A 271,169-nucleotide genomic window follows, 5' to 3' on the forward strand; every position below is an offset into this window, starting at 1 on the left:
GAATCTATCTATCTCCGCCTTAAAACTATCCATTGACTTGGCCTCCACAGCCTTCAGTGGCTTGGACTGAGTTCACAGTGGAGCTGGGCATACTTGTAACTTACCACTATTTGCCATCATTACTACATTAGATATGTTATAGGAACCCACCATGTCGTTGTCAATCGATTCCATGCAGCAGGGGGAGGGAGCACTGGGCTTTCTTTTTGAGGGGGGAGATTGCGGGGTGGGAGGTGAAGGGTGCTGGAGACACTCAGCAGGTATGGCAGCATCTGTGGATGGGGAAGCTGTCAATGTTTCACAGTGCAAACCTTCCATCAGGATTTGGAGAAGTTAAAAATGAAGCAAATTGTAGTTGCAGAGAAGATAGACACAAAATGCTGGAGTAACTCAGCAGGACAGGCAGCATCTTTGGAGAGAAAGATTGGGTGACGTTTCGGGTCAAGACCCTTCTTCAGACTCAGGGGAGAAGAAATTAGAGATATTGAAGGGTACAAAGTGCATGTAAGGTGTGAAAACGACAGATCAAAGCAGACCACGATCAAGGAAATATACAATGGTTCATTGTTAGCTGAGGTAAAGGCAATGAATAACTAGTACAGTAACAGTTGATTGAGAGGTACAGGCAGTGAGTAGGTGATTGGGGCTATGAATGGAGTCAGTGACTTGCAATCGGTGTAGTGGTCTTGGCCAGCAGTGGGCTGAAACAATTTGTGGTAGCAGTATTATCATACACAATCCTCCCCCTCACATTATTTCATGCCTTTCCCCCACAATCGCTTCCGATTTAAGATGCAGTAACCTGCCTTCTCACCCTCCCTCCTCTCCTCACCAAACCCTGTCTGTTTATTTGCTTGTTTGTTTTCCATCTATCTATCTATCTATCTATCTATCTATCTATCTATCTATCTATCTATCTATCTATCTATCTATCTATCTATCTATCTATCTATCTATCTATCTATCTATCTATCTATCTATCTGTCTATCTGTCTATCTGTCTATCTGTCTATCTGTCTGTCTGTCTGTCTGTCTGACTGTCTGTCTGTCTGTCTGTCTGTCTGTCTGTCTGTCTGTCTGTCTGTCTGTCTGTCTGTCTAGAACTTTTTGTTGTTTGGTTTTATCGAGCACTATGTTAACATATCTTTTGTGCTGCTGCAAGTAAGAATTTTATTGTTCCGTTTCAGGACATATGACAATAAAACACTCTTGGCTCTCTTCTCTCTTGACCTTGCCAATGAGTGCTGTACAATGTATTTCCTTTATAGAGCAGACATGGTTGAATAATGGGAGTTATTGGATTTATGCATGGCTTCTTGGCATGTTTGTATAAAGCGCACAAACCTTATAATAACATTTTAAGTGATAGAGATTATTGCGGGTGAGCGATAAGGTGATGAGAATTGAGTAGTGCCTGAGCCTAATGTTACGGTGTTGGGAAACTTCCTTTGAAATTGCATTTATTGACTTTGACCATTCATTTGAGGTGATCAAACCTCTGGCAGGCTTACATTCAGTTGCCGAAAAAACCCCTATCTTTTCTTGCAGCCAAAATGGATCTCCACTTTGAGAGGTGCTGGCTGCCTTTAAGTGGAGCAGACTGGCTTTAAGTGAAGACAGACACATAATGCTGGAGTCTCTCAGCGGGTCAGGCAGCATCTCTGGAGAAAACGAATAGGTGACGTTTCGGGTCGAGACCCTTCTACAGACTGAGTGTCAGGGGAGGGGGAAACTAGAGGCATGAAAGGTACCAAGAGCAAATGATTGAAAGGTATGATAAGGACAAATCAAAGCCAGCATCGATGATCAAGGAAAGGTGGAGCCCATAATGGTCCATTGTTTGGTGTGGAAAAGGTGATAACGAGGGGATACGAACAGAGAAACTAAGCAGGACGACAGTGAAACTAGTAGTAGGACTAGGGTGGGGGATGGATGGAGAGAGAGGGGATGCAAGGATTACTTCAAATGAGAGAAATTAACATTCAAAACTGCTGGGTTGTAAACTGCCCAAGCAAAATATGAGGTGCTGTTCCTCCAATTTGGAATGTTAGCCACTCTCAACATTGACTCCTTGCTATTGCATTAAATGTGAAAATGGCAAGAGCTCTGTGCAAATAAGTGCCCGGAAGACTATTTTCATCGTGCACAGTAGGTTTAAATTAATCCCAAATTATAACCTCTGAGATTGAAGGTGCAAATCAAATTCAGACCCTATAAATTCTGATGACTGGGATCAAGCAGAGGTCAGTTACGGAGAACTAAAGTTATGTTGGAAATGCTTAAAACAAAAAGCAAGATGACTCATACTATAAGCATGAATCAAATGTTTTTAGTTTTGTATCAAATAACCTAGAGTGTTAAGAATCACAAAGACTCTTTAAGGATTACATTAGGTAGAAATATCACGGAAGAGCAGGAAGTAACAGATGTGTTAAATAAGTTCCTCACTTCAAACTCGATGTGGAATCTAAATCAGATGTTGGGGTGAGCAAAGCATGTAGGGACAAAAATCTCCAAACACATTAAATTATTCACAGGGCACTGATCCAGATGGAATACAACCCAAAACTCTTCTGAAGGTAGGTGAGACTCTGGTTAATACTTCCAACTCATTTTTAAAAACAAGCGTGTGTCGCATTCAAATCATATGTAATAGCAGTAAATGGACAATAGCTTCATGCTTTAATGTTGCCATCCCTTTAAGAATTTTGTCGTGTGATGAACTGCTCACAGAGATGCAATGTGTGTAGGAAGGATCTGCAGATGCTGGTTTACACTGAAGATGGACACAAAGTGCTGGAGTAACAGAGCGGGTCAGGCAGCATCTGTGGAGAAAAGGAATAGGCGACGTTTTGGGTCAAGACCCACAACGTAGTCTGATGAAGGTTCTCGACCTGAAACGTCAGTCTGAAGAAGGGTCGCGATCCGAAACGTCATCTATTCCTTTTCTCCGGAGATGCTGCCTGACCCGTTGAGGTACTCCAGCATTTTGTGTCTATCTCTGAGATGTAATAATGCGTGTGGCGCATTCTGAAAGAAAGAAACAGTAAGAATGTGCTCAGTTTTTAAAAATGTTCCTTGTATGAATCACGTACCTTTGCTCATAGTTAAAATACACTGACTATCATCCAGCATCTGAGAGTGAACAAGTTAAATCAGTCTGAGGAAGGGTCCCGATCCGAAACATCACCTATACCTTGTTCTCCACAGATGCCGCCTGACCCCCTGAGTTACTCCAGCACTTTGTGTCTTTTTTAGCAAACCAGCATCTGCAGTTGCTTGTTTATCCAAGTGAAATGCAGTGGCAAGTCACGGTGTTTCTGAAAATTGTAGGGTACCTCGTAAAGGTATTGAGGTTGAGAACAGATTGAAATATACTGAAAATTTGAAGATGTATAGTGGCTTTGTTTAGGTGTTCCGGCTGCGGTTTTTAGTAATAACTGGTGCACATATGCTACATGTCATTTGAGGAACATTAAATGGAAATAAAGTGGGGCTTCAAGCTGCTGTTCTATCAGCACAGTGGCGCAACAGTAGAGTTGCTGCTTTACAGCACTTGCAGAGCCAGAGACCTGGGTTCGATCCCAATTACAGGTGCTGTCTGCGCGGAGTTTGTACGTTCTCCCTGTGACCTGCGTGGGTTTTCTCCGAGATCTTCGGTTTGCTCCCACACTCCAAAGACGTACAGGTATGTAGGTAAATTGGCTTGGTAAATGTAAACATTGTACCTAGCGTGTGTAGGATGGTATTAATACGCGGGGATTGCTGGTTGGAGCGTTCTATTCTGAGTGGACCGATGGGCCTGTTTCCGCGCGGTATCTCTAAACTAAACTAAAAACAGTCACTGACTTTGCCGAGAAATAGTCTTTCTGGATAAACTTGAAAAGGAAGCAGCATTTGCCTGCAGACTGTCCATTACATTCTTGTCTAAAGTTGAATAGCCATATGGTATGTGTGCCTTCATCAGTCGGGGCATGAAGTCGGAAAGTCATGTTGCAGCTTTATCGGACTTGGGTTAGGCCGCATTTGGAGTATTGTGTGCAGTTCTGGTCACTTCCCTACAGGAAGGATGTGGAGACTTTGGAGAGAGAGCAGAAGACGTTTAGAGTTTAGAGATAGAGCGTGGAAACAGGCCCCTCGGCCCACCGAGTCCACGCCGACCAACGATCACCCATTCACTAGTTCAATGTTTACATGTCTGTTGTGCTGCTGCAAGTAAGGGTTTCATTGTTCCTTTTTGGGGCACATGACTAGAAAACACTATTGACTCTCATCCCACTTTTGCATCCTACACACCAGGGGGAAATGCACAGAAACCAATTAACTTACAAACCTGTACATCTTTGGAATGTGGAGGAAACCAGAGCACCCGGAGAAACCCCACGCGGTCCCGGGGAGAACATACAGGTGTTTTCTACGGTGTCAGTTATGGGGAGAAGGCAGGAGAATAGGGTTAGGAGGGAGAGATAGATCAGCCATGATTGAATGGCGGAGTAGATTTGATCGAAACTGGGTCTCTTGCACTATAAGCCAGCAATCTATCACTGTGCTATTGTGCAGCCCAGACATTAGAAAAATTAAATAAATCCTTGGTAGTGCGAGAGGTAGTCCATAGTGCTCTGTTGTCAAGGTAGAATTAGGGTTGTGCCAGAATGGGTTGGACCAGGATGCTGCCTGGGTTAGAGGGTATTAGCAATAAGGACAGGTTGGACAAATTTGTGATTGTTTTTTCTATAGTGTGGGAAGCTGAAGGGAAGCCTGATGTAAATGCATAACATTATGAGAGGGGGCTAAATCCCTGGAACATGCTGCCAAGGGTCTCGGTGAAGGCAGATATGATAGTGGCATTTAAGAGGCTTTTAGATAGGCAGCTGGATATACAGGGAATGGAGGGGTGTGGAGCACGTGCAGGCGGAAGAGATTATATTAACCTGGCATCATGTTCAGCATTGACATTGCAGGCTAAAGTGTCTGTTCATGTGCTGTTCTGTTCTATGTTTAAAAAAAAAAAAGACACAGTGCTGGAATAACTCATTGGGTCAGGCAGCATCTCTGGATAACATGGATAGGTAATATTTTGGAACGGGACCCTTCTTCAGACTGGTTATATGTTCAATGTTTACTGGGAATGTGGAATATGGTGGGAGAAATGGGTGTACACATGGGGTAGGGTAATGCGCAGGGAAGAGAGACGGGTTGGTGGAGGGGATGTGATTTGAAATGGGAGAATTCAATGTTCATACAAATTTCCCAAAGAAATCTGTTTTTCGCCACTAAGAATCAAGGCAAAAGTGTACCATGTCCTTTTCAGGAAGTTGTTCTATGTCGATGGTGATGCTAATGCACAGGATTCTTCCACATGTTTAAAAAATATAGATTGACCTACATCATCAAGACCTGGGATGAATTGATAATGTGGTGCCGGATGTTAACTGTATCACCTGTGCAGCCAAACCCTACAGTCACCACCAGTCCTTCACTGGATGCTGAAATCAACTTATTCATTAGTACTGTAGGAAGAAAAAGCAGATGCTGGTTTACACAGACGATAGACACAAAATGCTGGAGTAATTCAGTGGCACAGGCAGCATCTCTGGAGAGAAAGAATGGGTGAAGGTATTCAGTGGTACTTCACTAGTTCTTCGGGCCCGTGTACATTAGTAGGGCTACAGATGTTTAATCCGCCATTGTATGAAAGTGCAGGGCGATAGCAAGCTGTCAGAGGACACCAAGCTACGAGACTACTGACCTGGACAACACATGCCAGGATATCTAAAGTTTAACCGTTTCCACTGTCCTTGCCACAGATGCCGATGGCAATTCCTGGTAGGACAAGATTGGAACTTAAGAGCTCTCAGAGCATGTTAAGTCCATCAGCATACATTCATTGTGGAACCAAAGAACTGCAGATGCTGGTTAATACACAAAATGACACAAGGTTCTGGAGTAACTCAGAGGGTCAGGCAGCATCTCTGGAGAACATGGACAGGTGTTGTTTGGGGTCGAGAGCCTTCTGAAGAACTTTGTGTCGTTTTGAGCGCGCATGCGTTGGTAAGGTGAAGATGTTCGTCATGCCATAACCTCCGAGCACCGACGACCCAGGTTCAACCCTGACCTCGGCTGCTCTCTGTGTGGAGTTTGCACACTCTCTCTGTAACTCTATGGATTGGTCCCAAGTGCTCCATTTTCCTCCCACATCCCAAAAATATGTGGGTAACAGGGAGCATTTGACCTGGGGGGGTGGGGGGGGGGGGGGGGAGAGTAAAATAGAATGTGCAGAATTTGTTCATTTATCCCTTGAGAAGTAAATTGGAAGATAATAATGAAACATTTTTATTTACTCATTACTAAGACACAGAGACCACAGGCAAGGCCAACAATTACTGCCTTTCCTAATAGCCCTGGAAAAATATTAAAGGGAAGAAGGGTAATTTTGGAGCCACTGGGAAGCTGGATTGGGGAAGAATATTGTATTTTTACCCTGAAGGTCACTGTGAACCTGAGAGGTTTTCATCAACAGTTTTATATGAGCATTAGTTGCAGGCTTTTTAATTCAGAAATATGTAATTCTCCATACAATGTGGATATGTGGATTCAAATCTCCATGTCTGGTGATCCAAGACTTTCTACACTAATCCAGCAAATTTAATAAACTGTGCAGAATAGTCTTAATCGAAATCAATCTTTTTTGTTTGTTTTGTACCTTATAAAACTCTCAGTTAAAGATTGATATATTCATCAATCCTGACTAAATTTAGTGACTGACCTGAACGTGACACATTGACATCAGACTTGTTTCCTGTATGATTCCAACTACACTCAAACTTGTTTCCTGAGCATCTGATTGCTAAGTCACTGTGATTATAGCATCACTACTTTAACACATTATCTTCTAGAAGTTCAAACTACCGTTCGCAATGCACAAAATATCAAACAGTAGAAGAGTAGAACAGCTTACAATAATTTTTTTAATATAAAATCCTCCACAATAAAATAACAACTACAAAAAAACACAATCTGATGGGGGACAATAAAAACAATTGTCTTGTGAAAGAGGCCGGGGCAACATATCAGTCTGTGGTACCATGGTTCTTGCTAGTAAGATATTGAATTGAAATTTACACAGCGACAGAATACAGAAGGGAAGAATTAGCATCTTGGGTGGATAACTGGTAGTCTGATAGCTAGCCTTTGCTAGTTTACAGAAGTTTAACTAATCACCGGAAACCCGTGCACTGAGCAAAGAACTGCATTGCTTTATTTTGGTAAATCATCGTACAGCTATTATGTTCTTCTCTGCTTCATCAAGCAGCAATCAAACACTTTTACAACAAATATATCTAGGTGCCAGCAAGGCAGGCTTGAAGTTCAGAAAATTATAATTTCATGGTGTAGAAGGCTGCCACAGAAGGCTGTGGAGGCCAAGTCAATTAATATTTTTAAGGCAGAGGTAGATAGATTCTTGATTAATACGGGTGTCAGATGTTTTGCGGAGAAGGCAGGAGAATGGGGTTAGGAGGGAGAGATAGATCAGCCATGATTGAATGGCAGAGTAGACTTGTTGGGCCGAATGGCCTAATTCTGCTCCTATCACTTATGAGGATGATGCTGCCCAGCTAGTTAGCCATAAACTTAGAAACAAGGAACTACAGATGCCAGTTTACACTAAAGGACACAAAGCGCTGGAGTAACTCAGCGGCACAAGCAGCATCTCTGGAGAACACGCATAGGTGACGTTTCAGGTTGGGACCTTTCTTCAGAGTCCGAAGAAAGTTCCCGACCCAAAACATCACCTATTCATGTTCTCCAGAGATGCTGCTTCATCCACTGAGTTACTCCAGCACTCTGTGTTCTTTTAGACATAAACTTAATTGATCAGAAGGATTCCTAATGGTAAGCGGGGACTAGGTGATCTATTATTGTCGTACCTCATCACATTTAAGATCTAGATTCAGCTACAGCTCAGATCAATACATGCAGATCACTCTTCTTTGCTATTAAAAAAAGAGTTTCCTGTTCACTGTCGTAGATGTAACTTAGGTACCAGTCAATGTGGATCTTCAGCACAAATCTGCCCACAAGTTGAAAAATTATCTTGTATGGAATAGCAAACTGCAACGAAGTGGTCACCCATTGCTCAGTCACTAGTGCAAAAGGCTGTCATTAGATAGAGTAAATAGATTAGTGCTTCTGCCTTGCTTCCCAAATATACTGAATGGTAAGGAGGAACTGCAGATGCTGGTTTAAACCGAAGATAGACACAAAAAAAGCTGGAGTAACTCAGCGGGACAGGCAGCATCTCTGGAGAGAAGGAATGGGCAATATTTCTGAAGAAGGGTCTCGACCCGAAACGTCACCCATTCCTTCTCTCCAGAAATGCTGCCTGTCCCGCTGAGTTACTCCAGCTTTGTGTGTCTATCTTCATCCTGAGTAGTAAACTGTCCTTCCTCGTAACGAGAGACCAAAATGTATTTTGCAAACTTCCTGATGACTTCATGATCAATGGGAGTAAAGCACAAATTTATTATCATTATAAATATTTTAAACCATGATTTCAAAGTTTTTTTTTCTAAATAGCAGTGTCATTGTAAGAAAATGCTTAGAAACACTTTCATGTTGAAGGACCGTAGATATTTGGAAATGGCTTGTGACATCATAAAGGTGTAGGTCTAGCCACACTGATCATCTTTGTTTTGACAGCTATGATACACATGCTCTTCTGTGGGGTTTGGACACTGGAAGGCTGAGGCATGTAACAAAAATTGGCTGGAGCGGATAGCCAGGGTGGGGAAGAAGCTGGAGCTGTGGAAGCAGCGCTCCCTCTCCATCACGGGGAAAAACCTGGTCATCAGGTGTGAGGTGCTCTCGGGGCTGCTGTACTTGGCGCAAGTGTGGCCCGTCCCTCCCTCCTACGCCACGGGGATCACCCGGGCCGTCTTCCGTTTCATCTGGGGGTCGGCGATGGACCGGGTGCGACGAGCCACAATGCACAAGTCGGCCAATCTGTTTTTATGTCGCCTACTTTTGAGAACATTTTCTGACTTTGTCATTATCTTCATAAAAATAATTTGTTTAAGATCTCAGCATCTGCAGTCTCTTGTGTCTCCATTATCTCCATAGATTAGCACTGATGAAAGGTCACTAAAACCAGATTACGTAGTACATTTCGTCATCCTCAACGCTGTTCCTGTTTGTCACTTTATTGAGAAATAAGTACAAGATTAGTAGTCAGTCATTTCATGCCCTGGCTTCATTTCCTCTTTCTTCTGATTTTCTAAATGGTAGTTGGTACTTGGAATGTCAGGGCTGCTCTCTAGTTTTGCTCCGTTTTAATCTCTGTCATTTGTGCCAACCATCTACCTGTTTAGAAGGATGAGAGGAGATCTTATCTAAACGTATATTATTATTAAGGGGTTGGACACGTTAGAGGCAGGAAACATGTTCCCAATGTTGGGGGAGTCCAGAACAAGGGGCCACAGTTTAAGAATAAGGGGTAGGCCATTTAGAACTGAGATGAGGAAAAAAAATTTCAGTCAGAGAGTTGTGAATCTGTGGAATTCTCTGCCTCAGAAGGCAGTGGAGGCCAATTCTCTGAATGCATTCAAGAGAGAGCTGGATAGAGCTCTTAAGAATAGTCGAGTCAGGGGGTATGGGGAGAAGGCAGGAACGGGGTACTGATTGAGAATGATCAGCCATGATCACATTGAATGGCGGTGCTGGCTCAAAGGGCCGAATGGCCTCCTCCTGCACCTATTGTCTATTGTCTATTGTCTAATCTCATCAGTGCTAATCTATGGAGATAATGGAGACACAAGAGACTGCAGATGCTGAGATCTTAAACAAATTATTTTTATGAAGATAATGACAAAGTCAGAAAATGTTCTCAAAAGTAGGCGACATAAAAACAGATTGGCAATCAAATACTCTGGGCGGGGAAAAGTAATTAATTGTCTACCACTTGCTTGGTAAATGGAGGGTGTGAGGTTATAGCAACTGATCGGGTGGCTCAGTGGCGGAGCGGTAGAGTTGCTGCCTTGCAGCACCAGAGTCCCAGGTTCGATCCTGACTATGGGTGTTGTCTGCATGGAGCTTGTACGTTCTCCCCGCATGGGTTTTCTCCAAGTACTCCGGTTACCTCCACACTCCAAAGATGTACAGGTTTGTAGATCAATTGGCTTCAGTAAAAATTGTAAATTGTCTCAAGTGTTAGTGTATTGAGATCGCTGGTGGGTGTGGACTCGGTGGGCCAAATGGCCTGTTTTCGTGCTGTATCTCAGAAGTCTAAAGTCTAGTCTAAATTCTGATGAGGAAATCTCAAGTTAGATCGTCGATCTCTGCTAAATTAACTAATCTCAATTGGGATGTCAGTATAGGGTTGCAACTGTATTGAACCACTTGTCTATAATTTCCTTGTCTGATTGCTATACCATAGGAAAATATGAATGGTGTTCAAAGTCAAGGTCATGAGGATCTGTGCATCATTCGGAGTTGGAAGCCAGCCAGAAATGTGAAGTGTAGTTACTTCTGTGAAGTGTTGTACATGTGATGTGACTTTGTGTCGGCACTAATGAATTAAAAACCCATTAGGTCAAGATGTTAAATGTACATAAAAATACATTGATTTTGTATCTATGAATGCAGCACAGATTCATATGCATGCAAACAATGATTTAAACAGAGCATTTCACTTTAGGATCTTATCTGATGCCAAGATTTGCATTCTACGGTCCAAAGTTTATATTTGTAAGGCAGAGATAGATAGATTCTTGATTAGTACAGGTGTCAGAGGTTATGGGTGAAGGCAGGAGAATGGGGTTAGGAGGGAGAGATATATCAGCCATGATTGAATGGTGGAGTAGACTTGATGGGCTGAATGGCCTAATTCTACTCCTATTCCTTATGATCTTATGACGGTCATTGGAAGGGATTATGGGACACAGGGATTGTTTCCACAGACCATGGTCAAATCAGCAATTGTGGATTTAATTTAATTTATTATAGATAAATATTGCAGGAATTTCATCCCAGTCTCCAAATGTAATGAGTTGGATGCCTTCGGTCTCCATATTCATGTCACTGATATGGAATTTGTGCAAGAAGGAACTGCAGATGCTGGTTTAAACCGAAGATAGACACAAAAAGCTGGAGTAACTCAGCAGGACAGGCAGCATCTCTGGAGAGAGGGAATGGGTGACGTTTCGGGTCTGGCTGATAGAAACATAGAGTTAATGCGGTACAGAAACAGGCCATCCAGCCCAACTTACCCATGCCAACCAAGATGCCCCTTCTACTATAGTCCAACCTGCCCACGTTCGACCCATATCCCTCTAAACATTTCGTGTCCATGTACTTATCCAAATGACTTTTAAATGTTGTTAAAGCACCTGTCTCGACTGCCTCCTCTGGCAGTTCATTTCAAATACCCGCCACCCAAAAGGTTTCCTCTCAGATTCCTATTAAATCTTACCCCTCTCACCTTAAACCTATGTCCTTTGGTTCTTGATTCCGCGACTCTGGGTAAAGCACTCTGTGCATTTACCCTATCTATTCCTCTCACAATCATATCCACCTCTATAAGATCAACCCTTGTTCTTCTGCACTCCAAGGAATAAAGTACTAGTCTGCCCAATCTTTCCCTTTCGCTCAAGAAGTTCTCAGATTACTTTTTGCTTTTATCAGGACCTGACCACTTGGGTCAGTTTGGTAAAAGCACAGTTTCTATAGAAACAGACATGCTTTTGACCAATACTGTATAACTTTCTATTTTAAGAGTTCATCATTGATGTGGAAGTGGCTTAGTGAGATGGCATTGCAACCAGGACATCAAAGAATATGAGCTGAATTTTTTGCAGACTATGAATCATCAGTCTGAAGAAGGGTCTCGACCCAAAACGGCACTCATTCCTTCTCTCCTGTGAGAAAGATGCTGCCTGTGTGTTACTCCAGCTTTGTGTCTATCTTTGACTTGCAGATGCATGCTTTGAACAGCAGAGGGAGTTGGGAATGTTCAAATGACTACTGATGAGCTAACTTTTGAGCCAAGTAGGAAATGAAAATAAAAGAAAATCAGGAGGGCGGTCACAAGCTAAATATACATATACATATTGAGGCAGATATTCCATGTAGTTGTGTTAGGGTGGAACAGTAGAGCCAATGCCTCACAGCTCCAGCAACACGATCTCCATTGCTGTCCGTGTGGAGTTTGCAGGCTCTCACTGTGATTGTGTGGGTTGCCATTTTTATCGCACATTTCAAAAACATATGTGTCAGAGGGATTATTGGCTGGTATATTCTAGTTATCATGGTGACCGTACCAAAATCAGACCCGGTATCTCCGATTAATCAATTCCCCGTGGGCACCTTCTGATAACTTTTTGTACTCTTAAGAAAATAACTGCAGATGCTGGTACAAATCGAAGGTATTTATTCACAAAATGCTGGAGTAACTCAGCAGGTCAGGCAGCATCTCAGGAGATGTCCCGCCCCCCTAACATCAGTCTGAAGAAGGGTCTCGACCCGAAACTTCGCCCATTCCTTCTCTCCTGAGCTGCTGCCTGACCTGCTGAGTTACTCCAGCATTTTGCGAATAAATACTCTGTACTCTGATCAAGACACCAAGTTCGATTTATTTAATATGTAGGGATCCTCTATGTTATAACATAGGGTGGCACAGTGGCGCAGGAGTAGAGTTGCTGCCTTATAGCGCTTGCAGCATCGAAGACCCGGGTTCGATCCTGACTGCGGGTGCTGTCTGTACGGAGTTTGCACGTTCACCCCGTAATCGCGTGGGTTTTCACAGAAATCTTTGGTTTCCTCCCACATTCCAAAGATGTACAGCTTTGTAGGCTAATTGGCTTTGTATAAATGTAAATTGTCCCTCGTGTGTGTAGGGTAGTGCCAACGTGTGGGGATCGCTGGTCGGTGCGGACTCTGCAGGCCGAAGGGCTTGTTTCCGCGCTGTATCTCTAAAACTAAAAAAAACTAGAAACATGCTTCATAATGTAGTATTCTTGCAAGGAACAGGACAGCCTTTCTTTTTCCTTCTGAAACCACAGAAAACTGAAGGCCAGTCGGAGTGTGAACAAGTGTCTGACCTTCCTCGCCCTCAAGGTCAGCTGAGTGAGATGCCCGCAGGGAACAAAGATGGAGGGGTGAGGAGAGGGACCTGGGTTCGCTGGACGATCCAGACATCCAAGGAGGTGATGGCTTGAGGCCCTACAGCAGCCTGGGGCTCGCCTGGATCCTGTGCCGCTCTGAAGAACTTGTGCGTGGACTGGACATTGAAAAAGGTGCCAAAACTTGGCGCCTCTTGCATGCAATCTCAGTGGACTAATTCTGTGCATTTTGGTAATCGGGGAATGTGTTTAGGTATGGAAATACTTTACTGGACTGTAACACACATGTGACAATAAAGCACTATTGGCCATTGATAAAGATGTCTCTGGGCCTTATATTCTGTGGTGTTTTGTGAATTATTTTGAGGAGCGCGTGAGCGTGCCAAGCAGCACAAATGAATAAACATCTGTGAAGCGTGGTTCATCCACTTATACTTCCTTCCAGTCAAGGTCTTATCTATATATAGGACATTCATTTGAATATTGCATAACCTCCTGTTTGCATTCACTCATGATTCAGATTTGACCAAGGAAGCCAAAGACAACAGGATCATATGATGTTGGATCAATACTCCAAGTGACGAGAAGTAGCTGCAGGCAATGACCGAGTGCCAGGTGAAAAGTCTAATTGAATTTAAATTATATTACACAGACATAATGTTCCGGGGTTGGGAACCACAAGTCTGGTGCCTTGTCGCTATGTTCAGTTTTGTTCAGTTAAGTTGAGAGATACAGCGTGGTAACAGGCCCCTCGGCCCACCGAGACCGCACCAACCAGCGATCCCCGTACACGTGCACTATCCTATCCTACACACTCGGGACAAATGACAATTTCTTAACGAACCCAATTAACCCAAAAACTTGTACATCTTTGGAATGTGGGAGGAAACCGGAGCACCCGGGGAAACCCCACGTGGTCACAGGGAGAACGTACAACCTCTGTACAGACAGCACTCGTAGTTAGGATTGAACCTGGGTCTCTGGTGCTGTGAGGGAGCAACTCTACCTCTGTGCCGCCGTGCCGCCCATGCTCTGTGTCCATTGGTAGCAGCAAGCTAGCTGCTAACCACCATTTTCGATCAAGCAACCCAGGGCCAGATGTTTCCATCCCAAAACAACTGAACCCCTGGACTACAGTTGTGCTGTTCCAATTGCTGTTTGCCCCGAGGTTTTCCAGAAGATCAGAATGCTAAGTTCTCGTTATTAAGAAAAGATAAAGAGAAATCGCAAAATATTTGACTTTCAAAACATTTATTTAACTGATGCTTCTGATAATTTTAGTGCACTTAAAAGGTGCGTACATCACTCAATCTCCTGTCTTTCTTCCAGGAAAGTATTATGCAAACCTTTTATTGATAGAGCTTAGTGTAGAATTTTGCCAGAGGTCTGAAATATAATTTATCCTTTTTTTTTAAATCACTTTGCCTGGGAAATTACACATGATTCAGAAGAGAAAATAAAATATCAAATCTAATGCACTTTGTAAATGCATTAAATTCTGATTGCACTGCAGAAAATGGTTTGAAAATTGTACTAAAATGTAATAAAAAGGAACTGCAGATGCTGGTTTATATCAAAGGCAAACACAAAATGCTGAAGTAACTCAGTGGGTCTAGGCAGCATCTCTGGGAAATGGATAAGTGACGTTCCTGACCTGAAACGTCTCCTCCATTTTCTCCACCGATGTAGCCTGACCTGTTGTGTTACTCCATCATTTTATCTCTATCTTTGAAAATTATACTGTTGTTTGCCATCTACAATCATATTTATTATGCTTGTAATGACTTTTATTTCTCACTGTTTAAACCTAATATATTTACCTGTTTGCATAATTGGTTACAAACTTGTGAACAAATTCAACGGGAGCAATTCCACAAATGATCCTTGCACTCTATTACATATTTATATGGTGCAATAGTTTTTGGAAGATGACTTATACATCCTTCTTCTGTTACTTAAGAAAATGGCTGGTTTGACAACTTATTTACTGCTTTTTTAATCCTACTTATGTAACTAGTACTGCATCTACAAGGGAGGCCCGTTTTTATAAAATGCTTAACTTTCACTGTCACTGTTGAAACAAGGAAGATACAGTGTGGGGGAACCATCGTGAGGGGGGGGGGGCAGAGAACGGGACCTGGCGTGGGATACTGTGTATCTTTCCCGGCGCCCTTTATGTGGCGGCTCTTGGCATACCTTGGGTATGCAAAACAAAGAATATCACAGTGATTGTCACATGTGTCATTCATTCATTCACTGTTGAAACATTCCAACAATTCAAAACCACTCATAATATTTCCTATTGAGAATAAGGCCAATACAGCAATCAACATTAGGGTTCCTTAGTCTCTGACACTCTAATCAGTAGAATCAAATCACGTAGAAGTTTCCTCTCTTCAGTCCATTCCCTGGGCCGCAGTGTATCGTCCAGAAGGCTCAAACCCTGGGAAGAGAGACTAGAGAAGTCTCCGGAAGACACTCACATGGCAATCGATCCCTCTGAGAAATTCCCACCAGGTTCCGACCAATCGTGGATAACCTGGCGCAGTCTCAACAGACTGCGGACAGGCACGGGGAGGAGCAAATCGAACATGCTGAAGTGGGGATATACTGAAGATGCAACAGACTGCGAGTGTGGGCGAGGCCTCCAGACTATGGAACATCTCCTGAGCTGTGACATGCTGCATGACACATGCACTGTAAAGGATCTTGCGGAGGCCAACGACGTGGCACTAAAATTTGCTCGCTATTGGCAAACAGCTGTGTGATGACACGAATAAATAAATACATTTCTCCCAATAGATTCCACAATAATGCTTATCATTTTGACACTTGTTAAATCTCCCTGGGTCTAAAGAAGTTCCCTTGTCTCCATGGCCAATTGAAGTTTCTTATCCTTGCTGCGATCCTGCCTACAATTAGCAGCCACTTCTCATAGTTTTCCTGGGGAAAGGCGTACATCCAAAGGAAAGTCAGAATGTTGCCATTCCCAAACTCTGAGGCTTCAAGCCAGCTTCTGCCACAACAATGGTGGAAGATGAGGAGAACTGCACAGAAAATAGGGTTTCCTGAAGAGAAATAGAGGTTGGGTGCAAATTGAAAAACAAATTCCAATATGAGCAATGGTAACTTTTGGGTTTTGTACCAGATGATGTGTGCATGCAAATAAATATGAAAGAGATCAATTCTGCAAAAAGATAGTTTTTTTTCCAGAGGTTATTACTTGTTTTGATCCGTACAATTATATGTTGCTCATGGTATTGGGAGGAGAAAATGATTCAGAATGTAGAAGTGTTCCTATAAAGTTCCTAAGTCATCTGTAAAGCATTAGGCTTTCATCTGGCTTTGCAACATTATCCCATCTGTTACTACTTTGTATATACAATTTCCAAGGAATATGCAGACGGTGTTTTAAGATTATAGTTATATTTCAATTGCCAGTCTGTCAGTGGAAGCAGATAATGGAAAGGGACAAGTGAACTCAAAGAATTTTGTTGTGTGCAAAATAGTTTAATATAAACAAAAAATATTGGATACACCTACGAAATTAATTATTGAAAGGAAAATTCAAGTCGACGTATTGCTTAGAATATCATGTTGGCTGACACGAGCCAACGAATGTCATTGGGTTATTCAGAACTATACTTGCTCTTTTGGTGAAGGCTGTGGGCAGTTATGGGAAGCATGGAATTTTTAGTTTGGTTTAGTTTAGAGATACAGCGCAGAAACAGGCCCTTTGGCACACCGCGTCTGCACTGACCAGTGGTCTCCGCACACTAACACTACCCTACGCACACTAGGGACAATTTCCACTTAAACCAAGCAAATTAACCTACAGACCTGTACGTCTTTGGAGTGGGGAAGGAAACCGAAGATCACAGAAAAAACCCACAAAGCAGGTCATGGAGAAAACGGTACAAACTCTGTACAGACGGCACCCGTGGTCAGGATCGAACCCAGGTCTCTGGTGCTGTAAGGCAGCAACTCTATCGTGCCACCATGCCAACTAATGTTGATTTCTGCTCCTATAACTTATCAACTTAACTTGTGAATTTCCCTCCCATGCAAGGGTTTGAAGTCCAATTGTGATGGATACATTGGGGTCAATCCTTTGGCAGGGTCTGCAAAGTCATCATCGACCATCCAGCAGAGACGTTGGTAACTGAGAGGAAGTTATTGCCCAGACTTCTGCTGGGCAGAGTTCCAGCCTTGGGACACCTGTGCTCTGCATTTTTCTCTTCATGGAATCCAACAGGATACATGGAACATGTACTCCTCTCATCCAGCTTCCTCTCAGCTTCCCATTCCCCCCGCCATCATCTGAAGAAGGGTCCCGACTCAAAACATCGCCACTCCATGTTCTCCAGAAATGCCGCCTGACCCAGTGAGTTACTCCAGTACTTTGTGTATTTTTTTGCTCATAATAATGGTGCTGTTGATTTGCTGTGCAGCAAGCATGCCCCACACTCAATAATGCAGCTGTCAGAACACTCCAAATTAATTCAATAAATCTGTGCTGTTTTGAGAGGGTTCTGAAAGAAGTGGCAATATACTTTGCAAATGCAAATATTTTCTTCTTGCAATTGCTGACACTGCTATCCGATCTTGTTTGTCATTCCAATTACAGCTATCAATATTACATATTTTGTGTAGATTTGAAATGTTTTCATTAGTTTTATTCTGTCAATGCAGAACTAAGTCCATTGTACAGGTGAATAGGTCGGGAAGTACATTTTCCCAACTATTTTAAATCTACCTCCACTACCTAAACATTTTGCAACACTTTCGGAAATCTAACCTGGTATGAACCTGAGCTGACTTGAGTCTGAATCTGAAGAAGGGTCCTGACCTGAAACGTCATCCATCCTTTTTCTCCAAAGATGTTGCAGCAAGTGAGAATTTAATTGTTCTATCTGGGATATATGACAATAAAACAGTCTTGACTCTTGACCCGTTGAGTTACTCCAGCACTTTGTGTGTGTATCTTCAGGAAAGCTGGCAATGTTGCTTTGATACATTTAGCAAATCTAAAGTAGATGGAGTTGGGGCTAAGCGAAATGACTTGATAAGGAACTTAATTGTACAGAAATATTCATTGAAAGTGAGAAAAAATGCCATATTAAATCATAGCGAATGTAACTTTCCATTTTTTTCACTCATGCGATGTTGACTAACTTTTGGGGGATCTTGCTGAATGGATAATATTTGTATGTAGCACCACAATTAAAGAATGAAAACAGTTCAGTCACAAATTGTATCACGGTCAAGCTTGAACTCACCTGACACACACAGCAAGAAAACTGATTGGATGGTTCTTTTGTTGTCACGCATGCACTGCACAGTGAAATTCTTGCAGCCATCGGCAGTATTTTGGCACCAAAGAGAATGTCACCCTGCGTGGCCTGAACCCATGACCCTGAGGTTAAGAGTCTCATGCTCTGCCGACTGTTGGCACTGGGTCTGTACTCGCTGGAGTTCAGAAGAATGAGGGGGGCTTGAATAGTGAAAGGCTTGAATAGAGTGGATGTGGAGAAGGTGTTTCTATGTGGGAGAGTCTAGGACTAGAGATCATAGCCTCAGAATTAAAGGGCGTTCTTTTAGAAAGGAGATGAGGAGAAATTTATTTCATCAGAGGGTGGTGAATCTGCGGAATTCTTTGCCACAGAAGACTGTGGAGGCCAAGTCAGTGGATTATGTTTAAGGCAGAGATAGATAGATTCTTGGTTAGTACAAGTGTCAGGGGTTATGGGGAGAAGGTAGGAGCATGTGGTTAGGAGGGAGAGGTAGATCAGCCACGATTGAATGGTGGAGTAGACTTGATGGGCCAAATGGCCTCATTCTATCCTATCACTTATAACTGAGCTAGCTGAGCTGTACATATGTAGCCGGTACATAGAGGAAACGAACTGCAGATGCTAGTAAAATCAAAGGTAGACACAAAATGCTGGAGTAACTCAGCGGGTCAGGTAGCATCTCGGGAGAGAAGGAATGGGTGACGTTTCGGGTCGCGATCAGTCTGAAGGGTCTCGACCCGAAACGTCATGCATTCCTTCTCTCCCGAGATGCTGCCTGACCCGCTGAGTTACTCCAGCATTTTGTGTCCAGCTGGTACAATTACTTGTGTATTTGCTAGTCATTGTCACTGGGCAGTTGTTAGAAGTTGGAACCCTGGCTATGTTTCCCCTGCTCTTAAACGCTGAGCTACTAAAACTGACCTGATCTCCCTCGAAGCTACACCAGCCAAATTAGTAAATTTAGAACAGAGCTCCAGATCTTCCTGACCAGATAGTACGCAATCACATGGAAAAATTTAATTCTCTTTTTTGAGATGAATTTATTTCCAAAAATACCTTCCCGAAAACAATGAACTAATTTTCTCATAAATCCATACCAGTATATGTTCTATTCAAACGGAGTCGCCTGTAGTAATATAATGTGCTCAGGAGATTCCATGTTTGTCTTCTACATTCCGAAACAGGAGTTATCATTTAAGTACACTAATATAATTAGGCTGGCTTTGGTACTAAAACATGGTCAGTCTGAATGTCTCCACTGAGATTAACTTTGATTTCATGTTACCAAGTCTTCTAAGTAAACAAACTATTTCTCCATTTGTTTTTCTCCTTACTTTCTGTGCTAAAGATGCCAACTTTTGCTTTTCTATATTTCTAGGTGTATTTCCTGAATGGTCAGACTGTGTAAGCCTAAAGAATGAGTTACGACAGCTGCCTTCACCGAACAGATACATGGATAGGAAAGTTTTAAACGGATATGGGTCAAACGCAGGGTAATAATAGCACTATCTTAGATGGGGCATCTTGGTCAGCAGTGATGAGTTGGGCCTGTTTCCGTGTTGTATGCCTCTATAATTCTAAAATTATAAAGTGATATCCCGTCATATTACTGCCACATAATAGCCTGAATATATGGAACTGATATCAAGGTTATTCATTTAGAAATTAAGTATCTTCCTGTTTATTGAATGTCAACCTAAAAATAACATGATGGATATTGAGTAAGTGGAAAATGGATCAGATATCTGCCCAAAGTTTATTCTTTTGCCTTACGCTTATTCTGATCGTTTAGGTAATATAACTACAAATGTGGCAAAGCAAAAGTGAGTGTCTTCAACACAGAAGATAAGAAAGGAATGTATGTTTACTTTGAAGTAAAACTGGTGTATGCTTCTTTATTTGATAACATTCTTCCCTTAAGTCAGAAGATTGTAACTTCAAGCCTCATTCCAATGTTTTAATCCGTCTCAACATGTCCGAGCATTAGTGAAGGAGCGCTTCATTATCAGCTGCCTGTCTCCCTGATAAGGTAATAACATGTGTGATGGCAAAACAGGTTGCTTATCTTTGTTTGAGGAAGAGCAGGGGTTCTCCCAGTGTGTTGATCGATACTACCACAAAATACATGAACACGGTGGCGCAGCGGTAGAGTTGCTGCCTTATAGCGTCAGAGATCCCGCTTCAATCCTGACTGCGGGTGCTGTCTGTACCGAATTGTCTGTTCTCCCCATGACCGCAGGGGTTTTCTCCGGGTGCTCCGGTTTCCTCCCACACTCCAAAGTCGTGCAGGTTTGTAGGTTAATTGGCTTTGGTAAAGATTGTAAATTGTCCCTGGTGTGTAGGATGGTGTACGGGGATCGCTGGCCGGCATGGGCCGAAGGGCCTGTTTCCGCGCTGTCTAAAAAACTATCAACTAATCTATTATTCTCATTACCATTACTAGAATATTGCTGAGTACATATTTGCTACCGTTTCTATCTACAGAAGTCCTCGAGACATACAGTCATAGAGAGATACAGCGATGAAACAAGCCTGCATCATTATGTCAGGCCCACATTCATCACTAAGCTGCCGGGGCAAGTCACAGAATACCAGGCTAACATGAGGAAGTCGAAATCCAACAAAACTCATTGTGCAAGTAAGAAATATACATACCTAAGGCATCAGGTTGAGAGTGGAGTTATTGTGCTTGTGTAGTGGCGGATTAGATTAATAATCAAACAAGCTGGTCCCATTATATTTTAATTAGTATTGTTGGAATTATGAGTATGTTATTAGAAATATTAGATATACAGTATTAGCTATTACAGCTGCAAGCATTTAAAGACATTTTTAATTTTGCAATTGAGTTTACTGCTGTCATGAATGCTCGAGACTTATATTATATTATATTATATTATTTGATATCATATTATATTATTTTGTATCATATTATATGTTATATTATATTATATTATTTGATATATTATATTATTTTATATCATATTATATGTTATATTATATTTTCTTATATTATATTTTCTTATATTATATTATATTCTTTCTATAATTTTATATTTTTCTCAGGTCACCCTCAGCCCCCGACACTCCAAATTCAAGATTTTCCCACCTCGTCTTAAAGCTAATACTATAGTTTATACTCGGTCATCAAGGCAACATCCTTGTGAACCATTTTTGCACCTTCTCCTGCCTCTACCTCCTTCCTGTAATATTGTGACCAGAACAGTATACTATTTTCCAATTGTAGCCAATGCTAGCCAATTGCCACCTTTTATACTCAACACGATGATCGTCGAAGGCAAGCAATGTTCTACCCCTTCTTTACTACCCTGTGTACCTGCATTGCAACTTTCCTATAGCTATGGAAATGGACTCCAAGATCCATCTGTACATCAATGCTCCAAAGGATCCTGAAATTTATTGTATACTCTTCATTTATATTTGACCTCCCAAAGAGTAGGACTTTACATTTGGCTGGATTAAACACCATCTGCCATTTCCCCGCCTTCGTTTCCATCTTATCTATATCCTGCTCTACCCTTTTACAATCTTCCGTACGGTACAACTCTTGCCTGTTTATATTTCAACTGCAAATGAAACCTGCATCTGTATGTCACCTGCAAACTTAATAATCAGTCCATCTAAGTTTTCATCCAAATTATTTATAAAGAATCACAAATATCAGAGATCCCAGCAGCGGCCCTTATGGAACACCACTGGTCACAGACCTCTAGTCAGAATAACATCCCTCCACCAGACCACCATAGGTTTTTCCTACTTTTAAATAGAATTGATTAGCTCTTGTGCTGTACATTTCCTGACCGACTTTAATGTAATAACCCAACACAAATTCTGAACAGGTAATGGTTAAAGACTGTGTTGGAAAGAACTACAGACGCTGGTTTAAATCAGTAGACCCAAAATGCTGGAGAAACTAGCTTCCACCCCAGCGGTAAAAGAACAGCACCTCATATTTCGCTTGGGTAGCTTACACCCGCTATGAACATTGACTTCTTCAAGTAGCCCTTGCTTTCCCTCTCTCCATCCCCTCCCCCTTCCCAGTTCTCCCACTAATCTCACTGTCTCCGACTACATTTTATTTCTGTACCATATTGTGCCTTTAAATCCATTGAGCAGTATCAGGACACCAGAATGAAGCAGGTAGCTCATTCAATCTAGTCGAATGAATTCTGGATCTTGAAATAAGTTCAGTCCTTTCTCAGCTGGAAAAGACACAGTGACCAGCTAAATACAATACAATACAATACAATACAATATATCTTTATTGTCATTGTACAGGGGTACAACGAGATTGGGAATGCGCCTCCCATACGATGCAATAAATTAATTAGCTAGTCAGTATTAATTTATATAACCCAATGAAATAAATTAGAATAGTTTTAAACAGTATAAAGTTCAAGTAGACCTGTGCCGGTTCACTGTGCGATGTGACCATCAGGCTGAGCAGGACCGGTTCATAGCAGCTATGGCCCTGGGGATGAAGCTGTTCCTGAGTCTGAAGGTGCGGGCGTAGAAGGCCTTGTATCGTCTGCCCGATGGTAGAAGTTCGAACAGACTGTTGCAGGGGTGTGAAGAGTCTTTGTGGATGCTGGTGGCTTTTCTGAGGCATCGTGTGTTGTAGATGCCCTCCAAGGCTGGTAGCTGTGTTCCGATGGTCCTCTGAGCTCTATGGACTACCCGCTGAAGAGCTTTCCTCTCTGCCTCCGTGAAGCTGAGATACCACACAGGGATGCCATGTGTTAGGATGCTCTCTATGGTGCAGCGGTAGAATGTCGTCAGCAGCTGTTGGGGTAGACCAGACTTTTTCAGTGTTCTTAGGTAGAACAGTCGTTGCTACGCCTTCTTGACCAGCGCAGCAGTGTTATTGAACCATGTGAGGTCCTCCGAAATGTGAGTGCCCAGAAATTTGAAGCTGGACACTCTCTCCACACTGTCCCCGTTGATAAAGATCGGGGCGTATTCCCCGTTGTGTGACCTACGGGGTCACACTACGGGGTCACAATTCAACATTATTAATATCATAAATGATGAATACCCGTGGACACCAACCAGCTCTGAAGCCGATAAGTGCTCCAGTTCTTAAAGGGGAACTAACTTTAGAGGTACACCGAGTCCGCACCGACCTGCGATCACCCCGTACACTAGCACAATCCTACACACTTGGGCTAATTTACAATCTACAGAGGCCAATCAACCTCCAAACCTGTACATCTTCGGAGTGTGGGAGGAAACCTGAGCACCTGGAGAAACCCCACGCAGGTCACGTGGAGAACGCACAAACTCCGTAAGGACAGCACTCGTAGTCAGGATTGAACCCGGGTCTCTGGTGCTGTAAGGCAGCAGCTCTACCGCCGCGCCACTGTTACGCCTTACGTCTCAATCCCGCCCCGCCTGTACTCCATGTACGCTGGCTACAGGTCTCATTCTCATGGATTACCAGGGTGTATTTGTTGAAGTGGTTCAGCATTCCTTTCATAAACATTTGACACCTCTTTTTCATGATCATCAGTGCACAAATGGTCCTCAGTGAACTGTGGAATGACTCGTTGGGTATCTTCAATATGAAGATCTGTCTTACTCTGGTGACACATTAGATGTTCTGCAGTACTAGTTCCCATTCCATCACTAAATGTATGTATTGGTGGCAGTGCGAGCTGCGAGGAGCATTCTATATGGCTGCAGGGTGACTTGGATAGGTTGGATGAGTGGGCAGATGCAGTATAATGTGGATAAATGTGAGGTTAGCTACTTTGGTGGCAAGAACAGGAAGGCAGATTATTATATGAATGGTGCAGAATAGGAAAAGGGGAGGTGCAACGAGACCTGGGCGTGCTTGTACATCAGTCACTGAAAGTAAGCATGCAGGTACAGCAGGCAATGAAGAAAGTTAATGACATGTTGGACTTCATTGCGAGTGGTTTTGAGTTTAGTAGCAAGGAGGTCCTACTGCAGTTGTACGGCCCTGGTAAGACCGCACCTGGAGTGTTGTGTGCAATTTTGGTCTCCTAATTTGAGGAAGGACATTATTACTATTGAGGAAGAGCAGCGTAGGTTCACCAGGTTAATTTCCGGGATGGAGCGACTGACATATATGAAAGAATGGGTCGACTGGGCTTGTATTCACTGGAATTTAGAAGGATGAGAGGAGATCTTATAGAAACATGTAAGATTCTTCGAGGACTGGACAGGCTAGATGCAGGAAAAATGTTCCCGATGTTGGGGAAGTCCAGAACCAGGGGTCACAGTTTAAGAATAAGGGATAGGCCATTTAGGATTGGGATGAGGAAAAACTTTTTCACCCAGAGAATTGTGAATCTGTGGAAGTCTCTGCCACAGAAGGCAGTGGAGGCCAATTCACTGGATGTTTTCAAGAGAGAGTTAGCTCTGAGGACTAAAGGGATATGAGGAAAAAGCAGGAACGGGATACTGATTTTAGATGATCAGCCGAGATCATATTGAATGGCGGTTTGGCTCGAAGGGCCGAATGGCCTACTCCTGCACCTATTTTTCTATGTTTCTATGTTTCTATTGTTTTTATGATTCAATCTAACATAGCTAAATATTCAGAATTGTCAGACTCTTTGTACTGACAATTACAAAGAGTCAATAAAGATCTGATGAAAGATGTTGCTGTTTTGACAAATCATTCAACTTTACCGTTTGATCGTTGATAAAGAGGTGGTAATGTCATATGTTGAAAACTCTCGGGAATATCTCCAAATTCGACATATCTAAATTATGGCTTATTATTTGTGATTGGGTTTCCAGCTTTTCTAAATATTATTTGATTTACAAGAGACTGAGGTGACCACAAGAGGTGTCAGGGGTTATGGGGATAAGGCAGGAGAATGGGGTTAGGAGAGACAGATCAGCCATGATTGAATGGCGGAGTAGACCTGATGAGCCAAATGGCCTAATTCTGCTCCTATCACTTATGACCTTATGACTGCAGATACCAGAATCTTAAGCAAAAACCAAAATTTCTGAAGGAACTCAGAGGATCAAGCAGCATCTGTGGAGGGAAATGAGCAGATGACTTTTCGGGTTGAGATCCTTCTTCAGACTATTAAGAGGAGAGGAGAGGCCATGTCAGTCTAGTTCTTGTCAGTTTAGCCATTTCCTTAAACATATTGGAGTGATCACATACAGCAAGCAGACAACAGCCATGTAACTCACAAATATCAGCCTGGCCACAATGTTGTGTTGAAATTAAGTTTGCCTACTTGGCCAAATATATATCTTTGTGCAAGTTATTACAAAGTTTGGAAAGCATCATATGTTTCCCCCCCCAGAATCATTCTGCAAATTTCCTTATTAAATTTCTGAGTGGTTTCACCATGTCTGATGGATGATGGAGAATCTTACTCATATGTTGAGCAAGTCCCAACATAAATTGGATCAATGCCATAGCCATCACTGTTGACATCTACAAAACTGCCTTAACCTTGGCTGGATCCATGAAATGTCCTTGGTCTGTGGCAAAATGCACATGAAAGCAAGTTCTTGCCTTTGAATAAACACATTAATATTTTTATCTTGCTCGTGAATTGTTTCTCCAAGCTTTCCCCCAAAACCCACAGCTGCAAAGTCAAGAGAAATTAATCCAATTCTGAAGTTCTGCTGACATTTTTTCCTTTGGAAAACTTCTATTTCTGCCATAGAGCCAATCCCAATGTCATATTTGTTCTCTGACAGGAAGAAAAATTCCTGCATGAGCCACGATCACAAAGTTAAGTGGTTCCACTTAAAACTTTTAGGCTTTTTTAGTATATAAAGTGGATTAGACCAGACTCCCATATCTGTTGGAAATCTCGTGGTTTTCTGACTCTAATTTATGAGTAACACAGTCAAACCAGAAGCATTAGTTTCATAATATGATCGAATTTAATGTAGAGATTTGAAGGGCCTTAGTTCAAGCTGAAATCAGCGGGTTAAATATGAGTAAAGCAAATGAAGAAGGCACGAGGGTTGGTAAATTGGGAACTAATTTGGAAGGTAGTCAGGTTTTGTACTTTATTGCTATCTGCATCGAGGTGCAGGTACAATGGAAATCTTGCTTGCAGCAGCAACACAGTCACATAGATTCAGCCAAAAACACAGACATAAATTAAAGTATAATTTTAAAAACACACTTAAATTATACATAAATTACACATTAAATTCTGCTAGGCTTTAAAGGAGCAAAGACAGGACAAAAAAAATGACGACATCAGTACAAAACACAATTAGAAAAATAAAATAAATCCATATAAAATAAATCTATGATAGTGCAAGGGGTAGTCCATAGTGTTCTGTTGTCAAGTTATAATTAGGGTTGTGCAGGTTGGCTCATGAAGAAGGGTCTCGACCCGAAATGTCACCCATTCCTTCTACCCAGAGATGCTGCTTGTCCTGCTGAGTTACTCCAGCATTTTGTGTCTATCTTCAGTTTAAACCAGAATCTGCAGTTCCTTTCTACAAGATCCTGATAGTTGTAGGGAAAAGCTGTTCCTCATGCTGGTGGTATGAAACATCAGAAGAGGGCATGGTGTGTGGATGGTGAGGATCCTTGATGCTAGATACCACCTTCTTGATGCTTGTAGATGCTTTCGATCTCTGGAGGGACATGTCCATGGTGGACCAGGCTAATTCCACCGGTCCTTGCAGCCTCTTGCATTCCTATGTGTTGACTGGTTAGCACGCAACAAAAGCTATTCACTGTACCTCAGTACACGTGACAATAAACTAAACTGAACTGAACTGGAATTGCCGTACCAGGCCATGGTGCAACCAGTCAGGACAATATCTACAGTATGTGCAGAAAGGAACCGCAGATGCTGATTTATACCGAAGATAGACACAAAATGCTGGAGGAACTCAGCAAGTCAGGCAGCATCTCTGGAGAAAAAGAACCGGTGACATTTCTGGTTGGAACCCTTCTTGAGTCTGTGGAAGGGTTCCGATTCGAAATGTCACCTATTCCTTCTCTCTAGATATGCTGCCTGACCCGCTGAGTTACTCCAGCATTTTGTGTCTAATTTCTAAAGTACATCGAAAGACATTTGTTAGAGTATTCGGTTACATACCGATTATTTTTAAATTTGTAATAAAATAAAGGTCCTGGCATGCCTTCATCATGTGCTGGGTGGCAGAAGAGATTATCCGAGATTTTATCTGAGTGGCTAATTGTTTCTACAGCTGACCCGCCAATGAAAACCAGCATTTGGTCTCCTGACTTCCCCTTGCTTTTATTAGTTCCTTGCTTTTGTTGACATTGAGCGAGAGATTGTTGTTGTGGCACCACTCCTCCAAGTGCTCTATCTGTCTCCCGTACACTGTTCACTGTCTTACCATCGTCTGAGTGGTGTTATTGTGTTATAATCACTGTGGTGTTATTGGCGAATGTGTTGATGGCATTGGAACTATGTTTAGTCACACAGCCCTGTTTGTTAAGAGAGTTTGATCCGGATAAAATTTACGAGAGCACCATTTTCAAGTCCCAGTTATTGTAAGTGCAGGGTTAAAGTCATAGACTCCATAGACATAGCTTCTTGATTACATGTCTGTTGTGTGCTGCTGCAAGTAAGAATTTCATTGTTCCATTTTGGGGCACATGACAATAAAACACCCTTGATTTAATAGCTAGAAAGCAAAGACTGGTCATTTTCAGGTTGCCTTTTGCTATGCAGGTTCCCTGCTGCATGCACATGGCATCTATCAGACCCAGCTACCTCTGTACACCAACACCTTCCAATCTTTCACCATTTAAAAAATATTCCGTCTTCCTGTTTTTTTCTGTTGAAGTGGGTGAACTCATCTTTTTTTCTATACGATATTCCATCTGCCCTGCCATTGCCCATTCAACAGCCTGTCCATCTCTCTCCTGAAACCTCTCTGCTCTCTCAGTACATATAGCTTAGTATCATGCTCAAAAATTTGTATCCAAATTATTGATATAGATTGGGAATAGCTGGGCCCCATGGATCTATTCTTTAGAATTTACTTTAGACTCTAGAGATACTGCGTGGACATAGGCCCTTCGGCCCACCGAGTGCAGGCCGATCAGCAATCACCCCGTACACTAGCATATTCCTACACACACACAAGGGGCAATTTACAATTTCCAGAAGCCAATTAACCTACAATCAAGCACGTCTTTGGTGTGAGTGAGGAAACCGGAGTACCCGGAGAAAACCCACGCGGTCACGGGGAGAATGTACAAACTCCGTGCAGACAGCACCCGTAGTCAGGATTAAACCCGGGTCTCTGGCACCAACTCTACCGCTGCGCCACCGTGCCACCCTCATCCTGTGGTGTGCCATACGTTACAGCTTCCTGAATACAAAAGGATTTGAGTACAGGAGGAGAGATCTCTTGCTCCGACTATATCGAGTTCAGGTAAGATAACATCTAGAACATCATGTACAGGAACGATGTTATTGCGTAAAAGGCAGTGTGACAAATATTCACCATATTAACTCTTGAGATAGCGGGTGCATCATATGAGGAGAGATTAAGTACAATCTCTGAGTTCAAAAGAATGAAAGGTCATCACATGGAAATATATAAATTCTTCTGAGTTTGACAGGGTTAAGAGGCCAGATATTTGCTTTAGTTAGAGTATAGAGAATCAGAGATCAGTCTCCAAATAAGTAGCTGACTGTTCAGTTCAGGATCATTAAGTATATTCAAGATAGACATCAATATATTTTAGTAATTAAGGGAATTGAGGGATAGTGCAGCTAAGTGTATTGTGGTAAAATACCAGTTAGTATCATTGAAGGGCAAAGCAGGCATATATAGCCTATTGAGCTGCTGCTGATATTATTACTGATGTTTTTATATTGATATAAACTAATGATTTAATCTAGAAATGTTGTTATGGATTATTTAGTGTCTTAATATGATTCTTTTGCACATTTCTTCACAGAAAGATTTATTTTTCTGTACTTGTTGCATATTTTGCCAACAGTAGGACTGAATTATTTTGTGTAATTCATGGCTCCTCCCAGGGTTCCAACAACCCTCAGGTTATCAGTTCTCTTTAGCAAAAAAAGGCTTTTTACTGTACCTCGGTACACGTGACAATAATCTGAGCTGAACTGAAGTTCCTATCTGGTACAGCTGGTAGAGCTGCTGTCTCACAGTGCCAGAGACCCCATCCCGACCTTGGGTGTGTAAGAAAATAACTGCAGATGCTGGTACAAATCGAAGGTATTTATTCACAAAATGCTGGAGTAACTCAGCGGGTCGGGCAGCATCTCAGGAGAGAAGGAATGGGTGACGTTTCGGGTCGAGACCCTTCTTCAGACTGATGTCAGGGGGGCGGGACAAAGGAAGGATATAGGTGGAGACAGGAAGATAGAGGGAGAACTGGGAAGGGGGAGGGGAAGAGAGGGACAGAGGAACTATCTAAAGCTGGAGAAGTCAATGTTCATACCGCTGGGCTGCAGGCTGCCCAAGCGAAATATGAGATGCTGTTCCTCCAATTTCCGGTGGGCCTCACTATGGCACTGGAGGAGGCCCATGACAGAAAAGTCAGACTGGGAGTGGGAGGGGGAGTTGAAGTGCTCAGCCACCGGGAGATCAGGTTGGTTAAGGCGGACTGAGCGAAGGTGTTGAGCGAAACGATCGCCGAGCCTGCGTTTGGTTTCGCCGATGTAAAGAAGTTGACCTTGGGTGTTGGCTGTGTGGAGTTTGCATGTTCTCCCTGTGATGACGTGGGTTTCTTCTGGGTGCTCCGGTTTCCTCCCACATCCCGAAGACGTGCAGGCTTGTAGGTTAATTGGCCTTGGTAAATTGCCCCGAGTGTACAGGGCATGGATGCGAAAGTGAGATAACATAGAACTCGTGTGAATGAACATGGAGAACGTACAAACTCTGTAGGGACAGCACCCGTGGTCAGGATTGGACCAGAGTCTCCTGTGCTGTAAGGCAGCAACTCTACTGCTGTGCCACTGTGCCGCCCTATCTTTCAACACACAGCCAACTTCATGAGATTCATTAATTACAGAATGAGGGTTTGTTTAAACAAGTACATCCTCCACCTCACCAGAGACATGTATCAACGCTCATTTAATTATAAGTGCACCAATGTTTATTACAAAGACAATTTAACTATTAATTAAATTAAAATAAACAGTGGAAGATTAACACTTCACTTACTGCATTGTTTCACTGCTTGCACGGAGATAGACCCAAACAAGCCATTTATGTGATCACAATGAGTCGTGAGACAGTGACGTTGTAAATCTTCTTACAGAATTATCTTGTTAAGTGGTACCATTGCAGGACACATCCCTTGCTGTTAAGGATTGCTTGCTGGTGAGTGCCCTGCAGTGTGTTTGGACAAAGGTCACAGTCTCACAGAGAGCCTCAGGGGGGCTAGTGGTGCAGCTAATAGAGCGCTGGAGACCTGGGATTGATCCTGACCTTGGGTGCTGCCGGTGTGGAGTTTGCATGTTCTCCCTGTGTGACTGTCTGTGGGTTTCCTCCAGGTGCCCTGATTTCTTCCTACATCCCAAAGACATGTGGGTCTGTAGGTTAATTGGCCTCTGTAAATTGCCCGTAGTTTTTAAGGAGTGGATGAAAAAGTGGATAATAACTAGGGTTGCCAACTGTCCTGTATTAGCCGGGACATCCCGTATTTTGGGCTAAATTGGTTTGTTCCGTACGGGATCGCCCTTGTCCCATATCAGGCACTGTAGGCCAGGACACTGTAGACCCGGATGCTGTAGGCCCGGGGGCCACTGTAGGCCCCGACAGTGTAGGCTAACGGAGTGTGTTCGGGGAGCAGGGCCGAATGTGTTTGCCGAACGGAGGTTGCGTAGCAACCCGCCTCCTGGCCCGGGCGGCCGCCATTGGCGGAGCGGGAGCTCATGGCCGCTGGCAGGGTGAGGTCACGTGGGGCGCGGTCGGTGACATCACCTTTTGTCCCTTATTTGGAAGTTAGAAAGTTGGCAACCCTAATAACAACTCAGTGGGCTGAAGGGCATGTGTCCATGCCGTTTCTCGAAACTAAAACTAAACTAAACTGCGCTCGGTCCTTTTTTTAAAAATTATATCAAAAAATACTTTATTCAAGTAATAAATATCATTTACAAAACATCTTTTTTAAACAAACCCATCCGACATTTCCGGAGGTTACACATTCAATACAGGCATTTACTTAGACATTTACTTACATTTACATACATTTACCCAGTATCCCTTGTTTGGAGGGGCGTCTCTCTCCACCACACCCTGCCCCCCCATGTCCAGCAGCGGAAGGACCCTAGACTGTGGTCCTCCCCCACAGGGCCTTGGCGTTGGCTGCACCAAGCTTCAGAGCGTCCCTCAGCACGTACACCTGCAGTCTGCAGTGGGCCAGTCGGCAACATTCCTTGACGGACAGCTCGCTCCGCTGGGAGGTCAACAAGGATCGGGCAGACCAAAGAGCGTCTTTCACCGAGTTGATGACCTTCCAGCAGCACTCGATGTCAGTCTCGGAATGTGTCCCTGGGAACAGTCCGTAGAGCACAGAGTCCTCTGTGACGGAGCTGCTCGGAATGAATCGTGACAGGGACCCCTGCAGACCTCTCCAGACTCTCCTGGCAAATCCACACTCTTTGAAGAGGTGTGCCACCGTCTCCTCTCGGTAGCAGCCGTCCCGAGGGCAGCGTGCGCTGGTAGTGAGGTTCCGGCGGTGCAGGAAGGATCTGACTGGGACGGCTCCCCTCACCGCCAGCCAAGCCAGGTCTTGGTGCTTGTTGGTGAGTACTGGCGATGAGGCATTTTGCCAGACAAGCTGGGCTGTCTGTTCTGGGAACCACGCCACAGGATCCATGGAGTCATTCCCCTGCAGTGCCTGCAGGACGTTCCGTGCTGACTACTGCCCGATGGACTTGTGGTCAAAGGTGTTGGTCCGGAAGAACCTGTCCACAAACGACAGATGGTTCGGCAATGTCCAGCTGACTGGCACATTGCGTGGCATCTGCGCCAGGCCCATCCTTCGCAACACCGGGGACAGGTAGAACCTCAGCAGGTAGTGGCATTTGGTGCCCACGTGCCTTGGCTCTATGCTCCGCCTGATGCAGCCACACACGAAGGTGGCCATCAGAATGAGGGCGACGTTGGGCACGTCTTTACCCCCGTTGTCTGCCGACTTGTGCATTGTGGCTCGTCGCACCCGGTCCATCGCCGACCCCCAGATGAAACGGAAGACGGCCCGGGTGATCCCCTTGGCGTGGGAGGGAGGGACGGGCCACACTTGCGCCAAGTACAGCAGCCCCGAGAGCACCTCACACCTGATGACCAGGTTTTTCCCCGTGATGGAGAGGGAGCGCTGCTTCCACAGCTCCAGCTTCTTCCCCACCCTGGCTATCCGCTCCAGCCAATTTTTGTTACATGCCTCAGCCTTCCCGAACCAGATCCCCAGCACCTTCAGGAAGTCAGGCTTGATGGTGAAGGGGATGGTCGGTCCGCATTAACAAAACTGATCTCCCGGTGGCCAAGCACTTTAACTCCCCCTCCCATTCCCAGTCTGACCTTTCTGTCATGGGCCTTCTCTAGTGCCATAGTGAGGCCCGCCGGAAATTGGAGGAGCAGCACCTCATATTTCGCCTGGGCAGTTTGCAGCCCAGTGGTATGAACGTCGACTTCTCCAACTTCAGATAGCTCCTCTGTCCCTCCCTTCCCCTCCCCCTTCCCAGTTCTCCCTCTATCTTCCTGTCTCCACCTATATCCTTCCTTTGTCCCGCCCCCTTGACATCAGTCTGAAGAAGGGTCTCGACCCGAAACGTCACCCATTCCTTCTCTCCCGAGATGCTGCCTGACCTGCTGAGTTACTCCAGTATTTTGTGAATAAACTGCACATCATCCTCATGTGCTCCATGTCCTTTGAATTCTAGTGAACCAAAGAAAATTATCGTAAATTATGTTTTTGAGTGAATTAGGCTTCAAGAAATTGAATATCTGAGCCAGTATCTTTAAATATAAAATCTTGACCCAAACTTAACATGCTTCACTAGTCTATTTTCTGTATCAAAGCAGCTTACAATATGGAATCAAACTATAGGGCGTATATGGAGAAAAATATGTTTTAAAGGCCTAATAGGTTTTATGCAGAACCTAATTTTGCTTATTGTGTTTAAAGTATTGAGTGTTTTCTAAAAATGACAGTGCTCAAGAAAATTTAGCTCTGACTATTCTTAACTGCTGTTTCGTTAAATGCTTATTGAAGCGGGACATTTCTTACTAAACTGCTTTATGTATTTTGTTCGGTGGAAATATTTAATTCATCACTCAGCAATGAATTGATGGCCTATTTATAAAAAGAGCATATAAATGGAAGAACCCTCTTGGCATTTCCTGAAAAGTGACCCAACCAGTCTTTCACTGTAGCAAGCCAGTCCTGAGGGAAAAGACACAATTTGTGTTGAGTTATAACTTCTCCTGATCAGTTTTGCAGTGGAGTGCTTTTAGTCCGAAACCTCTGTGATTTACCGCACCACTTAACGCAGTACAAATCCGTCCAGGACAGAAAGAACATAAGGTTAATGTCTGGTCGTTACTCAGTAGATGGTGTCAAGCAGGATGGTGATGGAAGTAGTGCTAATTGCTTCAACAATCCTGAAGTGCAAAAATAAGCAGAAATAAGAACAGTACTGAATTCATTCATGCACATGGTGAAACAAGGAACTGCCGTTGCTGGTTTACACAAAAGGATACAAAGTGCTGGAGCAACTCAGTGGGTCAGACAGCATCTCTGGAGAAAGACACAAAATGCTGGAGTAACTCAGCGGGACAGGCAGCATCTCTGGAGAGAGGGAATGGGTGACGTTTCGGATCGAGACCTTTCTTCATTTCTGGAGAACGTGGTACAGGTGACCTTTTGGGTTGGGACCCTTCTTCAGACTGGTCAGGCCAGTATCGGCAGATCCTTATTTCTACATTTTGATTGCCGGTCTGAAGAAGGGTCCTGACCCGAAACATCACCTATCCATATTCTCCAGAGATGCTGCTGGTCAAACAGAACTTAATTGCGTGTTTATGTGAGGCTCCCCTGATGAGGTGTTAATTTCTCTCTGGTTTCCATCACTACAAAAGATGCTTTGTTGTGTAAAATGGATAAAGTATAACAGAATGATTGAATTGGGGAAGCAATACATTTTTAAACAATCATACTTTTTTTTCTGTTTTCTAAGCCCTTGCTATCTTTCCGTAGTAACCATGGTCTCATTTCAAGGTTATTTCACGTAACTGCAAGGTCTGCCGTGTTGGTTTACCTGTATATCCCATTGGCTTTGCTCTTTTGTATCAAGGAGAATTTGCTGGGATCGTTGATCAAGTCCTTGAGAATGCGCACTTGGGCATCTGTCCATTGTTTACAATTAGAGCCAAAAGTTTAATTTCCTTTGTGGATATCTTTATTGCCGCACTTCTTGTTGCATTACTTCCTATTAGTGTATAGTGATTTTGTTTCAGCATTTCAAAACAACATGGGTTCCCATAGCTGCCTTGCCGATAGCTGTCGCTTCATTTGCTGCAAAGAAGTTTTGCTGCCCGGGAATTGCTGAATAGTTAGATTTGTCGGAGGATAAAAGGTTTGAAGAGAGGCACGAAATTGTAGTTGCAAATGCATCAAAAGGCATCTGAAAACGATCCATAAATGACTAGTTCAACGAAAAGTACTTAGACAAGGGCAATTGGCAAACTCTGCCTGAAAGTGCTCCATTTCCCTTGTATAGTTTTAGTTTTTGAGAGACAGCATGGAAACTGGCCATTCGGCCCACAGAGTCCGTGCCAGCGATTGATTACCCGTTCACATTAGTTCCCTGTTATCCCACTTTCGCATTCACTCCCTACATACCAGGGGGCAATTTACAGAGAACAATTAACCTACGAACCCGCACGTTGTTGGGATGTGGGAGGAAACCGGAGCACCTGGAGGAAGCCCACGTGGTCACAGGCAGGATGTGCAAACTCCATAAAGCTAAGAGGGGCACGGTGGCGCAGCGGTAGAGTCGCTGCCTTGAGGCACCACAGATCCAGGTTGGATCCTGACTACGGGTGCTGTCTGCATGGAGTTTGTATATTCTCTCTGTGACCGCGTGGGTTTTCCCCGGGTACTCCAGTTTTCATTTCCCCACCCCATCCACCCCCACCCCCCCCCACTGATATGCACACAGAGACACAAGCAGACGTACACACAACCAGTTCCATCATTTTTTCTTTGTAAGCGCCGCCAAAATAAGGTGAATGTGCATTTGTGGATTGGGCAAATGAATTCCACTGCCAATAAAGAACCATCGAACCAATGTGATACACATAACCAGACACACACACATACACAAACAAAGCCCTCCACACACACACACAACCCACAAAAGGCTTTAGTCCCTAACATGGGGTTCGGGGAAGTATTGTTCAATATCACTGTTTGTTGCTGACTCCCATTGCATCCAAGTCTTTAAACTATTTTTTACTCCTTATTTGTGACCTGATTTCACTTTTATTGGTATTTCTCTCTCTCTGACCTGGCCCGTCTCTATTGCCAGTGGTTGTATCAGAGAGAGTCGAATCTGGAATGTTGAAAATATTCTCCATCGTTATTTATGGCAGCCTTACCTTAATCTTGGCGACTCCAGTTTAAAAAATAAGCATGGAATGGAGCATGTGGACAGATTCCAAATGTGAATCCAATATATGACTCATTGCTGATGGATAGTAAATATCTCCATTTTATCAAGTGAGATGGATGGGGCAGCAAGAAAAAAGTAAATGAGCATTATTACACAACCAGTACATTAAATCTTCCATAGCAACTATCTAGTTACTTCAATGCAACTTATTTGTAGGCCTTGTATCTGCTGAATTTTCTCGCATTTTGAGGGCAATGCCAATGTGACTTCTCATAGTTGTCGGTGAGCTTTCTCAGAAAGGACATAAAAAGAGTTGGACACCATGTGCTGGAGTAGCTCAGCGGGTCAGGCAGCATATGGGGGAATGAATGGACAAGTGATGTTTCGGGTCGGGACCCTTCTTCAGACTCAGAGTCTAAAAGTCCCTCCTCAGAGTAACTCATCGGGTCATGCGGCCTGACCTGCTGAGTTACTCCAGCACTTGGTGTCCTTTTGTGTAATCCAGCATCTGTAGTTGCTTGTTTCTGTATAAAGAGTTGGTACGGGTGTAAAAGGTCGTCCTTGTATCTACCTTGAATGCAGGATTTTTAGTTAGGTTTATTGTCACGTGCACTGAGGTACAGTGAAAAGATTTTTTTTGTTGCGTGCTATCCAGACACCAGAAAGACTATAGATGATTACAATCAAGTCACCACAGTATACAAGACGGAACTGCAGATGGTGGTTTAAAATGAAGATAGGCACAAAATGTTGGAGTAACTCAGCGGGGCAGGCAGCATCTCTGAAGAGAAGGATGACGTTTCGTGTTGAAAAGAAGGGTCTCGACCCAAAACATCACCCATTCTCTCCAGAGATGCTGCCTGTCCAGCTGAGTTCTCCAACATTTTGTTCCCACCACAGTGTACACATATGGGATAAAGGGAATAACGTTTAGTATAAAATAAAGTCCAGTAAAATCTGATTAATAATAGTCCAAGGGTCTCCACTGAGGTAGGTAATAGCTCAGGATTGCTCTTTAGTTGTTGGTAGGATTCAAGATTCAAGAGATTCAAGATTCAAGATATCTTTATTTGTCATCCAAAAAACAAGTTTTTTTGACGAAATTTAGTCACCCACAGTCCAACAATAAAAGCAATAAAATAAGCAAATTACATAACCCCAACCAACACACAAAAAAAAGAAACATAGTTCAGTTGCCCGATAACAGCTGGGAAGAAACTGTCCCTGAATCTGGAGCTGTGTGTTTTATAATTCTATACCTCTTGCCTGATGGAAGAGGGGAGGAGGGAATGGCCGGGCTGCGACTCGTCCTTGATTTTGCTGGTGGCCTTGCCGAGGCAGCGTGAGGTGTAAATGAAGTCAATGGAAGGGAGGTTGGTTGGTTTGTGTGATGGTATGGGATGTGTCCCCAATTCTCTGCAATTTCTCGCAGGGATGTATATCACAGAAGATTGTAGGTCTGCTGGTGACTGCAGGGACAATGGAGGACCGGTCTCTATTTGTGGCGCAGGGTTACAGCTTGATTTACACAGATGCGGGAAGATTGTTCCCGATGTTGGGGGAGTCCAGAACCAGGGGTCACAGCTTAAGGATAAGGGGGAAGTCTTTTTGGACTGAGATGAGAAAACATTTCTTCACACAGAGAGTGGTGAGTCTGTGGAATTCTCTGCCACAGAAGGTAGTTGAGGCCAGTTCATTGGCTATATTTAAGAGGGAGTTAGATGTGGCCCTTTTTGCTAAAGGGATCAGGGGGTATGGAGAGAAGGCAGGTACAAGTTACTGAGCTGGATGATCAGCCATGATCATATTGAATGGCGGTGCAGACTCGAAGGGCCGAATGGCCTACTCCTGCACCTATTTTCTATGTCTATGTCTAAATCATATTGGATATACAGAAATCTGTGGCTATAGGGTATAAACTGCAGTTGACAAATCTAGACTACTGTTGACACGCTTCCATAGATCTGAAAAGGGTGAGCCATCCTGTATTATTGCCGAGCATCTTCTCAAAACATAATTACTGCACACCGTGTTTCCCATCATCCCATAAAAAAATTAAAACTAATGCAAAATACTGGAAATCTGATGAGTTGGACATAGAAAATATTGGAAGAAGACTGACTGGCCTCTGCCGAGAGAATGCTGAGTGAATGCCCTCATATAATTTTAAGCATTTCATCTATTACTAATGTTATTAATTATGGATAGCTCAGGCAACTGAAGCCTCTGTGCTCATCAATTAAAATAATTGTTCTTTTAGTTTGGTGATGATGTCAATGCTGCTGGCAAGATCAGCATTTATAATTCTTCCAATTATTCTTAAAATAGGGGCACTGGGTTGCTTCTCCTGGACTGAAGAGTTATCACAGAAACATAGAAAACATAGAAAATAGATGCAGGAGGAGGCCAGTTAGCCCTTCGAGCCAGCACCGCCATACATTGTGAACATGGCTGATCATCCACAATCAGTAACCCGTGCCTGCCTTCTCCCCATACCCCTTGATTCCACTAGCCCCTAGAGCTCTATCTAACTCTCTTTTAAATTCATCCAGTGAATTGGCCTCCACTGCCTTCTGTGGCAGAGAATTCCACAAATTCACAACTCTCTGGGTGAAAAACTTTTTTCTCATCTCAGTTTTAAATGGCCTCCCCTTTATTCTTAGACTGTGACCTCTGGTTCTGGATTCCCCCGACATTGGGAACATTTGTCTTGCATCTAGCTTGTCCAGTCCTTTTATAATTTTATATGTTTTTATAAGATCTCATCCTTCTAAATTCCAGTGAATACAAGCCCAGTCTTTCCAATCTTTCCTCATATGACAGTCCCGCCATCCTGGGGATTAACCTCGTGAACCTTCGCTGCATTGCCTCAATAGCAAGGATGTCCTTCCTCAAATTAGGAGACCAAAACTGCACACAATACTCCAGATGTGGTCTCACCACGGCCCTGCACAACTGCAGAAGGACCTCTTTACTCCTATACTCAAATCCTCTCGTTATGAAGGCCAACATGCCATTAGCTTTCTTCACTGCCTGCTGTACCTGCGTGTTTATCCAAAGGTTCTATTTGTTTGGAAAGTCCAGAATTTATACTAGGAGATGATGAAGGAATAATAATGTACTTTGAATTCTGAAGAAGGGTCTCGACCCGAAACGTCACCAGTGCACAGATCGAGCACAGACCGGTTGGTCGATATGGAATCGATGGGCCGAAGGGCCGGTTTCCATGCTGTGTCTCTAAACTAAGGAGGACCTGGCATGGGGTACTTTGTAACTTTGTCCGGGTCTTTTACTTGGCGACTCTTTGCAAAACAAAGAATTTCACTATGACTTGTCATGTGTGACAATAAAATATTCAATCAATCAATCTCCTTATCTCCAGAGATGCTGCCTGACCAGCTGAGTTACTCCGGCACTTTGTATCTATCTTCAGTGTAAACTGGCATCTGCAGTTCCTTCCTACACATAATGTACAGTATTTTTAGATTGGGAAGGCGTGGGATTTGGAGGAACCTGCCATTGACTAACGCTTATTTCATATTAAAAAAATATCAATATAAAGCACCGAAGATAGACACAAAAGGCTGGAGTAACCCAGCGGGACAGGTAGCATCTCTGGAGAGAAGGAATGGGTGACGTTTCAGGCCGTGACCCTTCTTCAGACTGAGAGTCAGGGGAGAGGGGGACTAGGAATATGGAAGTGTAAGATGTGGAAACAACAGAACAAAGTAGACCATGATAAGGAAATGTAGAATGGTTCATTGTTAGTTGAGGGGATGGTGACAACAGGCACCTTGATCTCAATCTAAAACACATTTGCTATGCCTTGGATCTTATGCTTATGTTTATGCTTAAAAATGTGATATTGTACGGAATAAATGTTTACTCATTTTACGCTAGATTATTTTGACCCAGAATCCCAACTCACACTCACCTACAATCATCCTATTTATTCCACTTGCCCAAATAATATTTTTCGAGCGATGGTTAGACTTTAGAGATACAGCGCGGAAACAGGCAATAACACTATCGTACACACTAGGAACAATTTACAAATGTTTACCGAAGCCATTTAACCTACAAGCCTGCACGTATTTGGACGTGTGGAAGGAAACCGGGGCACCCGGAGAAAACCCACGCGGTCACAGGGAGAACGTGCAAACTCCGCACAAACAGCACTTGGTGTGAGAATCGAACCCGAGGTTTCAGGCACTGTAAGGCAGCAACGATACCGCTGCGCCACCGTGCTGCCTGTCCTAAGAGCCTTAACATTAAACCTATCATTATATCAGATAACCAAACAGTCCAGAACTCTACATGACTCCAAAAATGAAAGACAACAAATATTTTCTTCGCATTAGATATGCTAAAAACATGTTAAAATTTAATCTTACTTACATATATTGTAAATACTACAAACCCTTTCTCTATAACCCTTTCGCTCTCCAGGAAAAGGGAGCCGTGTTGAATGTAGGTGAAGTAATCCGCTGATATATTTCTGCGCTTCGCAGCATAACTTTATGGTGCAACTAATTATTAAATTGGTTTAAAGAAGAGAAATTACTAGTTCCACCGAAGGAGGGCCCTGTGCATGTGTATTTCCGGGTGAAATCTCGACTGATTTTCCTGCTTTGCACTTTGAGTCGGAGTTTGGGGTTTGTGTTCTCGACAGCCGGGGTGTTGTTTGGTTGGGGTTGGTTGGTTGGTTGGTTGGTTGGTTTGCCCTGTAACCAACCTCGTCAGAAGTTACCGTTCAAACGGCAGGAGAAGTTACAGCGCGGAGTGAACTGACAAACAAACAAACACACACAGCTCGCCTCAGCGGTGATGACTGGCCGCTTGAAGATCAAAAGACGCAGAGGAGAGCGAAATTAATGGACTTTGGCTTGAAAGTAGCGGCAAGGCTGTTGTCTTGAGACTGTTGAGAATATTTTCAACGTTGGGTTGATTAAACCACCATCACTGATTCATCTCGGAGCGACACGGGCAATCGTCTCTTTGGAAGGTATATTTTCTGTTGTTGAGTTCCAGTGTTCTGTTGTTTCTGTGTTGTTGAGGTGTGCGTTTGTTTTAAAGGTATTTTCTGTTGTTGAGGTGTGCGTTTGTTTTAAAGGTATTTTCTGTTGTTGAGGTGTGCGTTTGTTTTGAACAAGGTGTTTGTTCTGTGGATGTAGTTAGTCGATCAGTAAAGGGGTTGTTGCATTGTGACTAGTGTTGGAGTGGAGTTTAGGGTGTTCCTGTTCACTTCGGTGTGGAGTTTGTGTTGTTTTTGTGTGTGCGTTTTCCTTTCAGAGTTGTAAGTGTGCGAGCGTTAGTTAGTTCGTGTTGGGATGGGGCTGACTGAGACGGGACTCTGCAGGTAGATGCAGCTGTTGAAGCTACGCTCATGGCTGGGCTGGGCTGGGAGGTGGCCGGATCGCTGGGGCTTTGTAGCACCCAGCCCACCCAGGGTCTAATAATCGGCGTGTCTCCCTCCCGGCGCCGTCTTTCATTGGAACAAATGGTGTCTGCCTCAAAATGCTGCGTGTCTCAAAGGCTCGATCTGACCTGGTCAGGAGAGGCTGTGTTTTGCTCTAAATTCCAACATCCTCTGCATAGTCACAGAGTGAGTGGCACAGTCACACAGCGTGGAAACAGGCCCTTCGGCCCAACTTGCCCACACCGTCCTACACATGCCCCAATCTACACGAGTCCCACCTGCCTGCGTTTGCCCCTATATTCCCTCTAAACCTGTCCTCTCCATTTACCTGTCTAATTTTAATAATAATAATAATAAAACATTTATTTTATATAGCGCTTTTCAGGATACACAAAGACGCTTTACAGAGCAAACAAGACATACAAACAAACAAAAGATTTGTCATGCATCAAGTGTTTAACATTCTCCCTTTCACTCAGCTATGGTTCCTGTTATTTTTTTAATTTTACATTATAGGCGGGGCGTCATGTTTTTTTTTGTTTTTTTTGTACGTCCGTGTTTACTGCTTTGGTGTCACGTTAACGAAGCTTCGCCAGCGCTCGGCAGTGGGTTTCTGAAACCCGGGGGACGGGTGCTGTGTGATCCATTGCAGAGCCAGATGACAATAAAAGTCTTGACTGCGCTTCGCTTTCGCCAGTGGGGAGGTGATTCGCGTCTCGTCCATTCAGTCTGATGTCATTTCAGGCCAGTCACAAGTGACCCGGCTTCTGAGTCTAAATCCCAGCGATGTTAAACTTGCGAAATAAGCCAGAGGGCTGCACTGCGGTGAAGATTAAGAGCGCTACTGTTTTGGCCAGTCACTCTGTAATAGTCATCTGTCCCTTTCCCTCCATAGATGCTGCCTGACTCACTGAGATCCTCCAGCACTTTGTGTTTTGCTCAAGATTTCAACATCCTCAGTGTGGAAGATAGACACAAAATAGAAGATAGGTCAGCCGCGATTAAATGGCAGAGTAGACTTGATGGGCCGAATGGCCTAATTCTACTCCCATCACTTACGACCTTATGACACAAAAAGCTGGAGTAACAGCGGGTCAGACAGCATCTCTGGAGAAAAGGAATAGGTGACGTTTGCTCCTGAGATGCTGTCTGACCTGCTGAGTTACTCCAGCTTTTTGTGTCCGTCTTTGGTTTAAACCAGCATCTGCAGTTCCTTCCTACACATCCTCTGTATAGAGACATAAAATGTGGAAACAGGCCCTTCGGCCCAAATTGCCCACACCGACTATCATGTCTCATCCATACTAGTCCCACCTGCCTGCGTTTGGCCCATATCCCTCTAATCCTGTCCTAGCCATGTACCTGTCCAATATATCATGTGCAGGAAGGACCTGCAGATGCTGGTTTAAACGGAGGATAGACCCAAAATGCTGGAGTAACTCAGCGGGACAGGCAGCATCTCCGGAGAGACGGAATGGGTGATGTTTCGGGTTGAGACCCTTCTTCGGACTAGAATGTATCTTGTGTCTACATTCTGTAATATTGCACGCCCAACTCTATGACAGTACGATGAAAAGCATTCTTTTAATTGTGGTACACAAGCTGTAGATTCTGAACCGAAAGTGTAGACAATTCATTGAAAAATTGATTGTGGATGTTCTAAACTGGCTTTGGTACTTAAAAAAAAAATGGTGTTAAGTATATGCGGAGTGTTGAGATTTCTACAACACATTAAAATCTCAGAAGTAACTTTTGGAGTTAAGCCACAAAATAAATTCATGCCACTTTGCCAAAAGGAAAGTTTCAAAAACAGCAAGGTATGGATGTCTTGTTAATATGCTTTAAATTATGTTGGCTGAGTATAATCTTGATCAATAATACTCATTTGCGTCCTTTCAAAATATTGCCGTGGAATCTAATTTTTAAAAATCCACTTAAGAGGTTAGAATGTGTCTCTTTTGAAGGATTACTCATCCCGCCTCTGTTGTTGCGTTCTCTGGAGTGGTACTTGATCTCAAAGCCATCTGACTTGCAGATGACAGTGAATGAGGATCCCTTTTTTGGAGATTTTTCTTCATTTAAGTTCGATAAATATATTGATGATGTAATATCACCCCTTGTTTTGCAGATTTTCCACTAATTCAAGCAGCAAAATGTATACTTCAACATTTGAGGAACTGTTGATATAATTGAACTCGATGCTTATCTTTGCTTAATTCACATTTGAAAAACAGGGCACTTATTGGATCCAGAATTGGTTAAGGATGAAGCAGCATCCTTAATCGAGCTGTATCTCCTGAGCACATCTGAACGCCGAATTTCCACAACTCTGAGACCTGAGTAAGATTATGATTTTCATTAGTCAAGAAATAACATCCTTGTGTGTGTGGATTTTGTTTTTGATTCTGGAGAAACTTTCCAAACTTTACCCTTGAAGATGAAACATTGAAAGGTTAACATGAACAAATTAAATATCACCAAGTAAATCACTAGAGTAATTTATGTGAAGGAACAGCAGATGCTGGTTTAAACCGAGGAGTAATTTATTGTTTGCCACCTCCCCCCCCCCCAAAAAAAAATTGGGTTTCTAAAAAAAGATGTACCAAATATGTCTTTGAATAAAATGAAAGAAACACATAACAGATTGGTAAGGTATCCAGAAACCTGGACTATCCGGTTTCCTTCACTTGTGATGGGTGTGAAATGGCATCAGACTGAATGTGTTGGTCAGACTGCCTTTGGAGTATTGTGAGCAATTTTGGGCCCCGTATCTGAAGAAGGATGTGCTGGCTAGCGCTGGAGAGGGTCCAGAAGAGGTTTATGAGAATGATCCCAGGAATGAGTGGGTTATTATATGATGAGCATTTGGCAGTGCCAGGGGGACCTCATTGAAACTTACCGAATAGTGAAAGGCCTGAATAGAGTGGCTATGGAGAGGATGGTTCCACTAGTGAGAGAATCTAGCCTCAGAATAAAAGGACGTTCCTTTAGGAAGGAGATGAGGATGATTTTTTTTAGTCAGAAGGTGGTAAAGCTGTGGAAGCCAAGTCAATGGATATTTTTAAAACAAAGATAAATTCTTGATTAGTACGGGTGTCAGGGGTTATGGGGAGAAGCCAGGAGAATGGGGTTAAGAGGGAAAGATAGATCAGCCTTGATTGAATGGTGGAGCAGACTTGATGGGTCAAATGGCCTAATTCTGCTCCTATCACTTATGAACAGATAAGTATTATGAACACATTCAGATATTTATTTAAATCCAACAATGAACCCGGGGAATGTTTGTAAATTGTTGGAGGACAATCATCTCAAGGGTTATCTTGATTATCCTCTGAATATCATTGCTGGAGTTCTCCAGGTCAATGCCCTGGTCATAACCATCTTCAGTTGCTTCATAATGAGGAAGTTTGGTTACGTTGTGATCAGTTCGTTTCCTTTGTCATCAGATAATGAAGCTGGTCATGGCTGTATACCAGACCTGGGCGACCAAGAGGGAAGTGTAAGAGAACCTGGTAATCTTCTTTGAGGTTCAATGACATTGCTCTCCTTAAATTCATACCATTAACAAACTAGGAGTTTATTACAAAGAAGACACAAAATCAGAAAAGTCATACAATGCTGCAAGACTAGGTTGGGAAGCAATACCAAGATAAGTCAACAATGTGATTGAGCATGTCCCCTTGCTAAGCTGAAGCTGGCATCCTATCTTCTATGATCACATGTATTCACAATGCCAACCATCTATTCACTGTATGAATAGTGTGTTTTGACTGCAAGTTGCAAAGCTGTTGCAATCCACAGTATCAGAACTCCAGTGGATGCAAGTCATCCTTAATCCTGAGGGACAAAGACATTTATCCAGAGGGGCATGGACAGCAGGCATGTGGGAAGAGCTAACACTTGTAATTCCAATGTTTTTCATTTAATCCATCTGAGTTTTATTCTGAGTTAGAAAAGTATTGCTTTTCCTTCATTGTTGGTGAGTCAAAAATCTTGGAATTGTGTCTTGGGAAAGGAAATTAAATGTTTGGTTTGTTTTAATGGAGATGAAAGCATGCATACATCCCTTTCCCAAGTTGACTTGGAAAGTCACTTAACTCTCGTTCAGCTGTCGGAATGTTGTAGCTATTATATATGCATTGGCATTACTTTGGGGAAAGGCAGGCCAATGTCATTGCTTGGCTGATACATATTTCTCATGAAAACCTAAAAACGTGTTTAGGTTAGAGATACAGTGTGGAACCAGGCCCTTGGGCTCCATGCCGACCAATGATCACCCTGCACTAGTTCAATCCTACACACTATGGCCAATTAACAGAAGCCAATCCACCTACAAATCTTTGGAACGTGGAAGGGAATCAGAACACTTGGAGAAAACCCACATGGTCACGGGGAGAATGCATAAACTCCATACAGACAGCAGCCCGAGTCAGGATCGATCTCTGCTCTCTGACGCCGTAAGTTAGTAACTCCATGCTGCACCACTGTGCCACTCTAAATTGGCTAATGTGTCTAATTTATCTCTTTGTTTCTCTTCTGTAGATGCTGCGCAAATATTTCCAGAATATTCTGTATTTGTTTGTTAATATTTGTCATTACTATATTTACTATTGTCTGATATGCTGAATATTTCTCCTTTTTATTCTCCTCATTTAAGACCTTTGGCATCTTTTTCTTTTTCTTACTTCACAATGGGCGGCACAGTGGTGCAGCTGTAGAGTTGCCGCACGTCCTGACTATGGGTGCTGTCTGTATGGAGTTTGTACGTTCTCCCCGTGACCTGCATGGGTTTTCTCCAAGATATTTGGTTTCCCCCACACTCCAAAGATGTACAGGTTTGTACGTTAATTGGCTTGGTATAAATGCAAATTGTTCCTAGTGTGTAGGATAGTGATAATGTACGGGGATCGCTGGTCGGTGCGGACTCGATGGGCCGAAGGGCCTGTTTCTGCGCTGTATCTCTTAACTAAACGAAGCTAAACTTGTGGCATTTTTGGTTATAGTCCACAGTCTTCATAAATAATAGACACAGAGTTTAGGAATATATTAAATAATTTATTAGAACAGTATATAGGCCAAATACAAATATTGCAACTGGTTATTCCTATTTTTTTCTTTTGTGAGTCATTTATGGGCTTTGTGTAAATAACTTGACTAACTTGATTTAACAATGGAAGGGTAAATACTATTTTCCGCAGGCCATGTTGACATTGAAAAGCTTTTGTTTTTGTTCCAGTTTAATTGCACGGACACAATCTCCGGCACATGAACCAAGGGTACAGATAACAAATGAGCAATGGCAAACAATTCAACATGGTGGGCATCATCACCCTCTCTCTCTGGCCCTCCCCCATCCTACTCGTACTAGTTTTACCGCCGTCCTGTTGAGTTCCACTGTCGGTATCGCTCATTATCATCTATCCCACAGCCAACAATGGGCCATTGTGGGCTCCACATTTCCATGATTATTATTGCTTTTGGCATATCTTCCATTCATTTGTGCTAAGTACCTTCTATATTTCTTGTTCCCCTTTCCCCTGACTCTCGTTCTGAGGAAGGGTCTCGACCCGAAACATCCCAGATTCTTTTTCTCCACAGATGCTGCTTGAACTGCTGAGTTACCCCAGCTTTTTGTGTCTTTCTTCTGGTGGGCATCATAGTTGATCTAAACTTGTTATCTGTTTGCAGTCATCTTTTAATCTTATCATTGCAATTGTTTAAAGATGCATGGTTAATTTGTTCATACTTTGAGGACAGTTTAATTTAGTTTATCGTCACACTGGGGTACAGTGAAAAGCTTTTTGTTGCGTGTTATCCAGTTGGCGGGAAAGACTATACGTGATTACAATCAACCCATCCACAATGAATAGATACATGATAAAGGGAATAATGTTTAGTGCAAGGTAATGTTCGATTAAAGATAGTTGGTGGGTCTTCGATAAGGTAGATAGCAACTCAGGACTGCTTTTTGGTTATTGGTAGGATTGTTCAGTTGCCTGATAACAACTGGGAAGAAACTGTCCCTGAATTTGGAGGTGTGCATTATCACACTTCTGTACTTCTTGCCAGATGTGAGAGGGGTGATGAGGGAGTGACCGGGGTGAGGCTCGTCCTTGGTGGCCTTGCTGAGGCAGCGTGGTGTAGATGGGGTCAATGGAAGTGGGGTTGGTTTGGATGATGATCCAGGCTGCGTCCACAATTCTCCAAAATTTCTTGCCATCTTGGATGGAGCTGTTCCCAAACCATGCTGTAATGCATCCCGATAAAATGCTTTCTACGGTGCATGTATAGAATCTGCAGTTGTTACACGGAGTTGACATTTTTTTTGCAGACTATGAATCATCAGTCTGAAGAAGGGTCTCGACCCATTCCTTCTATCCTGAGATGCTGCCTGACCCGCTGAGTTACTCCAGCATTTTGTGATACCTTTGAATCATAGTTAATATCTTTCAGTCTGGTATTTTTTAATATATGATGTAAGCCATCAGAAACTAATTTACAGTGGTGTTAGAAAGAAAAATGTGAATGTTGTCTATCTACATATGAAATGATCTATTTTCTTAAAAACAAAACTTGAATTTTCAACACCATTGGTTGTGGATGCAAATAGGGGAGATGGGACAAGTGCTCTTAAATACTAAGTGCTAAATACCAAGTCTGCACCGACCAATGATCCCCGCACATTAACATCACCCTACACACACTAAGGACAATTTACACTTATACCAAGCAAATTAATCTACAAACCTGTATGTCTTTGGAGTGTGGGAGGAAGCCGAAGATCTTGAAGAGAACCCACGTGGTCACAGGGAGAATGTACAAACTCCATACAGGCAGCACCCGTAGTCGGGATCGAACCCGGATCTCTGGCGCTGCAAGCGCTGTGTGGCAGCAACTCTACCACTGCGCTACAGTGCCGCTCTCAGTTCCAAATATCTATTTGGAAAAGAAAAAAACTTGAATTTTCAATACCATTGATCGTTGGTGAAGTCTGAAGAAGGGTCCAGACCTGAAATGTCACCTAATTCTTGATTAGTAGAGGTGTCAGAGGTTATGGGGAGAAAGCAGGAGAATGGGGTTAGGAGCCATGATTGAATGGCGGAAAGGCCTAAATCTATTCCTTATGACCTATCCGTCCTCTCCCCCGATGCTGCCTAACCTGCTGTGTTCCCCCAGCATTTTTGATCGCGAATCCATCATCTGTAGTTTCTCCTGTACTCAGTTTATCCAAACTTTCTTCATGGCTATAATGTTCCTGTCTTGGAAACACCCTTGCAAATCTGCTCTGCATCCTCTCCCACAGTTGTACTGTTCCTATAATGAGTGGCACTCCCAATATTCGACCTCGGGCCTAGATCAAGATAAAGCCAGTGAAATCACACTAAACAATCGTGCAGCATTTGAGTCCATCAATGAGTGCAATTCAGAACTTGGTGCATCTAAATACACTGAGAAAGATATAGATCATTCCCTCAAAGGCTCCTCATTTATCTCTCCAAGTATGGAAAATTAAAGTTTATGAAAGCTTGAACTGGCATGAGGCAGCCAATTACATTCAATTTAAATTAAATGACTTTTTAATATATCAAATTTCTTCATTCTAATTCTCAGCAGTTGTAAAACCGGCGGTGAGAGGAAGAAAATGAGGAAGAATTTTTAATTGATATCTAATGTAAACTTCCATTTAGTGAGTGTTAAATTGGTACACTTACTGTGATATAAAGTTTGGAATCTCCCCTGATTCCTAAGCCTGCGAATAAAGGTTGTCAGATAGAAGAGTAAGTGCGGGAATAAATAGGTTGTTTCAGGTGGTCACACTGTGATTAATGGGGTACTGCTGTGGTCAATGCTTATGCCAATTTGGCTCAGCAGACTGAATATGTCATTCACCAGGCCCACCATGATGTAGAGCCCTTCTTCCTCCGCCTCTGCCTCCAAGCCCTTTTCTAAGGGAAGGAACCCTCTCCTCCTCCTCGGGTTGACCCCTTCTCCCGTCTCCAACATTTCCCCTCTTCTTGGAGCCCCTCATGACAGCCTTTTACCCTCGAGTCTGAAGAAGGGGCCCAAACCTGTAACGTCACTTATCCATTTTCTCCAGTGATGCTGCTTGACCCACTGAGTTACTCCAGCTGTTGGTGTCCTTTTCTATAATGATTCCTAGTCTGTAACTAACATGGAACTGAGTAGGAAGGTGTATAGATGGGGCGCGGACAGAAAATTGTTGTAGTTGAATGGTAGAAAGAGGCTTGGGAAGGTGGAGATAGGGGTGTGAATGATTTACTTCTGCCCCATTTCTCTCGTTCTTTTGAAATAAATGGGTGTCGGCTTGTATCGACACACAATGTGACAAGTTTCAAATTTCCTTTGAAATTCTGAGAAACAAATCTCAAATACCAGGAAGCAGTAAAGTCTGCTAGAGCACAATACTTCTCCGACCTTATTTCCAAAAACTCTCATAACTCCAAGGTCCTATTTAGAACAATTACCTCTGTCATATGTCCCGCCCCCAGTACCAGCTTAGTTGGGTCCCCTGCTAAGTGCGAAGAATTCGCTAAATTTTTCACCAACAAAGTTGAGAACATTAGAATGAACATTTCCCCTCCCACCCGTGACCTAGCTGTCTCACTAGTCTGTTCATCTAAATTGGACTGCTTCCAACCCGTCACTCTATCCTCCCTTGCAAAGCTTGCCTCCGCTATGAAACCTGCAACCTGCCCCCTTGATCCTGCCCCCACTGCCCTTCTGAAGGATGTCATTGCAATAGCCGGTCCCAGCATCCTCTCTATTATCAACAGTTCTCTGGCCACTGGCACTGTTCCAACCAGTTTCAAGCACGCGGTGGTCCAGCCCCTACTGAAAAAACCTAACCTAGACCCCACCTTGCCTAGCAACTACAGACCCATTTCCAAACTGCCATTCCTGTCAAAAGTCCTTGAAAAGGCAATTCTAAACCAATTAGTGCCCTACCTGCACCAATACACCATCCTGGAAAGTTTCCAGTCAGGTTTCAGAGCCCACCACAGCACAGTCTGCCTTGTTGAAGGTACACAACGACCTGCTTCTCGCCATCGACACCGGCGACTGCAATCCTGCTCCTTCTCGACCTCAGCGCAGCGTTCGATACAGTGGACCACACCATCCTTATTGACCGTCTCCGGTACGCGGTTGGCATTGATGGCACTGCCCTGAGCTGGTTCGCTTCGTACCTCAAAGATAGGAGTTTCGCCATCAACATAGGCAGTTATTCCTCTGCTCCATCTAGCCTCTCCTGCGGAGTTCCACAAGGCTCCATCCTAGGCCCCATTCTCTTCTCTCTATACATGCTCCCCCTTGGCCAAATCATTCAAAGGCACGGCATTTCTTTCCACTGCTATGCCGATGACACTCAGCTTTACCTCCCCCTGAAACCCAACAACCAGTCAAATTTAAACAGCCTCTTACACTGCCTTGAGGACATAAAATGTTGGATGGCACAGAACTTCCTCTAATTAAATGAGAGCAAGTCTGAGGTCATCCTATTCGGCCCCCCCGACTCCATCAAATCGATAACAGGCAGTCTTGGAAGTCTATCCTACCTAGTCAAACCGCATGTCAAAAACCTCGGCATGATATTTGACTCTGCATTAAAATTTGATAAGCAAGTCAACGCTGTGGTAAAAGCCAGCTTCTTCCAACTTCGAACCATAGCTAAAATCAAACCTTTCCTCCAATTCGACGACACAGAAAAAATCATTCACGCTTTCATTTCCTCCCGCCTAGACTACTGCAACTCCCTATACACTGGGATCAGCCAATCTTCCCTGTCCCGCCTGCAACTGGTCCAAAACGCCGCAGCGAGACTCCTGACGGGTACCCGTAAAAGGGACCACATCACCCCGATTCTGGCCTCTCTCCACTGGCTCCCTGTATGGTACAGAATCAACTTCAAGCTCCTCCTATTCACGTATAAAGCCCTAAATGGACATTCCCCCCCCTACATCAAAAATCTTCTAACCCCCCTCTCTAACTCCAGGTCCCTCAGGTCGGCCGACTTGGGGCTACTCACTATCCCACGGTCTAGGCTTAAGCTCAGGGGTGGCCGCGCTTTTGCGGTTGCAGCTCCTAGACTGTGGAACAGCATCCCTCTCCCCATCAGAACTGCCCCCTCCATCGACTCCTTTAAGTCCAGGCTCAAAACCTATTTCTACTCTCTAGCGTTTGAGGCTCATTGAGGAGGCGCTGTGAACTGTTTGCGTGCTACTGTATGTTTCATTTTTTTTCCTTAGTACCTAATCAGATGTACAGCACTTTGGTCAACGTGGGTTGTTTTTAAATGTGCTATACAAATAAAATTGACTTGACTTGAGATGTCCCGGTAATGGGATATGTAGAGTGTCTGTTACAGGGGCCCCATTTTGGACTTTAAAGTTGCTGATTCATTATCAGCTGGTGAAATTTAGAAGTTAGTGCCAAAGTTGGATGCTTAAAAACATGGTCATGCCACGCTGAGTCTGCTTTGCAGGCTTTGAATAAGCCATTCTATCCAAGAATTCTGTGGGCTTTAGCACCTCGTTTTGATCTGCATACCAAAGGAATTCAAAATAAAGCCTTGTGATTGTTGATGTAATGCATCTTGTTGACAGACTATGTCCTTGTGAGTCTTTCTTCAAAGCCAGTAATCTGCAGGAGGTAGATTACATAGCTTGGCAAATTCTGATTTTAAACGTTGGCTGATCAGATAGGAATGATTGTTTACAGTAGTTGCACACAGGCATTTTGGATTTACAAAAGTGAACTTGTGTAACTTTCTCACTTTTCTAAATTCATACAGCATTTTCAGCTGACGGTAGCTAGGGATATTTAATTATGGATGTCAGGCCTTTGTTCAATTTCTCCAGTAATAGTAAATAGGGTGGCACAGTGGTAGAGTTGCTGCCTGACGGCTCCAATGTCCCGGGCTTGATTCTGACTATGTTGCTGCCTGTGCAGAGTTTGCACATTCTCCCTATAGTGACACAAGGAACTGCCGATGTTGAAATCTTGAGCAAAACACAAAGTGGTGGAGCAACTCAGTGGGTCAGGCAGCATCTGTGGAGAGAATTGGCAGACAACATTTCGCATCAAAGCCTTTCTTCATACTGATTGTAGATGGGGGAAAGAAAGCTGGAAAAGAGAAATGGGGCAGGACAAAGCCTGGCAAGTGATGGGTGGAGACTGATGGGTGAAATAAGGCAAGAGGTGAAAAGCAGCTGAAAGGGTGTCGGATAAGGAGAGAAGAGGGGAAGAGAAATGTAAAGCTGATGGGAGGGATATAAGGGAGAGGGGGAGGCGAAAGATGTTCTGAAAAAAAACAAGCTATTGGTTATCCTGACAGGCAAGCAGATGTAAAGGCCATATGCTGAATCATAGTTAACATCTTTTCTGTTCCTGAATGCCAATCCTAAGGCAGGATTTGAGGACCTGGGCCATGAACTAGTCAAATAAAGGTAAGACAGTGCACAGTGGACCATTAGTTTATTTTCAAAGCAGAGATTAACAGGTTCTTGATTAATAGGGGTGTCAAAGGTTATGGGGAGAAGCTAAAGGAATGGGATTGAGAGGGAAAGATTGATCAGCCGTGAATGAATGGTGGAGTAGACTTGATGGGCCGAATGGCCAGGTTCTGCTCCTATGACTTATTCTGGACTCTCAACTGTGCTATTTTGTTTCAGCCTTTTTGTGAAGTCGAGTTCCTATGCAAACAAAAATTAGTTTTGTCTCAAATGCCTGACCTGCTGAGTTACTCCAACTTTTTGTGTCTACCCTCCATGATGTTGCTTGACACACTAGCACTTTTTTTGTTTGCTCAAGGTTCCATCATTGTGTCTCCAGTTTATCAATCTGATTTGTACCCACTGAAAGAACGAGGACCCACAATCTTCTGCACAAAGAAATTCATCCTTAACATAATCTTTGCTATCCTTTCAAAATGGTGTGGATGAAGAGTACTTCAGTTTGGTTTATTGTCACATGTACCGAAGTACAGGGAATTCTCTGCCACAAGGCAGTGGAGGCCAATTCACTGGATGGTTTCAAGAGAGAGTTAGATATAGCTTTGAGGGCTAACGGAATCAAGGGATATGGGGAGAAAGCAGGACAGTACTGATCTAGGATGATCAGCCACGATCATATTGAATAGTGGTGCTAGCTCAAAGGGCCGAATGGCCTACTCCGGCACCTATTTTTTTAATGTTTCTATGAAAAGCTTTGGTGGATTGGGTGCTAATTGAAGTGTGAGATGCTGCTCTTCCTGATAGATCAGAAGGGTGTAAATGATTGAGATTGGATCTGCTAGATGGCGCATGACAACGTGCTATTTTGACTGCTTGAAATGTACAATCTGGATAAACAGTATGACTGTCTCTAATGGAGATAATAGAGATTCCTAAAATTCTTCTAAAAGGTTGTGACGTAGATGTGAGATTACCAAACTGTGTTTTTCCCCTTCGGCGAAATTTGTTTTCTTTCGTCCCCACCCTGAACTCCAGTCTAATTTATATAACTTTAAAAAATATTATTGTGGCCTCCTCTCCTATCTTTACTGCACACTCCTTGGAGAGTCCACATCCCCAACCCCCCACAGCTTGAAACTGAAGCAGTCGATGTAATAGCTGTTAATTGCACACTTGCTCGAAAGGGAAGTCTTGACTCTTCAGCCTGAGGCTGATTGTGATTTCACACTTCTCCATTTTGTAAATGTAATTTCAGTAATCCAGCCCAGTGGTGCTGACAAGAAGGTTGTTTTAATCCTCGGAGATGTGAAAGAGCTGTGTGGTTTACTTGACATAGATGATAAGATTGATGTCCTGTTTCTATCGCTAACAGTCTTCCAGCTAAAAGACACAAAAGTGCTGGAATAACTTGGCGAGTGGCACAACATCTCTGGAAAACCTGGATAGGTAACGTTTCGTGTCGGGACTCTTTTTCAGACTGGCGTTTCGGGTCTGGATGCTTTAGTGTGAGTAAGGGTCTCAACCCGAAACTTCACCCATCCATGTTTTCCAGAGATGCTGCCTGATCTGTACTATTCTACACGCGAGGGTCGATTTACAATTTTACTGAAACCAATTAACTCTATGACTCTATAATTAACCAACAAACCTGTACGTCTTTGGAATTTGAGAGAAAACCAGAGCACCCAGAGAGTACCTACGCAGTCACAGGGAGAATGTCCAACCTCCAAAGTCCTTTGCGTCATCAACACGCCAGGGTCGATGTACAATTTTACTGAAACCAATTAACTCTGACTAAAATTAACCTACAAACCTGTAAGTCTTTGGAATGTGAGAGAGAACCAGAGTACCCAGAGAGAACCCACGCGGTCACAGGGAGAATGTACAACCTCCAAAGTCCTTTGCGTCGTTTTTATTTTGGTAATCCCGCATCTGCGGTTCCTGGTGTCTTGCAATTAAGTGGAAAAATTGTGCTTTTGTTCGAAAGCAGTTCCTCTCCCAGAAGGATAAAGTCACTTCCACTAATGTAATTTTCCATCTGCCTGGGCTAATCACCTTTCTTCAGTTTGACAGATGCTGTGGCTCATTTTCACCTTGTTTCCAGATAAGATGTTGGTTCCCAATGTAATTGGTGGAGGAAAATTAACTTTTATGATGAAGGCTAGATATCCTCAAATGTAGACACAAGAGAGTGCAGATGCTCGAATCTTGAGCAAAAATAACCTGCTGGAGGAACTCAGTGGGTCAGGCAGCATCTGTGGAGGGGGATGGACAAATAACATTTCAGATCTGTGCCCTACTTTTAATCCTCAAATGCAATTTTACATTGTCCTATTACAATTGGCATAGAACCTGTGTGCTTCAGATGCGTCTCCTTCTTGAACACCTTCTGCGGCATCAGGAAGATGCAGAGAAACAGAATAATGAGGGAGGGATTTCTTTCCTCTAGCCTTTTATGAACCAGATAGCTACTGTTCAGCAAGTTTGAGCTCCTTGTTGCACTATCTGCTAATAATTCCTTTATTCATGCTTATATTGAAAACGGAATGAACAGAAATGGTTTGGAGGGACATTCAAACCATTGGTTGAATGGGTCAAGTTAGGGCAAATGGAACTAGCTCGGATGGGGCATCTTCGGTGGCACGGACGACTTGGGCCGAAGGGCCTCTTCTGTACGGTATGATTCAATGTCACCTCCCTAAAGGAACATGCTGAATAGAAGGCATCATCCTCTAGTTAATTGCCATTTCAATTTTGAACCCGAGTTTGTGTTAGTTTTTAAACAGGGAAATAATGTTAGCTGAACATTTTTTTTAAGTTGGATACACATGAGGATTATACCGTGCCCTTTGTGTTCCATGACCGAGTTAGAGTTTTCCCAGTTGGACAAAGTTCAATATCCACGATTTTAGTCAGTCCCCGACCTTATGGAATGACCATTCTCGGGCTTCTGCACAGTCCTTCCATATGCTTGGGCACTGTCTGATTCACCTCGACACCAATGTGGACATTTGACTTTGCCCCTGGAACTGGTGTGCTACATTGCTGAGAACAATATCCTGCACTCTGTATCTTATCAAATGTTGATGTCATTTTGTATGGTTGAATTACAGACATCTTGAATGTTTAGGAAGGAACTGCAGATGCTGGTTTAAACTGAAGATAGACACAAAAAGCTGGAGTAACTCAGTGGGACAGGTAGCATCTCTGGAGAGAAGGAATGGGTGACATTTTGGGTCGGGACCCTTCTTCAGAATGAACAAGGGTCTTGAGTGTTTAGTTCAATTATAATTTGGTCTGAATTGAATTTGTATGCTAAATCTATCATACAATACAATACAATATACCTTTATTGTCATTGTACAGGGGTACAACGAGATTTGGAATGCGCCTCCCATACGATGCAATAGATTAATTAGCTAGTCAGTATTAATTTAAACAACCCAATGAAACAAATTAGAACAGTTTTAAAACAGAAAAAAATGCAAGTAGATCTGTGCCGGTTCACTGTGCGATGTGACCATCCGGCTCAGCAGGACCGGTTCATAGCAGCTATGGCCCTGGGGATGAAGCTGTTCCTGAGTCTGGAGGTGTGGGCGTAGAAGGCCTTGTATCGTCTGCCCAATGGTAGAAGTTCGAACAGACTGTTGCAGGGATGTGAAGAGTTTGTGGATGCTAGTGGCTTTTCTGAGGCATCGTGTGTTGTAGATGCCTTCCAAGGCTGGTAGCTGTGTTCCGATAGTCGTCTGAGCTCTATGGACTACCCGCTGAAGAGCTTTCCTCTCTGTCTCCGTGCAGCTGAGATACCACACAGGGATGCCATGCGTTAGGATGCTCTCTATGGTGCAGCGGTAGAAGGTCGTCAGCAGCTGTTGGGAACCAGACTTTTTCAGTGTTCTTAGGTAGAACAGTCGTTGCTGCGCCTTCTTGACCAGCGCAGCGGTGTTAGTGGACCATGTGAGATCCTCCGAAATGTGAGTGTCCAGAAACTTGAAGCTGGACCATGGGGCTCAGAACACAGCGCTGTGGTGTGCCGGTGACAGTGGAGGACATGTGCGGGCCCATTCTCACTGCCTGCGGTCGCTCCAGCAGGAAGTCCAGGTTGTAAATCTGGCATGGTAATTCTATTTTGTGACATCTTTACAATCTTCAGTTTACAGTTCAATTTAGTTTTTTTTGTCAACTGTACCGAGGTACAGTGAAAAGCTTTTGTTGCATGCTATCCAATCAGCAGAAATACGATACATGATTACAATCGAGCCATTTATAGTGTATAGATACATGATAAGGTAATAACGTTTCTATTCACAAAATGCTGGAGTAACTCAGCAGGTCAGGCAGCATCTTAGGAGAGAAGGAATGGGTGACGTTTCGGGTCGAGACCCTTCTTCAGACTGTGAAGACAGCAACGTCCAATCAAGAGGTAGATAGTAGTTCAGCCCTGCTCTCTGGTTGTGGTAGGATCATTCAGTTGCCTGATAACAGCTGGGAAGAAATTGCCCCTGAATCTGGAGGTGTGCATTTTCACATTTCTATACCTTTTGCCTGATGGGAGAGGGTGAGAAGAGGGAGCGGTCAAGGTGTGACTTATCCTTGATTATGGTGCTTCGGTAGTATACTTCTGTATAACGTACTTCAATGTGTTACTGCAACCATTTAATTAATGCATATCCAACTGAAGATAAATTTCTATAGAGACTGAGGAGAAGTTGAGTTGGCATCTCCTGTGATCTTAGTTTGAAGGAATGGGAGGAATGCATAATTGCATAACAGTGAGGAAATAATCAGTTCATTGAAAAAAACCCTTAAATATTAACAATTGAAACCTAATTTTAAATGCTTAATTTTCCCCTGAAGCAAATTTTCGTCTGAGCTAACATTTGAATATTGTCTTAAGGTTGCCTTGCACGATTAGATGGGATTTGTTTTGGAACAAGTTGGAGAAAAGGGCAATGTTTATTTTTGGAGCATTAGAAATGAATGTTTAATTTGGTGTTTCTCAACTGGGGTTTCCTCTACATTTATGTGGAAGCAGGCACATGAAGTTGAAGCTTATTTAAGGGGTGCGTGACAGGAAATGTCTGAATAAAAATTTGTTGGCATTGTTGTGTTGGAACGTGATCAACATGAAATCTTAATTCTGTTTCTTTCCTGGCTTGGTCTTGCCTGCCTATCGGATTCTTTCAGGCATTTTCTTTTATTATCGATTTCCCAGAATTGGGAGTATTTTGCTTTGTTTAGTTTAGAAATACAGTGTGAAAACCAGCCCGCTGAGTCCACACTGACCAGAGAACTCTGTACATTAGTTCTATCCTACACACTAGGGACAATTTATAGAAGCTAATGAACCTACAAACCTGCGCTTCTTTGAAATGTGGGAGGAAACCGGAGCACCCGGAGAAAACCCACGTGGTCACAGGGAGAATGTACAAACTTTGGCTTGCAAATAATTTCTTGACTTTGATCATCAGGTTATCTTGAGTTCAGCACCCGGTGACAGCAACATTTCAGTTAACAGTGGACAAGTACTTGACTGATCAGTAGTTCAGAGAAGTATGGTTTAAGATTCCCCACCCCTTTCCACTTGTGCAGGGACCACTTCCTGTTCAACTGCTTGCTTTACTCTTTCCTTTCCACCCAAACCATCCGCTCCCCAGGTACTTACCCCTGCAACTGCGGGAGATGTAACACATACACCTCCTCCCTCGCATCCATCCCAGGATCCCAGCAGCCCTTCCAGAAGAGACAGAGGTTCATGTGCACCTCCTCTAACCTTATCTACTTCATTCAGTGCTCCCGATGCGGGCTCCTTTACATCGGCGAACCCAAGCATAGACTACTTGGGTACCAAACACTTGCGCTCAGTCTGCCAAAGTCTGCTGGGTCTCTTGGTCGCTAACCATTTTAACTTCGCCTCCCATTCCCTTATTGGCCTTTTATGTCCTGGGCCGCCACCATTGCAAGAGAGAGGCCATACACAAGCTGGCGGAACAACAGACAATAAACTAAACTGAACACAATGGTATGAACATTGAATTTTGGTAACCAACCGACAATCCCTATCCCTCTTATTTATTTTGCTCCCCCTCTCTTCCCTGTCCATCCCTGGGATGTATATCCATTTTCCCACTAGCCCATCCCCCTCATCCCCTTCCACCTATATCCCTCTGGCCTCACATTTCAAGCTTTTATTGTTTCTCCGTTCTCTTCCAGCCGTTTGTCTCCTTTTCATCTTTGGCCTAATTCCACCCATCTGCCGAGGGACCCCACTCACCTGTATCCATTATTTGCCCTGCTTTCTACCCACTACTACAATCGATCTGAAGGAAAGTCCCAACCTAAAGCATTGCCTATCCATGTCCTCCAGGGATGCTGCCTGACTTGCTGAGTTCCTTCAGCACTTTTTTTTTTTTGGCAACGATTTAAAATTGCCGTGGTCATACTTTCAGGGAATATTTAATGATAGTGCTGGTAACAATTTGGAATAGAGTTAAGAAAGAGAATTATAAAATAAGTGTTTCTGTGCACCAGATGAGCATTTAAACTTTTCCTCATAGCAAAAATATCTTTAGTTGATGACATTAGTAACATCACCAACCACCTACCACATCTTCTGTTGCTGGTTTGTATAAGGTGTGTTGTGGTTGAAGAAACAGAATGTAAAGTTTGTCCAAGATGTAAAGCAACAATATATATATATTTTTGAGCAATAACATGTTGACTTATGATTGATATCAGACAGAAAATTAACAAAATCAGTCTGAAGAAGGGTCTAGGCCAGAAACGTCACCCATTCCTTCTCTCTCCAGAGATGCTGCCTGTCCTGCTGAGTTACTCCAACATTTTGTGTCTCCCAGAAAATTAACAAAGGCAGGTTTAAAGAATTATTTTGTATAACTACAGTCATACAAACCCAAGTGCAGCGAGGACATTTCCTCAGGAGGAATTTGGGAATTTTGGGGTAAAACCTTGGGTGAAAACGACAGCTATGCCAGTAGCACTATTTTGATGCGGATATATCAGGTGCATTGGTATCGGGAAATGGAAACTTATTTCTCAATCAAAATGTATTCAGGACTAGCAGGTGTTCTATATCCTGCCCAGCATAGAAATGAAACAAACTAAAAAGAACAGGCGTGTAGGAAGGAACTGCCGATGCTGGATTTCTACTGAAGATAAGGGCAAAGTGCTCGAGTAACTCAGCGGGTCAGACAGCATCTCTGGAGAAAAAGGATGGGTGATGTTGGACTGTCTTTGGTTGTACTAAGGTGTTCAGGATTTCTTTGCACCGTTATTAATTTATTGATATTTAGTTTATTATTACTTATATGTATTGTTTTTACAGCCTGTAATGCTGCTGAAAGTAAGAATTTAATTGTTCCATTGTCAATACATATGACAATGAAAGACTTTTGACTTTTAAATTGTTTGCATTATGTTTCAAAAATGTTTGGTGTTAAGACAGTCCAGTGAGTTAGACCACATCGACATCCTTTGGATGTGCCATCAGTAATATTCCACGCATAACCTCATCAATATTAATTGGACAAATTTGTGAAAATGTGCATTGCTGCCGAAATCTTAAACAATTAAACTTCATTTCTAAGATAAAGGAAATATGGTTAAAAATAGGTGCAATGTCATGCTAAATACAATACAATGTAAACTCTGGAGACGGGACCAGATGTCTGGGATTATTAGTTTATTTTCCTATTGTTTGCTGTACATTCTGATGTGTGGATTGTCTTCATCCTGCTTCTGATCGAATTACAGTTGGGCTTGGTGTTGATTTCTAGATTCATTTAACCCAGGCTGGATTTTGGAGCTGGTTCTCAGTTTCACATTTCTCTGTTACATAAGATCAAGTGGTGTTGTTTTTTTTCCCACGTTAAAATTGTTTGCAGTTCTTCATGTGACAAAGTTAAACAATTCCTATTTTCATAATTTTTTTACTTATTTGGCAGCACCTTGGTTTTTGGAATACCACGGTTGTGGATCTTGGCTAGCCTCTGGATTTGAGCACAGACTCTAAGTCAGGAATGTTCAGACTGTCGTGTTCAGAGGACTGCTCTCGTATCAGAGTACAGGACCATTAAGCCAATTTTGTTTTGCGTGTAACCTGCAAGTGCCCGAAGGCAACTGGGGATATGTGTAGACACCAGACAGGCACAAAGGATAGACACAAAATGCTGGAGCAACTCAGCGGGACAGGCAGCATCTCTGGAGAGAAGGAATGGGTGACGTTTTGGGTCGAGACACCTTCTTCAGACTAATGTCAGGGGAGAGGGCGATGCATAGCTAAGGTGTGAAAATAGGACGAAGGGAATGGAGATCAAGGAAAATGTGGAATAGATTATTGTTATCTGGAAGAAGGTAACAACAAAACAAACAGATAAAATGTAGTTGGAGACAGTAAGACAGGTCGGAGCACTGGGAAGGGGCAGGGATGGAGAGAGAGGGACACAAGGGTTACTTGAAGTTAGATACAATGCAGGTTTGAAAGCACACTGCGCAAAGTTCCACTGTACCTGCGAGACCCTGAACTGAACAGCTGACAACTGCTTCAGTACGAAGAAGACCAGACCCGATCAAGATCAATGCTGGAGAGTCTAGGTGATGGTATTCCTCCAGAGAGGAGTCATTAATTTATTTTTATAGATCTATTCCCACCTCCCCATCTCCTTGGGTTCACTGATATCCCTCCCAATTCTAATTGGTGCTCAAAATCTAGTTATCAAATTAGACAATTGAAACTGTGTTTTTTAAAATCAAACTTGCTTTTACACTGATACCTAGCCTTCTGCCACTTTACTGTCTGGTTGCAACATTCTTGGTCTGAGACACACAAAAAGATATGCAAGATCCACCATACCTGGTGGGTATTGCGTAGCTGTTGTGAACGTGGTATACAGTAATATAACTTTTTTTTTCTGAAAGTGCATTATCCTCCGTACAGTGAGCCAGCTCTGGGGAATATATTGCAGTTATGTTCTTGACAGTGTTTGGGATTTAGAATCCCTTTGCATTTTGTATGTTGTTCTCCATTCGGAAACATGTTCCCAAAGTTGGGGGAGTCCAGAACCAGGGGCCACAGTTTGAGAATAAGGGGTAGGCCATTTAGAACCGAGATGAGGAAAAACTTTTTCAGTCAGAGAGTTGTGAATCTGTGGAATTCTCTGCCTCAGAGGGCAGTGGAGGCCAATTCTCTGAATACATTCAAGAGAGAGCTAGATAGAGGTCTTAAGGATAGCGGAGTCAGGGGGTATGGGGAGAAGGCAGGAACGGGGTACTGATTGAGAATGATCAGCCATGATCACATTGAATGGCGGTGCTGGCTCGAAGGGCCGAATGGCCTCCTCCTGCACCTATTGTCTATTGGCTCTGTTGTGCTCCTCTCCATGTCTTGATGCTTCCAATCAGCACCTGCTTTGAAGAGTTATACGAGGGGAAAACAGAGTTGTTCCTGAACTGTATGTACAGTTTAGTTTACTTTATTACGTGTACCGAGGTACAGTGAAAAGCTTTTGTTGTGTTCTATCCAGTCAGTGGAAAGACAGTGCATGATTACAATCGAGCCATTTACAGCGTATAGATACATGATAAGGGAATAATGTTTAGTGCAAAATAAAGCCAGCAAAGTCTGATCAAGGATAGTCCGCGGGTCACCAATGAGGTAGCTGTTAGTTCAGGAAGGTAAACACAAAATGTTGGAGTAACTCAGCGGGTCAGGCAGCATCTCAGGAGAGGAGGGATGGGTGACGTTTCGGGTCGAGACCCTTCTTCAGACTGATGTCGGGGGAGGGGGCGGGACGAAGATAGGATGTAGTAGGAGACAGGAAGGGGGAGGGGAAAGAGGGACAGAGGAACTATCTGAAGTTAGAGAAGTCAATGTTCACATGTTCTGCTTGGGTCGCTTACAACCCAACCATACAAACATTGACCTCCAATTTTCCACCATTTCCAACACCATCCACCCCCTCCCTTTTCCCTTTTGCCCCCTCCTCCACATACACCTTTCTGTCCCTCACCCCTGTGCCTCACCTGGACTCGCGCCCATTACTCCCCTTCTGCTCCCCCCAACTCCCACATTTCTGGCTTCACAATTTGCATCTCTGTCTCACACATTCTGCGGTAATCTTTGACCTTTGTTTCAACCGTGGCTATCAACAAAAAAACCCTTGTCCTTGTCCACCCATTACTGCCAAACTAAGTCCTGCCTCTCCTTTCCCACCAACCCCCACGTACAATCAGTCTGAAGAACTACACGCCACCTGTACATGGTCTCCAGAGATTCTGCCTGACCTGCTGAGTTACTCCACCACTTTGTCTCCTTTTGTTCCTGAACAGCCCTCTCACACTTCCGAGTGGGCACATTTGCCATGTTGTTGACTAAATAATGGAAGGACTGAGAAATGCTGATGAAGTGACGTGGCTCCTTGAAGGGAAGTTCTGAGTATTTCTACATGAAGTAATTACAACACGAGGGCCCTGAGCAATAGGGAGAGGTTGGACAAGCTAGGACTTTATTCCTTGGAATGCTGGAGCCTGAGGAATGATCTCGTGGAGGTGTATGAAATTATGAGGGGAATAGACAGGGTGAATGCTGAGAATCTTTTACTTGGGGTTGTAGAATCGAGACCCCCGAGGGCATTTCAGGCGAGAGGAAAAATGTAATATGAGCCAGTATGAGGATCTTTTACACTAAGACGGTGGTGGATATATAAGATGAGCTGCCAGAGGAGCTATTTGAGGCAGTTACCCTAATGGGATTGTAAAGACACTTGGACAGGTGCAAGGAGAGGGAAGGGATATGGACGAAATGCGGGAAGATAGGTCTAGTTTAGATGCGGCATCTTAGTGAATATGGACAAGTTGGGCCGAAGGACCTGTTTCCTTGCTCTATGACCCAATGAAATGAAAACAAAAATTATGAGAAATTTATCAAAATAGTTGAAGAGAAAACATTTTCCAGTGTCTTCTGCCATGGATAACAGAGTGGCCATTCATAGTGTTCTCAGATACAATTGGTGAATTAGTTTGAATACAGTAAGTCATACTATGCAAAGATGACAGCAATAAAGAAGGTGCTTACATCTGGCAAGGATAAAAGGATTTGAATGTTGTTATTGTTCAAGGACTTTGAAGTGACAAGTGTGCCAATATTCCAGAATGACTATTCAATTGCAATGTCACCGAGAGAAATTAGTTGTGATTTCCCACAAATAAAATTGGCAGCCTTTCAACAGGCAAATGTGGTTGAGTCCAGCTCGGGTGCAAGTGCCACAAGCCTGTTTACATGTTTTTTTTTTATTTGATACTTCCTCTCAGTGGAGCAAGCTGGTTCCAAGGTCAATTTTCAATGACTGAGAGGGAACTGAGCGCTGTATTGTTTTCATAGTCCCCAAATTACTTCACCAAGCAGAGGGATTATTGATTTAACCATTGTCAAATTCCTGAAATAGCAACATTTGAGAAGTAGATTGGAAAAGTTAGAATACCATTGATTGGGCAGCAGAATTATCATTATTTTGGCCGACAAGTGAGCTGTACTTACTGTACAGAATCTAACTTTCGGTTCTCCACAGGTTATGAACGACCAATGTACAGACAAGCGCGTTTGTGGTGGTATCATTGAATCTGAATGCTTGACTTAAACACCCTGGTTTACTGAATTTGAAATGCTTATCTAATATGTATCTAAGTGCTTACGTATAGTTATGCTTGTATTGAACTGTACACAAAAAATAATTTCACTTTACCCTCGGTACGTGTGACAAATGAAGTACCTTTGGTTGGTCTGTGTTTTTAATGAATTATTAATTATTATTTAATTATGTTGCTAGGCGGCTACATTTCTGACTGCCGATCTATTTGGCTTATGAAGGGTTCTCTTGAACGGAAATGCAAGACTGCAGCTGTGCTGGAGTCTGGAGTGATAAATGAACCTATTGGAGGAAGTGGGAGTGTAGGAGTCATTTTGCAGTTATTAGTTATTTTTGCTTATTGATATTATTACCTTGTATCCTGCTGTAGTCTGGACACTATAGAGTTAATGCCATGCTTACGTAGGAGCTGGGCGGAGCTAGAGTGGGGGCTGAGGGGTACATGCTGGCAGAGAGAGTGGGTGTGAACCAAGGAGGTGCTGACAGAGGGTCAGCCAGAGAGTCCACCAAAAGATATATTAGCCAAGATGTAATCGTTTGTTTTATTAACAAGAAGATTAATACAAACTGTGTCAAAGTAATATCTGGCAATTCGTATCGATCGCATAGACTGTGGTAAGATATGGAATTTTACCTAGCAATTAATAACCAGTCAATGACAAGAGATATGCCAATATATTTATTGCACCTTCAAATAAAGAAGACTAACTATTAAACGTCAAGGAGGATCTCTGTTATTATTTGTTCGAGTCATTACGCTTATCGCTGACCATGTCTATGCAAGTGGCAGCTTGGGAGCTAATTGATATAGACGAGAAGCTGGTTGCTACAGGGAGAGTCTAGGACCAGAGGCCACGGCCTCAGAATAATAGGGAGGAGATGAGGAGGAATTTCTTTAATCAGTGGGTGGGAAATCTGTGGAATTAATTGCCACAGAAGGCTGTGGAGTCCAAGTCAATGGATGTTTTTTAGGTGGAGATTGACAGATTCTTGATTAGTGAGGGTGTTGGGGTTATGGGGAAAAGGCAGGGTAATGGGGTTGAGAGGGAACGATAGATCAGCCATGATTGAATGGCGGAGTAGACTTGATGGGCCGACTGGCCTAATTCTGCTCCTAGAACCTATGAACATGAGGAACTTGGCAGGTCAGGCAGTTCTGTGGAGGGAAATAGGCAGGACTGAAGCCCTGCTGTAACCTGGGGAGAACTGAATGGTCCTCTCACCAACTAGAGTGCTGTCCAGATCTCCCATCTACCTCATTGGAGACCTTTGAACTATCTTTAACCAGCTTTTCTATGCTTTATTGTGCACTAAACATTATACCCTTTATTCTTTGTCTGAGCTCTGTGGATGGCTCGATTGTAATCATGTATCGTCTTTGACTGGATGGCATGCAAAACAAAAGCTTTTCATTGTACCACGGCACACAAGGCAATAATAAACTAGACTAAATTAAATGCAAGTTAGGCTGAAGCAAGTACGTTTGTTTCACCTACTCGTTTAACACAAAGAATTAATATTTTCCTTGGGATATAATGGAGCTTCTTGTGCACGGGGACCAAAGCAGTGCCTTGCATGAGGCAGAGATATTAAAATATCAATGAGTTCTGGACCATGAAAGTCCTCAAATGGCAGCGATCTATTTGGCAGAAGTTTTCTGTATAACCAAATTTCATGTTATTTTACAGCAAAGTATGAGGCCATTTGGCCCCTCGAGCCCATGCAAGCTCTCGGACCAATCCCATCAATTGCATTCTCACTTGGAATATCCTCCTGGGAAGGTGCAAGTTCTCCCCAGGTTACAAGCACACACTTAGTGCATTCCCGTGCATATGAATGAGCGTTTGGGAGACCATTGGAATGGATTTGCCGGCTGCTGCAGGCATTACCTGCTGGGTGGAAACCCTGCTCAGAGCCTCAGTTACGTCTTGTGAACTGTCTGGGTTACCAGCAGTCTACACTAACGTAACCTTGCCTTAACTTGTGGATGACCAGTAATAGGAATAAATGTCTGCGCTATTCCGAATCCCGTGACGTCGTACGGTGACGCGCTTTTGATCAAAATGAAATGTTATTATGCACGAAAATCGCCCATTTAAATAATGTGGGTAACACGTGCAATCGAGTTAGCATTACGTGAACGATTTTGTACTTATGATGGAAACTCAAATTTAGAGCTCCACTTCAGATGTTTATCATATCATATCATATATATACAGCCGGAAACAGGCCTTTTCGGCCCACCAAGTCCGTGCCGCCCAGCGATCCCCGTACACTAACACTATCCTACACCCACTAGGGACAATTTTTACATTTACCCAGCCAATTAACCTACATACCTGTACGTCTTTGGAGTGTGGGAGGAAACCGAAGATCTCGGAGAAAACCCACGCAGGTCACGGGGAGAACGTACAAACTCCTTACAGTGCAGCACCCGTAGTCAGGATCGAACCTGAGTCTCCGGTGCTGCATTCGCTGTAAAGCAGCAACTCTACCGCTGCGCTACCGTACCATTTACTCAGTGTTTGGTGAAATTGTTTGCGTCACTTTCAGTTCTCTGTTCCTTGTGGGTTTGGCTGGTCTCAGCTTGCTATAAGAATGCTGCTACTGACTTGAAATCTGTGTGGAGAGAAATGCAATTTGTGTCACTAATTTTGACTTGCTAGTGATCAAAACTCTTGCTGGAGGTGTAAGATTTTACTCACCAAGTGAGAATCGGATATGTTATCTTCCATTGTCAACTCTTCTACTAAGCATTTTGGCCGTTGGGTTTCATGTACAAATATCTGGCCATTTGATGAGGAAGTTGGACATCACAGAAGGATGTAAAGACCTACGGGGGGGGGGGGGGGGTGGTGAGGGTTTAAATGCTGAGTTATACTTTGAATACACTTGTAATACACTTGTTACTTATTTCTCCTGTGATCGTCAGCTGTTATCGCCCGGCCCACAGCCAACAATGGACCATTGTGGGCTTCATTATTCCTGGATCATCGTTACTTTTTTCCATATCTTACATTCATTTGTTCTATATCTCTTGTTTCCCTCTCCCCTGACGCTCTGCCTGAAGAAGGGTCTCGACCTGAAACGTCACCTATTCTTTTTCTCCAGAGATGCTGCCTGACGCGCTGAGTTTTTGTGTGTCAGTCTTCACTTTAAATCAGCAATTGCAGTTTCTCCCTTCATGCCTTGTGATCTATGATTTTTAGCCAGGACCACCGTCTGCTTGGGGGAACCTGCTGTCATGAACATTTATTGCTGCATGTAAAATATCACTAAAAGGGAATATATTGGTACATTATGAAGTTTTTGACAGCCCAAGTAAAGGGTTCGGGGTGGTCCATAACTCAATGATGAAATTCTGTCTTGGACTCCGGGCATGCTCCTGAAATGTACATATTTTCTTCCTGTGGAAACTAAGGGGGATGCAGCAGTCATAAATCATGTCTGATAATTTTCTTGGCTTGTAGCTGGATGTGAGTTGCTTGTTTTTTCAAGCTGACAATTAATCTGAAACCATTGGTTTCATGTCAAGGTTATGCTTTTGCTTTGGGATAGTATATAAGAAGACCAAGTAATCTTTTAATAGTGTGAAACAACAATCTGAATACATCTTTAGAAGACTAAGAGGAATGAAATGTTCTGGTTTTGATGCACTTGCATCCTAAATATAGGGAATTATTTCTGACTCAAATGATGCAGGCAACGCTTCATTAATATGCGTTGCAGTACCTATTTATTATGAAGTTTAAATTGGAAATTGAGAATGGACTTTGATGCCAGTTTGATTTCATTACCAGACTATAGTACCAGCATCAGTCAACAGCAGTTCACACTGTTTGGAGACAGGTGAACCATTAGATTGAAACATACTCACAAAGAGTTCTGTTTGAATAACTGTACATAAAACTACATAAATCGGGTGGCACAGTCATGCAGAGTTGCTGCCTTATAGCACTGGAGACCCGGGTTTGATCCTGACTACTGGTGCAGTCTGTATGGTGTTTGTATGTTCTCCCTGTGGACCCCATGGGTTTCCTCCCACACTCCAAAGACTTACAGGTTTGTAGGTTGATTGGCTTCTATAAAAATTGTAAATTGTCCCTAGAATGTAGAATACTGTTAGGATACTAGGATAGTGTACGGGTTGATCGCCGGTCGACGTGGGCGTGGTGAGCCACAGAGCCTATTTCCGAGCAGTATCTCTAAAAGTTGAAAAAAAAGATTAGAAAATGTACATGGAATTGGAGAAAAAAACAAACGAAACTGCAACCTTTTTCAGGGATGAAAACTGTTTGTTACCAGGCCTGTGAAGCTGTTTTAGCAGTAATTATTACTCACCATTATCACTTCCTTAGGGTTGTTAACAGCAGTTTAAGTAGGAAGTTAGTGAATAATTTTGTGGCTTATCTGTGCTGATACTATTGAAGACTGCATTCTCTGAAAGGAGCTTCCAAATTCCTTTATAGCTGCACATTTGTTCATGACATTCTGGCATACATTACCAACTCAATGTCTTATTCTATGATAAACTGTATTTCAAGTGCTTAAATTGCGTGTTATGGTGGTGCATGATTTAAAGAATGATGATTATCATGCAGAATGGTTAAGGCAGAAATAGATTCTTGATTAGTACGGGTGTCAGGGGTTGTGGGGAGAAGGCAGGAGAATGGGGTTAGGAGGGAGAGATAGATCAGCCACCATTCAATGGCGGAGTAGACTTGATAGGCCAAATGGCCTAATTCTGCTCCTATCCCATGAATTTATGAGAGCAAGGATCTATTTTAGCAGCTAAGAGGTAGTTCTCTCAGAGATGATTTAAAGGGAATGTCTATGCAGGTTCCTTTTCATCAAGCTATTCCTTTCAAGTAATCCCTGCTTTCCCCCCTCCTCTGCCGCAGTTGTCCTACAAGTTTCATGTCACATCCTTGCATCCCTTTGTTATCACCTCTTCCCCATTCAACGATAGCCCATTATGGGCTTCACCCTTCCTTGGTCATGTGTTGCCAGCCCTTTTCTTGCCTCCAGTTCCCTCCCGTCTATTTTCAGTCTGAAGAAGGGTCCTGACCCGAAACATCACCCATCCGTTTTCCCCAGAAATGATGCCTGACCTGCTGAGTTACTCCAGTACTCTGTCTATCTTCGGTATAAGATCTGCAGTTCTTTACTACACGCTTTACTGAGATCCGTGCCCTCCTGAACCCCCAGATGTAGGTTCACATGTCTCAATCGCTCTCACAGTTGGTCAAGTTTCCAAGGCCCAGGGTCATTTAAGTAGCCATTACTGATCTCTACCACATCTGGCAGCTTGCTCGTCACTGCTGCATTTGGGAGATCAATTAAGATTGTGCAGAGGAATGGAAGAAATCATCCACTTTTCCATCAGGCCAAAGGGGGAGGCATATTTTCACAAGGCCTTGGTAGCATACGAGTTTGAACCAGAGCATGCAGAGATGGAAAGTATTCCAGGGACCCTGACAGTCCTTTCAGGTTAGGCAGAAGTTCACTTGCACCTCCTCCATCCTCATCTACTATATCATTTGTTCAAGGTTGTATATCGGCGAGACCAAACATATACTGGGCAATCATTTAGCTGAACACCTTCCCCTGTCCACCTGGGCCTACCTGATCTCCTGGTTGCCAAACAGTTTAATTCCCCTTTCCATTTCCACACTGATCTTTTTGTCCTGGGCCTCCTCCATTGTCAGTGATGTCAAACATACATTGGACGGACAGCACTTCATATTTCGCTTGGGCAGCGGTTGAATATTGATTTCTCTAACTTCAAGTAACCCTTGAATCCCCTCTCTCTCTCTCTCTCTCTGTCCCTCCCCCACCCAAGTCATGTATTGGATTCAAAATTGCCTTGTTGAGTCTCATTGTCTGTAACTCGTTTTCACCTAGCCCTCAGCTAACAATGGTCTGTTTCCTTTATCATCATTACTTTTTTTGCACATCTTTCATTCATTTGTTCAATATCTCTCTCTAGCACCATCTATATCTTGTTTCCCTTTCCCCTCCCTGACTTCTCAGTCTGAAGAAGAGTCTCGACCCAAAACATCACCTACCACTTTTCTCCAGAGTTACTGTCTGACCCACTGTTACTCCAGCTTTTTGTCTCTATTTCCTGCATGACCCCATTCTGTGGTTGATTTTTGTTTTTAAAAGAATGCTCCAATTCCCATTTAGAGAACATAGGTGCGCACTTCCTCTCCTCTCCCACCCCTCTGTCAGCAACTATCCACGCAGTAGTTCTATTTGTATATTACAGCAGGTTTGTGTACCCATCTTAAGGTCTGGCTCCCAAGGTCAGAAATGTATGACTAAATGTTGGCAGCTGTGATGTTTCTCCTTAATGAATAATAATATTGGCTGCATTGTTATTATGATTGTGATCTGATCAGCACTTTGCGCAGCAGTGTAGGCAAGCGGTGCAATATTATTTAATGTTCCAAAGAATGTTTGGTCATGACCTCTCTGAAGGTAGTGATAATGGATGGATTGGACAGTTTAGTTTAGTGACACAGCGTGGAAGCGGTGATAACAAAGGGATGCAAGGATGCGACAAGTGGAACTTGTAGGACAACTACGGCAGAGGAGGGGGGGAAAGCAGGGATTACTTGAAAGGAATAACTTGGTGAAAAGGAACCTGCATAGACATTCCCTTTAGCGTGGAAGGAATGGGTGACGTTTCGGGTCGAGACCCTTCTTCAGACTGATGGGACTATCTGAAGGTGTTTTCCAGTTAAATATTTGTATGCCAATGACTTTCATTGATTCATTTAAATGCCCTGGTTTCCAAAAGGTTTTTTTCTATGCAACCAATTCTGTATGCATGGTGTTTTGTGAATGACATCAGTCAGTATTGTCCTCGTGGGGGGGAGGGGGGGTTGGGAGTTTCCACAACTACACCAGTGAGATGGCAGTGGTGGTTTGGGTTACAATACCACAATGGCACCCAATTCATGTCACACATCAGGTGGAGTTTGGTGCTTTCCAGAATCCTCTTCTCTCATTTAATATCATGGGTTGGATGCGATTATTTTTCTGTTCTGGGTGGCCTCACAAAGGGATATTGATCAAAACATGCAAGTGTGTGCCACAAGATGGCTTTTCCAGGTTGCGTCCTGAAGCGAAAAATCAAGTTAAACCTTTACATTTGTGAGCACATGGTCGCAAAAACGTTGGGGGACATGGGTGTTTTGGCAAACTGGATCCAAAATTGGCTTGGTGATCAGAGGCAAAGGATAGTGGTGTTGGTTTTTCTCTTTGACTAGGAGTCGGTAACCAGTATACATCGAACATAAAACAGCACTGCATAGGAACAGGCCCTTCGGCCCACAATGTCTGTGCCGAACAATATGCCATGACCAACTCTTATCTACCTGCACATAATTCGTATCCCTCCACTCCTGTGGTATATCGTACTGCAGGGATTGGTGCTAGGTCCTTGGTATGTCATAGACATAAATCACTTAGATGAGTATGTCTATGGTCTGATAAGTTTGCCGGTGACATGAAGACTGCTGGAGTTGAAAATGATTAGGATGCTTGCCTAAAGTTGCAATGGGTTATGGATCAGCTGGGAAGTTGTGTAGGGAGGAGCTGCAGATCCTGGTTTAAACTGAAGATAGACACAGAAACCCTGGAGTAACTCAACAGGTCTAGGCAGGATCTCGGGAGAAAAGGAATAGGTGGTGTTTTGGGTCGAGACCCTTCTTCAGACTCTCTTATATACAACGTTTTATACATTTTGAAAACAATGATGGTGTTTACAGGTGACTGGCAGCTCGCCAAATGTGACTATGGTCACTTTTGATAAAGATGGCAGCATATCTGGGACCTCTCCTAGTCCAAAGCATAAATCTAAGGTAGAGCCCCCACCTTGGTATGTCCAAATGGTGCCCGTTATGTTAATTGTCCAGTGCTTGTGCCTTAATGTACGGCCTATTCATACTTTTCTGCTTTGCCTGGAAGGACTCTTTGGGGCCCCTTGATTTTGGGAAAGTGAGGCCTGAAGGGCAGGTGTTGCAGGGGAAACTGCCATGAGAAGGGGAATAGTTGAAGCCAGGTAATTGCAGAAGGGATGTTGAAAGGGGAGGGGTGGGACAAAGGCTAGAAGTTTTTTCTTGCAGCTTCACGCTACATGAAAGAGCGTGCCATGCCAATGAATTTAATCAAAACCGGCTGGATTGCTAAAATTACTGAATCCTCCCTGCTCCATGTTTGGCTGGAGTGCATCAGAAATATGGAGTCATGTTAAATAGTATTTTGAGACCATATTTCATTTACTCTTTTCAATGCTCGTGAGAAGGCATGGGCCTCTTGCGTTGGCAGAAGCAAGCCTTCACAATAGAAGTTTACTAGCTTATTACTTAAGAGAACTTGGGGCAGCACTGTGGTGAGGTGGTAGAGTTACTGCCTTACAGCGCCAGAGACTCGGGTTCGATCCTGACTGAGAGTGCTGTCTGTCGGAGTTTATACGTTCTTCCTGTGACTGTGTGGCTTTTTTTTCCTGGGTGCTCTGGTTTCCTCCCACGTTCCAAAAAGACATGCGGGTTTGTAGGTTAATTGGCTTCTGCAAATTGTCCCTTGCGTGTAGGATAGAACTAGTGTACGCGTGATTGATGGTCGGCATGGAATTGGTGGGCTGAAGGATCTGTTTTCTATATCTGTAAACTAAACTAAACTCCTAGCTTAACCTGACCTGCGGCAGGTAAACTCGACTTCCTTTTGAAGGTTCCCCACAAGTGGAATATAGTGGTGGAACACCTGCTCAAAATTCTGTGCATGGTCACTTAAATATGCTTTGAGAATATGTGGAATAATTTCAAAGGCAAGAATCTAATAAGGCAGGGGTAAGTTTAATTAAAGGCACTCCTTCCATGGAAAAGTATAGTCCGCTAGGTCAAATTTTAATTCCAAATATAGTTTGTGGAACTTGGCAAGCATGATAGAGTGTGGATGGGTTTTTAAGCCAATCTGTAGTGGAATAGACTAGAGGGCAGGCCATCCTAGACTGGGTATTGTGTAATGAGGAAGGATTAGTTAGCGATCTTGTTGTGCAAGGCCCCTTGGGCAACAGTGACCATAATATTGAATTGAAAAAATCTTATTAGCCAAGTATGTATACATACAAGGAATCTGCCTTGGTGCTTTTCGAAGGTATTTATTTTACAAAATGCTGGAGTAACTCAGCAGGTCAGGCAGCATCTCAGGAGAGAAGGAATGGGTGACATTTCGGGTCGAGACCTTTCTTCAGCCTTGGTGCTTTGCTCGCAAGTAACGACATGACATATAATAAACAATTAAGAATAAAACATTAAAACATTAAGAATAAAACATTATAGTTTAAACATGTGAAGAATGATTTAATGGTGGAATTCTGCATTAGGATGGAGAATGACTCAGTGAATTCCGAGTCTAGGGTCCTGAACTTGAATACAGGAGACTTGGAAGATATGAGACGGGAATTGGCTAGGATAGACTGGCAACTTATACTTAAAGGGTTGACTGGAGATGCAATTGCAAAGATTTAAAGACCGCATGGATGAACTCCAAAAATTGTTCATCCCTGTCTGGCAAAAAAATTAAAACTGGGAAGACGGCTCAACATAGCTGACGAGGTAAGTCAAGAATAGTGTTAAATCCATGGAAGAGGCATATAAATTGGCTAGAGGAAGCGGCAAACCAGAGGACTGGGAGAAATTTAGAACTCAACAGAGGAGAACAAAGGGGTTAATTAAGAGAGGGGAAAAAAGAGCATGAAAGAAAGCTTGCGGGGAATATAAAAACTGACTGTAATAGTTTCTTTAGGTATGTAAAAAGGAAGAGATTAGTGAAGACGAATGTTGGTTTCTTACAATCAGAGACAGGTGAATTAATAATGGGAAACAAGGGAATGGCAGAACAGTTAAACGAGTACTTTAGTTCTGTCTTCACGAAGGAAGACACAAACAATCTCACAGAAATATTAGGGAACCGAGGATCTAGTGGGAGGGAGGAACTGAAGGGAATCCACATTAGTCAGAAAATGGTGTTGGGTAACACCATTTAGTTGGGTAACACCATTTCGAGAGAGTTAAATTTAGCTCTTAGGGCTAACGGAATCAAGGGATATGGGGGAAAAAGCAGGTACGGGGTACTGATTTTGGATGATCAGCCATGATCATGTTGAATGGCGGTGCAGGCTTGAAGGGCTGAATGGCCTACTCCTACACCTATCTTCTATTTTTCTTAACCGTTGGGACTGGAGGCAAATAAATCCCTAGGGCCTGATGGTCTGCATCCCAGAGTACTCAAGGAGGTGGCTCTAGAAATCTTGGATGCATTGGTAATCATTTTCCAATGTTCTCTCGACTCGGGATCAGTTCCTGTGGACTGGAGGGTAGCCAATGTAACTCCACTTTTTAAGAAAGGAGGGAGAGAGAAAACGGGGAATTATAGACCAGTTAGCCTTGCATCGATAGTGGGGAAGATGCTGGAGTCAATTATGAGATGTTATAACAGCACATTTAAAAAGCAGTTACTAGATTGGTCCAAGTCAGCATGGACTTATGAAGGGCGCGGACTCATGCTTGACTAATCTTTTGGAATTTTTTGAGGATGTAACAAGTAGAATGGATACGGTGGCAGCACGGTGGCGCAACGGTAGAGTTGCTGTTTTACAGCGAATGCAGCGCCGGAGACTCAGGTTCGATCCTGACTAAGGGTGCTGCACTGTAAGGAGTTTGTACGTTCTCCCCGTGACCTGCGTGGGTTTTCTCCGAGATCTTCGGTTTCCTCCCACACTCCAAAGACGTACAGGTATGTAGGTTAATTGACGGGGTAAATGTAAAAATTGTCCCTAGTGTGTGTAGGATAGTGTTAATGTGCGGGGATCGCTGGGCGGCGCGGACTTGGTGGGCCGAAAAGGCCTGTTTCCGCGCTGTATCTGAAATATGAAAAAATAATATGATAAGGGAGAGCCAGTGGATGTGGTGTATCTGGACTTTCAAAAAGCCTTTGACCAGATCCCACACAAGAGATTAGTGTGCAAATTTAGAGCACATGGTATTGGGGGCAGGGTATTGACATGGATGGAGAACTGGTTGGCAGACAGGAAGCAAAGAGTAGGAATTAACCGGTCCTTTTCAGAATGGCAGGCAGTAACTAGTGGGGTGCTGCAAGGCTCTGTGCTGGGACACCAGTTGTTTACAATATATATTAACAATTTAGACGAGGGAATTAAATGTAACATCTCTAAGTTTGCGGATGACACTAAGCTGGGTGACAGTGTGAGCTGCGAGGAGGATGCTATGAGGCTGCAGGGTGACTTGGATAGGTTGGGTGAGTGGGCAGAAGCATGGCATACGCAGTGTAATGTGGATAAATGTGAGGTTATCCACTTTGGTGGCAAGAACAGGAAGGCAGATTATTATCTGAATGGTGTCAGATTAGGAGAAGGGTAGGTGTAACGAGACCTGGGTGTTCTTGTACATCAGTCACTGAAAGTAAGCATGCAGGTACAGCAGGCAGTGAAGAAAGCTGATGGCATGTTGTACTTCATTGCAAGAGGATTTGAGTTTAGGAGCAAGGAGGTCCTACTGCAGTTGTACATGGCCCTGGTGAGACTGCACCTGGAATATTGTGTGCAATTTTGGTCTCCTAATTTGAGGAAGGACATTATTGCTATTGAGGGAGTGCAGTGTAGGTTCACCAGGTTAATTCCCCGGACTAACAAATGATGCAAGAATGGATCGACTGGGCTTGTATTCATTGAATTTAGAAGGATGAGAGAGGATCTTAAAGAAACATATAAAATTCTTAGCGGATTGGACAGGGTAGATGCAGGAAAAATGTTCCCGATGTTGGGGGAGTCCAGAACCGGGGGTCACAGTTTAAGAATAAGGGGTAGTCCATTTAGGGCTGAGATGAGGAAAAACGTTTTCACCCAGAGAGTTGTGAACCTGTGGAATTCTCTGCCACAGAAGGCAGTGGAGGCCAATTCACTGGATGTTTTCAAGGGAGAAATAGATTTAGCTCTTATGGTTAAGGGAATCAAGGGATATGGGGAAAAAGCCGGAACGCGGTACTGATTTTGGATGATCAGCCATGTTCATATTGAATGGCGATGCTGGCTCGAAGGGCCGTATGGCCTACTCCTGCGCCTGTTTTCTATGTTTCTATGAGACTGCAGATGCTGTAATCTGGAGCAAAAATCAAACTAACTGCTGGAGTAGCTCAAAGAGCCAGCTAGCTTTTGTGGAGGTAGAGGGATGGTCAGTGTTTTTGCAATTTTGTGCGGGACCCTGCATCTGTCCTGATGAAAGTGTTCATTGGAGACACAAGGAACTGCAGATGCTGATTCACCAAAAAAGACATAAAGTGCTGGAGTAGCTCAACATGTCTGGCAGCATCCAGAACATGGATGGGCGACATTTCGGGTCAGGGCTCTTCTTCAGATTGAAGAAGGGCCCTGACCCGAAGCGTCAATTATCTATGTTTTCAGAGCTATTTCCTGACCTACTGAGTTACTCCAGCACGTTGTGTCCAAAATGTTAATTGTTCCTCTGCCTCCAGAGATGTTGTCTGGCCTACTGAGTTGCTCTATCAGCTTGTGTTCTCTCCATGTGTTCTGACTCTCACTGAGTGCCTTTGCGGTCTCCCAATCCAAAGCCTGGTGCTTTATTTCAGGATTATTATTTTTTTAAACAATCACTCATTAACGAGAATGTCCCGTCGAATTATTTCTTAATGTTTCTAGTTAAGATTGCTGACTCATTACATGACCGTTAAATAATCTGTTTGCACGATCTTACCAGCAACCTGTACGTAGATTGTGATTCACCAGAAGATAGCTGGAGTTTATCTTGTTGCAATTGAAGTAGATATCTCGCATGGATTGTAGCTGCAATTGCAAGGCTGGTTTCGTTAGACTTCTGAGTGTTATTTTTCGTCATTCTCGGTGTTATCCTAATTGCAGTTTTGCTGTTTGAGTGAGAAGATTGGGAATTCGCTTTTCACAGCAAGAAATCTAGGCTGACCGAAGATAGACACAAAATGCTGGAGTAACTCAGCGGGTCAGGCAGCGTCTCTGGAGGGAAGGAACAGGTGACATTTTGGGCCGAGAGCCTTCTTCCGACCCGAAACGTCACCTATTCCTTTATTCCAGAGATGCTGCCTGACCCGCTGAGTTACTCCAGGATTTTGTGTCTATCTTCGGTGTAAACCAGCATCTGCACGCAGTTCTTCCTACACAATCTAGGCTGACCGTTGTTCCAAGGTGCCACTGTTGGATGAGCTGTCTTTTGGGTGTGAAGTAAAACCAAGTTTAGGTCTGCTCACCCTGGCGAATCTGAATGGTTGGGTCTGAGGAAGGATCTCAACCCGAAATGTCACCCATTCCTTCTCTCCAGAGATGCTGCCTGTCCCGCTGAGTTACTCCAGCATTCTGTGTCTACCTGCAGTGTCTACCAGCATCTGCAGTTCCTTCCCACACAAAACTAAATGGTTCTTTGACACTCTTTTGAAGAAGGTCAACAAAGTCACTGGAGTTCTGGTTATTAGTTATCTTTTTATCAGCTGCGTGAAAACCAGGGCATGTGGTCATTAACCCTTTGCAGTTTGTCATTTGCAAATTGGCTGCTGCATTTCTAACGGTACAGCAGTGACTGCACTCAAGGAAATGAATTGGCTGTAAAACAATTTGGGATGTCGTGCAACGGTGTATGACACAGTACAAAACACAATCAGAACCTGGCGCACTTGCCAGGAGAATGGAATTTGGTATCAGTCTGTATGCTCGTGAATTGATCCTGTTCTAGGTTTGTATTTTGTTAATGGATTATCTGAATCAATTTTTAATGGTTTTATTTCTTTTTATCTCCTTCCCAGCCTCCCCAAATCTTTAAAGCGCTAATCATTGGGTACAAAGCCCACCCGCTAAGTTGGCACAGATCTGGGATCTGATCGGACATCTCTGGCTTGTGTGAACACCAGGAGATTTGTTCATTTCTCAACACTCCCGGCCCTTTTTCACAAGAACGTGGCCTATTATTGCCAAGAAATTCAATTGCACAACACTTGATTTTCAGGATTGTGTAATTTGAAAATCAATTCTCCTTTTTCCGGTGTGAAATACAACAATGGCCATTTCTGGGCAGTGAAGGGTGGTCCCTGGCTCTCTCATTAACACCTTCATTTCCCAGGACTTGCTTGGATAGAACAAAAACACCATTGTCACGTTTTCTAATTCAGCACTAAGCATTATTTTGGTTTCAAATTTCACATTGCAAAGTCATTAGTTAAATAGTTAAATACTTTGACTGAAAATTACAAACACTTGCTGGTAATCCATTTGATGTTGGAAGAAAGCTTACAACGGGTGTCAAGGTTTATGGGGAGAAGGCAAGAAAGTGGGATTCGGAGGCAGAGATCAGCCACGATTGAATGGCGGAGTAGACTCGATGGGCCGAATGGCCTAATTCTGCTCCTATAACTTGTGAATCAACGTGACTAGCCTCTTCCTTCATCCAGTTGCAGCTCCATGCTAACCTGAAAGAGGGGGTGTTATACTCTTCACTATTGTTGACACCTTCTGTCCTTTGGTCAACTTGCACTCTGGACAAAGAACGTTATCACATTACTTTCAACACCATTGAACCGCTTTGTTTTATATTGGTTACCCATTAAAAATGATCATTTATTTTTAACAAACCGATTGATTGAAAGGTACAGCAGGGAAATGGGTCCTTTGGCCCATTGAACCCACGCTGCCATTCACACTGGTTCTATGTTACGCAACGTTTGCATCCACTCCATCCACAGTAGGGGGAATTTTACAGTGGCCAGTGAACATGCGAACACGCACGTCTTTGAGATGTGGGAGGGAACTGGAGCCCCTGAAGGAAACCCACGCGGTCACTGGAAGAACCTGTCAATTCAACACAGACAGCATCCTAGGTGACGTTATGGGTCGGGGCAGAGAGTGGTGAATCTGTGGAATTCTCTGCCACAGAAGTTAGTTGAGGCCAGTTCATTGGCTATATTTAAGAGGGAGTTAGATGTGGCCCTTGTGGCTAAAGGGATCAGGGGGTATGGAGAGAAGGCAGGTACGGGATACTGAGTTGGATGATCAGCCATGATCATATTGAATGGCGGTGCAGGCTCGAAGGGCCGAATGGCCTACTCCTGCACCTATTTTATATGTTTCTATGTTTTTTCAGACGTCAACTCCAAACATCACCTATCCTTTTTCTCCAGAGATGCTGACTGACCCGTTAAATTACACCTGCACTTTGTGTGTCTCTCTTCCGAATTCTTAGTCATTGGTTCATGTGATAGGAACAGAATTAGGCCATTTGGCCCATCAAGTCTTCGCCATTCAATCATGGTTGATCTATCTCTCCCTTCTAACCCCATTCTGCCTTCTCTCCATAACCCCATGACACCCGTACTAACCAAGATTCAAACTATCTCTGCCTTAAAAATATCCATTGACGGCCTCCACAGCTGTCTGTGGCAATGTATTCCACAGACTCACCACCCTCTGACTAAAGACATTCTTCCTCATCTCCTTCCTAAAGGAACGTCCTTTAATTTTGAGGCTATGACCGCTCGTCCTAGAATCTCCCACTACTGGAAACATCCTCCCCACATCCATTCTATCCAGGCCTTTCTCCATTTGGTAAGTTTCAATGAGGTCCCCCCCCTCATCCTTCTAAACTCCAGCAAGTAAAGGCCCAGTGGCGTCAAACACTCATCATAAGAATAATAATAATAAATAATAATATATTCCTTTATTTGTCCCAAACCGGGGAAATTTGCAGTGTTACAGCAGCAAATTGGATAGCAAAGTGGATCATGTGTTAACCCACTCATTCCTGGGATCATTCTCATAAACCTCCTCTGTACCCTCGAAGGTATTTATTCACAAAATGCTGGACTGAAGAAGGGTCTCGACCCGTAACGTCACCCATTCCTTCTCTCCCGAGATGCTGCCTGACCTGCTGAGTTACTCCAGCATTTTGTGAATAAATACCTTCGATTTGTACCAGCTTCTGCAGTTATTTTCTTATATCCTCTGCACCCTCTCCAGAGCCAGCACATCCTGGAGCCCAGTATAGTTCACAATACTCCAAATGCGGCCTGACCAGCACCTTATAGAGCCTCAACATTACATCCCTATGTCCTTGTTCCCTGAGCTGCCCCTGAGCTACCTTTTATCTTCAAGCTACCCTAGGAAGTTGTGAGCTTGTGAAACATTCCTGCATACTTTATTATCTCCTTTTTTTCTGGAAGATCCTTGCTGGGTGGATTGCTGGCTTCTTCCTGTAATTCACTTTGGAGATTATTAGTGTCCTATTATCTCCTCATTCACTAGTCCCATTTTCTTTGAGTTGCTAATTGTGAAAGAACAATATTTGCATTTCATTGTCCTTTATCTCCCTTAATTTTTGTATCCTTTGGCCAGGAAGTATGAAATGTCTCTTAGCATCACCACAGATTGATGCTCAAATAAAATTACCTCCCTTTCAATAGACAATAGACAATAGGTGCAGGAGTAGGCCATTCGGCCCTTCGAGCCAGCACCGCCATTCAATGTGATCATGGCTGATCATTCTCAATCAGTACCCCATTCCTGCTTTCTCCCCATACCCCCTGACTCCGCTATCCTTAAGAGCTCTATCTAGCTCTCTCTTGAATGTATTCAGAGAATTGGCCTCCACTGCCCTCTGAGGCAGAGAATTCCACAGATTCACAACTCTCTGACTAAAAAAGTTTTTCCTCATCTCAGTTCTAAATGGCCTACCCCTTATTCTTAAACTGTGGCCCCTGGTTCTGGACTCCCCCAACATTGGGAACATGTTTCATATCATATCATATCATATCATATCATATATATACAGCCGGAAACAGGCCTTTTCGGCCCTCCAAGTCCGTGCCGCCCAGTGATCCCCGCACATTAACACTATCCTACACCCACTAGGGACAATTTTTACATTTACCCAGCCAATTAACCTACATACCTGTACGTCTTTGGAGTGTGGGAGGAAACCGAAGATCTCGGAGAAAACCCACGCAGGTCACGGGGAGAACGTACAAACTCCTTACAGTGCAGCACCCGTAGTCAGGATCGAACCTGAGTCTCCGGCGCTGCATTCGCTGTAAAGCAGCAACTCTACCGCTGCGCTACCGTGCCGCCCACGTGTCCAACCCCTTAATAATCTTATATGTTTCGATAAGATCCCCTCTCATCCTTCTAAATTCCAGTGTATACAAACCTAGTCGCTCCAGTCTTTCAACATATGACAGTCCCGCCATTCCGGGAATTAACCTAGTAAACCTACGCTGCACGCCCTCAATAGCAAGAATATCCTTCCTCAAATTTGGAGACCAAAACTGCACACAGTACTCCAGGTGCGGTCTCACTAGGGCCCTGTACAACTGCAGAAGGACCTCTTTGCTCCTATACTCAACTCCTCTTGTTATGAAGGCCAACATTCCATTGGCTTTCTTCACTGCCTGCTGTACCTGCATGCTTCCTTTCAGTGACTGATGCACTAAGACACCCAGATCACTTTGTACGTCCCCTTTTCCTAACTTGACACCATTCAAATAATAATCTGCCTTCCTATTCTTACCACCAAAGTGGATAACCTCACACTTATCCACATTAAACTGCATCTGCCATGCATCCGCCCACTCACACAACCTGTCCAAGTCACCCTGCAACCTCATAGCATCTTCCTCACAGTTCACACTGCCACCTAGCTTTGTATCATCGGCAAATTTGCTAATGATACAATGCTTTCCCCTCTTGCTTATATTGTGCTAGCCACACAAAATTGGCGGCACAAGGTCGAGTTGCTATCTTACAGCGCCAGAGACCCGGGATCGATCCTGACAACGGGCATTGTCTGTGAGTGGTTTGTATGCTCGCCCTGAGACCGCGTGGGTTTTCTCCAGGTGCTATGGTTTCCTACCACATTCCAAATACGTACCGGTTGTCGGTTGATTGACAAAGGAGGTCCTTCCTTCCCGCTGCTGTGAGACTGCACAACCAGCACTGCTCCCAGCAGACGAGTCAACAATAACAGCAAACACACAGAAAACTGATGACAATTTATGTATCTTTTATTTATAATGCATGATCTCTTGCTATCCACTTTGCTCAACACCTTCACTCAGTCTGCCTTAACCAACCTGATCTCCTGGAGTTGAAGTGGCTGAGCACTTCAACTCCCCCTCCCACTCCCAGTGTCATGGGCCTCCTCCAGTGTCATAGTGAGAACCAGCTCTGCGAGGCGGAGGAGAGTGTTAGTGAAAAGGAATAGCTGACGTCTCAGGAACCTTCAGACTCTATCTGAAACATCACCTATTCCTTTTCTCCGGAGATTCTGTCTGATCCGCTGAGTGACTCCAGCTTTTTGTGTCTATCTTCGGTTTATACCAACATCTGCAGTTCCTTCCTACACGTAAAGATAAGGATATTGAGTTTGTGGGAAGGAACTGCGAAAACTGGCTTACAACGGAGATTGACACACGATGCTTTCCCCTGACTCTCCAGAGATGCAGCCTGTCCTGCTGAGTTACTCCAGCATTTTGTGTCTATCTTTGGTGTAAACCAGCAATTGCAGTTCCTTCCTAAACATAAAGAGGTTGTGGATGCTTAGTCTCCGAGTATATTCGAAACTGAGATCAATAATTGAATGGAGTGATATGGAAAGTGTTGCTGAGGCAGCGATGATCTTATTGAATGCTCGAGCAGGTTGAAGGGGCTGTATGGCCCACTTCCATCTAAGTTCTTACCACCTCTAGTTTGTCCTGAAAAAAAACCCCAGTGTAACCATAGTGGTTAACTTCTTTGCACAGCCAATATTTTATGTAATGCCAAAGCACACATGAAGTTTTAGATTTCTCAATAGGCCCCTCTTTCTCTTTCACTGAGTTTATCACAGTGAAACATGTGTCAGGAATGTATTAAGTAAAGGTCAGGACGTAGTTTGAATTTGGGAAGTAGAACACAATGCACCCACAGTCGCCTTAATCAGTATGTGAATTGTTTTGCTCTGGATCTGTAATGTTCTGTTTGCTGTGCCCTATTCTCTTCAAATTACTTGGCTTAGAGCATCAACCTTTTACGAAAAATAAGCCGTCTTGGTAATTCTTGAAGGGTAAATCTTTGCAAATGCTGTCAATCAGCAAAACAGTCTCCACCACAATTATCCATGAGATGGCCTCAGAATTAGATCCTCTGCACCAATTGTGGGCGTGCGGCATTGTGGCGCAGTGGTAGAATTGCTGCCTGACAGCGCCACAGACCCAGGTTCGATCCCGACTATGGGTGCTTGGCTGTACGGACTTTGTACATTCTCCCCGTGGGTTTTCTCCGGGATCTCCGGTTTCCTCCCACACTCCAAAGACATGCAGGTTCGTAGGCTAATTGGCTTTGTAAAAATTGTAAATTGTCCTTGGTGTGTGTAGGATAGTATTAGTGTGCGGGGATCGCTGGTCGACGCGGACTCAGTGGGCTGAAGGGCCTGTTTCCATGCTCTATCTCTAAACTAAACGAAACTCCCTCCAATAAGTACAAGATCAGCCACACTTATGTGGCTGAAAGTCACCATTGAAAGGTTGAAAGTCATCATTTTATTTTTAATAAAATGAATAAATTAATTTAAATACCATCGTTTCCTTCATTTTCAGTTAGCATTATCATTGACTGAGAGTCATAAAGTCATTTGGTATTGAAACAGGCCCTTTGGCCCAGCTTGCCCGTGCAGACCTAGATGGCCCGTCAATGATAGTCCCACCTGCCTGTGTTTGGCCCATATCCTTCTAAACTTTTTCTATCCATGTACCTGTCCAAATGTCTTTTAAATGGTGTTATAGTATCTGCTACAACTATCTCCTCTGGCAGTTGGTTCCTTATACCCAGCACCCTCTGTGTGGAAGTAGTTGCCCCACAGGTTCCTATTACAACTTTCAAGATTCAAGATTCAAGATAGCTTTATTTGTCATCCAATATTGGACGAAATTCAGTCACCCACAGTCCAACAATAAAAGCATTAAATAGGCATTAAAATTACACAACCCCAAAAACACACAAAAAAAGAAACATCCATCAAAGAAACATCCATCACAGTGAGTCTCCTCCAGTCCTCTCCTCACTGTGATGGAAGGCCACATTGTCTTTCCCTTCTCCTGCCGTCTTCTCCCGCGGTCAGGTTGTTGTGGTTGCAGGCCGCGCCGGACGGTCCGCAGCGGGCCGGCCCAAGGCGAGTCCCAGCCGCTCCCGCAGCCTCCGAAGACGGCCGGCTCCGCCGATGATAAGTCCGATCCGGGCGGGCGAACACGCTGCTGCTGCCGCTGTTGCTGCACGTCGGGGCGGTCGTGGCTCCCGACATTGAAGCCCCCGCCCAGCAGAGAAAAATCCCCTCTCACCTTAAACTTATGTCCTCTGGTTCTTGATTCCTCTGACGGGGTCGATAGTCACCACTGGTGTAAAATCTCAGAGAAAAAGAGCTTGGTAGACACTGGTCATTTGAAAGAAAGAAAGTGATCCATGTGAGACACAAAAAGCTGCAGTAACTTCGCAGGTGAGACAGCATCTCTGGAGAAAAGGAATAGGTGATGTTTTGGGTCAATACCCTTCTTCAGAATATGGTTGCAAACTTTGTCATAGTTTCTCTGCCCCACCCAAAGTTCAGAAGCCTCTCTCGTTTCCCTTTCCCCTGACTCTCGGTCAGAAGAACGGTCTTGACCCGAAACGTCACCTGTTCCTTTTCTCCAGAGATGCTGTCTGACCCGCTGCGTCACATTCGCCTTTTGTGCCTGTCTTCGGTTCCTTCAGTTCCTTTGTACGCAAGTGATCCGTGTTTTTGCATTGACCCTTGTCCAATTTAAATCTGCCTAGATTTGAAATTAATGATTAAAGTAAAACTGCAGGGAGCCAAAATAGACTGCAAGGATAAAGGTGAGGCTAATGGCACTTTGTTCCATTTCAGTGCAGGCTCCATAGTTCAGGCTGGTCGTCAAGGATGTAACACAGGACTAAAGGCCTGGTTCAGTGAGGCACCAGTGTAAGTGTGAGATCAACCTTGCTGAAACGGCACGGTAGCGCAGCGGTAGAGTTGCTGCTTTACAGCGAATGCAGCGCCGGAGACTCAGGTTCGATCCTGACTACGGGTGCTGCACTGTAAGGAGTTTGTACGTTCTCCCCGTGACCTGCGTGGGTTTTCTCCGAGATCTTCGGTTTCCTCCCACACTCCAAAGACGTACAGGTATGTAGGTTAATTGGCTGGGTAAATGTAAAAATTGTCCCTAGTGGGTGTAGGATAGTGTTAATGTACGGGGATCGTTGGGCGGCACGGACTTGGTGGGCCGAAAAGGCCTGTTTCCGGCTGTATATATATGATGATATGATATGAAACGCTGCCCTGCTGAGGATTGAATGGCATCAGATGAGAATGTTCAGGGAGCAGCATCAAAAAAAAAACGCGCAAAGCAAATGGTTTTATAATGGTATACAATGTCTCTTTGGGAAACAACAGACTGCATTTCTATGGCCACCGGATCAAATTCCAATCCTGTTGTTGTTACCTGTCTTCATCATCATCATCATCATCATATATATACAGCCGGAAACAGGCCTTTTCGGCCCTCCAAGTCCGTGCCGCCCAGCGATCCCCGCACATTAACACTATCCTACACCCACTAGGGACAATTTTTTACATTTACCCAGCCAATTAACCTACATACCTGTACATCTTTGGTTAGTTGCTTTCTCGCAATTGTTTGCAGCTGGATTTCTGGACTCTGCTTCATGTGTGTTGAATGATAAATGCCTTTTCATCTAATTACAGCTCCGCAGATTCGAGTTAAAACTTGCGACTCGAGCAGAGATCTGGAACATCTTCCGTGTTCAGACAGGTCTACTGTAAACGCAGAGTTCCTTAAAAATGCTGCGCTCAGCAGCTGGTTTGGTACAGAAATGTTTATGTCCTTTCTGCCGCCACCCTCTTTCCAGCTCCTGTTTTGAATCATAATTTGGACTGCTCCTGTCCTAATCACTGCTCCCATTTCCATTTGGAATCAATGCTTCCATGATACTTTATTTTCACATGTACCGAGGTACAGTGAAATTCTTTGTTTTGCACGCAATCCGGTAAAATCGTACAGCAGACCCCCACCAGGCAGTACATAAAGAGTCGCCACTCTTCTGTTACCGATACCCAGGTACCATGGAATTCTTTGCCACAAGGCTGTGGAGGCCAAGTCAGTGGATATTTTTAAGGCAGAGAGAGAGAGAGATAGATAGATGGATAGATAGATAGATGGATAGATGGATGGATAGATAGATAGATAGATAGATAGATAGATAGATAGATAGATAGATAGATAGATAGATAGATAGATAGATAGATAGATAGATAGATAGATAGATAGATAGATAGATAGATAGATAGATTGATTCTTGATCAGTGCAGTTGTCAGAGGTTATGAGGAGAAGGCAGGAGAATGGGGTTAGGAGGGAGAGATAGATCAGCCATGATTGAATGGCAGAGTAGACCTGATGGGCCGAATGGCCTAATTCTACTCCTATCACTTATGATCTTATGACCAAGTTACTGAAATTCATCAAACTATCATTGAAAGTAGGCATGCAGGTGCAGCAGGCAGTGAAGAAAGCGAATGGTATGTTGGCATTCATAGCGAGGGGATTTGAGTACAGGAGCAGGGAGGTTCTGCTGCAGTTGTACAGGGCATTGGTGAGACCACACCTGGAGTATTGCGTACAGTTTTGGTCTCCTAATCTGAGGAAAGACATTCTTGCCATAGAGGGAGTACAGAGAAGGCTCACCAGATTGATTCCTGGGATGACAGGACTTTCATATGAGGAAAAACTGGATAGACTTGGCTTGTACTCGCTGGAATTTAGAAGATTGAGGGGGGATCTTATAGAAACGTACAACATTCTTAAGGGGTTGGACAGGCTAGATTCAGGAAGATTGTTCCCGATTTTGGGGAAGTCCAGAACAAGGGGTCACAGTTTAATGATAAGGGGGAAGTCTTTTAGGACCGAGATGAGAACGTTTTTTTCCACACAGAGAGTGGTGAATCTGTGGAATTCTCTGCCACAGAAGGTAGTTGAGGCCAGTTCATTGGCTATATTTAAGAGGGAGTTAGATGTGGCCCTTGTGGCTAAAGGGATCAGGGGGTATGGAGAGAAGGCAGGTACGGGATACTGAGTTGGCTGATCAGCCATGATCATATTGAATGGTGGTGCTGGCTCGAAGGGCCGAATGGCCTACTCCTGCACCTATTTTCTATGTTTCTATCTTATTTTTTCGCTGCAGCGAACCAGGCTCATTACTGCACGTGGCGGCCGCCCACATTAAATATTATATGTGTGGGAAGGAACTGCCGATGCTGGTTTACACCAAAGATAGACACAAAATGCTTGAGTAACTCAGCAGGTCGGGCAGCATCTCTGAAGAAAAGGAATAGGTGACGCTTCGGGTCGAGACCCTTCTTCAGACTGAGAGTCGGGGGAGAGGGGAAATTAGTGGTGTGCTATAATGTGGATTTTTTTCAGCTAGCTTTATTTTAACAAAGGGTTTAACCTTTTCAGTTCATTAGTTGGGTTTTAACTTTGGCCAGGAGTGAGCGATGTAATCCTGCATCAATTATTCTCGTGCCACTTCTGAACGTGTTATCTCCCTGAACATGGCCTGCTGGAGGATTCCCAGGAGCATGCTTTAAGTGCAAGCCTCAACACAGACTCCTGGCGGAGTTTCGTATCATGCCTGCTCCTGTCCTCCCTGAAATACACGTGCCCTCCTTTCCAGCAAGAGTCACTGCAAAGTCTTCAAATGGGGAATTTTAGTTGGTTTTTCCCACTCTGTAATCCACTGTGACTGTGTGAAAAGTCGTATGAATACTGACCAGAAATTGTGGAGACCTTTCTGATTTGCTTTGTTCGGCTGTTGTCTGAATAAATTCACTCCGAGGGTTTTTTTCCCTTGGCCTTTTACCTTTTAAGTAGACAAAAGAAGAGTGTTTTCAGAGTATAAAGTTCAGGTTTCAAGTTGAACTGTAATAAAAACCAGATTCCTTTGAATCAAAATTAGCTGTTTCCAGTTGCTCTCCAATTTCAATGTTGCCATTCAAACAAAGAATAGCCATGAAGTTGGACAGGATGAAATGACCCTGACTGGATCAGTGTGTAAACATGGTAACATTTATCCAAGCTTTAAAATTAGAATAACTACTGCAGAATATACTACTCCGTTTTAGTTTTTTTTTAGAGATACAGGAGCAAACAGGCCCTTCAGCCCACCGAGTTTGCGCCGACCAGTGATATCCATATACTAGCACTATCCTACACCCTGGGAACAATTTACAGTTTTTACCGAAGCCAATTAACCTACAAATCTGTGTGTCTTTGGAGTGTGGGAGGAAACCAGAGCACCAGGAGAAAACCCACGTGGTCACAGGGAGAATGTGCAAACTCTGTACAGACAGCACCCGTGGTCAGGATCGAACGTGGGTATCTGGTGCTGTAAGGCAGCAACTCTACAACTGCGCCACCGTGCCGCTCTGCTTGATCATTTATTGTTTATTTAATTATTCCAAGATAGACACAAAATGCTGGAGTAACTCAGTGGGACAGGCAGCATCTCTGGAGAGAAGTTGTGTGTGACGATTCGGGTCAAGACCCTTCTTCAGTCTCATCTGGAAACGTCACCCATTCCTTCTCTCCAGAGATGCTGCCTGTCTCGTTGAGTTACTCCAGCTTTTGTGTCGAACTTCGATTTAAACCAGCATCTGCAGGAAGTTCCTTCCGACACATTTACTTAATTATTGTTTTGGCCAAGGAGGATGCATTATGAGACTGAAGCTTTCCTCACAAACAAATTAACCTTCAAATGACCTTCAAGTTTTAATAACTTGACTTGACAGTCACCTGCAAACTATTTTGGTTTGAAGTTGATGTCATGTTTTTCAGACGTTCATTTGATGCCTCATCTATGATTATTGCTTCTTAATATGTGGCGGGTAAAGATGATTCATGACGCTAGGGCAGTGGATGTTGTACATGTGGGTACTTCTATAAAACTTTTTGACAAGGTCCATCATGGTAAACTGATCCAAAAGATGAACGCTCATGGGATTAATGGAGACTTGGTAGATTGGAGTCAAAACTTGTTTGGCTGTTGAAGACATGGGTTATTGACAAGAGGGTATTGTTGTATGGGGTGGGGGAGGGTTGTTATTCTGACTGGAGTTCTGTGACTGCTCTAATAATCGGAGCTCAATCCTGACCTCCATTGCTAACTATGCGCAGTTTGTACTTTTGCCATGTGACCATGAGGGTTTCTTCCAAGTGCTCCAGTTTCCTCCCTTGTCCAAAAGACGTGTGGGTTAATCGATCAATTGTCTTAGATGTGTAGTGAGTGATAGAAAGCTGGTGGTGGTTGATGGAAATGTACTGAGAATAAAATGGGATTGGAGTAGGGTGCGTGCATACAGGTCTTGCTGCATCAAAGGGCTTGTTGCTGTGGCTGTAATTGGCTTTGAAAGGGATGATGATGTTGATGCCTTAATGTTACGCACTTGTTGCTCATGACTAAACATCCTGTGACTGCATGTGTATCACTTTTAAAGTCTGGTGCTTATTCAAGATTGCCATTATTCATATCTGGGTCAAATGAGTTGCCCCTTATTATAAGGCAAGTCCTTCTGCGCATGGCAGTGGATCCTATTTTTGAAGCGCAATCATTTTAGCACTGCCTTATGGTTTATGTTGGGAGCTGTGGTGTCTGTAATTACATTGGGTTAGGCTGAGTAATGCAGAGGTCAAAGTAAACACTTGGAGCTGGCTACCTACATGTACTGCAGCTGACTTAGTTCACTGGCATGCTGAGACTGGAATAATAACAATGGGGTCTAACTGTGCAGCCAACACAAGCAGTACCATGGAGTCTGACTGCAGCTTTACTAACACTGGTATTGTGTTATGATTCACTAAAGGTTATTGGGTTAATTAGAAGCAGTGTCTGCTTCAATTTAAAGTCTAATTTAAGGTACACGATGCAAACTTGTCTATGTGTGGCCTGTTAATGATCTAATTTTGATTCTGCAAGCATTTCCTCTTCACCTCCCAAGGATACAAAATGCTGGAGTATCTCAGCAGGTCAGGTCTTACAACAGAGTCGGAAGAAGGGTCTCGACCCAAAATGTCACCTATCCATGTTCTCCAGGGATGCTCCCTGACCTGCTGAGTTGCCCCAGCACTTTGTTTCCTTTTCTGTATTAACGGTATCTGCCATCCTTTTCTTCTATACCTCCCAGAGATACTTGATATGTGTTTTAGTGAAGTCATAAGGAACTGCAGATGCTGGAATCTTGAGTAAAACATAAACAGTAACTCAGCAGGTCAGGCAGCATATCTGAAGAACATGGACAGATGATGTTTAGGATTGGGATCTTTCTTCAGAAGCTGCACTGAATGTCTAAGGAAGCAAAGAAAGGTCTGCATTTATATGTCATCTTAGCACCTTTCATCAAAGCCAAGTTACCCAAGTGCTTTACGGTCAATGTTGTCACTGCTCGAATGTAGGAAATGTGTCATCCAGGTTGCATACGCCTACCGAGGTGATAATCCTGCTGTTTCTGATGTTTACAGGGATTATATATTGGTCAGTTTTTAAGGATAACTTCCATAATAGGGTTGTAGGATCTTCGGAGCCACCTGAGTGTTTTGTTGTTTTGTGCCACCTGAAGGTGGTATCTCTAGGTGTTTGCCAGTATATCCTCCTAGATTTTTGGCCTTTAGCCTGTGGGACTTCTTTGAAAAGCAAAGGCTCTCTCAACTGAGTGGAATCGAACAGGAGGGTCAACTGTGGATTTCCAGAGACAAGGAACTGCAGATGCTAAAATCTTGAGCTAAACACAAAGTGCTGGAGTAACTCAGCAGGCCTGTGCTGTGCTGCACTGTGGAGATGCAAGGAACTGCAGATGCTGGTTTACACAAAAAGACACAAAGTGCTGGAGTGTCACGCAGCATCGTTGGAGAACATGGATAGGTGCTGTTTTGGATTGGAACCCTTATTCAGACTCTATTCTACGTTCTCAGCTCTTTCAGTTGGTTTCCTGAAAACATTTGGTGCGAACTGAAATTGGTCAGTGGCCATTGTACAAGGTGTGCGATAGCAAATCGACAGCAGATAGACACAAAGCTGGAGTAACTCAGCGGGTCAGACAGCATCTCTGGAGAAAAGGAATAGATGATGATTTGGGTTGAGACCCTTCTTCAGGGTCTCGACCCAGGACGGTACCTATTCCTTTTCTCCAGAGATGCTGCCTGTCCCGCTGAGTTACTCCAGCTTTTTGTGTCTATCTTCGGTTTAAACCAGCATCTGCAGTCCCTTTCCTATGCAAATGGACAGCCACTAAAGACATTGGACCAGAACGGCATGCAATAGGCTAATGCGGGCTGCAGGTTCACAGCCGATTTATGGGTTGCTGCTGCAAGTCACGTGGGCATTGCTGCAGGTTCCCAGCAAGTCTACCAGCATCAGTGGATGTCACCACTCGGGATCTGCTCCTCTGCTATTTTAGAAAAGTAGAAGCGATTAGTGAGTGAACTGGTGAAATGAGAGACTTGATGTGAGACAACTTGAAACACTAGACTTGATATTTGAGGGAGAGTGAATGAATGAATGATACTTTATTATCACATACGACATGTCACAGTGAAATTCTTTGTTTTGCATACCGTACTCATGTAGCCTCAATGGTCCCTCTTTGTTCTCGGCAGCCCCCCCCTCCCCATCACCCCCCCCCCCCCCCCCCATCCCTGTGCCCCACCTGGACGTACCTATTTCTCCTCTCCTTCCACCTACATTCCTTCCTCTCGCTTCACAATTTGCAACCCTTCAATGCTCGCACCTTCATGGTGATGGGGAAACCCCAGCAGTATTGCCGGTGGAATGAGGAAAATGCCGCGTGAACAAGAGCCTCGGGCTGTGGTGTGGCTGTACGGTGTTGAATGGCAATGTGACATCCCCTGAAATAGATTTGTAGTTAGACTGGGAAATATCAGTAGAGAATATAATTTTGTGACAGACAGACAGACAAATTGATTTTCTTTTGTTGAAATGTTTGGATTTGCAGTATTGAGTGTTCAGGTATCCATTAAGACAGGTGCAGTGAGGTGCGTGGGGAGGAGGTGCTGGTTGTAGAAACATCTGTGAAGGGCCGCCATGAGGTGAGAGACCATGGGGGATTCCCAGGACCGCTGGGCACCATGGGGGGGGGGGGGGGGGGTGACTGGATCCTGGATACGGATTGTAACAGAGTCATATTTGATATTTAGTAATCGGAATACATGGTATTTTATGTATTATGGTGGTGGATGTGTTGTTATGGATGTGTTATAACTGTTGGATTTGTAAATAATTTAATACATATAGTTTTTATTTAATAAAACCCACGAGGAAAAAGAGAAAACCGACAAAGCAATGCAAGTTCTTTACAGAATCGCGGAATGGGCAAAATCAAGTGCTGATTGAATTGAACTTTTTGGTGGAAAACTGAAAGTAGTTGAGAAGCTCGAGGGATCCTATGAGTGGTGTCATGGTGGGCTTGGAGTTAGCAATGTTCACCTAATACAATGTGGCCAGAATGCAACACGGCAAACTGAAAGCACGTGTAGTAGAACAGAGAGAGCCTTGGAGATGATCTCCGAAGAGAAAGTCAGAGGAGATGGATGTTGTTTTGAAGGATGAGAGGGGATCTTCTCGAAACATATAAGATTATTAAGGGGTTGGACACGTTAGAGGCAGCAAACATGTTCCCAATGTTGGGGGAGTCCAGAACAAGGGGCCACAGTTTAAGAATAAGGGGTAGGCCATTTAGAACGGAGATGAGGAAAAGCTTTTTCAGTCAGAGAGTTATGAATCTGTGGAATTCTCTGCCTCAGAAGGCAGTGGAGGCCAATTCTCTGAATGCATTCAAGAGAGAGCTAGATAGAGCTCTTGAGGATAGCGGAGTCAGGGGATATGGGGAGAAGGCAGGAACGGGGTACTGATTGAGTATGATCAGCCATGGTCACAATGAATGGTGGTGCTGGCTCGAAGGGCCGAATGGCCTACTCCTGCACCTATTGTCTATTGTTTATTGTTTCATCAAAGGGAGGACAGGAATGATGAAAGTCCTGGTGTCCAAGTGATATCAGAATGCAAGACTCCATGACTGGAGGCACAAACGTGGAGCGATTTTAAGAAGTAACCAAAATAGAGATTGTTGCGATTGTGTTCATGGTATGCAGTGATTTCAAAAACAACGTTGAACTGTAATTGGTGTAGTTAAGGTGTATTAAGTGTAAGAAAAAAAACCCCTGCAGATGCTGGTTTAAATCGAAGGTAGACACAAAATGCTGGAGTAACTCAACGGGTCAGGCAGCATCTCAGGAGAGAAGGAATGGGTGACGTTTCGGGTTGAGACCCTTCTTCAGACTGATGTCAGGGGAGGGGGCAGGACAAAGATAGGATGTAGACAGAGAGAGGAAGACTAGTAGGAGAACTGGGAAGGGGAGGGAATAGAGAGGGGAAGCAGGGATTACCTGAAGTGGGAGAAGTCAATGTTGAAACCGCTGGGGTGTAAACTGCCCAAGCGAAATATGAGGTGCTGTTAGATGAAGTGAACAGTTACTATTCACAAATACATAGACAATTATGTCAAAGTAACAACTCTGGTAATCCTGATCCTTCAGCAACTTCAAAGGCAACTTCCTATGAAGTGTCCGTTGTCCAGAAACCTGAGATTGGATTCATTTGTTTGGTTAATTATATCTATAATTATTAGTTCCATCATTTTGTAAATAGTTGCCTATTTTTGATGGTTTGTATGGGTTTATTTTGAAAGGGAAATCCATGTAATGTATTTGCTGAAAGTCTATCTTTACAGGAGGCAACAGGAAGGCTAAAAGACTTGGTTTGTATTTCTTGTGTGACTTGATACATTTTTGCATCAGCCACTACTCTTAGTTGCGATTTTACTGATTTCGATAAATTGTTATGTAATGCAAACCTGCCTCAACTACCTCCTCTGGCAGCTCATTCCATATATCACTACTCTTTGTGTGAAAAAGTTGCCCCTCGGGTTTCTATTAAATCTTTCCCCCTCACTGTAAACCTATGTCCCCTGGTTCTCGATTCCCCTATGCTGGACAAGAGACTGCGTGAGCCTGAACTATTCCTCTCCTGATGTTTTACACCTCTAAAAGATCACCCATCGTCCTCCTGTGCTCCAAGGAATACAGTTCTAGCCTGTTTTTGTATTTATTGTTGTATTAACCATTGTTTTACCATGAAAATACTGTTTAAGACTCCAGTGAGCAAGGAATTTCATGGCAAAAAAAGAATCTGAATCTGGTAGTTTCACTCCCCTGCTAAGTAGCATAACTGAAGTCAACATGCACTGCAAGATATACTTTTAAAACAAGATTATGTGATCCTTGTGAATTTTGACCAGAACAGAAAAATATTGCATTTTAGCAAACATTTAAATCCCAGAAAGAATTAGCAGCCTCGGTATCACACTTAGTTCAGTTTAGAGGTACAGCGCGGAAACAGGCCCTTCAGCCCACCGAGTCCACACCGACCAGCAATCCCCGCACTTTAACATTATCCTATATACACACACCAGGGACAATTTATTTTACATTTACACCAAGTCAATTAACCTACAAACCTGTACGCCAATGATCTCAGAGAAAACCTACGCATGTCTCGGGGAGAACGTACAAACTCCATACAGACAGCACCCATAGTCAGGATCGAACTCAGGACTCTGGCGCTGTAAGGCAGCAGCTCTACCGCTGCTCCTTCGTCTTTATCGTTACAGCTCATCCAATGGAATAAACGAGACCTTGGGTTTTACGCTGACTGAATTTTAGTAAAGTGATCCAGTTAAATGACTAGCTGCACTTGCCTGTGTTTTTCTTTTAGATGCTTCTGTGTGGGATTAAAATAGTTTGGCAACTGGGAAACACTGTACTTTGCTGAACAATGAAAGTAATTGGGGTGGGGACTGGAATCAAAGGCAGGGAATCGTCGATCATTATACAACATAATAATAGACCTGGGCCAGGGCAATTAAAGAGGCCAGGATGTGATAATCTGTGACATTTTGGATGCAGCATGTGATAGCATTCCAAAAATAAAAGTCACATCAAGCCTCGAGACTGAGGGTGTGTATGAGTAGTTTTCTTTCTCCCTCTGCTGAATGTTTATCCTGCCGGGGATGGTCACACAAAAGTATTATTATTTGGCACGAGGTTTTCTTCTTTGAATAAATGGATATGCTTTAGTATGTATCAGGACAGAAAACTACTGTTGTTTAGATTCCTGAAGTATTTGTGGCGCACAATCTGCATTTTGTTCTTTCATTGTCAATTTTTTTTTGCATTCCATGGGCATGTGTTTATCTGAAATCCAATGATTCTATTTTTGGCTGTATTGATGGTCAAGTATCTTTGGGTTTTCTGTGCATCGTTAATGTTGAACTGGAGGGTGGGCCTCAGATTCATCTTTGCCTCTAATTTCCAACCAATTTTCTGCTTTCTTTACCTCCGGACGCAGTAACAATGAACAAATTGTATTGTTTTGTTAAAAAAAAAAAAAGTGCAAGCTGTTTTCTCTAGAAAATCAAAAAAAGGGAGGAATTTGAGATAATTTATAATTTAAAGCATTGAAAGGAGGTATGTCAAGGTTCCCTGAGTTTGATAGTTTTTTTTATTAGTTAGCTGGAGATTGTTCTTTGACCGAGAACTAATTGTTCGTTGACTGAGAGTTCTGGAGTTCTTATGACCTTGTTGGTTGCCTGATCTTACTGGTGTAAATAAACTCTGCCAATGGATTCTGGGGAAAATACTAACTTGGATAAGTGTAGATGAGAAGTTTTCAGTAAAGAATGCCAACACTATTCATCTAGGTAATTGGGAGTTGATTCCATAAAATTGTGGTCTTGATCTTGCTCACCATTTCCCTTGCTTGGAGTCATAGCTTTGAGACTATCATTGGCACATTCTGTTGGAGGGGACCATTCCCCCCGTGTCTTGGACTCCAGTGGTGTGTGCTCAGGTGTAGCAGAGAGGAAACTCTGTCCTCCAAACTGCCCTAATGACTAGCAAAGGTATGAACATTAAATTCTCCAATTTTAGGTAGACCCCGCCACTACTTTTTTATATTCTCCCCTCACACTTTCCTGTGCCCTGCTCTATTTCTCTTACTATCCCAATCTCCATTCCCTTCTCTCTCCATCTCCCCACCTCCCCACCTCCCCACCCCTTCACCTATACACATCCCTGTTGCTTTACACTTTACTCCACTCCTCTCCTCATCTGACACCCTTTTCATCTCTAGCCTTTGTCTACCATCTTCCAATCAAACCCACCCTTACCTGTATCCACCTATCACTTGCCAGGCTTTGTCCTGCCCCTATCTCTCTTCCAGCTTTCTTTCTCCCCCTTACTGCAATCAGCCTGAGGAAGAGTCCCGACCTGAAACATTGCCGATCCATGTTCTCCAGCGATGGAGTTTGACCACTGAGTTACTCCAACACTTGGTATTTTTGTTCCCAATGGCCGGCAATGCCAACTCCAGGTTTGCTGACTACAAATGTTTCTTCCTACACTGTATTTTATAAATAGCTTTTAAAAGTCTTTGGCATCTCATGAAAATTTAAGAACTAACACATTTCATGCAAATGGAAAAATCTAAAAGAAAAACTTTTAAAAAGTTTGAAAAAATATACAATTAGACACATTAGACTAAAGTATGAAGAAAGATTCCAACCTGAAACTTCACCTATCCATGCTCTCAGACCACAGCTAACAATGGCCTGCCTCCTTTATCACCATTACTTTTTCATTCAGTTGTTCAATATCTCTCTGTCACCGTCTATATCTGTTGTTTCCCTTTCCCATGACTCAGTCTGAAGAAGGTGGTCTGGACCCCAACCGTCACCTATTCCTTTTCTCCAGAGATGCTGCCCGACCCGTTGAGTTACTACAGCTTTTATAATAATAATAATAATAATAATAATAATGCATTACATTTGTATAGCGCTTTTCTAAAAACTCAAAGACGCTTTACAGGGTTTACTAAAACATAGAAAGAAAGAAAAAAAAATAAGTAAACGAACAGAAAAGGAAAAATAAGGTGAGGTGACGGTCAGTGGTTGAAGGCAGTGTTGAACAGGTGAGACTTCAGTGATGTTTTGAATGTGGTGAGTGAGGAGGATGGTTTGAGGTAGTGAGTTCCAGAGGGTGGGAGCAGCGATGGAGAAAGCCCTGTCCCCCCAGGATCTGAGTTTGGTCCGGATGGGGGGGGACAGGAGGTTAGCAGCAGCAGAGCGGAGGGTACGGGTGGGAGTGTGTCTGTGGAGGAGGTCAGTCAGGTAGGATGGGGCCAGGTTATGGAGGGCTTTGTAGGTCATGAGGAGGATTTTGTACTGGATTCTCTGGGGGACGGGGAGCCAGTGGAGCTTGTAAAGGACAGGGGTGATATGGTCACGGGTCGGGGAGTGGGTGAGTAGACGGGCAGCGGAGTTCTGGATGTATTGGAGTTTATTGATGATTTTTGAGGGTGAATCATAGAGGAGGCTGTTACAGTAGTCCAGATGGGAGGTGATGAAGGCGTGGATGAGGGTTTCTGCAGCTGTGGAGGAGAGGGACGGACGGAGACGGGCGATGTTTTTGAGGTGGAAGAAGGCTGTCTTGGTGATGTGTTTGATGTGTTTGTCGAAGGAGAGGGTTTGATCAAAGAAGATTCCAAGATTCCAGATGTGAGGGGAGGTGGATACTGGGAGACCATCAATGTTATAATAATAATAATATATTCCTTTATTCGTTTCACACCGGGGAAATTTGCAGTGTTACAGCAGCAAAGTGGATAGCAAGAGAGCAAGAGATCATTCATTATAAATAAAGATACATAAATTGTCATCATAAATTTCGTCTATCTTGGATCTTGAAACAGGTCTGGCCTAACACAGAATCAGGGAGGTGATACTTCTGTATATTTGTTTTTACCGCAGTGTAATGCTGTGGATTCTCAGCAAGACTGGGGGTCTGCTACTGGATTTTACTTTATATTATCTAATCAAATGCTTAGTTTTTTTGTTTTTTTTTAATGTTATACTACAAAGAATAGTAAATAGGCAGCTAACAATACAAATGTAGGCAACTATGAAATAGTTTCATTGCAGGCACCTCTCTATTCAAGCTTGTTTGGTGCAAGAAGTTTACAAGACCCGTTTTTCTTTAGAGTCTAGTAAATAACGATGTCTGAAATGGTAATTAGGAACGAAACTGGGGCTTTTATTTGTGTTCAATACCCTGCCATTGTTAAGAAAGACTTTTTATTCAGTATTGAATAAGGGGATTTGTTCTTATAAATTTATGTAGGAAGTATTCACTTGTTTAGCTTTGAGTCGGGACAAACAATGGAGGTGTTCACCAGGATTGGGGTCCTGGCTTGGGAAAGTCGTGACTGAAGGCAGGCTTCGAGGAGAGGGACCAGGCCAGTCATTAGCTGGAGCTTATGTGATGGCCAACGGTGTCGGGAACTTCCTCATAGAATTCAATTGGCACGTGCGTGCCTGGTTTCAGTGACACCAAATCTTGCATTTAGTTTTAGTTTAGTTAAGTTTAGCGATACAGCGTGGAAACAGGCCCTTCAGCGCACTGAGTCCGCACCGACCAGCGATCCCTGCACATTAACGCTATGGGACATACGCACGCTAGGGACAATTTTACATTTCTACCAAGCCAAATAACCTATCTGAAGTACCATCCAGGATGAACTCTCACTTCGAGTTCAGTTCTTGCTCTCTACGTAGTTGACCTTCCAGCAGGTCTGAAGAAGGGTCTCAACCCGAGACGTCACCTATTCCTTTTCTCCAGAGATGTTGCCTGTTTTTGTGTCTATCTTCACCCTCCAACTCTAGTGGCTCCAAAACTGATGACGCATTACCACAAAGCACGTATTTCACACGAGAAAAGGAGTTAACTACTTTATCAGAACATTAATGAGCTGTTCTGAAACATCCCTAATGACTACCGCTGCACCCATGGCAATGAACTGCTGCAGAATGTGTTTTGTGCTGCCTAGTGGGATGAGTGGGTTTTAATACTCAATGCACTTAGCCCCTTTATCTAATCTGCACTCAGTGGAGAAGCACAACAAACCGAGGCATTTCCTCTTAATGGAGGTGAGGGGGTCACGCGATTAATGCTCAATGTAATTTTCCAATCTCTCACGTCGGATTAAAACACTCATCTCCTGAATTAGAAATAATTGGTCACAAAATGCTGGTGTAACTCAGGGGGACCTCATTGAAACTAACCGAATAATGAAAGACCTGGATAGAGTGAATGTGGAGAGGATGTTTCCACTGGTGGGAGATCTAGGACCAGAGGTCATAGCCTCAGAATTAAAGAGCGTTCCTTTAGGAAGGAGATGAGGAGGAATTTCTTCAGTCAGAGGGTGTTGAATCTGTGGAATTCATTGCCATAGAAAGCTGTGGAGGCCAAATCAATGGATCTTTTTAAGGCAGAGACAGATATATTCTTGATTAGTACAGGCGTCAGAGGTTATGGGGAGAAGGCAGGAGAATGGGGTTAGGAGGAGAGATAGATCAGCCATGATTGGGTGGCAGAGTAGACTTGATGGGCCGAATGGCCTAATTCTGCTCCTATCACTTATGAACATGACAGGCAGCATCTCTGAATAGAATGGGTTCCTTTCTTTCTATTTCTCTCCAGAGATGCTGCCTGTCCTGCTGAGATACTCCCAGCATTTTGTGTCTACAGTGTAAACCGGCATCTGCAGTTCCTTCCTACACATGAACTGGTGCTCAGCTGAGAGTTTGGACAACAGCATGGCACTGCTGTGAAAGGGGAAGCGGGGGTTTTAGCGCCCTTTCGTTGGCTTGCATGTTTGTGCTTGTTTACACCATCAGGTCTGAGCAAAGAATCCATTCAGCATTTAAACCGGCTAGTGCTGTATTCACAACAGGCGTGTTGGTGTATCTTTTGATCAGATTTTGGTTGTGTTGCAGTTGTCAGAACCTCCAGGTTCTGAGCTGTTACTTCGAGCCTCGAAGCTTCATTCCTATTTGGTGTTTCCTTTTGCAGCACTTGGGAGGATGCAGGAAGGAAGGAAATTCTGTTCCTCATTCTATGCAATATGTTTTTACAAGGAGGCTTTCACAGGTTTGGGATATAAATAAAATAAGACTACTTCTGCATGTCTTGGCTTTTTAAGGGTGGAATTATTTTTTAACGATTCGGGTACATTATAAAAAGATACACCCCTCGATCCTAGAGCTCAGTTATGTTATGACTTATTATTATGGAAATACTATAGTATTATGGAAATAGTATCCCAAAGACGCTCGGGTTTGTAGGTTAAATGGTCTCTGTAAATTGTTCCTGATGTGTAGGATAGAACTAGTGTGCGGGGACTACTGGTCGGCGTGAAGTCGGTGGGCCAAAGGTCCTATTTCCACGTTGTATCTAGAAACATAGAAACATAGAAACAGACTGTCGTATGTTGAAAGGCTGGAGCGATTGGGCTTGTATACACTGGAATTTAGAAGGATGAGGGGGGATCTTATTGAAACATATAAGATAATTAGGGGATTGGACACATTAGAGGCAGATAACATGTTCCCAATGTTGGGGGGGTCCAGAACAAGGGGCCACAGTTTAAGAATAAGGGGTAGGCCATTTAGAACGGAGATGAGGAAGAACTTTTTCAGTCAGAGGGTGGTGAAGGTGTGGAATTCTCTGCCTCAGAAGGCAGTGGAGGCCAGTTCGTTGGATGCTTTCAAGAGAGAGCTGGATAGAGCTCTTAAGGATAGCGGAGTGAGGGGGTATGGGGAGAAGGCAGGAACGGGGTACTGATTGAGAGTGATCAGCCATGATCGCATTGAATGGCGGTGCTGGCTCGAAGGGCTGAATGGCCTACTCCTGCACCTATTGTCTATTGTCTATTGTCTATAGAAAATAGGTGCAGGAGGAGGCCACTTGGCCCTTCGAGCCAGCACTGCCATCCACTGTGATCATGGCTGATCATCTACAATCAGTAACCTGTGCCTGCCTTCTCCCCATATCCCTTGATTCCACTAGCCCCTAAAGCTCTATCTAACTCTCTTTTAAATTCATCCAGTGAATTGGCCTCCACGGCCTTCTGTGGCAGAGAATTCCACAAATTCACAACTCTCTGGGTGAAAAAGTTTCTTCTCACCTCAGTTTTAAATAGCTTCTAAACTAAAAACTAAAGACTTTTTCTCGTGGCTTGAGATTTTAATGTAGTAATGATGTAAGAAGAGATCAGAGTGAGAGCTGCATTTTATAACTGCAGAATCGGTGGTTTGTCAGCTTCAGAGCAAAGATATAACATGAATACAGGCCCTTCCACTCAAACAATGGCTTTGTGTCCAGCTTCCTTCACCCATAAGCTCGGAAGTAGTTAGGGAGGAACTGCAGATGCTGCTTTAAACCAAAGACACAAAATGGTTTTTGTGACAGTCAGCATCTCTGGACAGAAGGAATGGGTGACGTTTCGGGCCGAGGTCCAGTCTGAAGAAAGGCCTCGTCCCGAAACTTCACCCATCCCTTCTCTCCAGAGATGCTGCCTGTCCCACTGAGTTACTCCAGCATTTTGTGTCTATCTTAGGTCAGAGGTAGGGATGTGCACTGTTGATTGTACAATGTTCAGCACCATTTGTGACTCTTCAGATAATGAAGCCATCCACATCCAAATGCAGCAAGTCCTGGACAACATCCAGGCCTGAGCTGATAGGTGATGAGAAGGAGTTAGGGATTGTGTATAGAAGTTGAAATGTTGTGTTACAGTTGTACAAGATGTTGGTGAGGTCATACTTGGAGCCCTGTGTTCAAATTTTGGTCACTGCGATAGGAAGAATACTGAGGTTCACCTACACCTCCTCCAACCTCATCTATTGCATCCGCTGCTCCAGATGTCAACTTATTTACATCGGCGAAACCAAGCACAGGCTCGGCGATCGCTTTGCTCAACACCTGCGCTCGGTCCGCATTGGCCAAAATGGTCTCCCGGTGGCCGAGCACTTCAACTCCCCCTCCCATTCCCAGTCTGACCTTTCTGTCATGGGCCTCCTCCAGTGCCATAGTGAGGCCCACCGGAAATTGGAGGAACAGCACCTCATATTTCGCCTGGGCAGCTTGCAGCCCAGTGGTATGAACATCGACTTCTCCAACTTTAGATAGTTCCTCTGTCCCATTCTTCCCCTCCTCCTTCCCAGATCTCCCTCTTTCTTCCTGTCTTCACCTATATCCTTCCTTTGTCCCGCCCCCCCCCCCTTCTTGACATCAGTCTGAAGAAGGGTCTCGACTCGAAACGTCACCCATTCCTTCTCTCCCGAGATGCTGCCTGACCTGCTGAGTTACTCCAGCATTTTGTGAATAAATACCTGCTATAGGAAGAATATCTTTCAGCTGGACAGAATGCTGAAACGATTTTTGAGGATGTTGCCAGGATTTGAGATGCTGACCTCTCGGGCGAGGTTGGGCAGACTGGGACTTTATACCTTGGAGTGCACGAGGCTGAGTGGTGATTATATTAGCAATGTTTAAAATCATGAGGGCAATAAAGAGGGTGAATATGGTGTCTTTTACTCAGGGTAGGGGAATCAAAAATCAGAGGACATATGTTTAAGGTGAAAAGGACAAGGTTTTATCCAAATTTAAGGGGCAACATTTTCGGCCAAAGCATGGTGGATATATGGAACGAACTGCCAGAGTTAATTGAGGCAGATTAAGGCAGATACTATAACAGCATTTAAACAACACTGGTCAGATGCAGGGATAAGTAAGTAATTTAGAGGAATATGGACAAACAAAGGGCAAATGGGATTAGTTTAGATGGGGCGTCTTGGTCGGCATGGGAAAGTTGGGCTGAAGGGCCTGAATCTGAGCTGTATGACTCTGACTCTAATCTCGACGCTTTACATGCCATAGCGTACTGGGTAAGTATTCCATCCACAACCATTCCCTCACTCCACCACCGACATTGCACCGCCCTGTACTGCAGTGATTCTTTTGACAAATCCTCCCATGACTGAAGGGGGGAGCAAAATCTGTCCAAGCCACGCACCATCCTCACTCGGTAATGTTTCTCTGTTCCTTCACCATCACTGGCCTGGATCTCCCTTCCCTGTCTTTACATATTCTGTTGTGCTGCTGCAAGTGAGAATTTCATTGTTCTATCTGGGACAATAAAACAATCTTGACTCTTGACGGCGCGGTGGCACAGCGGTAGAGTTACCGCCTTGCAGCGCCAGAGACCCGGGTTCGATCCTGACCACGGGCACCTGTATGGAATTTCTACGTTCTCCCCGTGACCTGCGTGGGTTTTCTCCAAGATCTTTGGTTTCCACCCACACTCCAAAGGCGTAGAAACATAGGAAATAGGTGCAAGCGTAGGCTATTCGGCCCTTCGAGCCATGACCATCATTCAATATGATCATGGCTGATCATCCAAAATCAGTACCCCGTTCCAGCTTTCTCCCCATGTCCCTTGATTCCGTGAGCCCTAAGAGCTATATCTAACTCTCTCTTGAATACAAAGACGTACAGGTTTGTGGGTTAATTGGCCTGGCATAAATGTAAATTGTCCCTTGTGCGTTGGATAGCGTTAATGTGCGGGGATCGCTGGTCGGAGCGGACTTGGTGGGCTGAAGGGCCTGTTTCCACGTTGTATCTCTAAACTAAGATAAACTAGACTAGCAGCACTGAGCATACCCACACCATAGACTGCAGTGGTTCACAAGGCAGCTCACCGCCACCTTCTCGAGGACAACCAACGATGGGAAATTGAATGCCAACACAGCCTGCGAAGCCCGCGTCCCTTGGATGAATTTTTTTAAATGAAGTATTGTTGGAAAAAAAGTGCCGTTGCTTGCACTGCAATGAAAGGAGTTTTTATCCGATGAATGAAAGGTCATGTGAGATGTTATTTTCTGCCTTGTTTAGGATGTGGCTGTGTTTTGAATGGAGAGAACGAAAGAGCTAACACAAACACCTCTGACTTTATCACCCTCAAATAGTAGCTCATCTGTTTTTTGAAGCTGATTGAAATTCCTGTCATGTTAATCTTGAAAGTCCAGATGGGCCTGTTGGCAGTCTTACAGAGCCGACAGTAGCGAGGATGATTAGTCATTTAACCACATTCTTACACCCTGGCACAATTTGGCTCATGAGTCAAGCTCACAGCTGCCCTAGCTTCTGACCACAGCTCTATTTTCAATAATCCTGTATGAAATCTGCAGGCTGTCAAGTTAAAGTAATAGTTATATCACATAATTAATTTAAAAAAGGAAGGAAGCAAACAGTTTGCTTTCTGAAGGTTGCTTCCAGAGTAGATAACCGTTCTCTTCAGATCTGAAACGTTACCAATTTTGTTTTTTGTAGCTAAAAACTTATTTTAACTCGCACTTTAGATCTTCTCCATTATCAGTGGAAACTATTCCAGAAACTATTCCCTTTTTTTACACAAAGGGTGGTGGGTGTGTGGAACGAGCTGCCGGAGGAAGTCTTTGAGGCAGGTACTATTGCAACATTTGAGAAACATTTAGATAGGTACATGGATGGGATAGGTTTAGAGGGGAATGGGCCAAATGCAGACAGGTGGGACTAGTGTAGATGGGACTAGTGTAGATGGGACATGTTGGTCGGCATGGATGAATTGTGTCGAATGGCCTGCTTCCCTGCTGTATTACTCAATGACTCTATACTCTTTGTCTGTTAGAATGATTGTTTTTCCCAGGCCAATACCTGAGCATCAACCAGGCTCTGGTTGATCAAGTCAATCCCCCTGATGCTACAATATCCATGTACCTGACTCTAGATTCCCGAAGCATTTACTCTTCTCCCTGCTTCTCACAACAAGAAAGCTGAAGGGGCTCAGAGCAATTGAAGTCTCCTTGAACACAGCGCTGCGACGTCATTGACTCATGGGAATTCACGCCCTGTAACCAAAAGGGAGGAGAAACATTCAAGAAGGTATTGAGAACCTTGAGTATCTAAGGCAGGAACTTATTGAAGCCAAGTAGAAGGAGCAGAAGACACTTCATATAGCCCACCCATCCACTCCCGCCAAGCGTCTCCAGCTGTAACTGAAGTGCCCACCATTTTGCTACTTTACGATGCTGTTTTACATGACTGCACAAAGCTGCATTAAACTCCTTGTTGAGCATGAGTTTGCATGTGGAATTTGCTCATTATGCAGTCAGAAGCACAACGAATAAACATTCACATTCTTGGGCTTCATTGATTCATTCTTGAACCATGCACTCTTTTATATTTATTTCCCCGTGGTAAATTCTTTTAAGTTTATAGGAATTGAATGCATGGTTTATTTTCCATGTATTTACAATTGGCTTCAGCGGTAAATGAAAAGAAGCCCAATTTCACACTAGTCTGTTTCAATGACTATATACACTCAATACGAATCTTTCATATGAAACATTAACTGGGATGTTTTGCAAGCGCCCCAACATCGGAAGGAAGGAATAGTTTGTGGGGAAAGCTGAAGTGGTTGATGGAGTCTTTTAATATATATTTTTAAAATGCGTAGTGCAATATATCTGAAAACGAGTAACTTTGAATCTTCAAACAGACGTGATGTCATCTGGAAGCAAGTAACCAGTTTATTAGAAAATCTGCTGAGAAATTAATTTTGGATATTGCACAGCTGTTATCCCCATTTGGGTGCACAGGATGTCAGAGGTTCTGAATGCACACAATTTTTACACCGAGCAGACAATATTAATAACTCATTACTAAGTGCTACATTGAAGGAATTTTATTTGACCATCACTGGTTTTTGGGTCCTGACCTGAAAAGTCACCTGTCAGAGGTGCTGTCTGACCCACCGAGTTGCTCCATCTTTTTGTGTCTATCTACTGGATTTTGGATGCATTTTCCACTGTTAGATGACGTGGGTGTAGAAGATGGGTGAAGTTTGGTCAGGACATGACTGCAATCCATTTTTGCAAAACAGGACTTTACACCTTCTCTCTGTGACCGTGCGAGTTTCTTCCGGATGCTCTGAATTCCTTGCACATCCCAAAGACACGCGGGGTTAGTAGGTTAATTGGCTGCTGTAAATTGACCCTGGTGTGTAGGGAGTGGATAAGAAAGTGGAATAACATAGAACGAGTGTGAACAAGCTGAAGGTCCTATTTCCATGCTGTATCTTTCAATCAATCAGACACGCTCTTCAGTTTGAAACAGCATGCTTCAATTTTTCAATTTTTCCACATCACAGTGATGTGGTTAAACTCCGCATCAAAATCCTGAACTTTTTCAGAAGTTACGTAAATATATTTTGTCTCTGAAGGGCTAATCCTTCAGGGGTTGGTTCTTCGTCTTTTTTGTTTTCTTGCACATTCTCCAAACTGAAATATTCCTCACCAGGTGGCAACGCCCTGAATAGGTTTTAAATTTTTTTTTTTTGCTTTGGGGATGAGCAGAAACTGGATCAAAATGCATCAAAATTTACACTGTGGTGATCAAGAAAGTGCGTCAGCTTATTTACTTTCGTAGGTGCAAGAAGAGTCAAAGTATTGAAGAGATGCATCTCAGCCTGGTATAGCAGAGGCTCTGCTCTTGAGCTCCTGAACCTGCAGAGAGTGGTGAACACAGGCCAAACCATCATAGACAATAGGTGCAGGAGGAGGCCATTCGGCCCTTCGAGCCAGCACCGCCATTCAATGTGATCATGGCAGATCATTCTCAATCAGTACCCCGTTCCTGCCTTCTCCCCATACCCCCTGACTCCGCTATCCTTAAGTGCTCTATCTAGCTCTCTCTTGAATGCATTCAGAGAATTGGCCTCCCCTGCCTTCTGAGGCAGAGAATTCCACAGATTCACAACTTTTTCCTCATCTCAGTTCTAAATGGCCTACCCCTTATTCTTAAACTGTGGCCCCTTGTTCTGGACTCCCCCAACATTGGGAACATGTTTCCTGCCTGTAACGTGTCCAACCCCTTAATAATCTTATACGTTTCGATAAGATCTCCTCTCATCTTTCTAAATTCCAGTGTATCATAGGCTCGTCATCATCTTCACCGAGTGGCTTTAGGAAGGCTGGAGTTGTCGTCAAGGATGCCTGTCGCCTCCTTTCTCTCGTCTACTCTCTGGGAAAAGGTTCAGGAGATTGAAAGTTGGAACATTCAGATGTACGAACAGTTTCTTCCCCACTTTCATCAGACTCCTGAACCAACCGCCTCTTTTCTCATTTCTTCCCGGAAGTGCTGCTATACACTCTTACTCTTCACTCTACCTTGCGTAGGACAATAACTGCAGATGCTGGTACAAATCGAAGGTATCACAAAATGCTGGAGTAACTCAACGGGTCAGGCAGCATCTCAAGAGAGAAAGAATGGGTGATGTTTTGGGTGGAGACTCTTCTTCAGACTGATTGACGTTTCGGGTCGATACCCTTCTACCTTATTCAGTTATTCTGTCAGTGCACTTTAATATGTATTTTTTTCCAAAACAGTATTTATTGTATCTATCTTACACTGTATGTACACTATTGAGTTTCATGCTAATAAGGAATTTCATTACACCCCAGTGTATGTATGTAACAATAAACTTATCGGAATCTGTGTTGACTTGATACTCCACCATATAATTTCACCAGGAACTGAATTCAAGTTAATGGGTTGGCAATAGTTTTTCTTCATATTTTGAATAGCTACCAAAGATATTTAAGAGGCAGATAACAGAAATATCTGCAGAATACATTTTAAATTAATAAATTAAATGTACATTGGTCAATAAGGCCAACATAATCATAACATTAAAGAAATTGACACAAAGTGCCAGAGGCCTTTTCAAAGATCTTTTCAACAGGTCAGGCGACATCGTTGCAGAACATGGATAGACAACATTTTGGGGTGGAACACCTCTCCAGAGTTGGTTTAAAGAAATTGAGTTTGAGAACGCGCAGTTTTTGAACACAGGGTGCCATTAGTTTTAAAATGGTGTTGTGCATCGTGCAGTAATTGGCATGCTGCATTAAGAAAAGCTGCAAATCTGGTAGACTATTGTGCTTAGTACTAGCAACAGGATGGCAGTCACTGTAGGAGTGAAGACATCAGCCCACAGGCATGATTAACATCTGCCGCATTGCACAGATAGATAATTAATTATTTCACTCGGCATGCAATATTAATTTGCTGCAAGGGCTGCTATTTTAGAACTCTACACTCCAAACGATAGAGTCCCTGAACTTCATGCAACTAAACTCCTGAACATGAAGGAACCCACCAGGCACTGTTTAAGGGAGATCATGAGCTACCAACAGAATGATTGGTGTTGACATTCTCTTGCTGTTGCTGCAATGGTTTGGTTTTGTTCCAAATTCCAGAGTTTAGCGGGGGTGTGGCAGATGCTGAAGTATGTTTTCTATCTTCCATGAACTACTTGATCCCTGAACTTGATGTGTTGGGTACTAGAAGGCATGGCCACCCAGTGTGTTTAAGGAGGGATTCTCCTTTTTGAACCTTTAGTAAAGCGAGTGTTTTGAATTAGTGTAACTGCTGCATAAGCCAAAACTCATCTCAGAGCAGGCTAAAGACTGCAAGGCCAGACCCTGTGAAGGTGTCGATACCTATAAGATGTTATGTGCAGGAAGAAACTGCAGATATTGGTTTAAACCGATGATAGACACAAAATGCTGGAGTAACTCAACGGGTCAGGCAGCATCTCAAGAGAGAAAGAATGGGTGATGTTTTGGGTGGAGACTCTTCTTCAGACTGATTGACGTTTCGGGTCGATACCCTTCTACCTTATTCAGTTATTCTGTCAGTTGTAGCGACCATAGAGAATGGTCCAGGTCGTCGAACCCTCGGATTGGCCAGCGAGGTCACGTGGGAACGCGACCATGAGGATTGGTCCAGCAAACGACATCGCTGATTGGCCAGCGATGTCAGGTGCGCGTTTGGCGCCCGTTTTAGCCAGTTCGGCGAAGTCTTCAAGGAAGACAGTAAGTTTATATTGGTTGTCCTGTAACTTGTTGTTTTGATTCTGTATTCGTGTATTGCGGCTGCAATAAACTTCGTCTACAACTAGCAAGTTTCGGACTCGCCATATTGGTGACCCCGAACGTGATCTGGACGATCACCAACTGAGCAGGAACCCGACGCCTCGTTGACGATGACCGAGCAGGGCACACCGGAGTCAGGCGCGGCAGGCGTTCATCTTCCGTTATTTTGGACGTACGCACCGCAAGCTTGGTTTATCCACGCCGAGGCTCAATTCCACATAAAGAAGATGTCGGACGATTCCACGAAGTACTTCTACCTCGTCAGCGCCCTATCGCCGGACACAACCAAGCGCATGATGCGGTTTATCATAACTTCACCTGCGGAAGACAAATACGAAACCATGAAGAAGGCATTACTGCGAACCTTCGGGTTAAATAAGCATGGTGGTGCGGCAAAACTTCTGCACCTACCGGAGCTTGGAGACCAACTGCCTTCCGTCCGCATGGCTGAAATGATGGTGCTAGCCGGTGAGCATACGGATTGCCCGATGTTTGAACAGGCATTCCGCGAGAAACTTCCCGAGGATGTCCGACTGCTGCTTACGGATTGTTCTTTTAAGGACCCCGAAGCATATGCAGCGAAAGCGGACGCGCTCATAGCGGGAAAAAACAAGGCCAGTGATTCCATCAACAAAGTCTCGACATCGGTGACCACGCCACAGCGACGGAAAGATGGCGCCACGTCTCCCGCCAATTCCCCGAAAGCCCGCCAAAAAGATCCGCACAAGCGCGGCTGGTGCTATTATCACCTACGATGGGGTAACGAATCCCGCAACTGTCGTTTGCCTTGTACCTTCGCGGGAAATGCCTCGGCCGATCGTACATAGGGGCAGTTACGATTGGCCAGAACCGGCGCCTCTATGTCCATGATCGATTCACGGACACAGAATTTTTGGTAGACACCGGAGCCATCGTCAGCATAGTGCCGCCGACCGACCTCGAAACCAGATCGGGTAAGACAGGTCCCACCCTCATCGCGGTTAACTGCAGCCCAATTCGCACTTTCGGCACACGGAAGATGTCCCTTGCTTTAGGCCTCCGCACGTACGAATGGCCATTCATCATAGCCGACGTCAAACAAGCGATCCTGGGCGCAGATTTTCTCTGGGCTTTTTCACTGGTTCCTGATGTCCGCGGTAACGACCTCCGACCCGCTGCTGAAGACGAGCACGTCGCTCCGGCAATCGCCTCCTCGCCCAGCCCTACTGTCCAGGCCGTCGTCGCGGCCCCCGACTCGTATGCTGCGATTCTGGCAGAGTTCCCAGAGCTGCTCGTCCAACGTTTTGACGCACCTTCAGCTAAGCACGGTGTAGTCCATCACATCCGCACTGAAGGCCCTCCCGTTTTCGCTCGGGCCAGGAGACTACCGCCAGACAAACTGGTGGTGGCACGGGCGGAGTTCAGGAAGATGGAGGAAATGGGAATTGTTCGTCAGTCCGACAGCCCGTGGGCCTCGCCGTTACACATGGTCTCCAAGGCATCTGGGGGGTGGAGGCCATGTGGCGATTATCGGCGTCTCAATGCTGTCACCACGGCTGATCGCTACCCCATACCGCACCTACAGGACTTTTCATCTGGACTGGAAGGAGCGGTGGTGTTTTCCAAAATCGATTTGGTGCGAGGATACCATCAGATTCCGGTGCGACCGGAGGACATACAAAAAACTGCAACTATTACTCCGTTCGGGTTGTTTGAATGGTTGCGTATGCCTTTCGGTTTAAAGAACGCGGCACAGGCTTTCCAGCGACTGATGGACCGCGTGGGCAGGGGTTTACCCTTTGTGTTTATTTATTTAGACGACATCCTGGTAGCCAGCCCCTCAGTGCAAGAACACCAGGCCCATTTGCGGACCGTGTTCCAGCGGCTCCAAGACCACGGGCTCATTATTCAACCCTCCAAATGTCAATTCGGCCTGCCTGCTCTCGATTTTCTAGGTCACAGAATTACCTCTGCCGGCGCTGTCCCTTTGCCAGAGAAGGTGGAGGCTATCCGGGCTTTCCCCAGGCCTACCACAGTAAAAGGGCTGCAGGAGTTCGTAGGCATGGTTAATTTCTACCATAGATTCGTTCCGGCAGCGGCGCGAGTCCTGCGCCCACTTTTCCAATGCCTTGCAGGTAATCCGGCAGAGTTGTTGTGGTCCCCGGCCGCAGAGTCGGCTTTTACGGCAGCTAAGGCAGCCTTGGCAGACGCCACCATGCTGGTCCATCCGAGCCCCTCCGCCCCCACGGCCCTGATGGTTGACGCCTCTGACGTGGCGGTGGGCGGGGTTCTGGAGCAGCAGGTTGGTGGCCGTTGGCAGCCTTTAGCGTTTTTCAGCCGGCAACTAAATTCGGCCGAGCTGAAATATAGCGCATTTGACCGAGAGCTTCTAGCTCTCCATTTAGCTGTCCGTCATTTCAGGTATTTCCTCGAGGGCCGCCCATTTGTGGCATTTACGGACCACAAGCCATTAACATTTGCTTTTTTGAAATTGTCTGACCCATGGTCGGCCCGCCAGCAGCGGCACCTGACTGCTATCTCAGAATTTACCACAGATGTCCGTCATATCGCGGGTAAGCTGAATGCCGTTGCTGACGCCCTGTCTAGACCTGCTTTTCCCCCTATTTCGGCGGTGGACTGCGAGGTGGATCCCCAGGAGCTCGCGGAGGCACAGCTCCTAGCGGATACCGTTTCGACGTACCAGTCCACCACTTCGGGATTGAAGTTGGCCCAGGTAGCTTGTGGGTCGGAGGGCACGAAAGTCTGGTGCGATGTTTCTCTTCCTCGCCCCAGGCCGGTAGTACCGCCCTCCCTTCAGCGCCGGGTTTTCGATGCCATTCATGGGCTGGCACACCCGTCCATCCGCTCCACCTCTGCCTTGGTGGCAGCGAGGTTTGTCTGGCATGGCCTGCGGAAACAGGTAGCGGGATGGGCACGTTCCTGCGTGCCCTGTCAGACCGCTAAGGTCCAGCGCCACGTCCAGCCCCCCCGTACAGGATTTCGAAGTCCCGGCTTTTCGTTTTTTCCACATCCACGTGGATTTGGTCGGGCCTTTGCCTTCCTCCCGGGGCTACACCCACCTCCTCACGGTGGTGGATCGGTTCACCCGGTGGCCAGAGGCTTTCCCATTGTGTGATATCTCGTCAGCGTCTTGTGCTAGGACTTTGGCCCTTCACTGGGTAGCTCGTTTCGGGGTCCCGGCAGTTATTACAACTGACAGAGGACCACAGTTCACTTCGTCCCTCTGGGCCGCGCTGGCGGAACTGTACGGGTCCAAATTGCAACCCACAACTGCATATCACCCCCAGGCAAATGGACTCGTAGAAAGGTTCCACCGCCAACTTAAAGCGTCCCTCTGTGCAAGGCTTGAAGGCCCAGACTGGGTAGACCAACTCCCTTGGGTTCTGTTGGGCATCCGGACGGCTCCTAAGCCAGATCTCGGTGCGTCGTCCGCAGAGCTGGTATATGGCTCGACCCTTCGAGTACCTGGAGATCTGTTTCCGGACACTTCAGCCCTGCTCCCTACAGTCCCATCAGCGTTAGCAGCTCTCCGGGAACGGGTGGGCTCCCTGGCTCCAGTGCCGACTTCACGTCATGGGTGTCCCATGGTACATGAACCGTCTTCCCTGAAGGACTGTGAGTTTGTTTTTTTGCGTAAAGATGCCCATCGCGCCCCGTTGCAGAGGGTCTATCAAGGGCCGTTTCGGGTTTTACGTAAGGGAACGGCTACTTTCACCTTAGACATGGGCGGCAAGAGTGAACTCGTCTCGGTGTCCCGGCTCAAACCTGCCCATTTGGACCCAGATCAACCAGTCCTGGTCGGTCAAACCCCTAGAAGAGGCCGACCTCCGTTAGTTCCGCCCAGTCCACAAACCCCCATTCCGACAGTTCCTCCGGGACCTCCAGTTTCGACAGTTCCCCTAGGACCCCCCGTTTCGGCAGTTCCTCCAGGACCCCCCGTTCCGGTAGTTCCTCCAGAACCTCCCGTTCCGGCTGTTCCACCAAGTCCGGAACCTCCGGCTCCTGTGGTTCAGGCTGTCCCTCTCCGTACTCGTTATGGTCGCGAAATCCGGCTCCCTGCTAGGTTCCGCACCTCGGGTTCTGGGGGGGGTCATGTAGCGACCATAGAGAATGGTCCAGGTCGTCGAACCCTCGGATTGGCCAGCGAGGTCACGTGGGAACGCGACCATGAGGATTGGTCCAGCAAACGACATCGCTGATTGGCCAGCGATGTCAGGTGCGCGTTTGGCGCCCGTTTTAGCCAGTTCGGCGAAGTCTTCAAGGAAGACAGTAAGTTTATATTGGTTGTCCTGTAACTTGTTGTTTTGATTCTGTATTCGTGTATTGCGGCTGCAATAAACTTCGTCTACAACTAGCAAGTTTCGGACTCGCCATACAGTGCACTTTAATATGTATTTTTTTCCAAAACAGTATTTATTGTATCTATCTTACACTGTATGTACACTATTGAGTTTCATGCTAATAAGGAATTTCATTACACCCCAGTGTATGTATGTAACAATAAACTTATCGGAATCTGTGTTGACTTGATACTCCACCATATAATTTCACCAGGAACTGAATTCAAGTTAATGGGTTGGCAATAGTTTTTCTTCATATTTTGAATAGCTACCAAAGATATTTAAGAGGCAGATAACAGAAATATCTGCAGAATACATTTAAAATTAATAAATTAAATGTACATTGGTCAATAAGGCCAACATAATCATAACGTTAAAGAAATTGACACAAAGTGCCAGAGGCCTTTTCAAAGATCTTTTCAACAGGTCAGGCGACATCGTTGCAGAACATGGATAGACAACATTTTGGGGTGGAACACCTCTCCAGAGTTGGTTTAAAGAAATTGAGTTTGAGAACGCGCAGTTTTTGAACACAGGGTGCCATTAGTTTTAAAATGGTGTTGTGCATCGTGCAGTAATTGGCATGCTGCATTATGGCGGCGCTGCCCTAGCAGCTGCGGCTACACCTGCGGTCCATTTGTCTTGTGTTTTTGTTGTTTTTTTTGTCTTAATTGTAGTTGTGATGTGGTGTTTTTGTGTTGTGTACTATGTGTGTATGTGGGGGGGGGGAGGGGGGGCAACTGTAACATTGTAATTATGTATCCCTTCCGAACGGAGACCCGACCTTTGTTTTCTGGGCCGTGTCTCCGTTCCATCTGCGGCCTACCATCGGCCCAACTCCTGGAGCTGGCGGCCTCCAGGGCTCTGGTTCGCAGAGCCCGCGGATCGGACTTACCACCACCGGAGCCGGCCGTCTTCGGAGGCTGCGGGAGCGGCTGCGACTTGCCTTAGGCTCGGGCCGCGTGGATGCCGACATCGGGAGCTCCAGCAGCGGCAGCGGGTTTGCCCGCCCCGGATCACGGGGCTTGGGTCGCGGACATTTCACCGTCCGGCGCGGCCTAAGATAGGCCGCGGGATATTTCTCTGCTGGGCGGGGGCTTCAATGTCGGGAGCTCCGACGTGCAGCAACAGCGGCAGCAGCGTGTTTGCCCGCCCCGGATCGGACTTATCATCGGCGGAGCCGGCCGTTTTCGGAGGCTGCGGGAGCGGCTGCGACGCGACGCGACGCGCCTTGGGCTTGGCCCGCTGTGGACCGTCCGGTGCGGCCTGCAACCACAACAGCCTGACTGCGGGCGAAGACAGCAGGAGAAGGGAAAGACATTGTGGCCTTCCATCACAGTGAGGAGAGGACTGGAGGAGACTCACTGTGATGGATGTTTCTTTTTTTGTGTGTTTTTGGGGTTGGGTAATTTTAATGCCTATTTAATGCTTTTATTGTTGGACTGTGTTTTGGGGGTTTTGGGGTTGTGTAATTTGAATGCCTATTTAATGCTTTCATTGTTGGACTGTGGGTGACCGAATTTCGTCCAATATTGGATGACAAATAAAGCTATCTTGATCTTGATCTTGAAAAGCTGCAAATCTGGTAGACTATTGTGCTTAGTACTAGCAACAGGATGGCAGTCACTGTAGGAGTGAAGACATCAGCCCACAGGCATGATTAACATCTGCCGCATTGCACAGATAGATAATTAATTATTTCACTCGGCATGCAATATTAATTTGCTGCAAGGGCTGCTATTTTAGAACTCTACACTCCAAACGATAGAGTCCCTGAACTTCATGCACCTAAACTCCTGAACATGAAGGAACCCACCAGGCACTGTTTAAGGGAGATCATGAGCTACCAACAGAATGATTGGTGTTGACATTCTCTTGCTGTTGCTGCAATGGTTTGGTTTTGTTCCAAATTCCAGAGTTTAGCGGGGGTGTGGCAGATGCTGAAGTATGTTTTCTATCTTCCATGAACTACTTGATCCCTGAACTTGATGTGTTGGGTACTAGAAGGCATGGCCACCCAGTGTGTTTAAGGAGGGATTCTCCTTTTTGAACCTTTAGTAAAGCGAGTGTTTTGAATTAGTGTAACTGCTGCATAAGCCAAAACTCATCTCAGAGCAGGCTAAAGACTGCAAGGCCAGACCCTGTGAAGGTGTCGGTACCTATAAGATGTTATGTGCAGGAAGAAACTGCAGATATTGGTTTAAACCGATGATAGACACAAAATGCTGGAGTAACTCAGACACAGGTCAGGCAGCGTCTCTGGAGAGAAGGAATGGGTGATGTTTTGGGTTGGGACCCTTCTTCAGATTGAGCATCAGGGGAAAGGGAGACTTAAAGATATGGAAGGGTAAGGTTTGAAAACACAGATCAATGCAGACGATGATAATCAGTAAAATTTAATCAGGAGGACAGTGAAACGAGTTGGAGAACTAGGACAAAGAAGGGACGGAGAGAGAAAGAAAGCAAGGGTTACTTGAAAGAGAAGTCAATATTCATATCACTGGGGTGTAAGCTGCCGAAGTGAAATGTGAAGTGCTGTTCCTCCAAATTGCGTTAGACCTCACTTTGACAGTGGAGGAGGCCCAGGACAGAATGATCATTACCGGGATGGAAGGGGCAGTTAAAGTGTTTAGCAACCGGGAGATCACGTAGGCCAAGGTGGTTATGTCTTGGAATTGTTTATGTTTGAACCTGGAACAGGGCGGCACAGTGGCGCAGCGGTACAGTTGCTGCCTTATAGTGCAGAGATCTAGGTGTGATCCTGACTACGGGTGCTGTCTGTATGGAGTTTGTATGTTCTCCCTGTGACCGCCTGGGTGCTCTGGTTTCGTCCCTCACTCCAAAGTCGTACGGGGATCACTGGTCGGCGCGGACTCGTTGGGCCGAATGGCCTGTTTCCGCGCTGTTTCTCTAAACTAAACTAAACTATTAGCAATATTGTGGAAGGCGTAGTGCGTGAAGGCGCTCTCATTTTAATTCCTCTTACCAGAGACAAACTTACAGCATAAGCACAATAGTCTTCCAGGTTTGCAGCATTTCATAATGGTGCAGATGCCATTGACTGCAAGCACATTGCCTTACAGATAGACAATAGGCAATAGGTGCAGGAGGAGGCCATTCGGCCCTTCGAGCCAGCACCACCATTCAATGTGATCATGGCTGATCATTCTCAGTACCCCGTTCCTGCCTTCTCCCCATACCCCCTGACTCCGCTATCCTTAAGAGCTCTATCTAGCTCTCTCTTAAATGCATTCAGAGAATTGGCCTCCACTGCCTTCTGAGGCAGAGAATTCCACAGATTCACAACTCTCTGACTGAAAAAGTTTTTCCTCATCTCAGTTCTAAATGGCCTACCCCTTATTCTTAAACTGTGGCCCCTTGTTCTGGACTCCCCCAACATTGGGAACATGTTTCCTGCCTCTAACGTGTCCAACCCCTTAATAATCTTATACGTTTCGATAAGATCTCCTCTCATCCTTCTAAATTCCAGTGTATACAAGCCTAGTCGCTCCAGTCTTTCAACATATGATAGTCCCGCCATTCCGGGAATTAACCTAGTAAACCTAAGCTGCACGCCCTCAATAGCAAGAGTATCCTTCCTCAAATTTGGAGACCAAAACTGCACACAGTACTCCAGGTGCGGTCTCACTAGGGCCCTGTCTTGCATGTCTTGCATCTATTGAAATGAAAAGGGCTGTCCTCGGTTGCCTTAATGTATGGCTGGTCTTTACCATGGCCAGCCCCTTGTACAAGATTCTGATGCATTCGCTCATGTGTCTTCTACATTGTAATCATCAAGACAACCCAAAGGGTAACTACAGAGTGAGAAAGGCAAGCGGCGACTTGTAATTCCAATTTGTAAACCCGACACGCAACAGCATGGAATATCCACAACAAGAATCATGCTGCCATATGGGACATGCTAGAACAGACCATTCCCGCATCTTTGCTTCCATCTTGGAAAGAGGTGGCATGGCGGTAGAGTTACTGCCTTGAAGCGCCAGAAACCGGGTGACCATAGGATCATAACTGATAGGAGTAGAATTAGGCCATTCAGCCCATCGTCTAATAGTAAATTGCCCATAGCGTGTAAGATTGTGCTCGTGTACGGGGTGATCGCTGGTCAGCGCGGACTCGGTGGGCCGAAGAGCCTATTTCCGCACGGTATCTCTAAACTAAACTAAACACTGAGGCAACAGACCCACAATCTGGACTGCCCAGCAGAATCCTGCAGCGCCTGTCAACATCTATCAAACATACAGCAGAGAATGTAACCTGGAGGGAAGATGGCCGGGAGCAGAGGAGTGGGTAGAACTTGGGCAACCTGTCTGCATTCATGCTGTGCAAGAAGAATCAATCAATTCAAGATCAGTACCAGAAACTGCAATGCCAGTTCCCCATTCGTCAACAATACTGCTCACCTTGTCAGGGCAACAAATGCATTTAACACCAGGATACTCACCAGGTTGGTTCTCTGTGGCACCATTGCCACTTTCTTGGAATGCCAGTGCTATGTCACACTGGCAATCTCATCAACATTGAATGAACAATAATGTGGCACCTTATTAGCACCTAATATAGTACAAGTCTGAGCTGCAACACAAACTATTTGGTGAAAGTTGTTGTGCTTTCAGATACGTCATGAAAGGAAGAAAATATGTGAGGAGCTTTCTAAAAATATTTATCTTAGATAGATATTTATATTGATAGATGTAAATATAATTGTTTACATCTATCTATATTTTATGTGTGTGTTTGGTTGTGTTTCTCCCCGTCTCTATCACCGCTCCTTCACTCTCACTCTCCCATTTCAACAAAAAACATTCTTTAATTGAAATCTGCTTTGTTCCCTCACAGGGCCATGATGTTGTTATAGCGTTTACCTTTCACGATGCCTCCTGCTATGACAGACATCTTGGATATCTGGGCAGTCGATTCCCAGATCTCAGTGGACAGCATCATTGTCGACTTCTTGCTACCAACAGGGATTTATATTCAGTTGGATGTCCCCCGGGAGGCCACCATTGAAAATATCAAACTGGTAAGCGAGCTTGATGTTTTGATATTGATTGATTATAATATTGATTTCTCTAACTTCAAATCTTTCATTCATTGGTCTTTATCTCTCCACATCATCGTCTATATCTCTCGTTTCCCTAATCCCTAACCAGTCTGAAGAAAAGCCTCGACCCGAAACGTCACCCATTCCTTCTCTCCAGAGATGCTGCCTGTCCCGCTGAGTTACTCCAGCTTTTTGTGTCTATCTTCGGTTTAAACCAGCATCTGCAGTTCCTTCCCACACCTGGCATTTGTGTTGTGCTTTTCAAAGTCTCTTCACTGGTTGAAGTGGCGAAGGAAAGATGTAAGATTAATTTGGTAGACTTTCCCTTCCTGTGGAATATTCTTGCCTTTTGTCAGTATGATAAGGTGACATTTACAAAAAAAAAGGCAGTCTTCTTTTCCTTTTTTACTCTTATTGCCCTGTGTGAAAGCTGCAGACTAGGATCAGTACAAAGGAGCATGTCACAATATACATTTTCTCATTTGGTTGTAGAATAGGCAACAGCTCTGCCCAAGGCAACAAGAACTTGCAGAGAGTTGGAGATGTAGCCCAGCCCATCCCGTCTCTCGTTCCTCCCAACCCCCCCTCCCACCAACCCCCTCCCCCTTCGCCCCGGCCATTTCCCATCCACCCATCTATGGGAAAGCAGCCAGTAAAATTGAGGATAATTTACATCACGGTCATTCTCTGTTTCCCTCTCTTGCTGGACACTAACAAATGCTCAAAAGTGCACACCACCAGATTGGGGAAGAGCAACTTCCCTGCTGTTATCAGATTATTTTATGATCCTATCATAAGCTAAGGGTATTGGCCTGATCTCCCAACTTGCTTTTGTCTGCATTTTTTCCCTGTAATTGTAACACTACATTGCTACAACACTATATTCTACACTCTGGTATTTTTTTCCTTTGCACTACTTACTGTTTAGTTTAGTTTAGAGATACAGTGCGGAAACAGGCCCTTTCGGCCCACCGGGTCCGTGCCGACCAGTGATCCCCGCACATTAACATTGTCCTACACCCACCAGGAACAATTTTTTTACACATTTACCAAGCCAATTAACCTGCAAACCTGTACGTCTTTGGAGTGTGGGAGGAATCCCAAGATCTCGAAGAAAACCCACGCAGGTCACGGGGAGAACGTACTAACTCCGTACAGACAGCACCCGCAGTCGGGATCGAACCCAGGTCTCCGGCGCTGCATTCGCTGTAAGGCAGCAACTCTACCGCTGCGCCACCGCGCCGCGTATTGTACCTGCGTATGGCTTGATCGTGCTCCTGTATAGTATGATCTGACTAGACAACATAGAATGTAGAACTGTACAGCACAAGATCTGGCCCTTCTGCCCGCAAGACGAAGGTTCTAGTGGCTAAGGGTATTATATTTGCATGGCCAGAGGAAGAGTTAACAGATGTAGATATAGTAATGATTAAATTTATCATTTTTAGGTTGGCTGGCTGTGGTATGTCTCAACTATTCACAAACTGCTTTTTTGATTTGGACAAGGAAATTTAGCATAATGATCAAGATAGACACAAAATGCTGGAGTAACTCAGCAGGTCAGGCAGCATATCTGGAGAAAATGAATGGACTAGGTTTTGGGCCGGGGCGCTGAACGTAATGCAGAGACCAACTCTTATCACCCTTCACGGATTACATAAACCTCCATTCCCTGCATATCCATGTGCCTATCAAAAAGTCCCTATATTCCACGATTGTGTGTGCCACCATCAACATCAACATCCTCAGTAGCACGCTTCCAAGCACTCACCAGCCTCTGTGTAAAAACAAAAACATACCCCACAACATCTCCTTTAAACTTTAAACTTAGATGGCGTGCCAACAATGTTTTTCACTGTATCCTGGTGCACGTGGCACTAATAAAAACCATTACTGACACCAATTACATTCTTGGATGTGACTGCTTGCAGTGTTGTGCTCTGTTGCTTTTGACTAGTAAGTCTCCGACCTTTTTTCATCTTGTTCCAAGTTCCCTTTCTGTGTCTTTGTGGCACAGATTCTGAGAAAGAGAAGGGTATGACAACAACTGGAAATGTTCCACCAGTGGTGCACCCATTGGCTCAAAGAGTAAAAAAAACCTTTGGCTATTCAAATACATCAGCTAACCAAGAGCCTGCCCACATGCTACTTTTAGACTTTAGAGCAGAAAACATGCCCCCACCGACCAATGATCACCCCGTAACTCTTCCTCTGGCCATGCAAATATAATACCCTTAGCCACTAGAACCTTCGTCTTGCGGGCAGAAGGGCCAGATCTTGTGCTGTACAGTTCTACATTCTATGTTGTCTAGTCAGATCATGCTATACAGGAGCACGATCAAGCCATACGCAGGTACAATATGCGGCGCGGTGGCGCAGCGGTAGAGTTGCTGCCTTACAGCGAATGCAGCGCCGGAGACCTGGGTTCGATCCCGACTGCGGGTGCTGTCTGTACGGAGTTAGTACGTTCTCCCCGTGACCTGCGTGGGTTTTCTTCGAGATCTTGGGTTTCCTCCCACACTCCAAAGACGTACAGGTTTGCAGGTTAATTGGCTTGGTAAATGTGTAAAAAAATTGTTCCTGGTGGGTGTAGGACAATGTTAATGTGCGGGGATCACTGGTCGGCGCGGACCCGGTGGGCCGAAAGGGCCTGTTTCCGCACTGTATCTCTAAACTAAACTAAACAGTAAGTAGTGCAAAGGAAAAAAATACCAGAGTGTAGAATATAGTGTTGTAGCAATGTAGTGTTACAATTACAGGGGAAAAATGCAGACAAAAGCAAGTTGGGAGATCAGGCCAATACCCTTAGCTTATGATAGGATCATAAAATAATCTGATAACAGCAGGGAAGTTGCTCTTCCCCAATCTGGTGGTGTGCACTTTTGAGCATTTGTTAGTGTCCAGCAAGAGAGGGAAACAGAGAATGACCATGATGTAAATTATCCTCAATTTTACTGGCTGCTTTCCCATAGATGGGTGGATGGGAAATGGCCGGAGCAAAGGGGGAGGGGGTTGGTGGGAGGGAGGGTTGGGAGGAACGAGAGACGGGATGGGCTGGGCTACATCTCCAACTCTCTGCAAGTTCTTGTTGCCTTGGGCAGAGCTGTTGCCCATTCTACAACCAAATGAGAAAATGTATATTGTGACATGCTCTTTTGTACTGATCCTAGTCTGCAGCTTTCACACAGGGCAATAAGAGTAAAAAAGGAAAAGAAGACTGCCTTTTTTTTGTTGTAAATATCACCTTATCATACTGACAAAAGGCAAGAATATTCCACAGGAAGGGAAAGTCTACCAAATTAATCTTACATCTTTCCTTCGCCACTTCAACCAGTGAAGAGACTTTGAAAAGCACAACACAACACAAACAATTTACAGAAGCTAATTAACCTACAAACTTGTACGTCTTTGGAGTGTGGCAGGAAACCGGAGCACCTGGAGAAAACCTCCGTGGTCACAGGGAGAACATACAAACTGCGTACAGACAGCACCTGTAGTCAGGATTGAATCTGGATCGCTGGCGCTGCAAGGCAGCAACTCTATCGCTGGGCCACTGTGCCGCTCTTCTGTGGTCACGTTGCTGCCCTAAATAGCTAAACGCTGCCAGTCCACTTTGCAAAAACTCAACACAATCGGTTCTGGCTTTTTTTTCAACCAAAAGGAAGGAATTTCAGTGATTGCCATTACAATGAGCTTGCTTCAGTTTAGCTCTGACAATTTAGTCAACTCTAGCTTATTTGAATTTGGTCTCTCTTCTGGTTGTCATACAATGTGGAAACGGGCTCTTTGGCCCAACTTGCCCACACCAACCAACATGCCCCATCTGCACTAGTCCCACCTGCCTGCGCTTGCCCCTATCCCATCCATGTACCTGTCCAAATATCTCTTGCATGTTATGATAGTTCAGTTTAGTTTAGAGATACAGCACGGAAACCGGCCCTTCGGCCCACTGAGTCCATGCCTACCAGTGATCCCCATTCATGATCACTACCTTACACACTGGGGACAATTTACAATTTATTTTACCGAGGCCAATTAACCGACAAACTTGTATGTCTTTGGAAAGTGTGGGAGGAAACCGGAGCACCTGGAGGAAACCCACGTGGTCACGGGGAGAATGTTTAAAAACTCCGCACAGGCAGCACCCGTAACCAGGCTCGAACCCGGGTCTCTGGCGTTGTGAGGCAGCAACTCCATCGCTGCGCCACCGTGTCGGCACACAAAAAGCACGTTTTAGTACCCGTCTCATTCACCTCCTCCGGCAGCTCGTTCCATACGCCCTTTTGTGTAAAAAAATGTTTTACCGCTCAGGTTCCTATTAAATCTTTCCCCCCTTCACCTTGCAGCTCCTATGGAGGCAGGCGCAGAGTTACCCACTGTACAGTGTCCTTGGAGAATCAGATTCCTACACGTTCCAATGTGTGAACCAGTCGGCGGTGCATGAAGTGCTGGAGGATGAGTCTCGCTGTCTCTGTGATGTCCGACCTTTCCTCCCCGTTCTGAAGCTTGTGGCTAGGAATTGTAATCGGTCCGAAAAACTTCTTGACTCAAAAATCGGTGTCCTTATTGGGAAAGGTAAGATCACTGTTTCACAATGTTATGCTTCCCAAACAGCGTTTTGTCCTCATCAATATAGTGCTGATGCCAACTATATACTTTATGTGATCTGAACTGTCCCATGTGCTTTGATACTCTAGACTAAGCCAAAATGAAGGCTGGTTTCAGTTTACCCAGTTGAATTGTATAATTGAATTTATCTGCCTCATGCATTATAATGGTTACTCAGAGCATATCTACTATATACATTAAGGATGGTGGAATTCAATTAATTCTCTGCTCTATCTAAGTGCATTAGTTTGACCTATCAGCTTTCCAAGACAACAACAAAACCTTTTGGTGATTTAAGTCAGGTCTTTGCAACTTTCACACAAAGTATTCCTTCAACCTTTTCAAAGGTGGACTGAGGTAAATTGGTTTGGTTTTGTTTAGTCTGTTAATCACTGTATTCCACAGCATGATGAAAGTCATTTGACGCAATCAGCTCGCTACCTAATTATGGACAATAATTTTCCAGCCCAATGTTGTGGGTAAGGTTGGAGTTGGTGGGATGGATGGGGATGAAGGTTGGATGAAATCTTTAATGTATCAAACATTCCTTGACTTGCTTGTGTCATAGAGTCTTGCAGTGTGGAAACAGGCACTTCGGTTCAACTTTCCCACACCGGCCAACAATTTTAGGGGCACCTTACTTACCATTCGCCTGCGGTGTGCAGTATCAAAATGTTGCGCTATCGTGTGCCGTTTTGGCTGTATTTCGGACACATACCCCATAAAATAAACTTCGCCATTTTGATCTAATACTTCCGTGTTCAATATTGTCATTAAACGCATGCTTCGTCGAACGATGACTTCTGAGGTAAATGCTCAAATTTTCTTTGAGTTAAAGTTTGACCACTTATATTAAAATGGTGTCTTTTTTTTCATCAACCATTGTCACAACGAGAACCTAACTGGTCCACTGGTCATCTAATATCTCTCTAAACCTGTCCTATCCATGCACCTTTCTAGATGTATCTTAACGTTGCAATGGTACCTGCCTCACGACCTCCTCCGGCAGCTCATTCCGTACACCCACCACCCTTTGTGCGAAAATGTTAGCCCTCAGGTTCCCATTAAGTCTTTCCCCCCCCTCACCTTAAACGTATGTCCTCTGGTTCTTGATTCCCCTACCTTGGGCAAGAGATTCTGTGCATTTATCCTTTCGTGAGACAATAATTTTTACAGCCTGAAACCAAGAGACAGATTTTGTGGCTGGAGTTTATAGTAGTGCAGGGATGAATACAAACAGTACCTGGTGCACCCCACTCAAACGTCCTTTCCAGCCGAGTACATGCCGATCATTGATCATATGTTCACACTAGTTCTATGTTTTCCTACTTTCACATCTAATCCCTAAGGATTACCAAGGCCAATTAACCTGTAAAACCACAAGTCTTTGGGATGTGGGAGGAAATCAGAGGAGCCAGAGTAATCCCGGGGAACGTGCAAACTTACTGAGTGCCCATTTTACCTCTTGATAGTGTGGGAGTTTGAATTTGAGAGCAAATTACTTGAGGACAAGGGCTGTGGGTATTACACTGAGCCGAACAAGCTGTTCCAATTGGCTGACATGCTTGCATTATGTTTGCCATACAAATGTAGGTCTTCACGAATTTGATGCACTGACGGACCCTGAGGTGAAAGAATTTCGCAGCAAGTTGCGCAGGATCAATGAGGAGAACATGTTGAAGCGGCAGGGACAGTCCTGGATGGACTGGTTGCAGCACAACTTTCCACCTGAAATTGTAGCAACCACTTCGAACAGCAGTGACGATAAACTGCACAAGGAACAGTTCCTCGTAGTGATTCGATTTGACAATTGTCAGGTAAGTTAGATTAAAATGGGTAAATCTCAGGAGTGAAGACACTGAGTGTGCATGGACAAAGTGCTCTGGTTTTAACAGTGATGGGAAAAGCCTAAATGGAAAAAAGTCTCTTTTTATTTTCAAAGAGATGGTCAATTTCCCGTCGTGCCAATGTGCATAGATCCCTCTTTTCTCTCAGATAGTCCTTTGGGACTGAAGCTGAGTTGCCTTCACTCCAGTTAGACTTTACATTAGATTTTAGAGATACAGTGCAGAAACAGGCCCATCACCCCAACGAGTCTGCACCGACCAGCGATCACCCTGCACACCAACTCTACCCTCCACACTAGAGAACATTTTACCAAAGACAATTAACCGATAAATCTCTACGCCTTTCGAGTATGGGAGGAAACCGGAGCACCCGGAGAAAACCCAGGTTGTCACAGGGAGAATGTACAAGCTCCGTAGAGGCAGCACCCACAGTCGGGATGGAACCCGAGTCTCTGGCGCTGTAAGGCAGCTACTCTACTGCTGCACCACTGTGCCGCCCAGCTCTATGTATTCTGATGAGATCTGTGCAGGGTTGACAGACTATGCCAGAGATGAGGACCTGATTGAGACAGGCAGATGTTTGGTTTGTGTGGCTGTCTATTTCTCTTGCCCTTTATGCTTGATAGTGTAAATTCTTGAATTTGAGAGCAATCTACTTGTTTCCAAGTGCTTCCAGTGCGTAAACTTGAGGTTCCTAAGTGTTTCTTCCCACTTCAAGAAGTCATGGTTTAGAGATTCCTAGGAGTCTGTCAGGATGTTGAGTTTTCTTAAGATGTAGAAACAATGAACTGCAGATGCTGGTTTACAAAAGAAAACACAAAGCTCTGGAGTAAATCTGCAGGCCAGGTAGCATTTCCGGAGAATGTGGATAGATGACGTTTCAGGTCGGGGCCCTCCTTCAGTCTGAATAATGGGTTATGGGACGAAGGCAGGAGAATGGGGTTAGGAGGGAGAGATAGATCAACCATGATTGAATGACGGAGTAGACTTGATGGGCCACATGCCCTAATTCTGCTCCTTTCACGTATGACATGACGTACGACCTGAAACGTTAACTATCCACGTTCCCCAGACGCGTTGCCTGTCCCGTGGAGTTAATCCAGCACTTTATTGTATTTTCTTGGGGTGGTTTTGAGGACACCCTTGAATCTTCTCCCCTGCCTGCCTTAGGATTTCCTCATATTAGTGAGCTGGAAATAAGGCAGGCAAACAACGAGGCCTACTTTTCGGCGGCAACTGAGTGTCATTAGGGCCTCCGTGTTGTGGATGTTGGCACAGGAGAGAGTGCTGACATTGCTTTGCTTATCCTGCCAATGGATTAGTAGATGTTTGGCAGCTCCAATGCTGGTGACTCCCCTCCAGAGCCTCGGGGATACCTGTCCACGTCTTGGAGAATGTTGAAAGTCAGGAATCGCTGCTACCAACTGTCCCATGAATTTAGTGAACGGTTTGAAAATACCAGCACGAAATTGCTCTAGATAGCAGAGCATATTCCGAATTAGAAATAGCATTAGTAAAATAGGTGAGAGGTATCTTCTAGCGTCTTTGGCCATTTGTGCTGAGTGTATATTGACTTTTTCCAACATATTTTTCACCAGACTTCCCTTTCGGAGTATATTCAGGTGTCCCATGATACCAGTGCTACACAAGGTAACATAGCAAATAGCCAGACGCCAGGAGCTGGGAACAAGCAGAACCACACTGTGGAAAATGGCTGTTCTGTATAATACAATCACCGCAAGATTCTTGGGATGATTGTGGAGAGTTTGCTGAACTTTATTAGATATTTTTGAAAGGAAGATTTGATTCACTTTTTTATAAATTCATCGGAAATAAATCGATTAATTGAGGATTAGTGAACTTTTTCGACCAGTGTCAATTCAAGATAGCTTTATTTGTCATCCAATATTGGACGAAATTCAGTCACCCACAGAGTCCAACAATAAAAGCATTAAATAGGCATTAAAATTACACAACCCCAAAAACCCCCAAAACACAGTCCAACAATAAAAGCATTAAATAGGCATTAAAATTACACAACCCCAAAAACACACAAAAAAAGAAACATCCATCAAAGAAACATCCATCACAGTGAGTCTCCTCCAGTCCTCTCCTCACTGTGATGGAAGGCCACAATGTCTTTCCCTTCTCTTGCCGTCTTCTCCCGCAGTCAGGCTGTTGTGGTTTCAGGCCGCCTGACCAACAATGATTAATTTGACTCTGTGGGCCCTTAGTCGCACAAAAGTGAAATAGTGCCATTGGAAGGTTGGAACTTGCTACCTGAGCTGGATGCAACATCTCTCACTTGTCTCTACATGGTGACGTGCTTGTATCTCCTGGACCCCTCAGCAAAACGCAAAGTGCTGGAAGAACTCAGTAGGTCAGGCAGCATCTGTGGAGGGAATGGAAAGGCAACATTTCGGGCTGGGGTTCTTCTTCAGACATTGTAGGTGAGAGAAAGCAAGAAAAATCACTTGGAGCCCATTGGATTATAACACCTAAATAGTTTTCTTAAAATTTAAGTAAGTTATTCTAAAATTCGTCAAAACTCGTTTTCTCCTCAGCATTTATACGGTTTTGGAGTTAATAAATTCTTTGGTGGAGTTGTTATTCTTGTCAGGCGGTAAGTCAAAATCAATATGTCTGTTAAAGACCTGGCAAGTGCTGCTCACTTGCTGAAACATATTTCTTCATGGAAAAGTGTTCTTGTATTCATTCTAGCAGTCTTGGGAGTTGGTCGGACAAAACGCTATGTTATTGTATGTTAAAGAAGTAAGCTCAGGTACATAAAAACTTGAGAGGAACTAGGGCAAGGGTTGGCAATTTGGTTCCTCATGCCTACACCACAAACTTTTTAAGCAAGAATTCTTTATCTGTTCAAGTCCTTTCGTTGAATCACTGCCACTCTTTTAGCTCCTTTCCCATTGCTTTTACCGTGTACACCGAATGTTGCTCATTTTCAAACCATCTCACTTTTTTAATGTCCTAAATACACTATCAACGGCATGAGATGAGCTTTCTCTACATTCCCCCCCCCCAAAAATGACCATAATTTTAAATTATTTTCTTTAAATTTCAAAATATACTTTATTCGAGAAATAAATATATACAAAACATGTTCCTTCCAAATCTCCATCCGACACTCTCAGAGGCTATACATACATTCAATACATACATTCAATACACCAATTACACAAAATTACCCCCCACCTTTGCCACATATGTGGCCCACTAGCGTGGAATCCCTTCCCTTATTTTGAGGGGCGTCTCCACCACACCCTGCCCCCCCATGTCCAGCAGCAGAAGGACCCTAGACTGTGGCCATCCCCCACCGAGCCTCAGTGCGCACCTCAGCATGAACTCCTGCCGTCTGCAGCGGGCCAGTCGGCAACATTCCCCGACGGACATCTCACTCTGCTGGGAGGTCAACAAGGCTCGGGCAGACCAAAGAGCGTCTTTCACCGAGTTGTTGACCTTCCAGCAGCACTCGATGTCAGTCTCTGAATGCGTCCCTGGGAACAGTCGGTAAATTACAGAGTCCTCTGTGACGGAGCTGTTCGGAATAAATCGTGACAGGGACCCCTGCAAACCTCTCCAGACTCTCTATGCAAATCCACACTCTGCAAAGAGGTGGGCAACCGTCTCCTCACTTTAGCAGCCGCCCCGAGGGCAGCGTGCGCTGGTATTGAGGTTCCGGCAGCGCAGGATGTATCTGACTGGGAGGGCTCCCCTCACCGCCAGCCAAGCCAGGTCTTGGTGCTTGTTGGTGAGTTCTGGCGATGAGGCATTTTGCCAGACAAACTCTACTTGCAGACTTCTCCTGTTTTTAATTTTGAAAGGTTTGGAACAAAATGTCAGAAGTTGTTCCGTTGAATTTGCGCCCACTTTTGATCGTGGGGGAGGAGAGGGAAATGAGTTGCTATAACCAAGGTCATTTTCATCATAATTTAAATTGTTTTAAGTTGAGATTTAAAAAGTAATCGGTATCTACTTTTCATGGTAATTTTGTTTGGAAGGTGTGGCTGTTTTAAGTGAATTCAGCTTGTCATCGGGAGGCTGGCATTACATGTGATCTCCTGTTCCTTGAAATAGCTACAGTGATACCATAAAATGAGACTGCAATCTCATTCCTTAATACACAATGATGATCATTGTACACCTGCGGGTTTGAGTCATGAGTCAAATTCTTGGCTTCGACGCTGACCTACTTTAGCTTGGTTCTTTTGCTGTAAACAAGGTATATTTTCAAATGAACACAGAGCAGATTTTTTTTCTATCCATCGGAGTAGCTTAAGCATTTCCTTTCCTTCCTACTTTGACGACTTAATAAGCTTAGAGAGTTTAATAGTTTAACTGAACAACTTTTTCAGTTAGAGAGTTGTGAATCTGTGGAAAAACTTTTTCAGTCAGAGAGTTGTGAATCTGTGGAATTCTCTGCCTCAGATGGCAGTGGAGGACAATTCTCTGAATGCATTCAAGAGCGAGCTAGATAGAGCTCTTAAGGATAGCGGGCGGCACGGTAGCGCAGCGGTAGAGTTGCTGCTTTACAGCGAATGCAGCGCCGGAGAGTCAGGTTCGATCCTGACTACGGGTGCTGCACTGTAAGGAGTTTGTACGTTCTCCCCGTGACCTGCGTGGGTTTTCTCCGAGATCTTCGGTTTCCTCCCACACTCCAAAGACGTACAGGTATGTAGGTTAATTGCCTGGGTAAATGTAAAAATTGTCCCTAGTGGGTGTAGGATAGTGTTAATGTACGGGGATCGCTGGGCGGCGCGGACTTGGAGGGCCGAAAAGGCCTGTTTCCGGCTGTATATATATGATGATATGATGAGTTAGGGGGTATGGGGAGAAGGCAGGAACGGGGTACTGATTGAGAATGATCAGCCATGATCACATTGAATGGCGGTGCTGGCTCGAAGGGCCGAATGGCCTACTCCTGTACCTATTGTCTATTGTCTAACGTGGCTGATTGCAATACTGTCCTTGTCCACTGCCTGTGTTCCAGCAAGGTTGTAGTATCGTAATCAGGAGTCAAAGAAGGTGAGGGGGGTAAGATTTAATAGGAAACTGAGAGGGAAACATCTGCACATAGAGGGTGGTGGGTATTTGGAACAAGCTGCCAGAGGAGATTGTTGAGGCATCTTTGTCGGCATGGGCGAGTTGGGCCAAAGGGGCCTGTTTTCATGTCGTATAGGTCTCTTGACACTAAACTTGAATCTACCAAGACACCTTAGTCACATGTTAGGTCACTGGCCAAGACACCACCAAGACACCTTAGTCACATGTTAGGTCAAATGGTCAAAACCATTTGAAAACAAGTTTGCATACAGGGAGGTTTAGCTTAAGTTAAGTGCCGATATGCAAGGTGGCAAAGAAGGCATCTTGTATGATTGCAGGAAGTCATGATGCAGTTCTATAAGATTTTGGTTCGCCTGCATTTGGAACATTGCATGTAGTTTCGATCGTTCCATCAGAGGATGTCGAGGCTTTCACGAGAATGTGGAAGAAGTTTACCAGAATGTTGCCTGGATTAAGGGGCATTAGCTCCAACCAGAGGTTTCGATTGTTTTCTCTGGAGCGCCTGAGGTTGAGGGGAGGGAGACCTGATAGAAGTATATAAAGTACTGAAATGTACAGAAAGGATGGACAATCGGAACCATTTTCCCCAGGGTAGAAATGCCAAAGACCAGTGGGCATAGGTAAGAGGTGAGAGGGGGAAAGTTGAATGGAGATGTGTGGGGCAGGTTTGGTATACTGAGGTTGATGGGTACCTGGAACATGCTGCCGGGGTGGTGGTGGAGGCAGAAACAATAACAGGGGGTGTATAACAGGGTTTTAGATGGGTACATTGAAGGGCCTGTTCTGCGTACAGTACAGAGGGATGGAGATAATGGAATGAACTGGGTCTTCCTACTCTCGTGTTGCTGTCACTTTAGATTAGTTTAGAGTTACAGCGCAGAAACAGACCCTTTGGCCCACCGTGTCCACGCCGATCATGAGCGACCCCTGCACTCTAGGGATAATTTACAATTATACCAAGCCAATTAACTTACAAACCCGTAAGTGTTTGGAGTGTAGGAGGAAACCGGAGATCCTGGAGAAAACCCACGCGGGTCACGGGGAGAACGTGCAAACTCCGTACAGACAGCGCCCGTAGTGAGGATCGAACCCGGGTCCCTGGCGCTGCAAGGCACTAGCCCTACCGCCACGCCACTGCGACGCTCATAACCATCACGATGATATTTTGGGTAGCTGAGTGTGTAAACCACAACTCAAGACCAATGTAGTAAATGAGATCCGTCTTCTGAATCCGAGAAAATTAAAAATGTTCTGTCCTTGCAGGATATCTTCAATTTCCAAATATCTCCCGACTTAAAACCTTTTGGCTTGAACGAACTTGCCATCAGGAAACAGATGACCAACCACGGGAAGGAGAACGAGGAGTTCAATCCCCGAGATTTTCTGCTGTGCGTGAGTGGGAAGCAGGAGTACCTGTTTGGCGAGCAACCACTGATTCAGTTCCGGGTAAGTCAGTAAAGCAATTGTCATATTGGAAATATTTGATATTGATTCTTCCTCTATAATTAACATGCAAATTGAACTTGATGATGGGGAAACAGAAATTAAAGTAGAGAGTACAATTCTTAAAAGTCTTCAATATTTAAACTAGTTCTAACGTTCGTGGTACATGCATCAATTTTGGATACTGTATCCTGTCATAATAAGGATGATGTTAAGCTGGAAAGAGTGCAGAGAAGATTAATGAGGACGTTTCCAGGTCTCGAGGGCCTGAGCTAAAGGGAGAAGTTTTTCTGGCAAGGACATTATTCCTGAGAGCGCAGGAGGATGAAGGGTGATCTTATGGAGGTGCATAAGATCATGAGGGAAATAGATAGGGTGGATGCACAGAGTCTTTTACCCAGAGTAGGGGAATCAAGAACCAGAGGACAAAGGTTTAAGGTGAGAGGGGACAGATTAAATAGGAACCTGCATGGTAACGTTTTCACACAGAGGGTGGTGGGTATATGGAACGAGCTGCCAGAGGAGGGAGTTGAGGCAGGTACTATAACATTTAAAAGACATTGGAACGGTACTTCGTTAGAAAAGGTTTAGAGTGAAATGGGCCAAATGTAGGCAGGTGGGACTAGTGTAGATGAGGCATCTTGGTCAGCATGGGCAAGTTAGGCCGAAGTGCTTGCTTCCATGCTGTATTACTCTATGACTCTATGAGTGTTGGATATGACAGCCTGCCAAATTTTATGTGTACAGCTGGGGACTGTTTAGTAATTATACTTCTCAGTCTAGTATTTAACAGGCTAGGTTGTCTCAGCTGCCATTCAGTGGGTTCTTGCCTTCGAATTGCAGTAGCAACAATCTTTGAGTTCAGCAGACTGCCAGAAGGTGAATCCTGTGCCACAGTAGTTTCATCAGTGCAAGCAAGAAGTTGCATGGCAGGCTCTGCCACGCAGTGCGAGTCAGCCTGGAAGGTTGCCCTGCCCTGCCCTGCCCCTGCCTCTGCCCTGCCCCTGCCCTGCCCCTGCCCTGCCCCTGCCCTGCCCCTGCCCTGCCCTGCCCCCTGCCCTGCCCCTGCCCTGCCCCTGCCCTGCCCCTGACCTACCTACCTACCTACCTACCTACCTACCTACCTACCTACCTACCTACCTACCTACCTACCTACCTACCTACCTACCTACCTACCTACCTACCTACCTACCTACCTCCCTCCCTCCCTCCCTCCTTACCTCCTTCCTTATCTCCTTCCTTACCTCCTTACCTCCCTCCCTCCCTCCTCAAAAAAAGACATGGATTTTCCCTGGTCATTATTTAGAGAGAAACCATTGCACCTCTATGGAGGTGATGGGTCAGATAGAGCATTGCTTTTTATTTTGTGCGATGGTGCACATGAGTATGGCATGCCCAGTACCTCTAAACACATTTGGTAATTTTTTTTGGCGTATATTATTTTAACAATATGTTTCATTATTATCAATTTATTAAATTAGAAGTTGATCAAAACAGAAGAGGGGAAGTATATTGGAGCAAAAATAATTGTTGGTAAATATAGCTTAATTTTCAATTGATGTGGATACCAGCACCTTTTATGTCGATTTGAAAACAGACCACTGAGGGTGAGTCTGAGATTTTGCCATTGGAATTTAATGCTTTGAATGGTATCCCAGTCTAATAACGAGTCCACATGTTCCCACTGGGTCATGTGGTTTAATTGAGGCTACCTTAACTTCTCTGAAGAAGGGTCTTGACCCGAAACGTCACCCATTCCTTCTCTCCTGAGATGCTGCCTGACCTGCTGAGTTACTCCAGTATTTTGTGAATAATTACCTTCTCTGAAACTCATCTATGCCACTATTTCTACCACTCTTGATCAGGAATATTTTATAGCATTCTTTAATTTTCAAGAGAGTGGAGGAACAAAGCTTTTCACTCTGATGATGATAATGATGATACTTTATTCTCACATGTACCTGAAATTCTTTGTTTGTGCGTACAAAGTACACCAAAGGGGTCACCAGAAAGGCATCGGCAAAGGTTACAAAAAGCACTGGATATAACATTGCCAGGTGTGGCGGTAGAGGCAGATTTGATAGTGGCATTTCAAAGGGCTTTTGGATAAATAGACAATAGACAATAGACAATAGGTGCAGGAGTAGGCCATTCAGCCCTTCGAGCCAGCACCGCCATTCAATGCGATCATGGCTGATCACTCTCAATCAGTACCCCGTTCCTGCCTTCTCCCCATACCCCCTCACTCCGCTATCCTTAAGAGCTCTATCCAGCTCTCTCTTGAAAGCATCCAACGAACTGGCCTCCACTGCCTTCTGAGACAGAGAATTCCACACCTTCACCACCCTCTGACTGAAAAAGTTCTTCCTCATCTCCGTTCTAAATGGCCTACCCCTTATTCTTAAACTGTGGCCCCTTGTTCTGGACTCCCCCAACATTGGGAACATGTTATCTGCCTCTAATGTGTCCAATCCCCTAATTATCTTATATGTTTCAATAAGAACCCCCCTCATCCTTCTAAATTCCAGTGTATACAAGCCCAATCACTCCAGCCTTTCAACATACGACAGTCCCGCCATTCCGGGAATTAACCTAGTGAACCTACGCTGCACGCCCTCCATAGCAAGAATATCCTTCCTCAAATTTGGAGACCAAAACTGCACACAGTACTCCAGGTGCGGTCTCACCAGGGCCCGGTACAACTGTAGAAGGACCTCTTTGCTCCTATACTCAACTCCTCTTGTTACGAAGGCCAACATTCCATTGGCTTTCTTCACTGCCTGCTGTACCTGCATGCTTCCTTTCATTGACTGATGCACTAGGACACCCAGATCTCGTTGTACTCCCCCTCCTCCTAACTTGACACCATTCAGATAATAATCTGCCTTTCTATTCTTACATGGAAGTGCAGGGAGTAGAGGGATATGGATCATGTACAGGCAGATGAGATCAGTTTAACTTGGCATTGTGTTTTGGCACAAAAACTATGTTGGGTTGAAATGCCTTTTCCTGTGCTGTACTGTTCTATGTGTGTTCTGTCAAGGATAGTCTCCCTTTTTTTTATATTGTGGGCAGAAACTGTTCAATTGTCCTTGAAAAGAACTGCGTCTTCTACTATTTGTATTTGTTTTAAAACAATTGCTTATAAAACTGCTTTGATGGTCACTAACATGCCTGCTAATTGTGCATATCCATGAATGGAAATTCATGGGCAATCCCTTGCACCTCTCATCCATAGCTGATGGGAAAAGCTGTATCAGTCATTGCATTTTCCACCTCTGCTAATAAATATTTTAAGAAAAGCAATGAGGTAAAATATGAACATTTAATGGTCATTGGCCATGCTGTCACCCTGCACCCAACTGAAAACTCCAATTGAGGCATCGATCTTGTGAGTTCTTGGAGGACACCCATACAAATGTCTCCAAATAGATCTCAGTAAAGGCTGGATCTTTACCATCAGAGGCCTGGATATTCCCTGCCTCCAGCTCTGTACTGCGGGAAGGAGGGGAGCAGGGGAGGTGGAATTCACTACCATGGTAGGTGAGAGCACAAGTTCAGCCTGCCTTCTGACCAAAGGTGAGGGCGAGACCACTCCGACCATCGGCCACCTGTACACTAGTTCTGTGCTAATGCACTTTCGCATCCCACACACGAGGACCAATTTACAGAAGAAGCCAATTGACCTACAAACTTGCACGCCTTTGGAATGTTGAGAGGAAACCGGAGCACCAGGAGAAAACCCACCCAGGTCTTGCAGGAACGTACAAACTCCACACAGTCAGCAACTCTACCGCTGAGCCACCGTGCCTCCGAGCCGTTGACGGAGATATCTGCGATGTGCAAATGCCTGATAGTCGGTGTTTCCTTATGGCTCTGCCAGCTACCAGGCAGCTCAATCCATTGCCAATGTGCTAGAGGTGAACAGTTCAAATAGGAACTATTCTCTTCTCGAAGACACTGATTGACCATCAGCATGTTTTAATATTTTAATTTGTCTTTAACGAATTTCCTTGAGGAAACACAATATGTTAGGAGGGATAGATCAAGATGGGAGGGGGTTAGGAGGGAAAGATAGATCATCCGTGATTGAAAGACGGAGTAGACTTGATGGGCCGAATTGCCTAATTCGATTCCCAAGCGGCACGGTGGCGCAGCGGTAGAGTTGCTACCTTACAGTGCTTACAGCGTCAGAGACCCGGGTTCGATCCCAACTACGGGTGCTGTCTGCACAGAGTTTTCACGTTCTCCCCGTGACCGCATGGGTTTTCTCCGAGATCTTCAGTTTCCACCCACACTCCAAAGACATGCATGTTTTCAGGTTAATTTGCTTGGTAGGATTGTAAATTGTCTGTAGTGTGTGTGGGACAGTGTCAATGTGCGGAGATCGCTGGTCGGTACGGATTCGGTGGGCCGAAGGGCCTGTTTCTGCGCTATACCTCTAAAACAAAAAAACCCTGAAATTATCACTTATGATCTTATGAATATTCCACGTGTTCCTCTGCTGCCTGCCCTCCCCCATCTTGTTGAGTATTTCACATCCCTTTGAGACGATGATTTAATCAGGTTGCAAATGAGAGTGTGGGCTCTGGGTTCTGTTCTCATGAGACTATTTAGGGCTGGTGGGAGAGGCATTGTGCCCATTTCTCCTCCGTTTCCTTTGGTCATTGCTAAATGCAAAAAAAAGATGAATGCCCAGTCTTTTTTCCAGGGTACAGGATTCTCAAACCAGAGGGCACAGGCTTAAGGTGAGAAGGTAGAAATTTAAGAGGCAATCTTTTCATTCAGAGGGTAAGCCATAATCTGGAATGAGCCAAAGGAAGCAAGAGAATTGGATATAATTATGACTTTTGAAAGATATTTGGACAGATTTATGCATAGGAATTGTTTGGAGGGATATCGCCAAATGTAAGTAAATGTCAACTTGAGTTAGTCTCATGGACAAGGTGTGCCGAATGATCTGTTTCTGTACTGTACATCTTTCTGACATTTAGCCAGTGTAACTGACAGCTTTTAAAGTGCATCTTTGAACTTTTTTCTTTTAAATATTTCCTTTATCACATTTAATGGTAATAACTTAGTAAAGCTTACCTAAGGAGTGGCACAGCTGTGCTGCAGTAGACTTACTGCCTTACAGTGCCAGAGACCTGGGTTCAATCCCGACTACAGGTGCTGTCTGTACGGAGTTTGTACATTCTCCCCGTGACCGCGTGGGTTTTCTCCAGGTGCCCCGGTTTCCTCCCACACTCCAAAGACGTACAAGTTTGTAGGTTAATTTGCTTCGGTAAAGATTGTAAATTGTCCCTAGTGTGTAGGATGGCATCAATGTGTGGGAATCGCTGGTCGGCACGGACTCGGTGGGTTGAAGGGCCTGGTTACGCACCATGTCTCCAAACTAAACTCGAAACTAAACTAAATTAATGCAGCTAAAAATAGACGACATAAAATGTAAATGTTTTAAATCCTAGTGTCAATCCAACATGGGAAACAATTTTCCATGTTTGATGATGATATTTGATATTGGATAACATCGACTCATTTTCTGGTTCAGTATTAGGTTCAGGATTTGTAATCTACTCCTTGGTCTTCATTTTGTACATTGGGCAATTTTCTTGCTGATCCTCTGAAAGCAAAACTCCGCAACTGCTGACAGTAAAATGGAATAAGTAAGTCGAGCTGTTCTCCATTTAAATAAACACCCAGCAGGAGCTCAAAACCTATAAAAATATTGATTTGGAGGTGTTCGGAATTCCTTTTCTTTGATTACCGTGCCAACAATAGCAAGAATACTGGAAGTCCAGATTCAACAACGCAGATTCAATGGCACAAGCCTTTTATAATAGGTCCCATATGTTCCATTGACCGCGGCATTTTCCAGGGTTTGGAGTATTATATATTTCCCTGTTACTTGTTCCAATTCCTGAAGCCTAAATATTTAATTAATAATACTTAAATGTTTGAAACGAAACTTTGTTTAGTTTAGTTTAGAGACACAGAGCGGAAACAGGCCTTTTGGCCCACCGAGTCCACGCTGACGATCGATCCCCATACATTAGCACCATCCTACACACACTCGAGACAATTTACAATTTTTACCAAAGCCAATAAACCTGTACACCTTTGGAGTGTGGGAGGAAACCATAGCACACGGAGAAAACCCACGCAGGTCACGGGGAGAACGTACAAACTCCATACAGACAGCATCCAAGTTCTGGATCGAACACAGGTCTTTGCCACTGTAAGGCAGCAACTCTATCGCTGCGCAACCCTTTGCCGCCCTTTGCTGTAAGATTATGCCGCCTAAAATTTGTACTTGCAAATTGTTCGTTTTATTAACACTGCCAAAATCCTGTAACCTGTTTGTATCATTGTCAAGTCTGCACAGGCTGTGCTTTGTGCCTTTCCTGTTGAATGTCGGGAGGACAAACCTGATGTGGGTTCTAGGTTTTGCTGTGGATTGAGCAAGGGCTTCTGCTTACTTTGTGATTTTCATACTTTTCAGTATATAAGGAACTGTGTGTTAAATGGAACCCACCCTCAGTTGACTGTGATGGAGTGCGGCGTCATCAAAGAAATGTGTGATCTAGAAATGTCAGCCATTGGTATGGCCTTGCATCGGAAAATATCCTCTGCTCCTCTTCCTCTTCCACCGAAGAAACGGACTATTTCTGTAAGTAAAGCAGGCAGCAGTTGCCATGTCTTGTTTTTATGTGCTATTTAAAAGGATGTGGTCTCCGTTTGTGTTATACAGCCAAAGAGTCATGCAATGTGGAAACAGGCCCTTCGGCCCAACTTGTCCACACTGATCAACATGTCCCATCTTCACTAGTCCCACCTGCCTGTGTTTGGGCCATATCCCTCTAGACCTATCCTGTCCATGTACCCGTCTAATTGAATTGTTTCTTAAAAGCTGCTGCAGTCTGCCTCAACTACCTCCTCCGGCAGATCGTTCTGCCAAAGCTACAAAGGTAGGAGTGTGGAACCCCGATTTTTAACAACCAGAGTGTGGAACAGGGACTAAACGGACGCCAGTGGATGTTACTCAAGATGGCCGTCACGTCGCCACAAGAGGAAAATGGTTTGCTGGTCTCGTGATATCATTGGTTTAGTTTAGTTTTTTTTTAGTTTAGTTTAGAGATAGAGCGCAGAAACAGCCCTTTCAGCCCACCGGGTCCGCACCGACCAGCGATCCCCGCACACTAACAGTATCATACACACACTAGGGACAATTTACCGTATGTCAAGCCAATTGATCTACAAAACTGCACATCTTTGGAGTGTGGGAGGAAACAGAAAATCTCGGAGAAAACCCATGCGGTCACGGGAAGAATGTACAAACTCCACAGACTGCACCCGTAGTCAGGATCGAACCCGGGTCTCCGGCGCTGCAAGCGCTATAAGGCAGCAACTCTACTGCTGCGCCACCGTGCCGCCCTTCAGGATGAGTTTGAAGATTGTTTGAAGATGTTTGTGTCTGGGGTCAGAACAACATAGATCCAATGATCCAATTACAACAGTGATGGTAAACAGAAACGAACAAATGGAAGCAAATGTTTCACTGCAGCACTGTTAGTGAGCTCACATAGAGCTGTTTATTGAACTGATCTTGACCATGTTATGTATGAAGCTGATTGTTCTACTTTGTTATATTTAGGACCAAGAGTGTTTGGTGGACTGGAGAGCTGGTAAATGTTCCACAACCTCACACTTAGTCAGTGTTTCAGTCATGCTTGTGGTTTAGTTGGTGGCCTCTGAATCAGAAGATTGTAGCATAACATATAAGCTGACAAGGCAAGACTAAGAGGTTGCTGTACAGTCATGAGGTGCAACTTTTAAATAAGCCATTGAGTCCATTTGCCCTTTTTTTCCCCAGGGGTAATGGATCCCCGAGGAGAGAATTGGTTCTCTGTTGTCTGAGCCACTATTTAACCTTTGCCCAAAGTTCTTAAAATAGATGGAGAAAGAAGGAACTGCAGATGCTCAATTAGCATCCGGAGAAGGTTTATGAGGAGGTTGCCAGGACTCGAGGGTCTGAGTTATATGGAGAGGTTGAGCAGACTGGGACTCTATTCCTTGGAGCAAAGGAGGATGATGAGTGATCTTATAGAGGTGTATAAAATCATGAAGGGAATAGATCGGGTAGATGCACAGTGTCTCTTGCCCAGAGTAGGGGAATCGACAATAGACAATAGACAATAGACAATAGACAATAGGTGTAGGAGTAGGCCATTCAGCCCTTCGAGCCAGCACCGCCATTCAATGCGATCATGGCTGATCACTCTCAATCAGTACCCCGTTCCTGCCTTCTCCCCATACCCCCTCACTCCGCTATCCTTAAGAGCTCTATCTAGCTCTCTCTTGAAAGCATCCAACGAACTGGCCTCCACTGCCTTCTGAGGCAGAGAATTCCACACCTTCACCACTCTCTGACTGAAAAAGTTCTTCCTCATCTCCGTTGTAAATGGCCTACCCCTTATTCTTAAACTGTGGCCCCTTGTTCTGGACTCCCCCAACATTGGGAACATGTTTTCTGCATGTCGAGGTTTAAGGTGAAGGGGAAAAGATTTAATAGGAGTCTGAGGGGAAACTTTTTCACACAAAGGGTGGTGGGTGTATGGAACGAACTACCAGAGGAGGTAGTTGAGGCAGGGATTATCCCAATGTTTAAGAAACAGTTAGACAGGTACACGGATAGGACAGGTTTGGAAGGATATGGACCAAACGCGGGCAGGTGGGACTACAGTGGCTGGGACATTTTGGTCGTTGTGGGCAAGTAGGACTGAAAGGCCTGTTTCCACTCTGTCTGACTCTATGACTCTACTCAATAGACAATAGGTGCAGGAGGAGGCCATTCGGCCCTTCGAGCCAGCACTGCCATCCAATGTGATCATGGCTGATCATTCGCAATCAGTACCCCGTTCCTGCCTTCTCCCCATACCCCCTGACTCCGCTATCCTTAAGAGCTCTATCCAGCTCTCTTGAATGCATTCAGAGAATTGGCCTCCACTGCCACTAGCTCCATCACACTCCCCTCTCCAGCCCCACCTTTCCCCACAATCAGTCTGAAGGAGGGTCCCCGACCCAAATCATCACAAGTCCATGTTCACGAGAGATCCTGGCTGACGTTTTGAGTTAATCCAGCAGTTCGTGCCCCTTTCCTAAAATAGATGATCTTGACTTTACCAATGAATATTTGGAATGCTAATGAATAGTGGAATATTGAAAGCATTTCCACAGCTGTAAAGTACATTGGGACAATATCAGGGCATGAAAGGTTTGGCCCTGTGTTTGTCAAAAGATGTGGCAATGAAATGGGGTGCTAAATTTTCCCTCGAGTGTTGGTTCACTGGGAGCCTGTAGTTTACACTGACAGATAATCAAAGCCGTTATTGTAATAGACAATTGACATCATTGAATATAGGTTTATGAGTGGAAGGAAATGTCTGAAAATAGATTAGCTCCATTCTGTGATAAATAAAGTACGGTAATTGTCCCATTGTGCACAGAATTACATACTAACTGCTCAACCGTAACCTTGATGACAATTTGTCAGTTTCTATAGTGTATGTATAGTGTATGTACTTTAAAAAAAAAAAAGTCATGGTGATTTAAAATTGGGTTTACGATGAATCTATTCCACAGTCTGTTGCAGCAAAACTTTCAGAACTTAATGGAAATCCGTCTCGCCAATCTCACTTTGCACTCTACACTAAAATACAACTGAGTTTCAATTTAAAAATAACTTATTTTTGCAGACATAACTATTATTTATGACTTCCTTGTTAACAGCAGAGTCATGGAAATCACTTTGCCAGCTGTGCTAGGAGCATAAGAATATATATGAAATAAGCAGAGAAGGTCTGTAATCCAGTGAGGTTGACTTTTACCTTAGTGCCATTTCCCTGCATTGTTTCCATGTCCCTCAAAATCTAGTAATGAATCAATCCTTTGATATTTAGTTTAGTTTTGAGATACAGCACGGAAACAAGCCCTTCGGCCCACCGACCGGCGGTCCCCACTATTACGCTATCCCACACACACTAATAATAATAATAATAATATATTTATTTTATATAGCGCCTTAACACATGCACAAAGCGCTTTACAAATACAATTAACCCAATTAACCTACAAATCTATACGTCCTTGGATATTTTGAATAAACACAATTATACAGCCCTGAAGAATGGATCTGAAGAAGGGTCCCGTTCCGAAATTTCACCTATCCATTCCCTCTATAGACGCTGCTCGACCCACTGACTTCTTCCAGCACTTTGTGTTTTGCTCAAGATTCTAGCATCTGCTGTTCCTTGTGTCCACAGTGTACAACCTCCTCACATAGAAACATAGAAAATAGGTGCAGGAGTAGGCCATTCGGCCCTTCGAGCCTGCACCGCCATTCAATATGATCATGGTTGATCATCCAACTCAGTATCCGGTACCTACCTTCTCTCCATACCCCCTGATCCCTTTAGCCACAAGGGCCACATCTAACTCCCTCTTAAATATAGCCAATGAACTGGCCTCAACTACGTTCTGTGGCAGAGAATTCCACAGATTCACCACTCTGTGTGAAAAAAAACTTTCTCATCTCGGTCCTAAAAGACTTCCCCCTTATCCTTAAACTGTGACCCCTTGTTCTGGACTTCCCCAACATCGGGAACAATCTTCCTGCATCTAGCCTGTCCAACCCCTTAAGAAACCCCTTAAGAATTTTGTAAGTTTCTCTAAGATCCCCCCTCAACCTTCTAAATTCCAGTGAGTACAAGCCGAGTCTATCCAGTCTTTCTTCATATGAAAGTCCTGCCATCCCAGGAATCAATCTGGTGAACCTTCTCTGTACTCCCTCTATGGCAAGAATGTCTTTCCTCAGATTAGGAGACCAAAACTGTAGGTAATCCTGGGGGAAGGAATATCAAATATTCACCATCCTTGAAGTGAAGAAATTCCTTCTCTTCGCAGTTTTAAACAGCCTATTCCTTATTCTTCACCGTGCCCTTAGATTTGAGGCTCCTGAGCCAGGAAAAGAACTTGTCACTACATCTCACTTGCTAAACAGGTCTAGAATCTTAGATATGGGTGAACTTTTGAATGAAGATTTTAAACATACGTGTTAATAAGTTGCGTTCAACACTTTAAAATGAAACTGCTGATAATTGTCAGAACAATTTTGATTTATTTTTTAACCTATTTTTTTGCTAGCTACAGGTTGAATAGATAGGATGCTGTTATTAATTCCTGCTAATGTTCTTTTTTCCTCAGCAAATGACGAATAGTATTTGGGACATAAATATTCCTTTCAAGATTGTTCTTGTCCGAGGGAATAAAATAAATGCAGATGAAGCTTTGCGGGTAGGTACGACTGTTATGTTTAAAATGAAATGATACAAAGTGGATTCTAAATCAAAGCTGTACACGATAGTGGATTATATACATGTACGATGGAGTGTTCCAGCATTGTCCCGTATTGTCCCATTCTCCCATATTTTTTCCACGATATTTCACACAATTTTTCCCAGCTTCATTTGTGACGAGACACTTCAAGGATATCCTGGACATTTTTAAAGTGTCATTTGTCTGACTTGACCAAAGGCAATGTTTATAGTTGGGAACACTTACATACTTCTATCAGGTCTCCCCGCAACCTCCAGCGGTCCAGAGAAAACAATCCGGGTCTGTCCCACCTCTCTCTGCAGCTAATCCTCCCTAAAGCAGGTGTAATTCTGGTTAAATGATGCCTGGACTACGTGGGTACTAATCTTCCCTGGGGTGAATTTTACATGTTGTGTGATTGCAGATATTATGGTGGGTTAGGGGGGAGGGAGTGCTAGGACTAATGAAGATTGTGGAGACCAAGTCATTAGGTATTTTTGAAGTGGAGATTACCGGGTTTTTGATTAGTAAGGGTGTCAAAGGTTATGGGGCGAAGCCAGGAGAATGGGGTTGAGAGGGAAAGATAGATCAGCCAAGATTGAATAGGAAAATAACTGCAGACGCTGGTACAAATCGACGGTATCACAAAATGCTGGAGTAACTCAGCGGGTCAGGCAGCATCTCAGGAGAGAAGGAATGGATGACGTTTCGGGTCGAGACCCTTCTTCACCCATTTCTTCTCTCCTGAGATGCTGCCTGACCCGCTGAGTTACTCCAGCATTTTGTGATAGCCATGATTGAATGGCATTGTGGACTTGATGGACCGAATGGCCTAATTCTGCTCCTATGACTTACCTGGAGATAATGCATGTAGACTTAAAAGTGATGTTTTGATACCGAGGATGATGTATATTTAATTGGTAGTCTGAATTTAATATAACGGATTTATGCTTTTTTTGGTAATTAATCATTAGTGATCGATAATTAGTTATTAATAACTTTGGGATTTCACAAGCAACATTGAGAATCAGCCATCCAGCCTGGGAGCAAGGATGATGCTACAATGGTGGGGTTTGATTTTTCGATCCACAGGCAGGCATCTGTGCCAGGGGCACTGTAACATAAAATGTTTTAAAGAATGCCACAGCCACGTAGCACACTAGCTCATGGTCAGTGTTCACAATCAGCTCTCTGTATTTGGTCTTTGTGCCTCCTTTGTTTACAACGGGAAGTCGTGTTTTACCAGTGGTTACCCGGTTTAATTGTCGTGCTCATGGCTAATGCAAAGTCGGTTTTAAGACACGGACACAATTGCAACGTGAAGTCTCACAAAGCATATTTGGGCCGCATGAAGAGTGAACGCTGTATCACTCTAGGTGATACTCGCATTCAGACGAGAAGTACTCCATTCATCCCCATTATTGCTTGTAGCGAGGCAATGTGGCAGCTTAATCGCCATTTACAGTCAGATATAAGCAGCATTCAAATCCAAGTGAATTGGCTTTGTTTTCTTGCTGGACGGATGTAGCAATGGGCCTTGTGACTTGTATCAATTAATCCGCATTTTCATCTCTCTGTGCCTTGCATTCGCTTTTATCTTTGTATTAACTTTAGAGATCTGTAGACATTGTCCAGTTTGCCCCGTATTTTCTGCTTTTAATTTCAGATTTCTTTTCTTTTTGCTTTCGATGTGCTAATGCAGTTGCCCCTACAACAGGCTTTCTTTCACATGTGGCTGTGGCTAAACCTTGCGGGTGGTGGCTGCTGCTGATATTGGTGATGCTCACCCTTGTGATGCTCATGGTGGCTGAACATCGAGTGGGAAAGCCCACCACTGTACTCTTTGCCCACAGCAGCAAACAGATGCCCCCTTAAGGTCTCTTTTCCCTCCCAAAAAATTAAACTTTCTTCAGAATTTTTAGTCAGAGGGTGGTGAGTCTGTGGATTTCATTCCCCAAATTTGAGGAAGGACATTCTTGCTATTGAGGGAGTGCAGCGTAGGTTCACTAGGTTAATTCCCGAAATGGCGGGACTGTCGTATGTTGAAAGACTGGAGCGGCTAGGCTTATATACACTGGTATTTAGGATGAGAGGGGATCTTATTGAAACATATAAGATTATTAAGGGATTGGACACGCTAGAGGCAGGAAACATGTTCCCAATGTTGGGCGAGTCCAGAACCAGGGGCCACAGTTTAAGAATAAGGGGTAGGCCATTTAGAATGGAGATGGGGAAAAACTTTTTCACTCAGAGAGTTGTAAATCTGTGGAATTCTCTGCCTCAGAAGGCAGTGGAGGCCAATTCTCTGAATGCTTTCAAGGGAGAGCTAGATAGAGCTCTTAATGATAGTCATGGGGTATGGGGAGAAGGCAGGAACGGGATACTGATTGTGAATGATCAGCCATGATCACATTGAATGGCAGTGCTGGCTCAAAAGGCCGAATGGCCTCCTCCTGCACCTATTGTCTATTGCCACAGACGGCTGCGGAGGCCAAGTCAATTGATATTTTTAAGGCGGAGATTGACAGATACTTGATTAGTATGGGTGTCCGAGGTTATGGGGAGAAGGCAGGAGGTTCGGAGGGAGAGATAGGTCAGTCATGATTGAATGGCAGAGTAGACTCGATGGGCTGAATGGCCTAATTCTGCTCCTAGAACTTATGAACTGTCTATGCCTCCCTATTTCGGAATGCAGTACAGTTGATTGAAAAATTTAATTCAAGACAATTTTGCATTTGGCATTGTGTTGATAACCTAGTCAAATTTGGCACATTTGTCTGTTGACTCTTGTTTTAAAGAAAGCTTAAGGATCTGCATTGCTAGTGAGTCCATTCATATGGAAGTTAGCTGGCGAACTTCAAATGGCCTGCGTTTGTGGTACATAATGAATGAGTGGTGCTTGCTTTTCATTATACTTCCAGCTGCCTGCAGATATTGTGTGCAGGTGCTCCTAGTAATTTGAGAGCTGTTGAGCGCAGTGCCTCTTTAGCAATTCTGACTCCTGTGTGAAAAGATCAATCATTTCTTTAACCAATCGGACTGATAAATCATTTACTGAGACAAAGGTCAAAACCAGAAAGCTTGATTGTTTAATCCTCTGTTGAATTATGTACTAAAAGTGATAAAGGGAAGGAAACATGGCACTAACATAGAAATAAAAGAAACGGGAAGTTAAAACATGTTTTGTCTCTCATAATGATTAATTCCTGAATACATGAAATGTTATTCTTCGACATAAAAGTTTAATGATAACGGTGAGGTCTACTTTTTGGGGGGTTATACTAAGTGGGTATTTAATGAACATTCTCATCGTTTTTAATCTGAGAACTAATGTGGTATTGGTTTAGTTTGGTTTATTGCCAATTACACCAAGCTACAGTTAAAAGCCTTTTTGTTGCGTGCTTTCCAGTCAGCGGAAAGACTAGACAAAATTACAATCACAGGTACAGATACAGGGTAAAGGGAATAATGTTTGGTGCAAGATCAAGTCCGATTAAAGAAAGTTCGTGGGGGCCCCCTGAGGTAGGTGGTAGGTCAGGACTCGCTCTATAAACTATTTATTTGAACTGTGGGGAAAATTAGACAGCAAGTCTTTGATTTCTGGATTAAACTATGTAGTGCTGCCATCAGATGGTGCAGTCAGATTTTGATCCTTCTTCAGACTGAGAGAAGTCTAACTATCGGCAAATGTCGAACTATCTGTCCGTGGGAGAAGCATGGGGGAAGAGAGAAGATTTTTTTGTTGCCTTCCATCACAGTGAAGGGGTGTCTGGAGGAGTCACTGTGATGGATGTTTGTGTTAAAATTGTGTGTCTTGTGTCTTTTACTCTGTACTGTTGTGGCAAATGGATTTTCGTTAAATTCATTTTGAATGACAATAAAGGTCATTCAGATTCAGATTGAGAGAAACGAGAGATATAGACGGTGCGGCAGAGAGATATAGAACAAATGAATGAAAGATATGCAAAAAAAGTATGAGCATAGCAGGCTCTTCAGGAGCAAAAGTTCCCAACATACGGTGGTTGTGGATCGAGAATTGAGGTCGAGAAGGACTCTGTTTTGGCACAGTATCGACGACCTTCCTCTGGATATGAAAGAAGTGGTGAAAGTATGCTGCAGTGAAGCTATTCTGGGTTGGACAACATCTATTTGAGTGTTTGGGACCCGGACTGATTCCGTTCACTCCTGTTGGTCGCATCTAACAAATTGTTGTGAATGCAGAATAGAATTTCGGACCCTGTGTCCTGAATCAACAGAAATAATCTCCCCCGACCCCCGACCCCCCCTACTTTGTTGAAATAGACACACTGACCTTATGTAAACCTGCATCTGCAGTTTCTTCTTACACATTTTGTGTGCTTCTCTGCGAAATCTCCTCAAGGAATGCCAACTTTGAAGAAGTTCTTCTCCTCTCTCCGACGACGAGAGTTCTGCAACACCCTCTCAACCTTCTATACCTGTCGCTTCCCTCTCCCCTGACTCTCAGTCTGAAGAAAGGTCTCAACCTGAAACGTCACCTATTCCTTTTCTCCAGAGATGCTGCCTGACCCGTTGAGTTACTCCAGCTGTTTGTGTCTCCCTTCAGTTTAAACCAGCATCTGCAGTTCTTCCCTACACATGCAGTGTACTGATACTCCTGATATTTTTTATCTTTGATCACATGTAAACCCTAATGCCAAAGTATACATAGTTCTCTTCTACCTGTTGTAGCAGAATAATTTAGACCACCTGCAGTTGTTATTAATTTTACGCGATTCAAACCAGGTTTCTTTATTTCATTGCTCGTTACGACTCTGGAGCTCCTGTTCAAAAGACACACAGGCACGGAATATTGCAGGCAGATTTGATATTGTTGGATGTTCTTCTTTTGGCGTTTTTGTATTCTGCAGAATACAAAATACAACCTTGCGAAGTAAGGTTATTGCAAGTGCAACTCTTGGCCACGGATAAGATACAGGTGGTCGTATCTGTAATAGGAGATGCGTGAAATCCCTTCATGAAATTGCATTGTATCCATTCTGAGGCAGCCTCTTGCATCTTGCCACAGCCTTGCTTTGATCCATCTGTTTCCCATTCCCGTAGGTTCAAATCAGGGCCGGCATTTTCCATGGAACTGAGCTCCTGTGTGAACCTGCTGTAAGCAGCGAGGTCTCTGGAAAAAATGATCTCGTCTGGAACGAGACCCTGGACTTTGAAATTAACATCTGCGACCTGCCAAGGATGTCTAGACTCTGCTTTGCAGTGTACGGAGTGATGGATAAAGTGAAGAAACAAAAATCAACGAAGAACGTGTCTAAGTACCAAACCATTCGGAAAGCAGGAAAAGTGGTTAGTATTATCAATTCCACAACCATATTTACTGTGTCAATGGCTTGGGTGTAATGACTGGTGTTACATTAACTGTTTAGCCTCAAAGTAGGATGTTTACCATGACCCCTGAACCTCTCTCCTTTACATCCTTCCTTATACTTTATTACCTGAACCAAATTTTGGTCACTTGCACTAATATATCTTGATTGGGTTGGATATCTTATTTTGCCCTGTGAAGACAAAATATGATATCAAACAATTAGTGTAAGAAAATAACTGCAGATGCTGGTACAAATCGAAGGTATTTATTCACAAAATCTCCTGAGATGCTGTCTGACCTGCTGAGTTACTCCAGCATTTTGTGAATAAATATCAAACAATTATATTATTTTGCACGGCGGTGCAGCTGGTAGAACCACTGCCTCAAAGCGCAAGAGTCCGGGGTTCGATCCTGAACTCGGGTGCTATCTGTGTGGAGTTTGCACGATCTTCCTGTGACCACGTGGGTTTTCTCCGAGTGCTCCAGTTTCCTCCCACATTCCAAAGACCTGTGGGGTTTGTAGGAAAATAACTGCAGATGCTGGTACAAATCGAAGGTATCACAAAGGTTTGTAGGTTAATTGGCCTCTGTAAATGCATTGTGAATAGGGTAACCTACAGTAGAACCACTGTTGATGGGTGATCAACAGTCGGCGTGGACTCTGTAGGTCCAAGAGCCTGTTTCCATGCTGCATGTCTAAACTAAACTGAAGTAATAACTCTTTTTGGGCACTTCACTATATTAGCACAAATATGTAAATTTATCAACATCATTTGAAAGGTTTTGAGGATTCCTGAAGATGGAACCTTCATCTTCTTCATGTTAAAATCTCAAAACATTTTACACTAACATTGAATTTGTGCAAATTCACTCCTAATAATGGTGCACATTAGTTTGGAATGTATTGCTAATGCTATTCGTTTAGTTTAGAGATACAGCAGGGAAACAGGCCCTTCTTCCCAGCGTGTCCATACCGACCAACAATTCCCCGTACACTAGTCCTACATTATCTCACTTTCGCATCCAACATACTGGAGGCAATTTACAGAAGACAATTAACCTACAAACCTGCATGTCTTGGGAATGTGGGATGAAGCCGGAGCACCCGGAAAAAAACCCCACGCGGTCACGGGGAGAACGTACAAACTCCAAACAGACAGCACCCGTAGTCAGGATTGAACCCGGGTCTCTGGCGCTGTGAAGCAGCAGCTCTATAGCTGTGCCACTGTGCTGCCCCTGTAGACTATGGACGTGGCAGGACAAACAAATATCCATCATATCTTGCATAGTCGCTGGAATTACATAGGTCTGTGTGCTGCCTGGTTAGCTTCTTCCTTCCCCCAACACCTCCAAACCCTCCCCATTTAATGGTTTCCTTGCTCAGAGGCATATTTCAACAAGGTTGGCCTGTGTTCCATCTAGTGGATACATATTGCACTGCTAACAGTTGAATGAAAGATTCTATGCCAACTTTGATTTTTCTTTCTAAATTAAACCTCCAGCATTTTAAATACCAAATCTATTTAATGCAAGATATCAATTTTCACCTTTTTTTCTGAGCACCAAACATGTTTACTGTCTCAGACTCGGTGATTGAATGGTGGATAAAATGGGCAAGAGGCACAAACTGGGAACTTTGGAAGTTTTATTAGGATGTTCTTCGTATTACCCACCTATGCATAAGCTATAGGCTCCCTGTCTCTGTAACTTCAAAGGTGCACATACCGTTAGTTTGACTTTTCAAAATTTAACCCTCTGATCCCGAATGCATTTTTGCTGTAACCCTTCCAATTCTGGGTGGATGGCTGTATGTTGTTGGAGATAAAATAATTGTTTTATTCCAGGATATCACAGCTGGGGTTCGTCAGGTTATTGTCCTTCCCCAGAAATCTTCAACCGGTTGTTCAATTACCATCGTTCCATCATAATGTCAGACATGGCGACGTTTGCTCCACTCACTTTATAGCTCCTCAGAAAACGAGTTTACCTGCATGCAGCAACATTAAGATACAAAGTGCTGGAGAAACTCAATGGGTCAGGCAGCATCTCTGGAGAACATGGGCAGGTGATTGTTTTGGGTCGGGATCTTTCTTCAGGTAGATTGGATCCTGACCTGAAATGTCACCTATCCACGTTCTCCAGAGATGCTGCCTGACTGGCTGAGTTACTCTGGCACTTTGCATCTTTTTATTATGTGAACCATCATCTGCAGTTCCTTGTTCCTCTAAGTCAATATTAAGCATGGTCTGTCCTGCGGTAAATAACATTTGCATCACCATAAGGATTAGGCAATAATAATCTCCCACAAGAGAATGTCTAATCACCTATCCTTGACATTCAAAGGGTGGCACAGTGGCGCAGCAGTAGAGTTGCTGCCTTACAGTGCTTGCAGTGCCAGAGACCCGAGTTCGATCCCGACTACGGGTGCTATATGTATAGAGTTTGTATGTTCTCCCCATGACCGTGTGGGTTTTCCTCGAGATCTTCGGTTATCTCCCACATTCTAAAGACGTACAGGGTTGTAGGTTAGTTGGCTTAGTATAAGTGTAAATTGTCCCTAATGTGTGTAGGATAGTGTCAATGCGCAGGGATCGTTGGTCGGTGTGGACTTGGTGGGCTGATGGGCCTGTTTCCGGACTGTATCTCTAAACTAAACTAAACTGTTGTTGCTAAGTCTCCCACCATCAATAGACAATAGGTGCAGGAGGAGGTCATTCGGCCCTTCAAGCCAGCACCGCCATTCAATGTGATCATGGCTGATCACTCTCAATCAGTACCCCGCCCCTGCCTTCTCCCCATACCCCCTGACTCCACTATCCTTAAGAGCTCTATCTAGCTCTCTCTTGAATGCATTCAGAGAATTGGCCTCCACTGCCTTCTGAGGCAGAGAATTCCACAGATTCACAACTCTCTGACTGAAAAAGTTTTTCCTCATCTCAGTTCTAAATGGCCTACCACTTATTCTTAAACTGTGGCCCCTTGTTCTGGACTCCCCCAACATTGGGAACATGTTTCCTGCCTCTAACGTGTCCAACCCCTTAATAATCTTATACGTTTCGATAAGATCTCCTCTCATCCTTCTAAATTCCAGTGTATACAATATGCTGGGAACCACCATTGACCAGAAGCTCGAATGGACCAGTGACAAAATACTATGGCCACTGGATATCCTGTGGTAGGTGACTTATGTTTTGACACCCTGAAGTGATAATACCATCTGCAATGCATAGGTCAGGAGTTTGATGGAGTGTTCTCCCTTTACCGGAGTAAAACTCCCAGCAACATTCAGGAAGCTTGGCACAATTCACGATTCAATAAGGCAGCTCATCACCACCTTCCATAAGGAATGTGTGATCAATGTCGGTCGAGGTTCCAAACGATGAATAACTCTACGACTACACACTAACATAGTTTTTTTCTGAAACGTTTTGGGGAGATATATTCCTAAATGTTGAAAAGCCCAATACATAAACAGGTCTGTCTTTTCCATCAGCATTATCCAATTGCATGGGTGAATACGATGGTGTTTGACTTCAGGGGTCAGTTGAAGAACGGCAGCCTCACTCTGCACTGTTGGTCATCTTTTCCCGGTACGTATAGCCCTCTGAACATCATCTCTCCAATTAACGGTTGACGTTTTCAGAACGCCACCTTCAAAATGTCAGTGATTCACGTTAAATGTTCCTGGGTTTTAGACGAACTGGAAGAGATGCTGAACCCAATGGGTACGACACAGACTAATCCATACACTGAGAATGCAACAGCTCTGCAGATCCAGTTCCACGAATACAGCAAGCCACCCATCTTCTACCCTGCTTTTGACAAGGTAGGTAACTTTTGCTGCACGATGCTTAAACCAGTACGTATACTTTATTGGCAAATGGTGATACAAACCTGCTGGTTGACATTTAATTTATTACATTTATTAACAGGTCAATCCCCACATATTTTACATTTCTCTTCGAAGTTGACATTGTTTTTGTGTTTGATCACACTTAATAAATTCATGAGTTCATAAGTTATAGGAGCAGAATTAGGCCATTCGGCCCATCAAGTCTACTCCACCATTCAATCATGGCTGATTTATCTCTCCCTCCTCACCCCATTCTCCTGCCTTCTCCCCATAACCCCTGACACCCGTACTAATCAAGAATCTATCTATCTCTGCCTTACAATTATCCATGGATGGCCTCCACAACCTTCTGTGGCAACGAACTCCACAGATTCATCACCCTCTGACTAAAGAAATTCCTCCTCATCTCCTTCTTAAATGAACATCCTCTGGTCCTCGACTCTCCCACTAGTGGAAACCTCCTCTCCACATCTACTCTATCCTTTTACTATTCAGTAAGTTTCAATCAGGTCCCCCCCTTATCCTTCTAAACTCCGGCCAGTGGAACTCTCTCTTATCTCCAAAACCTTTAGTGAAGTTTTTGGCGGATGAAGGGAGCCTTGAGAATGGGATATATAGCAAAACACAGGTGCTAGAGGATCTCAGTGAGTCAGGCACCATCTGCGGACGGAATGGACAGGCGGCGTTTTCAGTCGGCAACCTTCTTCAGAGTGATTGTAGTCAGTGGAAGAGAGCTGGAAAAGAGCGGTGGGGTGGATACAAGTGAGGCAGGTTTGTTTGGAGGATGGATGGATAAGCATCAGACTGGAGATGAAACGGAAACAAAAGGGTGTCAGATAAGGAGAGAAGTAGAATGGTGTACAAAGTCAGAGTGAGTGATACTGGTAGAAGTGGATGGATGCATTGGGGAAGAGGGGCCAGGTAGCGGGAGCATTGGGTGTGCATTGGGATGGGGGGGCATTGACAAGGGAGAGGGGAAAAGAGGATATTATTTTAAAATGAAAAATTCAAATGTTCATTCCATTGGGTTGCAAGTTAGCCAAGAGGAACAGTTGGTGCCTGGCCTCAATGGAGGTGGGCAAGGATGGAAAGGTCAGAATGGGAAGAGGAGTTAAAATGGTTCTCAAGCAGGAGATCCAGGAGGATCTCTACCTTTCCTTTTGTGCCAGTTTGCCTTGCTGAGCAGCTCTGGTTGAGGTGTAACACACCACAATCTCAGCAGAATCCCTTCACTCAATTAGACTGATGCTGCCAAACATCATTTCAGCATTCTTACTTTTATCACGTTGTGAGATTTCTTACCAGTTCCAAGAACTGAAAGGGCAATGTCATACCAAACTCTGTTACTTGATCACCATGTCTTATCACAGATAAGAGCAAGTGCAAACAAGAAGAGCCCTTTGTTAGGTAGACCTGACTGAAACATTAATTCTGCTGAACCTGACATTGCAATTCTTGCAGAAATTAAAAATACTGACCAGAAAAAACTGTTCCTTTGCTTCATGATAAAATTAATATTGGAAGAACAATGGACCGTGACCGAAATAAATTCAAGTGGATAAATGCAGTTACAGGACTCTTGTTGATTGTTTTCCATTTTGTGCTGTGTTGTTGCCTCTCGTTTTAGTCAACCTGCACTAGATTAGTACGGGTGTCAGGGGTAATCGGGAGATGGCAGGAGAATGGGGTTAGGAGGGAGAGATAGATCAGCCAAGATTGAATGGCGGAGTATACTTGATGGGCCAAATGGCCTAATTCTGCTCCTATCACAACCATGAAGCTTGATTGTTTAAAACCACCTTTGAAAGAAGCTGGGATTATGCTAGGGTCGATGTGCTGTGGAAACAAAATTGTTTTTGCTTTTGAATGCTTAATGGTTTTTTTCTTTCTCTCCCTTTAACTGACACTAATGGAAGATTTTGGAGAAGGCGGCTGAGATTGCACGAAGCAGTGACACACTAAGTACTGCAGTAAGTACAGCTTACATCCAAGTGGTGTGAATATTGATTTCTCTAACTTCAAGCAACCCCTGCAATTCCCCTCTCTCTATCCCTCCCCACCCCACCCCACCCCACCCACCCTAGTCACACCAGTTTCTTGTTCTCACCCAACAAACAGCTAACAATGTCTTGTTTTCTTTATCATCGTTACTTTTTTCCATATCCTTCATTCATTTGTTCATTATATCTCTCGTTTCCCTTTCCAGCGACTTTCAGTCTGACAAAGGGTCTCAACCCGAAACGTCACCTATTCCTTCTCTCCAGAGATGCTGCCTGTCCCGCTGAGTTACTCCATCATTTTGTGTCTATCTTCTTTAACTTAAAGTAACCCGTGCTTTCCCTCTCTCTCCATCCCTCCCCCATCCTAATTCTCTGACTAGTTTGACAGTTCTGATTAAATGTTACTGATTGTAACATTTAATTAAATTTTAATTAATTGATCGTAATTAAAAGATTGTAATTAAATGTTACTGATTGAAATGTACTGATGCTGTCTGACCTGCTGATTACTCCAGCTTATTGTGTCTATCTTCAGTTTAAACCAGCATCTGTAGTTCCTTCCGACACAGCTAATGAGTAGCTGGAGTCACAATGCATGATGTGAGGCCACCTAGTGGCTAATGGCCTCATTACATTGGTGGTGGTGAATCTGTTGAATTCATTGCCACAGAAGGCTGTGGAGGCCAAATCAATGGATATTTTTAAGGCAGAGATTGTCAAATTCTTGATTAGTAATGGTGTTATGGGGCAAAGGCAGGAGAATGGGGTTGAGAGGGAAAGATAGATCAGCCATGATTGAATGGCGGAGTAGATTTGACAGGCCAAACGGACTAATTCTACTCCGAGAACTCATTAACATATTGGGTTCTGCACCCTATTTTGTCATTGAGTGGCACTGATGATTTCAAGGGAATCTATTATCGTCCATGTAATCAGTATTATTCTCAAACATTAAGATATTTATCTAAAATAAACCGCAAAAGCAAGTTTTGTAATACAAACTAATTGCAACGAGCACTAATATTCAACTTCATAAAGTTGCTGATGCCATCAAGCCAGTTTAACTATGGTAAGTTTTGTGGCTCTAACTGAACCTTGAAATATGATTGGGAAGGTCTTTGGAAAGATTAAAGTAAGACAGAATAGGTTGAGCAGCAGGCAAATTATGTGTTTGGTCGTATTCAAGAATGCAGAGAGGGTGAAAGTGAGTAGCCAAGCAAGAATTCAGCTAAGAAGATGACATGCAAAGATGAATCAAGGATAGACTATTCTATCTTCATGCCACCTGCACTAATTAATGGTGCATGACTATTCCTCTGCTTCATTGAAACATTCCTGCACTAACCCCTTTTATAACCAAAAATATATGTCAACATCTGTCTGACTGAGGTTCCACAGTTGGAGAATCCCAAAGATTTACACTGCTATCGATGGACTTTAGACTTTAGAGATACAGTGTGGAAGCAGGCCCATCGGCCCACGGATACTGCACTGACCAGCGATCACCCCATACCCTAACACAATGCTACACACTCGGAAAAACCTACAAGTTTACCGAAGCCAATTAACCTGCAAGTCTTTGGAGTGTGGGAGGAAACCGGAGCACCCAGAGAAAACTCACGTGGTCACAGGGAGAACGTGCAAACTCCGCACAGATAGCACCTGTAGTCGGGATTGAACCCGGGTCTCTGGTGCTGTAAAGCAGCGACTCTACCGCTGCGCCACCATGCCGCCCTTATTGCATCTCTTCGCTGTCCTAAATGTCTGATCGTTCACATTAAGACCATGATAACTCCTTTAGGAGAGGAATGCACATGACAGGACGAAAAATTGACAATTCAGAGAAATTGAGCAAGGTACTTTGGACAAGGGATGGTGTTAAGTCCTGGTGTTAGGACTTGGATTGGACATTGGCTTAACGTGTAACGTGTATTTGTTCACTCAGGGCCGAGGATGGAAGAAATTGCACATTGAACTAAAAGAAATCACGGAACGGGATCCATTGTCTCAACTGTGTGAAAATGAGATGGATTTAATATGGACTCTGCGATACGATTGCAGGGAAAACTTTCCTCAGTCACTGCCCAAACTGCTGCTCTCTGTAAAGTGGAATAAGCATGAAGATGTGTCTCAGGTATGGCTATTGAACTTTCCTTTTTCCATCATTATCTAAGCACCTCCATAACTGAGTGCCTCGTGAAAAGCAGCTCTTCCTACTGAGAGCTAGAAATGGAGCATTGTTTAGTTTAGCCTAGAGGTACAGCATGGAAATAGGATATTTGGCACGCCAAATCTATGCTGACCATCAATCGCCCGTTCACACTAGTTCTATAACAGTGGATCAGGCAGCATCTCTGGAGACAAGGAATATGAGATAAGATAAGATAAAACTTCATTCATCCCCGGAGGGAAATTGGTCTGCCGACAGTCACAACACACAAGGTACACAAAGACTTGACATTAAAAGTGAAAACATAAAGAAAAATACAAACGACTGTTGGCTGGCTGCTGTGTACACAGCACCTTCGCCGGAACAATGAACGAACAAACAAACAAACACAAGCTTATCCCCTGGCCTGAGGATTCTAAACTAGAGTGCCCCCTCTTCTCCACACCGGGTTCCCCTTTGTTCTCCCACCGTCCTTCACGGCGGCCCCCCCACGCCGGGTCCTCCACTATTCTGCAGGGCGCCCCCCCCCCAAGCCGGATCCCCATTGTCTCCCCCCCTCATGCTCATCGACTGCTGATCGCGAGGCCCCATGCCACTCAAACTCCCGTTGCCGCTGAGGCTCCTGCTGTCGCCATCGAGTCACTCGCTGCCACCGCCGAGGCTCCCATCACTGCCGCCGCTGAAGCTCCTTCAGCCCCGGCAGGCCTTGCCGCCCAACTTCACTGTAGTCCCCTGGGAAGCCTGTGGGGCGAGTTGGGCCTACCGGGGTGCGTTCCGGTCAGTGGCGCAGTTGTTTCGGCAGTTGTTCCTGATGAAGGGTTTTGACCCAAAACGTCACCTACTTTTCTCCAGAGATGCTGCCTGACTGCTGAGTTACTCCAGCATTTTGTGTCTATCTTCAGGGTAAACCGGCACCTGCAGTTCCTTCTTGCACACTAGTTCTATTTTATCCTACTTTCTCATCAACTCCTTGCACATCAGGCACAAATTTATAGGCCAAATAACTTACAAACCCACATGTCTTTGGGATGTGGGAGTAAACCGGAGCACTCAGGGGAAACGCAGACATCCACAGGGAGAACATGCAGAATCTACACAGAGAGCAGCCGAGGTCAGGATTGAACCCCGCCCGGTCTCCGGAGCTGTGAAGCAGCAGCTCTACCAGCGGCACCACTGCCACTCACTGTTTGCACGTTCTCCACTTGAGTGCTTAGGTTTTCTCCGGGCGCTTTTACTCGCTTCTCCCATATCCCAAGAGGGCTAGTGGGTTAATAGCCCCCAATGTGTAGCGAGTAGATGAGAAAGTGGGATAACATAGAACTAGTGTGAACGTGGTGTTCGATAGTTGGCGTGGACTTGGGGGGCCGAAGGGCCCATTTCCCTGCTGTATTATTAAAACTAAAACAATGCACACAATTTTCTCGCAAACTCTCCAAACGAAATGTGTTGAAGTTGGCACACTTTTCTCGTCAGTCTTACAAATTTGTCTGTCGCATTTTCAAGGACTTCTGACCGTTACTTTCATCCCTTGACCGGTAATTCCGTTGAGACCAAGTGTTTGCTGCAATCAGGCAGAGTCATCACTGAGTTGCAGGCACCATCACTCAAACACAATGTGCTTTTCAAATGAAATGCATTTCATATTCATGTTTCTTGAAGATGAAAAAAAACCGACATTACCCAGGGGTCCCCTTCCTCCTTGTCACTGTTATTTGGCCAGCAGAGCAAAAGTGACAATAACAGGAAGCTACTCGTAAAATGTTTTTCTGTAAGATACAGCAGACAGAGATGACGAAGAAGATTCCTTTCTAATTTTAAAGGGCACTTTCCAGTGAATTTTTTCGACAATAATCTTGTTGGCTTCCTCGCCTTTGATCTCATCACTGAAATTTTAACTCCTTTCCTTTATAATCGTCCATTTAATATCCATTTAATTTTGTGGGTGCAAGTTTGGCAGTTTCTGCCAAAGGCCTAAAGCAGATTGTGTAAAATTGAATCTTAATTTGAGAGCAGACCGGATCTTTGTATCCATTTCGAAAAATATTAATATTGCTTCATCACTGTGCGTATTGAGATGAGTTTGAAATTTTCTTTATTGTCGCTTGTACCAAGGTACGGTGAAAAGCTATTGTTGCGTGCTAACCAGTCAGCGGAAAGACAATACATGATCACAACCGAATCATCCACAGTGTACAGATACATGATAAAGGGAATAACATGAATAATGTTTAGTGCAAGATAAAGCCAATAAAAGTTAGTCCAAGGGTCTCCAATGAGGTAGATAGTAGTTCAGCACTGCTCTCTAGTTGTGGTAGGATGGTTGCAGTGAAAAACTTTATTTTTCATGCTATCTAGGCAAAGGGGCAGGAGTTTGTTTTTTTTGGATCATTGGGAGATCTGAACGTTGTACAAGATGCTTGTGAGGCTTGGAGTATTGTGCACAGTTTTGGCTGCCCTGCTGCAGGAAGTACATCACCAAGACATAACGGAATGATTTCAAAAAGAGATTTCTAAGAACATTTAGATAGAAGGAATGGGTGAAGAAGGATCTCGACCCGAAACGTCACCCATTCCTTCTATCCAGAGATGCTGCCTGACCTGCTGAGTTACTCCAGCATTTTGTGTCTATTTTCTAAGGATATTGCCAGGAGTTGAGGGCCTGAGCTACAGGGAGAGAGGTTGGGCAGGCTCGGATTTTATTCCTCGGAGCACAGGGAGCAGAAGGTTGATATCGTATGGAGATATATATAAAACCACAAGGGAGAAAAGATAGGGTGAATTTTCCGAACATAGAAGTTGTGCTTAGAATGGAATCACGCAATTTGTTTCCCATTATGGCCAGAATTCAGAAACTCATGATAGAATTGAGACGGGCTGGAGGCAATGAATCTTGAAGCAATTTCCAAAGTGCATAAACTCGAGTGTGATGGAAACTGTTTCATCTACCTTGCCAAAAGGATTTGAGACAGAGATGAAAAGTCCATTCACACACCTGAGTCTAGGGACCCAAACCATGCCAGTTTCTTCACCGCCTGACAGTAATCCAAACAACATTGATTCTGACGTGCAGCGCAGATTCCTGGTAGACTTGCAGGAACGTTTCAGGAATATGAGATGTTTTCCAACATGCCCCGAAACTCCTTGTATAATTTAATAAATTCTTACCATATATGGACAGACTCGCTGGTGCCCACAGAAAGTAGAGGAATTCCCCAAGATGTCTAGGTTGCCAAAGCCACATTGAAGAAGAGGATTTTGACATACATTTGTATTGAGGGTAAAATTTCACCATACGAGGTATTGCATAAGTGCATTGCGGAAGCTGGTGACCAGAGTGACTGTTTTCCTATTATTAACAAGCAGCGGATAATGTCATTCATCATATCATCATATATATACAGCCGGAAACAGGCCTTTTCGGCCCACCAAGTCCGTGCCGCCCAGCGATCCCCGCACATTAACACTATCCTACACCCACTAGGGACAATTTTTTACATTTACCCAGCCAATTAACCTACATACCTGTACGTCTTTGGAGTGTGGGAGGAAACCGAAGATCTCGGAGAAAACCCACGCAGGTCACGGGGAGAACGTACAAACTCCTTACAGTGCAGCACCCGTAGTCAGGATCGAACCTGAGTCTCCGGCGCTGCATTCGCTGTAAAGCAGCAACTCTACCGCTGTGCTACCGTGCCGCCATTTTGATATCTTCCAGTATTCACACTGGGCATCCTCCAGTAGGAATTGCATATGGTGAATAATGGATCATAGAGTCATACAGCGTGGAAGCAAGCCCTTCAGCACAACCTGCCCACGTCGACCTACATGCCCCATCTACACTAGTCCCACCTGCCTGCATTTGGCCCATATTCCCTCTAAATCCTATGTGGCACTTGGGAATAATCTGCATCCACCGCTCCACCATCTTCCAAAGGGAACACTGGAGCCTACACCTGAAATCAAAATTTAAATTGCGTGAGCCTTTGAAGTTCTCAGATTTGATTTTGCAGCTTTCAGAAGAAGCAGGGTAGCCCATTTAAGTAAAGTCCCCTTCATCCCAGCCTAATCTGAGTGTCACATAATATTGGAGTGCAGGAGGATGAGGGGCGATCTTATAGAGGTGTAATCATGAGAGGAATAGATCGGGTAAATGCAATAGACAATAGACAATAGGTGCAGGAGTAGGCCACTCGGCCCTTCGAGCCAGCACCGCCATTCAATGTGATCATGGCTGAACATTCTCAATCAGTACCCCGTTCCTGCTTTCTCCCCATACCCCCTGACTCCGCTATCCTTAAGAGCTCTGTCTAGCTCTCTCTTGAATGTATTCAGAGAATTGGCCTCCACTGCCCTCTGAGGCAGAGAATTCCACAGATTCACAACTCTCTGACTAAAAAAGTTTTTCCTCATCTCTGTTCTAAATGGCCTACCTCTTATTCTTAAACTGTGGCCCCTGGTTCTGGACTCCCCCAACATTGGGAACATGTTTCCTGCCTCTAACATGTCCAACCCCTTAATAATCTTATACGTTTCGATAAGATCCCCTCTCATCCTTCTAAATTCCAGTGTATACAAACCTAGTCGCTCCAGTCTTTCAACATATGACAGTCCCGCCATTCCGGGAATTAACCTAGTAAACCTACGCTGCACGCCCTCAATCGCAAGAATATCCTTCCTCAAATTTGGAGACCAAAACTGCACACAGTACTCCAGGTGTGGTCTCACTAGGGCCCTGTACAACTGCAGAAGGACCTCTTTGCTCCTATACTCAACACCTCTTTTTATGAAGGCCAACATTCCATTGGCTTTCTTCACTGCCTGCTGTACCTGCATGCTTCCTTTCAGTGACTGATGCACTAAGACACCCAGATCACGTTGTACGTCCCCTTTTCCTAACTTAACACCATTCAAATAATAATCTGCCTTCCTATTCTTACCACCAAAGTGGATAACCTCACACTTATCCACATTAAACTGCATCTGCCATGCATCCGCCCACTCACACAACCTGTCCAAGTCACCCTGCAACCTCACAGCATCTTCCTCACAGTTCACACTGCCATCTAGCTTTGTATCATCGGCAAATTTGCTAATGGTACTTTTAATCCCACCATCCAAGTCATTGATGTATATTGTAAATAGCTGCGGTCCCAACACCGAGCCTTGCGGTACCCCACTAGTCACTGCCTGCCATTCTGAAAGGGACCCATTTATCCCCACTCTTTGCTTTCTGTCTGTCAACCAACTTTCTATCCAGGTCAGTACCCTACCTCCAATACCATGTGCTCTAATTTTGCCCACCAATCTCCTATGTGGGACCTTGTCGAAGACTTTCTGAAAGTCGAGGTACACCACATCTACCGGCTCTCCCCTGTCAATTTTCCTAGTTACATCCTCAAAAAATTCCAGTAGATTAGTCAAGCACGATTTCCCCTTCGTAAATCCATGCTGACTCGGAACGATCCTGTTACTGCGATCCAAATGTTCCGCAATTTCGTCTTTTATAATTGACTCCAGCATCTTCCCCACCACTGATGTCAGACTAACTGGTCTATAATTTCCCGTTTTCTCTCTCCCTCCTTTCTTGAAAAGTGGGATAACATTAGCTACCCTCCAATCCACAGGAACTGACCCGGAATCTATAGAACATTGGAAAATAATTACTAATGCGTCCACAATTTCTAGAGCCACCTCCTTAAGCACCCTGGGATGCAGACCATCAGGCCCTGGGGATTTATCAGCCTTGAGTCCCATCAGTCTACCCAAAACTTTTTCCTGCCTAATGTGGATTTCCTCCAGTTCCTCTGTCACCCTAGGATCTCTGGCCACTAGAACATCTGGGAGATTGTTTGTATCCTCCTCAGTGAAGACAGATCCAAAGTAACGGTTCAATTCTTCTGCCATTTCCTTGTTCCCCATAATAAATTCCCCTGCTTCTGTCTTCAAGGGACCCACATTTGCCTTGACTATTTTTTTCCTCTTCACATACCTAAAAAAGCTTTTACTATCCTCCTTTATATTATTGGCTAGTTTACCCTCGTACCTCATCTTTTCTCCCCGTATTGCCTTTTTAGTTATCTTCTGTTGCTCTTTAAAAGAGTCCCAATCCTCTGGCTTCCCACTCTTCTTTGCTATGTTATACTTCTTCCCTTTTATTTTTATGTTGTCCTTGACTTCCCTTGTCAGCCACGGGTGCCTCTTACTCCCCTTAGAATCTTTCCTCCTCTTTGGGATAAATTGATCCTGCAACTTCTGCATTATTCCCAGGAATACCTGCCATTGCTGTTCCACAGTCTTCCCTGCTAGGGCCTCCTTCCAGTCAATTTTGGCCAACTCCTGCCTCATGCCTCTGTAATCCCCTTTGCTATACTGTAATACTGACACCTCCGATTTTCCCTTCTCCCTCTCCATTTGTAGAGTAAAACTTATCATATTGTGGTCACTGCCTCGGGCATGGCTCATTTACCTCGAGTCCCCTTATCAGGTCAGGTTCATTACATAACACTAAATCCAGAATTGCCTTCTCCCTGGTAGGCTCCAGTACAAGCTGTTCTAAGAATCCATCTCGGAGGCACTCCACAAACTCTCTTTCCTGGGGTCCATTACCAACCTGATTTTCCCAGTCTACCTGCATGTTGAAATCTCCCATGACCACCGTAGCATTACATTTGTGACATGCCAATTTTAGCTCCTGATTCAACTTGCACCCTATGTCGAGGCTACTGTTTGGGGGCCTGTAGATGACTCCCATTAGGGTCTTTTTACCCTTACAATTCCTCATCTCTATCCATACTGATTCTACATCTCCTGATTCTATGTCACTCCTTGCAAGGGAGTGAATATCATTCCTTACCAACAGAGCTACCCCGCCCCCTCTCCCCACCTGCCTGTTTTTTCTGTACGTTGTGTACCCCTGAATATTCAGCTCCCAGCCCTGGTCCTCTTGTAGCCATGTCTCAGTGATTCCCACAACATCATACTTGCCAATGTCTAACTGAGCCTCAAGCTCATCCACTTTATTTCTTATACTTCGCGCATTTAAATACAACACTTTAACTTCGGTATTTACCTCCCCTCTCACACCGGTCACAATTGGCCCTGACCTTACTCTCATATCCCTTCTAGAACTTCCCTTCCCATTCATACGAGAGTCCTTGACAGTTTCTCCTGTATTCGCTTCCCCTTTAACTCCATCTCCATATTCCCAATTTGTCAACCCCTCCCCCCCCACTACTTAGTTTAAAGCCATGCAGAGATTATTTTGCCCAGAGTAGGGGAATCGAAAACCAGAGGATACAAGTTAAGGTGAGGGGAGAGTGGGGGGAGGGGGGCAGAGGGGGAGGTGGGGTGGAAGGGTGGGGAAGATTTAATGGGAATCTGAGGGGTGACTTTTTTTTACACAAAGGGTGGTGGGTGTATGGAACAAACTACAAGGAGATAGTTGAGGCATTTTAAGAAAATTTAGGCAGGTACATGAAAAGGGTAGGTTTGGAGGGATATGGGCCAAATGCAGGCAGGTGGGACTAGGGTAGATGGGGCATGTTGGTCAGCATGGGCAAGTTGGGCTGGGGGGCCTGTTTCCACGCTGTACAACTATGACTCTAATATGCAGTCTTTGTTAGGTTGTAATGGAGCTTGAGCCTGCTGCTCAGTTTCCTAAAAGAAATTAAATTAAACCCCAGACCACATTAAAGGTACGCTCTCTACGGACTTGAGGAATGTTAAATTCCGTTCCCTGTTTAAGTTAGATGAATGTTTAATTTTTAATCCATTGCTATTTTTTGATGAAGGCATTGTGAAGCCAAATATCATTCAAAATAAAGATGAGACAGGAGTCTTGTCTGAAGAAGGGCCCAATCCAAAAAATTTCATCTGTTCATTTCCCTCCTTGGATATTGCCTGGTCAGCTATGTTGCTTCAGTACTTAGATTTTTTAAAAACTATATAAAATAACTTCAATTGCAGGAGAGACATCCATACAGCCTTGCATTAGTAATGCTGAGAGCACAGGATCATTTTCTGACCGTAAAGTTCACACTTGGCCCAGATAGTGAACTGTAATTTGAAGTCAAATTGTAATTTGGCATCGTTAGGGCGGCAGATGTAATTTGAAGACACAAAGTGCTGAAGTAACTCAGCAGGTCAGGCAGCATCTCAGGAGAACGTAGATGGGTGACGTTTTGGGTTGGGATCCTTCTTCAAACTGTAGAGGTCCAAAATGTCACCTATCCACATTCTCCGGGGATGCTGCCTGACCCACTGAGTTACTCCCAGCGCTTTGTGTCTATTATTATAAACCTGCATCTGCAGTTCCTTATTTGTGAACTGAACCCGAGCCTTGTCATGAGTTAGAATTTGGGAGGAAATGGATTCACCAGACATAAAGAAAGAAAAGTGCTGGAATCCTTATTGTTTTGTAAGAAACATAAAAAATTTGTCAAAGCACATGCTTTGAGAGTAATACAGAAGAGCAAAGCTTAATAACACAGCAGGCTATATTTAATACATTGGAAGGGAAAATAAACTGGAGATTAGTAATTGATTCTCTGTTTTCATGGTCAGCAAAGGACATTGTTAGATTTCAGATAAGGAATTGGTCCAAACTGATTAGGTTAGCTGGAATAAAATCTTTGGTAAAGTTCATAAAGAGCAGAATTAGGCCATTTTGCCCATCGAGTTTATTCCGTCGATCAATCATGGCTGATATATATTTCCCTCTCAACCCCATTCTCCTGCCTTTTCCCCATAACCCCTGACACCCTTATACTAATCAACAACCTATCAATCTCCGGCTTAAAATTACCCATTGACTTGGCCCCCACAGCCATCTGTGGCGATGAATTTCACAAACTCACCACCCTCTGAGTGAAGAAATTCCTCCTCATCTTTCTAAAGGTACATCCTTTTTTCTGAGGCTAAGCACTCTGGTCCTAGACTCCCCCACCAGTGGAAACATCCTATCGACCGAGGACCCTGTTGCTCCTGTAAAGACTGTAGGTGGTGGCTCCTCTTCTTGGAAGAACAATGGCTCACTCTGTAAGCAACCCTTGGAGCATTTTGTGCAGATGCATTGCTGGAACTTTAACTTGCTGACTAAATAAGAATGCCTTGGCTGTCTCATTTTGTTGACATATTACATAAAACTTGTTCGCTTTCTGAATCAGATTGTTTTAGTTGTTGGAATAGTTTAGAGATACAGCGTGGAAACAGGACCTTCAGCCCACCGAGTCCACGCCGACATGCGATCACCCCATGCACTAGCGCTATCCTACACACTTGGGACAATTTTTTAATGGATGTCAAATAACTTACAAACCTACACATGTTTGGAGTGCGGGAGGAAACCGGAGCACCCGGAGAAAACCCACGAGATCATACGGAGAATGTGCAAATTCTGTACAGACAGTACCCGTAGTCAGGATCGAACCCTGGTCTCTGGTGCTGTATGGCAGCAACTCTACCACAGCGCCACCTTGCTGCCAATTGTCTTGAGAACAAATGATCCACAATGCGAGCTTGCAGGAAACCCAGCGTGATGATGTAAAGTCAACTGCTACAGTTCATTGCATAGTTGTGTGCACCCCAGGTTTTGTACTCACTATATATGCTCACCCAGATCCCTCTGTGTCCACTTTATGTACCTGTATTTTAATAACATAGAACAGTACAGCATAGGAACAGGCCCTTCAGCCCACAATATTGCCTGGTTGAACTGATCTCAACTGCCTGTACGAGATCCATATCCCTCTATTCCCTGCATATCTAAAAAATCTAAAAAGCTCTTAAATGTATCTTATCGTATCTTCCCCCACCATTACCCCTGGCGGTGCATTCAAGGCCCTCACCACTCTCTCTGTGTGTAAAACAAAACATGCCCCACACATTTCCATTAAACTTTCCCCTCCTCACCTTGTAGCTATGCCCTCTAGTGTTAGGTATTTCTATTTGCGAATCATAAGATGTATAACCCCAATCAGCGCATCTAAAGAGAAATGTAAATTGCCACTATTTAACTGCATAGGCTTACACTCTACCCTCCCAGCCATGTAAATTCTTGATGAAAATTTCTATTTCCAGGCCTTTAGAGGGTTTGTAGTATTTCTGCAGTGACAAATTTGATCCAGATGCAGTAATGCACACTGGCCTGCTGTCAAAACACCCCTTCTGTTAATCTTTTGACCTCTGATTGCTGCTGCCAGGTATCCACCCTGGTTGGCGTGTTAATTATCTCGAGCTTGCCATCTGAAAAGAATGACCAGGGAAATATAAATAAACTCTACCCAGTGCTTTTGGAATTTCTCTTGCCTGCCTTTTGTTGAACTTGCGAGAATGATCGGAGATTGAGTTCTCAACCCAAAGACATACTTTTTTCTGATTGTGTGATTGTGTGTCAAGCTGGGGGGGGGGGGGGGGGGAGGGAGGGGACGGAACATACTGCACTGTTCCTCTTGCAGCTAAGATATTGTGAGCATGAAATACCTAGTCTGTGATCTGAATTTCCCTCCGAGACAGTCAACCTCACAGTGGATGGTCAAAGGTGCTGGATTGTTGGGGAGCATTTTATAGCAAAAAATAAAAAAAATCCTCAGTCCCCACTTTGCTGAACAATTTCAGGTTTAAAATTGATCTTTAAAAAATAATAATCATAAAGTGCAACACCAGCAACATGAACTCCATTTGTCTTCCATGGTTATGACTGAAGTTGCTAACTGATGTGTGTCCGTCTACAAGATTTTTTCTCACGGCATCCACTGATGACTGTCAACAATCAGATTAACAATGGCCTGTTTCCTTTATCATTGTTACCTTTTTTGCATCTCTTTCATTCTTCTGTTCTATATCTCTCTACCCCCCTGTCTGTATCTCTCGTTTCCCTTTCAGTCTGAAGGCGGGTCTCGACCCGAAACGTCATGAGGTAGGTAGGAAGATCGGGAGTGTACCTTAGCCTCTGGAAGGACTATTCCGAATTCTGATATTGGAGGGGGGAAAAACCCTCCCATTCCTTCTTTCCAGAGATGATGCCTGTCCCGCTGAGTTACTCCAGCATTTTGTGTCTTATGTTCAGATTTATTTGAAGATCAGTTATGAGGGTGTGATTTCTGTACTGATTGTTGGCAGGTATTCTGATTTCTGAATTCAAGCCCTTATTAGCTTTGGCTCCAAGATTTGCTGTCTTGGATTAGATTTGAACCCGATTAAATTTCTACTCCTCCCATCCCCATTGCTCCTTGCATCAACGTAATTAAGACTTGCCAACATAATCAAGGACCATTTTCACCTCGGTCATTCCCTCTTCTCCCTGCTCTCAGTGTGCAGAAGGTGTAAAAGCATGGACAGCCAGATTCAGCAACAGCTTCTTCCCTTCCATTGTCAGAATTCCGAATAGTCCTTCCAGAAGCTAAGGTACAGTCCCGATATTCCTACCTACCTCATTGCAGACATTGGACTCTTTCTCTAGAACTGTTACACGACAATGTTGAGAAACTATATTCTGCCCTCTGGTATTTTTCTTTTTGCTCTTCCTGTTGTACTTGAGTATGGCTTGATTGGATTCATGGTTTAGTTTAGAGATACAGAGCGGAAACAGACTCTTCGGCCTACCGAGTCCGCAACGACCAGCAATCCCCGCACATTAACACTATTTTACACACACTAAGGACAATTTACACTTGTACCAAGCCAATTTACCTACATACTTGTAAGTCTTTGGAGTGTGGGAGGAAACCGAAGATCTCGAAGAAAACCCACGGGGAGAACGTACAAATTCCGTACAGACAGCACCCGTAGTCAGGATGGAACCCGGGTCTCCGGCGCTGCAAGCACTGTAAGGCACCAACTCTACCACTGCTCCTCGGTGCCGCCCGATACTCTGATGTAATGTGTATCATCTGATTTGATGGGATAGCATGCAAGCCATATCTCAAGCTGTATCTCAGTACATGCCAATAAATAACCAATACCAATATTAAGCCAATACCAATATCAATAACACCCCAACAGATTAATCAATAGATGGACTATTTTATTCAAATATTTAAAACTTGATGATAATTCAGTTTAGAATCATAAAGTAACTTGCCAAGTAAGAGATATCAAGTTAAGGGAAAGGTTTGAAAGATTCAGTGCTAAGAAGTTAGCACACAATGCTGTTAGCTCAATGACAGGAAAAAGCTGTGTTGCAACTCGTCAATTGGTCTCTACGAAAGCTACTGCACTGAATTGGAGTGTACAGATCCTCTGTGTGCTGTATATTGTGTGTCAGTCTGAAGATGGGTCCCGACCCAAAACGTCACCTATCCATGTTCTCCAAAGATGCTGCCTGACCTGCTGAGTTACTTCAGCAAACAATCTTCCCCAGCTAACAATGGGCAATAGTGGACTCCACCCTTCCTGAGGTCATCTGTTGCCGGCCCTGTTTTGTCCTGGCCTGCGCTATCTTTCAGTCTGAAGAAGGGTTCTGACTCCAAACATCGTATATTCCTTTTCTCCAGAGGTGCTGCCTCACTTGCTGAATGAATCCAGCACTTTGTGTCTATCTTCGAGTTATGCCAGCATTTTGTCTCTTTCGCTGTGTGCGGGACTTTTATTAGAGAAAATGGAAGCGTTTCTCAAAGATGAATATTTGAAGGAAGAAAGCTAAGAATCAGGCCTGCTGCTATATTTGTACAAGAAGATCATGTGGCACTTGATGACCATCTGCAATGATATCTGTTTGTTTAATTCATTCACTTAACTCATTTATGTCAATCTGTGCCAGAGAAGGTCTCAGCTGTAACTTGTAAAAACGAAGGCTTGTCGTCTAATTAAAAAGCTACGATAACAGATCAGTTTGCCTCCTCCTGCCTCTTAATAGAGAATAGGGGATTAAATCACACTGTCTCGACTCCCAGGCTCCTGTTCAATTTAGAATGTATTTCGGGGGGGAAAACAAATGAGTGCCTATGTTGTATACAGCACCTAAAGATCTTCACATTGAACTGTGAAGCACTTACTTTTGGCAGTTTTGGTGTTGATTAGATTGTTATCTATATAGCAGAAGATATGCATCATTCATGACAAAATGCAGAAGGAATATCAATTTAGTGTTGCAGAGAAGCATAATTCAATGGTAATTTTTTTTAGAGATGTGTACACCAGCCCCATACATGACCGTGTTTGGAAGCCACCCAGAAAATGTCTTGTAAGCTGGGGAGAAGATTGCTTTTTAATAGATTCTCTGTTGTCAGAAGCTGTGGTACATCTGGATCTTGAGAAAGTGTTTTCCATTGGGGTATGTTAAAGAATACCCCACATGTTATGTTAAAGAATTACAGTAGTTTTCATGACCTAGAGACAGCACAAAGCAATGCATAGCCAAAATGTAGTCATTTTGAATTGTAATGATTGCTACTGCTACCAATTTGAACGTAGCCAGCTCTTTTAAGCAATAACGATGACAGTACTACTAGGTAACTATGGTATTGTGATAAATTACACTTCTTTTTTTTAAGTATTTGCCTTGACATTTTTACGACAACCCAAGATTGGTGAGATTTAAAGGTGTGATTGCAGATGACGAGGTAGTTTCTTGAGGTAGCCAGCAATCAGGCCACCCAGGCCAAGATATTCCCTAACAGCACCGCTCCCATCCAAGTGTAGGACTTTGAAATGTCCTTGCATTTACGTGGGAAGAAGTCCTTCTCCCTATGGGGTGGTGCTGCCTTACAACGCAATACAGCGCCGGAGACCCAGGTTCGATCCCGACTAAGGGTGCTCTCTGTATGGAATTTGCACGATCTTATACACTGGAGACAACTTACAATTTTACCGAAGCCAATTAACCTACAAACTGTATGTCTTTTCGAGTGTGGGAGGAAACCAGAGCACCCGGGAAAAACCCACACAGGTCATGGGCGAACTCCGTACAGATAAGCACCCATAGTCAGGATCGAACCTGGGTCTTTGGCGCTGTAAGGCAGCAACTCTACCGCTGATTGTGTCACCTTTTTTTTAAGGAAGACTTATGCTTCCCTGTGGGCCATGTTTTCCTGTTGAATATTTTGTGACCAGATTTCTGTTCTTTTGGTACAGCTCCAAGCATTGCTCCAAATCTGGAACAAACTACCACCCAGGGAAGCTTTGGAATTGCTGGACTTCAACTACCCAGACATATATGTACGGATGTATGCCGTGGCATGCTTGAGTGAAATGAGGTTTGTTTGTTAGCACATTTGGGGGATGTATCTTTTAAGATATTGTGATAAAATAATGAAAAAAATAATGAAAGCAAGTTTTTGAAACTTGAATGTTGCTCTGATAAAGCATCCGGTACTTCAAGGTAAGCCTGCTTAAAATTTGAACAGTCTTGAACAGATTTAGTTTAGTTAAGTTTAGAGATACAGTGCGGAAACGCGCTCTTCAGCCCACTGAGTCTGCACCTACCAGCAATGCCCGCACACTAACACTAACACTACCGGGCGGCACGGTAGCGCAGCGGTAGAGTTGCTGCTTTACAGCGAATGCAGCGCCGGAGACTCAGGTTCGATCCTGACTACGGGTGCTGCACTGTAAGGAGTTTGTACGTTCTCCCCGTGACCTGCGTGGGTTTTCTCCGAGATCTTCGGTTTCCTCCCACACTCCAAAGACGTACAGGTATGTAGGTTAATTGGCTGGGTAAATGTAAAAATTGTCCCTAGTGGGTATAGGATAGTGTTAATGTACGGGGATCGCTGGGCGGCACGGACTTGGAGGGCCGAAAAGGCCTGTTTCCGGCTATATATATATGATATGATATGATATGATATCCTACACACACTAGGGACATTTTACAATTTACCTACAAACTTGTACGTCTTTGGAGTGTGCAAGAAACTGGAGCACCCGGAGAAAACCCATGCAGGTCATGAGGCGAACGTACAAACTCCGCACAGACAGCACCCATAGTCAGGATCGAACCCTGGTCCCTGGCACTGTAAGGAACAACTCTATCGCTGCGCCACTGTGCCACCTGTGGTGTGGAGAGAGTTTATGCACAACATAAAAATATGATCTATAATATGACCTGCTGAATTATAATAATCTTTGAGTAAGAAACCATGTTGTACTTAACTGGTCTATACATTGGTGCAGTACGACTTCAGTATGGTCGAAGATTAATTGATGCCTTGAAGCAAAGTGGTAAACCGTTGTGTCAAACTACCATAATACCATAAGGGCGGCACAGCGGTAGAGTTGCTGCCTTACAACGCAATGCAGCGCTGGAGACCCGGGTTCGATCCCGACTAAGGATGCTGTCTGTATGCAGTTTGTACGTTCTCCCCGTGACCTGCGTGGGTTTTCTCCGAGATCTTCGGTTTCCTCCCACGCTCCAAAGACGTACAGGATTGTAGGTTAATTGGCTTGGTATAAATGTTAAAACTGTCCCTAGTGTGTGCGGGATAGTGTTAATGTGTGGGGATCGCTGGTCGGCACGGACCCGGTGGGCAGAAGGCCTGTTTCAGCGTTGCATCTCTAAACTAAACTAAACTACTCTTAGAGAGTGATCATGTGTAGCAGAAGATTAAGAAATCTTTAGAGTCATTTGCCACCCGCAGTGTTCTTTGACCTATTTGAGAAAAGCAGAAACATCACCACTACTTTCTTGGAATTGATAAACGCGGACCTTGCCAGCAATACCTCTCAAAGCTTAATGAAAATCAAACTTTGTTGGTCTGTTGTATTGGGTGTCAAGGAATTTGGGGGGGGGGGGGGGGGAGGCTGGCAGAAAGTGGAACGTGGAGAATAACCACGAGATATTATTTTAAAATGTTGCTAAAACAAAACAGGTTTAATGAAAGCCTTTAGTTTCCTTTGTTCCTTTACACACAGTGAGTGCTTTTCATGACTCGTGTATGCGGGATCACACCTTGAGGCTGTTTTTTGATTGTGCTTAGCTGAAAGGTGACTCATGACTCTTGTTATGCTAATAAACCATTCTCGGGGTCAGCATCTGCGAGTGGGGAATATATATATCCAGCTAAACCTGCAGGCTACAGTTTGCACACTGCCTGCCAGGAGAGAGCGCTGGGGAATTCATCCGCTTGAGCGTGCTCCAAGAGTCGACTTGCCGGGCAGCGGTTTTATTTTTAAAAGATGGGGAGATTGCAGGTGGTTCTGTCTGCTTTCTGATAGATTAAAAACCTTTTGGACAATCGAACGGACGGCACCGAATACATTTGAAGTCCAGCTTTGCAGCTGGGTGTATTTTGCACCATATCGACACTAATTCCTGGTGACGTGAGACGGTCTCTTCCAGGCTTGGTTAAGGGGGTTGGAGACTACGAGCTGACTGTCAGATCTGCTGTAGAAGATGCATTACACCAAGTGACATAAATGTAGTTTCGTTTAGTTTTGAGATACAGCGCGGAAACAGGCCCTTCAGCCCACTGAGCCCACACCGACCAGCGATCCCCGCACATTAACTCTATCCTACACACACGAGGGACAAATTTACATTTGCACCAAGCCAATTAACCTTCAAACCTGTACGTCTTTGGAGTGTGGGAGGAAATGGAAGATTTCGGAGAAAACCCACGATGGTCATTGGGGGAACGTAAAAAACTCCGTACAGACAAGCACCCATAGTCAGGATCAAACCCGGTTCTCTGGCGCTGTACGACAGTAACACTACCACTGTCTGGTTTTAACACAAGACGCATAACACAAAATATGTACGATGCAGTGTTCCTGAGGTAACAGTTAAATTTAAAATCCTACCTAGTTAAGATGAAAATCATGTTGAAAAAAACAGTAGGGATTTGCAGAATTAAAACCAGATAGCATCTGGACCAAATTGTATGAAAATATCAGTATTCAAGCTACATTTTGATTTAAACTGCCATTGTTTTTTTTCCCAACCAGTGATGAAGAGCTCTCTCAGTATCTCCTACAGCTGGTGCAAGTACTGAAATATGAGCCATACTTCGACTGTGCACTTTCCAAATTTCTCTTGGAACGAGCACAAGCCAACAGAAGGATAGGCCACTTCTTATTTTGGCACCTCAGGCAAGTTTCATCGAATAATAAAAAAAATCCAAACTGCAGTTGACAAATGGAAACATGATGGTCACATTTACGGAGAGCCTGGGTCAAGATCAATGTTCCAGTTTTATCTGCTTGCCAAGAACTAAGTGATAGTGGGCCTGCCTCGACTGAGGGTGTCTTGTGATAAAAGGCCGAAACACCCAGTGACGTTGAGGTACACAACTGAAGATGTGTCTGAATGGTAGCAACATCACCTGGTGGTCATCCCCTAGAACAACACCATGCAAATCAATTGTAGTGGAAAATTCAGGGATTGTCTAACAGCCAGTCCTACTAATCAATTTGGGGGCACCTGAGCTACCATTGAAGAATCCTCCTTTCCCTTTTGTGCCTGCTTGGCCTTTCGAGCACGATTGCTGGAGTGAAGGCACAGATGATGCAACGTGATGGGTGCAGAGGATTGCTGGATGTTGAGTTGTACCAGAGTCATAAGAGAGTCATAGTGTGATACAGTATGGAAACAGGCCCTTCGGCCCAACCTTCCAACGCCGGCCAACATGTCCCAGTTACACTAGTCCTACCTGTCTGCGCTTGGTCCATATCCCTCCAAACATGTCCTATCCATCTACCTGTCTAATTGTTTCTTAAATGTTGGGATAATCCCAGCCTCAACTACCTCCTCTGGCAGCTTGTTCCGTACACCCACCACCCTTTGTGTGAAAAGGTTACTCCTCAGATTACTATTGCATCTTTTACAACCTATGTCCTCTGGTTCTTGATTCCCCTACTCTGGCAAGAGACTCTATGCATCAACCCGATCTATTCCTCTCATGATTTTGTGCACCTCTATAAGATAACCCCTCACCTTCCTGTGCTCCAAGGAACAGAGACCCAGCCTACTCAACCTCTCGCTATAGCTCAGATCCTCTAGTCCAAATCATAATCCTAATGTAGAATTCTGAACCTTCTGATTATGATCTGGTGCCCTTGCACATGGCCAGTATTTGTTTACAGAGTTGTATATCAGGTAATGCAGATAAATGCGCTCCGACCAGTAGGGCAGCCCAGTTCAAGATGGCTGCTGGGTGATCATGGGTTTCCAGCAGAGTGAACAGCTTATGCCTATGATCAGATGGTCAGATCAACACTCAGCAGTGTACAGGAAGATGGCAAATGATGTATCAAGCTTTAGTTAGTTTTATTTTAGATTATTGTCCTGTGTACCAAAGTACAGTGAAAAGCTTTTGTTGCGTGCCATCCAGTCAGCGGAAAGATATATTCAAGAGAGAGTTAGATATAGCTCTTAGGGCTATCGGAATCAAGGGATATGGGGAGAAAGCAGGAACGGGGCACTGATTTTGGATGATCATCTATGATCATATTGAATGGCAGTGCTGGCTCAAAGGGCCGAATGGCCTCCTCCTGCACCTATTTTCTATGTTTAATACATGATTACAATCGAGCCATATACAGTGTAAGGGAATAACGTTTAGTACAAGGTAAAGCCAGCAAAGTCCACTCAAAGATAGTCCAAGGGTCACCAATGAGGTAGCTGGAGGTTCAGGATGGCTCTCTGGTTGTGGCCGATCCACAAACAGATAAACCAGCCTGGGGTGATCTTGATTGATTGCTTTGCAAATGTTGTGGTAGGATTTAGGTGAACAGTGCTTGACTCCGTGCTAATGCTGTTGGTCCTGTTCTAAATGTGCAGCTTCTTGTCCCTCCAGGTCTGAAATGCATCTGCCTACCATTTCACTGCAGTTTGGGTTGATCCTTGAGTCGTACTGTCGAGGAAGTATCACACATATCAAAGAACTTTCCAAACAGGTATTTAAACTCTTAGCCTTGAAATCCAGTCTGTTTTGAATTAATATTTTATGACATTGATTGGACATAGGTGCAGCAGGACTGAAGGCACTGGCTTGAATCAACAATTATACTTTAAACCTCAACTTTAGTTTGCAATCGAGCTAAAGGTTGATTCTCCTCAAGAGGAAAGGTGACCCCTCAGCCTGCACCCCCATAGGTTCTGTGTCGATTAGCTGTGTGCATTTCCCACAAAGCAAACAATGGATGGAATTGCTCATCACTTCTGTTCTATACAATGCAAAAGACTCTCAACCATTTCTAAATGGTGCTTTATATGAGGCAATGCTTTGCTGCCCATCTCCCGAATCAAATCCTGCTCATTCATCATTCCTGGCTTTGCCAACCTACGTGAAACACTTTGCCTAATGTCTTTATTCCACCATTTTTTATACCAAAATTGGAAGCTTCTTTTATCAGAGCACATGATCTAACCTTCCCTTCATAAGCCATCTACCGTCCTTGAACTAAGGGGTAGGCCATTTAGAACTGAGATGAGGAAAAACTTTTTCAGTCAGAGAGTTGTGAATCTGTGGAATTCTCTGCCTCAGAAGGCAGTGGAGGCCAATTCTCTGAATGCATTCAAGAGAGAGCTAGATAGAGCTCTTAAGGATAGCGGTCAGGGAGTATGGGGAGAAGGCAGGAACGGGGTACTGATTGAGAATGATCAGCCATGATCACATTGAATGGCGGTGCTGGCTCGAAGGGCCGAATGGCCTCCTCCTGCACCTATTGTCTATTGCCTATTGACCTTTCTAAAGTCCATCTGTGAACATGCTCTTGATTAACATTACTAACCTGTATTTTTAAATCCGATTAACTTCCTCTGGATGATTTGCTATTCTTTCATAAAAGGTTTTCGTGTGAAGGCCACAATTTTATGACTGTTGTATTATTGTTGGTAATCAATTCTTTGTAAGAAAACTTATCTCACTCTGTAGTAAATACATATAAAGATTCAATGTTAAAACCGTGTAAACCCAGAAATACTAATATTAGAATAGAATAGAATAGTTCCTTTATTGTCATTGTAACATGAGCCATGTACAACGAAATTGTAAAATGTCAGCCAGTCAGTGCACCATTCAAACATTTCTAAAAGCTAACGATACATACAAGGTAAAATATTTTAAAAAAGATAAACAACTAAAATAAATATCATGAAAATAGCACGCATAAACACCCAACCCTACATCCTTCTGTCGATTTCACAGTCTCTTATTATGTATCGCCCCTGCGTTCCTTGGCGGCTACATTTAGTGCCTTTATAGCAGTGGGGTAAAAACTATTTTTAAGTCTGTTTGTCCTTGTCCTTGTAGATCTGTACCGTCTGCCTGACGGTAACAGTTCAAACAGGGAGTTCCTTTGCAACCAACAGATACTGTCTCAGCACCTGGAATATTAAATCCCTCTTTTCCTTTTTGTAATTGAGCATCTTTATGGGGTAAATGTACATAGTTCAGGAAGATGATCTCTCGCCTGCTACCCAGTCTTTTTAAAAAAAACGTGTTTTGAACTTAATTGAAGGAATTTTCTGCTGCAATAAATGTATGCTCTTTTGAACTCCTTTCTACCGTTTTGCAGAGCTGTGATATAAAATTGTGGCACAGTGGCGCAGCGGTAGAGTTGCTGCCTTGCAGCACCAAAAACATAGATTGAATCCTGAGTAACTGTCTAGAGTTTGTACATTTTCCCTGTGACCACGTGGGTTTTCTCTCGGTACTCCGGTTTCCTCCAACTCTGCAAAGACATTCAGGTTGTTGTAGGTTAATTGGCTTCTGGACATTCTCCCTCGTGTGTCGGAGTGTGTTCGTGTTCAGGTGAATTCTGGTCGGCTCGGACTCGGTGGGCTGAAGGGCCTGTTTCCACGTTGTACCTCTAAAGTAAAAGCAAAGAGTAAATGGAGCATTTTGGTTTGGGGAGCAAATATCGGAGATCGGCTGCCTACTATTGTTTAGAGTTGTGGCAAAAAAAGCAGAATTGATGTTCTACAACTGCTCACAACAGTTACAAAGCTTGAGTTGATCAAGCAGTTCTTTATTTCTTCTTTGCAAATTGTTTCTTTTCATTTTCACTGGGCTTAAGCATTTTTCTTTCTGAATGGGCATCAAGTGTCCCAGAGGCCCAGATATTCTTTGGTTGTATGTTGTCAGGATGCACCAGTTGCACTTTCCTCTTTAGCTTTTAATTTGTGTAGCAACGTAGAATTCATTGCCCTTTAGATGACGTTGATGAGTTGCCTTCTTAAAGCACTTCAGTTCTTGTAGAGAAGGTCTAATGTTAGCTAAGAAGTTCCAGGATTTTGACTCGGTGTGTCAATAAAAAACAGCATGGTTTCTCCCTGTTCGGAATAATATATGACTCCGGGAGGAACTCTCACAAGTGTATTGTAAAGGGAGATGACACTCCATGCTTCAGGACGTATGCATTTAGGAAACAGGCAATGAAGGAATCAATCTCTGGTTTTCCTTACACATATGGCTCTGGAGATAATTTTTCTCCAAGGCTCGCGTGACCAAATTGCAGTTTATCGTGAAACTGCACATCAGCTGGCTCTAGTTTTCCAATAATGTAATTTTGCAATAGGTTCCTGCTGCTGGATTCTTGCAAATGGCATTATTTTTCTGGGAGGTCTGGAGGTGGGGACAGTTGGAGTGTAGTAAATCATCTCTTCATTCCTATCAAGTATATTGGTTGCAAAGATATATTTCAGATGTGTTTTTTTAATCATTTATTACCTTTTTGAGGACATCATTTGTTTTGTATTTAATTGCACGATATAATTATTAATAAGATAAAACCCAGGGGAAGCCCCATTTTTTGAATGGAGACACAAGGAATTGCAGAAGCTAGATTCTTGCTTAGAACACAAAGTGCTGGAGTAACTTAGTGGGTCAGGCAGCATCTTTGGTGGACATGGATAGTCGCCATTTTGGCTCGGGACTCTTATTCCGAAGAAATGTCGCCTATCCATGTCCTCCAGACATGCTGCCTGAACCGCTGAGTTATTCCAGCACTTTGTGCTCTACGCCATTTTTGAATGATTGCTTGTGTTTATTTAACATAATTTATGATGAATGGACACGTAGAATTTCTGGTGAATGTTGACATAAATCTACCTGGCCATCCATCCACAAAATAAAGGCACAAAGAATATGTAGAAGGTTAAGGCTTTTGAACTACATTTGGAGTCATAGTGCTGTATTCCCTGGCCCATCAAGTCAATGCTGACCTTTAGTATAGGAGCAGGTAGGTTTTGCTGCAGTTGTACAGGGCATTGGTGAGACCACACCTGGAGTATTGCGTACAGTTTTGGTCTCCTAATCTGAGAAAAGACATTGTTGCCATAGGTCTTTTAGGACCGAGATGAGAACATTTTTTTTCACACAGAGTGGTGAATCTGTGGAATTCTCTGCCACAGAAGGTAGTTGAGGCCAGTTCATTGGCTATATTTAAGAGGGAGTTAGATGTGGCCCTTGTGGCTAAAGGGATCAGGGGGTATGGAGAGAAGGCAGGTACAGGATACTGAGTTGGATGATCAGCCATGATCATATTGAATGGCGGTGCAGACTCGAAGGGCCGAATGGCCTACTCCTGCACCTATTTTCTATGTTTCTATGTCTATGTTGTGCTTGTCTTTTTTAATCCCACTTGCCTGCAATAATCTCTTGATATTTTGCTCATTCAAAGACTCTTATTTTAAGCATCGTGACTGTTCCTGCGTCCAGCGTAGGTTTACTAGGTTAATTCCCGGAATGGCAGGACTGTCATATGTTGAAAGACTGAATCGACTAGGTTTGTATACACTGGAATTTAGAAGGATGAGAGGGAATCTTATCGAAACGTATAAGATTATTAAGGGGTTGGACACGTTAGAGGCAGGAAACATGTTCCCAATGTTGGGGGAGTCCAGACCAAGAGGCCACAGTTTAAGAATAAGGGGTGGGCCATTTAGAACTGAGATGAGGAAGAACTTTTTCAGTCAGAGGGTGGTGAAGGTGTGGAATTCTCTGCCTCAGAAGGCAGTGGAGGCCAGTTCTCTGAATGTATTCAAGAGAGAGCTAGATAGAGCTCTTAACGATAGTGGAGTCAGGGGGTATGGGGAGAAGGCAGGAACGGGGTACTGATTGAGAGTGATCAGCCATGATCGCATTGAATGGCGGTGCTGGCTCGAAGGGCCGAATGGCCTCCTCCTGCACCTATTGTCTATTGTCTACCATGTCACCCGGTAGTTCATTCCAGATACCAACTCCTCTTCTTGTGTGAACAAATCTACCCCTTGGATCCTCAGCTTCTTTGCCGGGCATATCTTTGTGGCACCTTCTTCTTCATATCATATCATCATATCATATATATACAGCCGGAAACAGGCCTTTTCGGCCCTCCAAGTCCGTGCCGCCCAGCGATCCCCGTACATTAACACTATCCTACACCCACTAGGGACAATTTTTACATTTACCCAGCCAATTAACCTACATACCTGTACGTCTTTGGAGTGTGGGAGGAAACCGAAGATCTCGGAGAAAACCCACGCAGGTCACGGGGAGAACGTACAAACTCCTTACAGTGCAGCACCCGTAGTCAGGATCGAACCTGAGTCTCCGGCGCTGCATTCGCTGTAAAGCAGCAACTCTACCGCTGCGCTACCGTCCCTCATAATTTTCTTGTTAAGTGTACTCCTTCATCCTTTGTAGGAAAATAACTGCAGATGCTGGTGCAAATCGAAGGTCTCACAGAATGCTGGAGTAACTCAGCAGGTCAGGCAGAATCTAGGAGAGAGGGGATGGGTGACGTTTCGGGTCGCGTGACCTGCTGAGTTAATCCAGCATTTTTGTGATGCATTCATCCTTTGTACTCTTCAAGGGTCTCACTTGATCCCAGCTTCCAATGTCTGACTTATGCCTCCTTTTTTCCCCCGAACCAGATCCTCCGTATCCTTAGTCAACCAAGGTTCCCCAAACTTGCCAGCTTTGTCCTTCACTCCAGCAGTAACATTGGCCTGAACCCTACTTATCTCATCTTAAAAAAACCTCCCTCTTGCCAGGCATCTATTTACAGACAAGCACCCTTTTAAAAGTTTCCGATTACATCAAAATTAGCCTCCTCCAATTTAAGACTTTAAGTTGAGGAATAGTCCCGTCGAATCCAAGATTATTTTGAAACAAATAGATGGATGGTAGCTGGTCCCAAAATATATTCCTCAGTTAAGATTGAATGAAGACAACTAATTACAGAAAAACATCAATTATGGATGGATAGAGTTTTGATTTACAATAGTGTAAATTTGGAAGAAATGTGGAACAAAATCCTGTCCATTCCTTCTGTTTGTACATTCTTCTCATAAAATATTTGTCCAGTTCATAGACAAGTGGAAATGGGGCCAACACTGGCTTCAGGGGGTCTCTGGCCAGGTTGGTTTCTGCTGTTAACTTTCTGTAGTCGAGCTTAGTTTCACATTGTTGCAGCTGTTAATATCTGAAGAAATATATCCAAGATCTTTTTTTTCCCTTTTAAAATTTCTTCCCATGACAGAGATGATGAAAAGCCATCAACCCCAAACATGAATTCCATTTCTCTCTCTGCATATGCTGCCTGACTCACTGAGCATTTTGTTTTTGTTTACAGAATGCCAACATCTGCAATCATTTGCTTTATACATATTTAAACGAGAGGTTATTCTTGCATTAATTCTCCCTCTATATAATGTGGCAGTTTCAGTGAGCACATATTAAATGCAAAGGGAAAATTTACTTCCATTGGTTAATTACTCAAGTCATCTAAAGTTAAGCAATGTCATTCAGAAGCTGCAGGTTAAAGATAACTACAACTGCAATTAAGAGTAAGGTGTCAGATAGCTCTCTTTTAACTAGCCTTGCTTTACAAGACTATTTCAATACCATACACTTAATTGCAATTGTTGTTAACATGTTATCTTTAACCTGCAGTTTCTGAACTTTAAGATAGACACAAAAAGCTGGAGTAACTCAACGGGTCATGCAGCTTCTCTGGAGAAAATAAATGGGTGACATTTCAGGTGTTAGGGGAAAGGGAAACGAGAGAGGCTTCTGAACTTTGGACAGAGGAACTTTGACAGAGTTTGCAACCATGTTAGGCCTTATTTCTCTTGACCAACTACCCATCATCTTTTCATGCCTTATCCTTTCTCCTCCAAATACCCACCTTTTGGTACCTTGATCCAATTCCTATCTCCAGTCTGAAGAAGGGTCCCAACCCAAAACATTGATTGTCGAATCCTTCCAAAGATGCTGCTTGACCCACAAGATTCCTCCAGCACTGGGTTTTGATTGCAAAGTATTTCCTCTTGAGTTAATTACATCTTTTCCGCAAACCCTTTTAAAATGATCAGTCTGAAGAAGGGTCTCGACCCGAAACATCACCCATTCCTTCTCTCCTAGATACTGCCTGACCTGCTGAGTTACTCCAGCATTTTGTGATACCTTCGATTTGTACCAGCATCTGCAGTCATTTTCCTACATGACTATTTTAGAATTGTCCCCTTCCATCATTTCATCTCCACTAGCTGTGGTTTCTCTTTCTGGATTCGCACTGAATCCATCTATAAACCACCCTCTACATTGGCCTAGGAAGGAACTACAGTTGCTGGTAACCCCACTTTTTAAAAAGGGAGGGAGAGAGAAAACGGGGAATTATAGACCAGTTAGCCTAACATCGGTAGTGGGGAAAATGCTAGAGTCAGTTATTAAAGATGTGATAGCATCACATTTGGAAAGTGGTGAAATCATCGGACAAAGTCAGCATGGATTTACCAAAGGCAAATCATGTCTGACGAATCTTATAGAATTTTTCGAGGATGTAACTAGTGGAGTGGATAAGGGAGAACCTGTCGATGTGTTATATCTGGACTTTCAGAAGGCCTTCGACAAGGTCCCACATAGGAGATTGGTGTACAAACTTAAAGCACACGGTATTGAGGGTTCAGTTTTGAGGTGGATAGAAAATTGGTTGGCGGACAGGAAGCAAAGAGTAGGAATAAACGGGTCCTTTTCGGAATGGCAGGCAGTGATTAGTGGGGTACCGCAAGGCTCAGTGCTGGGACCCCAGTTATTTACAGTGTATATTAATGATTTGGACGAGGGAATTGAATGCAACATCTCTAAGTTTGCGGATGACACGAAGCTGGGTGGCAGTGTTAGCTGCGAGGAGGATGCTAGGAGGCTGCCGAGTGACTTGGATAGATTAGGCGAGTGGGCAAATGCATGGCAGATGCAATTTAATGTGGATAAATGTGAGGTTATCCACTTTGGCGGCAAGAACAGGAAAGCAGAGTATTACCTGAATGGTGACTGATTGGGAGAAGGGGAGATGCAACGTGACCTGGGTGTCATGGTGCACCAGTCATTGAAAGCAAGCATGCAGGTGCAGCAGGCAGTGAAGAAAGCGAATGGTATGTTGGCATTCATAGCAAGAGGATTTGAGTTTAGGAGCAGGGAGGTTCTGCTGCAGTTGTACAGGGCTTTGGTGAGACCGCACCTGGAGTATTGTGTGCAGTTTTGGTCTCCTAACCTGAGGAAAGACGTTCTTGCCTTAGAGGGAGTACAGAGAAGGTTCACCAGATTAATCCCTGAGATGGCGGGACTTGCATATGAGGAAAGACTGGATAGACTGGGCTTGTACTCGCTGGAATTTAGAAGACTGAGGGGGGATCTTATAGAAACATATAAAATTCTTAAGGGGTTGGAGAGGCTAGATGCGGGAAGATTGTTCCCGATGTTGGGGGAGTCCAGAACCAGGGGTCACAGCTTAAGGATAAGGGGGAAGTCTTTTAGGACCAAGATGAGAAAACATTTCTTCACACAGAGAGTGGTGAGTCTGTGGAATTCTCTGCCACAGAAGGTAGTTGAGGCCAGTTCATTGGCTATATTTAATTGGGAGTTAGATGTGGCCCTTTTTGCTAAAGGGATCAGGGGGTATGGAGAGAAGGCAGGTACAGGCTACTGAGCTGGATGATCAGCCATGAACATATTGAATGGCGGTGCAGGCTCGAAGGGCCGAATGGCCTACTCCTGCACCTATTTTCTATGTTTCTATGTTTCATACCGAAGATAGAGACAAAAAGCTGGAGTAACTTTTGGCCGTGTTTTTGGAGACAGGAATAGGTGACGTTCTGGGTCAGAATCCTTCTTCCGACCTGGGTCTTTTGTGTCTACCCTCTACATTGTCAAGGCAATGTCTGCACCTTCCCTATGTCACACTGAGCCCCAGCGATGCCAACCAGATGATCACCTTTTTTGCTTTTAGAACTCAAATCGTGGATGAATCAGAGTTTCCAATAACTGAGCACTGGGGAATGTCACTGTTGTTCCCACCATTGCCAAACTGACTTTCTTTCCCTTCATTGCAGAGTCGAGGGCTCTCATTGAAACAAGCTGTGTAAAATCAGACAACTCACTTTATCTACCAACTTGATAACATTTCCAAAATAGACTTTTTTCTGTGAAACTATTAAATATGTGCTGGCTTTGCTCGTTAACCCCTCATTTTTCCCCCTATATAAACTTCGGTCTAGTCAAAACAGCGCTGCAGGTCCCCATTAGCTAATTACCCATCTACCCTCCTGTCCATAGTATCTCCCGTTGTACTACTTTAGAGATACAGCGCGGAAGCAGGCCCTTCGGCCCACCAAGTCTGCGCTGACCAGCGACTATCCCATACGCTGGCACCATCCTGCACACTAGGGACAATTTACATTGTATACAGAAGCCAATTAACCTACAAAACTGTGCATCTTTCGAAAATGAAGCACCTAGAAAAAACCCACGCGGTCACAGAGAGAACATACAAACCCTTTCCAGACAGCACTCGTGGACAGGATCGAACTTGGGTATCTGACAATAGACAATAGGTGCAGGAGTAGGCCATTCGGCCCTTCGAGCCAGCACCACCATTCAATGTGATTATGGCTGATCATTCTCAATCAGTACCCCGTTCCTGCCTTCTCCCCATACCCCATGACTCCGCTATCCTTAAGAGCTCTATCTAGCTCTCTCTTGAATGCATTCAGTGAATTGGCCTCTACTGCCTTCTGAGGCAGTGAATTCCACAGATTTCCAACTCTCTGACTGAAAACGTTTTTCCTCATCTCCGTTCTAAATGGCCTACCCCTTACTCTTAAACTGTGGCCCCTGGTTCTGGACTCCCCCAACATTGGGAACATGTTTCCTGCCTCTAACGTGTCCAACCCCTTAATATTCTTATATGTTTCGATAAGATCCCCTCTCATCCTTCTACAGCACTCTGGTGCTGTAAGGCATCAGCTCTACCACTCGGCAAATTGAGAAAATAATTACCAAAGCACGATGTTTTGTTTCAATGGCAATTTTTTTAACGTTTTATGTTTTCTAAGAAAATGTTACCATTTGTAGCAAACAAAAATGAAAGAAGTTTTGCTAAACCTTCACAAAGCTCCAGTTAGGCCACCAATAGACTTTTGCATTCAGTTCTGATCACCACTCTTTAAAAACGATCTGCAGAGAACATTTGCACAAATGGTTTGGGAAAGAACTGCAGATGCTTGTTTAAATCGAAGGTAGACACAAAATGCTGTTTTGCAAAATTTCAGATTTCAAAATTTCAGAAACGTCACCTATTCCTTCTCTCCAGAGATGCTGCCTGTCCCGCTGAGTTGCTCCAGCATTTTGTATTTACACAAATGGTTCCAGGGATGAGAAATATTAACTATAAAATTAGGTTAGAAATGCTGGCTACTGTTGTCCTTGGGATAAAAGAGGTTTACGGGAGATTTGTTAGAGGTGTACAAGATGATGACGGGTTTAGATAAGGCTGACCAATACAAGATGTCCCCATTAGTCGATGGCACAAGGACTAGAAGAAAGATTTAAGATGTGTGAAAGAGATATGTTTGAGAGGAAAGCAAGGAACATTTCTTTGTGCAGTAAGTTGTGATACTACAAGCTATATGTATGGTACACTAATAGAATAAAAATAAACTGCAGATGCTGGTTAATACCAAAGAAAAACAAAAAATGTTGAAATAACTCAGCAGGTCAGGCATCATCACTGGAGAAAATGGGCAGGTGATGTTTCAGGTCGGGACCCTTCTTCATTATAGCATATCAGTTCCAGAGTCTGTACTTATGTATGACTTGATTGTACTCCTGTGTAGTATAATTTAACTGGATAGCTCTTTCTCTGTATCTCTGTACACCTAGATTCATGCAGCATGGAAACAGGCCCTTCGGCCCAACTTGCCCACACGGGCTAACATGTCCCATCTGCACTAGTCCCACCTGCCTGCATTTGGCCCATACCCCATCTAAACCTGTTCTATCCATGTACCTCTCTAAATGCATCTTAAAAGTTGCAATAGCACCTGCCTCAACTACCTCCTCTAGCAGATCGTTCCATACACCCACCACTCTCTGTGTGGAAAAGGTTACCCTTCTGGTTCCTATTAAAACCCCCTTCACCTTAAACCTATGTCCTCTGGTTCTCGATTCCCCTACTCTTGGCAAGAGATTCTGTGCATCCACCCGATCTATTCCTCTCATGATTTTATACACTTCTATAAGATCACCCCTCATCCTCCTGCATTCCAAGTCATAGAGTCCTAGCTTGTTCAACCTCTCCTTACAGCTCAGGCCCTCGAGTCCCGGCAACATCCTCGTAAATCTTCTCTGCGCCCTTTCCATCTTAACAACCTCTTTCCTATAACATGGTGCCCAAAGCTGAACACAATACTCTACATGTGGCCTTACCAATGACTTATACAACTGCAACATGACTCCCAACCTCTATATTCAATACTCTCTGATTGATGAGGGCCCATGTGTCAAAAGCCTTTTGGACCACCCTATCTACATAATAAACCAATGGCGATAATGGAATGTGTTGCCAATGGCTGTGGTGAAAGTGAAAATGATCAATGATTTTGAAAGGAAGTTGAAGTATAATAAGTTAATAACTGCGGATGCTGATACAAATCGAAGGTATTTATTCACACAATGCTGGAGTAAAACTCAGCAGGTCAGGCAGCATCTCAGGAGAGAAGGAATGGGTGACGTTTTGGGTCGAGACCCTTCTTCAGACTGATTGAAAGGAAGTTGGATCGATACCAGAGGCAAACAAACGTGTAGCTTGTTGTTGATAGAACAGAAACTGTGACTGACTGAATCACCACAACAAAACAACATTGACTTGATGGCGTCCTTCTGCACGATTATGACTTGATGGTGTCCTCCTGCACGATTATGCTTCCGTGATTATTGAAAATGTCAACATGTATGTATGTAAAAGTTGTTTGCACCTTCCAAGCGATTCTCAAAAGACAAGCCGTGCATGGAAACAATTTCATGGAGTGTTTTGGCATGTTTGAGAGAAAGCCGACTTGAAGCAGAGGTGGGCTGCTGCATAACATTGCATAACATTGCGTAAACTGATCGCCATTGAGGAATTTGCCCAGTTGTTGGTGGTTTGGATTGAGTTTTCGCCTGTCTGCAGATTGACCAATGAAGTCTGAATAAGAGTTGTGCTCTTTCACCACGTAGGACATCAGAACCCAATCTAGTTTTTGTTTAATGATGATCAGTATCAGACCGGCTGTTACTTATTTCCTAAGACACAGAGGACAATTGTAGCACCTGGAGTCATCTGTTCTGTGCAGTTTAGTGTTACATAAAACCATTATGGGAGCTCCTTTACAACGTTTTAAACGTTTGCATATTAATCTGTTTGAAGGTTGCCAAGCCACAGATATCCCTGCAATGCACTCCCTACCATTATAACACATGCAGACATGTTGAGATGGGAAATGGTCTGCACCTCGACTGTAATTGATTGCCTGATTGAATTAACAGTTCATGTGTGCTTAATGTTGCAAAATGATGTGGACTGAACAGCAGATGAAAATGGGCACTTCAGTTTGTTCTTGGGAACCGAGAAATGTAGGACGAATAAGGTATAACATTTTGCTTGGAAGTATAGATTGAGTTGTGTCACCTATTACTTTAACCCTCTCCCCCCCTCTGCTGCAGTATTTACCAGCTGGGAGGGAGGGAATGCTCTCCGATGTATGGTTCTATGTAAATCATCCACATATTTCTCTCCAAATGACCTCCCTTGTCGAGCAGTATGTGGAAACTCATCATTAGTTTCGTCTTGGAGATGCAGCACAGTACATGAGTCCTTGCTTCGATCACCCATTCACACTAATTCCGTTATCCCACTTTCTCATCCACTCCTTACATATTAGAAGCAATTTTGTAAAGGTCAATTAACCCACAAGGCCGCGAGTCTTTGGGACGTGAGAGGAAACCGGAGCACCCACCCGGAGGAAACCCACATGATCGCAGAGGGAAGGTGCAAAATCCACCCAGACAGGACCTGAGGTCAGGATCGAATCCAGGTCTCTGGTGCTGTGAGGCAGCAGCTCTACCAGCTGTGCCACTGTACGGCACCAAATCGCCAGAGAGGAGAATTTTATATAGCTCTGTAAATGTATAATGCTCTGATGCTTACCAGGATGATGCCTGGATTCGGAGGTATAAACTACAGGGAGAGATTGGACAGACTTGCATTATTTTCTCTGGAACACCTGAGTTTGAGGAGAGACCTGATAGAAGGATATAATACTATGAGAGGTATAGATAAGGTAAACAGTCAGTAACTTTTTCCCAAAATGGAAATATCAAATAGTAAAGGGCATAGCTTTAAGGTGAGAGGGGCAAATTTTACAGGAGATGTGTGGGGCAATTTATTTTTACAGAGGGCGGTGGGTGCCTGGAAGCCTGCTGGGGGTGGTGGTGGAGCCATATATGACAGTGGGATTTACAAGACATCTGGATAGGAATATTGATATGGAGGGATATGGATTATGTGCAGGTAGATAAGAGTTGGCCTTGGCATCATGTTCGGCATAGACATTGCGTACCAAAGTGCCTCTTCCTGCCCTGTACTGTATGTACTGTAATGTTATAAAGCCATTTGGGGCTGGTTACTGCACTACCTTTGCTAATACCAATTTAATTCTGTAGTATTTGCATTGAGGGGTTGTGAAAATGTACAGAGTTCCCTGCTGAGTTCTGGCTCTGTAAAACATTTTCACACAAGTCAGAAATGAAAATATGAAAATCCGATTTTTTTGTGTTGAGGAAATATTGTGAAGAGTGCACTGTTTCTCTTTGGCAAATGTCCATTGTTTGGGTGGTAGTTAATGGAGTTGTTTATGATAGCATCGCTATAGGGCACAGCATCTAATTGAGACCAACTGTACGTCCATTTAACACACAGGAAAAGAAGAAGTCCTCTTCCAATGGTTCTTCCATATGCATCTTATAAAGCCATGACAGTCGCACTACTCATGACACATTCGCACAAAGCTATTCTCATTTTGGGAGCAGATTCACATCTGTTTACCACCAGGTTTACTAGGACCAGAAACTTGAGCCCTACACAACTCCACAATGCCAGGCATTAGGTTTATCATTGTCACGTGTACAGAGGTACAGTGGGAAGCTTTGCTTTGTATGCTATCTCCTTGAATCAGATAATACTACGCCTAAATACAATCAAGTCAAACTCGAGTACAATCGATGGAGCAATGGGAAAGATTCCTGCAGATTCAGGGGCAGTCTCTTCCCTGCTGTTATCAGGCAATTGAAACATCCTACCACCAACTGGAGAGTGGTCCTGACCTACCATCTACCTCATTGGAGATCCTCAGACTATCTTTTATCAGACTTTATCTTGCACTAAACCTTATTCCCTTATCCTGAATCTGTACACTGTGGACAGTTTGATTGTAATCATATATAGTCTTTCCGCCGACCGGATAGCAGGCGACAAATAAACTTCTTGCTCTACCTTGGTACACGTGACAATAATAAACTGAACTAAACTAAACTGGAGTGCAGAATATAGTTCTCAGCATTGTAGCGTGATGGGTCCAGAGATAAAGTCCAATGTCTGAAATGGAGTAGAGGTGAATTGGACAGTATCATCATCATCATCATATATCTACAGCCGGAAACAGGCCTTTTCGGCCCTCCAAGTCCGTGCCGCCCAGTGATCCCCGTACATTAACACTATCCTACACCCACTAGGGACAATTTTTACATTTACCCAGCCAATTAACCTACATACCTGTACGTCTTTTGGAGTGTGGGAGGAAACCGAAGATCTCGGAGAAAACCCACGCAGGTCACGGGGAGAACGTACAAACTCCTTACAGTGCAGCACCCGTAGTCAGGATCGAACCTGTGTCTCCGGCGCTGCATTCGCTGTAAAGCAGCAACTCTACCGCTGCGCTACCCTAGCTTTTGGAAGGACCTTTCAGCAGCCTGATAACAGAAGGTAACAAGCTGTTCCTGAATCTGGTGGTGTTCGCTTTCACGCTTCATCCCCTAACCCAGCCACGTTCAAATATTACATTGAGATGGTCAAGCAGGAAATAGAAGCACTATACCTTAACTGGTTTTGCATTCCCTTCTGATTTAAAATGTATTACAATGCCATTATTTTTAAGTCAGTAACTATCCAATAGTATTTTTTGTTTGTTCATTGTCAAAATTACATCCTTCATAAATGGAATGGGTTTTAAGTTCTAGGAAGGCAAAAAATGTTATGCTTTTTCCACTGATACGTATTTTGCAACAGATAATACTACTTCCCACCCCAGCCCTCTGCACTAACCTCTTGTTTGTATGAAGAGTTGGGTATTGCCTATTCATCCCAAGCAAGACTTCCAATTGAACACTGGCACGGACTCAGTTGGCCAAAGGACCCATTTCAGTACTGCATCTTTAAAATCGAAAAATAAAATCTAAATCTTAAAAGACAATTAATAAATTAATTTGGGATTCTCTCGTTAGCTTCAGTAAACTAAAGAAGAACATCTTGTCTTCATTGTTTAACCATGTAAAGGCATCAAATCAGGTCTGGATCCAGCTTCTTGTGCTACCCTACAAGTTATATATCCTGCTCATGTACAGACACTGCACATACAGATGCACAATATTGTGTGCGCACACATTATCTGCATATTTTTTGTATTTTGTTGGGACAAATAAGTGTCTTCCTACAGCAATTATGGTGACTATTTTTATGTCGTAGCCAAGGAAGAATTTTTTTCAAGCATCTGCTTATCTACTAAATAATTTCCTCTGTTGCAGTTGTATGCTGTCAAGACTTGCACTTAAAGATTCACTTGGAGGTCAAACGCACCATATTTTACCATCTGGATCAATGAAGTAGAAAGGGAATGCTTATAAAGGCTGTCAGACATGTGGCTCAAATTGTGGTATCTTTGCAACCTGGTTTCTGCCATGAATGTAGAAAGAGTATCTTTTGATCAGGAGGGTTGTGGGTGGTGGTGGGGAGTTGGGAGAGGACATTGGCGATAGGTGAAGACAATCATGGCACTATAATCAACACGAGCTGAGCCCTACTCTTGAGGTAATTATATCTTAATGAACTTCAGCAGGCAGATTATTATATGATTCCTCTCATTACTCTTCCTCCCACCAGCTGCTCCTGTTATCTCATCCTTCCCAAAACAAATTGAATCAATTTATTTTGAGACAACTTTTTTTTTCGACCCATCTATAGTTTCCAGTTGAAAAGTTGAACATGAGATACAATACACTGATAACTTTGCCATCTATTTTTTTTTAAATCCTACTGTACTAAAAGTCTCATCTTGGAACTTCTCTTAAAATGTACTATTTCGAAGCTTTTAAGGCAACAGATAGGAACAAATAAAATAAATATGTACTTTAGGCCTGCGTCAGAAGAATTGGTCGTTATTCACAGAGCACTTTAACATTGATGTACTTCATCTGTGCTTTATTTTTATATTAAGCTCCTAAAATCTGTATTGGTATATGTTTAGTGCTTCATCTCAGAATGCAAGTAAGTCTTATGCCTATTAAATAATGTAATTCAGATTAAAAGTTTTAATAATACGTTGTGAAATTACTTATATTAACACCGATTTTGTATAAGCAGGGTGAAACTGTTAAAAGGACAGATAAAACAAATTCAGATGAATATATTGGTGTTTGCTAATATTACGTGACAGATATTTTGGTTGTTTCTCTGATATTTACAAAGGGAAAAACTGCTTCTTTTTTTCTCATTACAGATGGAAGCCTTGAATAAGATGAAAGCTATCAATAATCTAGTAAAAATTAGCTCCCTGAAGGTGGCAAAGAATAAACTGAAGGATGTGATGCATACCTGCTTAAAACAGCCTGTGTACAAGGAAGCCTTATCTAACATCAAGTCACCACTCGATCCCAGTGTAATCCTGTCAGAACTGAAGTAAGTGTGTTCACTTTTGTATTACATAAGGGAGTCAGGGAAAAAAAGTACAGCATTTGAAATTGTTCCAAATGCGCACTGACCTAACTAGAATGTCATGAGCTTGTAAACTTCATTCAGACAGTGGGAGGTCCATTCACTCCCACTGATAAGCTGTTCATGAATGCAACGTGTAGGTTGACTTGTGCAGTCGATGATTGTTGAGGAAAATAACAGGCATAGTTTTTCAATGACTCATTGGGTAAATAGTACCTGCATGTTTTACTGAGGTATTCCGACCAGTAAATAGCAGATCGAGTCAGCTAATCACAACCTAGGACACAACCAATTGCGGACTTCAAAGACAGATGCAAAATGCTGGAGTAACTCAGTGGGAAAGTCAGCATCTCTGGATAGAAGGAATGGGTGACTTTTCAGGTCGAGACCCTTCATCAGTCTGAAGAAGGGTCTCGACCCGAAAAGTCACCCATTCCTTCTATCCAGTGATGCTGCCAGTCCCGCTGAGTTACTCCAGCATTTTGTGTCTATCTTTGGTGTAAACCAGCATCTGCAGTTCCCTCCTGCACAATTTAGGACTTCATTTGGTCTCGGCTTTAAAGTGTTCAAAAGTGATTAGCGATCTAACACTAACATCCTTCAACATCAACATAAAACAAAAGATAAAAGATCAGGAAAAGTATAAAAAGTTCAAGGTAAAGAATATTTAGTTGAGCTTTTACGTAGTAAAAAAGAAATCAGTGAAGTGTGCAGTATACACATGTAAAGTTATTTTTTGTTTCTAGCAATACATTGCTACTGAAAATGAGATTAAATTCAATCACCTTGTTTTGAAGTCATTGGAAAATAATATTTTGTTGAGTGGTTAGTTGTGCTCTGGTAAGATAACAAATATTTAATAATAACCCACTTAGAGTCAGCTCAGTTCCTGATTTTCCCCACATGAACTGATTTTGCCTTGCTATACAGCCGAAGTGCATCAGTTTTATTTCGCCGATTACAATCCAAGTGCCTCATATTGGAGAGTGGATGCCAACGTCGGCCTTTTTTTTTAACCGAAAATTATTTTAACCAATTATTTACAAAAATGCTATTTACAATACAAACAAACCCACCACCACAATACAAGCAAAACAAATTACTATATCCCCATCCTTATTGAGGATACATTTCACCCCCCGCGGTGCCCAATGGTCCCGGAAACCCATGGACAGCGCGTAGCCCATTTCTAGTACCACCCGGGCGTAGACGTAACCCCGGAAACAACGTCAGACTTGGTGTGAAATCTTCAGAGGTTAGACAACCTGCCATGTTCAGTTGGTCATCTTGTATGAGATGAATAGGCAATACCAAACTCTTCATACAAACAAGGGGTTAGTGCAGAGGGTTGGGGCGGGAAGTAGTATTATTATCTGCTGCAAAATATGTATCAGTGGAAAAAGCTTAACATTTTTTGCCTTCCTAGAACTTAAACCCCATTCCATGTATTGACAATAGACAATAGACAATAGGTGCAGGAGTAGGCCATTCAGCCCTTCGAGCCAGCACCGCCATTCAATGCGATCATGGCTGATCACTCTCAATCAGTACCCCGTTCCTGCCTTCTCCCCATACCCCTCACTCCGCTATCCTTAAGAGCTCTATCCAGCTCTCTCTTGAAAGCATCCAACGACTGGCCTCCACTGCCTTGAGGCAGAGAATTCCACACCTTCACCACTCTCTGACTTGAGAGTGGAAATATGCAGTATAATAATTTCTTAATGGCAGACTAACATAACAGCAATAAATCCAGAACAAGGGGCCATAGTTTAAGAATAAGGGGTAGGCCATTTAGAACTGAGATGAGGAAAACCTTTTTCAGTCAGAGAGTTGTAAATATGTGGAATTCTCTGCCTCAGAAGGCAGTGGAGGCCAATTCTCTGAATGCATTCAAGAGAGAGCTAGATAGAGCTCTTAAGGATAGCAGTGTCAGGGGATATGGGGAGAAGACAGGAACGGGGTATTGATTGAGAATGATCAGCCATGACCACATTGAATGGCGGTGCTGGCTCGAAGGGCCGAATGGCCTCCTCCTGCACCTATTGTCTATTGTCTATCTATATTTTGAATGAAAGTTAACCCTATTGCTGAAAAATAGATCAGCAGATTCATTGCAAATTTATAGCAGTATTAATATTTTAGCAATTTATTTTGGTATTAATATGATCCTTCTTGACTTTAATAGTGTAGACAAATGCAAGTACATGGATTCCAAAATGAAGCCTCTTTGGATTCTATACAACAATAAGATGTTGGGAGGAGAGCCTGTGGGAATTATCTTCAAAAATGGTGATGGTAAGCTTTTTCAGTTTAATGCCTCAAAAAAAGATGTTGTAATAACGACATGCACCGTTGTGATACGTGGGAATCATTATAGTGACATAACATGTTCAATGTGACAGTTAAATCATGAAAAGAAGGGGATGGTGGGAAAGTAAATTCAACTGGATACTAAAAATAAATCACATTTTTAATTGGTTCTTTGGCATATTCCACTATTACTCTGGAAATAATGCCACACAGTAGGGGGAATAATGGCACACATTAGGGCTCAGTAGAGCTGATTCTCTCAGCATCAGAGACCCGCATTCGATCCTGACTACAGGCGCAGTCTCTGCGGAGTTTGTACGTTCTCCCCGTGACCGTGTGGGTTTTCTCCAGGTGTTCTGGTTTCCACCCGCATTCCAAAGAAGTGCAGGTTTGTCGGATAATTGGCTACTGTAAATTGCCCCTGATGTGTAGGATGCGAAAGTGGGATAACATAGAATTAGTGTAAGGGCAGTCGATGGTCAGTGTAGGCACAGGACGCCGAAGGGCCTGTTTCCAAGCTGTTTCTCTCGAAAATATCTCTAAACTAAAGAAAGCTTAATGTCTTCCCACGACAAATGGTATCATAATTGTCCTGGTCAGTCTTGGGATGCCTACCATTTTTAGATTTGGGTTTAATCAGCACGATACGTATGAACTACCAAATAGTTGAGCTTTTAGTGAGCAGGTTCATCTGCTGCCACCTTTTCTATGGCTGTCTCCATGCATTGCACGTGAGAAACAGGTAGATTACTGTTGCCAATCACCCCTATTTCAAGCTAGATAGTTCACACAATTAAAGTACCTCCAATCAAACTTTGAGATTTTTAGGTAGGGTCTAAGCAAACCTTAAAGGGCGGCACAGTGACGCAGCGGTAGAGTTGCTGCCTTACATCTCCAGAGACCCGGGGTCCATCCTGTCCATACGGAGTTTGTATATTCTCTGTCCATACGGAGTTTGTATATTCTCACTGGGACTGTGTGGGTTTTTTCTGGGTGCTCTGGTTTCCTCCAACGTTCCAAAGACGTGCAGGTTTAAGGTTAATTGGTTTCTGTAAATTGTCCCTATTGTGTAGGATAGAACTAGAGTATGGGTGATCATTGGCCCGTTCGGACTCGGTGGGTCGAAGGGACTGTTTCCACGTTGTATCTCCTAACTAAACTAAAAAGCCCAGCACTACGATCCAAAGTTGAGTTTATTAACATAAGTGTGATTTACTCCAGTGTGTATGGATTTATAAAGTATTGTGAGTAACAACTGTACACTGAATGTGTTCAGTAGGATAAGTCTGCATAACCATCCAATTACAGCATATACCTTCCATTTCTTTTAATCATGCTGAAGCAACTTTATTTTAGAACAGGGACTTAGGAGTCTAGATATATTTATTGTATGCATATAAAGTTTCTATCGGGCACACACATACAAATGTTTGATTATCACCTCAGACTTTGATCCCAGTTTGTGATCATCCTGCTGTAGAAGGTTAGCAGCATCGTGACTTCTATGCTTACCGGTTTGCATTGTTGATCTAGAATGGAAAAGGCACACTTGGGCAGTACAGCTGGATATAATAGAGGCCATTTGGCTTTGTTTTAGCATTGTTAAGATTAATGTTTGCTTCAAAAGCAGAAGGAAAGCAAAAACCTATTGAATCTGTTGTTAATGAAATGCAGCAGTGACCTCTTCTGGTCAGAAACTGAATCCTTTTTTCTGTTAATTAGTTTAGTTTAGAGATACTGCGCGGAAACAGGCCCTTCGGCCCATCGAGTCTGAGCCGACTAATGATCACCCATACACTAGTTCTATGTTACCCCAGTTCTACACACGAGGGACAATCTACAGAAGTGAATTAACCAGCCAACCTGTACATCTTTGGAGTGTGGGAGGAAATCAGAGGACCCAGTGAAAACCCACGCGATCCCGGGGAGAATGTTTAAAAACTCTGTACAGATAGCACCCATTGGCAGAATTGAACCTGGGTCTCTGGCACTGCAAGACAGTGACCCTGCCACTGCACCACTGTGCTGTAGTGCGAAGAATGAGTTGGTTGCTTATTATTCATGAAGCACAAAACTCATTTGATTGTGTTCTTTAGCCATATTCTGGCAGGGCAACGTCTAACATTAAGAAAGACTTGGATATATATGATGTCTTTCACTTATTTCCAAATTACTTTATAGCTAGTATGTGATGGCTGGCAGTGGACATTAGTGAGCATATTGCCCAAGAGGCCATGATTTTGGAGTGCCCTCCTGGGAGGCATGGGGGAAGCATCAAGGTCCTGAACCTGTGTGTGAGGTGATCTTTCAGTGGACTGGATAGACAATGGCACAACAGCCTGCTGTTGCTCACACCGCTCCACCATTGTTTCCAGCAGATCTGGGGCTTGATGGCTCCCCTACCCATTTGTTGCAAGATGCTTCCTCTAAGTTAACCATTCCTGAGGGGTCATTTCCTGTGCACTGCCCTCCCTCCTGATCATCACCATCTTTGCCAAAATGGAGGTTACGAAGAATCTTGGGCAACACCTTTGTTATACTCACTTTTCTGGCCTAACCTCTGCACGGGCTGTGAACACCGACCGCACTGTTTGTGAGATTGTAATGGAAGTGCGAGTTTGTGCCTCTCCATAGTTTGGGAATTCGCAATTCCGGCCGCACTCTCCCGGACAATTCCCACAGGGCTCTCTGAAGGCAGCTCTTAACTTGTGTTCCTGACAAACCTCCCACATATGGCCCAACGGACAAAGGAGATTCACCTCACTGGATAGATGATAAAATAATAATCACACAGTGGATAGAGTGGTACAGTGTGGAAACAGGCCCTTCGGCCCAACTTGCCCACACTGACCAACATGTCCCATCTATACTTGTCCCACCTGCCTGCATTTGGCTCATATCCCTCTAAACCGGTCATATCCATGTACCTGTCTAATTGTTTCTTGAGTTGCCTCAATTACCTCCTCTGGCAGCTCATTCCATACACCCACCACCCGATCTGTGGAAAAAGTTACCCCTCAGATTCCTATTAAATCTTTCCCCCTTCACCCTAAACCTCTGTCCTCTGGTTCTCGATTCCCCCACTCTGGGCAAGAGACTCTGTGTGCCTACCCGATCTATTCCTCTCATGATTTTATACACCTCTATAAGATCAAGGATAGAATTGAGCTCGTGCAGGGAAACCCAAAAACATGTCCACAAGTGGAAGAGTTATTTTCAATATGTAACTCAAAGCTGATGGAATACTTTGTTGTAAAAGCAGATCAGTGGAACGCAAATATGCAAAAAGACTGCTGAGGATTGACGGTACATTGGTCAGACCACACTGAGAGTGCAGCTCCACACCACAGAAGATGTGCATATGTTGGAAGGGGTACAGAGGAAAGAAACAGCACTGATCATAGTTGCAAAGGGCATGAACCGAGAGGGAAAGATTAGAGAAATCTGAGCTCTACAGTACAGAGAGAAAGTGGTTAAGGGAGGAGGGGAACTCATCTAGATAACTTCAAAGTGAACCAGTGAAGAAGGAACGGAAGACTTAAATGAAAACTGGTGAAACACAATTTTAAACATTTAAACAGGAAGCACTTCTCTGTGACATGGTGCATATTTGAAAACTGCTTGAAGTGTCTGAGTTATTTGCAAAGTCGATTTGGCTTTTCTCTCTATCTACTTTCAACCCTGTCTCATCTTTCTGCATCCACCATATGACGCGTACACCTTTACCCTCACCACCATCCCTCAATTTTTTCTTCCTGCCTCCTCCTCCATACCCTTCCTTGCCTCTCCTGCCTTGCTGTTTTCTGACTGTCCTCTCAGGGGAATTAGAACAACTGTAGCTATAAAGTTACAGTGGCACACCTGATAGAGCCGTTGCCTCACGGCACCCGAGACCCAGGTTCGATCCTCACCTCGGGTGCTGTGCTGTGTGGAGTTTGCATGTTCACCCCATGATTTCTTCCGGGTGCTCCGGCTTCCTCCCACGTCCCAAAGACATGCGAATTTGTTGGTCAGTTGTTCTCTTAAATGTCTCCTAATGTAAAGAGTGGGCAAGAAAGTGGGATAACAGAACTAACATGAATGGGTGATCAATGGTCAGCATGGACTCAGTGGGCCAAAGGTCCCATTTTCATGCTGTATCTCCAAACGAAATCAGGACCAAACTGCGTTCCAGTTCTACATTATAAAGATTATTTTGTTTTAACCAAGAAATGCAAATTTACCATTGTGAAAGTAATTTGGTAAATGATAACAAGATAAACAAGGCAACACCAAATCCAGTAAAAAGAAAACTACTGCAAATGCAATAAATTTCAATCATGCACTTCAGTGGCAAGAAGATACAAAAAAGGAGAAAGATTCAGGAACAGGGAATAAAATCAATGAGTCACGGTGTCAAAGGTTACGGGGAGAAGTCGGGAGCATGAGGTTGAGAAGGAAAGATGGATCAGCCATGATTGAATGGCGGAGTAGACTTGATGGATCGAATGGCCTTATTCTGCTCCTATGTCTTATGAACAGAAGATTTGTGCAGCATTTTAAATGTAAAGATGGTTCTATGTATAGTTTTTTAAATTTACAATTTACCAATTTACACATTATATTTTCAGTCTTGCTGCAAGTGTTTAAACCTCAGGCTCTGTGCTTTAATAATCGCTCACAATTGGCATTTCTTCCCCTATTCTAGTGCTCTGTGAAGGCAGGCCTTTTGGAATGTTTTCAAAGCTGTTCCATGCTTTTATTGTGAAGGGATATTTGAAGACATCATTCTAACTATCTGCTAATCTAATTTATGCATTTCTTCCCCACTCATGATTGAATGCATTCAAATGGAAGAAACCACGTTTGCATTTTGAATGTACTTGAAAGGCTGAAGGGAGCTCGTGCAAGATTGTGTGTGTGTGTATAATCACATGAATAAGATGGGTTATGTAGCTTGCAAGGACTTGTAAAAGTGACTGGAGATTCAAATTACACAGCTGTACAATAGGATCAAGGCTCCATCTTAAGCAGATACTTCAGCTAAATTAACTAATGTGAAATTTCTTTCTGTTTTCAGCCAAATTCATATGGTGAATTTTAAATGGCCATGTAATTCTGATATGTTTATATCTCAAAACATATGAGACAAAGCTGGTGCTTAAGGGTTCAATACACATTGCATTAAAGTGGTGGTTTCCAAACAGCGGGTCGAACATGCATCAACTTGAGGAGCATAGTTTCAGATTTTTCAGGCTGCAGGCAGTCGTAACTCTCCATTGCAACTGTAGGCTCAAAGGTGGTTCACCACTTGTCTCACTGTCAGCCCAAGAACAGTCGGGGAAGCACTGTTTGTGCATTCCCAAATCCAGAAGCTGCATCAAAACAACAATGGAGAAGTGCCTAATTGGGTGGATTTCAATAAGATGAGGGGCAGACTCGCTGGCATAGTTATAGAAACAAGGAACTGCAGATGCTGGTTTACACCAAAAAAAAGTCAGAGTGCTGGAGTAACTCAGTGGGTAACTCAGTGGGTAACTCCAGCACTACTTGCGTAGTTGATAGCACCAACCGATTGGATTGTAAAAGCAAAATAATAGTTTAGAACTCAGAAATGGATAGTGTGGATGTGTCTCTATCTCTCTTTCCCCTACCCACCCCCTTCCCATTTACTTTCTGTTTCACCTAGATGTTTGTGAAACAGCAGGCAGATGAGACCAGTGCGGATGAGAGATGTTGGCCTGTGTGGGCAAGTTGGGCCGAGGGGCCTGTTTCCCCTCTGTGTGGCTCGATCTCATTGTATGGGTATTGGTGGTTACTCGGCAGAACAGACAAAAGAGAATCCAGCTAAGTGGATAAAAAATGTTTGGTTTTCTCATTTGGTCGTAGAATGGAAGTGAAAGAGATAACTGATTTGTTGCTCTGCCTGCATTTTTGTTGGCTTCCTCACTGCCACCCACTTCCCCAAGAAAAACTTTGTAATCGCTGTTGATTATTTTTTGCACTGTAACACCATGTGAAGCAAGCTGTCAGATGATTTGCTGCGGTCACAGTGACATGACGTGCAGAATCCTGTGATTGAGAATCCAGGAATTTAACCAAAACTTTGTGTGGGCTTAGAAATTATTTTTGAAGAAGCAGGGTTTAACCAATGTAGAGACTTTCATATCATATCATCATATGTATACAGCCGGAAACAGGCCTTTTCGGCCCTCCAAGTCCGTGCCGCCCAGCGATCCCCGTACATTAACACTATCCTACACCCACTAGGGACAATTTTTACATTTACCCAGCCAATTAACCTACATACCTGTACGTCTTTGGAGTGTGGGAGGAAACCGAAGATCTCGGAGAAAACCCACGCAGGTCACGGGGAGAACGTACAAACTCCTTACAGTGCAGCACCCGTAGTCAGGATCGAACCTGAGTCTCCGGCGCTGCATTCGCTGTAAAGCAGCAACTCTACCGCTGCGCTACCGTGCCGCCCACTTTGTACTTCATCGGTGTTGCTGTTGCAGAAGCAGAGTTTGGTCATGAGACTTGACGGCCTTGACGCACTCAATCCCACATCTTTAAACTAAATTTCAGTTTACCCTGGATAGACACAAAATGCTGGAGTATTTTGGAAGGCAGCATCTCTGGAGAGAAGGAACGGGTGATGTTTCGGGTCGACACCCTTCCCCAGTGAGAAACGTCACCCATTCCTTCTCTCCAAAGATGCTGCCTGTCCCGGTGAGTTACTCCAGCATTTTGTGTCTATCTTTGGTGCAAACCAGCATCTGCGGCTCCTTCCTGCACATTCTCAGCTTACCCTAGGCCGGTTTGCAAGTATAGGTTGGACGTTTTGCAGTGAAAACTGGCAATATATTTTATTAACACGAAGGAAAGATGACTATTCTTGCTGGAGCAAAACACAAAGTGCAGGAAGAACCCAGTGAGTCAGGCAGCATCTGTGGAGGACAATGTTTTGGGTCGGAACATTTCTTCCTTCACATAGAAGACCTGAAGCATCATCTGCCTATTCCCTCCACAAATTCACACGGCACTTTGTGGGGGGTTTTCCTCAAGGTTCCATCATCTGCAGTTATTTGTGTCTCCAATATCTTGCTTGATAGGTGTTGAAACGTTTTAATAGTCACCTTTTGCAAATTGTATAAATCACACTCCAGATGCTTGGTTCGATGAGAAGCAATCTTGAGGAATTGAGTGAAATGTGGAACAAAGCACAGTGATGTCAAATCTGCTTTGCTAATATCTAAGCCATGCTTCACTATTTTGGCCTAGTGGGGATAATTACCAAACCTTAGTTAGCCCAAGCTAAGTTCCTGGTCGCTACTCAAGTACAAAAAGTAGCACACATTATCGACACATGTAATTAGTCATCTGTTCAATTGTTCAGGAATTAAACTACTGGGATTGAAATAGAGGGCAGTTCTTGTTATAATGACACATTTATTAGTAGTTTGCCAGTGTTGCATTGGTACTGGGAATAGCCGAACTCCATACAGGAATGTGCCACACAAATATTGAACAGGGAATTAGAACAGTTAAGTCAATAAACATCAATCAAATGCAGTGAAATGTGGTTCTTAAACAACCATGATATGTATCCTGTAAGCTGGTGAGCACAGTGTTGACACAAGTAACCGTAAGTGATCAAATTTTGCATTAAACACAGGGTGCTGGAGTGACTCAATGGGTCAGTATTCAATGTAGAAACAAGGAAGTGTAGATACTGGTGTACACAAAAGGACAAAGTGCTGGAGTAACTCAGCAGGTCAGACAACATCTGTGGAGAACATGGGATAGGTGACGTTTCTGGTCTAGACCCACTAGAGTGAGCCAAGAGTTAAAACTAGTTATCAATTCGTTAATCTGTCTACATTTTTAAAAAAAATCTTCCAGCTTTTCTGCAGACTTTGTCACATAAGGTAGTAGGTAACTTGGTCCAGAACCAGGGATCACAGTTTAAGAGTAAGGGTTTGCCATTTAGGACTGAGATGAGGATTTTTTTTTTTATCCAGCGCTGTGAATTTGTGGAATTCTCTACCACAGAAGGCAGTGGGGGCCAATTCACTGGATGTTTTCAAGAGATAGTTAGATTTAGCTCTTCGGGCTAAAGGAATCAAGGGATATGGGGAAATATCAGGAATGGAATACTGATTTTAGATGATCAGCCATGATCAGATTGAATGGTGGTGCTGGCTCGAAGGTCCGAATGGCCTACTCCTGCACCTATTTTTCTATGTTCCACGTTCTCTGAAAGGGACTTTGACAATTTTCTTAGTGGAAAGGGGCAAATATTTCCCTAATTTGAGTCCCTGGTTGTTATTGAATGTTGTGAGAGTTGAATTCATCAGCATTCATGGTGGACAGATTACTTGAAGTTCTGGCACAACAATAGTGAACACCTGCCCAATTTACTTTTATTGAGGAGCAGCAACGTGTATTCGGAATGACAGGCATAAATTGCTACTTGCAAAGACTCCACCTTCATTTCCCCTCAGTTAACAAAGGATCAATGGTTAACGGTTTTCAACTCATTTTGCTTACTCTACGATTGATTGAAGATATAAACCCATGCCTTAAAGTGTAGTACTTCGTGAAAGTGGGATTTGCTGCCTGTTTTACTAAAACTACCATTGACAGTATCCCAGCTTTCACTTCTAAAGTTTGACAGACCATCCATAATATTTACGAACAGTCTGATTCAGTCATGAATATTTCTAAAGGACTGGTTCAGTAAAGTCGAGACAACCACCTGCAATAGAAAAATACGTACACCCTCCGTAGCATTTAAAGTAAGTGAATTTGACCGGCTTAATGTTCAACAAGCTAAATGCATATCAATGTATATTCCGCTTGGGTAGCTTGCTGCCCAACAGTATGACCATTGAATTCTCCAATTTTAGGTAAACAGCCTCCACACTTTTTTCCCCCTCTCTTCATTGTGACCCACCTGTGTGTCCACCACTTCTCCCCTAACTCACCCCACTCCCCCATCCCCTTTCACTTTGAATCTCTTTCTTTCTTTACATTTCTCTCTTTCCAGCTTTCTCCCCGCTAATACAGGGTGACTTGGACAGGTTGTGTGAATGGGCGGATACATGGCAGATGCAGTTTAATGTAGATAAGTGTGAGGTTATTCACTTTGGAAGTAAGAATAGAAAGGCAGATTACTATCTGAATGGTGTCAAGTTAGGAAGAGGGGATGTTCAACGAGATCTGGGTGTCCTAGTGCATCAGTCACTGAAAGGAAGCATGCAGGTACAGCAGGCAGTGAAGAAAGCCAATGGAATGTTGGCCTTCATAACAAGAGGAGTTGAGTATAGGAGCAAAGAGGTCCTTCTACAGTTGTACCGGGCCCTGGTGAGACCGCACCTGGAGTACTGTGTGCAGTTTTGGTCTCCAAATTTGAGGAAGGATATTCTTGCTATTGAGGGCATGCAGCGTAGGTTCACTAGGTTCATTCCCGGAATGGCGGGACTGTCGTATGTTGAAAGGCTGGAGCAATTAGGCTTGTATACACTGGAATTTAGAAGGATGAGGGGGGATCTTATTGAAACATATAAGATAATTAGGGGATTGGACACATTAGAGGCAGGAAACATGTTCCCAATGTTGGGGGAGTCCAGAACAAGGGGCCACAGTTTAAGAATAAGGGGTAGGCCATTTAGAACGGAGATGAGGAAGAACTTTTTCAGTCAGAGAGTGGTGAAGGTGTGGAATTCTCTGCCTCAGAAGGCAGTGGAGGCCAGTTCGTTGGATGCTTTCAAGAGAGAGCTGGATAGAGCTCTTAAGGATAGCGGAGTGAGGGGGTATGGGGAGAAGGCAGGAACGGGGTACTGATTGAGAGTGATCAGCCATGATCGCATTGAATGGCGGTGCTGGCTCGAAGGGCTGAATGGCCTACTCCTGCACCTATTGTCTATTGTCTATTGTCTATAATTTGAAGAAGGGTCCCGACCCAAAACGTCAACTATCCAGATCCTGCAGAAATGCTGCCTGACCCGCTGAGTTACTCCAGCACTAAGTTTTTTTGTTTTGCAAACCAGCATCTGCAGTTCCTTGTATCTTCGTTATTGACTACTTTTGACATAATCCTTCCGTAATCACCTAACAGTTATAGATTTGCCGGCTATTATTAATGGAGTATATTCCAGACAAAGAAAAATGCAAGAAGTGCTGATTTATAATAGAGATATTATATTTCATTAAACCATTGCTTCAAAAAACAAATTGAAATTAAAAAAACTATTGTGGCATGCTCATGGCAGGATAGTCTTATTGTACATGTAGAGTTTCTAAAAAAAAGTGTAGTAATCTACAGATGTATGTTTTTGCATTACTTCTGTTCTCAGATCTGCGACAGGACATGCTGGCCCTGCAGATTCTGCACTTGATGGACTTGCTGTGGAAGGAGGCAGGCTTGGACCTCAGGTAGGCCTCCCACTGTTCACTTCCTTCAGCTGCCTTTCAACTGGCATAAGTTTACAAACCAGACTGTGACAGTGTGTGCGTGAACGTTTCCACTTATTCCATCTGAAAATTTGAAGCACATGGGAAGGAAAGCACCGAGCGGAAAAAGGAGACAGATTAGGCCTCGAGGCATAGTTAGCTTAGAAGAGTGCATATGGGTTCATTATGTGGGACCCTCGTCCTAACTTTGATGTGTTCACTGAGTTGGAGCATACGTTTTCTGGAAGATGATGTTACAGCCAGTACACTTTTGGTGCATTCTTCCAGAATTTAGTCCATCCACAACAAAGCAATCTTGAGTGTTGTTGATTTGAGATTTTTCGTGAGTAATTGGGATAATTAAAAAAACAGTAGAATAACTATTTAAAAGTCAAATCACTTGATGCACTATGGTGCACTTTGGCTCTGTAGCTTGTTTGTGGTCTGCAGTGTAGACTTTTGAGACAAAGAAGAATGGGTCTGTTTAATGCAAAAGGCACATTTGGATACAGCGAGTGCTATAAATTTCAGTCATCGAACATAATAGCATTGCTAATGGAAGCATCAGTAAATCATTTTAAAACGCAGTTCAAGGAAGGAAAAAGACATCTTATTGCCAAGAATTGCTTGTAGATCTGTCAGTCATTTGTACCAAATCTACAGAATTTCAGCAATCAAATTGTTGATAAAAAGGGGCAGAATGAGATGGACTACACCCCGAGGACGTGTCCTCAACTTGACTCCTGTCAAGCTGCCTTTCCAACCAGGATGTTTTTCTCCCCTTGTGGTGACCCCATTGAACCCTGGGTCTACGGAACCTTTCATCGTGGTTTGCCTTCGGAGGGGAAGTGGTTGGAGGTGTGCCCAGTGGAGTTGTAAGGAGGGCAAGTTAAAATGCTCTGGCATTGTGCCAACAGACCCTTTGAACCTCGTGCACAGATGGGCTTCAATTGTTATTCTATGATTAGATGAGCTGTGCTTCCAACTTTCAATAAGGCAGACATTAATTGGTCACAATAGTGTTATTGCCTTCCTTATCCCTCCCCCTAATCTCCCACAACTAAACAGATTATTTCTGGAATAGAAATAAAACGTAAAATTTATAAAACCTAATAATAAAAAGCATTGCCTTTAATAATCATTCATTTTACTCGAGCGCAGTTTAATACCTGACAAATATTTTAGAATAAATAAGTCTCTTTTCCAAACTAGTCAGTGTAGTGGGGGAAATCAAGAGAAGTGAATGTGGTATGAAGGAACTGCAGATGCTGGTTTAAACTGATGAGGGACACAAAATGCTGGAGTAACTCAGTGGGACAGGCAGCATCTCCAGATAGAAGGAATGGGGTCTGAAGTAGGGTCTCGACTCGAAACATCACCCATTCCTTCTCTCCAGAGATGCTGCCTGTCCTGCTGAGTTACTCCAGCATTTTGTGTCTATCTTCGAAGTGAATGAGGTGTTGTTTCTATCAACCAAGTCAAGTCAAATTTTATTTGTCACATACACATACTCGATGTGCAGTGAAATGAAAGTGGCATTGCCTGCGGGTTGTGCACAAAAAGAATTACAGTTACAGCATATAAATAAAGTTAATAAGTTACTAAACATAGCACAAAAAGTGTCGACAAAAATTTAGTCTCTGGAGTTATAAAAGTTGACAGTCCTGATGGCCTGTGGGAGAAGCTCCGTCTCATCCTCTCCGTTTTCACAGCGTGACAGCGGAGGCGTTTGCCTGATCGTAGCATCTGGAACAGTCCGTTACTGGGGTGGCAGGGGTCCCTCATGATCTTGCTTGCTCTGGATCTGCACCTCCTGATGTATAGGTCCTGCAGGGGGACGAGTGTAGTTCCCATGGTGCGTTCTGCCGAACGCACTACTCTCTGCAGGGCCATCCTGTCCTGGGCAGAGCTGTTCCCAAACCAGACTGTAATGTTGCCGGACAGGATGCTCTCTACAGCCCCAGAGTAGAAGCAATGAAGGATCCTCAGCGACACTCTGAATTTCCTCAGTTGTCTAAGGTGGTAAAGGCGCTGCTTAGCCTTACCCACCAGTGCGGCAATGTGCGTTGCCCACGTCAGATCCTCTGCGATGCGGACTCCCAAGTATTTGAAACTGCTCACCCTATCCACAATAGACCCATTTATCTCCAGTGGCGTGTACGTCCTTGGATGTTTAGCCCTTCTGAAATCCACAATCAGCTCCTTTGTTTTAGTGACATTCAAGAGGAGGCTATTGTCCTGACACCAGAGTGCCAGATCAGCCACCTCCTCCCGGTAGGCCTTCTCATCGTTGTTGGAGATCCGGCCCACCACCACAGTGTCATCAGCAAACTTGATGATGGAGTTTGAGCTGAACCTGGCCCCACAGTCATGTGTGTACAGGGAGTACAGTAGGGGGCTAAGGACGCAGCCCTGGGGGGATCCTATGTTCAGGGTGAGGGAGCTAGATGTGTGTTCCCCCATCCTGACCACTTGGGGCCTGGCAGTGAGAAAGTCCAGGACCCAGTCACACAGAGGGGTGCTAAGCCCCAGTTCCAGCAGCTTCTCAACCAGTCTGCTGGGGACTATTGTGTTGAATGCTGAACTAAAGTCAATGAACAGCATCCTCACATAGCCCCCCTGGCTGTCCAGATGAGAGAGAGCGGTGTGTAGAACCTGGGAGACCGCATCATCCGTGGACCTGTTCGGACGGTATGCGAACTGTAGTGGGTCCATGTTGCGAGGAAGGAGGGCGCAGATGTGCTTCTTGACTAGCCTCTCAAAGCATTTCATGACAACCGAGGTGAGGGCCACCGGTCGGTAGTCATTTAAACACGCTGGAGAGGCATTCTTTGTACAATGATGGATCTTTTGAAGCATGCAGGGACCACGGATTTTGCCAAGGAGAGGTTGAATATTGTGGTGAGCACTGGAGCAAGCTGAGTAGCACAAGACTTTAGTACTCGCCCAGATATACCATCTGGGCCTCCAGCTTTCCTCGTGTTCACACGCGTCAGAGCCCACCTCACCTCATGCTCGGACACCGAGAATGTGTGCACATCCCCGGCACCTGATGTAAATCTCCCATTCTCGGTATTGTCCAATTTTGAAATAAAAAGGAACTGTAGATACTGGTTTATTCCAAAGATAGACACAAATTGCTGACGTAACTCAGCGGTTCAGGCAGAATGTCTGGAGAAAATGGACAGGTGACATTTTGGGTCAGGATCCTTCTTCAGTCTGACCTACGCCAGCGTTTTGCGTCTATCTTTGTCCTATTTTAAGCAGTTTAAACTGGAATTATTTATTGCAAACTGGGCAGCCAATGTGCACCTTGGCATTGATCTTCATAAACGCAGAAATACGCAAATGTCACGTAAGACAGGCTCGGAGGTTTTAAAGCACCTATGTTCGCTAATGTTAACCCAGCCTACATTCAGACACCAGCAATGCATTTGGTTTCTGAACAGGCACATGGAACTTGTTAAAACATGAGCTGATAAAGGTAAACTGTGCTTGCCAAAATAGGTATTGACGTGCCAGGGAAAAAAATAGATCATCTCCTCAGCATCTGGAATCTGTAGACTTTCTTGGCCTTGGTGCGGATTTTTAATTCTGAATGAGCGCTGGGAGACAATGCAGCGCCATCTATTGATCTTCTGTGGAAATCTACCAAAAATTCCAAATTTATGCCAAATTCCAGAGAGAAAAATTCTTTGGGTTTTTATCGATGAGAGTTTTCCATCAGAGTTTATCAGAGTAAACGCAAACCAAGAAGAACTTACCCATTAAAATGACTTGATAATACAAAAGGATGTTTTGTCCTTAAAACAGAGCTTCATCATCAGACCTTGCTTACAAAATCCCACCTTCAGTTTAGCTGTTGTTTCCGTACTACTGTTTGTTGAAAGACGACATTTTAAGGCAACTATTCAACAGGCTCTCTTCATCAGTGCAAGTGTGTTTGTGAAATTCTCACAGCACAGTGGCGCAGCTGGTAGAGCCACTGTCCTAGCAGCGCCAGGTTCAATCCTGACCTCGGGTTCTCCATCTATATAGAGTTTACATATTTCTCCCTGTAACCTCATGGGTTTCCTCTTTTGGTACTCTGACAATAGACAATAGACAATAGGTGCAGGAGTAGGCCATTCAGCCCTTCGAGCCAGCAACGCCATTCAATGCGATCATGGCTGATCACTCTCAATCAGTACCCCGTTCCTGCCTTCTCCCCATACCCCCTCACTCCGCTATCCTTAAGAGCTCTATCCAGCTCTCTCTTGAAAGCATCCAACGAACTGGCCTCCACTGCCTTCTGAGGCAGAGAATTCCACACCTTCACCACTCTCTGACTGAAAAAGTTCTTCCTCATCTCCGTTCTAAATGGCCTACCCCTTATTCTTAAACTGTGGCCCCTTGTTCTGGACTCCCCCAACATTGGGAACATGTTTCCTGCCTCTAATGTGTCCAATCCCCTAATTATCTTATATGTTTCAATAAGATCCCCCCTCATCTTTCTAAATTCCAGTGTATACAAGCCCAATCGCTCCAGCCTTTCAACATACGACAGTCCCGCCATTCCGGGAATTAACCTAGTGAACCTACGCTGCACGCCCTCCATAGCAAAAATATCCTTCCTCAAATTTGGAGACCAAAACTGCACACAGTACTCCAGGTGCGGTCTCACCAGGGCCCGGTACAACTGTAGAAGGACCTCTTTGCTCCTATACTCAACTCCTCTTGTTATGAAGGCCAACATTCCATTGGCTTTCTTCACTGCCTGCTGTACCTGCATGCTTCCTTTCATTGACTGATGCACTAGGACACCCAGATCTCGTTGAACTCCCCCTCCTCCTAACTTGACACCATTCAGATAATAATCTGCCTTTCTATTCTTACTTCCAAAGTGAATAACCTCACACTTATCTACATTAAACTGCATCTGCCATGTATCCGCCCACTCACACAACCTGTCCAAGTCACCCTGCAGCCTTATTGCATCTTCCTCACAATTCACACTACCCCCCAGCTTAGTATCATCTGCAAATTTGCTAATGGTACTTTTAATCCCTTCGTCTAAGTCATTAATGTATATCGTAAATAGCTGGGGTCCCAGCACCGAACCTCTGGTTTCCTTTCACACTCCAAAGATGTGCAGGTTAATGGATTAATTGACCCCTGTAAAATGCTCAGAATGAAAGGTTGAGTGGTGAAATCTGTGGAGTGTCGAAGAGAATGTGGGAAGTCTGAGGAAGGGTCTCGACCTGAAACGTCACCCATTCCATCTCTCCTGAGATGCTGCCTGACCTGCAGAGTTACTCCAGCATTTTGTGATCCCTTCGATTTATACCAACATCTGCAGTTATTTTCCTACAGAATGTTGGAAGAATTTTGTTTTCAAAGTAGGATTCTTGTGGGATTAGCATGAATGGGTGCTTGGTGGTTGGCATGGACTGGGTGGGACTTAATAAGAGTCCGTTTCTGTTCTCGATGACTACAAAATAAAATTGCACTCCCCTTATCATCAATGTCTGCTTTGTGTGTTTCTTTTTCAGAATTGTGCCATATGGCTGCCTTGCAACGGGAGATAAATCTGGTATTATTCAGGTGGTTTCTGCTTCAGAAACAATAGCCACTATACAACTGAACAACAGTAATGTTGCTGCTACTGCTGCCTTCAACAAAGATGCTTTGCTGAACTGGATTAAAGAGAAGAATTCTCCGTAAGTTCTCATTCTTTCTTGCTGTGGCCAGCGAGCCTTTAGATTATAAACAACATCATTTTTGGCATGGACATTGTGGGCTGTCGGGCCTGTACCTGTGGTGTGCTGTTCTATCATTTGTGTATGTGCATTATTCAATTCCTGTTCATTTTTTTGCGTTAGTTTACTTATCTTTGAAGAAAAAAAATTGGCCCGCACATCTCCTTTAAACTTTGCCCCTCTCACCTTAAAGTTGTGCCCTCTAGTTTTTTAATATTTCCACCTTGGGGAAAAAGGTTCAGACTCTCTACCCTATCTACGCTTCCCAACTTTATATACTTCTATCAGATTTCTTCGGCACTCCAGACGAAACAATCCAAGCCTGCCCTACCTCTCCTTGTAGCTAATTGTGTAGCTAATTGTAGCTTGTAGCTAATGCTATTTGTGTTAGCATTCGGGTAAACTTTGTCTGCACCCCTCTCCAAAGCTTCCCCATCCTTCCTGTAATGGGGTTCAGAACTGCATGTAATACTCAAAATATGACCTATCCAATGTCTCATGGCGCTGCATCATGACTTCCTGACTCTTGTACTCAATAAATACCGTGACAAATGAAGGCAAGTATACCGTACGTCTTCAGGGAACTATGAATTTTGACCCCAAGATCCATCTGCACATCGAACTTTTATTATTACCTGGTGATTTAAAGGTCATTGTAATTTACATAAAAGCAGGAAGCACCATCTGGTCAGGCAGCATCTGTGGAAATTGAAAACGGATCCAATGTTTCAAGTCAAAGAAGCCCCAGAAATTGCTCTTTATGTGATGCTTGAACCTGCGTCCAGCATTTTCTGTTTTTGTTCCGGATCTCCAGTGCCTGCAGTTTGGTTTTGTTTCTATAGCCATGTAACTTGGCTGCACAGTTTTTCAAGTGAACTCTCATCCTGGCACATGATACACATATATATCAGCCATGCAATTCCCACTTTATGGCAAGTGAAACCCTCATTGCTACATTCTTCATCTTTTCATGGGGTGTCACTGTTATGTTCCACGGCATCTAATGAAGCCACAGAGTTCGGTGAAAGACTTTAATGTGGTTAAGGGAGTCAGCAGGCTTCTCCTCCACCCAATGCATGCGGCTCTAAACTATTACTAAATAATGGCAGGTTTGTTCTGAGCCAAGTCTATTTGGACCAAGTGCTACTGTCTGTGTGCAGTAAACATGCACAAAACTAAATAAAAATCATTGACTTTGAACCCTTCGGATAAGACATTTAGCTGTTGTGAAAATATATTGGATGGTCCCAAGCTTGAGGTGGCTCGGATTTCTACCTAGGGTTCCAAAGAAATTCTTGCGAAAAATAACGACAGTCATTGGAAGAATTTAGTACAGAACCATTTGACCAATCTATTAATTTCACCCATGGCAAATTGTGAGTTTTGATTTTCAGGAATATTTTCCACAAATGGATGGCGTTTCATGTAGCAATCAAATTGAACATGATAATAGTTCATGGATAAAGCAGAGCAGTTGTTGAAATGTATAGTAAGGTTCCTGCTTTCAAAATTTTAACCACCTGTCTCTTAATGTCCAAGTTACTCTACTTTCAAAGAAAGCCACAAAGTTGGTTGTCTTGCAATAGGTGATACATGCCTGGTGTGGAGATGCAATGATTGAATGTTCCTGGTCTCATAACCTAAAGGCTAGCAACACTAACAATGATCATAACGCTATTTAATGGCTGTAAGATATCTAGTTCACTTGTGTCCCCTTGAGAAAGAAATCAGTTGTCCTTATACGGGGTGGCACAGTGGTAGATTTACTGCCTTACAGTACCAGAGACCCAGGTTCGATCCTGACTATGGGTGTTGTCTGTACAGAGTTTGTACGTTCTCCCGGTTTTCTCTGATTGCTCCAGTTTCCTCCCACACTCCAAAGACGTACAGGTTTGTAGGTTAATCGTCTTCGTTAAAATTGTAAATTGTCCCGCGTGTGTGGGATAGTGTTAGTGTACGGAGTGATTGCTGGTCGGAGCGGACGCAGTGGGCCAAAGGGCCTGTTTCCGTGCTGTATCTCTAAAGTCTGGTCAAATAGACAGGCAATTGGAGGACAGAGGCAATGTGATTGACTCTCAGCTTCCTCCAAAACCACCTAGTTTGCCACGCAGCACTAATATTTGCATCCATGAACTAAAAGGCAAAGTTGAACGGACCACCTGGCATTGACTTAGACATCAGGTAAGACTTAGATCAACCTACAGTCTTTTCCACAGATCCTGGAAGTCTGTACAAGATATGTGGAAAGGAACAGCAGATGCTGGTATTTACAAAAGATAGACATAAAGTGCTGCAGTAATTCAGCGCGACAGGCAGCATCTCAGGAGAAAAAGGTTGGGGAACGTTTGGGGTTGGGACCCTTCTTCACCCATCTGAAGAAGGATGCCGACCCGAAACGGCACGCATCATTTTTCCGCAGAGATGCTGCCTGACCCACTGAGTTACTCCAGCATTTTGTATCTATCTTCTGTACAAGATATGTTAGCCAATAGCTCACCCTTATCATAATCATACACTTGTTCCTTGGACAATGTCACGCGGTTCCTGTCTCACTGGTAGACCCAGGTTAGGACGTAATGATATACACAATCAGGAAGGAATGATCCTCCATATTGATTCTGGACCCCGACGTCTTATGACATCAGGTAAAGTGCAGGAAGGGATATTTTGTGTTGGTTGCCCTCAGCAGATTAATCTGCAAAATATTAACTAAGGATCATTATTTTCTGAATATTAATTGGAAGCCATTCTGAGGGCATTGGAGTTGGTGGAGTACCACTGTTGCCAAGTCCAAAAGGAAGGAACTGACATGCTGGATTTCCACTAAACAGTGAGAAGAAACTGGAAGAAAATACATTGCTCTGGTTGATCAAATCTTTGCTTCTGTTTACTACAGAATTTTTGAGAACATTTACTCTCTCCAGAAAATGCTGTCTGGCCTGATGTGCAGTTCCTGCAATTTCTTATTTAGTTCTGAATGATAAAACTGTTGACATGCTTATTCTCAATGCTTTAAGAGACCAACGTTCAATTATGTTTTTGTTCTTCTTCCATATTCGGCTTGACTACAGGGATACCTTGGAAAAGGCAATTGAGGAATTTACTCTGTCATGTGCTGGCTACTGTGTAGCGACTTATGTACTCGGGATTGGGGACAGACACAGTGACAACATCATGGTCCGTGAAACGGGTCAGGTATGAAGCAATAGAGTTTGGAAAAATAGCAGAGTAGTGACTGGGGATCGAACCAGAATGTATCTGGCAACCAAGTCTTCCTCTCTTGCAGGGTTGATACCCCGTTTCTCCACCATGTTTTACATAACTACGTTAATATTTAAATCTGGGGCCCGTCACCTGAATTTATACGATCAAGTGGTTAGCCATTTAAATGTCTCAGTCCAGCAATAATTTTCTGCTGTAAAAATGTCGCATCACAATTCAGTATAGTTTAGTTGAGAGATACAGCGCAGAAGCAGGCCTTCGGCCTACCGAGTCCGCGCCAACCAGCAATCCTCTCACACTTACGCTATCCTACACTAATCCTTCTTGATTAGTACAGGTGTCAGAGGTTATGGAGAGAAGGCAGGAGAATGGGGTTAGGAGGGAGAGATAGATCAGCCGTGATTGAATGGCGGAGTAGACTTGATGGGCCGAATGGCCTAATTCTACTCCTATCCCTTATGACCTTACACGCACAAGGGACATTTCACAGAAACCAATTACCGCTAATCCACCGCTGTGCCACTGTGCTGCCCAATTGTGAAAGCAAAATACAAATGCAGCAGAAGATTTTAGTAGGAGGAAGATTAACAAAAGCAATCACCCAAACGTTTAAATATCTCAAGTAATTGTGTTCCGTTTTGCTTTGCCATCACAATGGTGTTCTGGTACTGCTGAATCCATGCTCCCATTAGGTCCTTGCAAACCAACCCTGATGTGGGTCAGATTTGAAGGGTTGATCTTCCTTGGCCTTGAGTTAGATGACAAGATCATCATGGCCATTAGGCTGCAGGTTAAGCATTATAAAGTCCTGATTCCCCATTCCCCACAGACTTTACCACAAACCCAGGTAGTGGCAGAGCTTTGCTTTGTGAAAAACTGTCACTGATTTTAACATTTAAATTTGAAAATTAAGAACATGAAACTCAAAACTAGTTTACCTTAAATTACTTTAGTTTCAAATTACCAACCACTTACCTTGAAACTATGCCCCCTTGTCTGAGCGTATCCCACCACTGAAAGCCTCTCAACATTTACCTTTATATGCTCCCTTACAATCTTATGGTTCTATCAAAATCACTCCTCATTCTTCTAAGTCCATAAAGTACAGATCTAACCTTTCTTGCTAGGACATCACTCCCATCCCAGCAATTAGCACAGTGAACCTTCTTTGGACAGCCTCCAATTACTATATCCTTATCATAGGAACCAAAAGCTTGGCCACATCAGCACCCTTCCATTCTAACAAGTTAGCAAAAGTTTTGTCATACAAATAGGTTTTATTGATGTGGTCAATAAACGGGTACCACTATAAACTCTGAAGAAGGGTCTCGACCCAAAACGTCACCCATTCCTTCTCTCCAGAGATGCTGCCTTTCCTGCTGAGTTACTCCAGCATTTTGTGTCTACCACTATAAATGGTTGCTGACCACTGTGTTGCCTGTGTATTTCTGCCCACTAACCAAGGGCATGGACAAGATTTGCTGCAGTTCTCTAGTCCGATGAACTTTGGTCATTGTCAGAAATGAAACTAATGTTCTATCAGTAACTAACCTTGCTACTGGTACACTGGAATTGGTTCCAAGTTATGAATGGCATACACCACTGCAACAAGCCTCTTGGCAGTAATGCAGTGTACCCACACTACCCTGAACACACTCTCATTCCACATCTCTAAATCTAAAATCTGCCACCAGGAAGAATGCATAGGAGTCTGAAAACTGACTTCCACGTTAAGGAACAGCTTCTTCCCAACAACCATCAGGCCATTGAACACTACAAATACCAACTAAACTAGGGATTTCAGGCATTTATTTTGTTGTGGCACAAATATTGTATTTTAAAATGTAACAATTTCTGTTTGTTTTACGTTATCTATCGACTACTGTGTTTACAAACCTGTTACACTGATGCAAGGATGAATTTCATTGTTCCATATGACACTTGATTCAAATAAATATTCATGCCAGGCAATTATACCTCAAACCATCAGGTTAAGAAATACATTGGAGTGTCCCTCAGAAAAAAAAAATACTTACAGTATTACAGGATTTTGGACAGAGTCTTACAGCGTGGACACAGGCCCGTTGGCCCAATTTACCCACACCATCCCATCTACACTAGTCCCACCTATCAGCATTTGGCCCATATCCCTCTAAACCTGGTCTATCCATGTACCTGTCTAAATGTTCTCAAATGTTGGGATAGTCCCAGCCTCAACTACCTCCCCTGGCAGCTCGTTCCATGCACCCACCAACCTTTATGTGAAAAAGTCACCCCTCAGATTCTTATTAAATCTTTCCCCCTGTTATTATAATAATCTATTATTATTTTAGGGCGGGAACTTGCTGTGACGTTCCTGCACATATACACAGTAGTCAAAGGATCATTTTGCAAATGCACTCTGACTGTAGACCCTACAAAGTCCAGCAGTGGAACAGAGTGTTTGTGAAAATTCCCAGGACTTGATCTGGTTAATCTGCCAACTAAACCTTTGACTAAAAAGGCCTAGAACAACTCAAATTGTTTCGCAGGCTGCAGGAGACCCGGGCAAAATTTAGGTAATTATTCCTCGTTTATAAGTGGTAATTTTAGTAATGCTCGGACGCCAGGGACATTCATGGGAAGAGCACATTGTTCCTCCAAAATCTGATGGGATTATTCATGGAAAGCTCTGAAAGTCTTTAGGACCTAGTCGCTTTAAAATAGGCTAATCGGAATCAAGTTAACAGCAGTGACTTGGCAAACTACAAACATACTCAACACACATTTGGGGGTAAGGTCGACTGCACAGTGTTAGGAAGCAAATTTTGGTCCATAGTTTTGCAAAAGTAAATTTTCTCCACTCTCTTTTTCAAGCTCTTTCATATAGACTTTGGCCACATCCTTGGGAATTTCAAGTCCAAGTTTGGGATTAAGAGAGAACGTGTGCCTTTCATCCTTACCCACGACTTCATTCATGTCATCCAACAAGGGAAAACTGGAAACACTGAGAAATTTTGCAGGTAAATATTGCTTTAAGGATGTTAACAATAGCCATAGCTCTGGGATAGTTTTATTTTTCTATTCACCATGCTGTCAACAGTTATGTATTGGATTCTATTCTCAACGTACTCAAACATGCTTTCCTCTTTTAGACACAAAATACTGGAGTAACACAGTAACTGTGTCTATCTTCGGTTTAAACCAGCATCTGCAGTTCCTTCCTATATTTTCCTCTTTTGTTATGTAGTGGGGAGCTGACAATTTTACTGTGACCAAAAATTGCAGAATAGACATATCTACTTGTACAACCGAACGACTTTGTTTGTGTTGTAGCTGTAATTGGTCACACAGCAGGTTTTGATATTTCAGTTCTATAATAACTAGGTGGATGAATATTAAGGTTAGACGGTTCAAAGCTTCAAACTTTAGCATTACCATTGGTACCATTAATATTCAGTGGTTAACTCTAGAAACCTGTGTCATGAGTGAGGAATGACAGTTTGCCTGTGTCACTTATTCATGATAATCATTGGTAGGTACAGATCCAACCCCCATCTGTACGAGTGTAGAATTCCCAATGTTTTACTTCCAAGAGACCAGCAAAACTAAACAACACCCCCGCAGCAAGGTGGAGAAATTGGAATGAATGACACCACCTGGCAGATCTGAGGTCCAGCTGAAGACTAGTGTTTTTTAGTTGATAAATAGGTGCTGGTTCACACAGTTAATAAACCCGAGAGTAACATGGTTGGTAAACGAAACAATGACTTACCATTTTAAACAAGTGCACACCATCACGAGAGGAGCACCTTTCAAAACTATTATTGGTTTAGACCAGAAGTAGACCTGTAGAAACGAGGAACTGCAGGTGCTGGTTTAGACAAAACGACACAAAGTGCTGAAGTAACTCAGGCAGCATCTCTGGATAACAAGGATGGGTAACGCTTTGAGGCTAGAACCTCCTGAAGAAAGGGCCCAACCCAAAATTAGCACTGGTTAGCAAGCAACAAAAGATTTTCACTGTACCTCAGTGCACATGACAATAAATTAAACTGAAACTGAACTGCAATGTCATCTATCTATGTTCTCCAGAGATGCTGTCTGACTTGCTGAGTAGCTCCAGCACTTTGTACCCTAACTGGTAGATGTGCCTCAATTCTTGAAGGCACAAGCAGGTGATGTAGTGAGAGCAACATCTGGTTTTGTGATGGTGAACATTTTCATTTAACTTCACCACATGGAAAATGTTAACATTCAAAATAATTTACTTTTGAAGTTTGAACTTTGACTATACTTTGTATGATAATAAAAGACTTGTTGTTTACAAGTCCCAAAATTAGTTTTCCTGATTCATCCAACATACAAAACATACTTCCTGAATGGAATAGCATTTCTTACAGTGGGTGTTAATAAAGATCTACTGTGCCTTGTTGCAGTTGATACCAACATTTATAGACAACATTGAAATGCACAAAAGTCTTGAAGTCTAGTTTAGCTTTTAGAAACATAGAAACATAGAAAATAGGTGCAGGAGTAGGCCATTCGGCCCTTCGAGCCTGCACCGCCATTCAATATGATCATGGCTGATCATTCAGCTCAGTAGCCTGTACCTGCCTTCTCTCCATACCCCCTGATCCCTTTAGCAAAAAGGGCCACATCTAACTCCCTCTTAAATATAGCCAATGAACTGGCCTCAACTACCTTCTGTGGCAGAGAATTCCACAGACTCACCACTCTCTGTGTGAAGAAATGTTTTCTCATCTCGGTCCTAAAAGACTTCCCCCTTATCCTTAAGCTGTGACCCCTGGTTCAGGACTCCCCCAACATCGGGAACAATTTTCCCGCATCTAGCCTCTCCAACCCCTTAAGAATTTTATATGTTTCTATAAGATCCCCCCTCAGTCTTCTAAATTCCAGCGAGTACAAGCCCAGTCTATCTAGTCTTTCCTCATATGTAAGTCCCGCCATCCCAGGGATCAATCTGGTGAACCTTCTCTGTACTCCCTCTAAGGCAAGAACGTCTTTCCTCAGGTTAGGAGACCAAAACTGCACACAATACTCCAGGTGCGGTCTCACCAAGGCCCTGTAGAACTGCAGCAGAACCTCCCTGCTCCTAAACTCAAATCCTCTTGCTATGAATGCCAACATACCATTCGCTTTCTTCACTGCCTGCTGCACCTGCATGCTTGCTTTCAATGACTGGTGCACCATGACACCCAGGTCACGTTGCATCTCCCCTTCTCCTAATCGGTCACCATTCAGGTAATACTCTGCTTTCCTGTTCTTGCCGCCAAAGTGGATAACCTCACATTTATCCACATTTGCCATGCATTTGCCCACTCGCCTAATCTATCCAAGTCACTCTGCAGCCTCCTAGCATCCTCCTCGCAGCTAACACTGCCACCCAGCTTCGTGTCATCCGCAAACTTAGAGATGTTGCATTCAATTCCCTCGTCCAAATCATTAATATACACTGTAAATAACTGGGGTCCCAGCACTGAGCCTTGCGGTACCCCACTAGTCACTGCCTGCCATTCCGAAAAGGACCCGTTTAGAATGCAGCATGGAAACAGGTCCTTCTAGTCCATGCTGAGTACTGTTCACCTGTACACTACTAGCTCTATCGCATCCTACATACGTGGGGCAATTTACAGAAGTCAATTAACCTACAAACCTGCCCTTCTTTGGGATGTGGGGGGAACCGGAACAGCCGGAGAAAACCCACAAGATCACTGGGAGAATGTGCAAACTGCACAGACAGCACCCGTAGTCAGTTTTGAACCTGAGTCTCTGGTGCCATTATTTTTTTTTGCCATGCCATTAGCCTGAAAAGCAATGTCAAAAAGCATGACGAAGTGAAGGGGGGCAGAAGTTGACCGTTTACATGCTTTAATCCCCTGTCTATATGTGTTGTATTGTATTGCACTGTCTAATTGTATGGTACTGTATTGTATTGCACTGTCTAATTGTATGGTACTGTATTGTATTGTACTGCACTGTCATCCCCTGCCTATATGTTTTGCATTTGAATTGCACTCTGACCCCCCCGAGGCACTCTGTTTCGTCCCATTGGTTGCACGATCTGTAAGGAGTGGAATGACAAATAAACTAACCAAATAAATAAAATTAATTTATCTAACGAGGAATAGGTTGTAAAAGCAGTGTTTGATGTATCATTTGAGCTTCATCTTTCAGAATATAACTTAAGGACGTGTAATGTGCTGATTTCCCTAGGTTTCGTCAGTGTTGTGAAGATGCCTATTTGATTCTCCGCAAGAACGGAAACTTGTTCATTACGCTGTTTGCACTCATGTTGACAGCAGGTCTACCTGAACTAAGCTCCGTCAAAGACATCCAGTATCTCAAGGTAAAGCCAGCTTATCTCCGACTTTCCTCGTACCTTCATCTACACTGCCCCCTACTACCATCCGAGAGCCACCTACAAGGGAGTAAAATAACCATGCACTATGTTATCATGTGCTGCTGTTGCATTGGAAAACGGTGCTGCCACACGTTTGAACTTTATCCATTTCTGAAATATCCAAGCTTATGAAAATATACTCAAAAGTAGTGGCCCCTTGGAAATGCATTTTGTTCCCGAGTTTGGTCCTTTGCTATGCTGCGGCTGCTCTGTTTTACTGAATCCTCTCCTCCCACCACCAGGACTCGCTGGCTTTAGGAAAAACCGACGAGGATGCCTTGAAGCAGTTTCGACAGAAGTTTGACGAGGCCCTTCGTGAAAGCTGGACGACGAAAGTGAACTGGATGGCTCACATTGTGGCCAAAGACGGACGGTCCTAGCAGGAAGTGAAAATACCACAGGCTATCAAATTGGGGAAGTTCTGACTTGTGCCCCAAATGGCAGGGCAATCCCCACTCGTTGCCCTCCATGCCTTCCAGTGCAGTTAGAGCGTTGCCTAATTCAAAGTGTACATATTGCAAGGCCTTGTTGTCTTGGCATACTACCGGTTGCTTCATTTTTACTGGCATGGCGCTCGATGAAGAGGTGTACATTTTCCAGATGTTAGGGAGGATTGATGTACAAACGTTGAACGCTACTACTGGAGATTGTAGCGGCAGTGGTAGTGGACACTGTTCATTTTAGTATCTATTTATAGTAGATTTTTAAGTTTGAAAGAAAAACTTGAAAGAAATTTCTTTAAGTTTAAAGTTTTTATTAAAAAAAAGTCAAAGGCTTAAAGATCATGGCAGGGTTCCAGTGAACAGGAATTGAATTGATTATTTATACTATTCTGGATTGGCAATTGATACCAATCCATACCATTGTACAAGCATTAAACTTTATCAGTCAATCCCCTCTTGGACAACCATAACTACTCTTTCATTGGCAATATTATCTCAGACATTTCTTTATAAATTAAGGAAAATAATTCTGTTAGGCCGACAACCTTGTAGAATAGCGTGATGTAGAGAATGAGGAAAGAACTGGGTATTTTTATACTGAACACATGTCTACCCACGACACTATTCTGGTTTATTATTTAAGGGCTGGAAAGAATTCAGTTTGCTGTGAACTTAGCACTGAATAAGGAACATGTTTGGCAACAGACTGTCACTTAGCTTTTGGGTCTATCAAGTCAATTAACATTTTCATGAGTCATTCACTCTTTCAGAGCAGTCTTTATTCCCTTGATATGAATGAACTTTTGCTGTTAGGTTTTCTCTTTGCAGTTTACATGGGACAAAAAGGATGAGAGCACTGTGCAATCTCAGGTGGTGTTTGCATGCATTGTTAGCAACTGGGTTCCATTAATTTAAACCACCCATCTGTCATTCAGCTAAACGGTTTAAGAGCCCAAATACAGCGGTAGAGTTGCTGCCTTACAGCGAATGCAGCGCCTGAGACTCAGGTTCGATCCTGACTACGGGCGCTGTCTGTACAGAGTTTGTACGTTCTCCCCGTGACCTGCGTGGGTTTTCTCCGAGATCTTCGGTTTCCTCCCACACTCCAAAGACGTACAGGTATGTAGGTTAATTGACTGGGTAAAATGTAAAAAAATATATAATTGTTCCTAGTGTGTGTAGGATAGTTTTAATGTGCGGGAATCGCTGGGCGGCACGGACTCAATGGGCCAAAGGGCCTGTTTCCGCGCTGTATGTCTAAAAAATTTTTTTTTAATCCTTTTATCATTTTCCAAGTTCAGTTGCAGATAAAATGAACTCATGTTTGAAGTTCCGTTCTGAAGTGTAACAGACCCCCTACCCATGTTGCGTCCTGAGTAGAAGGTACATACTGTAGAGTAAAGAATCACTCTGAGGCCACTATCATGAATGTCAGGTGTGCTTTAGATTGCCCCTTTACAGCATCTCGATTTCCTGAGCGTTTGCGTATGATTACATAAACACCCAATTGATAGACTCTAATGGTATAACAACGAATGTCATTACATACCCACCTCACCTGCAACAGTCGCCGAACTTGTATTGGGAAAATAACTATTTTGAATTTTCACTGATAATCTTGGAGATTCTTCATGGTTTACCTGATCGCATCCAATGCACACAGACCCAAATTGCAAAGAGAGTTAATTTCAATCTAAATTTAGACGGTTCTGAACTCCCACCGCCAGCAGCTATTTTTTTTTAAAAAGTGGTTTGTCAGTTTTACCTTGGCGCAGCGGTACAGTTGCTGCCTTACAGCACCAGAGACCGGGTTCGATCCCGACTTTGGCTGCTTTTCGTACTGAGCTTGTACGTTCACCCTGTGACCACGTGTGCTTTTCTCCGGTTTCCTCCCACACTCCGACGACGTGGTTTAATTGGCTTCGGTAAAAACTGTAAATTGTCCCTAGTGTTTAGGATAGTGCTCATGTACTGGGTTCACCGCTCAGCGCGGAGTTGGTGGGCCGAAGGGCCTGCGACCGTGCTGTGTCTCTGAATTTGACTCTCCAGTGCTGCTTTATGAGAGGGGGGAATATGCATCAAGCTTTGTTGCATTGATGGCATGGTATTGCATTTCCTCTTTCCTGGTGCTATGCAGCTACCCACTCAGTTTGTGCAATAGAAAAAAAACATTGTGGGAGAGAAAAGCCATGGCATCCAACACATTGTTGAATGCCCTACGCTTGTGGCTACTACTGAAGTATAGGATTGTACTGGCTTTAACTATGAAGCAACCCATCCCCAGTTCTAATTTTAAGACAAAGTACTGAATTTTATTACAATTATGGATTTAATATCGATTCATCCAACAGAATCTCGGTAAAGTAGACATCATGCAACATTACTTTTTCCAAATATTTTAACCCCTGAAAAATTCCTTCTTACATACTAAAACATCTCAGCCATATCTTTATCTTAATCACTTTAATTTGCTTATCGTATCAGTTCTTCATTTGCATATTTTAACAGAAATGCATAGATATTAAAAATAATTCATAACACTCAAGTGCACTTTAGCTAATAAAATGTTTAAGCTTTGAAGTAGAAACATAAAACTAAACTAGCATGGATAATGCTTTTGCAGACTGTAAACTCGCATTTATATGCAGACATGTTTTTAGTGCTTCGCACCTTTCAGATTGGGCATCGAGGCTATTAACAATAGTGTTAGACTTTCTCAAAAGCCATTAGTGAAGACACATTGGAGCTACACCTTTTTCAGGAGGAATCAACAGCAGAAACTCAAAGCTAAAGTCCCAGTTAACTACTACTTTATGGCAATGAAATATTTGGCCATGTTCCAGTCAGGTTAACCAATTAAAAAAAAAATCATTGTAATCACTTTTGAATACTTGAGCAAACTAGCAACTGACTGGAAAAGCAATAGAGAAAATCCTTTAGATAATCTGGAAGTAAAAGATAAAGAACCCATCGTGTTCAATGGTCTAATGGTGAAACAGCCTGCTAGGCTCTTTGTGTGTGCCAAGGCTTAGTGATTGTGAAGTGTTATTTATTTGTTTTAAATATATTATATAATGTTCCTTTCCACATCTGTATACTTTTCCTCACGTATTCTACCTATCTTTTGAAAGATGGGATGTTCATTGAACAAACGGCTCTGTGGCTGCTGCCAATGCTGCTTTACATTGGTCCAAGACATACACAAGGCAGGGAACCATACACCTTTATCACTCTCTTCCGCCTTTACAAAGAATGTTATTACAACCTTGTGACCAACTGAGAGACATCGCACTTGCCATCTGACAAGAGCAGCGATTGAATATCTGAGAACGGGATTTGTACCAGTAAACCTATTGGCATTAAGATGCTACTGCACCATTGCTACTGATTGTACATTGTTTATAGTGGATGGCTTATTGCTACTACTGATGTGTAGATTTGTACAACGTTATCATGGATTAAATGTTTTGTTCAAAGGCTTGGTCAATACCCCTTTGTTACCGCAAATATTACACAATGAATTTAAATTCCAAGTCTTTACAATGTGTACAGTAAATGAATGGTGGAGCATTTCAGGAAACTGTGCCTTTTAAAGTTTGAATGTACTGACATTGTGAAGTGTTTCCAAATTTCTTTCCGGTATGATCATCCAAATGCTACATTTCCGATGAAGTGCAATGATGCACATGAAAAGGATGTTGATTGTATATTTTGCTTTTAAATAAACTTTTTATAGAAAAATAAAGTCACCGCTTTAGTTTTTGGAGATACAGCGTGGAAACAGGCCCTTCGGCCCATCGAGTCCGCACCGACCCCTGCACATTAATAATATCCTGCACACACTTGGGACAATTTACACATACATCCAGCCAATTAACCTGGATGTCTAAAAGCCTGTATGTCTTTTGGAGTGTGGGAGGAAACCGAAGATCTCGGAGAAAACACACACAGTCATACGGAGAGCGTACAAACTCCCTACAGACATCACCCATAGTCGGGATCGAACCCGGGTCTCCGGAGCAGTAAGGCAGCAACTCTACCGCTGCACCACCTTGGCCGCCACTTGCTTCTTTCTATTAAATGATATTTGCACCATGTGCTCTACTGCAGCATAACAATTTCAAGTGGGAGAAGGAAGCAAGACTTGGGGGCCCGCCTGCCATCTTGTAAACTTTTGAAAGCTTGACTGGGGATGAGCAACGGGTGGGTAGTTGAAAAAGAAAGAGGGGGATTCCTGGTTTTAAAAGCTTGCATTCTGATCTGAACAGGGGATGTGATGACTGCTTCTGGGAAAGTAAGGCCATTAATGGAAATCTAGACAACCCCAAATTTTGATAACATTACATTTTTTTTTATTTAACAAAAGCCCAAAGGATGAATACGTCTTCTGCAAGTATCTTAACACACTAAAATACATTTATTACATAAACATTTGAATGGCAATCAAATTGACTCATTTTACAGAATAACACAAATTAATAATTTAAGGCTTGTAATAAGTCAGATCAACTGCAATAAATTCTGTATAGTATTATAATAAATATTGAAACTTAAATTGAAAACAAAACTTTGGGTTGGATATCTTTAACAGCTCCCTGGCAGATTCATAGAACGCAGCAAACTAGCTGTCGTGTGCAACTCAGTGTACTCTAGACTCCTCATTGAGGTTGGTCACTTATTGACTGGTTGTACACAAATCTACAAAGTACTGTGATTAAGCCTACAGCTGAAAGGTGGTGCCGGGCAGAGAGCAACACCAGGAAACCACCAGTATGACTGATACAAACATGCACTCCTTAACCAGGTAACCTCAAATCTAAATGCTTTAAGACCGTTTGTAAAAGAAAAACTGAGCACAGGTGAACCAAGCTCGCACCACCCTCTACAGTAGTTTTCTGATGCACTTATGTATGGCTTGAGTGTATTGTGTATTGTTTTAACTGATTTAATCAGAGAGCAACAAAAAAAAACCTTGTTTACATCAAGAGCACACATCCAATTTTAACTTTATTATTGTTAGCACATTGGACACTAAACATAATTAAATTGGCATTAACCATAATTGTTCAAATTGATTTCCAAAGGATACAGATTTTAACAAGGGTTTAATAGTACTTGGAAATTTTAAACTGATGTAGTCAAAGCAGCAATAATAATAACTATTATTATTTTTAAAAGGAGCTCATTGGAGAGGATCTAGGGGAAAACATAATGCAAACTGACAGTAATTTTATATTTAGTGATCCTTCAAACAAATGTGCACTTTTTCTTTCTGTTTCACTCTTAAAAACACTTCATTCTACTGGCCTGTATTACCACCCTGGCAACAAGAACACAAATATATCTTTTAAAAGGTGGGTTAATCGGTAAGGTCCCTCAAGATTGCTCTGCCATTCAGTCAAATCTGAGATCATCTGATCTAATCATAATCAGCAAATCTACTTTCCTATCCCATGGGAATCAATTGCCCTATGCAGTTCGGAATTGTGTCAAACATATTGGCTCAACAAACACAGATTTCAGGGATAGTATACTCCAAAGCAGTTACAATCTTCCTCAGCTTCAGCAGTTGGCCCTATAAGTTCATAAGTCATGGGAGCAGAATTAGGCCATTCGGTCCATCCAGTCTACTCTGCTATTCAATCATAGTTGATCTATCTTTCCCTCTCAACCCCATTCTCCTGCCATCTCCCCATAACACTTGGCACCCTTACTAATCAAGTATCTGTTAATTTACGCCTTAAAAATACCCAATGACTTGGCCTCCACAGCCATCTGTGGAGGCCAATGAATTCAACATTCACCACCATTACAGATTTACCATCCTCTGCCTAAAGAAATTCCATCATTTCCTTTCTAAAGGTACATCAATTTATTCTGAGACTGTCCCCTCTGGTCCTGGACTCTCCTGCTAGTAGAAACATCCTCTCCACATCAATTCTATCCAAGCCTTTCATTGGCTGGTAAGTTTCAATGAGGTCCCCGCCCCTTATCCTCATAAACTCCAGTGAGTAAAGGCCCAGTGCCTTCAAATGCTCATCATACGTTAACCCAATCATGATAGACACAAAAAGCTGGAGTAATTCAGCGGGTCAGACAGCATCTCTGGAGAAAAGGAATAGGTAACATTTCGGGTTGGGACCCTTCTTCAGCCAGAGAGTCAGAGGAAAGGGAAATGAGAGATATCGATGGGGATGCAGAGAGATATTGAACAAATGAATGAAAGATATGCAAAAAAAGTAACAATGATAAGACTAAACAGGCCAACCCAATCATTCTCGTAAACCTCCTCTGAACCCTCTCCCATGCCAGCACATCCTTCCTCAGATATGGGGCCTAAAACCCCTCACAATACTGCAAATGTGGTCTGACTAATGCCCTATAGAGCCTCCGTATTGCATCCTTGTTTTTATATTCTAGTGTTCTCTAAATAAATGCTGATATTGCATTTGCTTTTCTTGCTACTGATTCGATTTAGCAAATTAACCTTTTGGGAATCCTGCACCAGCACGCCCAAGTTCCTTTGCACCTCTGATTTCCGAATCCTTTCCCCATTCAGAAAATAGTCCGCCCCTTTATTCCTACTACCAAACTGCACGAGTGCACATTTTGCTACGTTATATTCCATCTGCCACTTCTTTGCCCACTCTCCCAACCTGTCCGAGTACACCTACTTTCTCTACGTAACCTGCCCCTCGACCTATCTTAGTATCATCTGCAAACTTGGCCACAATGCATTTAATTTACTTAAACGAGAAGCACCAAGTGAAACATCCACACACACTACTGTGTTTTTCTCTTTGCACTTGTGTATGGCTTGATTGTACCCATGCATGGTATAATCTGATTTAAATGCAACAACAGCTTTTTATTGCATCTCTGCACATGGCAATAATAAAGCAATGCTTATAGTTTAGGCCCTATACTTTTAAAGACCAAAGTAAATAATTGCAGGTATCCAAATTCTTAACATTACAGGTCAAAGGTGAAAATAGAGGACTGAATTTTATGAGCTTGGGATCCCATTCCAAAAAGTGTTTTAGCTCCAGAACCCTTGTCTCCAATGTTGTAGTGTGTGGGTGGGGGGAGGGATCTGCCCAGAATAATCGAGGAGCAATTGAAAATTTGGCCTCTGCACAAGGGAGGTCTTCCCAACTGTTTGAAATAATGTCATGAGCATTTCTAAACAATAGGGGATAACTCAGTCAAACTGAGTACATCATAGGACCAGGCCCTATGGCTCAATGTTTGTGAGACCATGATGCCAATTTAAACTAATCCCATCTGCCTGCACATTCTCTATATTCATCCATTCCCTGTCTGCTCATGTGCCTGTCTAACAGACTCCTAAATATTGGTATTGTATCACTGTCTGTGTACGTGGACAACAACCACTATCGTACCCTCAATCAGTCATCCTCATTACCTCAAAAGAGTCAAATTTGAAAGCTATGGTGGCTATCCTTGACAAGTCCATATTTTCTTGTAGAGGTGTGCAAATCTTATGCCCAAGAATCTTCGCCAATAATAGCCATACCATTAACAGAAGGCTTACCGCCTGATAATTTCCTGGGTTAGTGTCCATTATTCATCTTAAACAAAGGAACAATGCTGACTATTCTCCAGTCCTCTTGAACCTCACGTGTGGTGTCAAGGACACAACAATCCCCTCTCATGCCTCTCTCAATAACCTGGGATAAATCCTATTACACTCTGTAGACATATCCACCTTAATGTTCTTCAAAAGACGCAGCACCATAACCTTCTCAATACTAAAATGCTCTAGAATATCAGCATACCCCTCCCTGATCTCATTATCCCCCTTGACCTTCTCCTTGGTGGATAACAATGCAAAGTACTCATTTAAAACCTCACCCACTTGCTTTGGCTCCAGGCATACATTTCCTGCAGGCTTGAGTGGGCTTACCCTCTCCCTAGTTCCCATTATGTATAAATATTCCTTTCTTAAAATCCCATGGGATTTCCCTCACCAGGAACATGATCCCTTTTAGCCATCTTGATTCCCATTACCAGGTTCTTTCCAGCTTCCTGTCTATTTTCAAGCATTCTGTCCGATTTCAGGTTGACAAACATTACATGTGCTTATTTGTTTTTCCTTTGTGACTAAATTTACAACTTTTCTCATCGTCTGTTCTTTCCAAACCTTGCCATCCTTGTCTTTATTCGTCATGGGAATAACTTGGTCTTCAATCAAAAGATGGCTGTTCTGAACCAAGAGTCAGAGACTTGTGCTTTCAAGAACCTTGAGGACTTAAACCCACAGCCTCCAGCAACAGAATCCCAGCATCATGCCACATTGAAGACTACAAATGAACAAAACTTAGTTAGATGTCATCTTCTAATGCATGCACCTCCGATTCACCTCTACCCCATAGTGGACATAGGACTTTGTCTATGGAACTAATGTGCTGCCATGCTGCACTCTGCAGTCCATATATTCTGCACTCCATATCTTCCTCTTTGCTCTATCTATTGTACCCGAGTTTAATTTGATTATATCGATGTATGATAGATTTGATCTGTTTGGATAGAATGCAAAACAAAGCTTTTCACCATTACATGTGACAATAATTAGCTGAAACTATCAAAACTGCAATCACCTTGTGGATAAGATTATTCCAGAAAAATGTAAATTCATAACTCAAACCACTTTAAAATATTTTCAAACACCATTTATCATGTGGTTTGAGTGGCAATCCAGTGCTGATGGTTCCTGAAGCAGTCAGTTGGTCTTCCTGGGCAATTGACTATAGATTTCTTCTCTTCCAAATTAATGCTATTTAAGAATAATCTGTCAAATTCAGGAAAATCAATGTTGGCAAATTGTATTGCATAAATTTTCAAAGTAACATGCTAATTTCAGTTTACATACAAGACTTCTCGCCAATATTTAATAAATAGGAACTGCAGATGCTGGTTTGTACCACACTAAATGGTGGAGTAACTCAGCGGGTCAGGCAGCATCTCTGGTGAAAATGGACAGGTGACATTTTGGGTCGGGACCCCTCTTCAGACTGATTATGGAGGAGTGGGTGTGGGGGTGGGGGGGGGGGGGGAAGAGAGGGTAGACATGGAACAATAATTCACAATTATGTATTCCTCTTGCGATCACACCATCCCTGGCCAACAATTGGCCTATCAGGGAACCACCCTGTCTGAGGTCATCTGTTGCCGGCCATGATTTGTCCTGATCTTTTCTTGGTTCCGCCCCTTCCCCTACTACAATCGGTCTGAAGAAAGGTCCCGAACCAAAACGTCACCTATCCATTTTCTCCAGAGATGCTGCCTGACCCACTGAGTTATTCCAGCATTTTGTGTCTATCTTTCTCACCAACATTGTTGTAATCAGAATAAAATGCATGGGAGTTTTAGCAACAGTTCAGTTTTCACAAATACCGTCTGAATTTCCTATATAATTTCCTATATAATTAATCCACAATTCAACACAGCACTTATGGCAGCATGCTATACCTAAAGCTCATGCCCCAAAAATCTAGCACTCTGGAATGACACAGGGGGACATCCTTTGGCCCCTTCCATGGAGAATTGCCACAAGCAAATCCCAACGTAATTTAAACTAGAAGTAGAAACAAGCAGATGCTGGTTTACAAGATAAGAGACAAAGTGCTGGAGCAACTCAACGAGTCAGGCAGCATCCCCAGAGAACATGGATAGGTGAGATTTCGGGTCGGGACACTCTGCAGTCTGAAGAAGGGTTCCGACTGGAAACGTCACCTCCCCATGTTCTCTAGAGATGCTGCCTGACCGGTGGAGTTGCCCCAGCACTTTGTGTCACAATCTAAGCCAACCCTGTATTTGCCTTTCCACCACCCAAGCGACGCCAGGTTCGGGAGCTTCTCATTCACAGGATTTACTGGAACTGTGGTTGGGGGAGGAAGCTTTACGGAGGTGCTGCAATATAGAAACATGTAAAATTCTTAAAGGATTGGACAGGCTAGATGCAGGAAAAATGTTCCCAATGTTGGGGGAGTCCAGAACCAGGGAGGTCACAGTTTAAGAATAAGGGGTCGGCCATTTAGGACTGAGATGAGGAAAAACCTTTTCACTCTGAGAGTTGTGAATCTGTGGAATTCTCTGCCACAGAAGGCAGTGGAGGCCAATTCACTGGATATTTTCAATAGAGAGTTAGATTTAGCTCTTAGGGCTAAAGGAATCAAGGGATATGGGGAAAAAGCAGGAATGGGGTACTGATTTTAGATGAGCAGCCATGATCATATTGAATGGCGGTGCTGGCTCGTAGGGCCGAATGGCCTACTTTTATATGTTTCTAGGTCCATCTTGGAGCAACTGTAGGGAACATTGTGCAGAAGATTAATGTTATTTAATTCACCCAGTTCACAGATCAGATCATGATTACAAGGGTGACTGATAACAGAGAGATCCCAGTGACATTTCCCGATTGATGATCTGCATTGCTGCAATCCCAATTTTGTCTGGATAAAAACACATTTTGATCAAGCTGGACTGAATAGGAAATCAAGAATTACTGAAGCAATCTAATTTTTCGGCTTGTGTGCATGCATTTGGTCAATATGCAGGAAATGTCGCAATTTATTTTCATTATTGCTGCCTTCCACCTTTGGACAGATAATCACTCCGAATTGTGGAATTAATATACATTATTTTCTCAGAAGCAACATGACAGTCCAACAAACGTGGCTGTGGGGTTATTTATCACCAGTAAAATGAAGGAAGAACAAGATGAATATGTTTCTATGTATTCATATAATACATAGAAATGAATATCGATAAATGAATACATTCATTATCAAATGATAGTGTATGGTATTATAATGCAGAGAAATGAATGTATATATACATATATGTATATTCAGGTATAACATTCAGGTAATTGTATTATATGATTGTATTGTGTATTATAATACATATAAATGAAAATAAATAGATGAATCAATTTATTGTAATAAATAATACACAAATAAATGTATCTATAATATGGAGAAATGAATCCTCTGCAGAAAAGATTTTCTGGATCCCATTTCCTTCAAAGAAAACCTTGAATCAGTGGAATAAATGTAGTCATGTTTGTGAATCAGCCAAATAGGTAAGCTATATGGGGTAAAATTATGAGAATTTGGTGCAAAACTAGATTTTTGTCCCCTTCAGTTATGGAAAATTAGTGGTGATCTAAGTGATGGTTTTATCAAAAGCTGATAAGACAAATTATTTCCACTGGAGGAAGGATCTAGAATATTACTAGACTTTAAAGGCAAGGGGGAAGCAAGAAAGAAATTCTGAGGAAGAGTTTGATCGCTTCCCCGCCAATGACGTGCGTCAATTGAATATTATGAAAATAAAATCTGAAACAACCTCTAAGTTCAGTTGTGAAGCATTAGGGATGTAATGTTGAGGCTCTATAAGGCGCTGGTAAGGCCGCATTTGGAATATTGTGAACATATTTTAGGCACCATATCTGAGGAAGGACGTGCTTGCTCTGGAGAGGGTCCAGATCCCAGGAATGAGTAGGTTAACCTATGATGAGCATTTGTCAGCATTGGGCCTGTAGTCGCTGGAGTTTAGAAGAATGAGGGGGGACCTCATTGAAACATACAGAATAGTGAAAGGCTTGGATAGAGTGGATGTAGAGAAGATGTTTCCAGTAGAGAGTCTAGGACTAGAGGTCATAGGCTAAGAATTAAAGGACGTTCTTTTAGGAAGATGAGGAGAAATTTCTTTAGTCAGAAGGTTGTGGAGGCCAAATCAGTGGATATTTTTATGGCAGAGATAGATAGATTCTTGATTAGTACAGGTGTCAGAGGTTATGGGGAGGAGGCAGGAGAATGTTAGGATGGAGAGATAGATCAGCTATGATTGAATGGCGGAGTAGGTCAAATGGCCTAATTCTACTCCTCTTCAGCCATGATTGAATGGCGGAATAGGTCAAATGGCCTAATTCTACTCCTCTTTCTTATGACGTTATGAAGTCTAGATAAATTCACCGGCATGCAACATACATGGCCTATGCTTATCCCAAGTATGGCTCCATATCACTTTTAAAATGTGAGACTGATTTGGTAGAGTTCCAGTATCTACAGTAATAAATGGCATCCATATTTGACACCAAGATCTGAAATGGGGGCTACGTTTCTTCTCACCCCTTACCAGAGATATTTTTTCAGCATGGACTGTATTACTTGGAGTGCAGGGCGATGAAGGGTAATCTTATAGAGGTGTATAAAATCAAGAGAGGAACAGATCGGGTAGATGCACAGTCTCATGCCTAGAGTAGGGGAAATCAAGGACAAGAGGACATAGGTTTAAGGTGAAGGGAAAAGATTTAATAGGAATCTGAGAGGTAACTTTTTCATACAAAGGGTAGTGGGTGTATGGGACAAGCTGCCGGAGGAGGTAGTTGAGGCAGGGACTATCGCAATGTTTAAGAAACAGTTAGGCCGGTACATGGATAGGATAGATTTGGAGGGATATGGATCAAACTTAGCCAGGTGGGACTAGTGCAGCTGGGACATGATGCCCAGTGTGGGCAGGTTGGGCCAAAGGGTCTGTTTCCACACTGTATGACACTATGACTCATCTACAATCCTCCAGTAGGTTTTTTCCAAACAGGAAAACTGTGGAGTGAAAATGGGTTATACAACCATGGGAAAACCTAGACATATTGATCAACCCCAGTCTAAAGATCTCAGGCCTAACAAAAATGGGTGTCAGAGGTTATAGGGAGAAGACAGGAAATTGGGGTTAGGAGAGGAATAGGACAGCCATGATTGAATGGCAGACTAGATGGGCCAAATGGCCTAATTCTATTCCTATCCCTAATGATCTTATGGAAAACCTGGAAACCCAACAGGACAGGCACAAGGGCAGAATGTCATCTCTTGGATCTTAATGCTACCTAGATCCTTTCACTTGTGGAATGGAGATGATAAGGAGCACTAATTCACTGATCAAAGAGCAGGGAGTTGGAATCATGAAGTCGTAAAGTACAGGAGCAGGCCCTTTGGCTCATCTAATCCATGCCAGCCAAAATGCCCCATCTCCAGTGCCTCCATACATACACTAGATGACTACTTTGGTTTCTGGGGGAAGGGGTGGGGGAACACGATGCTCTCTCATGATACCCTTAATGCACTGATAAATTCTCAATGGATTCTCCTGAAACTTTTCTGCCAGATCTCTCTCATGCCCCCTCCTGATTACCTCCTGAAGTATGTTGAAAAAAACATTTTAAAGTAAAGGATCGAATACTCCTTAAAAAAGGTTTTTCAGACAATGGAGGCGGTAGTATATCTGGACTACCAAATTAACCAATACTCACTCTGTAAGGATAGCTCCAACCACTTGCTCCATAGCCATTAACGGCACGGACCTTGAAGATAACCTCAGAATTGTCCTTCAAAGTCGTTTCGAAAGAAGAAGCATTTATTCCTGAAAACACTACACCAATATTCTGTGGGGTCATTATTCCTTTATTGACACCGACCTCTTGCAAGTGGACATCAAATGAATCCACCATGTCATATTCTGGGACCATCCAAAATATCTGGAATAATTAAGATTCACTGTTTTCATCTCCTTTTACACGTACCTTGGGCTTACTGTTCGAACAGTCTTATTGCCTTACTTAATTTAGAATGCAATTGCACAATGTAAATTAAACTATGCTTAAACAGCTTTAAATTAAATTATCATTAAATAATCAATAAATCCTCAATCAGACCAGCACAGTCGTACAGTTTAGGGGGGACCCCATTGAAATTTACTGAATAGTGAAAGACCTGGAGAGAGTGAATGTGGAGAGGATGTTTCCATTAGCTGGAGAGTCTAGGACTATAGTCTAAAGCCTCAGAATTAATGGGTGTACCTTTAGAAAGGAGACGAGGAGGAATTTTGGTAGTCAGAGGGTGGTGAATCTGTGGAATTAATTGCCGCAGACAGCTGTGGAGGCCAAGTCAGTGGATATTTTTCAGGCGGAGATTGACAGATTCTTGACTAGTGAGGGTGTCAAGTTATGGGGCAAAGACAGGAGAATGGGGTTGGGAGGGAAAGATAGATCAGGCATAGATCATAGATCAGGCATGATTAAATGACAGACTAGAACGCATGAAGCTTCTGCCTCACAGCACCAGAGACACGAGTTAAACCCGGGCTTTGGGTGCTGTCTGCGGAGTTTGCACATTCCCCCTTTAATGGATGGATTTCGTCTGGCTGCTCTAGTCTCGAAGACGTGTGGGTTTTAGGTTAATTGGCCCTCTGTAAATTGCCCCTCATGTGCAGGGAATGGACATAAAAGTGAGATAACATAGAACTAGGGTGAAAGGACAATCAATGGTCAGCACGGATTCGGTGGGCTGAAGGGCCTGCTTCGATGCTGTACCTCTACTCTAAATAGTCCATCTGGATTTTAAAAAGGCTATAAATCAAGCATGGGTATAAAATGTTTATAGTATTCAAAAGTTGAACACAGGATGTGCATTTAACACCCACTCTCTGGCTTTCGTATTGCTCTGTGCTTTATTATTAGTGACATCCATCTGGGAGTTGAAATTGTTGTTCTCAATAAAACGCTGAAAATAACCATTAAAAAGTGCAGACCACAGGTGATGTTTTAAAGTGAAATGGAATGTTTTTTTAAAAAACAGGATCCACAGAGAGCACATTGACTTATTGCATCATGGCCTGGTTCGGCAACTAGAACGCCGAGGAACAAGGAAGATTGGAAAAAGTGGTGAATACTGCCCTCGTGTGAAACACCTCATCCCGGGCGCAGATGCGGCGTAGACGGAGGAATTGGGAGTAGGGGATAGACTTTTTGCAGGGGACCGTGTGGGAAGAAGTGTAGTCCAGATAGCTGTGCGAGTCAGTGGGTTTATAGTTAATGTCCGTCACTAGTCTGTCTCCTGTGATGGAGATGGTGAGGTCCAGAAACGGGAGGGAGATGTCGGAGATAGTCCAGGTATATTTAAGGGCAGGATGGAAATTGGAGGTGAAGTCTATGAAGTCAGTGAGTTCTGCATGGGTGCAAGAGGTAGCACCAATGCAGTCGTCGATGTAGCGGAGGTAGAGTTCGGGGATGGGGCCAGTGTACGTCTGGAACAGGGATTGTTCGACGTACCCGACAAAGAGGCAGGCGTAGCTAGGGCCCATGCGAGTGCCCATAGCTACGCCTCTGGTTTGGAGGAAGTGGGAGGAGTCAAAGGAGAAGTTGTTGAGGGTAAGAACCAGCTCTGCTAGGCGGAGGAGAGTGTTGGTCGATGGGGATTGGCTGATTCTACGGTCGAGGAAGAAACGGAGGGCTTCGAGACCATCCTTGTGGGGGATGGAAGTGTAGAGTGACTGGACATCCATGGTGAAGATGAGGGAGTGGGGGCCTGGGAACCGAAAGTTATCGAGGAGATGGAGAGCGTGTGAGGTGTCTTGGACGTAGGTGGGGAGGGATTTAACCAGGGGGGATAGGATGGAGTCGAGGTAGGTAGAGATAAGTTCGGTGGGGCATGAGCAGGCAGAGACAATGGGTCTGCCGAGACAGTTCTGTTTACATATTCTGTTGTGCTGCAGCAAGTAAGAATTTCATTATTCTATCTGGGACAGATGACAATAAAACTCTCTTGACTCTTGAGTAGACTGGATGGGCCAAATGGGCTAATTCTGCTCCTATCACTTATGGACTTGAACAATAACCGCTTCACTTGATTTGTAGTGGTTGCCTGGTTTCCCAACCAGGGTTTATTGGACTTTTCTACAGTCAACTTGAAAATCCAAGAGCATGGGGAAAGAAACTAGGGCAACCTGGCTTGACATTTTATGATTTAAATTTGGTGGCTCAATACCAGTTCCAGAAAATAAAACTAACGGAAATTGTAGGGGAAAAAAAGTTTCATGTAATGATTGGTCATGTTAAAATCTCAACACAGGAGATAACTATCAACCATCCTATCCTGCAAACGTATACACAGAGTAAATGTCAAAAAAAGGATAACTTGATTCATTTATCATATCATATCATATCATATATATACAGCCGGAAACAGGCCTTTTCGGCCCTCCAAGTCCGTGCCGCCCAGCGATCCCCGCACATTAACACTATCCTACACCCACTAGGGACAATTTTTTTTTTTTTTTACATTTTACATTTACCCAGCCAATTAACCTACATACCTGTACGTCTTTGGAGAACACAAATACCACCCAAGGCTGGTCACTTGTCACCAAAAAGCATAAATGAAAATTATGTTATTGGACTTCCTACCACCAATACTCAAAACCAAGTGTGCAGGCAGGAAGGAACTGCACATGCTGATTTACACATAGGATAGACACAAAATGCTGGAGTGACTCAATGGGACAGGTAGCATCTCTGAAGAGAAGGGAATGGGTGACGTGAGGGTCTCGACCCGAATCATCACCCATTCCTTCACTCTAGAGATGCTGCCTGTCCTGCTGAGTTAGTCCAGCATTTTGTGTCTATCTTCGATCAAAACCTAGTGCCTGGAGCTAGGAAGTAATAGGAGAAATGTTGCCTTAAATTCACAACGTTCTCAAAAAAAATGCATTTTCAACATACCTTGGCTGCCATGCCATTCACAATATGGTGATAAATAGTTGGTGGTACGGGAGTGTCCATTTTTGTATCCAGTATGCTGGGTTTTTTCTTCTTGTCTTCCACTTCTAAATCAGACACATTGCGAAGGCTCTCAATGCTTTCTTCAAGCACTGATTGAGCCTCAATGATGTTTTCCTGAGAGATTATTGGCGAGGCTACGATTTCTTCTGATTCCATGACTTCAGGGGTCTTTACCCCTGGTTTTATTTCTGACGTTTTTGACTCCACCCTCTCTGGTTGCACTACCACATGATCGGACACTTTCCTTTTAATGATGGTCGAAACCTTGGAGCTTTTCACCAACTCGTATTTGTCTGTAATGGGTTGGAAAATCTGGTTGATTTGCTGCGAAATCCTTCCAAAGTCGAAAGCATTAACGTCCACGGGAGTTGTCATGAGCTCTCTGTCGGACATGTGAACGGCATCCGTTTTCTCCTTCAGCTTTTCATTCAAGTGGTTGATGGTTTGCAAGAGCACAAGCTCGTCCGTTTCCTTCGCTGCTTCCTTGGCATATTGAACTAAACCCTCTGTGCTTGCCATCTGCTTGGCTGTGTCTTCCAAAAAGGTGTTGATGTTGCTCAATTTCATGTTCAACTCACTTTCGTGTATCGCTTTCACCTCTTTCTCTTTCGTCTTCAGTTGGTTGTGCAAGCTTTCAAACTCAGAGTTCACCTGCTTGTGAAACTTGTCTTTATTCTCTTTCAGCTTGGTTTTAAAAATATTCAACCTCAGCATGTCATTTTCACTCTCATCCTTAACTGAAAGACACGAATTTACAGTTGCAGTTACAGTTTAGTTTATTGTCAGGTGCGCCGAGGTATAGTGAAATGTTTTTATTGCTTGCTATCCAGTTGGCAGAAGGACAGTACATGATTACAATCGAGCCATTTACAGTGTACCGATACATGATAAGGGAATAACGTTTAGTGCAAGGTATAGTCTGCAAGGATAGTCTGAGGGTATCAAAGAGGTAGATACTAGTTCAGCACTGCTCTCTGGTTGTGGTAGGATGATTCAGTTGCTTGGTATCAGCTGGGAAGAAACTGTCCCTGAATCTGGAGGCGTGCGTTTTCACACTTCTTATACCTGTCAGACAATAGACAATAGGTGCAGGCGTAGGCCATTCGGCCCTTCGAGCCAGCACCGCCATTCAATGTGATCATGGCTGATCATTCACAAACAGTACCCCGTTCCTGCCTTCTCCCCATACCCCCTGACTCCGCTATGTTTAAGAGCTCTATCTATCTCTCTCTTGAACGCATCCAGAGAATTGGCCTCCACTGTCTTCTGAGGCAGAGAATTCCACAGATTCACAACTCCCTGACTGAAAAAGTTTTTCCTCATCTCCGTTCTAAATGGCCTACCCCTTATTCTTAAACTGTGGCCCCTGGTTCTGGACTCCCCCAACATTGGGAACATGTTTCCTGCCTCTAACGTGTCCAACCCCTTAATAATCTTATATGTTTCAATAAGATTACCTGATTTTACCTAATGGGAGAGGGGAGCAGAGGGAGTGGCCAGGGTGCGACTCTTCCTTGATTATGCTGCTGTAAATAGGCAAATAAGCAGATTTGGGAATATGTTCATTCAGCCATTAGAGGTTGTGAAAACTCTGTATGAAAATCACGAAGATATTTGAATTTTTATGCATTGCCATATTTTCATATTATTGCTTAAAGACCCCCTGAAAATATGCCAATGAACATTTCAGCACATGGTAGAAGGACTTTCTAAAGGTCCTTCATAAATTTCTGCTCATTGAGTTTTCTCTAATTAATCCACTCACATCTGTCCGATTGGTTCTACATTGTGAGGAACTAATGTGATCACGTGATCTTCAGTCAATCTATGTGACTCTAGGCATTCATGTCTGGGGCCTGTCTAGTGAACCTTTTACACCCTCTAGAACAGCTGGCAGAGCTGCTGCCACAAGAGCATCTGAGACCTGGGTTCGATCCTGACCTTGGGCACTGTCTGCTCAGAGTTTGCCTGTTCTCTCTGTGAGCAAATGGGCTTCCTCTCACACCCCAAGGATGTGCGGGAATATAGATTAATTTGCCTTTGCAGATTGTCCTCAGTATGTTGGGAGTGGATGAGAAAGTGGGATAGCATAGAGCTAGGGCGAATGAGTGATCGATGATCGGCGTTGACTTGAAAGGCCAAAGGGCCTGTAACCACGTTGTTTCAGGCAATGATTCAATGATCTCACATCTACATACTAAAACTCTCATTTGATTGTTTGTTTGATCCTGAACTACAGCCAAAATGGTACACGGTAGCGTGACAATTTTAGGCCCACCTTACTCACCATTGTCCCTTTGGTGCTAATGGAAGAGATTTCGTTGAAACTGGTGTTATATTTTTAAAGTTCACATTTTAAAGTTTAAATCTATCTCCTAGGATGGGAGGGGGAAGGGAGGGAGGAGGGGTGGAGGGAGGATAAGAGGGGTTGAGGGGGATGGAGTGGGGGGAGGGGGAGGGGCGAAAGGAAGCAGGGGGAGGGGAGGAGGAGGAGGGGAGGGAGGGGATGAGGGGGGAGGGAAGCGGTCAGGGGGGGAGGGGAGGGTTGTGCAGCAGAGGGGAGGGGAGAGGGGGCAGAGAGAAGAGGGGAGGGGAGGGGAGGGTGTGCAGCAGAGGGGAGGGGAGAGGGGGCAGAGAGAAGAGGGGAGGGGAGGGGAGGTGGGAGGCGAGGGTGCAGCACCAACGCAGGAGAGGTTTGGGCCCAATGGGTCCACTTGGTCTAGTTACAATTAAAAGACAGTTGTGGAGATGTATCTCCACACAGTAATAAAAATTATTGGGATACTCCAGCTGGAGCAGGACCAGGGTTTTATGGGCTTGAGATAATTAGTGCTGATTTACCATGAATTATCTTTGATGTTTTCCTCCTCAGCACAACAGGATATCAGTGAGATTTGTTCTGTACTCTCGGGCTCCATGAATCCCCAGATCCCTTATACTTTTTAACCACACTGACCAACATGTCCCAGCTACCTTAGTCCCACCTGCCCACGTTTGGTCCATATCCCTCCAAACCTGTCCTATCCATGTATTGTCTACCTGTTTCTTAAACTATGGGATAGTCCCGGGCTCAACAACAGTATCTCCTCCGGCAGCTCTTTCCATACACCCACCACACTTTGTGTTAAAAAGTTACCCCTCAGATTCCTATTAAATCTTTTCCCCTTCACTTTAAGCCTATCTCCCTCTGGTCCTCCATTCACCTACACTGCCTGTCTTACCGCCATGTGCACATGTACTAACAAAGAACGGCAGCATGGTGGCACAGCGGTAAAGCCTCCTGGATCTCTCGGGTGATAACAACTTTAACTCCCCTTCCCATTCCCACACTGACCATTTCTGTTCTGGGCTTCTGCCATTACCAGAGGCCACACGCAACTTGGAGAAACGGACCTCATATTTTGCTTGGGTAGCTCACAACTCAACGGTGTGAACGTTGAATTTTCCAATTTTAGGTAAGTTCCACAGACACCTCCCCTTGCCTTCCCTTCACTCCCCCCCCCCCCCCCCCCCCCCATCAGTCTGAAGAAGGGTCCCGAAGGATTCACTGTCCATTTTCCTCCAAAGCCGCTGCCTGACCCACTGAGTTACTCCAGGATTTTGTGCCTACCTGTGGTATCACCCAACAAGTGCTGATCAGTAGACAATAGACAATAGACAATAGGTGCAGGAGGAGGCCATTCGGCCCTTCGAGCCAGCACTGCCATTCAATGTGATCATGGCTGATCATTCTCAATCAGTACCCCGATCCTGCCTTCTCCCCATACCCCCTGACTCTGCTATCCTTAAGAGCTCTATCTAGCTCTCTCTTGAATACATTCAGAGAATTGGCCTCCACTGCCTTCTGAGGCAGAGAATTCCATAGATTCACAACTCTCTGACTGAAAAAGTTTTTCCTCATCTCAGTTCTAAATGGCCTACCCCTTATTCTTAAACTGTGGCCCCTTGTTCTGGACTCCCCCAACATTGGGAACATGTTTCCTGCCTCTAACGTGTCCAACCCCTTAATAATCTTATACGTTTTGATAAGATCTCCTCTCATCTTTCTAAATTCCAGTGTATACAAGCCTAGTCGCTCCAGTCTTTCAACCTATGACAGTCCCGCCATTCCGGTAATTAACCTAGTAAACCTACGCTGCACGCCCTCAATAGCAAGAATATCCTTCCTCAAATTTGGAGACCAAAACTGCACACAGTACTCCAGGTGCGGTCTCACTAGGGCCCTGTACAACTGCAGAAGGACCTCTTTGCTCCTATACTCAACTCCTCTTGTTATGAAGGCCAACATTCCATTGGCTTTCTTCACTGCCTGCTGTACCAGCATGCTTCCTTTCAGTGACTGATGCACTAGGACACCCAGATCCCATTGTATGTCCCCTGTTCCTATCTTGACACCTTTCAGATAATACTCTGCCTTCCTATTCTTACCACCAAAGTGGATAACCTCACAGTGACTGATGAATAAGGACACCCAGATCTCGTTGTTCTTCCCCTTTTCCTAACGACACCATTCAGATAATAATCTGCCTTCTTGTTCTTACCACCAAAGTGGATAACCTCGCATTTAAACTGCATCTGCCATGCATCTGCCCACTCAAACAACCTGTCCAAGTCTCCCTGCAACCTCATAGCATCTTCCTCACAGTTCACACTACCACCCAGCTTTGTATCATCTGCAAATTTGCTATTGGTACTTTTAATCCCTTCATCCAAGTCATTAATGTATATTGTAAATAGCTGCGGTCCCAGCACCGAGCCTTGCGGTACCCCACTATTCACTGCCTGCCATTCTGAAAGGGACCCATTTATCCCCACTCTCTGCTTTTCATTACATCCTCTTACAGGTGTTCCCTAGCCACTGCACTGTTACGCCTCCAACCTTTCTTTTGTGCAGAAATATGCAACCTACAGATAGCACGAGTACCTACCTTTACCGTATTTTGCAATAGAGTAAAGTAGGTGAATGGATTGGTCCTTGAAAGCGTCTGGTATGGAACTTGTACCGTGGCCTTTGTGTTTCTCTTTGGTGCATTCCTCGCATATGGGAATCTTGTCATGCAGACAAAACATCGTCAGGGCCGTGTCGGGATGGTCGAAGCACTTTGCTTGCTCATCGGCTGCCGAAGGCTGAGTGAAGCTGTGGTTCACGTAGGTTTTGTCATGCTGCTTGAGGCAGTCTTTGCAGAAATTTAGATCACAGTTTTCGCACTTCTTGACCGCAGCTTGCTTATTTTTCTTGTCGCAAAGTTGACAATTGGGTTGCGGTTTGACCAACAACCTCTTTGAGCCTTTCTTGTTCTGACTTCCCACCCTATTTAACACCTCGTTGAGTAGAAAGTTATTCGGGAATTTGACTTTTTCAGAGCTGGTAAAATAGTGTTGCTCTTGACATTCCGGGCACGTAACCACGGCATATTTGTTTGCACCTTTTTTGGTCACCTCTTTCTGCCTTGGAATGCATGTTTCACAAATGCAGTGGTCGCAGGGTAGCAGTACAGGGTTAGAAAATGTCTTCGAACAGGATGGGCATGTGAGCTCATCATATATTGGTTCTTTCGTGGCTTTCTTCTTACCTTTTACATTCGCATTGCTGACCGGTATTGAACTACTAGGGCTGAAAACCAAAAGAAAGACATATTTCAGAACATCCATTCCATGAACATCGAACACAGAGCAGCACAGCACAGGAATGGGTCCTGGAGCCCACATGATTGTGCTGAACATGATGCTGTTAAACATATCTCATCTGCCCATACATGATCCATATGCCTCTATTTCTTGCACATCCATAGAAACAGGTGCAGGAGTAAGCAATCCAGCCTTTCGAGCCAGCACCGCCATTCAATATGATCATTGCTGATCATCCAAAATCAGTACCCCGTTCCGGCTTTCTCCCCATATCCCTTGATTCCCTTAGCCCGAAGAACTAAATCTAACTCTCTCTTGAATACATCCAGTGAATTGACCTCCACCGCCTTCTGTTGCAGAGACTTCCACAGATTCACAACTCTCTGGGTGAAAATGTTTTTCCTCATCTCAGTCCTAAATGGCCTACCCCTTATTCTTAAACTGTGACCCCTGGTTCTGGACTCCCCCAACATCCGTGTGGCTATCTAAAAGCCACTTAAACACCACCATGGTATCTGCCTCCACCACCACCCGTGGCAATGCATTCCAAGCCCCCGCTACTCTGTGTGGAAACAAAAGTTGAATTTGTAGATTCGTTCATATTAGACTAAAGGCCAATAAACTTTAATGTCCGAGGCAGATGAATTAATGATGCAAAGAAGATTCAGTGTTTCCAATCCAAGAATAAAGCATAAAGTGCTTGAGTAACTCGACGGGGTCAGGCAGCATCTGTGGTGGGAATGGACAGGCAAAGTTTTGGGTCAAGATCCTTCTTCAGACCGATTGAAGAAAGAACTCTCAGAGTGAAAGGTGCCGACCCGAAATATTGCAATCCGAACCTACCATAGATGTTGAGTTTCTCCAGCATTTTATGATTCACTCAAGATTCCAGCATCTGCAGTTTTCCGTATTTTCTGTTTATGAACGTTGAGAAACGATACAATACGATACGATAAAACTTTTATTTATCCCCGGAGGGAAATCAGTCTGCCAACACTCACGACACACAAGGTTTACAAAAACTTGCAATTAAAAAGTTTAAAAAAAAGAAAAGGACAAAGAACATCATAACTTTACCGGAACAAAGTGAAGAAACAAACAAACACGGACTTATCCACTGGGCTAAGGATTCTAAAGTGCCCCCCCCCCCCCCTCCCCCACACGGGGTTCCCCTTTGTTCCCCAACCGTCCCTCACGGCAGTCCTCCCAGGCCGGGTCCTCATTGTTCTTCACGGCGATCCCCCCCACAAAGGACAATGGGTCCTCCATTGTCTTCCCCGCCCTCCCCCCTCACGTTCCACCGCCACTGAGGTTCCCGCTGCCACTGAGTCTCCCACTGCCGCTGCCGAGGCCCTTAATCGCCGCTGCCGCTGAGGCTCCTTTGACCCAGGCAGGCCTCGCCGCCCGGCTTCTCCACAGTCCCCTCGGAGGCCTGAAGGGCAAGACGGGCCTGCTGGGGCGCGTTCCGGTCGTCAGCGCTGCGGGTGGATCGGGTCCACGTGGTTCCCCGGGACATTCCTGCCGTGCGAACCGTTATGATTTAAGAGAATGTACCCTTGATCATAGAGTCATAGAGTCACACATTGTGGAAATAGGCCCTTTGGCCCAACTTGCACACACTAGCCCACATGTCCTAGCTACATTAGTCCCACCTGCCTGTGGTTGTCCCATATCCCTCTCTAAACCTGCCCTACCCATGTACTTGTTTAATTGTTTCTTAAACGTTGCGATAGTCCCTGCCTCAACTACCTCCTATGGCAGCTCGTTCCATACACCCACCACCCTTTGTGTGAAAAAGTTACCCCTCAGATTCCTATTAAACCTTTTCCCCCTCACCTTAAACCTATGTCCTCTGGTCTTCGATTCCCCTACTCTGGGCAAGAGAATCTGTGCATCTACCCAATCTATTCCTCTCATGGTTTTATACACGGTGAAGTCCACTTTTCTAGCCAAGGAAACAATGTTTAATCTAATTTTTTATCATGAGAAATGAAAAGACTTCATGGTTTTCATATCTCCTTCTGAGACCTGTAACTTTTGAGAGCTGAAGAGGTTCTGAGCGAAGGATTTCTCACCCATGAAGCAGATCAGTATTACAGTATTACAGTTTATAAGAAAATAACTGCAGATGCTGGTACAAATCGATTTATTCACAAAATGCTGGAGTAACTCAGCAGGTCAGGCAGCATCTCGGGAGAGAAGGAATGGGTGACGTTTCGGGTCGAGACCCTTCTTCAGACTCAGACTCAGACTCAGTTTACAGCATTAGCTGCAGGAGGCGGAAAATGATGCAATGCTACAATTGGGAGTTCAGACGCTCCCCGACTTAAGATGTTTCGACTTATGATATTTTGACTTTGCGATGGTACAAACCAAAGATACTAGAGGAACAAGATGGACCACTCCGTTGAAATCGCGTATACTGAAGTGCAGTACGCATAGGAGCCATTTTAGTAGGCAAAACCCGCCGTTCGCTATGCCTCTCGCAGTGTAATCAGTGTTTTGGGGGAACAGTATGTGTGATGATACCATTAAAATGCAGAATATATCTCACCTATCAATTCACAGATTTTTGTTATTTTTCTTTTAAAATGTTTCTGCAAGTTTCTGCCTACTAAAATGGCGCCATGACGTACCACGGATTTTAGGATCGAGTGGTCTATCTTGTTCCTCTAGTATCTTTGGTGCAAACGGCAGCGACCCGTAGCGAGCCACAGCATGCTTCCGCCCACGTGATCAGGTGTATTAAATGCATTTTGACTTACGATATTTTCGGTTTACGATGGGTATCTTGGAATGTAATCCCATCGTACGTTGTGGAGCACCTGTATACGTCTGAATCAGGCACCTAGCCAGAGTCAGTGGAGATTCCTACAAACCATTTACTGCTCTAGGCTCTAGAATTTTTCGAGGATGTAACTAGTAGAGTGGATAAGGGAGAACCAGTCGATGTGTTATATCTGGACTTTCAGAAGGCCTTCGACAAGGTCCCACATAGGAGATTGGTGTACAAACTTAAAGCACACGGTATTGAGGGTTCAGTGTTGAGGTGGATAGAAAATTGGTTGGCGGACAGGAAGCAAAGAGTAGGAATAAACGGGTCCTTTTCGGAATGGCAGGCAGTGACTAGTGGGGTACCGCAAGGCTCAGTGCTGGGACCCCAGTTATTTACAGTGTATATTAATGATTTGGACGAGGGAATTGAATGCAACATCTCTAAGTTTGCGGATGACACGAAGCTGGGTGGCAGTGTTAGCTGCGAGGAGAATGCTAGGAGGCTGCAGAGTGACTTGGATAGATTAGGCGAGTGGGCAAATGCATGGCAGATGCAATATAATGTGGATAAATGTGAGGTTATCCACTTTGGCGGCAAGAACAGGAAAGCAGAGTATTACCTGAACGGTGACCGATTGGGAGAAGGGGAGATGCAACGTGACCTGGGTGTCATGGTGCACCAGTCATTGAACGCAAGCATGCAGGTGCAGCAGGCAGTGAAGAAAGCGAATGGTATGTTGGCATTCATAGCAAGAGGATTTGAGTTTAGGAGCAGGGAGGTTCTGCTGCAGTTGTACAGAGCCTTGGTGAGACCGCACCTGGAGTATTATGTGCAGTTTTGGTCTCCTAACCTGAGGAAAGACGTTCTTGCCTTAGAGGGAGTACAGAGAAGGTTCACCAGATTGATCCCTGGGATGGCGGGACTTACATATGAGGAAAGACTAGATAGACTGGGCTTGTACTCGCTGGAATTTAGAAGACTGAGGGGGGATCTTATAGAAACATATAAAATTCTTAAGGGGTTGGAGAGGCTAGATGCAGGAAGATTGTTCCCGATGTTGGGGGAGTCCAGAACCAGGGGTCACAGCTTAAGGATAAGGGGGAAGTCTTTTAGGACCGAGATGAGAAAACATTTCTTCACACAGAGAGTGGTGAATCTGTGGAATTCTCTGCCACAGAAGGTAGTTGAGGCCAGTTCATTGGCTATATTTAAGAGGGAGTTAGATGTGGCCCTTTTTGTTAGAGGGATCAGGGGGTATGGAGAGAAGGCAGGTACAGGCTACTGAGCTGAATGATCAGCCATGATCATATTGAATGGCGGTGCAGGCTCGAAGGGCCGAATGGCCTACTCCTGCACCTATTTTCTATGTTTCTATGTTTCTAGGCCTTCATCAGTCAGAGTATTGAGTAGAGAAGTTGAGGAGGTCATGTTACAGTTGTACAAGACTTTGGTGAGGCCACGTTCAGGGTATTGTGTTCAGTATTGGTCACCCTGTCATAGGTAAGATGTTGTTAATCTGGAAACGGTGCAGAAAAGATTGATGAGGATGTTGCCAGGGCTCAAGGGCCGGAGCTATCGGGAGAGGTTGAGCAGGCTAGGATTGTATTCCTTGGAGCACAAGAGGATGAAGGATGATCTTAGAGAGGTGTACAAGACCTTGAGAGGAATAGTTTGCGTAAATGCACAGAGTCTTTTACCCAGAGTAGAGGAATGAAGAACCAGAGAACATTGGTTTAAGGTGAGGGAGGAGAGATTTAATAGGAACCTGAGAGGCAACTTGTTTTACACAAAGGGTGATAAGTATATGGAAGGAGCTGCCGGTGGAGATAGTTGTAGAAGGTACTAACACAACTTTTTAGAAACATTTGGACAGATACAAGGATAGAATGGGTTTAGAGGGATGTGGGCCTAACGCAGGCAGGTGGGACTAATGTAACTGGGACACTTTGGTCAGCATGGGTCAGTTAGGCCGAAAGGCCTGTTTCCACGTAGATGAGGAAAAACCTTTTCAGTCAGAGAGTTGTGAATCTGTGGAATTCTCTGCCTCAGAAGGCAGTGGAGGCCAATTCTCTGAATGCATTCAAGAGAGAGCTAGATAGGGCTCTTGAGGATAGCGGAGTCAGGGGGTATGGGGAGAAGGCAGGAACGGGGTACTGATTGAGAATGATCAGCCATAATCACATTGAATAGCGATACTGGCTCGAAGGGCCGAATGGCCTACTCCTGCACCTATTGTCTATTGTCTATTGTCTATGACTCTATGGTTTCCATTTGATTTTATCCTTGTTATTTTTCTCATTGACAGGATTTGAGGAACAGCCCTCGTCTTTTCTTCCCAGCAAAGACAGTCAAGGTAGTCCAGGGGCAGGAACACTGGGGTATACCCTCCCCTCTCAGGCCTTTTTATGCCTCAATATGTATCATTGTTGAAAGCTAAGTAATGGGCAAAAGAACAAAAGTAAGTAATCATTATTACTACTGCATGTTTACACGGGGGAGGGGGAGGTGAACAACTTAATTTGATTTTATATTCATTCATTACAATTTATTTTGGAGTAAGCTGCCAAACAGCACTGGTGTAGAAGATGAATCAACTCCAAGTCACATGGATTAGATGGAAATAACTTCACATGGATCACTCACCTCTCCCTTCATTGAACAATTTCTTTACCTATTTTAATGCTGAAGCTTTAGAGTTTATGGGAGTTTATGGACCAGTTTTTACCTACAGGCGGAAAAATATGAACCACTCTGCATCTTGAAAGTGTTGCATAATCTTGTCACATAAAGCAATTCATATTTGTACATTCCCATCGACAGAGAGATCCACAATCCAAGCTGGAGAGGGTGTAGAGGAGATTTACGAGGATGTTGCCAGGACTCGAGGTCCTGAGCTATAAAGGAGAGGTTGAGCAGGCCAGGACTCTATTCCTTGGAGCACAGGAAGACGAGGGGTGATCTTATAGAGGTGTATAAAATCATGAGAGGAATAGATCGGGTAGACGCACAAAGTCCCTTGCCGAGATTAGGGAAATCAAGAACCAGAGGACATAGGTTTAAGGGAGAATGATTTAATGGGAATCTAAGGGATAATTTTTTAATGCTAAGGGTGGTAGATGGGTGGAATGAGCTGCCAGAGGAAGTAGTTGAGGCAAGGTTTAAGAAACATTTAGACAGATACATGGATAGAATAGGTTTAGAGGAATGGCGGGACTGTCGTATGTTGAAAGGCTGGAGCAATTAGGCTTGTGTACACTGGAATTTAGAAGGATGAGGGGGGATCTTTTTGAAACATATAAGATAATTAGGGGATTGGACACATTAGAGGCAGGAAACATGTTCCCAATGTTGGGGGAGTCCAGAACAAGGGGCCACAGTTTAAGAATAAGGGGTAGGCCATTTAGAACGGAGATGAGGAAGAACTTTTTCAGTCAGAGAGTGGTGAAGGTGTGGAATTCTCTGCCTCAGAAGGCAGTGGAGGCCAGTTCGTTGGATGCTTTCAAGAGAGAGCTGGATAGAGCTCTTAAGGATAGCGGAGTGAGGGGGGATGGGGAGAAGGCAGGAACGGGGTACTAATTGAGAGTGATCAGCCACGATCGCAATGATTGGCGGTGCTGGCTCGAAGGGCTGAATGGCCTACTCCTGCACCTATTGTCTATTGTCTATTGTCTATTGTCTATTGTCTATAATAGGGGCCAAATGCAGACAGGTGGAACAAGTGTAGACAGGACATTGGTTAGTCAGTGTGTGAAAGTCGGGCCAAAGGGCCTGTTTCCATGCTATATGTCTCTATGACTGATTCTAACTGGATATTCCTCATCACCTCAAATTTGATAATTTTCCATAAAAAAAGCATATTCACAATAAATACTCTTTCGTTTATGTTGCTGAAATTCCAGGATTTTGTGTCGATGCTTTGGGAGATTCATTCTTCATTTTCAAATAATTCTATGAAAACCAGTTACCTTAAAAATGGCCAGAATAGTGTCATAAACACCTCAAGATCTGGAAATATTCTGTCTAGGTGTATTACCAAACTTACTACGCTTACTTTAAATTGTGAATGATGAGGCAACACGGTGATAAAGCTGGCGGATTTGCTGCCTCCACAGCATCAGAGACCCAGGATTGATCCTGACCTCGTTTGCTGTCTGTGTGGAGTTTGGTTGTCTCCCCATGACTGTGAAGATTTCCTCTGGGTGCTCCCCGCTCCTCCCGCAACTCAAACAAAAGCATGCGTGCGTTTGTGGGTAAATTGGCCTCAGTGAATTGCTCCCGTGTGTAAGGAGTGGGTGGGAAAGTGGGATTATATAAAAAACAGTGTGAACGGGCGATCAGTGGTTGGCGTAGACTCGGTTAGCCGAAGACCCTGTTCACATCCTTATCCTTCAATCCAAATAGGACCAGTTTTTAACAACGCAGATGTATCTGGTCTGCAAGAATTAATACTTACTAACAAATTTCTTCCTCATCATCATTTGGGGATTTCCAGCAGACATAGTCAATTGCACTGTCTTTCCTTTGCGATTTGGCTTTTACTCTTGATTGCTGGTTTCGTTCCTTTATTGCTTCTTTGCTAACATCTGCCTTAATTTTTGAGGTTGAAAGGATTCTCTCCCCTTCATCCATTTGTAAAAAGGACTCTTTGCTAAATCCAGAGAGGTTTTCATTTAATTTAACCTTGCTGTCCGCCTCCACCTTTCTAAAAGTCGTGTTATAATCATCCTCGGTGGGTCCAAATTTGCTATCCACTGAGCTGAAACTGAAGGTTCTCTTCTGTTCAGCCCATACTTCCTTCTTTTCTTCCGGACGCTTCCGCCTAACACTCATTTCCAATTAAGAAGTGGCACACTGCAGACGAATCACATGGTTTCATCGAGAAGCCAGTGTTATCTATCGGCTTCTTTTCTTTTAAAGGTTTAAATTTGAGAAGGCTCTGAGGAAAACTATTCCAGCACTCCAAAATAATATCAGATTCCCAGCAGCCAATCAATCAATAATGCCTCAATATTAAAACCATCTCGAGCTCATGGTATTTCAATCTTTGCTCGTGTGGCTTCTTCAGCTCCCCATAGCACTGATGTGAACCTGAGTGTGACATCATGGATCGACGAAAGGAGGCAAACATCACAGAATGATCATCACCGCAAGGATGAAACATGTATAGCTGTGTCTGTGACATCACAAATGGGGCATCAAGTGGGCTGTGGAAAGACTAAGCAGAGGGCTGTGATGGACACATCAGCCGTTATAAAAGATTGTGAAACAACCAGGATTTGGGAAGAATACTCCTTCATGAACTTCATGGGCGCAGTGGTAGAGTTGCTGCCTTACAGCTCCAGAGACCTGGGTTCGATCCCGACTATGGGTGCTTTCTTGACTGTACAGAGTTTGTATGTTCTCCCTGTGACCTATATGGGTTTTCTCCAAGATCTTCGGTTTCCTCCCACACTCCAAAGACATACAGGTTTGTAGGTTAGTGGGCTTGGTATAAATGTAAATTGTCCCTCGAGTGTGTAAGATGGTGTTAATATGCAGGGATTGCTGGTCGGCGTGGACTTGGTGGGCCAAAGGGCCTGTTTCCATGCTGTATCCCTAAACTAAACTAAACTGCGTTGCCTGTAACGCAAAATGCTGGAGTAACTCAGCGGGTCAGGCAGTATTTCTGGAGAAAAGGAATAGGTAACGTTATGGGTCGAGACCCTTCAGACAGAGATTCAGGGGAAAGGGAAACTCTACAGGTACCTCTGTACCTTTTGTAAGAAAATAACTGCAGATGCTGGTACAAATCGAAGGTATTTATTCATAAATGCTGGAGTAACTCAGCAGGTCAGGCAGCATCTCAGGAGAGAAGGAAAGGGTGACATTTCGGGTCGAGTCTGAAGAAGGATCTCGACCCAAAACATCACCCATTCCTTCTCTCCTGAGATGCTGCCTGACCTGCTGAGTTACTCCAGTATTTTGTGTCTATCTTTGGTGTAAACCAGCTTCTGCGGTTTCTTCCAACACACACCCGTAACACGTGTGGCTTGTGATATATTTGATGTTGGTCTGGGAGAGTGGTGGTTAGATTGCATCGTGCTATGGGATGGAGTCAAGCACTTTCCAATCAAGCAGTATAAGAAAATAACTGCAGATGCTGGTACAAATCGAAGGTATTTATTCACAAAATGCTGGAGTAACTCAGCAGGTCAGGCAGCATCTCAGGAGAGAAGGAATGGGTGACGTTTCGGGTCGAGACCCTTCTTCAGACTGATGTCAGGGGAGCGGGACAAAGGAAGGATATAGGTGGAGGCAGGAAGATAGAGGGAGATCTGGGAAGGAGGAGGGGAAGAGAGGGACAGAGGAACTATCTAAAGTTGGAGAAGTCGATGTTCATACCACTGGGCTGCAAACTGCCCAGGCGAAATATGAGGTGCTGTTCCTCCAATTTCCGGTGGGCCTCACTATGGCACTGGAGGAGGCCCATGACAGAAAGGTCAGACTGGGAATGGGAGGGGGTATTGAAGTGCTTGGCCACCGGGAGATCATTTTGGTCAATGCGGACCGAGCGCAGGTGTTCAGCGAAGCGATCGCCGAGCCTGCGCTTGGTTTCGCCGATGTAAAGAAGTTGACATCTAGAGCAGCGGATGCAATAGATGAGGTTGGTGGAGGTGCAGGTGAACCTTTGTCTCACCTGGAAGGACTGTTTGGGTCCTTGGATGGAGTTGAGGGGGGAGGTAAAGGGACAGGTGTTGCATCTTGTGCGGTTGCAGGGGAAAGTGCCCGGGGTTGGGGTGGTTTGGGTAGGAAGGGACGAGTGGACCAGGGAGTTTCAGAGGGAACTGTCTCTGCGGAATGCAGAGAGGGGAGGGGATGGGAAGATATGGCCAGTGGTGGGGGTCCCGTTGTAGGTGACGGAAATGTTGGTGGATGATTTGTTGGATCCGCTGGCTGGTGGGGTGGAAGGTGAGAACAGTACCTCCCTTGTCAGCGGGTTTGATGATTAAGATCGGGTTATTGCGGAGTGAGTGGAGGGCTGCACGTTCAGGAGGGGAGAGGCTAGAGTTAGTCAGGGGAATGGAGAATTTGGGCGGTTTGACTTTCCAATCAAGGTCAGATTCACAATTAAGGAGCCTTAGGGGAATGGGAAGTGGAGTTCAAATGATTATCAACCAGAGCTCCAGCAGGAGGGTAGCACGGTGGCTCGCCGTTAGAGTTGATGCCTTCCAGCGCCAGAGACCTGGGTTTGATCCTGACTACAGGGGCTGCCTGTATGGAGTTGGTACGCTCTCCCAGTGCTCGAGTGGGTTTTCTCCGGGTGCTCCGGTTTCCTCCCATGCTCCAAGGACGTACAGATTTATAGGTTAATTGACCGGTAAAGATTGTAATTTGTCCCTAGTGTGTAGAATAGACAATAGACAATAGACAATAGGTGCAGGAGTAGGCCATTCGGCCCTTCGCGCCAGCGCCGCCATTCACCGTGATCATGGCTGATCTTCCACAATCAGCACCCCGTTCCTGCTCTCTCCCCTGATGAACAAGGACACCCAGATCTCGTTGTTCTTCCCCTTTTCCTAACTAGACACCATTCAGATAATAATCTGCCTTCTTGTTCTTACCACCAAAGTGGATAACCTCGCATTTATCCACATTAAACAGCATCTGCCAGGCATCTGCCCACTCACTCAACCTGTCCAAGTCACCCTGCATCCTCATAGCATCTTCCTCACAGTTTACACTGCCACCCAGCTTTGTATCACCTGCAAATTTGCTAATGATGCTTATAATCCCTTCATCTAAGTCATTAATGTATATTGTAAATAGCTGCGGTCTCAGCACCGAGCCTTGTGGTACCCCACTAGTCACTGCCTGCCATTCTGAAAGGGACCCGTTAATCCCTACTCTTTGTTTCGTGTCTGCCAACCAATTTTCTATCCATGTCAGTACCTACCCCCAATGCCATGTGCTCTAATTTTGCCCACTAATCTCCTATGTGGGACCTTATCAAAGGCTTTCTGAAAGTCCAGGTACACTACATCCACTGGCTCTCCCTTGTCCATTTTCCTAGTTTCGTCCTCAAAAAATTCCAGAAGATTAGTCAAGCATGATTTCCCCTTCGTAAATCCATGCAGACTCTACTGTTACTGCTATCCAAATATGCTGCTATTTCATCTTTTATAATTGACTCCAGCATCTTCCCAACCACCGATGTCAGGCTAACTGGTCTATAATTCCCTACTTTCTCTCTCCCTCTTTTCTTAAAAAGTGGAATAACATTAGCTACCCTCCAATCCACAGGAACTGATCCTGAATGTATAGAACATTGGAAAATGATCACCAATGCATCCACAATTTCTAGAGCCACTTCCTTAAGTACCCTGGGATGCAGACCATCAGGCCCTGGGGATTTATCAGCCTTCAGTCCCATCAGTCTACCCAACACCAATTCCTGTCTAATTTGAATTTCCTTCAGTTTCTCTGTCATCCTAGGTCCTCTGGCCACTAGTACATCTGGGAGATTGTTTGTGTCTTCCTTAGTGAAGACAGATCCAAAGTACCTGTTCAACTCATCTGCCATTTTCTTGTTCCCCAAAATAAATTCACATGTTTCTGTCTTCAAGGGACCCACATTTGTCTTAACTATTTTTTTCCCCTTCACATACCTAAATAAACTTTTTCTATCCTCCTTTATATTCTTGGCTAGCTTCCCTTCGTACCTCATCTTTTCTTCCCCTATTTCCTTTTTAGTTATCTTCTGTTGCTCTGTAAAAGTTCCCCATTCCTCTGGCTTCCCGCTCATCTATGCTATGTTATACTTCTTCTCTTTTATTTTTATACTGCCCTTGACTTCCCTTGTCAGCCACGGTCGCCTCTTACTCCCTGAAAATCTTTCTTCCTCTTTGGAATGAACTGATTCTGCACCATCTGTATTAATCCCAGAAATACCTGCCATTGTTATTCCACTGTCATCCCTGCTAGGGTCTCTTTCCAATCAACTTTGGCCAGCTCCTCCCTCATGCCTCCATAGTCCCCTTTGCTCAACTGGAATACTGACACTTCTGATTTTCCCTTCTCCCTCTCAAATTGTAGATTAAAACTTATCATATTATGATCACTACCTCCTAATGGCTCCTTTACCTTGAGTTCCTTTATCAAATCTGGTTCATTACAAAACACTAAATCCAGAATTTCCCTCTCCCTTGTAGGCTCCAGTACAATCTGCTCTCAGAATCCATCTCGGAGGCACTCTACAAACTCCTTTTCTTGGGGTCCAGTACCAACCTGGTTTTCCTAGTGTACTTGCATGTTGAAATCTCCCATAACCACAGTCACATTACCTTTGCGACATGCCAATTTTAACTTCTTGATTCAACTTGTACCCTATGTCCAAGCTACTGTTTGGGGGCATGTAGATAACTCCCATTCGGGTCTTTTTACCTTTACAATTCCTCAGTTCTATCCATACTGACTCTACATCTCCTGATTCTATGTCACCCCTCACAAGGGACTGAATTTCATTCCTTACCAACAGAGCTACCCCACCCCCTCTGCCCACCTGTCTGTCTTTTCAATAGGACGTATTTCAATAGGACAATAGGAATATTCAGTTCCTAGCCCTGGTCCTCTTGCAGCCATGTCTCTGTAATTCCCACAACATCATTCTTGCCAATGTCTAACTGAGCCTCAAGCTCATCCACTTTATTTTTTGTACTTTGCGCATTCAAATACAACACTTTAACTTCGGTATTCACCTCCCCTCTCACGCCAGTCACTATTGGCCCTGACACTCTCTTATCCCTTCTCGAACTTTCCTTCTCTTTAATTCGGGAGTCATTTGTAACTTTTCTTATACTCACTTCCCCTTTAACTCCATCTTTATTCTCCCAATTTGTCAACCCCCCCCCCCCCCCACTATTTAGTTTAAACCCACACGTGTAGCACTAGCACAGATAATGCTAGCGTATGGGGATCGCTGGTTGGCTGGGACTCGGTGAGTTGAGCGGCCTGCTTCCGCACTGTATCTCTCAGCTCTAAGCAGTCCTTGGCGGACAGCGAGCAAGCGTTTGGTGAAAAGGTCAATCTAATCTAGGTTTGGTTTTGATGGGGAGAAGGCTCCAGTATTCGTGTAAGAGGAGTGTGAATGCAATTTACAATTTTTGCTTGGTATTGCTGATTTCACTGATTGATATTTTAGTGTGATTTGACATTGAGTTTAGTTTAGTTTAGTTTAGAGATACAGCATGGAAACAAGCCCCTTGGCCCACTGAGTCCGAGCTGACCAGCGATCCCGGCACACCAACGCTATCCTATACACACTAGGGACAATTTACAATTATACCAAGCCAATTAGCCTACAACATATTATCCTCCAACAATTTCGTCACCTCCAATGGGATCCCACTACAGGCCACAACTTCCCATCAGCCTTGATCATATTGAATGGCGGTGCAGGCTCGAAGGGCCGAAAGGCCTACTCCTGCACCTATTTTCTATGTTTCTATAAAGTGAAGGATATAGGAGGTGCCAAAGACTATCTGGTCAATACTCATCATTCAACCACCAAATCCTCAGTGGATATTAAATTTAATTTGCTGATTTGGCAGCTTGGTATGGATATTTTAGTTGCCACATCTACCTAGAAAATAACACACACATGTCAAATGTGCTGGATGTGTGCATTTTGGAACATTTTAAAGACATTAAAGGCGGCACAGTGACACAACGGTAGCGTTGCTGCCTTTCAGCACTTGCAGCACCAGAGACCGGGGTTCGATCCTGACTATGGGTGCTGCCTGTACGGAGTTGGTACTTTCTCCCCGTGATTACTTGGGTTTTCTCCGAGATCTTTGGTTTCCTCCCACACTCCAAAGACGTACGGGTTTGTAGGTTAATTAGCTTGGCATAAATGTAAATTGTCTCTAGTGGGTGTAAGATAGTGTAAATGTGTGGGGATTGCTGGTCTGTGTGTTTCCATGCTGTATCTCTAAACTAAACTAAACTAAACTAATCATTCCATGTGTCACTTAGAGGTAAGTTCTTTAGGTTTCACTATAGTGCTGAAAAGATTCTTATGATTATGTCTAAGACTTACAATTTTTAATACACATCACACTCCCAAAGTCAGTGTATTTGTATCATCAATTTACAGCCCTGCTTGGAACATAAGTCCAATCGATTTGATTCTGTGATTCGCATGCATTAAGATGTACTACCATGCAGCTCCACATGGTGGCAGTGCTATACTCAGATGTTTAGAGTTTAGAGATACAGTGTGGGAATTGGCCCTTTGGCCCACTGAGTCCACGCTGACCATCAATCATGAATGGGTTCTGTGTTATCCCACTTTCTCCACTCCCTACTCACCAGGGGCAATTTACTGAGGCCAATTAACCTGCAATTCCACATGTCTTTGGGATGTGGGAGGAAACCAGAGCACACGGACAAAAACCCATGCAGTCAGAGGGAGAACGTACAAACTCGACACGGGTCAGGATCGAACCCGGGTCTCTGGCACTGTTAGGCAGCAGCTCTACCAGCTGCGCCACTGTGTCACCCACTGTGTTGATTCCTGTCAATAACATGCATGACTGTAGGGGCTGTATGGAAAGCAGATGAACAAGGGCCATGCATCTCGCAAGGGGGAGTTAAGATCTGAAGGCAAATCAAAGCCACACTTTATTGTATTTCTATTATTGGATAACTTAGTAGCAGGACTTAAGGAACTAGGAACATCAATTGAAGATCAGGAGGTTAAGGGTGATAAAATGGAATGCAACTAATTTGATATTCTGCACAATTGTTGTGGGTAGCAATAACTCTGATCTTCACATCAGTGGAAAACTCGCAGATAGATGTTGCTAGTTTAAACAGCTGCAATTGATAGCTATTTGAAATGTCCTGTCCGTTCCCCGCTGGGTTTTCATTTCTGTGTACATCACAAAGCATGTCACAGACCGTCACTTGATGCAGCCTGACCTCCGTCTGCTCTGGAGGTCGAGGTGCTGTGTAAACAGGGTGCAGGGTTACATCCCTGAACTGAATTCCATCTGCCACATCGACTGACTAAAGGTTAGAAGTGGAGGGGCACTGAAAGGGCTCGCTGTTCCCTTCTGCCTGGTGTTTGTTTCTGTTCAACTGGGATTCCGCCCGTGCCAGCAACTGCTCACATCCACCCTGGGCGTCACGTGGCAAAGGTCCTCACCACTCAATTGCCTTTGTATCTTGGACCTGATGCATTAAGAATAACAGCAGGCATCCAGGATGTCCCTCAAATCAGGATTTTCTGCAATGGATTTTGTATTTATCTTTGACACATATGGCTATGTACCTACACTCACACTGAGAAATAAATTGCGTATTGTCGGGTGACAGTCAAACTCATCGATTTCTCTGCAATGTCGGAGATTGAGAGGAGACTTCTTAGCAGTATATAAAATAATGAGAGGCATCGCTAGGGTAGACAGTCAGAAAGCACCATCTACCTCATTGGAGACCTTTGAACTATCTTTAATCGGATTTCGATGTTATATCTTTGTACTAAATGTTGTACCGTTGGTCATTTATCTGTGCTCTGTGGACAGCTTGATTGCATTCCTGCATAGTCTTTTCTTTGACTGGATAGCACATAAACAAAAGCTTTTCACTTTATCTCGGTTCACGTGACAATAATAAACGAAACTAACTAAACTAAGCCCTGTTTCCAAGGGCAGAAATGTTCAACACTTGAAGACATAGCTATAAGTTGAGAGGGGGGGGGGGGGGTTTAGTGGAGATGTGCAGGACAAGTTTTCTTTACACAGAGAGCAGTGTGGGCCTGGAATGCATTGCCTGGGGTGGTGGTGGAGGTAAATGCAACAGTGGCATTTAGGAGGCTTTTAGATAAGCACACGGAACTGCAGGGAACAGAGGGATATGGATCATGCAGAGGGAGATGAGATCAGCTGAGCTTGGTATCACGTTCGGCACAAACATTGTTTGCAAAATAAAACTGACAATTACTGTATGCGAGTGTGGTCAAACCTACTTGTAAAAGGTGCTCCTTACATTTCTTGTTGGTATTTTTTATTTCCTACTCCCAGATAGGATCGGACCTACATTTTTCCAAGTTAAAGGTCCATTACCAACCACGAGCTCCTTCTCCAACACGCAGACCTCTTCCTGGAGTGTTTGTTGATAATTCTGCAAGCTTGGAGTCACCGTCCTAGCAGCTACATCTAGGTTATTAACAAATAAAGAACAAAGGTGTCTGTATCGGCCTCCACAAGACAATCATTCTCCAAGTAGATACTCATTTTAACTTTACAGCATAAATCTTTACGGTTGCGCAGTGGTAGAGTTGCTGCCTTACAGCGCCAGAGACCCGGGTTCGATCCTGACCACGGGCGCTTGTCTGTATGGAGTTTGTACGTTCTCCCCGTGACCGACGTGATCTCCAGTTTCCTCCCACACTCCAAAGAGTTCCAGGTTTCTAGGCTAATTGGCTTGGTAAAATTGTAAATTGTCACTAGTATGTGTAGGATAGTGTTAGCGTGCGGGGATCGCCGGTTTGCGCGGACTCAGTGGACCGAAGGGCCTGTTTCCGCGCTGGATCTCTAAACTAAACTAAAACTTAATCACTACAACAAGGAAATGCATGTGCGTAGTACTATTGGTATCAGAACAATTGTATGTAAACTAAATGCTAATCTTTTAATCATAAATAATTTGAAGTTATTGAAGAAAAATCAGATTTAACTGTCCTCCAATTTCTTTCCCAGCTAGCCAGCTGGAACAATTTTGTTAAGCAGATTTATTCTAACTTTACAGTTTTCTTTTAATCCCATGGCCATTTAATGTGCCTAGGAAAGGACCATGATTTTTAAAAAGTTACTTTTTGGATTAAAACATCGCAAATGTCTTTGGATAGATCAATGAAAACAGATGGGGGCAGTATTTTACCATTTACAAGTTCCATTTTATAGTTATGTAGCTGATCCAAAAACTAATGCCATCTCTGGAATGTTAATTCAAGAAGCATTGACCTCTGTCTGGGACAACTAATGCATAACCTCAAGTGATAAAAAAGCATTTCTCAACTCCAAATACGTGACAATGACCTGACAGAATATTGAATATTTAATTTGCAATGAAATATTCAATAAAGGTCTAAGGTTAGAGGGGGAAGATTTAATAGGAACATGAGGGACAACATTTTCACTCAGAGGGTGGTGGGTATATGCAAAGAGCTGCCAGAGGATATGACAATAATAGCTGTCAGAGAATACGACTACAATAATGACATTTAAAACACAGATAGGTGCATGGATTAGAAAGGTTTAGAGGGAACTAGACCAAGTGGACCCGTTGGGCCCAAACCTCTCCTGCATTGCTGCAGCACCCTCTCCTCCCCCCCTCCCCTCTCCCCCCCTTCCCCCCGCCCTCTCTCTCTCTTTTCCCCCCTCCCTCTCCTCCCCCTCCCTCCCCCCCTTTCCCTCCCCCCCACTCCATCCCTCTTTACCCCCCTTATCCTCCCTCCCTCCCCCCTCCCTCCCTAGGAGATTGATTTAAACTTTAAAATGTGAATAACTTAAAAAATATAACACCGATTTCAATGAAACTTCTTCCATTAGCACCAAAGGGACGACGTTGAGTAAGGTGGGCCTAAAATTGTCACGCTATCGTGTCCCGTTATGGCTGTAGTTCAGAATCAAACAAATAAACAAACGAAAGTTGTAGTATATAGATGTGTGGGAAGGAACTGCAGTTAATGGGTTAGACAATAGACAATAGACAATAGACAATAGGTGCAGGAGTAGGCCATTCAGCCCTTCGAGCCAGCACCGCCATTCAATGCGATCATGACTGATCATTCTCAATCAGTACCCCATTCCTGCCTTCTCCCCATACCCCCTCACTCCGCTATCCTTAAGAGCTCTATCCAGCTCTCTCTTGAAAGCATCCAACGAACTGGCCTCCACTGCCTTCTGAGGCAGAGAATTCCACACCCTCACCACTCTCTGACTGAAAAAGTTCTTCCTCATCTCCGTTCTAAATGGCCTACCCCTTATTCTTAAACTGTGGCCCCTTGTTCTGGACTCCCCCAACATTGGGAACATGTTTCCTGCCTCTAATGTGTCCAATCCCCTAATTATCTTATATGTTTCAATAAGATCCCCCCTCATCCTTCTAAATTCCAGTGTATACAAGCCTAATTGCTCCAGCCTTTCAACATACGACAGTCCCGCCATTCCGGGAATCAACCTAGTGAACCTACGCTGTACCGAAGATAGACAGTAAAAACTGGAGTTTTTAGTCAAAACTGTCAGCGGGACAGGCAGCATCTCTGGAGAAAACAAATAGGTGACTCTGAGTCTGAAGAAGGGTCACAACCCAAAGCGACACCTACTCCTTTTCTCCAGAGATGCTGCCTGACCCACTGAGTTACTCCAGCCTTTTGTGCCTATCTAAGGTTTAGAGGTGATGTGTATCAAATGCTGGCAAATGGGACTAGTTTAGATGGTGTTTCTTGGTCAGCAGGGACAAGTTGGGCTGAAGGGCCTGTTTCTGCACTGTATATCTCTGTGACTATGTATGGTTAGTTTTGCCAATTCATAGAGATGTATGTACCAGTCGTTGCAATACTGATGATCCGTTTGACACTCTCAGTAAACAATTACGTCCTCAGAAATGATTTTTTTAAATGTTTATAAGTTCTGGGAACAGTATTAGGCCATTTGGCCCATCAAGTCTACTCTGCCTTTCAATCATGGCTGATCTATCTTTTCCTCTCAACTCCATTCTCCTGCCTTCACCCCATAACCCCTGACACCCTTACTAATCGAGGTTTGATTATAAACTGAAAAGTTAGCACTTTTCAAATAGGCGATGAAAGGGCTTCATAAAGTTGACACCGAGGAAAGTTTTCTCTGGTGGAATAGGAAGGGACAATCCATCATGGAAAAAAGGTCACCCATGTCACAGTAAGGCAAGAATAAATGTCTTCTCAGGCAGAGTTGTGAATATTTTGATTTTCCACTCCAGAGATCTGTGGAAGCTGAATTAACAAATATATTCAAGGTTAGAATCAATTTTGTAACCTGAGGGTAAAATGGGGATTATGGGTATCTAGAAGAAAATGGTGGCCAAGATCAGATTCGCTAAGGTTGGTTGAATTACAAAGCAGAATTAGCTTCGTGATACAGCGCGGAAACAGGCCCTTCGATCCACCGGGTCCAACGATCCCCGCACATTGACAATCCTACACCCATCAGGGACAAGCAGATTAACCTACAAACCGATGCGTCTTTGGAGAGTGGGAGGAAACTTAAAATCTTGGAGAAAACCCTCACAGTCACGGAGAGAACGTACAAACTCCATACAGATAGTGCCCGTAGTTAGGATCAAACCTGGGTCTCCGGCGCTGCATTCGCTGTAAGGCAGCAACTCTACCGCTGTGCCACCGTGACCGCCCTTAGGCGAATTATTCCTGCTCCTATTTCTTAGATACTATAGCTACAGCTGTAGCCACACTGCAGATAGGGTGGATGCACAACGTCTTTTATCCAGAGAAGGGGACAATCAAGAAACAGAGGGCATAGATTTAAGTGAGAGGGAAAAGATAGGAACCTGAGGGGCAAATTTTTCATGCAGTGTGGTGGGTATTTGGAACAAGCTGCCAGAGGAGGCAGTTAAGGCAAGTACTATAACAACATTTAAAAGACATTTGGAATGAGGGGAAGCTTTTGCTGCAACAGAGGTCTGATGCAAAGATCACTTTCCCAGGTTGTTTTACAAACACTTGCTGTAGTCTTGCACATGTGTAGGAAGGAACTGCAGGTGCTGGTTTACACCGAAGATAGAAACAAAATGCTGGAGTAACAGCATTTCTGGAGAGATGTTTTGGGTCTGAAGAAGGGTCTTGACCCAAAACATCACCCATTCCTTCCATCCAGAGATGCTGCCTATCCCGCTGAGTTACTCCAGCATTTTGTGTCTATGGACAGGTACATGGATAGGATAGGATAGGTTCAGAGGGATATGGGCCAAAGGCAGGCAGGTGGGACCAGTGTGGGTGGGCATCCTGTCGGCATGGGAAAGTTGGGCTGAAGGGCCTGTTTCCATGTTGTATGACTCTATGACTCTATACCTTCAAGACTATTTAACATTGCAGCTGTAGAACAGCTATCATAGTTCACGTTTTCACTGTTATTTTCTACATTAACATTCAATTAGTTTTCTTTACCTGAAACACAAGAAGGAAGTACAGGACTTCTCATGATTTCCTATCCACAAGCACAAGAGACTGTGAATTGAGAAAGTTCCACCATGGTGTAAACATCAACAAATTCAGACTGTTAACCCAAAGGTCTTGGCTAATACTTCAGGGATGAGTTCTTATTGCATTGTGGGAGATGGACAATGAACTATCTTGAACATTAGGGTTAGATCATCAATTTGCAGCCAATTGGGCAATTGTCTCCTTTGTGTTTGTTCTTCTCGACCCCCAAGATAATTAGTCCCAATGTTAACCGCCATTTTGATTTGGCGTAAGTCTTCATTACCTCAGCCCAGGTTAGGGACACATACTTGCAATTTAAATTGATTTTCCTAATTAACCTTTCCAAGATTATTGATCTTCGCAACTTAGCGAGATCAACTCTCAGATTCTTTCTAGTTCGAGAAGCTGGGTTTTCCCCAAGCTCTTCCTTATAATTCAGAGACTGGAAGGTCTTTTCCTTAGTTCCTCCACTTCCTGAATGTCTCACTTCTACGGTGAATTAGAAAGCAACCTGTGTTGGTGAGAGAACTGAATTTCAAACTGAGCGCAGGCTCAGAAATGGCATGGTTACAGATAAACAAAATAGCATTTTTTTTGACAATGTTACAAGCAGATGGGGCAGAGTGTGAATTGCAGGAAATCTTTAAGTAAAACATCAATTTACTATTTAAACACTATCAAATTGTATTGAAAATCAAAATGTCAGCAACTATCCCAAACAAAAGATGGGCAATTTCTTCTAAAATGAGAATTGAGATGAGTTCATGCGAATTATATGCATAACATTCACCTTTTTACTCGAGGAGTCACTAAGTTTGGTTGACTGGATAACTACCCATGATTGCCACTCTTGGTGGTTAGGGAATTCAGGCACAAAAACACGTAACGTGAGAAATGCTTAACTGGTCAAATATTATCAGCCGAGAGAGAACTATATAGGGGAGACAATCTGAGGTTGATCATCTTCAGAAATTAACCTTCAATTTGTTCTGCTCTTTAACAATGACAATGACAGGTATGACTAGTTTCAGTGTCCTTTTCCTATCTTCTGGCTAATAAACAGATGAAGACACAAAGTGCTGAAGTAACTTAATGGATAGGTCAGTGTCTCTGGAGCACATTGATAGGCAACGTTTTGGATCGGGATTCTTCATTAGACCTTTTCTTCCCGACCTGAAACGTTGTGTGTCCACGTTTTCCAGATATGCCGCCTGACCCATTGAGTTACTCCCAACACATTGTGTACTTTTTGTAAAGCAGCCTCTGCGGCTTTTAGACACAAAATGCTGGACGGGTCAGGCAGCATCGCAGGAGAGTAGGAATGGGTGACGTTTCAGGTCGAGACCCTTCTTCAGTCTGAAGGAGGGACTCGACCTGAAACGTCACCCATTCCTTCTCTCCTGAGATGCTGCCTGACCCGCTGAGTTACTCCAGCGTTTTGTGTCTCCCTTCGATTTAAACCAGCATCTGCAGGTTTTTTTTCCTGCACATCTGCGGCTTTTTGTGCTTAATAAACAGATGAACTAGTTTATCTGTGAGGAGCAATTGCCTTGTAATTAGAGAGTGGACAGAAGACAGTGACAGAACAGATAGTGGCAAATGGGAAATTGTCACAAGCCATGCAGAATTGTAGTTAATCCCTTCAACTCCACTTACTTTTACATATTTCCATGAGATGTTTATACAAGAATATGATGAACATCTTAGAGATTTCCTGTCAGAATGAAACAAAATGGAATATTTAACAGCTGGAGAGGAAAATTCTTAAAGTTTATTTATACATTCAATTGAGGAGCCATGTTGAAGTTTCAAAAAGGTGGACTAAATATATTTAATATTTTATCCAACTGTGTTCATTGGATGAATAATTTTGTTTATATTAACTTCACAGTTAGGGGGTAAAAGGTAACCCTATTTTTATATGTCGGTCTTGCTATGAAAGAAAATATTTTTAACCTGAATGATTTGATTACTTAGAAAATGTAGTTGTTCGGTTGAGGGGATTTTAAATGGAAAATATCAAATTTTAAAAAACAGTCAGTGTCAAATATTTTGTAAGTCATGCATCAGTTATTAAAATCCCTTAATAAAACTGAAATATTGTTGGTTGTAGTGTCAAGCTATTAGCGTAAAATAAAGCAGCAAATGAAGACTTATCCAGGCCAATTTGGGAGCGTTTTTCTCTCGTGACAGCCTGGCTATAGGCTATTTCCCACACCTCTGCATTTCACAACATTAGTCAGATAACTCAACAACAGCTTGTCCACAGCACAGTCCTGGCCTCACCCTATCTGAGGCATTCGTTTAATCCTATCCACCGGCCCTCACCTTCCCTGTAACATCATGTGAATTACTCCTTTACAAAAGATTACTCCTTTTACCAAAGATTCTCCAACCTGAAATATTAACTCAACTTCTCACAGATGTTCAATGATTCAATTCAATGATACTTTATTCTCACATGTTCAGTGAAATTCTTTGTTTTGCGTACAACTGCAGTGACTAGTGGGGTGCCGCAAGGCTCGGTGCTGGGACCGCAGCTATTTACAATATACATTAATGAGTTAGATGAAGGAATTAAAAGTAATATCGGCAAATTTGCAGATGGCACAAAGCTGGGTGGCAGTGTGAACTGTGAGGAAGATGCTATGAGGCTGCTGGGTGACTTGGATAAGTTGGGTGAGTGGGCAGATGCATGGCAGATGCAGTACAATGTGGATAAATGTGAGGTTATCCACTTTGGTGGCAAGAACAAGAAGGCAGATTATTATCTGAATAGTGTCAGATTAGGAAAAGGGGAAGTGCAACGAGACTAGGGTGTCCTTGTACATCAGTTACTGAAAGTAAGCATGCAGGTAGAGCAGGCAATGAAGAAAGCTAATGGCATGTTGGCCTTCAGAACGAGAGGATTTGAGTAGAGGAGCAAAGAGGTCCTTCTGCAGTTGGACAGGGCCCTGGTGAGACCACACCTGTAGTATTGTGTGCAGTTTTGGTCTTCTAATTTGAGGAAGGACGTCCTTGCTATTGAGGGAGTGCAGTGTAGGTTCACGAGGTTAATTCCCAGGATGGCGGGACTGTCATATGATGAAAGAATGGAACGACTGAGCTTGTATACACTAATAAAATTATTAAGGGATTGGACAAGCTAGATGTAAGAAACATGTCCCTGATGTTGGGGGAATCCAGAACCAGACGCCACAGTTTAAGAATAAGGGGTAGGCTATTTAGAACTGAGATGAGGAAAAACTTTTTCACCCACAGAGTTGTGAATTTGTGGAATTCTCTGCCTCAAAAGAGAGTGGAGGTCGATTCACTGGATGCCATCAAAAGAGAGTTAGATAGAGAGGTCTAGCGGAATCAAGGGATATGGGGAGAAGGCAGGAATGGGGTACTGGTTATGGATGATCAGCCATGATCACATTGAATGGCTGTGCTGGCTCAAAGGGCCGAAAGGCCTCCTCCTCCACCTTCTTGGTTTCTATCCCTTCCATCCAGAGATGCTGCCTGTCCCGCTGAGTTACTCCAGCATTTTGTGCCTATCTTGGGTTTAAACCAGCATCTGCAGATCCGTCCTACAACTTTTAGTTCAATTTAGTTTATGGATATAGCATGGAAACAGGCCCTTCAGCCCATTGAATCCAGGTCAACCTGATCTGCTTAGTGTGTCCAGCATTTTCTCTTTTTGCTGGAGAAAAGACTTTGATTTACAAAGGGTCATTTACATTGGGCAAGCGGTGATCTTTTATTATATAAGTCTAAAGGGAATCTCTGCCAAACTAAAACACATGTAAATATTTTATGAATCTTTCAGAACACTTATATTTCATATCCATTCTGCACTTAGTGATTAACAATTATCGATCCCTCGAAGCATCACAGGATCGAAATCCTCTCAGCTTTCTATTTTTTCTAAATGTATCTGCTGTGCTTATTACAGTCAAATAAATCAACAAATGACTAATCCCGCAGCTCCGCTCTTGCTCCCCATCCCCACACTCGCAACAAGGACAGGATCCCCCTCGTTCTCACCTTCCACCCCACCAGCCAGCGGATCCAACATATTATCCACCAACATTTCCGTCACCTACAACAGGACCCCACCACTGGCCATATCTTCCCATCCCCTCCCCTCTCTGCGTTCCGCAGAGACCGTTCCCTCCGCAACTCCCTGGTCCACTCGTCCCTTCCTACCCAAACCACCCTAACCCCGGGCACTTTCCCTTGCAACCGCACGAGATGCAACACCTGTCCCTTTACCTCCCCCCTCAACTCCATCAAAGGACCCAAACATTCTTTCCAGGTGAGACAGAGGTTCACCTGCACCTCCTCCAACCTCATCTATTGCATCCGCTGCTCTAGATGTCAACTTATCTATATCGGCGAAACCAAGCGCAGGCTCGGCGATCGCTTCGCTGAACACCTGCGCTCGGTCCGCATTAACGCAACTGATCTCCCGGTGGCCCAGCACTTTAACTCCCCCTCCCATTCCCAGTCTGACCTCTCTGTCATGGGCCTCCTCCAGTGCCATGGTGAGGCCCGCCGGAAGTTGGAGGAGCAGCACCTCATATTTCGCCTGGGCAGTTTGCGGCCCGGTGGTATGAACGTCGACTTCTCCAACTTCAGATAGCTCCTCTGTCCCTCCCTTCCCCTCCTCCTTCCCAGATCTCCCTCTATCTTCCTGTCTCCACCTATATCCTTCCTTTGTCCCACCCCCGACATCAGTCTGAAGAAGGGTCTCGACCCGAAACGTCACCCATTCCTTCTCTCCCGAGATGCTGCCTGACCTGCTGAGTTACTCCAGCATTTTGTGAATAAATCGATTTGTACCAGCATCTGCAGTTATTTTCTTATAATGACTAATGGCAGTTTGTTTGAAAGTTGTACAAGACCCATCTGTATAATGTTCACAGCTGCGATATCCATTGACTATCCTATTCATTTGGGAGTCTAAAAGTGATAGCGAGGAGGCAGCCCTTCGGCCCATCATTGTCTGTGATGGTCACAAAATGCTAGAATAACTCAATGGGACAGGCAGCATCTCTGGAGAGAAGAAATGGATGACGTTTCGGGTCGAAGCCCTTCTTCAGACTGAGAGTCAGGAGAGAGGGAGACTTAGAGATATCGAAGGGTAAAGTGTGAGGGTCTCAACCCGAATCATCACCCATTTCTTCTCACCAGAGATGCTGACCTTCCCACTGAGTCACTCCAGTATTTTGTGTCTATCTTCAGTGTAAACAAGCATCTGCAGTTCCTTCCTACACATGTCTGTGATGGTTCTTTGGTAGTTCAATAATCCCTACCTTTTTCTACATTGTCCTAAAAGAATTTCCTGCATTTCACAATAAATTTCCATGATTTGGAAGGTATCACACAATGCTGGAGTAACTCAGCGGGTCAGGCAGCATCTCAGGAGAGAAGGAATGTGTGACGTTTCGGGTCGAGACCTTTCTTTAGACTGATGTCAGGGGAGGGGGCAGGACAAAGAAAGGATGTAGTTGGAGACAGGAAGACAGTTGGAGAACTGGGAAGAGGGACGGCAAAGAGAGGGACAGAGGAGCTATCTGAAGTTAGAGAAATCAATGTCCAAGCGAAATATGAGATACTGTTCCTCCAATTTGCAGTGGGCTTCACTATGACAATGGAGGAGGCCCATGACAGAAAGGTCAGACTGGGAGTGGGAGGGGGAGTTGAAGTGCTGAGCCACCGGGAGATCAGGTTGGTTAAGGCGGACTGAGCGAAGGTGTTGAGCGAAACGATCGCTGAGCCTGCGTTTGGTCTCGCCGATGTAGAGAAGTTGGCATCTGGAACAGCGGATACAATAGATGAGGTTGGAGGAGGTGCAGGTGAACCTCTGCCTCACCTGGAAAGACTGTTTGGGTCCTTGGATGGAGTCGAGGGGGGAGGTAAAGGGACAGGTGTTGCATCTCCTGTGGTTGCAGGGGATAGTACCTGGGGAGGGGGTGGTTTGGGTGGGAAGGGACGAGTTGTCCAGGGAGTTATGGAGGGAACGGTCTCTGCGGAAAGCAGAAAGGGGAGGAGATGGGAAGATGTGGCCAGTAGTGGGATCCCGTTGGAGGTGATGGAAATGTTGGAGGATGATTTGTTGGATACGCTGGCTGATGGGGTGGAAGGTGAGGACAAGGGGGACTCTGTCCTTGTTACGAATGGGGAGAGGGGGAGCAAGAGCAGAGCTGCGTCAGTGGGATATAAAGGAGGCCGTAGTGAGAGCCTCATCTATAATGGGAGAGGGGAAGCCCCGTTTCCTAAAGAACGAGGACATCTCTGATGCCCTAGTGTGAAACACCTCCTCCTGGGCGATTTGGATTATCTTTTGGAACCTCCTCGTAACTTACTTTGCTCTGAAGTGGGCATAAAACACAGAACATAGAACATAATATCAGAGGAACAGGCCCTTCAGCCTACAATATCTGCGTCAGCTATGACACCAAGTCAAACTAATCTCCTCTCCTGCATGTGATCTATATCCGTCCATCCCCTGCATATCTATGAGCCTATCTATAAAACCTCTTAAACACAACCTACTTCCACCACCACTCCTGGCACCGCAGTCCAGGCACCCACCACTCTCGGTATAAACATTTTGTGGGCCGTACATTTTCTCCCCTCATCTTAAACAACGCTTTCTTAATACATAGAACATCATTGAACATTCACATGACTGCACTGTAGCATTCCTCATGATGAGCTGCAGAAACCAAAAGTGTTTGTAGTTGTTAATTCTTAATGATCCGTATCAGCTGAAAGTATTAGCTACCATTATAAAGCCATACTGGCAAGCGAAAATATATCGCAAATTATGTCAGACAGACACAGAAAAGCTGGAGTAACTCTGCAGGACAGACAGCATCTCTGGAGAGAAGGAATGGTTGACGTTTTCAGACTCGTCAGGGGAAAGGGGGAACAAGAGATATAGACGGTGTAGAGAGATAAAGAACAATGAATGAAAGTTATGCAAAAAAAGTAACGATGATAAATGCCACCCATTCCAGAGATGCTGCCTGTCCCACTGAATTACTCCAGCTTTTTGTGTCTATCCTCGGTTTAAAACCAGCACTTGCAGTTCCATCTTACACAAATAATATCAGTATCGTTATTTTAAAAAAAATCAAATAGGTTTAATAAAATGAACTGGCAGCAATATCAGGGTGACAAGGAGGGCGAAAAGAGGACATGAGGGAGAACAAATAAAGGAGACTCCTGGGTATATTAGGAGCAGATGGATAACTGGGGAGAAAATAGGTCCCCTGAAGGATCAATGCAGTTGTCCCTGTGTGTGGCCACAGGAGATAGGTAAGAATATTTCTCATCTGTCTTCACCATGGAGAAGGTCATGGAGGCATTGAGGGAAATGAATAGTGACGTTTAGGAACTTACCCACAATGTAAAACAGGCCGGCAGGGCGGCCAGGTTTCACAGGGCAGACCAGTATTACATTGCTTTGAAGGATAATCTTTTGTAAATTAGAACATGGATTTGGAAACAAATGGCTAGGAGGAGAAGGAAGTGAGCCGGTTGAGATGCGATTGGTTATTTGAATTGTACACAATGTGGAACTTCTGTTACAACATTTTGGGATTAGTCGGGCTAGAAATCTGTCCAGAACTTAGCTCTAGTTTGTTGTCATAACCTTGAGGAATTATGAGGGAGAAATGGTAGAACGAACGAACAAAGACATTTCTTATGTGTAGGAGGTAGGTATTTATCAGCAAGACACAATGGAGAATTCCTGCTTACTTTGAAAATAGTGTAGGAAGGAACTACAGATGCTGGTTTACACTGAAGATAGGTACAAGATGCTGGAGTTACTCAGCGGGGCAGGCAGAATCTCTGAAGCTAAGGAATAGGGTTGAGACCCTTCATTAGGCTGAGGAATTTCTTATCTTGGAGATGCTGTTAGCTGAAAATCAGTGGGCTGTAAAAATAACCATTGGAGAAATGGAATAAGGATTATTCCATTCAGCTTTCTGCAGGCATTGTGGCCACTTCAACAGATTATTTAAAAAAAACTTGCAATTTGGTGCACCATTCCTGGGTTAGGAATGGGGATAAGACAAATAATTACAAGCACATTTCTATTGAATGGCTCCTCCAATGTACTTAGACACTGGCTGTGTCCTCTCATTAATTAAGCTAATGTATGGACTCTTCATTCGGGTTTGATGAAAAGTCAGGGCATTCCAGGTGAGAGAAAATTGGAATAGAATTTGGTTTCTGTCAGAAAGA

At 43.8% G+C, this 271,169-nt stretch overlaps 1 protein-coding gene across 1 annotated transcript; it reads left to right on the forward strand.

Annotated features, from left to right (window-relative positions):
• Positions 1–40,743: 40,743 nt before the first annotated feature.
• Positions 40,744–224,326, forward strand: pik3cb (phosphatidylinositol-4,5-bisphosphate 3-kinase, catalytic subunit beta). Its single transcript, XM_078410822.1, has 23 exons — positions 40,744–41,035; positions 118,940–119,123; positions 123,491–123,719; positions 125,346–125,569; positions 131,942–132,124; positions 138,624–138,791; positions 143,384–143,473; positions 148,577–148,822; positions 152,338–152,434; positions 152,540–152,670; positions 154,614–154,667; positions 156,643–156,831; positions 170,938–171,059; positions 173,746–173,889; positions 175,596–175,695; positions 191,873–192,051; positions 194,273–194,382; positions 204,738–204,816; positions 210,366–210,533; positions 213,644–213,767; positions 216,651–216,796; positions 220,011–220,143; positions 220,440–224,326. The coding sequence occupies exons 2-23, from the start codon at positions 118,974–118,976 to the stop codon at positions 220,575–220,577; spliced, it is 3,204 nt and encodes a 1,067-aa protein (XP_078266948.1). The 5' UTR covers positions 40,744–41,035; positions 118,940–118,973; the 3' UTR covers positions 220,578–224,326.
• Positions 224,327–271,169: the final 46,843 nt, after the last annotated feature.

This window comes from Rhinoraja longicauda, chromosome 13 (assembly GCF_053455715.1).
Source record: "Rhinoraja longicauda isolate Sanriku21f chromosome 13, sRhiLon1.1, whole genome shotgun sequence".
Lineage (NCBI taxonomy): Eukaryota > Metazoa > Chordata > Chondrichthyes > Rajiformes > Arhynchobatidae > Rhinoraja > Rhinoraja longicauda.

Excerpts from the sequence above, each read along its gene's own strand:
- pik3cb (XM_078410822.1), top strand. The coding sequence starts at position 118,974 with ATGCCTCCTGCTATGACAGACATCTTGGATATCTGGGCAGTCGATTCC. Across the intron at positions 148,823-152,337 it reads TTCGGAAAGCAGGAAAAGTG|CATTATCCAATTGCATGGGT; the intron begins GTTAGTATTATC and ends CTTTTCCATCAG. Across the intron at positions 192,052-194,272 it reads GTAATCCTGTCAGAACTGAA|TGTAGACAAATGCAAGTACA; the intron begins GTAAGTGTGTTC and ends TGACTTTAATAG.